This window comes from Xiphophorus maculatus, chromosome 19 (genome assembly GCF_002775205.1).
Source record: "Xiphophorus maculatus strain JP 163 A chromosome 19, X_maculatus-5.0-male, whole genome shotgun sequence".
In the NCBI taxonomy this organism is placed as follows: Eukaryota; Metazoa; Chordata; class Actinopteri; order Cyprinodontiformes; family Poeciliidae; genus Xiphophorus; species Xiphophorus maculatus.
In genome coordinates, this window is record NC_036461.1 from 4,865,809 (window position 1) to 5,109,601 (window position 243,793).

The window sequence follows — 243,793 nt, forward strand, 5'->3', positions numbered from 1 at the left end:
TGAGACTGACATCTCTCAAAAATAATACAACATTGTAGAAAATAAACTGTTTTTAAAAAAATCAACAGCTAAATCTTGGTGATTTGGAAATCAGATTCTTTTTAACTCCAAAACTCGCCCAAAATCTTACCCAGTGTTTTTGGTCTAGTTTGTAATGCAAATATCTTAGTACACTTTAAGTGAGACAAAATTAACATAAAACTAACTTTTAAGCAAGATATAGGAGCTTGTTTTAAGTAAATAATTTCTTAATTTAGATAAAAATAAAAAAGTACTAGTTCCACTGTCAGGTTGTTTCAGAAAATGTCTTGTTAGAAGTGAAATAATATGCCAGTGGAACTACTTCTTTTTATTTTTTATCAATTTTAAGGAATTATTTACTTAAAACAAGCTCCTATATCTTGTAAAAGTTACTTGTAAGTTACTTTTTTCTTATTTACTAGTGTACTAACATATTTGCACTAGAAATACTTGGTAGGATTTTGAGTTTTTGCAGCTGCTATTCAGGTTTTTTGCATGTTTCCACGCTCATTTTATTGATTTATTTTTTGCTATGAGCTTCAGGTATTAAGTTTGAAAAGGCCTTTTTGGCATTGCTGTAGTCTTTAGCTCCCTCTGCAGAAGAAAAATCATGATCAATATTGAAGAGATTACTGTAAGCCTAATCCTGGCAGGACTATGAGGAATGTCAGGCTTAACTGTTCTTTCAGTGTAGAAAAGTTTGCATTTTTGACAAGAAAGAGGTGAATGAATCTTGCTGTTAGCATCACCGTGTATCTAGATTTTGACGTCAAACCTAACAGGATTTATTTTTGGAGAGTTTTAAAGCTGGAGTCAAAAGTTATTGAAGAGTTAGATCACTTGTTCTTATTACTTAATCCAGTTCAAATATAGTTTTTGCAATGTAAAATACTTCTTTGAAAAGCACAGCTATTTAAGTACCACATTTGTTTTAGGCTTTTTGTTGGAGCAATGCTCTGACCTGGTTCTTTCAACCAGCTGGTGCAATGCAGACACACAGATAATCAGAAACATACAATAGGTCTATAATAGTTTCTGAAACTTCAAACTACCATCAAGCTCCTGCAAATCAATACTGAAAATGGCATCTGTGAGATTAGATGGTAAAAGTATTTTCTTTTTTGCAGAGTTTGATGTAAAGACGGCACTTTTCTTTTGTCTGCTGGGCATCTTCAAATAGAGGAACGATCTCACACTTGTGGAGATATTCTGAACTTGCAGCAATCTTCTTTGTGCACCTTCACATCACATACTGACTATTTATTGGTCAGCATCTACAAAACACATTTAATCTGTTTTTACAGATTAGTTGGTAAATATTCCCTGGTAAACCTCTTCTTATTCTTTCAATGTAAAAGTCAAAATTTTTACACCTTTAATTGCTTTTCTTACAATTAAAGGTGCAAGAAAAACATTAAGATACATACAGTATGAAGCGCAGGGAACCTATAACTCTTCTTCAGAGAAGCAGAGAGGAAAAAAAAAGTTTGGTCTGAGAGGAAACAAAAAAATCTGACTCTGCTCTGCTAGCGAAAGCACCCTGCGCTCAGTGGGATTCATTAGCAGCACATCTTCGCCTGTATTTAATACGCGGCCCTGACAGCATTGCTGCCACTGGGGTTATTAATGACCTGATGATAAGAATAGTGCAGCCAACTCTGGGGGAGAAGCCCTTATTCTGAAATAACTTCTTGCTTCTTGCAAAGTCATTGCAGAAAAACGGGAATATGGAGACCACAAGACTCCATGCTGAAATGGTTAAAACATGTTACTGTTAAAACTATAAGTTTAAACACAAAAATAAAAACACACACACTTTGTTTCACGATCTGAAGTTAAATCAGACCAAAATTTTCTTGTTTTAGTTCAGTTAGAAAGACAATAATTATTTTTATTTGCTAATTGCCACAATACTTAGAGAATATGAGTTTTATTTATTCAGAACATGGGAGATAATATCTGTGTTTCCATTGCAAATTGTTTGCAAAACTTTGTCAACACTCCGCTAATGTAAAAAAAAAAAAAAAGTCCTATTTTGCAAATGCAGTGTTTCAATTAAATAAGAAACACATTTAAAATCACATGTGAATAAGTTTGTTCCCGCAGTAAGTTATTAAAAAACCATGACTACTTCCTGTCTTTGGCTTCTCCGTGGTTTCTGCCAGTGGCAACATCCGGTTGCTGATTATGTGACTCATGTAATGCTAAGAAAGTGTTTTCATTGCAGTTTTGCGAAATGAACCAATTTCAGTTCAGTGACCTCATTGTAGTGGCAAAACTTTTCATCCCAAAAAAAAAAGGGATGTTTTTTTTTACTGGTGTGAAAAAACCTCTAAATTCCTCTCTACTTCATTTTTTAAACATTTTTTTTTTTAGAAATTTAGCAAATTGCAGAGCAGAACCAGAACCAGAAGACCTCAGGGGTCTGGAAGGTTGATACAACAGCAGATCTTTAATGTGGTGCTAAGCCGCTCAGTGATTTATAAACTAACAGTATTTTAAAGTTTATTCTCTCAGTGTAGCGGCTGTACAGTAGAACTGGGGTTGTGGAGGTTCCTCCATCTTTTCCCCAGTGTTAGTAACTATTTAAATGTTTTCACATAATATACTTGGAATTTTTTACACAATACATTTATAATTTCATTATTTTTGTGGTGGTTATTGCATTAGGTTGTTAACTATTATGGGTGCACACATTTAGTAAGCACCTTATGTTTATTTGAATCTTTAACTACTGTGTTTTTCTGAGTTTGAAGGACTGGCTGGGGGAGAGGACTGGTTGAAAGGCAAACCAGGAAGTGGAACAAACCATCAGGCTGCTGGAAGCAGGGGACTTGTGTTGAACAATCTGTCTCTCTCTACTAATGGCATAACTGCTAAACGTTTTTGGTGTTAGGTTGTTTTACTTTTTACAGTTGTGTTGTAGTCTAAATGTGTTGGTTTGAATTAGTTGTTTAAGTTTATGCATTGTTTGTCTTTGTCTTTTCTCCCACCCCTCCTTGTTTGTGTAGGCTAGCCTTTGTGTATAAATTTCCCTGTGTGTTCATTGTGTGAGGTCAGTTTTTGTTTGTTATTCTGAATTAGGTGTGCCTTAGTTGATTTCTTTCGGGCCCATTTTGCTATATTTTTGAGATTTGTTGTTGAAAGCCTTTTGTTAACAATTTTTGGGGAAAATAAATAGAAAATATTTTTTATATATGCCTTTGTCCTTGTGCCTTACTGGTCGGACCGTAACAGGGGTGATATGCTCCATCTTCCTGGTTTTAGTCAGAACGCCAGCAGCAGCGTTCTGGATCAGCTGCAGCTGTTTGATTGATTTGTTTTTAGGCAATAATCAATGCAACTAAAGATAAACGCATGGATGAGTTTCTCTAGATCTTGCTGAGACATAAGTCCTCTAATCCTGGAAATGTTCTTCAGGTGATAGAAGGCCGACTTTGTAACCGTCTTTATGTGGCTCTGAAGGTTCAGGTCAGAGTCCATCACTACTCCCAGGTTTCGGGCCTGATTGCTGGTTTCCAGCTGTAATAATTGAAGCTGTGCATTGACTCTATATCATTCCTCTTTACGTCCAAAGATAAAAACTTTAGTTTTGTCTGAAGTTTCATCCATGAAGCCTCCATCATGTTCCTGACAGTGTGATGTCAGTCTTATGCATACAAATCAAGGAAAGTTTTACCAAAATATGCAGAATTTTTCTTAACGACACGCGGCTCTGATAGATCAACAAATATAACTGCTTTCATGGTGCAGGACTACAAAGTGAGAAATGTGAGTTTTTTAACCAATAACTGTTTCACTCTCACACTTAAACACAGAAAGCCACATTTGGCTCTTTACTTGTAAAGAATGAGCGTCCTGCACATATTTTTCCTGTCCACATGGTCAATAATCTGTCTAAACTGTGTCTGTGTGTGTCGCATCACACGGTGCGTGAGCGGTAATGATGAACATAAAGAGGCTGTGTCAAGTGATCACTACAGTATTGATGTTTTTAATGGGTTTATAAGAACATCCATAAGCTCACTGACCCACACACACATCCAAACACTCGCAGGGATTGCTCTAATTAAGTGTGTACCGACTCATTCAGTCTAACCTTCTGCTCAACCTGACGTCCTCGTTATGGGCGGAAAAATCTTCATTTAGATTTATTCCTTTTTTCCGTTTAGGTTAATGTGCTTTAGCGGTCTAATGGGTCACGTGCACAGGTTAGCTGTCGATGTTTGACACGGCGGCGCCACGTGAACCAAATTAAACTGTTTTTGTTGTTTTAGCATAATTGAAATCAGATGTTAAAAGAGAAAAAACATCTTATATCAATAAGGTCAGCATAAAAATCACCTAAAACCATTCTTAATAAATATGGAAGCATGGAATACAATGTAATTCACATTTATACAAGATATTATGTTTGTACAATATGCTATCACGATTTCACAATATAATTATTAAATTTTTACAATAAATTGTTGTAGAATATATTATCACAATCTTTCAATATCATTATTACGTTTTTACAATATAATTATACGTTTTTATAAAACAATCATCACATTCATACAGTATAATTATGTTTTTACAATATATTATATTTGTACATTAAATTATCACGATATTTCCATATAATTATCACATTTATGCAATATATTATGACATTTTTACAAAATAATTATCACATTCTTTCAACAATATACTTATAAATTTTATTCAACATATTAGTACAATATATTATCACGTTTCTACAATATAACTATTATGTTACGTTATAGTGCTCAAAAATGTTTTTTCCTCTGTGACAGCAATATGCCTCCGTATCTAAGCCAGTCAAAGAGAATAAAATTATCCAAAATAAGCAGTAATAAATATGATTTACCACTTTGAGTTGCTATTTTGTTTTATCAATCATAAACCACTCTTTAATAAATTAAATTAATTACAGTACCGCAGCACTGTTCTCTGTTGTCTTTTCTTAAACGGCCATCAAAAGTTTTGGTCTCAGTCCCTTAAAGATTTGTAACCAGAGTTGGAAAAGTTTGCTCCTGCATGGCCGACTCAACTCCAAAGACATGGACAAAATTCCTGCAAACTATTATGTGACGTTTGTGAGAGGAGAACCATAAAAATGTGACCCAACTCACACATTTTAAAAGGAAATCCTGCCTAATATTTTTATTTTTACTCCTTCCTTTAAGCAACTGACATAATTTTTGGTCATTCTTACTGAGCAGAAACAGGAAATCGTCTTAACTCTTAGCCAATCCTCCGTTTTTTAATATGACTGTTTTTAATGTGTTTTTATCTTGCTGCCCCTTGAAGACAAAAAAAGAAGCTTTACTCAATTGAATTAAACCGACTGATCTGATTACATAAAGTTGTTTCCATTTGTGTTCATTGCAGATTAAATTCCTGACACTTCCTTAAACTGACTTGTTCATATAAGCAAAATCATAAGTCTTGTGTGTTTCAGAAAAAAGAAAGTAGATTCTGCACCAGATTACAAGATTATTACAATGTAAATTGCCCTAAAACATTTTATATTAAAGAAAACAGCTGAAGCTACGCAGCTAAATAATAAAATGGGATTCCTTCCAAAACTGAAGGGAGAGTCATTTTTCAAACACCACTGCTCATTGATTAAGAGCAGCCCAAAGTTGTGCCCATCTATGCTTTTACATTAACAAGAAATCTAATTACTAAGACCGATGTAAACGCTGTCACTTCTGATTGGGTGTTTGGTTGCGTTCAGGGACTGGATTTTACTTAAACGAACCAAAAATAAACTCGGTTAGTGTCAGACAACAGCCCTTCACAATTAGAGAGTTTCTCTGAAACACAAGGAAGCTCTTAACAGCAATAGTCGGATATTTCCCCGAAGAGTTACTGAGCGTAATCAGAGGTAAAATGAGACTGCGTGTTGGATATGCATGCGCCAGGCGCCCAGAGCCAAATCTCCAAATGAACGCTGATTTCCCGCCATGACAGCCGGATGACTAATCAGACGCTGCTGAACCTCCATATCAGGCAAAACGGTTTCGTCAGGAACATGAGCGTTAGGAGACGTTTATTATAAGGTCTCCTAACGCTAATAAGGAAGCTGAATGGTTGTAAAACTTTTGGAGCACCTGTTAAATTTTCCACTGTGATGTAAGTAAACACTTCAAGGAGACAGAATCGGAATCCCTTTTATTGTCATTGTGCACAACGAAAATTTAAAAATAACTCAAATAATTGAATAAAAATAAATAAATAAGTATATCTAAATGAATATATAAATACAGTAGAAACACAGAACAACTGGGAAAATGCTGAGGACAAATAAATAAACGAATAAATACAATAAATAAGTAAACGTGTCACCTTAGTTTGTGTATTTTTGCATGTTTTGACACTAAAACATGCAAAAAATGCCACTTGAAATACAACAAATATTTACATAGATATACGTCAAAGTAGAGCAGACGTATTCAAGTAAGAGTAAAAAAGTACTTTGTAAAAAGTCCACTTAAGTACTGAGTAACTGATCAAAATAAATTACATAATTAGATGGACCAAAATATAAATTTTAATTCAAATGTTTGTATTTTAAGGACCAAAATGACAATAACTCATATAAAAGTTAACAAAGTCAGGCAAAAGGAAAATTTTCCAAATCAGTTTATTTCAATAGAAAACTGGTGAAACTTTAACAAAAACTGCAGGTGGGTGTCTGTCTGGTTTGTTTTTCATTCAGTGGGTGGAAAATCAGAAAATTTTACTCAAGAGTAGAAATACTTCAAAATAAAATTACTCAAGTATAAGTAAAAATATATTTCAGGATGAAAATACTACATTTGAAAGATTATTCACAAAATTATGTCACATTCTTTTATATCAAAGTACAAAAGTCTAATTTTGAAGCATCCTTCTAAATTTTCCTGTTCTTGTATCAAAGAAAAAAACAAAACAAAAAGAAATTAAAAATTTACAAACTGTAGAATAAGCTGTGGATTGGAGGAAAGGTGAAAATGGTTTCACTGAAGGAAACTTCTGTACTTACATCTAGTAGTTGCTTTTTTTTTATTTATTAAAGTTTAATTTGATTAAAATGAAGAAACACTGTTGCCATGATTGGTACTAGGAATCCTCATGTTGATGATTTATTGAAAAACATTTGCACAAAAACAGAAAAACTTGATTGACCAGATCTAATAACTGAACGGAAACAGTAAAACCATTTAAGCATAGAAGGATCTGGCAAAGAGGTGAAAAGACTGACTGGCTTTTAAATACAGGGAAGGTGGTTAACAACCAGGAGAAAGCAGTGTAGCTGCATTAGAAAGAAAACAAAGGAATAAACTGAATTAGCTATTTCTTGCTTGAAAGTTAGTTGTAAGTTAGTTTTGTCTTATTTCAAGTTTACTGCAATATTTGTTCTCCAAACTAGACAAAATACTTGGTAAGATTTTGTGCTTTTTACAGACTTTGGAAGTTTTTTTTAGTATTTGAGGCTGAAATAAAAACAAAATAGAGCTTTGTGAGGGACCAGACTCAAACGAGGACAAAAAAGTGTTCAAAGTAGAAAAAGTTCAATTCAATTCTTCCAAAAATAGTGAACAAAGCAAAGATTTAATGCAAGAATAAGTCAAAGGATAAATAACAAATTTTGGCCCAATTCAACTGAGAACTCTAACTGAACACAAAGTGGAGTAACCTAACGCTACCACAAGAGGGAGACACAACATAACAAAAGAACAAATAAATACAAAATTAACTAAACCATCCTATGAAACAAATAAAGCAAAACTAACTTTTACTTAGCAGAAACAATAATAAGTGTGTTGTGGCCATTTATGCTAAAGTTTTGTAGTTTATAATTTCTACCAATTTCGTTTCGTTCTTTGGGTAGTTGGAATATATTTAAGTTAATTTAGAATCAAAATTTGTAATTAATTTTTATATTTGTAATTGTTTAGATTACGTTGTTAATTGTTAGACCCGCCCACCAATTTCAGTAATCAAGAACACGCCAGGTGCTTGGTGGATTGTTGGGTAAATGTCTGGTGTGGACGGGAGGTTTGGTAAAATGATTTTTTGACCACTTGTTTACACCTTCAAACATTAAATTGAGATTATTTTTCATTTCAACTAAGTTACAAGACCTTTTTTGGTAATTATTTTATTTCTACTTTTACAATAAATAAATCAATTCGAAAGTGCGTACAAATCCAAAACCACCCGTTACCACCCACAGCCACAGGCTTTTTTTTTTTGAAACAGAAGGCTGCGACAAAGTGAATATTTAAGTGACAAAATTAACTAATTAAGATCAACTTGAAGCAAGTCTCCCCCCTTCAGTCTTTCAGAAAAACATTTTTTTTGTTCCAGGTTTCCTCCTCCAGCTTGTTTGTAATTGCAGCACCTCAAACAAAAGAACAAATGTAAGTAAGCCATTCAGACTCACATTAACTAAAGTGTGCACCCATTAGAAAATATATGTCTAAATGAATAACTTACTTAAACAGACTATAAGCTATAACTAATATAAAAACAAAATAAATACATCTAGAAGCTTGTGGCATCCACCACAAGCTTATAGTAGGAACATAAACCTTACAAAGCTGCATTAGCAAACAGCCATTAGCTCAACAGTCTCAATAAATATTTAGTTGTCTGAATTTACGATGTCATAATCCAAAACTTGTCTGCAGAAGGTTGCAGTAAAAGGACGTTCACTTGTCTAAATCAAACATCTAATCTGTTTGAGTCTTTGAAGATTCATTGGGGAACAGAAAGTCAAGTGGTTACAGGTGCCTTCTTGGCACATGAAGCAGATTCTGTGAAATATTAGTGTTTCTTCAAATGCCATGTCTGGAAATTTTCATTCTGGTTCACATCTGACAGGGCAAATGAAAAAAACCCCCACCTGGTTTTGGTTTTCCATATGTTAGTATTTTCCCACCGTTTAGCCTTTTTTTCCTGCTTTGCATGATCTGTAGCACATATCTAAAGTTAAAAACATGCACACAAACAACAGGAGACGGAAAAACTCCCAGCGGTTTCCAGCTAAACAAAAAAAGAAAACCTCTTTCATATTGAGCTTCTCATCACCCAACCGGCCCTTTGAAAGAACAAACGAGTGAATCTCTCTTTATCACTGTGGGATCCGAGTCTCAGCCCAGCTAAAAAAACACAGCCCCCTCTAAATCTTAAATATTTAATACCCCTCAAAGTACAGGAGTAAAGAGCAAGGCAGTCCACCGAAGAGAGACGCGGGCAAACAAAGACGAGATGAGTGAGCTTTTATCGTGAACCAGCCACATGATGTAATTTAACGGCGGTGGATTTTTTGGTGTTGAAGGAAATCTGTTGTCCTCCTTCTGTCTGTTTAGTTTTCTAACAAACGGCTGGAGGAAGCACACTGTTGCCCTTCAAAACGTCTGCAGCATGTGGACGCCCTGCTGAACAAAGCTGGACCCGACTTTAATAATTCACTCTGATCTTTTCCTCTTTTAAAACAAAACCATGTTGCATGAATGATGCTCCCTGCTAAAACACACATTTAGCTAAATTTAAAGAGCATTAAAGTTGAATGTTTTAGGAAAAGTTTTTTTTATTTTTTTATCTCCTTTTCTTGTTTTTCTATCTGCCGTCGGAGGAGCTGGGACCTAAAGACGGCTTTGTTAGGGGTATCATGGGAGCATCATGTCTTCTCTCTAATATAATCAGTTTCAGTAAATTACTCCAAACCTTAACAGCATTAGGACCTGGTGACACTCATTTAGCCCACTTAGGACTCTGAATGTCTAAGACTTAAGAAACACTGGATTAAATGTGGCTGCCTGAGCAGTATCTAAGCTTGGTGGGATAAGAGCATTACAAAAAGAGAGTTTTACGCCTGAGGAAAGAAAAAAAAAAACTCTAAATGTGTCACATTCATCAAAGGAGATTTCATACTGTGTTTCACGGTACTGTCTAAATCTGTCTACAGCGGATTTTTTACGCAGTTCAACAGAGTTTGGATTTGACTTTCAGACTCCAGTCTGTTCAAAATCAACTGTTCTGTTCTGCCTCCCCATTACTAGAGATGGAAATGATGGGATTTTTACCACAAAATACTGGTGTTTGCTCCTCTTTAAGAACAAATCCAGCTCTGGAATAAAACTAAGATCCCACTGCACTGAACCCCATTGAAAACCTGCTGGTTATTCCACCAAATACTCATTTCTGAATGAGTTAAAACATTAGTATTGTTGTTTCTAAATCAATATGATCTTTGCATTATCTGAGGTCTGAAAGCATTGCATCTTTTTTGTTATTTTGTCCATTTCTCATTTACCACAAATAAATACTACATTTTTGCTTGGATTTTTGGAGACACATTCATAGAATAAAAGAACAACGAACAATAGGTATATATTTTACTCAAACATATACCTATAAAAAGAGTAAAATCACAGAAACTGATCGTTTTTCAGTGTCTCTTAACTTTTTCCAGAGCCGTACGTCTTCCTATTAGAAATTATGTATTTTTGGGTGTCATAGTTGTTTCTGTTGTCATATCCATTGATTGTTTGGTTACAGAAATAATAAACTTTACTTCAAATAAAAATTATTCCCCCCAAAAAAGTATTTGCCCTTTTACCGATTTTTTTTTGTTGTTGCTCAGAAATGTTTAAAGTTGTCAAACAAATTGCAATAATTTATTGTTATTAACAGTGGTGGATATAAAAATATTTAGCCACAACTGAAAAAAAACAAAAACAAACAAAAGAAATCTATATAAAAAAGACGCATACATTCATGAGTCAAGATACGAGTCAATTAAATTATTAGAAAGCTGGCAGGCAATCAGATAAATGCTAAAATTTCAGCCTATTACTTATTTACTTATTTATTCCATTTGTGTGTTAAACTTCTTAATCTGGGACCTGAGTGTGAATTTCGTACCACAAGTAAAAAACGGTGGTATGACAATAAATAAAATCCTTGAGTCCTATTATACTCAGATTATACAAAAACTAAAAACTGATCATGTAGAAGGTTGTAAAAATGGATTGCATTGAGTGTAACCTGCTAAAAACTAATTTTTTATCTCTTGTTTTTACCTTCCATCTCCAGATCTGTTGAGTAAGACTGGTCAGTAATTGTTTTTTTTGTTTTTGTTTTCCTTTTTGAGTGTTTTTTGTAAAATTTTAATCATTTACAATTCTGTATTGCCTCCAGTCAGTAACACGAGGCTCTTCAGAGCTCCACAAGGCATCTTGTAAAAATTGCAAAACTTCAAATAAGATTAAGACCACAAGGATCCAATAACAGTTCGTCACATAGCTTTCAACAAGCTTTTGAAATTCTTATGCCAACTTTTTCAGTGGAAACAGATTTACCGTTGAGCTCCTGAGAAAAACATCATTCTGGACATTTGCTGTCTGGGAAGAATATATATTCACACAAATATGCGAGTAATCTTTCCTTTTTGATAGTTAAATGCAATTTATTTGAAAACGATCTCTTGTTTTGAGGCAGCAACCTCTGCTTATGGAAACACCAACCAACATGTAATGGTGTGTTTAAAGGTGACTAATGAACTGTACAAAATATGTTCAATGCAAAAGAAAAATTACAAAATCATTCTTGGATAATGACATTTCCGTCTGCCTATTTTGAGCTGTTTCATATCAACTTTAAATCCAAATAAGCTGCTGCTGTTCGTGCCCCTAATTCAAAGTTTACACTCGCTCGTTAAATTGGCTGCAAACAGATGTGAAATTACACAACTGTACATATACAGTTGAAAAGCAGAAGTAGAGCCTTCTGCACAACCAACAAGAATGCAGCAAGTGTTTTCTGGATGGTAAGTCAACAACAAAACACTTATCTTTTTCCAGCAGCCATTGTACAACAAATACAACAGTAAAACGAGTGACGGGGCAGTGCTAGCCAGTTGTAACTTAGCAATTGGGAGGTTTTTGATAAAGACAGACAACAAAAAATATTAAGTTATTGCAAAAACAAAACAAACAACTAGGTGTTTTAAGTACTTTGGCTGCTTTTAGAAGCAGTAGATACCCAAATCAAAGTTTCTGTCAACTGTAAAAAAAAAAAAAAACAGATCAAACTTAAAGAAGCGGAGTTCTTCTGCCACAGATCAAATATGTTCTGCAAGGTTTTTCATTGCAGATTGATTTACTGTGATACCAGCAGCTTTAAAGCCTAATCTGTAGGTCCTGGTATGAAATGTGGCTGTTGCTCTTCTGCTCAGTTTCTCCAGATAACAAGCTCAAAAAAAGTCAATTTTGAATGATATCACCCCTTTAAATTGCATCTTGGGGTTTAATTTTAGTCCAAATGTTGCTTCCATGCAATTTATTAGAGAATGAATCCTGAATTGCAACATTGGAGTGTTAGATTTCTGACACAACTAGAAAACTATGGAAGTAATGGAGGAAGAAATCACATTTTTACAAATAACTTTTGAGCAGGTCTTTAACATGCTTTTCTTTTTGCCAATTTTGATGTTAAAAATGTTTTTAATGTAGTATTCCCATCTTAAATGCTGTGTTTTCATTGGCTGTAAATGTTAGATTATCATAATTCACATAGAGGCTTGAAAATGTGAGTTTGTGTATATTAAATATATATAATATGTTTCACTTATGGAGTTACATTACTGACATCAATAGAATAGAATAGAAATATCTTTTATTGTCCCACAATGGGGAAATTTCTGTGCAACAGCAGCAAAAGTGACTCACACAAAGTGGCAGAAGAATAAAAATACTACACAGTAAGGACAAAAATTCAACATGAATACTGTGTAGTTATAAAAAAAAATAAAACTTTAGTTTATTGAATGACTCTCTATAATTTGTTTTTCTCTGATTACAGGTTTCAAGTTGAACTTTTGTATTTTAAACAACCAGAAACTGGGAACTCTGAAAATGTGAGAGTATAATTTGACAATATAATTAACGTGTAGGATCCCTGATTGCTTCACCTTCTCAACAGTAATTCAACCTTATCTGACTGCAGCACAGCAAATGAGACTATATGAGACAGGGGAGGACCCTACATGTTAAAAATTATCCTAGAAACTGTCTCTAATCTGACTGATGTCTTGGATTTTTATCTGCAGAGTTCAGATTAATTGGTGCCATGCCTCCTTAGATCCCTGCCAGTTCTCCGTTTCTTAGAAGATCGACATTGTGGGACCTTTTGTCTTGTCTGGTTTCTCATTTGTCATGAGTTGCCCTCTGGGGCGCTATTTTCTTTTCCATTACTTCATTGGCTACAGAGGAGAAATGTGGCACACAGCCATTGCATAGCACTTGTTTGCATTAGCGTAGCATTTATGGAGCTGAGTTATTTGCTGTCAAAACTCAGCAGGGATACCCAAAGATTCTGTCACAGATTTATTGCAGAACTGACGCCACTTTCTGTTGGCTGCGGTTTAAACCGTCTCAACATGTCATCTTTCATTCACAGTTGAACACAACTGATCTGAGTGCATTGATTCTCCATTTAGCTCCCTGACTGCAGGACTCATCCTTCTCTGAACATGCTGTCTCTGACCTAAACATAGAAACTCATATAGGTTTCATCTAATTTGCTTTACAAACCTGAGGATAATCCTAATTGCCGGCTTTAATGAGAAAAATCATCACTGAGGATATTGAAACTTTCCTGCTGGTGTAAACACTTTACCTCCGGCAAAAAAAGGGCATGGCACCAATTAACAGAAAATTATTCCATGTCTTTATTAGAAGGTTTAATCACACAGGTATTTATTCAGCGACAGGATTTTTCATGTTTTTTATTGATATTTTTTGTTGTACACCAACATAAAGTAGTGCATGGTTTTGAAGAGGAAGGAGAAATGTTTTTCAAAAAATGTGGTAGATTTATGATCAACAAAGATCAACAATCTTTAGAAGCACCTGTTGATAAAATCATAGTTGTGAGTATTTTGTGAATGTTTCTATAAGCTGCTAAAGTTTACATCTATAAAAGTCTAAGTAAGGCAAATCAGGTTATACTGAGCAACAAAAGTTGTCTTTTTATTAACAAATGTATCGCGTTGTTTGACGTAGAGGTTTTTGTATTTAACCTTTACATACAAAGTGTACGTTAAGCTAAAAAAGAGCTCCTCGGGTAAAACTACTCGCATTTTCGCCTTTCACGAAAAGACCAGATGCTAATGGTAGCTTTTTCATTTCAAGGCAGCATAAACTTTACCTTGAATTTAGTCTAAATTACATTTCTATTTTTTTTTATTGTAAATATGTTCATATGTGCTATTATTCTGCTGCAGCAGTGACACAGCTAAGGCTTTTATTTTGAAAGACTTAGAACAACAAGGCGTCGTAAATCGACTGTCGCAAAATGTACAGCAGCAGCGTGAACGCCGGAGTGCACAGAAGTGTGCTTCACGGTTAAAAACGAGAAAAGGATATTGTCCAGGAGTAATTTTAGCTGTTCTTTGCCACCTGGTTAATGAGAGAACAAGGTTGGTGTTCGCGTTTTGTTGTGCAAATTTACGTTTATATATATTTTCACGGAGCAAACAAGTTGCTATTATTAGTAGCATTTATGGTTTCGCCCACTAGAGGGTGCTCGTGATCTTAGTTGAATTAGTCATGCTTAGTCAGTAAAGCAAAGATTAAATGCTATGTTATATGTTATGTAAAGTCACAGACAGTTTAATAAATATGTAGTAATGGCACTCGAAGTATAGATTGTCCAGGATAAAAAGGTAAATAATCCTTTTCAGGTAAATTAATAAATTAAGTCAACATACTGTTTGAGTTACTAATGGTAATATTTGTTGTTTATATCTTGTAGCTCTTATAGTTTGTTCGCATGAAAGGATTGTGAAACATCGGTTTGACAGACCACATATTCAAACAGTATGCTACATTTAGCTAATTGTGATTTGTGGTGCTTCCCTGGACGCAGAATATTATTCAGTGTACTGCTTCCTTTGGCTGCTACTGTCTGTAAGAACGCTTTGCACGTAGGTCAACGTGACACAGTGACTACTACTCCAAAGTCTGCATACATTTCACGGTCATCACTTGTTCTCCACTGGAATCTCTCACCATTGTTCTTGCGGTTTTAGAAATTGTTTTGCCATATGGCAGTAAACAGGCCTGTCTAAAATTTACTTGCAGAGGTTTAGGCTTCCTGTGCTGGACAAGACTACGGGAACATAACTTTTATCTGTCAAGTTTTCATTGACATGTCAAATGTTCCTTCCCTATGATCTGTCCCCACAGCTATGTTCATGTTCCCGAAGGAGTTTAAATCTGCTACAGTTGTCAAAACAAGTAAAGAATGGGATTTATGTTACTTTACATGTGGTTCCTTAGAAACGCTGCATGGACTTGTTATCTGATCTCCTTGGTAATTACTGTCTTGTCGACCAATGTACAGAGGGGAAAAGGCAGAAAGCCACATTTCTTTGTCCCATATTCTCATTGATTTATTTAATGTTTATGTTTTTCCAAAGAACAGCTGTGTGGAATCCATGCAGATATTTCTCAAGTACATCTTTGTGTTATTTAGAAATGGTTCTTCTGTGCCCAGAAAATGTGTAATTGGAGAACTCTTCTAGATCAGACCTGACAAGATGTAGACACCTGGTTGACGGTGAAACTGCATCTTGAAAGTTTCACTGGACGTATTTCACTTTTATTAGATTCAACTTCGAGAGCAAGTCATTTCCTGCTAACCTTGAGGTTCACCTCTTGTTCGCTGCTGCATCTGTCAACACGTCTGACCAGTGGTAGTATTAAAGTGATGGAATGAGTGATACTTATTGCAGAGTTGAAGAGAAGACGCGCCTCAAAACAATTAGGAACACATGGATCCAAACTAACTGCTCCATTTCACCTTTTAAATTTTTTTCTGTCCATTTGACACAAATTTTAACACTTGTTTTTGTGCGGCCTCTGGTCCGTTCTCATCTACATATGCATTCGAACTGAGACCTAGGTTTTTTGTACATTCGCACCTCCCAAAACAAACCAGACTTTCTATTCAAACGGTTTAGAGTTTGATTAAAATAGACTAAACAGGGCTGGTGTGAACGTGGCACAAGTATCTTGGGGTCTTGTTCATGAATGAGGAAAAAATGGAGTGGGCAATCAATGGGTGGATTGGTGCTGTCTCTAAAGTGATACTGGCTCCGTATCAGTTTCTTATGGTGAAGAGAGAGCTGAGCCAAAAGGCAAACCTCTCAGTTTACCTCTAGTTGATCTACATTCCTACTCTCATCTTTGGTCACAAACTCTGGATCATGACCGAAAGGACAAGATACAGGCAGCCAAAATGATTTTCCTCTGCAGGGTGTTTGGGCTCTCCTTTAGAGACAAGAGTGAGAAGCTCGACCATCCAGGAGGGAGTCAGAGTAGAACTGCTCTCAGATCTGGCTAAGATGCATCTTTGACGCCAGGAGGAGACCCAGGACACACTGGACGGACTATGTTTCTTCACTAACCTGGGCCAAGAAGATCCCAAATTCACAAGATATCTTGTTGTGATATCTTGTGATCCAGAGTTTTCACTAGAGAGAAGTCTGGGCCTCTCTGCTTAGTCTGCTGCCCCCACAAACCAACTCCGGATAAGCAGAGGATAATGGATGGGTTTCTTTATTGGTAATCAAACATGAAAGAAACTGACATTCTGCAAAAGTCTTGATGTCAGGAGTTCAACTCTGGACAGCTCACTCAAAGACTAACAGCTTCCATATTTGGGCCATGTGCTCAACCCACTGCATGCTACTCCAAACAGCTGAAAATTGTTAAAATAAATCATCTGGATCTGATTCAATCCCCTTCCATAGTTTCTAGCTGCTCTTCCACCTAAAAAAATACTGACCGGAGGAAGTCATGTGGGGCTTCTGGGCAGGATTTCTTCCTCTGGAGGAACAGGGCACATCCCACTGGAAGAAGAACCCAAACCAGACTCAGAACCGGTACTTCATGAGTAACAGTAGACTGAAGAAAGATAATTATTATCAGCTGAAAGAAATCTCACTACTGTTTGATTCAAGTTGAACTTTGAAAATTGACCAGATGCTCCACAGCACTGTTCTACTTGGTCTGCCTGTGCTTGAACAGAAGACCACAGAGTTCAGTTAGCATTTCAGAAAAATGTGGATTTTCCTAAAGGAAGGCATTCAACGCTCTGCTCCTATAAAAGAAGAAATTATTTACCCAGATCTCCAAAATCCCAGCAGTGCAGCCAATGCAAAACTAAATTACATGTGTAACACTTGACAGACAATCATGAAATTGCCAAAACTATCTGTTTAAGAAATAATTGATCTTTGTTCTTGGCAGATGGCAGCCTTATGTGAATAGCCAGATGTTTCCCCAAAGAAACATATCAAGTGTCTGGGTAACGTCTCCAATCGTCCTAAATGGAACAACAAGAAAACCGAGCATCATTGTTCTTTGGGATAATCAGACGTGGCTGATTACCCCAAGTCTGAAACCACATTCTAAACTTGAGTAATGCAATGTTTGTCTTGGATGGACACACAAGGACACACTGTCATCGATCTTTCCTAAGAATATTTAGTCCTGACAGAACTTTCACCGGTATAGTTTGCCAAGAGGAATAATTAAAAAGTCTTGTAACTTTTTTTATTTTTATGGGAATGTAGTAGTGTTCTCTGCAGAAGAATAAGGGGTTGCAATTACTTTCGGAAACAGTGTAGTTTTTGTGGATGAGGTTTGGCAATAAAAAGACAATACATAACCTCAAAAAGCCCAACTAGAGAAATGTTTTATGAAAGTTATGGACTTAACAAGTGTTAGACATTTTCTTTATGCTTTCTACCCTAGACAACTGTTGAGATTATTTAAATACTGCTGCAGATGAAAACATGAAGATCAACATACCAGAAGCAACGGCATTACGCCTGTCAAAGGATCATGAGCAGAAAACATCTGCTGATGTTCTGTTCAGTATAAAGGAAACCATAAATCACTGCTTTTGAAAACCGAACAAAGACAAGCATGGAGAGTGTGACGAATGTAATGGAAGGGGTCCTGGTGGTCAGCATGAAGCAGTGTTTAGTTACCAGACTGTAACCAGTCAGTTTTATCTGTAGGTATAGCAAAATGCTTTGGAAAGTATTTTAATTATCAAAACACGCAGCTTATTCTGGCGTCTCTGCATGCTACCTGACCATATTTCCAATTTGGTCACTAAAAATGTTGACATTTAATCTTAATATTATTTTTTTATTATTATTTTTTTAAATATGCATTGATAAATTTTCTGTTTCAAACAGTTGGGGAATGTTGTTAAATTGGGCTTGAGTTGAGGGGTATCAGGATTGTTATAAAAAAGAATAACCTGTAAGAATATGACAAACTTTTATTAATTTCTTTAACAAATGTTTTGTTTGGAAGAGAAAATGTGACCTTAGTGACATAAAACCAAAATATAATACAAATAAGAAATATCCGCATCTGAAAATATTTGCAACAAAAACCTAATTTCCACATTTTATTGTCTAGAACAATACAGATATAGTATTAAAAATTATGTTTAAATGCAAAAGTCATTCAGATTAATTTTCACATTTAAATTTACATGTTGTACAACTGCAGAATACTGAAATAAAAAAACAAATCACACAACTCAGCTACAATTTTTGATAAGCGGAGTTCAATATCTACTGCCTTTAGTACCTGCAAAAAAAAAAAAAAAGTAAACTCTGGAGCCGCCATCATTCCAGCGCAAATAAAGTTTTTTAAACTACATAAGCAAATATATCACTGAACCCTTTGATAATGTCAACGATCCAGCCAACATTTTCACTAATGATCTATCTAATGAAATTAATTTGACATTTCACAAAGATTAATTTCAGTAATTTAGTCATCAGATCATCAGCACTCTTGTTTAAATTCACAAAAATACCTGAAGCCACCAAGGACACCTTTCTGTCTTAAAATACATGGTAAAATACAAATCATGGTAATTGCTCTTTTGCTATTACCTAACCTGACCTGTGAGAGCTAATTAAAACGCACCGCAAAAAAACAAAAAAAAACAAGAAAGAAGCAACTCACTGGATTTCAAATTAACAAAAAGTTATTCTTTCTTTTTTGTGTTTTGTTTGGGTGTAAGGTTAATTACATAGATTATAAGTTTTTAAATTAAGCAATCAGCAAAGAGAAGACAAAACTGTAAAGAAAAGAGGAGGAAATGAAAAAATATTAGAATAGTGAAATAAATTAGGAAACTGAAAGAGGCAGAATGCCATCCTGCTCTCTTTTCCATGACATTATTATTTATTTTTCTTTTGTTCATAAGTCAGAGGTTGCTAAACTTGACGAGGAAAAAACCCCTAAAGGTTTGGACAAATCCAAACTAAAGAACCTGACAACATCTGAGAACAAACTAGGAGCGATCCCAAGTGATCGCTGGGATGGAAAACACATTAGATGACATCAGTTAGCAGAATGGGGAAAGCAGAGAGGAGTGCAATCGAACTAGCAAGAAAAATAAATCACGACGCCAACAGGCTGAGAAATGCCCCAAAACAGCAAATATGTAGCCCAGCAGAGGCATTGGTGCTTTTTAGCTCTTAAAGATGCTGAAAACAGTATTTTTTCCATCCACTCTACTTTTATTGTCTGTTCCACAAAATGACAATAGATTAGACTGAAATAGACTAGACTGGCTTTCTTGTTTGTTCCAAAGGTGACAGAAATTCTCCTTTGACAAGGAACGCGTCGCGGCGTAGTTTGTGTGTCTATCAATCAATCAATCAAATTTTATTTGTATAGCACATTTCAGCAGCAAGACATTTCAAAGTGCTTTACATCATTACAAACACAGAAACACAATGCAACATAGAATCAATAATCAAAACAAAGCATTAAGTCAAGTTCCATCAATAAATTTGTAATTAATTACATTTCAAATGCAATTCTAAACAGGTGGGTTTTTAGTTGAGATTTAAAAGAAGTCAGTGTTTCAGCTGTTTTACAGTTTTCTGGAAGTTTGTTCCAAATTTGTGGTGCATAGATGCTGAAAGCTGCTTCTCCTCGTTTGGTTCTGGATCTGGGGATGCAGAGCAGACCAGAACCGGAAGACCTGAGAGGTCTGGAAGGTTGATACAACAACAGCAGATCTTTAATGTATTGTGGTGCTGAGCCGTTCAGTGATTTATAAACTAACAACAGTATTTTAAAGTCTATTCTTTGAGCTACAGGGAGCCAGTGGAGGGACTTTAAAACTGGTGTTATGTGCTCTATCTTCCTGGTTTTAGTCAGAACGCCAGCAGCAGCATTCTGGATCAGCTGCAGCTGTTTGATTAATTTGTTGGACAGACCTGTGAAGACGCTGTTGCAATAATCAATACGACTGAAGATGAACGCATGGATGAGTTTCTCTAGATCTGGCTGAGACATTAGTCCTTTAATCCTGGAAATGTTCTTCAGGTGATAGAAGGCCGACTTTGTAACTGTCTTGCGCTGGGCGGTTGTCTAACATGGATGGTGGAGTAGAAAACTGAACTTTTGTGGTTGACATGAAGCGTCAGCCAATCAGAGAGACTCTGCTACCTGACGTAGTGGCCCGTAGTTCATTTCCTGCTAGGAGATGCAGGCACCGATGTCGGTCAGCAAGTCATCAAACTGGGCTTGGGTGAGATGAAAACAGCGCTGATAGCGTCGAGCTAGCTTGTGAAACTCACAACGTCTCTAAATTATCTGGCGAATTCAAACATGACGACAACATTCTGTTGCTTTCAGTAAACAAAACCAAGACAATCAATATTTCATCCATCCATCCATTTTCTTCCGTTTTATCCGGGGTCGGGTCGCGGGGGTAACAGCTTCAGAAGGGAGGCCCAGACTTTCCTCTTCCCAGCCACTTGTTCCAGCTCCTCTGGGGGAATCCCGAGGCGTTCCCAGGCCAGCCCAGAGACATCGTCCCTCCAGCGTGTCCTGGGTCTTCCCCGGGGCCTCCTCCCAGTGGGTCGTGCCCGGAGCACCTCACCAGGGAGGCGTCCAGGAGGCATCCTGACCAGATGCCCGAGCCTCAACTGACTCCTCTCGATGTGAAGGAGCAGCAGCTCTACTCTGAGTCTCCCGGATGACTGAGCTTCTCACCCTATCTCTTAGGGAGAGCCCAGACATCCTACAGAGAAAACCCATTTCGGCCGCTTGTATCCGCGATCTCGTTCTTTCAGTCATGACCCAAAGGAAAATAAAAATATTTTCTATTATTTTTTTCCTTCTGGTGAAACTTTAACAAAAACTGCAGGTGTCTGTCTGGTGAATTTGTGGTTAAAACAGCTTTTTCTTCATTCAATAGAGTTACAGTGGATAGAGTACCAAGAAATTTTACTCAAGTAAAAAGTAGTGATTCTTGATAGTAAAAGTAAATATTTTCCAAAAAATTACTAAATGTAACTAGTTACTACCAACTGTGGTTTGAAGGAAGTGGAGGCCATTCATTCTTGCCTGTGGCCCCATTCAGGCCAGAACCGCCCCTGGCCGACCGGCAGCTTTACATCAGATTCCCTTTAACAAGCCCCAGCCTTAAAAGCTGGGAAAGGATTTGCGTGAGCGCCATATTTTGCCTCATAAAAACGCAATTGCGCTTTCAAGCTACTCTAATTATAGTCAAAATGAAGCAGACGCTTTTATTATCGACCTTCCGGTTTGTTGTTAGATTATCACCTCATTAACTGAGATTAGTTTTATGATCTCGGAGCTTTCTTCAGAGACCAAGAACTCACATCCGGGCATTAAACCTTTAAAACGCACCAGAAACATCTGCGGGACTGAAGAGCCCCGCAGGAGCGGTGACTAACGGAGGCAGAAGCCGAGGGGGAGGGTTTGGGGCTCTGTCGTCACCGGGAGCTGCAGCAGCAGCATCATCATCATCAGCATCACTGAAGTGAGTAAAGGCAACAACAGTGCGCAACTTGGAGAAATAACTCCACAGTCCGGCCGGAGCAGCGCGCATGTGTCCGTCTGCCGAGGCGCGTCCAGGCGGTCAGACCCACGCGTGGTTGCGGGAGTAAATGAACCAGAAGCTCCGCTCGCTGTGGCCGTGCAACCAGGAAAGTCATGGATTTTAGGAGGAAGCATCTCCACATCGTGATTTTCTTAAGTAAGTACTCATTTGTTTTGTAACTTTTATAGCTTTAAAGAATCAAAGTTGTTGTTTTTTTATTTATATTTTGAAGTTTTTAAATGTGTAACCTGGATTTGGGGTTTTATTTGTACTCTGTTTTGCGAGCCTGTTGCGGCATGATTTCATCCCTATCCATCTCAGTTTCCACGCACTGTGAAAAAACAAACATATTAATACCAATCCTGGCATCTGTGTAGCTGTCATTTCCCCCCAAGAGGAACACTTGAAAGAATTTGATTTACGTTCATTTACACTGCAGCAGGGGGACAAGACTTGGCAGGAAAACTGCTGCCCTGCCTGTCAGCATAAAGCACACTGCTGTTGGGTTTGTTTGGACTAAATGGAGAAAATCTGACTTCAGCTTAGACAGGAAGATATAAATAACGTCTCAGTGAGAATCTTTTTATTTAAGAGCATCATTTTCATTTGTGTTTGCCTGCTTTACTGCACATATAAGTGCATTTTTCCAATTAAGCTATCGTGTTATCTCAATCACTACTTAAAAATGTATAATTTCTTTAGCTGAGAAATTGTTTAACCAATCGAATGGATTCTAATTAGGGCGGCTGGTATATAGTCAACTTCTTTTTCTTCTTCTTCTTCAACAAGCCCCCAGTTTTCTTTAACAAGCAGGGCTCACATTAGGAAGTCCTCCCCCTTGCAGCTTGGGAAGTTACAGTCGCTGCATGGATCTCTGGAAGTGGCTCTTACTGCAGTCAGTCACTTAAAAGTGCCCAGGGTGAGCGTTTGCCAAATTTCACAGCATTAAGTCAGTTCTCCCACTCCGTCCAAGTCCTGGGGCGAATGCGGCATGCAGCACAGACTGAGATTGGTTTTTCCAGTTCCAACAAGCGCTTAAGGAATTTTTATCCAGGGTGTTTATGTTTTTAAATTCACTAAATGTACTATGACATCACTTGTTTTCTTGCAAGCTGCACTGCTTGATGTCTTGAGCTGCATCTGTGAAGGTTTGTTGGGAAAACAAAAGGAGTTGATGCTGACTGTAAATAAAACATCTTCCTACGACGTCACTGGAAAAACCAGAGGAATTTGTTCACTGTTGCTGTTCAAATTGAATATTTTTGAATTCAAACTCTACAGGTTCATGTTCACAAACATGCCGCAAAAACTCAAAGTCTTAAGTATTTCTGTCTCGTTTCTACTGCATATATCTTAGTTTTGTCTTATTCGAAGTGTACGAACTCACAAGTAACTTTTCAACAAGACATACGAGTTGACTTAACTGGATCCACAAAAAACAAATAAATACATTTCTATTTTTGTCTCAGAGATCATCAATAAGTTTAGGCTTGCAAAACATTCACATCTTGTTTTCTGTTCTCTTCTGACGTCCTGGATGAGTTGATTGATGTGATTTTGGTTTCCCTGGGCTCAACACCGTTCCATATTTTCTCCATTTGTAGATAATAGAGCTCACAGTGGTTTACAAGAAAACCCAAAGTAACAGAGACCCCAAAGAGCCGACAAATGATTGATTCACTGCAAAAACACAAAATCTCACCAAGATTTATTTTTGTCTAGTTTTTACTGCAAATGTCGTAGTACACTTGAAATAAGACAAAACTAACTAACAAGTCATTTTTCTGCAAGATATTGTTTTAAGTCAGTAATTCCTTAACCCTCTCTTGCATGAATTATGATCCTTTGTGTCAGAATTTTTTTTTCATTTTTTAAAATTCTTTTCTTAAGGCATAAAAAAGGTAGGAAATTTTTTTTGTAAAAATATTTTTTAATTTGTTTTTATTTTTATGTGATCAGTTGTATTTTGTCCAAATATAAAGTTGTTATTCGAAAAATACATCAGTAGTATTGTTCCTTAGGGGTTATCTGATGTCACAATATTTTTTTTACTTGCAAGAGTCGTCTACAGTAGAAGGAGGGACCGGGTCGGTTCTCATGCTTTTTTGTCTGTCGGCCATATTGTATTTAACAAAAATAATTTCTTGCATTTGCAGCTGATGGCCAGTAGTTGATGGTATATTTTATGATGTCCACTTCAGTGGTCTGTGTGCATTTATAACATAAACATCCACAGGAAGCACAAGAAAATGGCTTTTAGAAAGCTGTCCACTGTAGTGACCACTATGCATGAAAGGGTTAATCTTGATGAAAAAGTTCTAGTTCCAATACAGATTATTTCACTTATAACATGGAAAAAATATCTTGTTATAGGTGAAATAATTGCCAGTGAAGCTAGTACTTTATCATCAACATTAAGAAATTATTCACGTAAAATAAGATCATATTTCTTACTGAACAATTACTTGTAAGTTAGATCTGTCTTATTTCAGGAGCAGTAAGATATTAGCACTAAACTAGACAAAAATACTTGGTAAGATTTTCTGTTTTTGCAGTGATGGTTTTTTTTTTGTCAGGCAGATTATTTCACTTATGAGAAAAAATATCTTGTTATACGTTAAATAATCTGCCAGTGAAGCTAGTACTATTTCATCAATATTAAGGAATTATTTACTTAAACTAGAGTAAAATAATTGGTCAGATTTTGTGTTTTTGAAATGTTTGGATTGCTTTTTCTTCTCTTTAAACATGAAACAATAATTTTAAACCTTTTTTTGTGTTTAATCAAGTTATCTTTTACTGATATTCACTTTTTTAAAGTTTGACCAATAACACAAAAGCTCCATAAAGGGCAACATTTCTTTTTCATTACCTTTTACAGAGCATTTTTGAAAATAACAGATTTCACAATGCATTTCGCAGCGCTATGCGTACTGTTTTTACACTTTCAAACTACTTTTCATCATAATTTGATCTAAATATTTTACTTGGGCATCTTGGGCACCCACCCACTCCTTATTGACTGGCCACAGAAAGACACAGTGGAAAAACCACCGGGGTTCAGCTGCGTCTGTGTGGGGGTCATTGTCTGCTGTTCCACTTCAGCTTCACAATCTGAACAACCTTCCCACCAATCAGTACATTTACCACAAATCCCACTTTGCGATTCAATGCATCAAAATAAAAAACCCGACAAAAATATAAATAAATAATCACAGTTCATTCTCAAGGTAATTGAAATGTTTCAAGGGAGATTGAAAGAAAGATATAAATGAAGACTGAAAAGGACAGAAAAAATGAGAAAAGTGGAGAGATGTTTTACGATCTTTGAGTGTTTTGGTCCACTCTTGTGTTTTATATCTAGGCTGCCAATTATTCATGTGTTCATTTAGATTTATGTCACTCAGATCTCTATTTGAGTCTTAGTTCAACTTCCTTTGTGTTAATTAATTTCCCTGCATTCCTCTGGAGTTATTCAGTGAATCTTTCTTTTTATTATTGCTGTTTATTTGTGTATTGGTTCAGATTTTTCATGTTTTATGGTTAATAATTCCCTCTGCTTTATGTTGATTGTTCAATCACATCACCATGGTTTCTAACTCGTTTGCTGCTGGATTTTTCTGTTGTACCGTCGTTATCGTAGCTCGTCATTCACATCAAAACAACACAAAGATCCTTCACTGCAAGTATTTTTAGTCTAGTTTCTAGTTCAAATATCATAGTAGACTTGAAATAAGGCAAAACTAACTTACAAATAACTTTTCAGAAAGACAGAGGAGCTTGTTTTAAGTCAATAATTCCTTAATATTGAGTATAAAAAGTAGTGGCTCCACTGACAAATTATTTCTTATATAACAAGACATTTTTCTCATTCTATAGGATAAATAATCTGTCCATTATTTAAAAATCAATATTAAAATTACTGACTTAAAACAAGCTTCTATATGTTGTTGAAAACTTGTTAGTTTTGCCTTATTCCAAATGTAATAATATATTTGTACTAAAAACTAGATGATGAAGTCAGAAATAGTTGCCAAATGTTGTGATTTATTATTAATAATAATAATATTATTATTATGTTAAATTAGTATTTTTCCTTTTACATTTAAATTTTTTTAATATGTAAAATTAAATTTTTTAAATAGTTTTTTTCTAATTCCATTTCATTTTATTCTCCACTTTATAATGAGAAACTCACTAAAGAGTTTTCCCATTGACGAGCAGCTTGTCAAAATAACTAACAGTTAGTATTGACCGGAGTCAATAGTAATAATTTTTGACCTGCCTTGTGAAATTAATACATTTGAAATATAATTTAATCTACTCTCTTCATTTTCATCTCCACCTGCGTTTTAAAATCAGAAACTTGTTTTCTGAAAGCAGAAAAACACTGAAAGTGGAGTTTTTTTTTTTTTTTTACTCTCTTCTGGCAGGAGACATTTAAATCAAACATAAAGTTGTAAAAGTTATGATTTAAAAACACAAACAGAATATAAACAGTGAGTCGGAAGCAGTCAAGAGGGAACGATATAAACACATTTATGAAAACGGCAACATCTATATGATGAAGTGCGATTATTGAACCTTTATATGAAAAAACTCGATGCTGCATTATTACAGACGCACAGAGTGAACTTTCTGCTCCTTAGCTCATATTGTTTCTTTAAAAGTTCTGCTTTACTTTGAGTTATTGTGATTTATCTCTCATTTCCTCAACATCCATTCATATTTCTCAATATTACGAGCAAAGGAGGGAATTTCCTCTGATTTGGCAGAGATTTACCAAGACTCAGGAATGACCTGATGAGGTCAAAGATGGTGGAGATCTTAGTGTTTTATAACTACATTAATACATATAAACATATTAAATGAGAAGAAAGACACGTTTTATTCAGTTTTATACTGTTTGATTATTCTGACAATTAATTGGATAAAACAATTTGACATATTCTACAGATTTCTCATTTAACTACTTAATCATTTTTGTGCAATATTACAAATACATTAAAATATGCAAATAATTCAATTCATTTTTAATAACAAAATAAATATTTTATTACCTAAAATGTAATTAAATATCATTCCTTTAGTGAATTTGAACCAGATGAAGATAAAACATATTTACACACAAAGATGTTTTTATTTTAAATGCAAAATGTATAAATATTTTGTAGAGTTTTGATTTAATTACTGCTCTGAATAAATTGTATTTTCAGCAAATAGACTATTTTCAGTCTGTACACTCTAGTTAGCGATTAATCGTTTGCTAAAATAGTTAACAATTAGAGAAATAATCGTCTCATCACAATTAATTCGATTAATCATTATAGCCATAATTATAATGTCACTGTGTTTATAACTAACTACTTCATTTAAACTAATTTAAAAATCTATTACACCCACCATCATTTAAATGTGCTTCTGATTATTCTTTGCTTTTCCAAACATTGCATTATTTCCCAATAGCAACTCATGGACAAGAGACATTAGCAAAATAATTTCCAAAGTTTTAGAAGACATAAAATTGTGACATAAAGACCTGGAAGTTCCTCCAGAATGAATGAAAAGACAGGAAAACGGGTCAGGAAAGCTGCCAAGGGGTCTACAGCAACATTCAGAATGAGCAGCAGGAATTTCTGGCAGGTAAAGGGTGTGGAGTCCAAGTGGGAACAATCTCTTGTACTGATCAAGTGTCTGGGCTGCAGTGGTAAGACAGAAGATGGAGGAAATTATCTAGACTCTGCTAAATTTAACCAAAAACACATTTGAAGTGTTGAAACGTTGAAATCAATGTTCAGCTTGGTGCAGATGCTACGCATGAAGCATCTTTGGTGGCGGTTGGGAAATGTCCTTGTGTGTGGAAGAGTCAGGAAATGTGGGGTTGAGATGTGATTCGATTCACTGACACAGACTTTTTAAATATTTGTCATAATTCTAGTCTTCAGGAATTGTTTACGTCCTGATTTGCTTCTTCTGGTGCAGAATTATGATGCATATCTCACATCAATGGCTTAAAAGTTTGATAAGATGTGACATAAGAGTACAGACTGCAGACATTATCAAAATAATTAGTTACACATCTGATTTAGTACTACATATTGAAGTGACCCAATTTAGATTTTTGGGGGTAAAAAATAGGAATTGTTCCTTTTAGATGCAGAAAGAGTTGGATATGATCGCATTATCTAATGTGAAAATACCATCGGAAAAAGACAAGATTTGGATTTACTGGATATTTTTTATATTAAAAACTTTTTTTAAAACTTTCCATTGAATAACTTAAGGTTTATCCAGGACTTCCCTCAAATATTTGAGACTTGATCAGTTTTCCACTCAGAAATGTTGGACTTAACGTGGATTTGATCTCTGCACTGCAAAAATACAAAATCTTACTAAGTATTTTTGATGTAGTTTCTCGTGCAAATGTTGCAGCACACTTGAAAAATGATCAAACTTACTTACAAGTAACTTTTCAACGCGATGTATGAACTTGCTTTAAGTAAATAATTCCTTAATATTGATTTAAAACGGACTAGTTTCATTGGCAGATTATTTCACTTCCCATTTTTCTCATGTTAAGTGAAATAATCTGCAAATAGAAATAGTTCTTTCATATCAATATTAAGGAATTGCTGACTTAAAACACCCTCATATGTCTTGTTAAAAAGTTACCTGTAAGTTATTTTTTAACTTATTTCAAGTATATTAACATATTTGCACTAGAAACTGGACTAAAAATCCTTGGTAAGATTTTGTGTTTTTGCAGTGCAAAGACTGGAGACGTTTTTTCTCAAAGATATTGAATAAACACAAAATCTTACAAAGTATTTCTTGTCTATTTTCTGGTGCAAATATCAGTACATTTGCAGACACTGGATCAAAATACTTGCTCGGATTTTACAGTGATGAAACTTTACTTGTAGAAAATATGACCCATATATCTTTCAGTCACATTATATAAAATCACTATTGTCTGGTGGTGGGTATAACATTTAAAGACTCCATTTGTCCCTCTTGTTTCCCTGAAGTCTCCCTTCGCTGGTTATCTGCCACACAAAGAAGAAGTAGATGGAGGGTTAGTACCTCTGCTGCTCACGCGTAGTTAAGTGTAATGATGCTAACACAGTGTTCGTAAAAATACGAGAATGGGGGATCAAAGAGACGGCTGAGGGCAATTTCTGACCTGGTTGGAGAGCAGATAGATAATAACCCAGCTGCGCTGAAGTTCCTTTCAAGTGTGACTTCAAGATGTTTTCCGCCTTTTAGTAAGTGTGAGCAACTGGGGGCAAGAAAAGCATAATTGAGGAAAATAGGACAGACAGAGGAAGTAAACAATGTCACAATCGACTGTTGGAAATGCATTGATTAGTTTTTTTCTATTGGGCCTTGAGAATAAAAAATATTCTAATGTACAGTTGTGTGAAAAAGTATTAGGTTAGAAATGTTCGTCCCGTATTATCGGGATCTAGATAATCAGAGTAAATAAAACAAAAAGGGTTAGAATAATGTTTATGATAGGTAGTTAGTCTTTTAAATCACTTTGGATGAATTTTGTGAAACAGTCAAATTTAAGAAGCAAACTTTCTCATGTGCTTTATATCATTAGCTAACTTTCCAGCACAAATGTGCACAAAACGTTGTTGATATTTCGCTAATGTAACGCCCCCCCCCCACACACACACAAATTAATAATTGCGGTCTTCCCATTAAATAAGAAACACAATTAAAATCAAGCGTGAATAAGTTTGTTTATGCAATAAGTCAATAAAAACATGCCACTACTTCATCCTCCTTTTCTGTTTGTCTTCTTCATTTTTTACGCCTGTAATGACATCCTGTTGTTGATCACATGACAACAGAAGGATAAACGCTAGCTTTCCTGGCAGATTATGTAACTTGTAACGTGGGGAAAATTTCTTTATTATGAGTAATATAATCTGCCAGTGGAACTAGAACTTGTTTAAAGTAAATATCGAGGAATTGTTGACTTAAAACTAGCTCCCATTTTGTGCTGAAAACTTATTTTCACGTTAGTTTTATCTTACCGTGAGTGTGCTAAGATATTTGCACTAGAAACTGCACCAGAAATACTTGGTACAATTTTCTATTTTTGCAGTGCTTTGATAATAAAGTTTGGTGTACTTACTCAACTTATTCCTATCTGGTACTAAATTAGTTTGATGGCCTGAAACATTTTAAACGTGACAAAAAAAAATCAGTAATGAAGAATCATCTTTTATGCAGCACAATGGCTGTATGTAAAATGTTCCCGTCTGAATCACGCAGACATCTCAAATGCTGCAGGTGTTTATTTTAAACCGACTTGTTGCTGTGGAGCTTCTTAATTAAATGTTTGGCGCTGTCTAATGCTGCACATGCATGCCGAGCGGCAGCCCCCAGTGGATTATAATTATCTAGATAAACATTGTGAACTCTAGGAGTGACCATAACTGATGAAACTGTACCTTGAAGGCTCCCGTTGGAAAACCGTAATTAAACCGCCGTGCTCCATTCCAGCATGTCGGCCTTCAGAGCTGGATTCATTTAGGCTGCTTGATGAACTTTTAAAAGTAAAAGTTTTACTTTTACTTTTAAAAGTAAAAGTAAAAACCACACAAACCACACACATTTGTGTGTGGTTTCTTTCAGGATGAGAGCAGAATTGTGTGTCTGTACATTAAAATGGACGTCACAATAACCATAGGATCTGCTTTTTACTCCGCGCAGCATGTGGATTGTTGCTTTTTTATTTCACCGTTTGTCTTTTTGTCAGCAATATTGCAGAAAACGAATAAAACCGAGTCACGAAGAACTTAGAGCGTGGATAAATCTGTTTAGTTTTGAGAAATATGTGTGGATTGAGAAAACGTCTGTTGAAATTGCAAAAAGTTATAGATAGATGTTTTAATCGAGGTAGGAGAGCAAATGCATTTACTGACCTATCCAAGACATTTTATTGGTCCTTATTTATAAGTTGAAGAAACAATATCTGTTTTATCCACCGAATATTTACATATGTAGCCTTTCTGTTCGTCTCGGGTCCGGTAGGCTGACTTCACGACAGAAATACTCAGGTTCATTGTATTTATTCTAACAAGAGAGGAAATCAAGTTGGTTAACATCAGTCCTGCAGCTTCTGCCCCTATACATTAACAAAAAAATAATAAATAACCCTAAACAAACTACAAAGCAATAGCTCACAATGAGCAGAAAGTAGCAGTTGGCAGCAGTTACCATTTGTAAAATTAATAATGATAAACATATACAAGACATAGCAAAACTACTCATGAAAGACTATTTTATTAAATATGTCTAAAATATATATACTAAAATATAATATTTGTAAAGAAAACACAGAGCTAATACATACAATAGTTTCAAACGGCATTAGAAAAAGGGGGAGGAGCTGTCAGTTCATAAAGTAAGAAGTCCTTCCTTCTGTTAGTGGATTAGAAAGGTTTTCATTGGATTTAAAATGTTTCCTCAAATGATGGTGTCTATGTTGGGCTATCGTTGTTTTTTACTTTTATTTTTAACGCTCTTTGCATTTTTTTTGTATAAAAAGTGCTACATAAATAGTCTGATTGATTGTATTTGTATTTCAACCATTCTTTGAGAGCACCAAACTTCAAAAATGTGTGCAGACTGCTCCAAGTTACAATAAATAAAACAAATACGGCCTACACCAGAATAAACACCTAAATCTCACACAATGGACATCAGAATTTAGTTTTTTTGGCTGAAACCTGTTGTACTTAACATCATCTGTCTTTATAACACAACACTTATGGTACAATTTACGACAAAAGCTGAATTTCACTTGTTTTACTCAGAAATGTGAACTTCAACTGCAACTATATCACAACCTTGGACATAAAAAACTATCATAACCCATGAAAAGCGAGTAACTTGTTTCAGACAAATTATATAGAAAACAGCTTACCTGTGGTTCAGTTTTCATATTTTAAAATACATTTTGACAAATTTAATTTAGGAAACAATAGTTTTAAAGGCTGATTCCATATATATATTCCTATCCTCATGTAACATTCACTATATTGCTAAAAGTATTTGCTCACCCATCCAAATTATTGGAATCAGGCGTTCCAATCACTTCCATGTGATTGGATGCCACCTGTGCAAATCCTGTCGTGAAATTTCCTCGCTCCTAAATATTCCACAGTCAACTGTCAGCCGTAGTATGAGAAAATGGAAATGTTTGGGAACGACAGCAACTCGGCCACGAAGTGGTCGCCCACGTAGACTGATGGAGTGGGGGCAGCGGATGCTGACGTGCATAGTGCAAAGAGGTCACTAACGTTCTGCTGTCGATCACCACAGACCTCCAAACGTAATGTGGCTTTCAGATTAGCTCCAGAACAGAGCGCAGAGAGCTTCGTGGAATGGAAGCTCCATGGTGGAGCAGCTGCATCCAACCAGACATCACCAAGGTCAATGCAAAGCGTCAGATGCTGTGGTGTAAAGTACGGCGCCACTAGATTCTAGAGCAGTGGAGGCGCGTTCTCCATCTGGCAATCTAATGGATGAGTCTGGGTTTGAGCCAGGAGAGCGGTGCTTGCCTGACTGCATTGTGCCAAGTGTAAAGTTTGGTGGAGGGGGGGTTATGCTGTGGGCTTGTTTTTCAGGAGCTGGGCTTTGCCCCTTAGTTCAAGTGAAAGGAACTCTGTATGCTTCAGCATACCAGGACAATTTTCACGATTCCAAACTCCCTACTTTGTGGGAAGAGTTTGGAGCTAACCGCTTCCTTTTCCAACATGGCTGTTCACCAGTGCACAAAGCAAGGTTTATAAAGACTCAGATGGTAGAGACTGGTGTGGATGAACTTGACTGGCCTCCACAGAGTCCTGACCTCAACACCTTTAAGTTGAATTAGAGCAGAGACTGAGAGCCAGGCCTTCTCGTCCAACATCTGTGTGTGACTTCACAAATGCACTTCTGGAAGAATGGTCAAAAATCCCTATAAACACTCCTAAACCTTGTGGAGAGCCTTCCCAGAAGAGTAAAAGCTGTTCAAGCTGCAAAGGGTGGACCAATGTCATACTGAATAAACCCCATGGATTAAGAATGGGATGTCACTTAACTTCATATGTGAGTCAAGGCAGGTCAGCGAATACTTTTGGCTGCAGAGTGTATCTCTTAGTAACATCTCTTGCCAACTATTAGTTTGAAATACGAAACATGTCCTTTCTGTCTGCACAGATCGTTTCCAAATAGGAGGGTGGAGATCTCGTCAGAGTGCAAAAACAACAACATGTCAGAACAGTTCTGATGGAGGAAGAGAACAAACAACACTCAAAGCAACCGTTACCGACTCATCCTTGTGTTTTTAATTTTCCCCATATTTCAGGAAGCATTAAATTAGCACACTGTCAGCAGTAATCTCTCTGAAGTCGCTGGACAGCTGATTCCACTTAACTGCAGTAAAGTGGTGAGTCATGGTGAGGATGAACTGCGACTCTGCAGGTCAGAAAATTCACCAAGTTTCTGATCCGGTGCATTTTCCATTTTCCTGTTTGTTCCACAAAATAATGGGTTCACGGTTTAGAAATGCTGTTGAGCTTCATGTTGAGCTTATACACAGGGTTTATACAGAGCGAAATTTCGTTCTGTATAAACCCTGTGCATGCAAAATGACAATAAAGTCAGTCTAAGTCTAAGTTCATGATAATGTGTGCATTAGATGTGAATTTAGTACATGCATTTAGTTTACTTAGTAATTTCCAGTGACAAGAGATTTCTAATTGGGTAAATGCATTTTGAATAAGTCACTCAAGTTGTTAGTTATTGTATAACAGGGGTCTACAACCTGCAACGTGGCTCTTAAAAACTTTGACTAAAAATGATAAACAAATGAAGTTTTAATAATATACAGTATATACTGTATATATATGAATGCAGGTTTTGGTTATTTTCCTTTTTTTTTCCTTAATAATTGCTCAAAATACCAATTATATCAAAATCACATGTTTTTTCCTTTATGTCTGCTGAATTGTGGTAACATTGAATTTATATGTTCTATAAATGTCAAGGACATTGCTTTCAAAGCCTTGTTTTTATATTTTCTTGTCGGAGAAAACTGAATGGTATGTTTAAAAAAACTTTTTTCTGTGAAAGGGTGACATGTTTGTGCGTCTTTTACTGTAAACCAGTTAAATGGAGCCAAGCTGCAACCAATTAAACTATAAATTGAATCATGGGGCTTAATTGTTAAATGCTGGAAGCCTGATTCACAGCGCATGAAGGCGTCTTTAGATGTGCATCTGGCTGCAAACAATAGTAAAACTGTTTTTGTGTGCAAAAAAATAAGTAAAAGATCTTGATGGATTGTTTTGAAATTAACTGAAAACCTTAATAAAGATCCAATTATGTCACCAACACACTTTATGGCAGCCCAGAATCAGTTAGAAAGTACAAAAACATCCTACATTTAATAAATCAGAGGAGTGGAAAGTATCTAATAATTCATTTACACTTTTGTTGTAAAACATTTGTACTTTTAAACCTCTATTCTCCCAAAAAGGTGGCGTTCAAGAACAAAAGTAAGTTTAAATTTGATTTAGTTCACCAGAAAGTGATTGGAAAAAAGAAATATTTCCACATACCATTTTTCTATTTTAATCATAAAACGTTGGGTACAATAATTTTGAAGCTGGTTTTATTTTAGATGAAAACAATCAGAATCAGCTTTCATCATCAACATTTCTGTGCAAAAACAAGACATTTGACTTTTACGCCACTTCTCTCAGTGAAGATATTTAAACATACAAGGGAAATAAGGTTTTTATTTATGTATAAAGAGAATACAGATGGTCAAATATAAAATGTGCACACAAACAATAAATTTAACAGTTTATGCTTAATCTTTATAAGCTTAGTTCATTGCCTGTCACTGCAGGTTAATGTTCTGTTAAATGTTCTACCAAGCTCAGCAACAGCAACTAAGAAAGTATTGAAATAGTCAGTGATTAGTTGTAACTTTGTGTGTTTACTTTAAAAAAAAAAAAGAATTTTATTCATAAGAATGAAACCTTTAATGTGAAAATTATGCAGTTGCCCTCTGAAGAGTAATAGACTGACCTTGTTAGTCTCTCTCTAGTCTAGGAAGCTTGTTATAAAACAATTATTAAAATTAATAGAATAAATCTTTCCACTCTGCATTCAAAATGACACAGTTCTAATATTAACTCACTTCTGCCTCTGATTGGCTGATCACCCCCTCCTGATGTCTCCTTCCCCAATAACTCCGGTTGCAGTTTTTCTTTGTTTGTTTGTTTGCATCATGTACTATACATTTGTCTAAATCATTCCTTTTCAAACTGTTGTAGTTAGGCACTACAAATAAACTTTTTTTTAACTTAATTTAGCTCTTTTTAAGGCAGCCATATTGGATTTTGAGGTGCAAAAACACCACATTTTTAGTACACTGTAAAGCAGGGGTCTCAAACTCCAGTCCTCGAGGGCCGCAGTCCTGCAACTTTTAGATGTGCCTCTGCTGCACCACCGGAACAGAATAATTAGGTCATTAAGGCTCTGGAGAACTGATCTACACAAGGAGGTGGTCATTAAGCCATTTCATTCCAGTGTTTGGTACCTCTGGAACATCTAAAAACTGCAGGACTGCGGCTCTCGAGGACTGGAGTTTGAGACCCCTGATCTAATGGATGCAGAACGTAACCCCAGCCTCTACTGTAGCATCTATTCTATGCGCCTTATAATGCGGTGCACCTTATATATATACTGCATTTTTAGCCAACCATTTATAGGATAATATAAATCTAGCTTCAGAATTGAGCAAATATTTGATGTTGACACAAATCTTAAATACACTCAAAAAATGACTTAATATCTTGATTAGTTAAAACACTACTTTTTAAATAAAGTCTTATAAGCGCAATGGGATTTATAAAACTTTCCTTTTGTGCACAAAACTCTTTCCTTACTTATCCTAAAAGGTTCAATTGATGTCGTTTTTTTGTTTTGCTCAACACCTGAGATTTTTGCTTTAAATATCACCTGGTTTCAATTTTCAATGCACAATAAGGAACAAGTCATGGAGGAAGTAAACAAGTATCTGGTACTTTTTCCAATTCTGTCCCTGGTGGTTCTGGTTTTATTAGCTGTCGATTCATAGGTGGAGACTTTGAATTTATTCTTCATTTTATTGTCAAACCTCAGATTAAAGACAAAACTTAAAAACAAACCTCTTTCCTTAGAGTCCTCAGAGAGCAATAAACTAAGTAAATCTTAAAATTTAGTCCTTTTATTTAATATTTTGAGTACTAAGCGCTGTAGTCAGGGTAGTCCTTCAGATGAGTGATTGTTTATAATAAAACGAATCAGTTAATATCAGAGAATATCTGTTAGTCTGAATAATAATATTGATAATAATAACAGAGAAATCTACAAGAGTTTCCCAATCTTGATAGCGATCACTCAATGCAAAAAAAAAAAAAAAGCTTTAGTTTTGTGTGTTATTTTTTAATTAGTAAAGTCAGTGATTGATTTTTGATATGTTGTGAGAAAATAGGTCACTCTTCCAAAAAGAAGCAAGTTTCTAGTGTTGAAAGTGAGTTTAACAGGCTTTTAATCAGCAGTAGTAACTAAAAATGTAAGATCCAACTTGAGGAAAATGTGAGCCTCCATTTTGAAAGTGTTACGGGAATCAATCAGATCTTGAAATCTTCAGAGAAGCGTTTTTGTAACCTAGGAGATAAATATTTAAATTGAATTACTAGAGGATATTTCTATAATACTTACTGAATTGTAGTAGTTTCTCATGGAATCAACTGTTGGGGAATTTTTGAGGTTTTATTGCATGAATGTGAACTAAATGCATTTTATTTTCTGAGGCTGTAGAAGTTCCTGTAAAGCAAATTTCTAGTTTCAAAAAGTGTCTAAAGCATGTATAAACTTAAAAAATCTTTATGTCTTTTGCTCTAACGTTTTTTGAGGTTGTAAACAATCAGTCTCGGTTTTAAAAGCAATCGGAGGGATAAATAATTTCTCTTTGCACTGGAGGATTAAAAAGAAAGTTTTTTTGAAAACCCATCAGGAAGATGCTTCTTTCAGGCTTTAACATTGATCTTCAGAAAGTTTCCCTTTTCTCTTTGCTCTTAGCTATAAGATGTTTGAGGAGTTTCTTGAATTTACAGCCTGTTTCAAGTCACTCCACAGCATCTTAGTGAGATAAAGATCTGGGCTTTATCTTCGTCCAGGACTTTCTTTTTTCCCACCAAGTTCTTGATTTATCTACTTCTATGTCATCCATCTCTGCCAGGTTGCAGAGTTGAGTCTTAGCTTTAATTTTCTTGCAGATGATTTCACATTTTTCTCAAATACATGGTGGATCTTATGATGGTAACGCCCAAAACTTCCCAAACCATGAAGATTTCACCTCCAGTTTTTCATATGGATAAAGCTAAAAGCTGTACTTGTCGTCTTTTTTCTGGCAAAATTAACATCTTGCACGTTTTTGTACTTCCATTTGTGTTTCTACTGCTTCTAAAAAGAGCAGTAGAAAAAGCCCAGCTGGTTTTTGGCAGAACATTTATGTTTTTTGGTGTCTGGAAAACGAGCCATTTCAAAACCTCCAGAATGTAACGTCACAAATTAGCAGACACTGCACTGTTGCTTAGTAACCCCAGCAAAGCCGTCACCTAGCAACCCAAGTGGAGCTCCATCAAATTTGGTCAGCTGGTTTTACCGCTGTACAATGGCTGCTGGAAAAGACACGTGTTTTGTTGTTGACTTGCCATCCAGAAACCACTTGCTGCATTCTTCTTGCTTGTGCAGGAGGCTCCACTTCTGCTGTTCAAACATGTACAGTTGTATAATTGCTTGCAGCCATTTTCACGTGCAAGTTTAAACATTGATTTGGGGGCGTGGCCAACAGCAGCTTATCTGGATTTAAAGTTACAAGACGCCCTGAAATAGCTCAAAATAGACAAAACTGTACAGTAAATTTTTGTCTAAGAATGATTTTGTGACAAAAAACATGTAATAAGCATGTTTTGTATAGTCAATAGACCTACCCTAATCTGTTCAATGAAGCATCGTAGGACACCTTTAAGTCTGATCTTTATGTTTTGTGGAGCAAAAGTTTCCTTCTTTCGAACATGCTGTGAAAGTTAACCTTACAAATATACTTTTCTGTAAATACACTCCTAAAAATGACACTGTATGAGCCTTAGACTTTCTTCAGCATCTTATGGTCTGCTTTTAGGGTGAACTGCCTTTGTTAGCCAGATGTGGGCATGCTGGCAGTTGTTTTGGATGTCTTTTAAATGGGTTGGCTAATCCCTTATTAGCTTGTTTTCAACCACTAACCATAAATTAATGGGTTCAGGACTTTCAGAAGTCAACTTGAGCATATATTAACCTACATCCATACAAAACGATATGGAAAGCTGTTGCAGAAGTTGTCATAAAAAGATGGGCAGTTTTAATTCCCTATGGTTTAAAAACTGACAGTTCGGTTCATATGTGGGTGAACAAAACTTTGTAGGTTAAAGGTCAAATCTGATGTGTTCATTTTCACTGTGCAGCATGTAGAAAACCAAAGCAAAAGAGCTGAAGATAAGAGAGCTAAACTGAGCCGAAACTAGTAATAAAATGTTTTACAAGTGGGACTTTACTGATAATCCTCTGCAGCTAAACAATATGTAAAAGTTGGAAGTCTGCAGGTCCATAAAATAAGTGTGAGGAGAAGCCAAGAACTTTGTGTCCTCGCGACTTAACAAAAGCTGTCAGTAATCATTCCCACGTTGTGTAGAAACGTGGGACCTCGTTAAGGACGGCTTAAGAGCATTTTGTGGATTTCTCAGTTTGTGTGGTTGTGTTTGAATGCCTCTAATTACTAACAAGTCTGCAGTTGACTGACAGAAAATTGAAGATGCAAAGTATATTTATGGTTCATGTGCGTGCTGGTATGTACGTTCATATTTGTTGAACAGACGAGATGAGTTCAAACAGTTGAAGCTTTCAAAATATATCTGAGTGATGGAAAAAGAATGAACTGGGAGTTAACCATCTGATAAAACCTTGTCTGGTTTTTACTTTTTATTTGGATAAGCATCAAACCAGTTTTAGGTTTCCCCCATAAACTCCCCCTATAAAACCTGACAAATGAAGATTTTATTTCAAGTAATGAACACAAATGATGCTTTACTGTAAGGCGACTATCTGGAAGTCCTCATGCAAAAATCTATTGAGACACTAAGTAAGAAGAGCCTTTCCTGGGCAGAAGACGAATAAATACACCAAGCTTAGAGACACAGCAGGAATGTTAAAAGGACTCAGCCATATAATTGGCTGAATTCTTGTATCAATCATCAGTACATTATGAAAAATGCATTTCTGGACTTCTTCTCTCAGTAACTTAGTGATTTAATGTAATTTAGAGCAAGTTGCATTTTATTGAATATTAAGTTTAGCTTTAGTTTTGGCATCAGATGGAGCTCAGAAAAGGTCAATTTTCCCCAGTCATGTGATGGGGGCTATTAGTTTTCTCGTGTGGGTGAAGCTGACATCACTGAGGAAGACGTTTGGGGAGTGGATGAAGATGGCGGCATTACGCACCGACTCTCCATCTCAGGAACATAATTACTGATAGTGACCTTTCCGTTTAATGTCATCAGTGTTGTCGAGGCCTTTCAAGCTGAAAAGATGCTTTCAGTTCTCCTACACAGAAATTTCAACTTATAAGACCCTTATATAATCCTTTATTAACAACATCCATCCACCTACTGTCTATACTTGCTTTTCCCTGCAGAGTTGCTTGTGGGCTTGGAGCCTAAATCTGTTATGTGATAAGTGAGATGTCCTAGATTTCCTAAAATTCATACCATACTTTTATTTTCCCACTCAAAAAGACACATTGTTATCCATGAATCTACATTAACTTTTTCACTTTTGTCTCATTAGTGTTGGCATATGTGGAATGGAGTTTGTGTGATTTTGGTCTGCAGTGATTTTGACAGGAATTCTAGATGTGGAATCCTGAACTTTGACCTTACCAGAGGCAAGTGTTGTTCCTTTCTGACCAATCACTGCAATGCCTTATCACCCTTTTTAAGCTGAATCTGTGAGATGAAATCATATGTGATGCTAAACAGTATCGTTTTTCTTTTTTCCCTGCAAAAAACATTTTGAGAACTTCAGTAAAATTTGATTATTCATTTTACTTGCCAATGTGTGCAAAACTTTGTGTTGAAAAAACACAGTTTTGTGATTGTAATGTATAAATTAAATAAGAAATGCAATTAAAATCACAGGGGAATAAGTTTGTTCATGCATGAAGTCATTAAAAAATATGCAGTGCCATCATCATACCACTTCCTGTTGTCTTCTTTGTCGTTTCCACCAGTAGTAACATCCTGTTGTTGATTACGACTCGTGTGATGCAAAAAAAGGTTTTCATTTGCAGTTTTGCAAATTAAATTCACTTTAATACATCTTAAAAACATGCTAGCATAAAAACATAAAAAAAACCAACAAGTTTTTATTTTCAAAATTGCCCTCTTTTCACTAATCTAATTTATTTTCGTAATTCCGATTTGTGAAATTATAGGGAAATTATGGAAATGCTTCAACGGTGGTTTTCTGAAGTCACAAAACTGCTAGATATCAGCAACTTTTGATTGAAAAATAAGGAGTTTGTTTTAGAAATATTTATGGCGTCAAACAGGTTTTATTTTGATGTTTTTTAACTATTATTATTATATAGGTCTGGTAGTAATCGGACCAATAAATTGGTAGGAAGACAGATGCTTTTTCAAAGTGGTGCACACCGCCACATATTCTGAACATCTTGCATAATGTCTAGTAAGAAACAAATTTGAAAATGTATTCGGGCTGACGTGCTGTGAGTACTGTAGGTGAATTACTTCACCAAGCATACTCCTTAAAATTCATATTCAAAATTAATTAGTGTGGAGCATCATCTCTGTTTTACCTGTCAAACTATTCACTTTTCTTCGTCTTCTACTCTCAAGGTTTGTTGCATTTTCTTTTCAGATCTGACAGGAACAGATTTTATGATTACACAAAATTACAGCTCTAGTCCACTCATGTATCTTTCTGCAGGGGAATAAACACCATGAACTGACCCACAGAGTGACTCACGCTTGAATGAAGGTGATGAGGGTTACGACACGCTCTCAGCACAGCTGTAAATGTTCTACCTGAGAAGAAAATGCATCTTGTTGTGCATTTAGCGCATCTTGTTGTGCATTCGTTCCTGCTTGCATTGAATTTTAATTTCTTAGTTATACAAAACGGTATGTAAGACCTTTTTGTCACAAGGCAAAACAAAGATTTCTAAAAACTGAATGTTAGTTTCTTCACTATGTGCTGAAATGTCCCGCTCATTCAGGACACACAACTAGAAGTGGTAATGAAATTGTAAAGCTGTGTAACAGGTAGCAGAAAGGACAAATGCACATGTTTTTGCATCTCTTTCAACTACAATTCAAAGAAACAGAAGAAAAATTTTGCTTTTTTTGTCTTAATTAACCCTTCTGGGCTAAGTACCTTTTAAAATTACATAAACTGAATTGAATTTGGCATATATTTCTTGCATTTATTTATTAAATCGACCATTTATGGCATCTGTTGTATCATTCCACAATCGTAAAAATATCTCCCAAAGAAGTTCAGCAGCATTATTTCCATCTGTGTTTACATACGGATGCAGACACTGCCTGTGAGAACATATACACACTCACGGCAGGGCAGCAGATTTAAAAACCTGTGGCCTTCTTTAAAATTTCTGGTAAATTCAATTATGTTCTGGACTCCTCTCCTGCCCCATAGGGAACAGAGAGATTTGTTATATGCATACCAGGTGTGTCTACATGCAGCCACAGTGGAGCACAACCAGTTCCCACACTCCATGTGGGAAACCACAGACTGGGAAGAGCTGGTGAATCTGGTAGACATAGATTATAACAGATTAAGTCCAACCACCGTCTAGACGTGGTTGTGTTCAATATGTTTGCTGTCATGCTAATAATAAACCACAGATGACACAGGAAGTCAGGGCGACCCCCTGTAGCAAAGACACGGTGGAGATTAAATCAGAACATGAGTACAGCTCAACTTAAAGGGACAGTATTGTGTATTTTCCAATCACATAGTGCCATTTTATAGCTTAATAAAGTAACTATGTTATCTTCAGTGCTACATGACTTAAAGGAAATTTGACTTTGTAATTTAATGCCTTGAAATTGGGCGTCTGTTTCTTTAAGAAGCTCCTTCTTATGAAACTCCACGTCACAAATAAGTTATGAGTAACATTCAGTGAAATATCTGAGCTTGTTTTAAGTCAATAATTCCTTAAAATTGATGAAAAAAATATTAGTTCCTCTGGCAGATTATTTCACCTATAACATGAGAAAAATGTATTGTAAAATTAGCTATTCTTCTTATTCATAGCTTTACTGTTTTATCTCCAGTCCAGTTTCCTTTGTTTTGTTCACATCCAAGATACAATGATTGTTTTTCTGACAGTGACAAACTTTATAATACACACAATGACTGCAGAGTCATCGCTGTAAATGTAAAACATAATGACCTCACAACATATATGTAGTAATAGCAAATTCTCTAATTCTTAATTTGAGTTCATAAGTAGAAGAATAAAATTCAACCAGAGATGGCAGCCTGGATACCTAACAAACTGGCACCCAGGGAATGTATTTAATACAGTTTGTGGTTAGCCATGTCTGCCTATAATCCGCCACTCTAAATGGTTGCTTTTGACAAAAATCATACTTCAAAGTGCTAAAATTCTTACGGCATTTACATATCTGTATTTTCTGTTCCAGTCCAGCATTTTTTCTTGGATGCATTCAGGCATGATTACATTCTGTCCAAAAGCTGTCAGCCAAAAACGCACACATTACATCAGATACTTTACTACAGGCAGCTTAATAAACAAATAATATTTTAAACAACCATTAATAATTGCAAAACCTCTTTACTGCTGACCCGCCATTTTCTTTATCTTTACATTGAATCTACAAAGCAGATTGTATGAAATACATCCAGAGAAAAACATGTCCATTATTTCGGTTTGTACCTATTTTTTGTTGGTTTGTCCGTTCTGCAGCCACAAACACAGTAATACAACAAAGTGATTAAAAACTAAATTTTTGAATATTACTTTCATTATCAGAACACTCCATGCCCTGACCATGAAGAATAACATCTGAGTGAAGGAATCATGTCGAAAAGGTGTTATTAGATTAAAAGTGATGGTGCATAAATGACGGATTTTGCTATTTTTTTGTCTGTAGTGCTGGATAAGGAGTCAAGCGTAGTTATTTTCTCTGGCTGGTCCGTCAAACATTTGGAGTCAAAACAAAACCAGTCTCAGGATTCTAGATTTGTTTCTACAGCTGTAAAAACAGACATAACCAGTGCTAAGCGTGCGCTATCGCCAGTCCAAGGTGGTGGGGAGGAAACTCATACGTTTTCTAAAACGTTAATGAAGTTTCATTGCAGATGATTTCTATAATCAGCAATCAATGTAACAAAAGAGTAAATTGTGAATGTTTTAGTTTGTTTCTTACATGTCTGTATATATAAAGAGACAACAGCCAGTTACCCTCAGAAGCTAATAAGCTAATCTACATATTTATTGATTAGCTTCTTTTTTCTAAACTATTGGTTGAAAAGCAACACAAAGTTGTTTTGTTAACTGATTCTTGGGTCAAATGTTTGCTGAATCAGGGTTCATTTAACCCAACATGGGTGATGATGGGGTTTGATTAACTTCAATAAAATGGGTTAAAGTGACCAAAGCCTGCAGTTAAAGTTTCAAAAGAATCGGTTGAAAAGAAAAGAAATGGTAGCCAGCATTACTAAGCGTTATATTTGAATAAATAAAATCTAGGTGGGTGAAATTACACACAAAAGCCACCAAATAATTTAACACTCATGTTTTTAAAACATACTTTGATTCAACAAATATGTTTGTTTAGGATTGTAAATGAGTCAGGCATTGATAAAAAAAAAAAAAAGAAGACATTGTAGAAGTGGGTTTAATTTTTGAAAATACTTTTAAAAAAAAAGTTTTTTCCTATTAGAGCAGTCAACGTTTTGAATGTTTGCACTGGTTTTTCAATGACAGCCTCTGTACCTTCACCCTAATCTTTAGCTCCCTCCACATATTCTCTGCCAGATTTAAGTCAGGGTTACAAGTTACCTTAAATCTAAATCTGCCAGGACTACAAAGAATTTTAAGCCTAACTTTATGTTTAAGAGCGTTTTAAAATATTTTAAATGAGAAACTCCTTGGTGTTGAACATAACTGACACACATTTCTGCTACCTCTTTTATAGTTTTAAGGCTAATGAACAAACTCATTATTCACTATGAAATCCAGTGAATTAAACAGAAAAATCCTCAAATATGCAAATTTTCCACTCAAATGTATAAAAATAGCCCACCAATAGGTGAATCCGTGAATACTGAGCCTGAAGTCAACATTTTTAAATGAGGTAATTTTTTTTATTTTACCATATCCTGACCATATCCTGGGTCAATGGGTCCGAATTTGGTTAAAACTGCCCAATTTCTGTCCCAAAAGCCCGAATCCAGCTTTTTGATTGGATAAATTCTCCAGCATTTTTTTGAGTTGTTCCAATTTTTCCGGACAGATACAAAAGAACAACTAAACTTCACACAAGCTAAAACTTAGAGCAGTCTTTCTCAAACTGTGGTCCGTGGGCGCCCCTTAGTGGTCTGCTAGGTACTGCATGTAAACGACCGTTTATTAGCCGTGACGTCAGCTCAAAAGGCGACGCTAAAGCTAGCATAAAAAAATAATAGATGAGTGGCTTAAAACCGTGTCACTCAAAAGTGAAGCTGAAGATACCGGTGGGAAACAAATAACTTAAAGATTATGTGGTTGGAGGAAGTCAAGAAATTATCGTTGAGAGTATTGGTGAGTCATTCATGAGCGATTCGATTCTTTTGAACGGCTCTATGCCATGACCGAGTCTCAGTTGGTGAGAACTGTTATTTGTTGTACTACTTTGCTTGCTTACAATGCTTTGCTTACGTGCTAACAGCTATTGTTGTTTTTATTTAATCGGAAAATAAATATAATTGATATAAATGGGTGGATAATTTTTATATTTATTAGTGCAAAAGAGGATTTTTGTTTCAGGTAAAGCAACTCAAGTCTATTTTTTTCTCGTTATGCTTCTACATTACAAATATCCCTAACATGTTATTAATTCACACAACACTTGGTAGTAAAGATCAACTTTAAAAATATATATATTATTGGACAATAATGAAAAGCGTAGAATCCACTTTCTGAATCTGTAAATAACTAAACGCCCCAAATAGACTTATTTGTGATTTTGTCTTGGCTTGCCACATTTACAAAACAGATAACAATAAGTAAGTTAAGAGACTAATATTTTAATTTCAAATTGGATATATTTACTTGTGTTATTGAGGGGGGAATTTCGAGTTAGGTGTTTGTTAAATGGGGTAAGCGGTCCACAGCCTGAAAAAGTTTGAGAAACAGTTTATTTTGCATCTTTTGGTTACTTTTCATATTAAAAAAGTTAATGGTCAATTGTGGAACTTGTGTAAGGTTGTGTCTTATAATGGATCGAGGGCAAAAAAATCCTGAAACTCTTCATCTTTAAGGACTAAACTGCTATTTTTCTATCAGGAACTGTAATATTTTAGTCATCTGGACCACAAGCAGAAAGTATAAAAACAATTCTTTGAAACATAGGCCGTCTGAAATCATTTATGGTTTCCATCAGAGTGATGAAACTCTGCTTTCTGAGTTAAAGCGAGTAGCCCTGCTGTGGCCGTGAAATGTCAGCAGAAAGGATGAGCGAAAGGGACAGATTTTAGATGTTATATGGTGAAAAAATTAATCGTGACCTTTTGAGCGTGAAGATGCTGGGTGGAGAGTGAGCTCCTCCAAGTCTAAGGCCGTTGTTTGCTCTCTTTAGGGGGCCAGTTTATGCCTCCAGCAGAGGAATTCAAGCATTTCACATTTAAGACTTGAGTCATGGGTTACCTTAAAAAACAAACCCCACCAACGGCAGTGAAAAATGATAAAATTACAGCACTGCAAAAACACAAAATCTCAAATATCTTTGTACACTTGAAATAAGACAAAACTAACTTTTTTTTAGCAAGAAATAAGAGCTTGTTTAAGTCAATAATTCCTTAGTGTTTATGAAAAAGTACGAGTGGAACTAGTTTAGATTATATTTTCTAAACTTTTTGGTAGAAATGTATTCTCTGTGACCATTCTTTTTTTTATCTACAATGTTTTAAATCCTCCTTCATACATTATAAATGCAGAATAACAGAACAAGATACAACTGAAGCTGAGAAAACCCCATCAAAACAAAGTCTTACTAAATTTTTATGTCTAGTTTATAGTGCAAATATCTTAGTACACTTACAATAAGACAAAAATAACTTTTCAACAATAAATAGTTCCTTAATATTCATAAAAAGTACTTGTTCCATTGGCAGATTATTTAACTTATTACAAGACATTTTTTGCATTTTATAAGTGACATAATCTGCCAACGAAACAAGTACTTTTTCATCAATATTAAGGATTTATAGACTTAAAACAAGCTCCTCTATAGCTGAGATGTTTTGTAGTTTTGTGTTATTTTAAAACTAGAAACAAATCCAAAAATATTTGGTAAGATTTTGTGTTTTTGCAGTGTAGTACATGCCGATTGCTTAAACAAGCTAGTACGAAGCAAGTACTTTTTCTGCAATTTTAAGGATTTATTCACTGAAAACAATCTCCTATATCTAGCTGAATAGTTACTTATAGGTTGGTTTTGTCTAATTTCAAGTGAACTAAGATATTTTCACTAGAAACTGGAACAGGAATACTTAGCAACATTTCGTGTTTTTGCAGTGATGAATGAATGAATGAATGTTTTAGCTGAAAAGAGATACTACATGCTAGCTAGCTGGGAACATGAGCAGTCATGGCATGATCTTCTGATTTTCTGTTCTTTCTGCATCATTCAGCTGAAAACACATTTGTGTTTGTATTTACCACTTACTTGTGTAGAAAAAGTGGATTTGATGAATTGTTGGATGTGTGAGACACACAGAGGTTGTGAATCTGTTCTTTCACGGCTGAATTAAATTGTTGAAGCTATTTAGACTCTTACCTTTTAAAGAACAAATGGCAAACAGAACGAGGAAGTGGAATATTATTAGAAGTTGTTTAGTTTTAGCTCTACCTTTAAACGAATAATTGCAATCTTTACTCTTTCACTGTAAAACATTTGAGCCGCATTTAGTTGTCTACTGTCTTCTTCTCTTTAAAGTCAAATAAATTCAGTGAGTTTTTAGATTTTGAGCCTAAATGTGTGTTTGTAAAAAATAAACTTGCAGGAGTAAGTGGTGTTAACTTATTAATTTTGTCAAACATCCAAGAGTTGAATAAACTACAGATTTTAGGCTAACACTTAAAAAATTAAAAGAAGAAAAAGACAGGAGTGGGAACTATTTCCCAGAATGCTTAGCAGCATGTTTTAGTACCCTGATATGGAAGTGCGCTACATTGATCTGACTCTTGTGTTTATTTTAATGCCCTTTGCACACTACATGTTTCTGAGGTGAATTCACTGTGATGTTTAATAAAATTCATTATCAGATCAAAAATGTTCATGCAATTCGAAACAAGAATTTAAATTATTATAAAGTGAAATAAGTACCGTAGTTATTTTAACTTGATATTGTGAGTAAAAATAACAGAGAAATGTGGCTCTTTAACTAGATGAGGGCTGATTTTTTTTGCATATTGTGAAATAATTAAATGGTTAAGTTAAAACTCACAATTCAAGATTAATGAACTTACAAAACAATGTTTAGACAATTTGTCTCTCATTGTTAAATCTACTTTATGAACTTTAATTTCTGAGTTCAAACCAAAACAATATTCTTGTTGACTTAAATTTTATTTCCAAGGCAGCAGGTAAAGTTTCATTTTCAAGTTAAACCACCTTCAAATGTTTTACAGTGTTTCTGGTCTTAGAAAGCAACAAAGAGCTGGATGTTTGTTCACTTTTTAAAAGTCTTGAGTGCTCATCACATTTGTTGGTGTTGTAAATGATATCTTTGTATAAAAGTGTTTTTTTTTCTACTGAAAGTGTTAGAAAGAAAGACGTTGTAGAGCAGCTTCACAGCTAAAGGGTTTTATGGCAATACAAGTCTGTCAATGTTTATCCCGCTTTTTTTTAGATATTTGAAATTTTCCAGTTTATTTTGAAGATATTCAGCAGTCTGTATGAGAGCTTTCATTCCATATTTGTCAATAAATAGCTCGGCCGCCTTTCATCTCCTTATCATTTACGTCTCTAACCGATTAGGATGAAAAGGAAAACCGCTGTTCTTGAAAACCTCAGTTTGTTCTGCTTGACTTGTTTGACCTTCGCCTTACAGGCTGCAGAGAAACAGTCATGCTACTATTCAGAGATCAGCGGCAGATTGAAGTGGCAGCGGCACGGAGATGTAATCCTCTCTGTCCTCTTTGGTCCATTCGTCATGCTAGTTAGCATGACGAAGTCACGTCATGTGTCCAGCGCCCAGTCCATCACTCTCAGTCAGCAGCTCAAAGCTTTTCTCATTTTTGAGGGTTTATAATATATAATTTGCTAAACAACATGTAAAATATTAATTTTAGGAATCCTAACCAGTCTAGCAGGACAGATTGAATCTGCAAGATTAGTTTGCATGTCTATTTATGCACATTAAATGATTTAAATGTCTATTTTAGTTCAAACTCAACTTTTTATTTGGCCTTCTAGGCTGTAGAGAGACGCATAAATAGAGCCTTTAGAAAAAGTTGTGTGTCTATTTCTTTACATTCTGCCAAACTCCATTAACATGAAAAATTGTTTAATAGTATTTAACTTTAAGAAAGTGGTGTCCAAACTTTTGTATCAAGGGCCAAAATCCCCAAGTTGAAAATCTTCAGGGGACAAAATTAGTCTTTTCTCTCCATTAAAACATGCAAACATCATATTGATGTGAATTCTTTCTCCCTTACCTGCACAACAATAAATTGAAAAAGTAATTTTTAAATTTTTTTTTACTGAAACCAACATTAGTATGAAATTAGCAGTAATGCTTACATTTATTTAACTTTTTGAGTCAATTATTCTCTATTTTCTTGGTCTATAAATTGGTTTTGGTTCATTTCCAGCGGTAAAAAATGAGAATTTTCTTTTAAAACCTTTGTTTCTGAGTGAAAAGTTGTTGGATGTTTGTGGCGTGACATCATGCTATCATCTGCTAATGAAAGAAAAATTATTCATTTTGTAAGATGTGTACGTGCCATGGAAATCTCACCCTAAAACAGTTTTAAAAAGTGTCCATATCATCAGCTTTGGCTCCATATGCCCAAGACCAAATTTGAACTATTTTTCAGGGGCCACACAAACTCATTCCAAGGCCCACAAATGGCCCTCGGACCGCACTTTGGACACCCAAGTACTCATAAAATGCAGAGAAAGCTGTTTATTCATATTTTAACAGCTTTATATGTAATTTTATCAGTATATGTAGCCACTAATGGCCATTTTGAGAACATTTATAATCTTGATGTGACTTCTTGAAGCATTTTTTTATTCTTGTATATGTGAGATTATTATTTTACTCTTCCAAGTAGTTTTTAAGTGTTTGGAAATCTTTTGGGTTTTTTTGTTGTTGCAAAAAGCAGAGCTGAAATTAACTTCAATTAAACTGGAAATCTGAATAAAACTTTACAGAGGAAAATAAAGTGATACACAAATATTGAAGATGAAGGTTATGAAAGGTTTTGTTTACTGGCAGGAAATGGAAGAAGTGAAGAAGGAAGATTGACCCTGCGCTCAGTCTGTTTGTGCATATATTTAGCTAATAAATGATGTTTTTCAATGCGCCGTCTCTTTAGTCCTTATCTGACTTGAGTATTTTCTCCTCCAACCAGGCAGAATGTTGTTTGTCTTTTTAACCAAAGCAAAACAGTGGCATATATCTCTTCCTCTCTGTTTTTCTTTTCACAGTAAGCAACGCCTGGCAGACGTTTTCTTACACCTTTGATGAGAACTTCTCAGATGAGTTTCTGCCTCACCTGGAGGATGACACCCAAAGTAAGATTAATGTGTTCAGACAGTTGAACTGAATATTTTGACGATGATTTGAGATAATTATATGAATGTGAATGTGAGCGTTTTGACCCCGAGCTCCAGCACTGTTTTAGTCTTTTCTCGTTTTATTTTGTGTAACTTTGGTTGTGTTGAAATTAGTAGATTTTACATTTTCTTTTATCAATATTTTTAATTTTAATTTTTTTGTTATATTGACTTTTTGATGTTTCTAATTAATGTGTTTTTATTGTTTTTTTATGCACATTTTTATTTGGTCTTTTATGGGTTTTTTTGCCACAACATGCATAATATTTTGGATAGTGTTGAAACTAGATTATTCCATACAGACACATCCAATGAATTAAAATATTATTAAAAGTTCATTTATTTCAAGAACTTAAATAATAAAGCATATTATATAGATTATTTACACACTGATAGATGTTTGAAAGCCTTTATTTCTGTTCATTTTTTATTTTTTTCCCTTACAGTCAATGAAAACATGACATTAAAAATAAGAATAATACATCAAATGAATTGAAAAAATCACATTTTATTACAGAAATGTGGGCTTGATAAAAAGGGTATTTAATACCTGCTTAAATGTTGTTATTTTAAGGTATTTTTAATCTGAAAAACAGGACTTATAGTGATATATACTCAAATTTATTGATATTACTGTCAGTTTATTCTGATTTAATGTCAAACAGTGAAATTTACAATGATATTTACAACATAAATATTGTATATTTAATAATTTAGCAACTTTTCACAAACTAAATAAAATGTAAAAAACAAATGGATTTGGATCACCTAAGTTTTATCAAGTTTTGAAACTGAAAAACCAAATACTTATGTCTATTTTGCATATTTGAAGAGAAATCTCCAGAATCTTTTTAGGCTTTAACTTAACTTGGAATTAATGGAAAATAAAAATTTCAGAAAAATCAAGAATGCTTTTCATGACAATACATTTGATCAAAAAATAAATAGACAGTGTAATATATTACCTTTAGAAGGGCATTTTTGTGCCTTATGCAATCAAAAGGGACCTGAAATTCAGGGACCCAGAAATATTTTTAAGAATAAATTAATAAAATGAAGAGATAAAACATTGAAATAAATTCCAAATGCATATCTAGGGATTAAGTAACAAGAAACCAAATAAAATATGCATGGTTTGAATGAAAAGTTAATGTTTCAGTTCTTATTTAAGTGAAAACTCAGCGCAGAAGTTGCTCAGCAGAGAGAAAACACTTTCAGTCAGAGCGGATATTTTTAGGACGTTTCAAGTGTTGACAGAGGGCATCTGTGAAGCAACAGTTTAATGATAAGCTTCGTATTTCTGTGTTTTTTTTGGAGCTAGAGGGATTTAGTGTTGTTAGTTTTATGGTGGCTGTTTCCTCTTCATTAATCACATTACATCTTGAATGAGTTCTTCCCTCTGATCCTGTTCATCATCCCCCCACAGACTCACAATCACTCAGGCTTTACAGCAGACCTGTCTGCCTGGCTGCTATAAACTGAGTTTAAGTCGGGTGAAACCGCACATCTTATGTAAAACATTAGTTAATCATGAGGTTTTTGACATGTTTTGATGTTTTAAGGTATTGCACTCACCGTGGAGTTGAACCAAGTTGTTTTTATTTGTTATTTTGCTTTTGCCAACATAGATTTTACCTCTGTTTTGATACTGCTTCTGCTTTTTGTGCTTTTCTCTGTTTTTACTTTAGCTACAGATTTGGTCAAAGGTTTACATTCACTCATCAGAGGCACGAACGTCAAACTAACTTGATCTTCCTTTTTCCAGAACTAAATGATGAAAGAGAGAGAAAATTTTTTAAACAAAACAAAAAAAACCCTCTGTACTTCAGTTTGAATTTATTGTAGATTTTCTCTAAACCAATCAGGGTCAGAATTATACATACAGGCTCAAATAAACACACATTTTTGTCTAGCAGTTGGGGGTTGTAAAGTGTTTTTTAAAATCCTTTTTAACTATTTGTTTTTAGCGTAACATACCAAAATATTCCCCATAACACTACAGACTTGGCCTTAATTATTCTGTTCCTCTCCTGCTTTATCATATTGCCACTTGTTGACCAAACCCAAAGATACTTTGGATCATGGGAGTCAAACTCATTTTTATTTTGGGCCATATCAATAATCTGGACGTTCTTAAAGGGGCAGTTGTACCAAAATGTATTGATAAAACCCATTAAAATGTTAAAAATATTAATAAATAGCTGTTTGTTTTATCATTCAATAAGTGTTTCTTAAAATTAAATAAAATTGAACATCTTTTCACAGATCCAGGAGGGATCAGTCCCTCCTGGATTTTGATTGTTTTTGTGTAGTTCTGCATTTAGAATCACAGATTTTGTGGTGCTGATTTAGAAATTTAATTTAGAAATTAAATTGCAAGGAATTTTTTACGATATTTGTGTTAATGTATGATGTTAAATGTGACTTTTTAATCACCTGCCGTATCGATCACAGACTATAATTTGACATCAAGTAAGGCTGAGGCAGCAGTGATTTAAATCCAATGTTTCTAACCAATTTTGAGAAAAATTTGCAGTAAAATCAGAAAAAATGTGGGGCTCTTTTCATTTTGTGTGAAATTTGCGTGAATTTTGCAAATTGGTGAAAAACTCGAGGGGCTTATTGATGTAATTTGGCCACATAAGAAGCTACGGTGGGCCAGATTTGTCCCCCGGGCCTTGAGTTTGACACATGTGATTTAGATCCTCTGTTTCAGGGAGAAAATAATAAATTTTCTGTTTTTACCACAGTTTTTCATTGCATAATCACTCCTCTTTGAAAATAAAAGGTTTGTTCAAAGCGTTTTATGCTGATAATGACTAACCTCTGATTATGTTACAGTTACCTCTTGTGATTTTGAGTCGTTGTGCTACTGGACTTTCACATACAACAACACTCACAGTGACTGGTCAGTGGTTTCACCTCAGCAGCTCAAAGGCACTAGGGCCAGGACGACGCCTGAAATTGATCACTCTCTGGGTCGATCTGATGGTGAGACTCACTGATGAATTATCGATTTGCATTTCACTCATTTTAGTTTGATCAAATGCGAGATCTAAGATATTTTAAAGTTAGTCCTATGTTTCCTTGAACAGGTTAGGATAGGACTAACATGTTCATTACATTTGTGTACATAATCATTCTTAGATAATTATATTTTAGTCTCAATTTGAGCTCATTTCATAATGAGCTGTTTTAGGGCCTCTTGTCACTTTAAATCTTGGGTTGCTAGGTAACAGGGCAGAGTTCCGCTGTGGTTGCTAGGTAACGGGCTGGGCCTGCTGATTTGTGCCATTATATTTGGAAGGTTTTTGAAGCATTTTCCAGATGCCAAAAAAAGCATGAAATTAATGCCAAAAAACCAGCTGGGTGCGTTTATTTAAGTAGCACACAAGTGTTCAATTTCAAGCCATTCAGGAAAACCAGAAAAGACTGAGAAAACATGCAGCAGAAGGTTCAGCCTCCAGAACACAGCCATTGAAATGTAAAATTTTATTTCTAATGATTAAAACACAAAATATTACCAAATATTTTTGGTCTAGTTTCTAGAGCAAATATCTTAGTACATTTGAAATAAGACAAAACTAACTTATAAATACATTTTCAGCAAGACATAGGGTCTTATTTTAAGTAAACAATTCCTTAGCATTGATGAAAAAGTGTTAGTTCCATTGCCAGATTATTTATGTTATAGGAAAAATGTCTTGTTATAAGTGAAATCATTTGTCAGTGAAGCTAAAACTTTTTCATCAATATTAAAGAATTAGCTCCTATAACTTGCTGAATAGTTAAGTTCTGTCTTATTTCAAGTATCCTAAATATTTGCACTAATCAAAACCAAAATTACTTGGTAAGATTTTGTGTTTTTTCAGTGTAGTTACTCTAAATTAGCTGATACTCAAACATCAAAATTAAAATCTCTTTTTTTACTTTGAGTGTTTCATAAATATTAAGGAATTATTAATCTAAAACAAGCTTCCATATCTTGCTGAGAAGTTTTGTAGTTTTGTCTTATTTCAAGAGCACTAGAAACTAGACCATAATGCTTGGTAAAAGTTTGTATTTTTGCAACGTAGAAACCCAAATGGAAGTACAAATACATGCAAAGTTTTTCATAATAGTGCTTCTTCTTTGTTTTGTCCCTTCAGGGCATTTTCTTCTTCTGAGTCCATCTGATGCAGAGAAATGTGAGCACCAAATAATAAGTCCGGTCTTGCCTGGGAGCAACAGACAGTGCATTCTGCAGGTTGCTCTCTATGAATCCGGTCCGACTTTGGGCAACCTGACAATCTTGATCAAACCTCTTCTGTCAGATTTGATCGTTCACTCTGAGGTTCTCAACCAGAGGAGACCAGACACCCACAGGTAGCCATGAACAAGTCTGTCTTTGTCTCAATAATGTTGTTCTGAGCTCATTAGTTTGTTTTGTGCTTCTCTAGTAAAATAAAAGTAAACAACGCCCAGATTCAGACAATGAAAGGTGACATTCCTCCAGAGAGAGCAAGGTCAACAGATGCTAGCAGAGCTAAGAAAATGAAGATTTAATTTGAGGCAGAACTGCATATTGTGGAACAGCAGACAGACCCTTGTGTATTGTTTGGAAACCATGGGCAGGTATTTCCTATTGATGTGATGCTGTAGTGCAGCCATTTTTAGACCAGCTAAAAGCATTCATGTCTCTGGATGTGGGCCGGAGATTTATTTAGATGTAATTGGTGAGGACAGAAGAGAGGATGGATGGGCTTGTACAGTAAGTCGGTACGCTGGCTTTATTAATATCTCTGCGGTAATGGACCTTGCAATTTCATTATGAAGCACACACACCCCCACACACAGCGTTTCCATTTATTCAGCTCGTCATTCATGTCGTACAGAAGTGAGCAGACGTCGCTTACTGAAACTTTTTAAACGTACGTTATTTCACAGAATTTGAGGTAAATGGAAAAATGTAAGGAAATCAGGCAAAATGTCAATTTCCAGAAACCTGAAGGTGCCTCTTTCATTTGCTCAAATAGGTAAATATTTCCAGACATCATATTGTTCATGAATGAAATGGACAAAATAAAAAGACACTGACATGGGCTGAAATGGCACTCAAAGAGGAAGAAGCTGTCATTCAAAAAGCAACATTAAAAACCAGTTTACAATTTAAAAATGCACTCAGGGTCAAAAATCTTGAAGTTTTTGCTCATAGTAATCAGTGTTGCATTTGGTGGAAAAAGCTTCACACAAGGTACAGTGGTGACAGCATCATGTTGTGGATGTTTTGATCTTGTTGATTTAATCTTTTCCTTGTATTAGACCATTTGTAATTATCATTTTTTGAGTTTTAAAATTATTTCCTTTGAGTAACTTTTCTTTTTTTTCTGTTTGTTAGTGTCAGGGTTTTCCTTTTGTTTATATTTCCTCCGTTCCTCAGCGCAGCTGCTGCTCATCTCCTAATTTCCCTCTGCCAGCTCTCTTCCCCAGGTGCCTCCACTCACCTGTGATTAGCTCTTCCGGTTCCCATGTCATTCTCCACTTCTTCCATTCTCTAACTGTTAAAACACAATTTTACCAAATTTTTCTGGTCTAGTTTTTGTGCAAATACACTTGAAATAAGAAAAAACTAACTTACAAGTAACTTTTCAACAAGACACAAGCTTGTTTTAAGTCAATAATTCTTTAATATTTATGAAAAAGTACTGGTTACATTGGCAGATTATTTCAATTGTAACATGGGAAAATTGTCTTGTTATAAGTGAAAACAATCTGCCAGTTCAAGAAGAACGTTTTTATAAATATTAAAGACTTATTTAAGCTCCTATATCTTGCTGAGAAGTAACTTGTAAGTTGATTTTGTCTTATTGAAAGTTTCTTAAGATATTTGCACTAGAAACTAGACAATACTTGGTAATAATTTGTATTTTTGCAGTGTAGCTTCCTTTTTGCATTGTTCTCTACGGGTTTTTTTTAGCATTATTCTGACAGTTTCCCAGTTCTTGCTCCATGTCTGTTTATTAAAGACTCCAGCAAACTATTGAGAAAACCTCTAAGAAAGGTTACTATTCTGTCATTTGTCTGTCATTATTCTGTCACGTAATAAATGTGACAGAATTATTTATTATAATAATTTAATTTATTATAAATTACAAACATTTATAATAAATGTTCGTAATCCTAACTGATTGAAAACAGGACAATAAAAAATCTTAGATGTATTTTTATGTTTTCAACTTTAACTACAGAAGTTTCCAGAAATGAATGACTAAAAAGCTTTCATTGTTATCCTTTGACCAGGAATGAATGGCAGGTTTATAAAGCTGTGATTGGTCAGATGGATGAACCGATTCAAGTGACCCTGCTCTACACTTCCTGTGTGGGTGAAGGTGAAGTCACTGTGGCTTTGGACTCTCTGGATTTCATCGACTGTGGCTCAGGTGAGTTGTGTTTATTCTGCAGCTCAGTTTTTTTTGTTCAAAATGTATAATAATTTTATTGCAGTTTTCTTTTTCCAGCTTATTTAAACTCACAGTTTAGATCTGGCAAAATACTTGCCACATTCTCTAAAAACAGTTATAGCAGCTTAATTTAATGGTTCAAACAGCAAATATACATTATTATACATCAATTAATTATTTATTTATTGTTATATATCAATTATTTTCACTGTTTAAAGGCTGGGAAGAAAAAACGAAGAGCCCACTGCCCCCATTGAAAACCTGAGAGTTATTCCACCAAATATTGATTTCTGAACTCTTCCTGAGTTAAAACATTCGTATTGTTGTTTCTAAATGAATATAAACTTGTTTTCTTTGCACTGATGTCTGAAAGCACTGCATCTTTTTTGTTATTTTGACCATTTCTCATTTTCTGCAAATAAATACTAAATTTTTGCTTTGAATTTCGGAGACATTTTGTCAGTAGTTCATAGAATAAAAGAACAATGTTCATTTCACTCAAACATAAGCCGATAAAAAGTAAAATCAGAGAAACTGATCATTTTAAGTGGTCTCTTAATTTTTTCCAGACCTGTAACTGGAAATATTGGTTATTGGCTCAAATTTTCAAATAATTGTGTCCCTACAAACAAGATTTCTGAAATTTCTTCTTCAACATAAATGTTTGCTAAATCCTTTTGCTTTTTTTTGTCTCTCTACACTGCAAAAACAGAATCTTACCAACTGCTTACCAACTGCTTTGCAAATATATTTGCAATAGAAGCTACAGCCGTAAAGGCTAATGCATAGCATTTAAGTTGTTTTTCCACTTTTAGCACATTGAGCATGATACAGGAAGGTGATTAACAGCACTAAGTCCCGCCTCCTGGCTCTGATTGGTTGTTTTTGACTGGAAGTTGTGCATTTTTGCAGACCGCAATATTAGCACTGGGATTATTTGCCTCATACCATACTGTCACAACATGGTGACAGTCTTAATAAATATATATAAAAAACATTTTTTACTAAAAGTTACATGATGTAGCTTTAAGTCTATTCATCTAGTGTGAAGAACTAACACCTCATGCAACCCTTTGACCTATGCAAACACTCATCGGCTCTTTTCCAGCTTAAAATTTAATAAAATGTGGTCAAATATAATCTTAGTGGTGAGTTTTAGCGCTTGTATTTTAGATCACATTTACCAACTGAAAGTTTTCCTTGTTTGTCCTGAAAGTTGAATAATCATGGAGTTGTTGTGTGACTGCAGGTGATGAGGCCATGGACCTGAATCTCATGTGTGGAAAATCTTTCCACTGCGTAAACTCGGACGTTTGCATCAATCAGAGCCAAGTGTGTAACTTCCACACCGACTGTCCACTAGGAGAAGACGAGGGGTTGATCTGTGGTGAGCGCCACTTTCTGACTCTCTATGCCTCAACAGCTTTTGCAAGACTTATCCTGAGAGTTTCCAAACAAAACAAAGATTTTCATTTAAATCAGGGGTGTCCAAACTGCGGGCCGGGGGCCATATGTGGCCCCTGAACTGATACTTTTGTTGCCGCCAACTACAATTCAAAGATTACAGAAATTCAGCCTGCCAAGCAAAGGTGTTTGACACCAATTAATTGTTTTTCATTAGTGTAAAATTATTGCAAACAAATTCAAATCTTGTTTTGTTAGAAAAATTTTGTTGAAATACAAAGTATTTATATTTTAATAACTTTTCCCTATAAATTCATTGCAAGTAGTAACTAATTTATTTAGTGACTTTTACTCAAAAGCAAACTTTGGTCCACCCAAATCTGCTTTTAATTAATTAAATCTGACTAATTACACCAAACATAATCCAAAAAGTGATCCAAATCCTGCTCTTATTTCCTGAGGGAGTCTTCCCAAAGGATCAATAAATTACAAGTCTAAGTCTAAGTCTTATGGCTGAAGATTTTGTTGGCATCCAACAAAATCTGCAAATTGGTTGCCTATGTTTTAATAAGACAAACATGTAAAATCCTTTTTTTAAATTTTGGCTATACACAATAATATGACAGATGTACACACTTCATTCTTTAAAAAGCATCTACCGTATTTTCCACACTATAAGGCGCACCTAAAAACCTTCAATTTTCTCAAAAGCCGACAGTGCGCCTTATAATCCGGTGCGCCTTACATATGGACCAATATTGAGCCACAACAGGTCTCGCAACTACGGTAAGCAGCCGCCGACTTCATTTTCCCCGTAGAAAAAGAAACGGGGGAAAGCAGATGCCGACTTCATTTTCCCCGTAGAAGAAGAAACGGGGGAAAGCAGCCGCCGATGCAGCCAGCGGTGCACGCTGGGATTTGTGTAAAGACCCCAAAATGGCTCCTATTAAGACACACGCTTATGACGCAGAGTTTAAGCTCAAGGCGATCAGTCACGCTGTAGAACACGGGAATAGAGCTGCAGCGAGAGAATTTAACATGAACGAATCAAAGGTGCGGAAGTGGATATATATTGTGATTGCACTAACATTTGATTTACCGTAACAGCATCAGACTGTTTTTTACGTGTTTATTGAATCGAGGAAAAGTTCCCCTCCACTATATGTTATACCTTGCTGTTGTTAAAAGATAAACTGTGTCACGAAAATACCACGTCACTGACTTTACCTCGGGGAAAATAATAAAACAGCTGTTAATTCATTTTGGGAATGAACGGAGTTTTCAGAACGCTGGTTTCTAGTCTATTAATAAAGTTTGACTGACCTATCTGACTATTTTGTTGACATTCCCTTTAGCGCAGCTCCATCTAATGCAGGGGTCTCAAACTCCAGTCCTCAAGGGCCGCAGTCCTGCAACTTTTTTTTTTTTTATCGTCCCGCAAGGGGTCTTTTTGTGGGCTCTAGTGTCCCTTTTTCAAAGTAGGCTGACAGGAAAGGAGGAAGAAGAGGGGGGAAGACATGCGGTAAACGTCGTCGGGTCCAGGAGTCGAACCCGCGACAGCCGCGTCGAGGCCACGTTGCCTCTGAATGTGGGTCGCGCTAACCCCTCCGCCACCACGGCACGCCCCAGTCCTGCAACTTTTAGATGTGCCTCTGCTGCACCACACTTGAATAGAATAATTAGGTCATTAAGGCTCTGGAGAACTGATCTACACAAGGAGGAGGTAATTAAGCCATTTCATTCCAGTGTTTTGTACCTGTGGCACATCTAAAAACTGTAGGTCTGCGGCCCTCGAGGACTGGAGTTTGAGACCCCTGATCTAATGGATGCAGAGCGTAACCCCAGCTTCTACTGTAGCGTCTATTCTATGCGCCTTATAATGCGGTGCGCCTTATATATGAAAATTATTTTAAAATAGGTCATTCATTGAAGGTGCGCCTTATAATGTGGTGCGCCTTATAGTGCGAAAAATACGGTAATTGAGGAGAAATTCAAGTGTGTCAGCAGCAAAGTGAAGGAAATGCCAAACCATGTGGATTCACACAAATATAAAAATACTCTGTGAAAAGATGTTCATAAAAATATCATACTGAGATTCAAGAAAATGTCCAGCCGAGAAGAGAATACATTAGAACAATAGACAGCGTGAGCATGAATATTAAGAGTATAAAAACTTGATTTAAAATTTTAAGTGAGTTAATTACAGGGTTTGTAATTCTTAATCGAAATTAATTGCATTAACTGAAAACCATTTCTTGACAAAATAAGCATTTATAATTTAAAACCCCTTTTTGCTTCTGAAATACTGAATAGACACATGAGCTGAGCAACAAATATAATTGTTTTTAACCTGTTTAAGTTAATAAAATTTTAATAGAACACCATATATTTGAATCAAAAAAGCTTTTTACTGCAAAATTATTGAATGAATAGACATGTGAGTGCAACAACAAATATAGTTTCTGTTATTCAACCATCAGATTGGTGCAAAGTTTTCAGTTTTTGAATGTTGACAATCCATTTTAACTTCATTTAAAATTATTTATTTAGAAATGTGGACTAATGTGTGAACATTGTTGTCATTAGCACTGGACGTTTGCGCTGCTACAACATGGTTAGCATTGGGATGCTATTTTAGGCTTAAATAGCTTCGCTGATATGCTAGCTCCTTTTAGCAAAACATGAACACAACAATAGTCTTTTCCAGCGTCCCTTCGGATTGTTTTTGAAGCAATAATTAACCCGAGTGGCCCCAAAAAAAGGCTTTTTCATCCACGGCTTTGCGGACGTAGTGTGTCAGTCAGATTTACTGGCGTACCAGAAACACGCAACAAAGGTTCCAGCTTTGGAAAAGACAACAATTAACTACTTCTAAAATTAAAATCTATGTAATTAATCTGCTGATATTAATCCCACCCATATTTACAAGATTACTGGACTCACTTCTCTGTTTTGATTGTGGACCAAACGCCCCTGATGTTTCTGATGAGCTAAGATCAGCATTACTCCTTTAGGTTGTGCACCGATAATAATATAATGATCCCAGATGGCTGATGCAAATGCTTTGGTCTCCATTTAAAATGGAAACTCCCTCTACTTCCTTATCTCTCCCAGAGTTATACCCACACATGTCTCACATAAAACTTTATTTTAAGTGACCATAATTTGGGAAAAGTACAGATTGTGCCTATGAATTCATTTCAGGTGAAATTTCAAGCAACAGGGTTCCTTTCAAACAAGATTCAGGGCAAATTAAATTTAATTTTTATAAAATGGAAAGTGTTATTTGTTTGTTTAAAATGGACAATGCTGTTTAAGATGAGCGCTTTAGTCTGTTTTACTAAATTCAGCTGCAGCTCTTGACAAGTTGCTGCTGAAAAACAAGATTAAAACATGAATCACATGATTGTTACGTTACAAAACCCTGAAAAATAATGCAATGTCATGTACCCCTTATGTGAATTTAAGTTCTTTCTTTGTATGTGTTTGTTTTTTAGATTGAATGCTTATTTTATTACAGTTGCGTTTTTTTTTAGCCTGCACCATCTGGCAGACAAACAATGGCAGCCAGCCTTGTCTGTAATTGTGTCATTCAAATCGTTCATCAATGCAGTGTCGTTTTTCTGCAAACAACAATAAATGAAATAATGACAAAACATGCAAGACAGAAAATTAAAAACACATGGTGAATATGCAGCAGTTGCTAATCTACATGTAATCACTGGTTTCATTATTTATCAATAATCGTTTTATTAATTTAGCTGCCTGTTAGATTTAATTACTGTATGTGAGGTCTGGCAGTTTCCTATATTTAATTTATTTTTTCATGACTTGTAAGTTGAAAATAAAGCCAAAAACATGTAAATATTTCACCTGCCCAACAGCAAACTAAGTTTACCATATTTCAATTAAACAAAAATAATCAAACTGTTTTGTATGAAATGTTACTTTTTTTTAACTCATCATAGAGACAAAACTTAAAAAATGTTGTTGTTGTTGTTTTTTATTGAAAGAAAGGCATTTGGCTTGATAAAAACTGTTTTGCCTTGTTACAAAAATGAAGTTTGTTTTCAGCACTAATTACAAGATTTAGGTTACTCTTTCTTTAGAAATTCTGGCTGTGGTTAACCAAGTTTCATTAACTCAACAAAAGCAGTGCACAAAATTTGTAGGATTCTTTAATTGGTGTCAGGAGCCTCAAAACTCAATAAAGGAGCTGAAAACGGCCATGTGGCTGTACTTTGGACAGCCCTGTAATGAAATACTAAATGTGTTTTTTGCTTATTAATAAGACGACAAACATTGAACAACTTTTTCTCTAGAGCTGACTTGAGTGCATCCATTCATTAAAAAAAAAGTCTTTCTATTCTGTTCTTGTTGACAAAAAAATTGATATATAACATTTCAGAACATTTTACATTAAAATAAAAGTTTGTCAATATTCTACTAACATCAAAACATTTCACAATTGTGGTGTTTCCATTAAATAAAAAATGCAATTAAATTCAAAAGTGGGTCAGCTTATTCGCCCGATAAGTCATTAAAAACCAGACGACTTCCTGTCATCATCTTCTTCGTGGGTTTTGCCAGTAGCAACATCCGGTTGTTGATCATGTGACTCGTGTGATGTGAATAAAGTATTTCTATTGTAGTTTTGCAAAATAAACCAATTTCGAAACCATTATCCGAGCCCCAAAACGTTTTACCCTGTTTTCATTAAGCAAATGTATTTTCAAAATGTTAAATTGTGCAAATATAAGGAATTATATGGTCAATGGAAATGCAATTATAGCTCTGGAAAAAACTAAGAGACCACTTAAAATTATCAGTTTCTCTGATTTTGCTCTTTATAGGTTTATGTTTTAGTAAAATGAACATTATTGTTTTATTCTATGAACTTCTGACAACACGTCTCTGAAATTCAAAACAGAAATTTAGTATTTATTTGCAGAAAATGAAAAATGGTCAAAATAACAAAAAATATGCAGTGTTTACAGACCTCAAATAATGCAAAGAAAACAAGTTAATGTTCATTTAGAAACAACAATACTAATGTTTTAAACTCAGGCAGAGTTCAGAAATCAATATTTCATGGAATAACCAGGAGGGTTCAGTCCAGTGGGCTCTTAGTTTTTTCCAGAGATGTGTTGTTTATTTTCTTTAATAAGGCAAACATTCAAGATTTTTTTATATCTTGGATTTGCAGTTATTAATTAATGACTCTTCTACAGAAAAATATTCCATGGTTTATTGTCAAGCAGGTAAAAATAAGAATATTATCCATTTAAAATGTTTTTGTGTTTAATTAGTTGCTGCAATACTTCATCTTGATTATTTAGTTTTGCCTTTTTTGGCAAAAAGTCCTACTTAGATTTTGTTGCTTTAGTATAACCGTATCTTGTGCTGTAGATGTTCTTGCAGATGTGTTCAGCGTCTCGGTGAAATATAATAATCTGCTTCCCTGGCAGACGCTCTTCCCTTTGGCTCGTACTGCTCGTTTGAGTCGGATTCATGCGGTTGGTCCGGGTCCAGTCAGCACTCGGGATGGAGGAGAGTCGCTGGAGATGAACTTCTGCAGAAACAAGACATGCAGGGCGTCACTCTCCAGCGCACACCAGGTGTGTGTGTGTGTGTGTTCTGCGTATGTGATATACAGCCTGATTTTAGGAGTACTCCTCTGGTGCCTCTGCCATTAAAATGAATCATTGCACTGAGGAAATCAGTCAAAAATGACCCAATTTTCTCTGCACCGTTCATTCCTCTTTTTGTCAGAAGACAATACATTTCTTTGACAAGTTTTAACTATTTTTAAGGATTTATCTGACGCTTAACTCAAGCTGCAAGGTACAGGTTTACTAAAAGAGGACAAACTTTTTTTTTTTGATTCATGTCTATTTAGAAGCATTAATATACCTGTTAAAAATAATAACAGCAATAATTAAATAAGTAATTCATTCTGGGTAACCCTTGACTCTTACTTTTTTGATGATTGTTTATTGTCAACACTGCAAAAGCACAAAATCTTAACCAAGTATTTTTTTTGGTCTAATTTCTAGTGCAAATATCTTAATACACTTGAAATAAGACAAACTAACTTAAAAGTAACTTTTCAGCAAGATATAGAGGCTTGTCTTAAGTAAATAATTCCTTATTATTGAAGAAAAAGTGCTTGTTCCACTGGCAGGCAAATTAACTTATAACATGGGAAGTTGTAAGTGATATAATCTGCCAATAGAACAAGTACATTTTCATCAAAAATAAGGAATTATTTTCTTAAAACAAGCCTCTATATCTTGTTTAAAACTACTTTTAAGTTAGTTTGTCTTATTTCAAGATATTTGCACTATAAATTAGTCCAAAAATACTTGGCAAGATGTTGTGTTTTTGCAGTGTTTGTATTTTCTGATTGAACTGTGCAGCACTTTCGTTGCCTTTTGCTTTTAAATAATTTAAGCAAATGAATGAATAAATGGTAACAATTCCACATTGTGACATTTTGTTGTATGTCTGCAGGACACTTCTTGTACCTGCAGGTTAGAGAGAGTAGTTCCTTTAAAGAAGCGTCCTTTCAGAGCTCCTTCTTCCCTCCGCCGATCTCTACTTCTGCATGCCAGGTCAGCACATCCAAACACTCGTAAAGTCATCCATTTACAGACATTTATTTTCTGTTTCTTTTGTTATTGTAAGTCATTTCTGAAACACCTTCTGGTTGTGGTTGTGCAGATGCGTTTCTCTCTCTACTTGTACGGATCGTTTAACGGCTCGTTGCAAGTTGCCATTGAGGAAAACGGGACCGGTTATACGCCTCTTATCTGGGAGAGACAAGGCCAGTCGACGGACGACTGGGAAGCAGTTGCACTGGAAGTGACTGACCTCAATCATGGGTATGTAGAAAAATAACAAAGTATTTAGTCACTCACCAAATCATTAAATTCAGGTGTTCAAGTCCTGCCATCCGTCTTGAAACTAAATTTTAATTATTTTTTGCTAAAATCCAATTATGATTTTTTTTGTGTTCTATTTCTGAAATAACCCGCATTTTCAGCAGGTTAACAGTGCACTGTTTATGGAAGTAATGATGGATGGAGACGTTTATGTATCTAGGGTTTCCCCCAGAAAACTTGCTAAGCCCAGTACTTGGGACATTAGGACAGTTATCCAGCCGGCTGCCATGTTTTTGAGTTAAAAATGTTTAAAGTTGACAGAAAATGTTAAAATATTACTTGGTAGTTAAGCATTTTTGGAAGATTAATACCTAAGAACCAACAATAAAGTCTTTAAAAAAGGCAATAATTTAATAAAACCTAAGATAAATGAACAATGCTAAGCCTGGCTTATAATACACTGAAGAAGACCCTGGTATTAATAATTAATATTTATTCAGTCGATTGAGAGCCTACTGTATTGCCACAAGATCATAACAAGAAGAAGAAAGCTAATAGAAAGAAATCACATCTAATAGAAATGTTGGATTTTTTTTGTGGATTATTGACTGAAATTCTGTTTTGTTCTGTTTTCAGAACATCAAAGGGACATATTATACCAAATTCACATTTTATATGTTTTTATACTTTCATTTGGGTCTCAACTGCTTCTAGAAACGGTTCTAAAAAAGTGTTTAAAAACACCCAACCAGATGTTTGTTGTTTTTACTTTTTGATAAGCCGTTTCATAAACCTCCCAATTATCAAGTCATATTCGATGGACACTGCCCGTTACCCAGCAAATCTAGCTGAGCCCAGAACCGTTACCTAGCAACCCAAGCCAAGCTCCAATATGTTTGGTCAGCTGGTTTACAGCTGTATGTGCTGTACAATGGCTGCTGGAAAAAAAGTGTTTTGTTGTTGACCTACCATTCAGAAACTACTTTCTTCATTCTCGTCTGTTGTGCAGGAGGCTCCACTTGTGCTTTTCAAAGATGTGAGGTTGTATGATTGCGCATATGTTTGCAGCCATTTTCTTGTGGCCAGCAGCTTATTTGTATAAGTAAAGTGACATGAGGCCCTAAAACAACTGTGAAGTACTAAAGTCTCATTATCTAAGAATAATTTTGTGTAAAAAATGTAAAGAAAATGTTTTGTATCGCCCATAGACTTATCCTAACCTGTTCAAGGAAGCATTAAAGGTCAACTTTAAGCTTTTTTGCATAAAAAACAGAGAAAAACTTTAATCTTTTGATGCTCAAAGCTTGTAGAGACAACGTCTCTGGTAGGTTTTTTTTTCAATCTGTATAAAAAGAACCACAGACAACGTTACTTAGTTTTCAACCAAACTCTTGCAAGAGGGAAGGCACAGAGAAGCAGCTCCTACGAGCCGATCACCGTACGTTCTGCCATCCTGCTGCAGGAGCTTGTCTTTTATTAGCAGGGAAGGGAGTGAATGGAATGTGGGAGAGGGACCTTAACAGGGGAAGGAATATCCTGATAACAAGGAGGGGGGAACACAGAAACTAAATTCTACACAAAGACAGTTTTACAAGTAAGGAGTATCTCAGGAAGATCTCCTAAAGAAGATTAAGACACCACCTGCAAAAACATGCTCGAAGTTAAAGGAAAGGTTAGTTATGTCTTACACACAGTTTATCAAGTTCCTTTTCTCTAGGATTAGAACACTAAACTTTTCAATTAAAAACAGCCTAGTAATATACAGTAAACTACTAATGTAAGAGTGATAACACAATATAATCATTCTAACAGTCTCATTTTCCCACCACTTGTCAGCCGCAGACACTGTTCTGAACTGTCACACAATCATAATAAAACAAAGCAAAGTACTACGGATCTGACAAAATGTCATCTGTTTCTGTTTTCTGGTCTGTCATTGCTCATGTTACAATTATTCCTTTGTAAGAGCTTCAATTGTTTTCTGATTTCTGCTTTCCTTCAGGTTCCACATCCACATCAAAGCCGCGTGGGGACGAAACTCCAACGCTGACCTCGCGTTTGATAACATCGCCATCGGCGCGGCCTGCTTCAAAACAGGTAGGCGTAAACACGCCGCCGTTGTCATGACAGGGTTGTGCAAAGCATAAACTTTCAGAAATGATAAATGTGCTTCATAAAGTCAATGTGATGTGTTAAGTCTCCAGTTTGATGCCTTGTTTTAATGATTGACTGTGACACCAGCGCTAAAATGATTTGCTACGAATCGTTCACCACAGTATGACAACAGTGTGTGCCAGCATTCCTCGCTCTGAGTTTTTGCACTCTGGGTTTAAATTCCCACACTTACAAAACCTTTTTATGCTCAGCTGTGAAGGGGCTGCTGTTGCTTATGCATAATTTAAGAGAACTGCCAATAAAAACCTTTAAAAAGGGACAACTGTACATATGACAGCGGAAAATAAGAGTCATTATTTTCCTCAGTAAGCATTTGCAGAGTTGGGTAGTAACATTAACTTAGTTACATTTACTTGAGTAATTTTTTAGGGGAAAAATTACTATTTTTACTAAACTGTACTTTTTATTTTACTTGAGTAATTTTATTTTTGAAGTTTTGCTACTCTCACCTGAGTAAAATTTCTGCATTATCTGTTAAAGTTTCATATAGAAAGAAACTCATTTGGAAAGATTTGTTAATTCGTAACTGTTATTTATATGAATTACTTTCTCTAAAATGACTAAATTTACACTTAACTTTATATTTTGGTCTTTCTGATGTAATTTTTAAATATTAAATGATTGTTTTGATCAGTTATTCATTACTTGATTAGACTTTTTACTTTTACTTGAGTAAAAATATGTTGAAGTAGTGCTATTCTTACTCAAATTCAGATTTTGGGAACTCTACCACCTCTGAGTAAATCTGAATATTGCTAAATTGAACATTTTTGCTGCTCTGTGCTTGACAACACTGTGGTTTTGTATCTGAAGCCCTTGTTTTCCTAATCGAATTTAAAAACACACAAACATTCCCACTACTAAGTGGGCAGATTTCTAACCCGGCATGCAAAAGCAGACCGGAGGACAAATAAACACCCATCCATGTTGTTTTCCTGCTCAGAAAGACTCAGAAAATATCTATTTTTCATCTTTTCTTATTATCCGACATTTGTTTCAATAAGGCCATGTTCTTTTGGACTATTGTCCAGTCAGAATTGGATGTTTCTGTCTGTCCTCAGATCTCAACTCGCTGCAGCAAATTGACTTTGATTTCCTGAGTCCGCTTCCTGAGCCGTCGGTCACAGGTATGTACAGGAAAGACCTGGGTCAGGTGTGTCATACTCATTTTCGTTTTGGGCCAAATCAAGAACATGAATGGTCTTAAAGGGCCAGTGATGCCAGAATGTGGTGATAAAATCTGTTCACACACTGTTAATATGTCAGTGAATTCTTAAAATTAAATAATATTATTGAACATCTTTTCAGTCCCTCCAGGATTTTGTGGTACTAATAATAAATGCAACTTTTTATTTACTCGCATATAAATCATGGACTATAATCTGACATCAGTTAAAGCTGAGGCAGCTTTTTAGTACAAGTAAGAAAGTTTTTCACAATTTCTGTGAAAAGTCTGCAATAAACTCCCAATAATGTATTAGCACAAAAAAATGCAGGCATTTGGTGATTTTGCATGGATTTCCACAATAATTCTCAAGAAACTGGAGGGATTGATTGATATAATTTGGCAGTAAACAGATAAAAACTACATTGATTTGAATGATAACATGATATTTAATCACACTTAGTGTTTAGTCTAGACTCTAAAGGGCCACATAAAAAGCTAGGATGAACCGGATTTGGCCCCCGGGCCTTGAGTTTGACACATGTGATCTAGAGAATTCACAAAATCTAACATTTTAGCTTGAATATTGAATAACATATACAGAACTCACATTTCAGATAATACGACTTAAAGCTGCATTATGTAACTTTTATTAAAAATATGTTTTCTGCATGTTTGTTAAAAGAGTACAAGACAAATGAAAAGATCGATTTCTTCCTCCTCCTCCCTTACATGCTGTGAAATGCACCGCTCCCAAACAAAAACAACCAATCATATCCAGGAGGAGGTTGATTAACGCTGTCAATCAACCTCATAAGTGTTGCTAAATGTGCTGTGATGGAGAAACAACATAATATTACAAGAAAACCATTTATCTGCCGTCATTTTTCGCCAAGCTGAATAGCCTGAGCATTCATGTCAGGCTCTGCTATCTGGAAGAAGCTGCAGCGTAGCAGAGAGAAAAGGAGGGAATGAGCAGCGCCACATTCCCACCTGATTGACAACGCGAAGACCGGCCTCCTGGCTCTGATTGGTTGTTTCTAGATAGCACGGAGCAAAGGCAATCAGCTGAATTATTTTCATAGATTATCTGCCTCAATCTATACTGTCATGACATTTTGGACAAATTTGTAAAAAAGAATCTATATTTTTTATAAAAGTTACATGCTGCAACTTTAATTTTTTAAAATTTTTTTTAAAATTTTTGGTCAACATTTAAACTTCTTAGGGTTGGCCAGACTAGACTCAGGGTGGTTCAGAATAAATAATTAGTATTTTTATTTTTGAGTGGTGGCCATGTCCCCCTCTGTTCCCCCTTTTGGGGGCGCCACTGCGTTCTCTCTGAAGACCTTACCGAAGTCTCCCACAGTTTTTTTCACATTATGTCCTTAATATTCCAGCTGATTCCAACTGTTCATTTTCTCCATATTGACAGAAGTCTCTCTGATGACGTGGTGGTTTAACTCATGCGGTGCCAGCGGCCCTCACGGCCCGACCCAAGCCCAGTGCGACAGCACCTACAGGAACAAAAACGTCAGCGTCACTGTGGGGAAGGAGGGCCCCCTGAAAGGAGTCCAAATGTGGAAGGTTCCTGCTACCAACCGATACCAGTGAGTGAAAATGAAGAACATTTATCTTTTTATTAGACACAAAAACACTTTGTTCCTATTATTGGAAACACGTCACATACTTTGTTATTTAAATCTGAGGTCCAACAGCAAACCCATTTACCTTTTTTAGAATAATGTACATAACAAAATTAGCCTAAATTAAGGCTAAGAGTTAATTTGTGGCTAAGTTTGAGTCACTTTGGGTTTATTTCAGGTGATGCCAGGAAAGAAAAAATCCAAAGACGTGACATAATTATGTTTTTTTTTTTACATGTTTTTGTGCTTTTAGAAAGATAAAAGAAAGAAAAAACATCACCGGTTTCATGTTGTGTAGATATATGAGTGTGTTGAGGATTTTCCACTTTTCTCCAACTGGATGCTCTCAAATCCTGAAATTCAATCTCAAAAATATAAATTAAAGAGAATATGAATATTCTTTTTTTTCATTCAATCAGTCTAAAAAAATAGAAAAAAATACTTTAATAAGAATCAGTGCTGCAACTAAATCCCTATTAATTATGTGTACATTTTATAACCCATTTTACCCATGATCTTTTTATTTTTTCATGAGATTTTCAAACAAAATAATTGGTAGTATTAATAAGTGAATATATATATGTCAGGCCTAACTATACTACACATTTTACCCCCAGATTTACTGCTATTAGTTACCAAAAAAGTTCACAAACTTCTGTTCTCCATTTATATGGAAGACTGATATTAGTAAAAGTATGATTTCTACTCTGTTGTTACCATTTATATTTGTTTTTAATGACCTAAAGGTAAAAAAACTGTGATCCTATTAGTCATACTCAAAATAATTAGCTAGTTTTCCACTAAATCTAATTTGTCATTCAAGACTTATCTTCATGAGAGAAAGCATGAGGTAAGAACAAAAATTTAAGGAGAACAGAAAAGGTTTGTAGGTTAAATTACACAATCCCCATGCTCTGTATTTGTAGGTAAAAAGGTTAAGACAATCTTCAGGGTAAAATATTCTTTATTTTGTGTCTGTGACAGAAATCGTCTGCACAGCTGTTTGCTAGGTTTGAGCCAAAGTGTAATTTCTTTCTGAGTTTAATCCCTTTGTGTTGCTGCGATCTCCCTCAGTATCTCAGCGTACGGTGCTGCAGGCGGAAAAGGAGCCAAAAACCACAACAAACGCAACCACGGGGTGTTTATCTCCGCCATATTTCCCCTGGAAAAAGGAGAAATACTTCACATTTTGGTGGGACACCAGGGAGAGGACGCCTGCCCCGGGGTGAGTGGAAAAGCTGACATGCGTCCATTCAGAGGACAGACTGCAGGCTGACCCAGATACAGCGCCTTCTCCTTCTCCTTAAGTCTAATTCTCATCTTCCTACGGCAGAGAAATCCACTTACACAGAAAATATGTCTGGGAGAGTCGTCTGTGATCGAAGACAACCGCAGATCTGAGACCAGCACGGAGCGTGCAGGTGGAGGCGGCGGCGGTGGAGGAGCCACCTACATCTTCAAGGTGGCACAAATCATTTTACTCTCTCTTGTTGTGATTGTTTGTATGTGGTGGACTTCTAAATTACTTTCTGCGTCAAAGTATTATTTTGTAAATAATGACACTTTATTTACAAAATAAGTTGTAAATAAAGTTTGCAAAGTTGGCACTTTTAGTGGACTTTTAATACAACTTTTAGAGCAACTTTGCATTAAAAGTGTCATTATTTACTGAAAGACGCTTGATGTCACCAGTCATAGATATTCATAAAGACTCGTTCATGTTCATGACAGTGTCATGTCAGTCTTATGCACACCCGTCAAATAAAGTGTTACCAATCAACCTAACAGGTTCCACTTTTAAAAACAAATAATATAAGACTTTCACACATTTTATGTTGATCATGCAGGCAAATAAATGGAAGTCCGTTACATTGATCTGACTTTTGTGTTTTATTAAGGCAAATGTCTATTTTAATGTCCTGTTCTCACTAAATGTTTTTGAGCAGAATTCACTGTGATGTTTAATAAAATTCGTGAAATTTTGTTAATGGAATTTGAAACATAAGTTTTAATTATTTTAAAGTAAAATAAGTCATTATTTTTACTTGATTTTATGAGTGAAAACAATGGAGAAATGTGTGCTCTTTAAATAGATGAGATTTTTTCCTGTATATTGTGAAATAATTATTTGGTCTAAGTTAAAACTCACAAATCAAGATTAATAAACTCAAAAAACAATTTTTAGACAAGTTGTTTCTTCTTGTTGTTAAATCAACTTCATGAACTTTCATTTCTGAGTTAAAACCAAAACAATTTTCTTGTTGACTTAAAACTTTATTTTACAGGCAGTAGGTGGAATTTAATTTTCAAGTTAAACCACCTTAAAATGTTTTGCAGTGCAGAATAGGTGTAGACTTACTGGTTTGTTGTTCCAGATGGAGGGTGGTGAGCTGGTTCCTTTGCTGATTGCAGCTGGTGGGGGAGGAAACGCCTACCTGGAGGACCCGGAGTCCAGTCTGGACCAGATGCCTCCGGAGCAGTTTGAGAACAGCACCGCAGCCCGCGGTACCAACGGTCAGACTGGAGCAGCAGGTAGACCGCCAATTAATCTGAATTTTATACCTTTAAAAATATTTAACGTTATGAAAAATGAAAAAAGGGAAAAGCCACAGTCATAACAAACCTGGGTCAGTGCATTTTGTCAAAATCAACCATTTACTGCGTTTATTCTGAGTGTTTTTGATGATCCACACCTGAACTGTAAACAACCAAGATCTTATATTGAGCAAAGAAGAGAGCAACCACTTCCTTCCTACATTTCTTTTCAGCAACATAAAAATGTTTTATTACAATCTCTGAACTTTATCAATTCATCTTCATGTTGTGTGTTTTTCTCAAGTCTGTGCAGCTGTTTGGTCTCATTATCCTGGGCTATCATTGCATCATGCATGACTGAATGCTCCAACATAAATGATTAAATATTGCTCCTGCTGAGGAACACTGACACACAGCGATGAGCCATGCATGGGAAATACTAAAGCAACTGAAGAGCAAACAGAGTTGGGCTGAAAAGGTCTCTTCTGTTTGCATCAGCCTTGCTCTATTGTCCCATGTAGTAAAAGTAAAAACGAGTAAAAGAGCAGACAGGTCCCACATGCTCCCATCTCTGCTCACATTCTCTCAGAACCTGCTGATTTTTGACATATTTCACTGATCTCAAGTTTCCTGCTGTTTTATCTTTTGATTCCAATCTTCCTTTCTAGGGTTTTATCAAACCAAACAAACAGTTTTAATCCACTTCAGTAGTTTAAACAAACTTGTTTTCTTGATGTAAACTGGTAGTTAGCAGAAAACAAAAAGGAGAAACAAATTTTTTTTTGCCTAACCTAGTGGATATTTCTTAAAACAGCTGCCCTCCAGTAAGTTTTTACAATTTATTAAAAAGGCTACAGTTAAATACTTTTTCTTAAGTATATCGGCTAAATAAAGTTTTTGGTTTCTTGTTAGAAAATAGTGACTGATGCTTTTTTGCCATCACACAGACAAACAAACAAAAAAAGAAAAATATTAAAGATCCAGTTCTGTAACTTGTGGTCACATCTTGCTGAAATATATTCAAAAAAAGACGATTGCATTTTATATCAATATAAAATGTAATTTTCTCTTATGACACATTTATTCAACCAAAGCACAAAGAAGCTGATTCCTCAGTGAAAAAACTCTCGCTCTCTGATTGCCTCCACTGCTGATTCACTAACCAGGAGTGGAAACAGACAAAGAGGCGAATTTTGCAAACCTTCAGAGTTGGGTAGGAACTAGTTACATTTACTCAGTTACTTCTACTTGAGTTTTTTTTTTTTTTTTTGAAAAACTGTAATTTTTTTTTTTTTTTACTTTGCTGTACTTTTTACTCTTAAAGTAAAGTTTCTGGATTCTCTACTTCACTGAATGAACAACAATATTTTTTATTTGTTTTTTATTGTTGTTTTGTGGATTTTTTAAAGTATTAGATATTTAAAAATCAAATTTTTGAATATTGGGTTTTTGTTGTTTGATTAACAAAAAAAAAGTATTTTTTTACTTGAGTAATTTTACCATGATTTATCGCTACACTTACTTGAGTTCAATTACTGTGAGTAACTTCACTGAATGAATAAATCTGACATTTTAAACAAAAATTCACCAGACAGACACCTGCAGTTTTTGTTAAAGTTTCATATATTGAAAGAAACTGATTTGGAAAATTTATTTTATAGCTGTTATTTATGTAAATTATTTTCTCTAAAATACCAAAATGTTCACATTTTGCTTTGTTTGATGTAATTCTTTACCATTAATTGACATGTTTTGAATAGTTATTTAGTACCTGATTTGCCTTTTTACTAAATTATTTTTTACTCTTGGCAATTTTTTACTTCTGTTTACTTGAGTAAAAATATATTGAAGTACTGTTACTCTTTCTTGAGTAAATGTTTTGGGTATACTCGTTGAGTCATGAAGGGTTTTTGTTTCCTGAAAGGTGGAGGAGGTGGTTGGAAGGACATCCTCAGTCTTCATCAGAGCGCCGGCAGATCACTGGTGGAAGGAGCAGTGGGCGGGACTTCCTGTCCGCTGGCTCTGTCAAAGCTCAGCTGGTCAACGTATGGCGGGTTTGGAGGAGGAGGAGGAGCCTGCACAGCAGGAGGTGGTGGCGGCGGATACAGAGGTGAGCAGAACCTCTATTTGAGTATTTTTTTTGTTTTGTCCGTTTTTCATCCGGATGAATAAAAACATCTCAAATCCCTAGCTATTGACTGGCAGTCGATGGCTTTTGGTGTCTGATAAATGAGTCATTCCAAAAACCTCCCAGTTGTTGTCGTTGCCTAGCAACCTCAGCAGAGTTCCGCCCATTACCTAGCAACCCAACCTGAGCACCAGGACATTTAGTCAGCTGGTTTCTCTATGCGCTGTACAATGGCTGCTGGAAAAGAGAAGTGTTTTGTTGTTAACTTACCATCCAGAAACCACTTGCTGCGTTTTTGTTGGTTGTGCAGGAGGCTCTACTAATGCTTTTCAAAGATGTACAGTTGTATAATAGCGCATCTGTTTGCAGCTATTTTCATGTAAAAGTGTAAACATTGATTTTGGGGGGGCGTGGTCAGCTGCATCTTATTTGGATTTAAAGCAACAAGATGTGCTAAAACAGCTCAAAATGCAGAACGAAGCAGATAAAAATTTTATCTAAGAATGATTTTGAGCAAAAAAATGCAATGAACATGTTTTGCATTGGCCATAGACCACAGAAGCATAATAGATCACCTTTAGACTGTCCTTCCATGTCACAATTAAACATTAAAGTTACTGATTGCATCGTCATAAAACTTGGAAAAGTTTAAGGAGTGCAAAAAAATTCAGCAAAGGAATAAAACAGATGGAAGCGGAGAACTGAGAATTATTAATCTGAATGATTAATGTACCAAGAGGTCAGAGGTGGAAAATGTTTGAGGTTGTGAGAAAATGAGACGGACAGGGGGACAATTAAAAAAACAAAAGCTGTTTGTGAAATGGAAACTGGACGTTTAATTATTACGACAGCTTCTGTACTGAAGCTTACATTTTAAATCTAATAGTCTCACACTTTCTTCTTCACAGGAGGCGACGCTGCGCTGACTGATGACATCACCGCCGACGGCCAGAACGGCGTTTCCTTCATTCATCCGATGGGAGAGATTTTCTTACAACCTTTGGCAGGTGAGACACAAACTGACATCCTGCAACTTTCTTAGAATAATAATAATAATAATTAGTATTCATTTTTATTTATTTCTTTATTATGTTCTTTTTGTCTGTCCTAAAACGAAACTGAAGAGTCAGAATCATAAAAAGCGATAAAGTCAATGCATATCTAAATATTAACAACGAAACCTTGCAGAGATAAGTTGATATTGAGTGCATTTATTCACCAGAGTTTCCTGGAAACACTTAAATTGCAAATATTAGTAAGTGGAAGCAGAGGCAAAGCTGGCATAAAAGGCAGCAGGTTAAAGAATGTCACAAAGCTGGGAAATAAACTAAAAATTGTGTGGCACTGCGGGCGACCGCAGGTCCCCGTCTTCTCTGATTACAGCTGTAATTATGCCAACGTTCCCTGATAAGTGCAGAGCTACAGATAAGTTCAGTCCAAAATGCTGGGAGATAATAAAAAAGTGTTCATAACTGTCTACAGAGATCGAAGAACGTATTTTAAGTCAATAATTCTTGAATATTAAATAATAATTCCACTAGTTCCACTGGCAGATTTTTTCATTTAAACAAGAAAAATGTCTTGTTAAAATCTGCCAATGGAACTAGTGCAATTTTGATTTAATATTCAAGAATTATTGACTTAAAACAAGTTCTTCTATCTCTTAGAAAAGTTACTTTTGCCTTATATCAAGTGTATTAAGAACGAGTAAAAAAAACTGGATAATATTTAGTGTTTTTGCAGTGTAACGACTACAGAAATTGAGCGGGTAAAACTGGAAGGTTTTACAAAAATATTTATGTATATTTTTTCACATTTTTTCTTTAAAAAAAAAAATCACAGTTGTATATCCTCTCCTGGAAAACCACCAATCTGAGTGCATATTTCAGAGAAACCCAAATAAATTCCATTCATACTGACGGTTTGTAAATAAAAACTCTTTGTAGAATATGGAAAGACTTCCAGCATATATTTTAAAGAACTTTCTTGTTAAATTAGGATTAAAAACCAGTTCTGTGAACCATTGGGAATTCTTTTACACTAAAACATTTGAAGGTGGTTTAAATTGAAAATAAAATTTAAGTCAACAAGAAAATTGTTTTGGTTTTAACTCAGAAATTAAAGTTCATGAAGTTGATTTAACAAGAAGAAACAAGTTGTCTAAACATTGTTTTTTAAGTTCGTTAATCTTGAATTGTGAGTTTAAACTTAAACCAAATAATTATTTCACAATATGCGAGAAAAAAAAACTGCCTTCACCAAGTTAGAGCACAAATTTCTCTATTATTTTTACTCACAATATGAAGTTAAGATAACGACTCATTTTACTTTAGAATAATTTAAATTCTTGTTTCAAATTGCATGAACAAAATTTCTGATCTGACAATGAATTTTCTGAAACGTCACAATGAATTCTGCTCAAAAACATTTAGAGTGAGCAGGACATTAAAATAAACATTTGCCTTAATAAGAAGCAAGAGTCAGATCAATGTAATGGACTTCCCTCTCAGGATACACAAACATGCCGCTAAGCATTCTGGGAAATAGTTCACACTCCTGTCTTTTTCTTCTGTCAGTTTTTTAAGTGCTAACCTAAAAACTAATTTATTCAACTAAAATGAATAAAAAGTTAACACTGCTTACAGCTGTAAGTTTATCTTTCACAAACTCACACATTCAGATTAAAAATCTAAAACTTGCTGAACTTATTTGACTTAAAAGAGTAGAAGATAGTAGACGCAACTAAATGCGGCTCAAATGTTTTACAGTGTAGACAAATGTTTTGGTTAGATTGTGTGTTTTTGCAGTGTGCAGCTTAAACTTGATGTTTGAGGGGTAAAATAAAAACATATTATGTAAACTGAATAAAGTTTAATTTTTATCAACAGCTTATTGGTTAATAAGAAGTCCAAGGCGTTTTAGAGCCTAGAATAAGGAGTTATAGCACTTAAAGTTTAGGGTAAGACTAGAAAAAGGAAGACAAATTTAATTAACTGAGCCAACTTTGATCCCTTCTGTAACATCAGAACCAAATTAGACCAGAAGTACTTGTCAAAGTACTTTTTGCAGTGTATGTGTGCCTGCTCGTCTGTGTTCATTTAGGTTCAAATTCTAAAACTCGCTAAATTTATTTGACTTTGAGTAGAAGATGGCAGACACAACTAAATGTGCCTCAAATGCTTTACACTGTATGTCCCAATATGTGAAAATAAACTTTGTATTTGAAGTTTATCCTTCCAGAAGATTTTCCTGTAGAAGTAAACTCATTTTATCAGTAAAATCTGAAGCACGCAGCAGCGTGAATGTATGTCGGATGTATTTATGTTGAGAACGGTGGCCATCTGATTCTCATTAAGTCCGGCTGAGGAACAGGAAAGCGGTCGGCTAATTCGCGGCCTCGTGCAGCCGGTTGCCCCCGGCGCCGGCAGACAGACGTCCTTCCTCTCCTGAAAGACGTTGTTGTTCTGCTGAGCGCTGCTCCCAAACACGACGACTGGATCAGCAACATAAAACGCCTCATATGAAAAAAAGCGGGTCGTTATCATGATAATTCAATTTGAAAGCCAATATGTTTATCTATCATGTGGTTCAGTTGTCCTCTTGTCTGTAATTTAGGGTGAAGTTTATAATACGACACAAGACACAAGCTTATTTCGCCCTCTGTTGGTGGAGAAACAATGAAGCTCTGTTTTGTTGTAATTTTAGATTTAAATGTCTATGAATGCATGTCACTGGGGATGAATGGCAAATAAAGGCAACACAAACAATTAGTAGTTTAACCTTCAGAGGAAATTTATTTTTAAAGAAATGACTAATTATAAAATGCAGCAAGAGGTGAAATATATTCAGAAACGCTTTAAATCTTTATATAACATATATTCATTTTATGTGTCCATTTATTTCCTAAAATAAATGGACGCATGGGTATTTGATTTCAATTGTAATAGACTTTTAGAAATTATTATAATTATTAATTCACAGATTAGTGCATACAAAAAATATTACTAACAAACAAAAGTATGTAAAATTAGAGAAAAGAACAAAAAAATTTAAATAAAAATAATAACAGTACATAATAAGTTTTACTTGTAGCCACCTTTCTCGACACTCAACGTCACTTTACATAATTTAACATAAAAACAAACATAAAATTAAAATACATAGTAAGGTTAGGTACAAAATAAGATTTAAAAAGACAATGCAATTGCAATCAAAGGGTGTCGGCTATTTGAAACAGATAAAAATAAATGAAATTTAAACATTTTAAGACAGATCTTTTGACATTTTTCGTAAATTAGGACACATCCACATTTATTCACATTAGAATTGTAACAAAAATCTTACAGTTTTCCATCTGGAGAATAAGAGAGCTGATTGGAGCCTTCAGAAAGGAGATTGCAGCAGTTTACAACTGTGCAGAAAGTAGTCTAGAAGTAAAAAATATTTTTTTTACATCGCGAACATGCCCCGGCATGACCCTGAAGACAAATTTACCCCAACAGCAGACCGAAAGATGCTAAATGAACGCTCCAAAAACCCTAAAATAAGTAAGAACATGGTTAAAAAAATTGTTTTTTTTTAAAGTTTCTTATCTACGCTAAAATACCTGCGTCTGTGATTGCCAGAATTTGATCATATCTATACGGATTTTACCGTATATGCCCATATTTTACAGTAAATTAGAGAGGTTTGTTTTACAGTGTATAGCTTACATGAAAAGAAATTCACTGATAAGTTCAGTTAAATATCTAAAAGATAAAAGTTAATTCATTCTAACTTAAGCAAAATAATTTTTGTTGGCAGAGGTAAAAAATATTAACCATTAATATGCAACCATTTGTTTATAAAATATAATAAGATCTGTGCTTTTATATGACAACACAACTATATTATTATATATAAACCGGGCAGTAAAATAAAATAACAAATCATTTCCACTTAAATAACTTTAATCCCACATTAAGCAGTAAGATTTCAATATATTCTTCAAATTAAAGTATAATTTTTATTTTATGTGCACAGAATTATATTTAAAGTAAGTCAAAAATGATTTTCTCAGGAATTTTGTAAATATGTACTAAGAATTTATTAAAAACAAAACAACCCCAAAGGTAACAGCAAAGTTATGAATGCTACAATTTACACATTAAAAGGGTCAAAGTAAATTTTTAATGAATTAGAAAACAAAATAAATTGTTATCTAAGCTGTTTGATATCTTTGTATATAATAACTATTAATCCCCACTTGAAGCAGGCTGTCATGGTGGATTTCAAATATTCTGCAACCTGATCGCTGCAGCTCCCACAAACCATGTTCACCACTCATTTATTTATCTTTTTTATTTTTATTTTTTGGACTGTTTTCATTTTTTGAGCTAACTGTGGAGTGGAAAAACCTCATACAAGAACTCCAAACCACTGGACCTCAGAGCATCTGTCATCATGTTTAGGAAACAATCGGAGAAACGGGCAACATCTCAGATAAGAATGTAAAACCAGAAGAGAAACAATGAAAACAACATGCAGCTGAAACCACCAAGCATACATGGCAAACATGGTTTCTCTCTGTCTGCCATTAAATCAGACTTCAGAAGTAGTTTTTCTGTCCAAGGATAGTTAAGATTAACAAATTAACATCCATCTTTATCCCTAATTTCTACTCACTTTACACCCAGTTTAGCTCATAATAACGTCACAGCTTGTTAATACGCAGCAGACTTTCTCCAAGCTGCTTTTGCTTTGGTACAGGTCTGGTGTTTATGACGGACTATTAGGGACAGGCTAAGAAAAAAATATTTAAAAAATAAAATAATGTTTTAAAATTATGAAAATAAAGTTGTAATAATATGAGAACAAAGTTAATATTTCAAGAATAAAGTCATAATATTTTCAAAATAAAGTTGTAGAAGTAATACAAGAATAAAGTCAAAATAATAGGAGAGTAAGGTCATAATATTACAGGAATAATATTAGAATATTACCAGAATAAAGTTGTAGTAAACACATCAGTAAATACTTAAATCTGTTGTGTTTACAGATTATGTATTTACTTATCTGTAAAACAAATACCATAGTTTAACTTCATAAGAGGCTCAACATTCCTCATTTTACTGCACTTGTACGATATGCCAGCGTTCTCAAAATATTACAACTTTATTCTGGTAATATCATGACTTTATTCTCATATTTTCATTTTATTTTTCTTATCCCGGCCTTAATTGTAGGCTCTGGACTGTTTCAGGTTGTTTTATTCAGCACTCTGGACACAAGCAGGTATTTAATCTGTGCCGTTTTTTCTCAGGTATTTAATCTGGGTTGTTTTTTCTCAGGTATTTAATCTGTGTTGTTTTTGCTCAGGTATTTAATCTGTGCCGTTTTTGCTCCTTCCAGCCATGGAGGGTCACGGTGAGTGTGAGATCAAGGTGGAGCTGAACTGCAGCCACTGTCGGACGCAGAGCTGCAAACGGGAAGAAGACACTCATCTCGTCCTCTGCCTCTGCGACGACAATGAATTCCTGGCCAATGACAACGTAACGTGTGTCAGTGCTGCGGGTAAGTTTTTACAGCACAAGCACACAAAAAAAATTCTACTGCAAACATCTTAGTACACTTAAAATAAAACAAAACTAACAGACAAGTAAGTTTCCAGCAAGATATAAGAGCAAGATTTAGCGCAGCTCCATCTAATGCAGGGGTCTCAAACTCTAGTCCTCAAGGGCCGCAGTCCTGCAACTTTTTTTTTTTTTATCGTACCACAAGGGGTCTTTTTGTGGGCTCTAGTGTCCCTTTTTCAAAGTAGGCTGACAGGAAAGGGGGAAGAAGATGGGGGAAGACATGCGGTAAACGTCGTCGGGTCCAGGAGTCGATCCCGCGACAGCCGCGTCGAGGCCACGTTGCCTCTGAATGTGGGTCACGCTAACCCCTCCGCCACCACGGCACGCCCCAGTCCTGCAACTTTTAGATGCACCACACTTGAATAGAATAATTAGGTCATTAAGGCTCTGGAGAACTGATCTACACAAGGAGGGGGTAATTAAGCCATTTAATTCCAGTGTTTTGTACCTGTGGCACATCTAAAAACTGTAGGTCTGCCTGATCTAATGGATGCATAACGTCCATTAGCCTCTACTGTAGCGTCTATTCTATGTGCCTTATAATGCGGTGCGCCTTATATATGAAAATTATTTTTAAAATAGGTCATTCATTGAAGGTGCACCTTATAATGTGGTGCGCCTTATAGTGCGGAAAATACGGTATTATTTGTTTGTTACTTTTTATTGTATTTGGCTGAAAATAAACCTATAAACTAACAAGCAAAACCTTTTTATTTCAGTTTCTCCAGCCCCGCCAAGCCCTGTTCCTCCAGGCCAGCTGTCCACGTCGCTGATCCTGGCTGTCGTCGCCTCCATCATCGTCAGCGGCGTTGCTCTGGTCTGCGCCGGCGTCATCCTCAGTAAGAGACTCCTGCAGCTCTGCGCTCAGGCGGTTCCCTCCTCCTTCCACCGGCTGTGAGCGCGTGAGCTTTCAGACGTTACTAACAACTGGAAGGGCTGAGAAACTTTGAAAACAACCCTTTCAGTGGCCAGAAGATTAAAGGAGCGGAAAGCTTTTGCTCTGAGTTAAAGGATGCCAACAGTCTGAACCTTTTTATTATCATGTCAATCTGCTGATGCTCTCTTTTATGTTGACTCAATGTAAATACAATCCAAAGAGAACGGAGGAGTAAACAGCAGATTAAAGGGTGATGATTAAAAACCAAAGTCTTATTTAGTGCCTGTAGTTTAGTGATTGTTCTGATGAAAGCATGACATGCTATAAATGTCTTTAAAGCAGAAAGCTTTGACATTTAACTGCGAGGAGTTTCCTGGTTACGTACAACCTGAAAATAAACAGCAGTAAATGTCATATGTGGAAAAAATAATCATGATTATCAGGACGTAAAGATTAAAACCAAAGAGTCAAGGCTGACTTCTCACTTGTTTTGGAACAAGGAAAATGAAACTGAAACCTGAAAATGTGTTACAGAATAGCACTAATTGCACATTGTGATGTAGTGTTTAGGAGAGGGAGTGGCAGAATATTAAAAATATATATTTTTATGTTGGGGGTTATATCCGGTCCGGTTAGACAATATATTATATTAAAAAATTGCATAAAATTGTTTTTACCATAACAGGAATCTGACTTTCAGCAAATATTTTCTTGTATTTTTAACTTTTTCATATTACAACTAGAAATGTGTTAGATTTTGGGGGGATTTTATGTGATTAAGCCAACAAATGGAAGTACATAAAATCCAAAAAATGACATGGATCTATATCCAGCATCATACACTGCAAAAACACAAAATCTTACAAAGTAATTCTGTTTAGCACACTTCAAATAAGACAAAACTAACTCACAAGTTACATTGGATTTCGTTTTACATTTGTTGTTCTTGTACTTTTAAAAACATTTTTACATAATTTTCTGTTCTACAGTAAAATAAGATTCATCCTGTTTTAGCTAAATATTCAGTTTGTCTTTATTTTAAATCCTAAAAACACAAAAAGTGATAGATCTTTAAAAATAACACATTTCCTATAGTAGATATATCTTAAAAACTGTAAGTTGTCTGTTTTATTTATTTATTTTTTAAAGTTTTGACCTTTGCGGCTCAAAACGAGTTTTATTTGGCCGACCTGGGAGTAAAAATGAGTATTTAGAGTGTAGAAATTGCAGACTCCTGTTCTAACAGGACAACAACCTGAAACACGGATCAACATATGTCCTAGTCAAAGCCCGGAAATAAAAAGTTCATAAACATTCTCCATCCAATCTGAGCATTTCCAAAGAAAAATGAGAAAATCATGTGGATGAAAAAGCAAAACCTGTCAAAGCTGAAGCGAAAGGTGGTTCTTAAATACTGAAATGCATGACATGCGTTTCAGATTTTTATTTATAAAAGATTGTTTTTTCTTTCGCCTTATAATTAAACATTACTTTGTGTTGGTCTATCACACAAAATCCATTCAAAATATAATTCTTTTCACAGCTGGAATGTAGCTCAAAGGATATGAATACATTTGCATCGCACTGTAAATATTCGTCATGACACGGACTTATAAAACTCTGATTTCACAAGCTGCTACGCAGTAGAGACTTTTATTAAGTGCAGATTCAGCTGTGCACAGAACTCCATGTGCAGTAAAATAGGACAGTGAGGGATTATTGGGGAAATAAGACCAACTTTCTGACAGCTGCAACATGAAACTGGGAAGGTAGAGCCTGAAGTTTGACTCGTCTGATTCTCAGAGGAGTGATTTTCAGGTTGCATGAAAAGCAGACTCTCTCTCTTGTCCTACTAACAACCTGGGTGAATTTTAAGCAGCTCTGCTGGGGGAACGTCTTTCTGTCTGTTTTACTTAAACTTACAGCCTACACTGCAAAAACACAAAGTATTTCTGATCTAGTTTTTAGTGCAAATACATTAGTGCACTTGAAATAAAAGAAAACTAAATTACAAGTAACTTTTCAGCAAGATATTTGTGGTTTGTTTTATTATAATAATTCCTTATTATTGATTAAAAAGGTACTTGTTATAAGTGAAATAATCTGTCAGTGAAGCAACACATTTTCCCATATAATAATTTAAAATGTCTTGTTCCACTGGCAGATTATTTTCACATATAACTAGTAATTTTTAATCAATATTAAGGAATCATTGACTTAAGTTCCTGCAGCTTGTTGAAAAGTGGCTTGTAGCCCAACATTGTACTCAAGTAAGAGTGTCTCTACTTCAACATATTTTTACTCAAGTAATAGTAAAAAGTAGCCGTAAGAGTCAACAAGTACTTGGTAAAAAGTCTACTCAAGTATTGAGTAACTGATCAAATGAATCACTTAATATTCAAAAATTACACAGAGGGATCAAATTATAAAATTAAGTGGAAATGTTGTATTTTAAAGACAAAAATGACAATAATTCATACAAGTAACAAAAAATAACAAAATCAGGCAACAAAATTTTTTCCCAAATCAGTTTCTTTCAATAATAAAACTTATGAAATTTAACAAAAACTGCAGGTGTGTGTCTGGTGGATTTTTGGTTAAAACATGTTTATTTTTCATTCAGTGGAAAGAAAATCCAGAAATTTTACCCAAGAAAGAGTAGAAATAGTTCATAATAAAATTACTAAAGTAAAAGTAAAAAGTACAGCATAATAATACTCCTATAAGTAACTTTTTCAAAAAACTTTACTCAAATAAATTCTAACTAGTTACCAGATATCTGCAGTAGAAACTAGAGTGAAAATACCTGGTAAGATTTTGTATTTTTGCAGTGTTCACATAGAATATTATAAGAAAAGTTACATTTAAAACAAATAAAGACAACAGATTAAATACTTCATAGACGTCTCAAAACAAAACTGTGAAATTTAATCCAGATTATGTATATTTTTAATGGAGTTTAACCTAACAACTTGCAGCTGTTAATGGATTAAAATTGGCTTGAGGGGGAAAATCACATCACACTTTTCTGTTTTTATTTTGCAAAAAAACCCATCATGCACAACTACATTTTCTGTAAAACACGCAGAAGTTTGTGTTTGTAACACGGCAAACTGAGAAGTACCAGACCAAGGTTTTTTTTTTTAATTAGTCCAATATGTTTATAAAAATCATTTTATGAATAAAAAGAAACTCATCCTTCATTTTGTTCAGCTAAAACTGGAACAATTGGAAATTAAAATAAAAAATGGGTTGAAGAGGGCTTCAGGAAGAGGTGTTTGATTGAAAACTGAGTGTTTGAGTGATGTTTTTAACCAGCTGCATTGTGGGTAAATCTGTGCGCCTGTGAGTAAATAAAGCAGGGAGTAAATGACAGATATTTCTTTAAAGTTTTGAGCCGTTTTATGAATCAGTGGCTGTTAAAAGCAGCAGGAAATCCTCACGTTCCCTTAAGCTTTATGGTGTCTCTCCACCTGAGCTCTCCCCCATGCAGGGAGGTAGTCTGTGCCCTGGGTGCTCCTCCTCCTCCTCCTCTTCCTCTTCCTCCCTTCCTGCCTTTTCCTCCTCATTTCACCTCCTTCCCTTCCTTACCTCCACCCCTCCTCCCGAGTCCCCAGCATCTGCACCGGGCGATGGCTCGACGGCTCCTCCTTCCCCGCACGCCACTCCCCCTCCCTGGCAGACTACCAACCTGCATCGGGGACGTGGGCTGCCCCTCCACGGCGGGTGAGTCCAACCTCACAGGGACGAAGGCGAGTAGGAGCGCTAACTGAGGAGAAACCATCCCACATCAGCAGCTCTAATGCTCTATACACTGCAAAAACACAAAATATTACCAAAATATTTGGTTTATTCTAGAGGAAATATCTAAAGCATGTGGCCCTACAGATTCTAGACTAAACACTAAGTGTACTTAAATCTTAGTTTTTATGTGTTTACTGCCAAATTATATCAATCAGTTCCTCCAGCTTCTTGCGAATTATCATAGAACTGTATCACCAAATCCCTGCACTTTTTAGCGCTAATACATAATTGGGAGTTTATTGCAGATTTTTCTCAAAGGTGCCTCATCCTCAGATTATAGGCGCCTATTCAGCGAGTGATAAAAAGTCACATTTACTGTCATAAATAAGCACAAATATTTCCAAATTAGTACCACAAACACTTTGATTTTTATTACAAAAAATCATGAAATCTTGCAGGGACTGAAAAGATGTTTAATAATAATATTGCATTTTAAGAATTCATTGATATTTTTAACAGTTTGTGAACAGGTTTTATCAACACATTCTGGCACAACCGGCCGTTTAAGAGCCTTCATGATCTGGATTTGACCCAAAACGAAAATGAGTTTGACACCCCTAATCTAAACTAACTTAAAAAGCTCCTATATCTTGCTGAAAAGTTACTTGTAAGTTAGTTTTGCTTTTATTTCAAGTGTAATAAGGTATTTGGACTAAAATCTTAACAAAACAACTTGGTAGCATTTTGTGTTTTTGCAGTGTATTTGATGTTAAATTGGCTTGATACCCTCCTGTGTCTCTACGACGCGGCTTGATTTCTCCTTGCGTTAACGCTCCTACCCGGGCAGATCAGAGGCTGCCTCTGCAGCTCTGGGCTCCCAGAGAAAGTCCGGGTTTGGACTTTTCTAAAAGCTCCGAAGTAAAAGTAACGACGTTTATCGTCTGGTTCTGCTTCTGTCTGCAGTGTGGCACCGCAGGAAGAACGACCTGCATGCTGTAAGGCGGCGTCTGCAGAGCCCAGAGTACAAGCTGAGCAAGATCCGCTCCTCCACCATCATGACCGATTACAACCCCAACTACTGCTTCGCAGGCAAGGCCGCGTCGCTCAGCGACCTGAAGGAGGTTCCACGCAAGAACATCACCCTGCTCAGGTTCTGATCCACACAACAACATTTTGGGGGACAGGTGCTCAAGTTGGAAATTTTTGATTGCTACTTCTGGACAATTGACTTAATCTCACACACTCACAAGAAAATACATTCTTTTTGCTTTGAAGTTAGCTTTAATTATGCAAAATTCACATGTTCATGTGTTTCTGTAGATCTCTGCTGCTTCTAAAAACAACTGATTATTTTTAGTTTCAGTTTCTTCTAAAAGTTTTTGTTTTGTTCTCTCAGGGCTCTCGGTCATGGCGCTTTCGGTGAAGTCTACGAGGGACAAATTCTTGGAATGAGTGCCGATGGCAGCCCCATGCAGGTGGCAATAAAGGTCAGCTAAAACCGAAGGTTTATCTTTGATAAATCCACATGGACATGCTCCAAAAAACAACAAGTTTTTAGGAAGAATTTTGTAAAACAAAATCCCAGTTGTGCACCAACTGAGTGAATATTTGTCAAGATATCCACTCAGGTCCAGAGCAATGAAAGGGGGAAGTTGGTCTCTGCAGGATGTTGCCAGCCTTTCTGCGCTCTGCTGATTAGGTTCTGTTATCCGGACTCCTTTGACAATAGCAGTAATGCTGCTCTGATTCTGTCGGCTGCAGACGCTTCCAGAGATTTGCTCCGAGCAGGACGAAATGGACTTCCTGATGGAGGCTCTGATTATGAGGTGAGCCTGGCAGAACATTTACCCACTGAGGTTAAAGCTTTATCACTCACTTCACTCTACGCCGCTGCATTTTAATGTTGTTTTTTTTTTTTTTTACAGTGCACTGATTCATTATTATTAATATTATGACCAGAAATCATCAACTAGCTATAATTCCAATACAAAGTGTAGTCATCCTTGTAAAATATAATCAAGACAATGATAATTTGTTGGTTTCTGACCAATAACTATCAACATTTTATTAAATTCAGCTAATTGAAATAATATGAAAGCACCTTTCTGTTTTATTAAGGGATTCTGTTTTTTACCGATTTTCTTTTAAATAAGGCAAAGCCTTACAAATTGAAATATTATTGCAGCAAAAATGTTTTTGCGTTCTCTTTCCTCCCTTGAATATGTAAAACAAAAGTTTGACATTATGCTTCATGCTATAATTTTTGTACATAAAAATAAATCAATTTCATAGTAAGTATAACCACATCTACCCAATGACTTTTACTCAAATTAACAAAAGTCTTTTTTTATTTACTTTAATAGACTTTGACTAAACACAAGAAGTGTTTTCTATGGCAGGGCCATTGTAGATAGAAAAAAGGAAGAAATTTCCACCAAAAACCTCAGAAATTTTTTTGATTAATCTCAGAAATTTTCAAGAAAAAAAATGTGGAAATTTCTGAGCTCCAAAAGTCAAAAGAAAGTTTGTGAGAAAAAAACTCAGAAATGTTTGACTTTTGAACCTTCCCACATTTCCAACATTTCCACGTTATTTCTAGAAAAATTCTGAGATTAATCTAAAAATGTTTAGTTTTGTTTTGTTTTTTTTGGCAAACTCCGCTCCCCCGTAAACAGGCCTCATAGTTTTCAAGTGACCAACATTTTGTCTTTGTTGATAAGAATCAACAAAACAATCAACAATCTGGTTTTCTGGGGGTTTTTTTCCAATCAAGCAAGTAAGAACTATCAAACCAGACCTTTTTTAAGTTCAATTAACAACTTTGAACAACTTTGTTCAACGTTTGAACAACTTTGGTCCAAACTCCTGTGAAACGGAGCGGTGCCGCTTGAATGTGGTGATTCATTTTGATCTCACCACAATTAGCCCAATGTGTTCAACAAACTTTAGAATTTTATTTTTTCCCCTTTATAGGTTTAAAAAATGTTGTAAAGGTTACATGTTAAAACATTTTTCATTTTAGTCTAATTTTTTTTACATTAGAAAATGTATATTTTACATCCATTTCATGCTTTGATTTCAGGTATTGAGCAAAATCATTTAAATAGTCCTTAATACAGCTTCTGCTCGCACTTACTGTACCTCTTCTCAACCAAACGCCTTTTTTTTCTCCACCTTTTGTCCTCAGTAAGTTCAGCCACCTGAACATCGTGCGCTGCGTCGGCGTCAGTCTAAACATCCTGCCTCGCTTCATTCTGCTGGAACTGATGACCGGCGGAGACATGAAAAGCTTCCTGAGGCAGAACAGGCCGCGAGCGGTACAGCAGCTCTGCATGGTTTTTATCTGTACGTTTGGCCCATGCTGACCGGAGCTGTGCCGTTTCCAGGGCCAGACCTTTTCTCTCACCATGCGGGATCTGCTGCAGATGGCCAGAGACATCGCCTGCGGGTGTCGATACCTGGAGGAGAACCAGTTCATCCACAGGTCCAGACTCATGATCAGTTAGAATAAAAACTCAAACCAAAAAATTATATTATTTTCCGTCATATTTTGATAAAACAGACGGGTAAGGAAGGTTGCAGACGAGTAATGAGTCTTGTCAGAAGTTTCTATCCACTCCTAAATATTTGGTTAATTTTTATCGATTCATCTGAATCGCTCTTTTTATAAGCAATTTCACAAAAAAAGTAGTTTTGGTCTAGTTTTTAGTGCAAATATCTTACTTCATTTGAAATAAAACAAAACTAACTTGCAAGTAACGTTTCAGCATGTTTTAAGTTGATAATTCCTTAATATTGATAAAAGAAAATACTACTTCCTTTGGCAGATTATTTAATTTTTAACAAGACATTTTATAAGTGAAATAATCTGCCAATGGAAGTTGTATTTTTCTCTCTGTCTGAAGTTAAACCAAACTTTTCTTGTTTGAGGTCAGTTGGAATTACCAAAATTATGTATATTTGAAAAGAAAATTTAGTGAGAAAATTGTTCATTTTTTAGTGAAATTTTTTGTGTGACTTTTCTTGAATTCAACGGTTTACATACAATTTGGTCAGTACCAGGTAGAACTGTTTTAAACTGCATGACTTGGGTCAAATCCATCAAGCATTTATCTTTTTATTGTAATTTATGAACATTTTATTTATGACCCACAAAACGTTAAAACTGATTTGCCACTCAATGAGCTCTTTGCACCTGCCGCGCTGACGTCACAACCGCATGCGCAAATGCGGCTCTCTTTTTTCCGCTTTGAGTTACCATGACAGCTAGAAAAGACAAAGTCGTATTTCAGACGCAAATAAAACAATACTATGAACATTGTTGTCTTCCTAGTATAATGGGCTTTTAAGTTTTCATGGATTTCCAAGCGGTCCTGAATTAAGAAGACGGTGGCTTGTAAATATTTGTCGCTACCAGTTAAAGCTAACGCAGCACAGCAAAGTTTACAGCCTTCACTTCACTCTGGATCAGCTTCTTCAGGCTAAAGAAGAAGGTAAAGGAACCTCCTGTGTTATTTCCATGGAATCACTTCATGGAAATAACACTTCAGGCTGAATCTCTTTCGGTATTCAGCCTGAAAGAGTTTATGGGAACGAGAGAGAGCAGACCAGAGCCAGACAGCAGAGCTACTGATCCGCCTGTACACACTCCTGTAAACACCGTCCTGCTTCACAAGAAACATGCAAAACTAATAAAGCGAAATAACACGGAGACCTTAAGGAACACGGCCATATTTTTCTAAAAGCAACAACTCTGAACCTGAACCATCAGCTGAACTAGAACTCCGACACCAGAGCTGCTCTACTGTTAAGCTATGGGCTTGTTGTGTTTCCTCAGGCTACAGAAGCAAAAAGCCTGAACCGTAAAATCCCCGTTACTTGGTCTCTGAAACTAACGACAATAAACCACGTAATATACTTGAAAACAATGTAAAAACATTGTCCGTTAGAATGGATGAAAAATATTTAGATACTTAAATAGCACATTTTTACAAGAAAAATGTCAGAGAATATTGCCTACTAGCATAAGCTAAAGCTAATGTTAGCCACAAAGTGTAAAGAAAGTAAAACTCACCGAGGCGAACATCTTAAAACCTTTCTCCAGCTACTTGTTGGGGCTTCGGGTCAATGTTCATCTTTAATTGTTACCTTGGACAAGCCCTGCAAACACCCAGTGGAAAGAGCCTTTTTCAATAGATCGGAAACAAATGCGGAAGCTGACGTGCAAAGAGCCCATTGCTTTGCTACATTGTATTTTTATTTTTAAACTTCTGACTGCATTTGTTGTTTTCTCAGAGACATTGCTGCCAGGAATTGCCTGCTTACCTGCGCCGGGCCAGACAGAGTGGCTAAGATCGGAGACTTCGGCATGGCCCGAGACATTTACAGGTTTGAATCTGCGAGATCCACTCTGATTATGCAGCAAAGCACCATCATGTGTTTCCGGGGAGCAAAAATTATCCTGATGGGGGCCTTGTTGGAATAATTGGAAACTAAATCTAATTTTCCCACAATTGGGCCAAATGTGGAGTACATGACCTTGTGCTTCAAACTGATGCTAATCAGAGAAAACTGTTTTTCTCAGGGCGAGTTACTACAGGAAAGGTGGCCGAGCCATGCTGCCAGTCAAATGGATGCCACCAGAGGCCTTCATGGAGGGAATCTTCACCTGCAAGACCGACACCTGGTATGCAGGAATCCACTGAGCAACACACCTTTATGTCAGGTTGATTTAAAAAAAGGTTACGCAAAGCTGAAAACTAATTATGTGAATTATTTTAAACCGAGTTGCATTATTACTGGAGTTTGCAAACATATATTATTGATCTAACAGGATTATTTAAATACATTTAATTCCTTGAAGCTGCAGTATGTAACTTTTATTTAAAAATATGTTTTTTTGATTATTTAAATGACACTAGTCAAGACAAAATGAAACGGATAATCTGTGAAAAGATCAAGCTCTTCCACTTGCTCGCAAAAACAACCAATCAGAGCCAGGAGGAGGGTCTTAGCGCTGTCAATCAACCGTGTGGAGACACCGCTAAATGTACTAACAACGGAGAAACAACTTACCAGTCCAGGAAAACGGTTTATCCGCCATGCTAACTAAGATTAGCATTCATGGTAGGCTCTGCTAACAGGAAGAATCAGTAGCTTAGCTGACAGCAGAGAGGAAGTGGGTAAGGCACGGGGAGCGGCATGTGAACAAGCATGATTGACAGCGACTAGACCCTCCTCCTGACTCTGATTGGCTGTTTTTAGTTAGCAGAGGAGCTTAATTTTTTTTTTTTACCATACTGTCAGACACAGTAAAAGTTTTAACAAATATTAAAAAATATATATATATATATATATATATATATATATATATATATATATATATATATATATATATTTAAAGTTACATACTGCAGCTTTAAGCTTTGAAAAAAATTTTTATTTGCCATCATGAGTGCTGGCTGCACTTCTAAATTTAGGAAGTGGCTTAGATTAATTGGTTTAATCCCTTTAAAGATTCTCATTATATTTCCTGATTGAACCTTTTATTCTGGCATAAGAAGTGACAACTTTTATAAGCTACTCAAACTTACTTCTGATTTCTTTAATGTCTAAATGAGGAGTGAAGCTGGAAAAGTTTCGGACATCAAAACAATCCTCCCACTTGATGATCTGTGTCTTCCCCTGCAGGTCATTCGGAGTACTGCTCTGGGAAATCCTGTCTCTGGGCTACATGCCTTACCCCTGTAAAACCAACCAGGAGGTTCTGGAGTTTGTCACCAGCGGAGGCAGAATGGATCCGCCAAAGGGCTGTCCAGGCCCTGTGTACGTTTAAGATCTTTCCAAATGATTATTAAATCTCTTGGTTCCAATTTTAGTTCATTTTCCTCTGAAAAAACCTCAAGTTCAACAACGTTTGACGGTTTTTGTTTTAATTTAACCTTAGTTCATAAGAAATGTCAAATTTTATTAGGTCTAAATAAATAAAAAAGTGTGAAGTAGAATCTAATTTACTCTAATACAGCGGTGTCCAAAGTGTGGCCCGGGGGCCATTTTCTGGTCCTTGAAACGATTTTGGTCGGCCCCCCAATCACAAGTCTAGAAAGGTACAAATTTGATAACCCCAAAAACTTTGGAAATAGTCTGTTTTTCTTTTAATAATGCAACCGTTTTTTTATGTTTTGGATCATTAAGGATTTATTGTTTTCATAAATATGTTATTATCAATTTATTGAATTTTGTGGCACGCCAGTAGTTTAAATTTCCCAGTTTTGGCCACAGGGGCAAGTAAAATCCTGAGAGTTGAATATTATTAAAAAAGTGTTTGTTTCATGGTCAAGCCTTGTACTTAAATCAGAATTACATGCTGTGCTTGAAACTCCTCCAACATGGCTGAGTAAAAAACATTCCTTTAAAGAAGAGTTGGCCAAAATTCCTCCACTTTAATGTAAAACACTCATAGCCAACTGGAGTATTACTTAGTGGCAGATTATGGTGGAGAAACAGTTATTAGGTTTAGGGGCAATTATATTTTCACACAGGACCAGTTTGGTTGGGATAGATAGAAGCATTTAAATGTGAAAAAAGGTAAAAACAGAAGAAATACTTTACTTTTCAAAAGCACTGTATATTCTGAAGATTTCAGTATGAGGAACAAGAAGTTTAAAATCATAAAATGATAAGAACGAAACATTTTGAGTTTAGTTGATCAGTTGGCGTCTTTTGTTTTTTAGCTACCGGCTTATGACCCAGTGTTGGCAGCATTGTCCTGATCACCGGCCCAATTTCGCCACAATCCTGGAGAGAATTAAATACTGCACTCAGGTACATCTCTTCTTCTAAGCATATCGCTTGTTAGTTCCTTTTCCTCTGAGGTCATAAGGCAAAGCTGCTCAGACTTTTTAATGTAACTTCCAAAGTTGTGCATTTTAAATGTTGAATATATTTTTAGCAATCTATTGATTGATCTGAGTCTCCACCATCCACCCATCTATCCATCCATCCATCCATCCATAGCTTTACATAGCTAGCTAGATAGCGTGATGTAGCTGAAATACAATAGATAGATAGATAGATAGATAGATAGATAGATAGATAGATAGATAGATAGATAGATAGATAGATAGATAGATAGATAGATAGATAGATAGATAGATAGATAGATAGATAGATAGATAGATAGATAGATAGATAGATAGATAGATAGATAGATAGATAGATAGATAGATAGATAGATAGATTAGTCAGTGGTGTAGCTACATAGCTAATTAGATAACTATGTAGCTTTCTATTAATTTAGCTAGAGTGATGTAGCTGAAATATGTCACTCTAGCTAGCTAGATAGCTATGTACTTACATAGCTATCTAGCTATCTACAAAGCTAGCTATTTAGCTATGTAGCTGTCTATCTAGCCAGCTAGCTAGAGTGACGTCGATGAAGAGGGCAGGTACCTATCTCCAACTATCACTGTTGGTTCCAGTAGACCATGCATAAATATGCATTTGAAGATCTGTTTCATCTATCAAGGTAGCCAGCTATCTGGCTAGCTAGACTCATTAATAGATGGATGGATGGATATTTAGATTAAATAATTAGATCTGCATGTATCATTTTTCTCTCAGGACCCTGATGTGATAAATACCCCTCTGCCTGTTGAATATGGCCCCAACACAGACGATGATGGCGGAACAGTGATGCGTCCCACTGCCCCCAACTCCACCAGTCTCACTCCTTTACTGGTGTCCCGCCCTGTTTGCAAGGACTCACCCTCCCAGCTCGGTTTCTCCCCCAAGGGCTTCAGTCCCCCAGTCCCTCCACCGCAGCCCACCAAACCTCGCCTTCTGCTACAGAGAACCCAACCGGTCCACCAGGAAGTGACTTCCTGCTGTGAGATGCTGGAGCCATCCTGGGCTGAAACCGTTCCTGCTCCTGGTTTGTCATCCGTAGCAAACTCTCTGCATCCGGAACCTCCTCATCACCGTCCCTGCTCCAGAAACAGCTCCTCCTCGGGGAGCCAGAGGCTGAAAAACAAGACCAAGAACCTTTGGAACCCAACATACGGCTCCTGGGTCCTCGAAAGCTTTCGGGCGAAGAAAACGCTGGCTCAAACTCAGTCTATGCCACTCTCTTGCAATTCGACTGAGGAGAACAACAAAGCTGTTTGTGACGGAACCAGCAGCACCTACCTCAGCCCAGCTTGTCAGGTCCAAGCTGCCCCAACCATCTTGACAGGAGGCAGCTCTAAAGCCAGGTTGGATCTGGCTAAACTCCACAGCTTCCCCTGTGGGAACGTCAACTTTGCCTATGATGAGCAGAGCTACGAGGCAGAGAGCCTGCCGCTGGCGAAGCCCAAAGCCTCAGAAGCCATCACATGCAGCATCAGTCCACCGAGCGTCTCACCGGGAACCGGCCTGGGTCTGGCGCTGGGATTCAGCACCGCCTCAGCCTGTATGCCCAAACTTCTGCTGAAACGCCACGCCAGCTACGGACACGAGGACGTCAGGAGGCACGCTAAAACAGAGAAGCTCAGCCGCGACCGGGACTCTGGCTTTTCTCTGTCTGAGGACCTGAGTGTCGCTCACATCTAGAAATCAGCATGTGGAAACAGACTTTGAATCTGATGAAATACGTCAGCTGGACGACGAGCTCTGCAAAGATGAAATGATTGCAGCTCTTGATATGCTGGAAAACCCAATGAAATGCTGACATTCACACAAACACATCTCTGTACCTAAAAGGTGACCTATTATACTTCCTTGAACAGGTTATGATTGGTCTATGGCCCATACAAAACTTGTCCATTACATTTTTTGCACCAAATCATTCTTAGATTCTTAGAATGATATGGAAAAGGCTGCAAACAGAGGCACAATTACACAACCATAGATGTTTGAAAAGCAGAAGTGGAGCCTCCTGCACAACCAATAAAAATGTAGCAAGTGGTTTCTGGATGGTAAGTCAACGACAAAACACTTGTCTTTTCCAGCAGCCATTGTACAGCCCATACAGTTGCTAGGTAACCGCACAGTGCCTGTTGATTGCGACTCGACATTCGGGAGGTTTTTGAAACAACTCACTTCCCAGACACCAAAAAATAACCATTTATTTCCAAAAAATGGCTCTGTGGATTTTTTTAAGTGCTTCGAAGCAAACAGAAGTGTAAAAACATGCAAAAAATAAAGTTAGCATAACAGGTCGCCTTTCATACAGAGTCCGTTGTGTGCTTAGCGCCCCCTTTTGGGCTTCTGGTGCAGAGGTAGCCAAACACTGATGCTGAGATATTTTCACTGCTACCTTGTTATCTTTTTATCCTGCTGTAGTTTCATGAATGCTTTGAAAGAAGTGTGTTCATATTAATATCTGTTTAACCTCAAGCGAAGGACTTTTTAAAGATTTGTTTTAGGAAATACCGACATCTAGTGGCCAAAAAGGAGATTGCTGCAATCTAGCCCCAACTTTGATTGATTGATTTTAATCTCAACACAAATAAAAATACCCTAAAAAAAACTAGCAGCATCATGGAAAAAGTTAATTATTATTTTTTTTTTTTAGACAAATAGATTCCAGAAAAAATTCAACTTTTCTTTATTTTTGCTATTGATTCATTTTACCTTAAGTTACTTGAGAAAATTTATTTTTTATGTTTAATTTTAATCAACATAAACACAAACTTAATTTCTTATTTTTACGTTATATAAATTACAAGCTTCCTTCTCGCCTCCTTTCCCTTACATAATGTGAACTTTTGATGACTGCAGTCACATCTTTTTACTCTTTTCCTAAAGATTTTTTTTTTGTCATTTTTTGATCCATTAATGTTTCAGATAATGTTATAATCAGAAAGAATAAAGTTTATGAAAGCAACTCTACTTAGACCTGCACCTGGGTTTATATTTCGGTGCTTTTCCTCCTGTTAAAGCCTTTTTTCACCTCCAGTCAGACGTTTACATCCACTTGTTATCATCAGGGATGTCCAGCTAATTCTGAGCTTTTAATTTCTGACATGAAACTGATTATTTTAAAAAAATTAAAAAGTTAAAGTTGATATTTAAAAGCTTAGTACACCCTAAAAATGATCAAGCATGGTAGTGGTAGTATTATTCTGTGGGACTGTGTCACTGCTGGTTTTACTGGTGCCTTGAAAGAATGTCAAGTCAACTTTATAATTACTCAAACAATTTAAACATTGTTTTTAAAACTTCACATTAGAATGTTGGCTTTGACCGGAAATAACAAATTTATTCAACCATTAATGAAATATATTTAATGAGCTCCTCCTTCTTGGCTCACTGTTCTGTGATTTACAAATTAATGGCTGGACTTTGACTAGGACTTTGCAGCTGTGAACGTTTTAATTCCTGCCGTTAGAAATGTGGAGGGTGTAACACCTGCGATCATCCAGCAGGGGGCGGCAGGTGTTCATATTTTAACATGACGTCAGTATTTTTATTTTCTGTTTATTTTTTTTGTACCACATTTTAACTGTAAACTGCTGTAGTTTTTGTTGACTATTTTTATTATAAGATATCCAAAACTGTTTCAATTGTCTCATTAATTTTTTAATTCTTATTAACAAAAACCCTCAAAACAAAGAATGCTGCAACTGAGCAGAGATTAATTTACTTATAATAAAAATATTTTTAATGGGTTTTTTTTTCCTAGTCTTGGCCAGTAGGCGTCGCTTGTTAGCTTAATGCAGCTGTGAAAATCTTTATTTTTATACTCACCTCTGTACACTGGACTAACCCTTTACATTTCGTACGTCGTTTTATTGTTAATGTTGACACTGTAGTGAATCACTGCCATTTGCATTTTGAATTTTTTGTTTTATGTGGCAAATTAATTAGTTTTATCATTTATAGCCTCAACGGATTCTCTCATGTATGTTATAATTTGTTGAATTTTGAGGTTTGTTGGATCTTTTGTATAAATTGTGCTCAGGCTTGCTAATATTAGTGTCTTAATTCACAGCTGCTGACTCATAAATAAAGTATTTAAGAATCTGTAAATGTGCCGGTAAATCCCTTTCTTCTTTTAAAAAACTGTTAAATAGATATTTAACTATTTAAAACATTATCTTAAATGTAGGTGTGATCCTGATAATATCAAATATAAAGTGGATTCAACCTGCTGGTTTTATTTTCAAGAAAACAAACCAAACGTCAATTTTTATTTTTAATATATATACTGATTTATTTTATTTCCACAACAGTCATAAACTTTTTTTATTATTAATTTGTTAAATGAACCATGTGCTGCAACATGTGGTGATGTATCCAGTGATGGAGTCTTATTACAAAATTGAATTCAATGCAAAAAGAGTTTGAAAAGACAACTCATGAGCTGCTCAGTGCCTCCCTGTGCTGTAATGCTGTAGTAACTGTGAGGTCTGTCAGTAGTTCATGTTACACGTAAGGCTTTTTGCGGTGGCAAACGTTTTCCTCCGGTTCTCGTCTGGATTTTCTCCCTTTCATCCCGTTGAAATGAAAGCAGGAACTCCGCGCTTTCACTTCACAGGATGATGAATTAGTGTCAGTGCATTGGAGCAATAATTAACTTTTTGTAAGAATATTTCTTCTTCCCTCTGTTCTGCGGCCATTGTGCCCGTTTCTGTCAGTGTCGGTACTTAGCGAGTTCTGCTGCGGTCGGAGCCCAACCGTTACATGACGGTTTGCAACTGCGTAACTAAATTATTCGAGCCGCCATGATGGACGTCGGAAGTGAGAGTTTTTTAAGTGAGAGATGGGAGTATTGAACACAGCGACTGGAATTGTTATTCCAGGTTGTTTTTTGCCAGTTTATTGGTGGCTTCTACTTGTTCGAGTAAGGCTAATTTGTCTTCTTTTTTTTATGGCAAGCAACTAAGGCCAATTTGTCTGTTTGGCGTGTCTGCTTACGTAACGAGACGTAACCAACGCCTGCTTACGTAACGCCAAACTAATAGCTAGCTTAGAAACCGATTTATACCTCCTTCCTTTGACGTGTTGATCAAATTCAAGTCGACTTTGCCTGACGTCACACGACATGATTTATGTCACTACGTCATGGACGGCGTTTCCCTTTACGCCGAAGAAACCTGAAAACCGTACAAGACGAGATGCTAACCAGTTTTTTCCCCCATACATGCTAGGCTACATTACGGCGCGGCACTGTTAACATGGTTACCAATGTTTAGACCAGTACCTTCTCCATAATGCGAGATTGTATATCATTTTTCTAATCATACTTACTTATAAAGTAGATGAAGGTAACGCTAGGCGACTACACCGAGTCATTATGATTAACGGCTGCTATCCATCGCCGCCGTGACCTCCCTCATTAAAAGTTATAAATAAAATGACAAGTTAGGTTTTCACGCGTGTCTGTACAGCCGACAGCGACCATTTTAAAGTTTAATCAACTAGATAAAAGCGATATTAGACCACAGATGTCTGTTTACTGGAGCATATTGGTCGTTTGACGTTCATCATGGCGGAGCGGGCGGATTTCTGAAGACCGTGACGTCACGTGCAAAAGAACAATATAAGCAAATCAAGGTACGCAACCCCCACCCGAAGAGTCGTTTTGAGGAGTCCATTTAAAATAACCGAAGTTCCCTCCACCTTTAAAAGTCCCTGTCTGTAGTTAGGCTGTTGTTTTCGGTCTCTTCTCCGCTCCCTTCGTTGCCAGCAGCCTCCAATGTGAGGATGAGGTTTTCCAAACCCCACAGGTATCCGTCCTCTCGGTTGCCTTCCTGCCAGGGAACGTCGTGCCGTAAAGTCTGACCTTCAGGCAGAGCTGAAGTCTTCCCAAAGTCAATCATCCAGACATTGGCACGGCCGCAGACATGGATGAAGAGGAGAGAGCTGCCAATGACCTGGTGGGGAAAACAACAGAGAAGTTGAAATGAGGCTTTATTTTTCTCTTCTTCGCTGCAAAAATACAGTCTTCCCAAGTATTTTAGTGCAAATATCTTAGTACACTTGAAATAAGACAAAACTGACTTACTTACAATGAACTTTTCAGCAAGATATAAGAGCTTATTTTAAGTCAATCATTACTTAATTTTGATGAAGTACTATTTAATAGTAGTAATATTTGTAGTAGAAACTAGACTAAAATACTTGATATTTTGTGTTTTTGCAGTTTAGAAAGGATCATTTGGATCCTGTATTGCAAAAACACAAAGTCTTACCAAGGATTTTGGGCTCGTTTCGACTGTAAATATCTTAGCATACTTGAAATAAGACAAAACTAACTTACAAATAACTTTTCAGTAAGATAAATGGATTTGGTTTAAATAAATTATACCTTGATACTGAGGATAACATACCAGTCATAAGAGAAATAATCTGCTAGTGAAACTATACTTTTTAAAAATCAATACTACTGACTTATTGACTTAAAACAAGCTGCTTTTATCTTGCTGAAAACGTATTTGTAAGTTACTTTAGGTTAAGTAAAGTTGAATTAAATGAAATATAAAGTTAAAGACGACAATATTTGTAATATGAAGCTTTACAAAGTGCATTGCATTGTGTGCAAACGTTTTAGGATCGTTTGTGTGCAAACGAGCACAAATAACACTTTTTTCTTTCTTTTTTTTATTATTTGTATAGCACATTTCAGCAACCTGGTAGTTTAAACAGACTTTGGTTAATTTTTTATGTAGGACTTTTTCTGTTTCCATCAAACTGTGTCTGATTTCCAGAGTGAAAATCAGTCGTCACCTCGTGTTTCTTGAAGAAGACGGATATTTTCAGGGCGTCCCGGATCGCCCTCAGCCTCTCCAGGTAAGACTTCTGCATTTCAACGAGAAAACAGCAGGAAACAATGTTTGAATTTATCACTTAAACAGCTACTGTACACCGAGGCGGGGCAGAAACCGTTTCTGAACCAAAACTCAAACAGATTCGCAGTGTGAATATTTACATTCTCTTCTTGCAATTTAAACACCTTCAATGTGTTTTCTTTTTCAATTTTATCCTTAAGCTCGTCCGAAATGTGAGCACAGAAACAACAAAGTGATTCTTTCCAGCACTGTTCAAACTCTGAACACGGATGTAAACGCTTGCACAGCTTGTGTGCTTTGCGTGGGTGAAGACGGACATTAAGGTGACGCCTACTGCGGCATTTGCAGTGTTTATTTGGATATGCACAGAACTGTAAAGAAGGTTAGCTTGAGTCCTCGCATGACTGAATTCACAGTAGCAGGAAGTTAAATGACTGCCACGTACGATGATGCTGACGTCCTCTTCGACAAATTCCTTGAACAGTTTGATGATGTCCTGCTTCGATCTGGTTTTCTTGAAGTCGGTTCGACACGTGCCGTCGTATTTCTGAAGAGGGCAGAGAAGCAGGAGGACGATATTACCGAGCGGTCGGATTAAATCAGTGTTAGTCTGAACATCCTGCATACATGTGCTGCGTTTAAGGCCTCAACAACATTAGTTACACTGCAAAAACACAAAATCGTACCAAGTATTTTTGGTCCAGTTTCTAGTGCACTTGAAATTAGACAAAACTAACTTATATTTTTCAGCAAATAACTTTTTTTAAGTAAATAGTTCCTTAATATTGATGGTGATCCACTGGCAGAGTATTTGTCTTATAACATGGGAAATCTAACCTGCCAGTGTAACAAGTAATTTTTGATCAATATTAAGAAAACATTGACTTAAAAAAAGCTTTTATATCTTGTTGAAAAGTTAATTGTTTAATCTTATTTCAAGTGTCTGAAGATAATTGCACTAGAAACTAGATAAAAAATTACTTAGTAAGTTTTTGTTTTTGCAAAGTAAACGTAGGGCTGTGTGATAAATAAACTTTTTTGCTTTTTGAAGATTAAATTTTTGGAAAATCTGGATTTGGCCCCCGGCCGTTGACTTTGACTCATCTCTAATGTCCATCCTGTTAATCCTGTTTAATTAATCCAGCCATGCTAGTCGCCTGGTTTTCCTGTCTGTTGCAGTAAAGACGTGAATGACGTGTCACCTTGATGCCTTCTATCCTGAAGCCCAGAGTGTTGGTGGAGCTCATGCTGTCCCTCCACTGCATGTAGCAAGGTTTGGTGATGCCACGCTGGAAATGCTCCTGAGGAGTTGGACCTTCCCTGTCCACCTCCATCATCTTCTTGTACAGGTCCTCCCGAAGCTTGGGCCGGTCTCTCGCCCGGACGAGCTCCTCCTCCAGGTATGTCCTTTGACACAAGGTGAAAAAGTCTCAAAATAAAAGTGTATTTAGCCGTCTTTCCGCATTTAGTTGCTTGAAATCATCACAAAAATGAATTATGGACCAAAATAACCTGCAAATTTTCCAAATGGTAATTTGGAGAGTAAAACTATACAAACCAGTCTGCCCAGTTGTGAAAAGGCAACATTCCTTTAAACCAGTTGTACTTGCCTTACAGGGAACAACACCCAGCCACAGAGTTTCTGCAGGTTTCAGCAAGTAAAGCTTAAGACTTTCTTAATGCCACCTTGAATAAAATTTAAGACCTAAAAACAATAGATATAGGAAATGGGTGGAAGATGAAACTGGATGTCAAGCAGAGCAAAGAAAATGTGAAATGTTTGTTGTTTGTGCTTCTCATCTGAATGTCAATAAATCAATCAACCTGTTGAGCACATTTCAGTATTTTAGATCGTGAAAACATAAAATACTTCATATAGTCAGCACTTGTGAGAACCAATAACAGACAAGTATTTTCAAAAGGTTCAAAATGCTAACTAGCTAGCTAGTGGCTAGCCAGTGGCTAGCTAGTGGCTAGCCAGTGGCTAGCTAGTGGCTAGCTAGTGGCTAGCTAGATGTCTTCAAGATTTTGCCTGTTAGAAAACCACACATACCAGAAAATTGGCTAAAATGTAAGTATTTGAGGCCATCTTACATTTCTTGTAATGAATTTAAAACGTTTTAGTTTTAGTTTAATTTAAGACTTTTTCTGGATTCACAGATAAACTGCATCTAACATTGACATAAACAGAAATCAGTGTCTTACACCTTAGTTGAAGAATTTGGGCTACTCTTCTGTTTAGATGTTTTTGGGGCTTCAGTGACAAATATCCTGTCTAAAGTCATGCCACAGTATCTCAGAATTAAGTCCATTCCAAACCTTTATTTGTTTTGTTGAAAACCTCTGTAACACAAGAACGTTTGAGCTGAAGGTGCCAAACCGATGCTTGAACATCCTCCTTCAGGATATGTTGCTAAAGAGGACATCAGAATGTCCCTTAATTTGGACCTGGTCACCTTTTAGTGAGTCAAGTTATCTTTTTTCTGATTTTAAAATTTGTCTGTTGATGTGAAACGTTTGAGTGTGACATAAATTCAGAAGGTCAACCAAAACTGCGCTTCCTGTATTTCTACAGAGACATTTAATAAACTCATTTCTACATTTGCTGCACAAAAGTCAAAAGGTTTTTGCAGTTGATGCTACTTTACGCAGGACAGAAAACTACAGTGTATAAAATGATCTTCAATGTTTGGAGTCAGACTGTCGATGACTTGCCGTCTTTATATTCACAGCAAATAGTTCTGAGCACACAGATGTGAATTTCAGTTTCAGTTTGCTAGCTCCACTTCCTCTGTGCTAAAGAGGGAAGCTACGAGGAGACTCCTGTGTGCAGTACTTCGCTATGTGAAAGCCTGGGTGTGTGTTCGTGCAAGTTGGTGGTTTTGCAACTTTGTGGTTGAGAGCGTTTTTGACAAAGGGAGTCTCCAGGGACACCCTGAGCGTGCAAACGTGTGTGTATAAACATCTCAGATGTACAAACTCTCACAGAGGTAGATAAGTAAAACAAATAGTTCATGCATGCGGTAATGTACATTTGTAACGCTGTTGCACATACTTGGTCTCTCGCCTGCCTATAGCTTTGCTGCAGTTTTGTGCATAAGCGTTCACCTGTCTGGTCAGACGCTGCACATGCATCTGCATGTCCGTGCATGCAAAAAATGCATGCATGTATAAATTAATGCATGCATTCAAGCGTATATGAATGTGTAGAGTTGTGCAGACTAACAGTGAGGCCCTCCACCCGCTGTGGCAGGAAGCCAAGCATACAGCCTGCAGTTACAACAGGTGTTCCCTTAAAGAGGCAAGCCGAGACAGGCAGCTTGTGCTGTCGCCGATCTCTGCTTTTGTTGTTCATCTACACCTCAAAATGACGAATAATTAATGATTAAAAACTGAAAAGCCAGTGTTTGCAGATTGAAAGGCCTGGTTTCTTACCTCACTCCCATTTTGCAGTCCATCACGTTTGGATGGTCGAGGCCAGCCAGCAGGTCGGTCATCTGCACGAAGGACTCTCCGTCGTTTTCCACAATTCCTTGGTAGCGCGGCACAAAATGGACCAGCGCGTCGTTTTGCAGATCCTCAAAACACTTCTTCTCGTTCTCTGATAGCTTTTTCAGAATGGTGCCCTCTTCTGCAGCTTTGAAGTTTCCTGAGATGAGATAAAGACAGTTTCTCATTCTTCATGTTAGACAAAGAACATACCTGCATAGGGAAGGAGAAAAGTGCAATAGCTGAATAGAGCTGAATGTGAATTCCTGAAACATGTTGCAAGGCTGAGACAAGTAGACCATGAAGCAAAGCAACTGGCTTACTTTCTGTCACCCATAACAGATGACTCCATTTTCACCAAAGCTTTTTTATTGCTTTCAGTAGCTCAGCTTCCTTATAAACACCAAGTTCATTCTGAGGAATGTGAACAAAGTGTTGCTTCCATGCTCAAGGTTTTTCATTACAGAAACATCTTTCAGGTTGTTTTGACTTGTGAAGAATAGAAAAGAGAAATGCTTGGTTAATGTTGCTCTTGTTCTTGGCAGATATTCAAAGTAAATAAAGGTGGAATCCTGGAAATGTTCCTTAGCGTGAACAGAGGAGGATTTCCATTAGAAATGCATGAAATGGATCTTTTCTCTGCTCTTTTTTCACCTTATTATAGCTGCCAAATTTTGTTCAATGGAATGTTAAAAATTATTTTTAATAAATTATAATCACCCTTATGGCCAGCTAGCTGGACCCAGTTTACTTTCTTCTTTTGGGAAGCTTGCAAGGGCCAGCGGATGTACGTCTTCAGCTTCTTCCAAGCTTTACTCTGTTGAAAACATAGAAAACAAAATTTAAAATGTTGTAAAGATAAATTGTTATTTCTTCAACATCAAGCAAAACACTGCAAACACACAAAACCTTGCCAAGTATATTTGCTCTAGTTTCTTGTCCAAATATCTCAGTACACTTGAAATAAGACAAAACTAACATAAAAGTGACTTTTCTGTTTTATGTAAATAATTCCTTAAGATAAATAGATATTAAAAGTGAAATAATCTACCAATGAAGTTAGTACTTATTTCATCAATATTTAGGAATTATTTATATAAAACAAGCTCTTATAACTTGCAGAAAAGTTACTTATAAGTTAGTTCTGTCTTATTTCAAGTGTAATAAAATATTTGCACTAAATACTAGATCAAAAATACTTGGTAAAATTTTGTGGTTTTGCAGTGTAACATACAAGTAAGATATAGGAGTTTGTTTTAAGACAATAATTCCTTTATCCATTATTAAAAAGAACAAACTAGTTCCTCTGTCAGATTATTTCACTCATAGCATCAAAAAAATGTCTTCTTTTAAGAGAAATTATCTGCCAGTGGAATTGGAACTGGGTTGCTAGGCGACGGGCATGGCTTGGCTGGTGTTGCTAGGTAACGGCACACTGGAATATTCTACCAGTGAAACTAAAACTTTTTCATCAATATTTAGGAATTATTTGCATAAAACCAGCTCTTATAACTTGCTGAAAAGTTACTTGTAAGTTAGTTTTGTCTTATTTCACATGTAGTAGGATATCTGCACTAGAAAACTATATATAACAAATAAACTTTGTGTTTTTGCAGGCAGTGTACGATAGTTGGAAACAGCTTCAGGCCCTTTTTGCAGCATCTGAATGGAAATCTGATCACATCGGCAGGTCTGGCCAGCCAATCTGATGCCAGGCTTTCTGTTTTCCCCGATGTGAAGCTTCCAATCTGGGTCAGCTAAATGCCATTTCTGTGGAAACTCCTATCTGTGCTCAACATCTCCAGTGTGGCCTGCTGGGCTCGTCCTGTTTTATTATCACAAACACAGAGTTCTCTGCCTTTAGGAAAGATAGCATGAAGGTTATTTGTATAGTATATTTTAGCAACAAACACAGTTCAAAGTGCTTTACGTCATAAAAACATCGTACAGTCACCAACTGTGAAACAAGCGATTAAAAATTACATTTTATTAGATATTATCAAAATCATCAAGCAATATATAGGCCTGTCATAATAACAAATGTGTCTGGATGATAAATTATCCCAGATAAATGATAATATTGTTCTTTGGAGACAATTTTAAAGTAATAATAATAATAATGCAAGAACATATTCTCAAAGATCAATAAACTCCAATTAATTTCTTATTAACATTTAACACGGGAACTGGAAAACTGTAAATAACTACAATAAATAAACAAAACAACAAATAAAATTAATTATGGAGTCTCTGCAAATAAAACTGTCCTTCAACAAAAGGAGATAGTTGAGACCAAAGCACCAAATGGAAACAATAAATCAGGGAAAAAGAATGAAAATTATTGGCTTTGTTTTATTTAACATGTGATTTACTGATTATTGCGATAGGCCTAGCAATATACATAATATATGTTGGTCATTATTCCAGTTATTATGAATCAAAGCCAACTCTAAGCAGGTTGGTTTTTAGCCTCAACATTTCAGCTGTTTGTTAGTTTTCTGGAAGTTTATTCCAGATTTCTGGATATAAAAATAACAAATCCTTTAAAGTAGAACTGTTTATCTAAGTATGAACATATTTTATTCACCGACATGTTTTCCTCTTATGCAGCCCTGTTAACAGCCAAACTGTTTGGTAATAGTTTTTGTGGCTCATCTGCCTGTGGACGGTAAAAGTGACTGTTGCCGAGTCAGCGATCCTCCGCATGGTGGTGTAAGCGATTACATCACAGCAACACGGCGAAGCACATCATGTCTCTAGTCAAGACTGTTGTAATATTAGTCAGTATGGATTTAATTTATTTACTGGTTTTCTGTTTTACTGAGATGAACCAATAAAGCGCAAACACAGAAGAACAGGCACACATACACTGCAAAAACTCAAAATCTTACCAAGCATTTTTGGTCCAATTTGGTTCTGATGTTACAAAAGGGATCAAAGTCGGCCCAGAGAATTAAATTTGTCTTCCTTTTTACAGGCTTACCCCTTTTAGACAAACTTTAAATGCTATAACTCTTAATTCTAGGATCTAAAACACTTTGGACTTTTTATTAACCAATGAACTGTTGATAAATTTTAACATCATTATTGTACAATTATACTATTGTACAATAATACATTACTATTATTGTACTGTTTTAGTTGTGGACTGCAAAAATACAAAATCTTACCAAAACATTTTGCCTAGTTTCTTCTAGTAGCAAATATTTTAGCACATTTGAAATAAGACAAAACAAACTTACAAGTAACTTTTCAGACAGATATAGGAGCTTGTTTTAAGTCAACAATTCCTTAATATTCATGAAAAAGTTCTTGTTTTGCCAGATTGTCTCATTTATAACAAGACATTTTTCCATGTTATAAATTAAATACTCTGCCAGTGGAATTAGTACTTGTACTTTTGACTTACTTCAAGTGTCCGAAGATATTTGCACTAGAAACTAGACCAAAAATATTTGGTAAAGTTTTGTGTTTACGCTAAAGATAAAAAGCTCATCAGCCATAAAGCCGATGATCTGAAAACTAGATTGTGTGTCATGGGAGAGTGTTTCTTCTGTCCTCCCCCGTGGGCTTTAGAGCGGTCATTTTCTGTGAGTAAAACAGGAAATGAAACGGGGACTGTGATGGCGGTGAGGCAACACTTCATCACTCTTCCTGGCCATCAGTAAGAGCAGAACGGGTTTCTCCTAAATGTCAGATGATTCGCTTCACTTGCTTGTTTACTGACGGCATCGCTCTGCCAAAGGCGGCAGACTTTCACAAATGTTTTCACGCTACAGACTTTCACATTTACTGAGCTGCTGCTGCTGTTTCTGTCTGGTGCAGCTTTAATGTTGATAAATAACTTTAGTTATTAATTAGTCTAGATTTTTATACAATATTATAAATACATTAAAAGATGCATTTGTAGCACAAAAAATACTTTTAACATCAACATGTGAAAAGCTGAACCCTTTCAGTACAGTAATATATAATCTGGTTTCTTTTTTTATTTTTTTTATTTGATTAACCAATTAATAACTGGATAGTGAAAGGTGCTTTATCACAGAATTTGAACCAGGTGAAGCTAAACCTGCAATTTGATAGAAGAAATAACAAAAAATGCCTTTTTTAAATGCAAAATATATATGTTCTTGTTGAATTTTAGCATTATTACTGCTCTGAATATGTTGTGTTTTCACCAAATTCTCTATTTTTGAGTCCAGTTAACGATTAATCGATTACCAAATTAGTTGATGATTATTTCAACTCATCATAATTAATCCGATTAATCGTTTCAGCCCTAAAAAGGATTTTTATTGAAATGATCTTAAGTGCTAATATGAATAAGAGGAACTAGTAAACATGATCAGGACACATCTATTGAGCTAATATTTAAATATTATTCTTGAAATTACTGGTTTTAAAAGTGTTCACACCTCTTAACTTTTCCATATCTCGTCCCATGAAAGCCAAATCTGTGAAACTTAAACTCAGGCACTGTGTTTATCTTTAGTCGCATTGATTACTGCAGCAGCTTCTTCACACATCTGTTTAGAAAGTCAGTCAGACTTCTGATCGACTTTTTAATCAGAAACGCAGACTTCAGTTTTTGTTCTCCTCTAATCTGCTACAAACTTCCAGAAAACTGCAAAACTGCTGAAACACTGAGATCCTTGAAACCAAAAGTGAAAAACTGACCTATTTAGAGCTGCCTTTGATTAATAATAACTGGACCATTGATTAATTCCAGATTCTAACTTTTATTACTTCTTTTCTTTTTTTGTTCATTGTTGGTGAAATATCCTATATTCAAATAAACTTGTATTGCAGTAATATACACTGACATTTGTGATTGTAACACGGGATGAAACAATTAATCACATCAATTGTGATTAATCGATTATTGAACTAATTTAACAAACAATTAATCGTTACCTGGAGTAACAAAAAAAGGGTTTTTTTTAAAAATGACAACACATTCAGAGCAGTAATTAAGCCAAATCTGAACAAAAATATATAAATTTTGATAAAAGATAAAAATGTTTGCAAAAATGTTCTACCTAGAAATTCTCAAGTGTCAATTTTAGCTTCACTTGGTTAAAATTCTGCAGCTATTAGGCAGCTTTTACTGCCCAATTATTAATCAGTAAATAAATAAGAGCTGAGCTGTTCTCATGTTGATGTTTTTATTTAGCTGCAGATGCATCCTTTGCTCCAACTGATCAGGCGTTCTCTAATGGAATGCTATGTTGTTGCATTCTAGGAAATAAAACTTTTATTTTCTTATTTTAGAAAGGAATGAAGTTGTTTATTTGCATCTTTTAATGTATATAATGTAAATTAGCAGAATGTGCCAATTTTCTAACCCGATTAATCGATACTAAAATAAACGTTAGAAGCCTCAAAGAAACGAATCATTGACTTAATAAAATTTTCTTATTTCAACAGATTCCACATGATTGTATTTTGTTAATTGAAAGGAAAAAAGATATAGTAATCTGACGTTATAACCTTATTTTTAACTAAGATAAAGATTAATGACTTAACTAAAAACTACTTCAAATCACTTTGGATTGATAAAAGAGAAGTCAGCTGAACTAACTAAATTTTTTGTGTTAGTCTGACAAAGCAAACACTCAGTGAACTTATTTTGCATTTATTCACCAACGATAAACAAATTATGTTACCGTACTTTAACTTAATATTGTGAGCGAAACAATAGAAAAATGTGGCTCTTTAACTGGGTGAAGGCAGTTTTTTCTTGCATAATGTGAAATAATTATTTGGTTTAAGTTTAAAGTCAAATCAAGATTAATTAATTTACAAAACAATGTTTAGACAACTTGTTTCTTGTTGTTAAATCAACTGTATGAACTTTAATTTCTGAGTTAAAACCAAAACAGTTTTCTTGTTGACTTAAAATGCATTTTCCAGGCAGCAGGTGAACTTTCATTTTCAAGTTAAACCAGCTTCAAATGTTTTACAGTGCAGGACACAATGTCTCCTGACAGGCGCGGCGTTTAGCAGACGCTACCCAGGCCGATCTTTCAGCGGGTTTTACTCTCATTGAACCAATTCCAAGTTGGAAAGGAAACAAGACGATCATGTCAACATGCGCACCTTGATGCTCTGACGGAAAACAAGCAAACAAAAAAACAAAAACCCACACAGAGCTCAGCACATGCTCACATGTTCTTGTGTAATCATGTTTTCTTTTGCGGTCGGTTTCCAGTTTTAGTCTTGGCCTTTGACATTTAACAAAGAACTGCTTCAGGAAGTCAGACACTTGACAGGCTCCGCTTTAGCCTTCTTCTCATTGACGCTTCGGCTGTGTCGAACAGTCAAGTCAAAGACGTTTTCAGAGAAACACAGACAGAGAAGCCTGCAGAAAACAGGTCGGCATCAGGAAAGACTTTCTAGCATATTAATTATCGCCGTCAGCCTGAAAATTTGGCTTCAGCCTGCGTGCGGTTGCTACGGTAACTGCTCAGATCAGCACGTCTCGTGCTTTAAAATAAAGCAGTGTCAAAATCCGCAAATCAGCAGAGGGCACAAAGCCGTCTGATGAAGTCAAAGTTCGCACAAGCAGATTTAACAGATGGTTTACTCTCACACTGATTTGATTTGCTACAGTTTGTTACAGAGGGATTTTATGAGCACAATCCGTAACCAAAGGCTGAATGTGACAAAGAAACAACTTATGTCCTCGTTAAAACAAGGTCTACTATTTTATAGTTTCAAATTATGTTCTCTGAAAATATAATGCTTAAAATTCTCACCCTTTAAACCTTTTATCATGTTACAACTATAAAAAATATTTGAATTTAAAAACATATGAGCAAATTTTAGTTGTTAAAATAACTACTTATTTTACTTTAGAATAATTTAAATTCTTGTTTCAGATTACATTAACAAAATTTCTGATCTGATAATGAATTTTATTAAACGTCGCAATGAATTCAGCTCAGAAACATTTAGTGTGAACAGGACAAAAAAATAAATGTAGCGCACTTCCATCTGAGGATACAAAAACATGCCGCTAAGCATTCTGGGAAATAGTTCCCACTCCTGTCTTTTTCTTCTTTCAGTTTTTTAAGTGCTGACCTAAAAACTCTAGTTTATTCAACTCTTGGAGGTTTGATTAAATCAACAAAAAGTGAGCACAACTCACTGCTGTAAGTTTATCTTACACAAACTCACATTTAGGCTCTAAATCTAAAACTGGCTAAATTTACTTGACTTAAAGAGTAAAAGATGACAGACACAACTAAATGCATCTCAGATGTTTTACAGTGTGCCTGTTGAGACAGTTTAAACGGCGCTGGCTCCAGGCATGGAGAAGTGGTGGCCCTTGTGGCAGAATCGGTCTGATGGTGCAGATGGAGGCAGAAACCTGCAGGTGACTCACTGTGATTACGCTCAACTTCCCTACAGCTTTCGCAGAACGAGGCTCAACACCGTCAGCTCCTTAAATCTTTCTTCTGCTTTTGCTTTCTTGTCACAATTAAATGTTTCAGCTCTTCCAAAAACTGACTGGTTGGGCTTTCAAAGGGTCTGCGGAGGAGTTTTGACCCACTCTTCTTGGCAGAATTGTCTTAATTCACCCACATTGGAGGGTTTTAGAGCATGAATAATTAGTTCGGAGGTCACGCCACCACGGCATTTCAGTTGAGTTTAAGTTCTTGCTTTCACTAAGCCACGCAGAATTTTATTTTGTTTTTTTAAAGTTGAAAAAGTTAGGTTAGGTCTCTGGTCTATACAAAACATGTTAATTACATTTTTTGCACAAAATCATTCTTGGATAATAAGATTCCAGTCTGCTCAGTTCTGCCTATTGAGCTGTTTAAGGGCCTCCTGTCACTTTAAATCCAAACCAGCTTCAGCTGGCCACGCCCCCAACTCAACGTTTACACTCACACTTGAAAATGGCTGCAAACAGATGCGCAATTATACAACTGTACATCTTTGGAAAGCATTAGTAGAGCCTCCTGCACAACCAACAACAAAACACTTGTCTTTCCCAGCAGCCATTGTACAGCGAATACAGTTGCTCGGTAATAGCGCAGTGCCTGTTGTTTGTGACTCAACATTCGGGAGGTTTTTGAAGTGACTCACTTTTCAGACAGCAAAAACATCAACCTATTGCCAAAAAATGGCTCGGTGGTCTTATCCAGCAGCCATTGTACAACGCATACAGCGGTAAAACTAACCAATCAAATGTGCTGGAGCTCTGCTTGAGTTGCTAGGTAACGGGACTGGGCTCAGTTGGGGTTGCTAGGTAGCGCCGCATTGCCCCTTAACATTCAGGAGGTGTTTGAAACGGCTCATTTTCCAGACACCAAAAAACATCAACTTATTGCAAAAACACAGATGGATGTTTTTTGTTGTTGTTTTGGGGGGTTTAAGCGCTTGAGTTGTTTTTAGAAGCAGTTGAGAATAAAAACAAGTGAAATGTTACAATGAAATGTTTTTGCAATTACACTGCAAAAACACAAAAAGTATTTTTTGCATATTTTATAGTGCAAATACCTCAATGCACTTGAAATGACACAAAACTAACTCACAAGTAAATTTTCAGCAACAATTATGAGCTTCTTTTAAGCCAATAATTCCTCAATACTTATGAAAAAGTACAACTTCCACTGGATTATTTCTCTTATAATATGGGAAAAATGTCAACATTACCTACAAAAGAAGTAATAAATACGTCATGTCTGTCTATTGTTATCACAACTGCAGAACAAAATATCATGATAAAACTTGTGCGTACTGTTCACCCTTAGCAGAAACTTCTAGATCAGCAGATGGTTTTGTTATCCGTTATCAAATTTATTCTGATTGCAGCAGGTTTAACCCATCAGCATATTTCATGTTGGTGTGGATTGCTGGTTTGTTAATAAATAAAAAATATTTGAAGGAGTTTCATGTACTTAGAAGGGATAAGGGGGAAAATACTTTTCTGCCACACCTTCATGCCTCTCCTGCAGAGCTGAGCTTCGTCAGACAGAAAGTTATCAGCAGCAATGACAGAAAATAAACGCAAGTTTGTAAGTAATGTAATGAAAAGTAATGTTTTTAATGTGAACTCATCTCACACCGGAGGATAAGTCAAGAAAAGCATCGGAAATATGAGGCAAAATATCCTCAAGTTAAATAACACATGATTTAACTTGTGTTAAATCATGTGTTTAAAATGATTTAACTTGAGTTAAATCATTTGTCATTTAACTTGACAAATGATTGTCACATTTGACACATTTAACTCAATTTAAATGAGGATGATTTAACTTGAGTTAAATGACACATGATTACGTAACCCGTTATTTTCCATTCACGGCGATTTCATTTCATGCAGACGTGTGTCATGGTTCAAACAGGTGGCGATGATGGTGCTACTTTCTGTTAGTCAGACAAAATACGATTAAAATGCAGTAAAGTTTGTGATTATAACGTTTAACACTTTAATTTTACACATAAACTTAGAACCAATAAAGATTTAAAGTGTCATAAAGATGATGTTAAAAAACGTAATATTATTTCAGGGAGGGGAATCAGATGTTCTGGGTATCATCCTTCCTCTGACAAGCTTTATAAAACAGGTTTTCCTTTTTCTTTCTTTTTATTTGAGAAATAGCTTTGAAAGTGAGAGAAAAACCCAACACTTGTGTGACGGGAACATAATCTCATGTGAAATCTTCCAGAGCCCATCTCATTCAAAAGCTCCCAAAATAACTCCTGAGCTGCCAAAATAACTCATCCCCATGAGAAATGCTTGCTGTGAGCTGAACTTATCAGTTAATGCCACTGAAAGATAAACTGAACGGTTTAAAGGAAATCTGTTATTGCTGTGTAGTTGCGTCTTGTCTGCAGTAATTCTCCAGTAATTCCCAGAGGCCTTCAGTCAGGAAACGCGTCGCTGGCTGATGTTTAAGAGCTGCTTCTGCTCTAAAAACCAGCTCCTTCCTGTGACGGAAAGCTCCAAATATCTGCAATTTTAAACGACCTTTATTGTCCATCGTCTAAACAACCTGGTGGTTACCAAAAGACTAGCTTATCAGTAACATTTCATTAATGTAAGGAATGAATTTACGCCATCCCAGGAAGTTTTTAAAGTGACATGTTATGCTTCCTTAAACAGGTTAGGACAGATCTATGTTCATTTCATTTTTCACACAAAATCACTCTTGGATGTATTTTCCAGCAGCTGCTGTACATTCAGTGGTAAAACAACTGACCAAACGTGTTGGAGCTCTTCTTGTGTTGCTAGGTAACGGGCTGGGCTGGCTGGGGTTGCTAGGTAACGGCACATTCCGGAGTTTTCTGAAACGCCTCATATTCCACAAATCAAAAAACATTAATTTATTGCCAAAAAACAGCTGGGTGTGTTTCTTTAAGCGCTTGGGCTGATTTTTAGAAACTGTAAAAACCCAAATGGAAGTACAAAAACTTACAAAATATGAAGTTTGCATAATATGTCTCCTTTAACAGTTTCTTTTCGTTTTTAGCTTTAAGGAAGGAATAGAAAATCACCTTCAATAATAATCCCCTATTGAAAACTGGTTATTAGCAACCTAAATAAATTCAGACTTGCTTCTTTGTCTCAGCTGTACATAATTTATTGGAGATAAAAACTAACAATCTCTTCTTTTGAGAATTAAGTTGATTAAAAACATAAAAATCATTCAGGGTTTCTGCTAGTTCAATCAACTAAAATTTAAGACTTTGAGACACAAATGTACAAAGGAAAATTGCATATTTGATGTAGTAGTGGTGAGCTTTTTGTACAAAATCCACGTAACATGGCATGGTGAGCCAGTGGTGAATATAATGCCAACTGGCTTTGTATTTACTTCAAAGGTCGAAGATTTGCTAGAAAAAAACTCAGAATTGTTGAGATTAATCTCAGAAACTTCTGAGTCATAAAAATTAAAAAACTTCAGATTTTGAAACTCAGAAATGTCCAAGTTTTTTAAAGACTATGTCTGAGTTTTTTGGTGGAAATTGAATCCTCCTTTTTTCCCCCTCAATGGTCATAATACGCCAAAGTGTGAAAGCTTTCACAACAAAAACACTCTTACCAAGTGTTTTGGTCTAGTTTCTGGTGCAAATGTCTTAGTGAAACAAAGACAAAACTAACTTGCCAGTAAGATGTAGGAGCTTAATTTAAGTTAAAAAAAATGTCCTTAGTATTGGTGAAAAGGTACATGTTCCATCATCAACAACACATTTTTCACATTATAAGTGAAATAATTGGTGGAACTAGAAATATTTCAGCAATATTAGTGAAATAGTTACTTAAAACAAGCTCCTATACTATGCTGAAAAGTTACTTTTAAGTTAGTAGTGTAATATTTCATGTGTACTATGATCAAACTTGGTTTGTTTTTTGCAGTGTTCTGAGTTCAATGGCTGTGGTTAACGTATCAATAAAGAGAGAAACTGTGTCTTATTCAGCCAGTATTTTAAAATTATTCTAAGATAATCCAGTTAACAGAGTTCTTCCTCTGATGGTGAAAAGATTCACAAACTTGATTTGTGAAGTTATTTCATCCTAACTAAAACCAGATAAGAAACTGTTCCCCATACACAAAAGATTCAGGAAATGAGATCTCCACCTTGTTTGACCTCATATGAGAAAGTCCAAATCAGTTACATCAAGGTTTCATATCTACAATAATAAAACATTTTCAAAGTCAGGAAATTATGCTTTTTATCTTACAAGATTAGATCATTGTTGGCTAAACTAAGTTTAATACAGTTCAGCTAAAGAAAGGAAAGCCAAGCTCTAGATCAAGGGTGTCAAACTCATTTTCGTTTTGGGCCAAATCAAGTTCATGAAGGCTCTTAAAGGGCCGGTTGTGCCAGAATGTGTTGATAAAACCTGTTCACAAACTTAAAATATCAGTGAATTTTTAAAATTAAATAATATTAGTGAACATCTTTTCAGTTCCTCTGGGATTTTGTGATACTTTTTGGAATAAAAATCAAAGTGTTTGTGGTACTAATTTGGAAATATTTGCAATATTACTTATTTACGACAGTAAATGTGACTTTTTATTACTCGCTGTATAGATCATGGACTATAATCTGACATCAGTTTAGGCTGAGCTTGTTTTAATCAAAAATTCAGACATTTTATTTGTTTTAAATTGAAAGAAACTGATTTGGAAAACTGCTTGTTTTACCTGATTTTCTTTTGCTATTTGCTAATTATGTTATTTTAAACACCAAAGTTTCCACACAACGTTATATTTTGGTCCATCTGATGATGCAGTTCTTAAATGTGAGACTATTTACTTGAGTAGCCTTAATATCAAATACTTTTTCACTCTTGCTTGAGTAATTTGGCTACTTTTTACTTTTACTTTAATAAAAATATGTCGAAGTACTGCTACACCGCAAACATACAAAATCTTATCAACTATTTTTGTTTAGTTTCTAGTGCAAATATCTTAATTTTGTCTTATTTCACATGTACTAAGATATTTGCACTAGAAACTAAACTAAAAATACTTTGCAAGATGTTGTGTTTTTGCAGTGAACAGAAGCAGAAATGTAATAATTTTGAGATTAAAAATGAAGCAGAAACCTTCTGCTCTGTTTTCACGCTCAAATTAACATTTGGTTCATTGGTTTAAAAACCAAACACTCTGATCCTGGGTACAAAGATATTTAACGCTTACTCTGCTTTTTGAAAACTGGCAGATTATTTCACTTTGAACAAAACATTTTTCCAATACTGCAAGTGAAATAATCTGCCAACAGATCCAACACTTTTTCATCAATATTAAGTAATTACTGCCTTAAAACGAGCTCATACTTGCTGAAAAGTTACTTGCTGTAAGTTAGTTTTGTCATGTTTCAAGTCTACCAAGATATTTGAACTAGAAACTGGACCAGAAACTAGGTAAGATTTTGTATTTTTGCGGCGCTACTCTTACTTGAGTACAGTTTTTGGAGTACCCTTACGCCTCTGAAGATAACTGCGGGGTAAAAACCAAAGAAGCTTCTCACCTCGCTCACCTCTGCGCACACCAGGTGCTCCAGAGTGACGAGGCCTTTGCTCTGAGTCTCGGTGTCGCTCAGCAGATCATCCTCAGACTCCACCGCGGAGGATCCGGTGGAGGAGATGGACGAGTTGGACAGCTTCCTGCGCAGGGTTCCGTCCACAGCCCCGTCCAGGTCTTCCTCCTGGATCTCCCTGGAGGTGCCGCCTGCATCCGAAGTGATGGTGACCTGCGGCACCAAGGGCGCATCCATGAGCGCCGGCGCGGCGGGCGGCGCGGCGACGATTGCGGCTTTCTGGATGTGCTCCGTGCAGATCTGTGGAGATCTCCCGGCCGTCCTTCTCTCTACACGGCCTCCATCGCTTATCCCAGTCCCAGAAAACCCGAAGTCCTTGGAGGACTTTCTCCGGCACTCTTTAGGCATTTGAGATCTGGCCGTAGAGGCGCAACGACGAGAAGCGAAACTCCGCTTCGGCTCAGCCTTCAAATCTGGTCATTTCACTGTGAGAGAGTTCCCACGGAGTCTCCCCGGTACTCTGGGAGTCCTGCCGATCCTCCCCGGGTCCCCCGCTGGTTGCTCTGAGCTGGGAAACGCCTCTGGCAGTCTGTGCGCTCTTTGGCTGTCGGTAAGGGGAACCCCTCTTTCGTGGCGTGGCTCGCCCTTCTGCGCGGTTTTACACTCTCTCACACACGCTCACACACCCCGCCGCTGTTTATTATCTTCCGCATTGCCGCTCTCGCTTCCTGACTGAACAGTTTAGAGCTGCTGACATAGTTTCAGGCTCTCTGCCGCCTCACTTCAGCAAAAAACTCCACTCCTTCAGCTGCTTGTCTGCTACATTTTGCACTGGATCTCAGACGTCAAATTGTCAAGTTTTTAATCACTTTAAAACATTTTCCAGCCAAAATAATCCAAGAAACATTTATTCTGCATGCATAATCTGTGAGCATAGTCGACCTACATTGTTTTGGGGAAGTTGGCTCCAGCTTTAACATTTAGTCCTCTTGTTTGCACATCAAACTGATGAAACAGAGAGTTCAGCTTACATACAATTTGCATATATGCATCATTTATCTAAAGCCACAGTTTGCAGAGAAGATATAAAGGGTTTAAAACATCAGTGATATTAAATAAATTGGGTGTTTCTCTAAAAATTGAGAAAATACCAAGAGATGGTGGTGGCAGTTTCAAAAAGTTTTGGTACAGCAGCGAATATTTGTGATGTGTTGATCAGCTGTACTTGAGTTGCCTTTTTGCCAAATACTTTTCTACTTTTACTTGAGTAAAAACACGTTGAAGTAGTGCTACGCTGCCAACACACAAACTCTTACCAAGTAATTTTAGTCTAGTTTCTAGTATAAATATCTTAGTACACTTGTAATAAGACAAAATTAACTTACAAGTAACTTTTCAGACAAGTCCCATCCTCATAATCTAAGATGGATGCCTACCAAGGACGACTGTATGATTAAAAAAATATAAAAAATGTATATTTAAAGAAATGGACATCTTTGTAATCATGGTATAACAGCTTTATATAGAAAACAATTTTTGGTTGCTGTTTTACAGTTAACATATGGTTAAGTTAAGTCAAGGTGGAAAATTTGTAATCTATTTTCTTCCATGTCAATAAAACCTGGAGTTAAACTGGGAAACACATTGCACTCCACTAAAACAATTTTTAAACACCATATTTAATCCTCAACAGCTAAATAATCAAATGACTTCTGAAACAAATAGAAGCTAAAAAGAAATGTAAATTGTATTTAATAAAACAAGCTATTATAAAACACCAAAAGCTCACTGATCTGATTTAAGCAAATAACCAGATATAATTAAATGCTTCAAATGTCTTATTTGCTCCAAGAGGTTCAGCAGTGCAGAAAATATTCCAATAAAAAAAAATGCAGCCACACACAATATAACGCTATAATATTATATAGAAACACATTTTAAGCTTCAGCTGAACTATATGTGAATTTAGCGTTGAAATTTGAATAAATAATGTATTTTAATGTTTTGAAAGGCGTTGCTTTACCAGCTTTCACCAACAGATGGTGCTAACAACCAACTTACCAAAGAAGAATAGACGTTTCACTGACGAAAATTCATAGAAGAAAAAGAGTAGACGTCAAACGCGTGGTCTAAGTCGTACGTCAATATCACCGCCATGTTGTTAGTGGCATATGACATGTCATATTTGTACTATGAACTGTATCATTTTCATAGGTTTTACAGCAAATTAAGCACTTCTTATGGACAATAACTAGATTTTAGTATGTTATAAATTGTATATTGATTATTCTGATTATGCTATGTCTACACATTTTTGAGTGTTTTTTATTTCATAGTTAGCATACTATAATGCTAACTATGAGCATAGTTAGCATATCAATGTTAATATCAATGATTAACATTGATATATTAATCAATGTAATCAAAAATAATACTTTAATTCGACACAATTTCCAATTTTCTTATCTCATGTGTTTTATCATTTTTAAATGCATTATCTAACAAACTTTCAGTCATTTTGAATACTAAAATTAATATATCTTATTCATGCAAAACATTTTTTTGACTAATATTAGTTGATCGTAAACTTTCTTTCATTGAAAAATAAAACTTCCAAGCAAATTTGTTGGTTTTACCAGTTGGTGGCGGTAATGCTCACCCAACGTTTTTTTCCAACCGCCAATAAATTTCAACAAGAAGAAGAAGAAATTTGTTGGTTTCACTGGGAGCTTGCCACACACAAAATGGTGGATGCTTCGACGCTAACGGTACTGTGGAATTCTGTCAGAGTGAGACCTCGTCTTTCCGCCGAGTTAATATCGGAGTGAGACCTCTTCTTTGTCCTGGGATAACAGGACAGTCCCACCAGCACACCTGAAGCCCAGCTTTTTGTTTTCTCCCGCCAGCAGCGTCATGTTTGCGGTCAGAAACGCTCTCCGCCTCGGCTCCAGGTTATCCGTCCCCACTGCGGCGCGGAGGGGATGTTCCGGTGCTGCTATCCAGGTGGATGACGTGGTGAACGGACTCACGGAGGAGCAGATACAGGTTAGCTAGCTGCTGCTTGGATCACAGGTTAACTTGGGGTGCAGACAGGAACAACAACTGTTTAAAAAAGAAAAATCAACAATAATCATGTGGAAACTGACTGCATTGTGCACCAAACTTGAGAGACGTTTTCCACTCAGAAGATGTCGGTGAAAGGTCGTAACTGACATGGCGTCATGACATAACATTAGCTAACTGGCAGGGAATACATAAACAAAACATAAATATTAATGCTTATTGATTCCGGTAAGTTATGTCTAAACACTTCCGTAAACATAAAAACACAAAATTCCTGCAACAATCAGTTTTTTATGGCTAAACGTTTTGATTCAAAGCTGATTTACTGCGACAGTAAAGGTTTGTAAACTATCAGATTCATAAATTAGTATGTTATTGTTCAGCTTTCTGCAGCAGTTTCACTGATATTTTATATAAGAACCGACAAATAGAGGAGGAGGTGGGTCTCATGGAGGCGATTTGATTGGACAAAAGGTTCTTCCTCGTAATTTAGTACCAGCATAACATTATGACCACCTGGTTGTTAGTGGATTAATTTCCTCTTTGCTGTCTCTATTGGATCCTGTTGGGTACTAGAAGTTATAATATGGATCTGACGTGTTTTTCAGAACATGCTTCTTGTATAAAAAACAATGTATTGTGTCCTGTTGCCTCTCCACCACATCATCTGTTGCATTGGGCTGCATCCACCAGATGAAACCTCCCATGAGCCTTTCTCCAGTTCATCCCAGTTCCTTCTTTGGGTCACTTTTAATCGATTATTGTCCTCTGGAATCCAGACGCATTTTGTCTTTAATCAGGAAGCTTAAACCATCAGGTTTGGTGTCCTTGAAGTTATGACGGACTCTGTCAGGTTGTTGTTTGGAGAACATTTTCAAGTAATATGTTGATAATGGAATAATAATGCAAGTTCACGCTCTCAAATACCAATAATCTTGAATTTTGTAAAGAACACTCGGACTTAAAACTGTTACCCAGCAGGTTGTTGGGTTGAATTCAGTGAATTTATTGAATATTCTATCAGATATAACTATTCATATTGATCACGTGTTATGTGATGCATGTTATTGATTTATTGTCCATATCTGTACATATATACATTTAAATACATACACAAAAATAATGTTTTACAACATGAGAACCAATCATTTCAGCTACAGTACCCTTTCGAAAAGGAGTGAGAAGTTTAGACTTTTCAGAACATTTTTCTTATAATGGTCTACCAAAAATTTTGTCCAAGTAGATATTATGTTGACGATATTAATATTATGCATCTCTGATTTTTATTTTGTTGTTGTTGTTTTTTTTCCCGCAGCTTAGGCACACAGTTCGTAAATTCTGTGCAGAGAAACTTGCACCTTATGCTGATGAGATTGACAAGAAAAATGAGTTCCCAGGAATGCGGGTGAGTTGAATGATTTCCTTATATATTACTCATGCATTAGTGTTTAATTAAACATGGTTAATACCAAACCATTTGTATGTTTATTGAGGATACGTCCAGTAAAAATTAACTCTGGGTAATGAGAGGAATGTTGTTGTTTTTAAACCAGGATTACTGGAAAGCAATGGGGGAGATGGGACTGCTGGGCATTACTGCTCCAGGTATAACTATGAAACAAAAGTGTTATTTGTTTGTTTTTTACAGTTACATTTTCTTGCTTGAACCATGCAGTGCTGTGTAAGTATTTTCATTTCAAATGGAGAAAACATGAAACAGTGATGAAACGTTTCAGATTTGGCCAACCTACCAACATTACTCTAATATACAGAATAATCCAGACCAACGTTTAAAGCTCTGAAGGCCTCCCCTGTCTTATTTAAGGTCAAAGTTCATGATTAAATTAAGGAAAAGATGGCCTCCATGCTAGATTTAAAAGATCACAACCACAAAAAAAATCACAAAGACCGTCTCACATCTAGTGGAACTTTTTTATTAGCTCTTGTTCCAGTGTTGAACAGCATAAAATATACACTTCAAAAACACAAAATCTTACCTATCATATTTTTGGTCTAATTTCTTGTGCAAATACCTCAGTAAACTTGAAATAAGTCAAACCTAACTCTGTTTGGACCGTTCTGGCACATCCCCGCCATCTTTGTTTCTGTATCAACTCTGCTTAGGAATGGCAAGTGGCGCCCTCTGCTGGGAGGGCAGCCAAACTAAACACTAAAAGAGTAATTGGACTTTTTTAATCAATTGGTACTAAATTTAATCTAATAAACCATTCATTGCAAATTAATTCCTCAATCTGAAACATTTAAGTGTGACTGAATAAATCTGTCAGGGAGCAAATCAATCAATCAATCAAATTTTATTTGCATAGCACATTTCAGCAGCAATTCATTTCAAAGTGCTTTACATCATATCAAACACAGAAACACAATGCAACATAGAATCAACCATACGTTCCCCATTACCGTGTGTTAGTTTTAGTCTTTATCTCGACCTCGCTGACCTTCACCTGCGTTTTCTCCGGCCAGTGGAAGACGGGGGAACGGGACTGGGCTACCTGGACCACGTCATCGTCATGGAGGAAATGTCTCGGGTGTCGGCAGCCATCGCTCTCAGTTATGGCGCCCACTCCAATCTCTGTGTCAACCAGATGGTGCGTCACGCCAACCCGAAGCAGAAGGAGAAGTACATGCCAAAGGTCAGGACTGCACTGTGTGAAATAGGAAAATTAGCATTTTAAAGCATGAAGTAGATTTTTTTTTTCCATCTTATTTTGTTTTTGGTAGTTGCTGACAGGTGAACACGTTGGAGCGCTGGCCATGAGCGAACCTAACGCTGGATCCGACGTCGTCTCCATGAAACTCAAAGCTGTTAAGAAAGGTAGTATGAAGTAGTTATAAATGCAAAAGTTTGAAATAAAATTTATGTGAAAGCATAACAAAGTTAAACTAATTGACATCTTCTTGGCAAGTATGGAGAACACTGTTATTTTTTAATTGTTTTTTTCATTGTCTTCATTTTCCTTTCCAATTTTCTACAGAAACGGTTCTCAGAAAACTCTTGTATGGCTTCTATTTGTCCTTTTAGTTTTAAAGATGCGCATCTGCACATCTTTAAAAAGTATTAAATTCATTCAGATTTTTTTTCTTGTCTGAATTTTGAATTTTTTTCCCCCTCCAAATTCTCATTTTTATTTCACAATTCTGTTCTTTTCTCAGAGTTCTGACTTTTATCTTCTGAGATCAAAAGTCAGAATTTTTTTGTTTTTATCACTGGCCCTATTTTTTCCAGAATTTTTTTCCGTATGTTTCAGAAGTCTAGTTGTTTTAAACATGATTTTAATCTCTGTGTCGCATCATATTTAAACCCCTGGGAAACTGGAAGTCATGAATTATTAATGACAATGTTCCCACTGGTGTCAAGCTTTTAAAAATAACTTAGAAAAAGTTTCCAGCTACATTTATAGAGTTGTAAATCTGAGCAGGAGGAGTTTTAAAAACCAAACTGTGGCGTCTGTTTTTACGTCGATGCGATTTCATCATGTCACTGATGAGCTGTGATAAGGAAACGAGCTTTCAGGAGAAAGAAGGCCAAGTTGTGAACACAGTTAGTCATTTGTCCTCTGACAAATTTCTTACATTTGAACCTTTTTGTTCAAAATAATCTCTCAGATCTTCTTGTTAAATTTCCTTTTTGAATTATTTGGTCCACACTGTTCTAGAATCTACATGTCTGCTTTCCTCTGGTTATTTGTACAGGTTTTGCTATTTTGTCTTCTAAAAACTAAAAGTTTAGAACAATTCACTTATTTCCATTTTCCAGGTCCCGGTATTAATGACAAAAGTTAATTTTTCTACCATTTTCTTTTAAAAAAGTGTCTATTAATTTTTATTTTTTTTGTTTTGACTTTAAACTAACACTCTATCACAATACCGTGTTAGTTTAACATGTAAATTTTACAAGTTTATCTATCACTATTTTGGTTTTTTACAGACACTCATCAAAATAATGGCACTTTTATTACTGTTTAAACTTGAAATTGATTTTAAACGAAAATTAATTTGAAATGCATTTAAGTGCTCTGAATTATTACTTTGTTTGGTATTTTATGTTTCATAGAAATTAAAAAAGCTGCATTTGTTGTAAGATTCTTATTTTAAAAACTGTTGGAAAAGATCTAGTATTAGATTAAAGTTTGTTTATTTTTTAATTATCTGCTTTTTATCCACCTACTTATTGCTGGGCTTTTTTGTGTGCTTTGATTTATTTTTGGTGTTTGTAATTTATAGTTTTTTTTATTTATTCTCCAAATGTCTATATACGGTGCTAAAATCAGAAATAAAATATAAAAAGGCCAAACTTACCATTTAAGAAAGGAATCTGTTCATGAAAGCCGATGGAAAAGAATAATGAGTTTACAGATCAATATGAAGCTTTGAGCAGAGGACAGTAATATAATCGCTTCTCTTTGTGTTTGTCAGAAATCAAAGCAGAAACTTTAAATGTTTTGGTTTTCACAGAAGTGTAAAAAAAAAACTCTGAGCTGCTTTTATTTCTTCTTTTCTGTGCAGTTTTAAACAAAACATCGGAGGTATCGGTTCTGTTTTTGATCCTCTGCGTTTCCTGCTTTCTGCATTTTTTTTTTTTTTTCTCCAGGTGACTATTACGTTCTAAACGGCAACAAGTTCTGGATCACCAACGGGCCGGATGCCGATGTCGTCATCGTGTACGCCAAGACCGACCCGGAGGCGCATCAGAAGGGAATCACGGCTTTTATTGTGGAAAAGGTGAATCCGACTCTTCTTTTCCTGTCTGTGGGTCAGCTCTGCTGATGGAAGATAGCCTGAAAATATCAGTAAATGTTTTTATTTTCCCCTCCTGAAGGGAATGCCAGGATTTTCCACTGCGCAGAAACTCGACAAACTGGGAATGAGGGGATCCAGCACCTGTGAACTGATCTTTGAAGATTGTAAAATCCCAGGTATGAAAAGTTTTTAAAGATTTTATTTCACCTTTAAATCACTGTAAGGCTGAACCATTGATAACATATTACAAAAAAGTCATTTTGAACTGAATTTATGGTATTTTTCTCCAAAAGGCTGAATTTGTTTCTGTGTTTAGCTTGAATCTAAGTTAAAACAATGAAATTTGTTTGTTTATGCTGCAAAAATACAAAATCTTACCAAGTATTTTTCTCTAGTTTATACTACATGTTGAGCACAAACTGCTAATTTACAAGTAATGGTTAGCAAGGCAATTTTTGAGTATTGATGTAAAAGTTGTAGCTCCACTGGCTGATTATTTAACCTATAATGTGGGGAAAATGTGAATATAAGTGAAATAATCTCAGTACTTTTTCATTAATATTAAGGAATAAACTCTGTTATGTTGCTAAAGAGCTACTTGTAAGATACGTTTGTTTTATTTTAAGTCTTTGCACTATAAACTAGACCTAAACAACTTTAATATTTTATGTTTTGGCAGTGTTGGTACTCAGACTGATTGTTTTTCTGTGAATTTGTCCTGTTTGGCAGAGAAGAACATTCTGGGTTCGCTGAATAAAGGAGTTTATGTGATGATGAGCGGCTTAGACATGGAGAGGCTGGTGTTGGCTGCTGGACCTGTTGGGTAAGGTTCTTAAATAACAGATTTTATTCTTCAAGCTAACAATAGCTACATTAAAAGTCAGGAGATATTTAAAGAACAATGTGAAGGGAAGAAGTTAGCAAAAAGAAAGCTAGCATGATATGCTTGTGTATTAATCTTGGTCTCATTTTAAGGATTTGAGATTAAAATTAAATGTGATTGTTAGAGATTCTGTGAAATCTTGTTGAAACTCTGCTGGGAAGTTGTAAAAACAAACATAAAGGGAGCTACATGTTGGTGCTAAATCTTGTTTTTCAGCATAATGCAGTCCGTTCTGGATGCTGCGATCCCCTACTTACATGTGAGAGAAGCATTTGGGCAGAAGATTGGACACTTTCAGGTCTGACTGCTGATTTTCACTTGAACAAAGCTCTCGCCAGTTAACAGATCTTAATCTGGTAAAATTGAAACTTTTTCCACAGCTGATGCAGGGCAAGATGGCCGACATGTACACCAGACTGAGCTCCTGTCGGCAGTACCTCTACAACGTCGCCAGAGCTTGTGACAAAGGGCATTTCAGTGCAAAGGTCGGAAATTTAGCATTCTTTAATCCGTTTTCTTGTTTAAAAAATCTTTTTGGCTGTCTACATATATTTAAAACATATGCATACAAGGAACCTGTTCAGCATTTAAGTCAGATTTTTGTTTATTTCTCGTGTTAAAGACCTGAATATTTTTATTTTCTCCTTGTTAACCAATTTATAATCCATTCTGTGATGCTGAGTTTGTGTTTTTTACATAATTTAATCTGTAACATGTGGTAAAAATGTGGTTTGTGTCTTTTTTTCCAGGATTGTGCTGGAGTGATTCTGTACTGCGCCGAGAATGCCACTCAGGTTGCCTTGGATGGCATTCAGTGTTTAGGTGAGTGAAAAAGTTCTAGTTTCATTGGCAGGACATTTTTCTAGTGTTATAAGCTACTTTTTCATCAATATTAAGAAATTATTTAATTAAATTAAGCACCTATATTTTGTTAAAAAGTTATTTGTAAGTTAATTTTGTCTTATTTCAAGGGTAATAAGGAATTTGCACTAAAAACTAGACCAAAAATACGTGGTAGGATTTTGTTTTTGGAGTGTTGATGCACATATTTTGCATTGTCACCTGGGCTTTCCTGCAAATTTTAAAGGCAGAGTAATCTTAGTGTCTAACAAGTATTTTTTCATCAATATTAAGGAATTATTTAATTAAATTAAGCACCTATATCTTGCTGAAAAGTTATTTTTAAGTTGGTACACTTTAAATTACATAAAACAAAGACATTTTCACTAAAATCTACTTGGTAAGTTTGTGTTTTTGCAGTGTTTTGTGTTTTTTCTGAATAAGTTGTCTGGTTTGGTTCCGTCAGGCGGGAACGGCTACATCAACGACTATCCGATGGGGAGATTCCTGCGAGACGCGAAGCTGTACGAAATCGGGGCGGGAACCAGCGAAGTCCGCCGGATCATCATCGGCCGAGCCTTCAACTCCATGTTCAGATAGACGCAGCAGTCGCTCGGTTTGTTGTTTGCATCGTTTCTCACGCCCAGGACCTTACTGGATGAGTTGTTGTTGTTTCCATTCAGACGATAAGCTGATAAATGAACAAATTACATATTGATCCTCGCCGAGCGGCCTTGAAGTTTTGCTATGCTAGCTGCCTGTTAGCTGGAGGGAGATGATAATAATGTAATGAACAGATTCCCACATTTCAAGCTTAAACTCTTACTCAAAACAATTTGGATAAAATCATCTTTAATAGATTATTGAAGGTTTTCCCTAAGCTGATTCTGTTATTGAATATTTTTCTGTAAACAAAACACTGTCAAACATATTTTACTTTTTTGTCTGTGAAGATTTTGTCTCTTCTTGATTGTAGGTGTCATCATTATGTAGAAGTGTATGAACTATACCAGGTTTGCAATAAATCAATAAGTTTCTAACATTTGTCTGTGTAACGCTGCAACACAGATTCAAATTAAGATAATGAATGTCTGTGCCTGAAAATATTGATTCATTTACAAACTGTTAAAATATTAACAAATAGCTGTCAATAAGCATCTCTTAAAATTAAATAATATTGATCAGTCCCTTCAGGATATTATGAACAATCAAAATTATTGATTTTGTAAGAAAAGATATTTGCGCTTAAATATGACGCTAAGAGTGAAATTTTGACATTAAGTCTGAGGCAGCAGAGTAGCAGAAGTAAGACATACTGCCACCTGCAGGTGGGAGGTAGCATTACATAAACACAATGTTTGTCACTGTTGTGGGAAATAGTGACAATTATGCATTAGCACCAAAAACTGCAGGAACTGATAGATGTAGCACCATATGGTTAAAATCTTCTATCTGATGGATAAACTACTATTTAACCAAACCACTGTTTTATTAGTGAGTAGAATAATCTCTAACTGAGGAGTTTTGAGTTTTAACTGAGATATTTGCCCCAGAAAATACTTGGTAAGAGTTTGTTTTTGCAGAGTAATAGTGTTTAAAATGAAATTTGAAAGGAAAAAATCATAAGCTATAAAAAAAAAATCTGTTACCATTTCCGTCCCATTTGGATGTTATTTAGATTATTTCACTTAAAATTTAGGGAAAATGTCTTGTTATAAGTGAAATAATCAGCCAGTGGAACTAATAGCATGTAAAACAAGCTTGTATATCTTACTGACAATATACTTTTAATTTAGTTTTTCAGTTTTATCTTGTTTCAAGTGTACTAAGTACTTGGTAAAATTTAGTGTTTTTGCAGTGTAAAATGCAGTTACCAAGTTTTATTTGATTCCAAATACGTTTTGACCTGAGTGTTGATACTGGATTGTTTTATGGGCTAAAGCCTAAATTACAGGCACATAAAAATCAATCATAACTGCTAAGTGAATGTGGTGGAGTGGAACGGGAAAATATTTGTTCTTGAGATTCGCCCGATAATGGTAATAATAATAAAACACATTAAAAGACTCCGTAGTTTTAAACAAGCATTAAAGTAGTTTCTATCCATCAGCTGTTTTTTGGCACCGCTCAGTTTTCTGTGACGGAAACTGAAAGTTTAACTCTGCCTTCATCTTTAATTCTAACCCCAGAAATGAAAGAGTGAAGTTTTGGTTCTGATTAAAGGAAAGGCTGACTCTGAAACGCAGAAGCCTCTCTGCATTGGAAACAAAAACTAATAAAAATGTGCTCATGACGCCTCAGTGAGTGCTGAACACTCAGCCTCTTGTTTGCAGACAAGAGAGGAGACAGCAGTCCAGACAATGGTGGAACCATCCCAGCACATTTGAATAATACATGGAAACTCAGTTTCAGGCTGGAAACCCAACAAATGAGGTTCAGATGGTAAAATCACTGAAAAGTTGCAGCTGGCAGAGCGAGTTAAAATGATTGATGGTTTTTCTGCTGTGTTTTCATGCAGCTTAAAACGATTCCAAGCTGCAAACGGTAACATCAGCAGCTTTAACATGGAGACACGACATAATGGGCTGCGTTTACACTGCAGCCTGAAGTGACCCAATTCCGATTCTTTAATTTTTTTGTCAAATCGGGATTTTTTTTGCCGCGGTAGTTCACATTTACAACTATATGCGACCTCTACGTGAACTGCAAATGACATGAAAACGTCTCTCATGCGCAGTAGAGGGCGCAATAACGTCACACATAGAGAGCCTGGTCACTGTTTTGCCAACTGCCATCAGAAAAGAAGCGCTCTGAGTTTGCGAAAGTAAACATGGATGCTAACGGTGGAGCATAGCTTACGATTTCGAAGTTGATGTCCGACCGCAGCCGTTGTTGTTTTCCTTCCCGCTTGCGCGTATCGGGACGCAGAATAGTGTCGTTTGTTGAGTATCGATGACGTTCAGGACCTGACCGTTAGGATTCAGGTCCCATTAGAAACGATCGGATACATATCGGATATCCAAGTGGCCTGGGTCGCATTCGGAAGAAATGCGGGCTGTCTTGTTCAGACCTTCATGAAAAGAAGGTCAGATAAAGGTCGCATTAAGACAAAAAAATCTGGATTAGGTCACTTTCGGTGCGAATTTCTTGTTCAGGACTTCTGTAGTATAAACTACGGCTGAAACAATCAGATTAATTGATTTTTTTTAAATAATCGTCAATTAATTTAATTAACTGGAGCATAGAGATTCTTGAAAAACCTATTTTCTGAAACGTCACATCCAGAGCAGTAATTAAGCAAAAAATGTAAACATTTACATTTAAGATGAAAAGAAAAATGTCTGTAAATCTGTTAACTCCTCAAGTTGCAGTTTTAGCTTCACCTGATTCAAATTATGTTTAAAAAAACTTTTATTAAGAATCTTTTGCTATCAAATTATTGATCTGTTAATCAAAAATAATCAGAAAGAGCTGAGATTTTCACATATTGATGTTAGAAGTAGTTTTTAGCTGCAGATGCAAACTTTGATACAAATGATCACTAAACGAATACTTTGTTAATGCTGTTAGTTTTTCTTATTTCAAATGAAATAAGATGTTTACATTAAGCTAGACCCAAAAAAAAGTATTGATTTATTGATTTAAGGGTCTTTTCACCAGGGGTTTCAGTAAGTGTGGAGGGGGTTGTGTTGCAGCTGAGCCCTCTAAAAAATCTATAAAATCACCAAACTCTCCTAAAATGTAATGTTTTCTTGTCATGACAAGGATGCAGCTTCTTGTGTTTCAAAATCATCTGTCCATGTATTTAAAATATATTTCTATGTAGAAAAATAAGTTGATTTTGTTCATTTTGGCTTTGGTTTTATTTCTGCATCATTTACTTTGTCATTTTCAACCACTGATCCTCTCATATTGTCAAAATGTTGCTTTAAATGTTGCACTTTGTAGGAACGGTTGTCTCTGACTAAACAGGTGGTTTTACTAAATGGTTTTAAGTTCTGATGTCACTTCCTGTTTCCTCACTGCTTGATAAACATCTACAGATCACAATGCAACCTGTTATCGCAATGAAGAGACTAAAAAAAGAATAAAAAACTATTTACCCACACATAATACAAACATTTTTAAACATATGTTCTAGGTCATAAGAAAACAGCATTATTATTGTTTGGGGCATAAAAATTACTAGAAAATATTGAGAAATCATCCAATATTTGTGTTATTTAATATTCAGACTTTCTGAAAAATAGAGTTTCTGGATTTCCATTTTTCATTGTATCTTGACTATCATTTATCTCAATAATTTCCACATGATAAGATTTTAAATCATTGTTGACACAATAAATGTGTCAACAATTTATTGAAGGATGTTAAAAAAACAACCTAAAACTGTCCACTGTTTGTTGTTGTTGTTGTTGTTTTGGCCATATGAAAATTGGTTTATTTCAAAACTGCAATGGAAACACTTTATATGCTTCGGAGGAGTCACGTGATCAACAACCGGGCCACTGGCGTAAACCACGAAGAAGACGAAACAGGAAGTGGTAGGAGGGCAAAGAAGCATATTTTTTAATAACTTGATTAAAAAATGAAACACCTGTTTTATTTTAATTGTGTTTCTTTGTTAATGGAAATATTGCAATTGCAAAATTATTATTTTTTACATTAGTGGAATATGTATTTATTTGTTTCAGGGATAACCTCTTGAGAAAAAAATAAGTAACACCAATACAAATCGCAATAAGTAAATCTAAAATATAATACAATACATATATCCACAAATAAGTTGTTGAAACATAATTACTACAACCATACAGCTACATAAATAATAATAGTTTGTATTCCTACTTTTACCATAAAATGTTGTGATAAATCTCGCTCTAAGGTTATGAAAAACTGGATTATGGATTTCCATTTTCCAATAAATGTGACATTTTGAGATAAATTACTGAAATAAATAAACTTTTTAATGACCAGATGAGTCAAAGTTTAGTTTTCTGAAGCCCTCCCGGGCGCTGCAGAGGTTCCTGCTGCCTCTGCTGTCACACTTACCTCCAGTGTCAGAATAAAAGGCTCTTAAAGACGTAATAATGTGTGCAGGAGCCATCTGTCAGCCCAGCGGGGCCGCTGCTGCTGCTGCTGCTGCTGGGGGACGGGGGCCGTGTGCCTGTGCGCTGCGGCGTGGCCCTTTAAGGAGCTCCATGTTGTCGCTTCGTGATGCGTCAACATAAAAAGCGGATGATGCTGTTATGTAAAACATGCCAAAGTCAGCCGGAGTTTGCGGGATCTGCGTTCAGGGCCTCGGCTGCTTTCTAAACTCATCTGCTGCAGCTTGAAGCGTCACGGGTGGATTTATTGGTATTTTTTCCCCCATTCCTCGCAGCGTGGAGTTTGGAGCGGGTGAAGGAAATAAAACAGCCTGCTTCAGCTCAGCTCAGCTCAACATGAGTCGCCCTCGACTCGGTTTTCCTCCTTCGTTTGTGGGGAGCTCTTACACCTGACGCATCTCCGTCCCCCCTTCCCCTGGAACCGATCGTGGGTTTATTGTTAAAGGATCAATCCGCTCTTTTCCTGCGTGTTCCGGGGCTGCGAAGCGGTAAGTCAACAACAACAACAACTCTTTATCAGTAAAACTGAAAGTGTCGAGCAGGACAGGAGCGACCATCGAGCGTCCAGACAGCTGGAATAATAAGAATTGTTATAAACAACGACAATCCGTCAGTATTTGTCAGTTCGGGTCCAACTTTCGGACAGGACCGGAGGGTTTCCTCCGCAGGTTTGTCGCCTGATCGGTGGGCAGAGCCTCGGCTGATCCTCCGGCTCATGATCGCTGAAAATGTCACTCCACTCCAGCAAGTTCACTCCGAGAGCTTCTGTCTCTAAACCAAGAATATTAATGATTCAAACGTACATTTGTTTCGTTTTAATTCGGATCGGACGCAAGTTGAATCACCTCACTGCAAAAACACAAAATCTTACAAAGTATTTTTGGTGCAAATACCTCAGTACGCTTGAAATAAAAGAAAACTAACTTACAAGTAAGACATGGGAGCTTATTGTAAGCCAATAATATTTATGGAAAAGTCCTAGTTTTATTGGCAGATTATTTCACTTATGAGTTTTATCTTATTTTAAGTGTACTAAGAAATTTACAGTAGAAACTAAACCAAAATACTGGGTAAGATTTTGTGTTTTTAATATTTATTGGTTTATATCCATGGATCTCGGACAGTTTTGGTTAATTTCTAAACTATTTCCATCCTAAATGGCACTTTTCAGTTTCAGATTGTGACTTTGGTTTCTAAATGAAAGGATACCAGTGTGTGCATGTATTTTTAGTTATAAAGAAAAAACAAAAGATTTTTTACCATTTTAAAGATTTTTTTGTTCTTTTAATTTTGTTTTCCTATTAAGTATCAGAGTATGCAGGAAATGTTCATCGTGTTGATCAGAGAGTCAACCGCGGGGAAGAAACTGTCTCTGTAACTGCTGGTTTTCACTCTGTAGCTCCAACATAAAAGTAAAAATCTGAACAGTTTGTGTCCAGGGTGTGTGTGGTCTGCAGAGATGGCAGCTATTTCTACAAGGAACAAAAGAAAACATGCAATGTGGAAACATTTTGGCTCTTATGTATGGCATTTAACCATTAACACTTAATGGAGAATCTGTTCATAAAATCTATGAGTAGACATATTGTTGTTCTAATTTTTAGTTTGTTCTTTTTCTAATTCAAATAAGACCATACAACATACGTTTTCTACTGTTATTTTTATTATTGTATAGCTATATGGAATATATTACTCATCAAAACACAAAAATAAAACTTAAAATGTCTAAAATCCTCTCATTTTTTATGAAAACAAGCAGCTTTTTTGTGATTCCCTTGTGAAACTACAGCAGAGTCATAGTGGAAAAGCTGAAATACTGTAGATCTCGATTTAGAGTCTGACTCTGAATCTTAACCACAAAACAGCAAAGTTAAAACATGCTGTATGACTTAGAGTTTTTGTCCTGCTGTTCTTTGGCTCCTATCGTTCCAGTTTTTATGGGTCGGTCAGCAGGCTAGCCTCCACCTTTCTCATGCGGTTAGCTTGAAGTGGTAAAGTTAGCAGGGATGCTAAACTGTACATGTGTTGTTTTTGTGGTTTTTATGCTTTGTGGCCATATAATTGCTTAGGATTTGAATTGTGTTTTGTTTGGGTGACAATGCTTGATGGAACCTTTTTGACCAGAAATATTGTTGGAAAGCTAAACAGTATTGGTATTTGTTGTTGTTTTAATAAGTATTGGGATTTTTTTGTCTTTATTTGGAGGAGTCAACACTTTCTGAACATCTCAGGTTTCAGCACTGAAAAGCATAGAAACTAAGTTTTGTTAATGATCAATGTTTGGTTAAAACTCTCAAATGTGAAATATCTATATCATCCGTTATATATTTTTGATAAAACAAGGAGCCAGTGCAGCGATTTAATGGGTGTTTGTGACCTGATCTGACCCACAAGTGTTGGTCAGGACTCTGGCAGCAGCATTAGGGATGAGCCCGAGTTATTCTTTGTGTCCTGTTTCCAAAGGGAACCATTTATTCCTTTAGATCTGAGTTTATAACCACAGCGTTGTTTCTTGCATACTCTTATTTTTAGCTTTATTGAGGCTAATTGAGCGCTCTACAACCTTTATTTTTGGAGCAAAACCAATTACTTTTGTCTTTTCAGCGTAATGGTGGATGAAATTTTTATACAGCCTCCTTTCAGTTTATACAGCAGCCAAATGAGACCAAAATCTGTTTTCTCCTCTTTTTAAATCCATATCTAACTTTTTCATTTCAGTCTGAACGGCCTGATTCCAAGCTTTCCAACTGCTAAAAAAAATCAGATTTTTGGTACTTCCATATCTCCATACTTAATCTGAGATTTCATATCATCTGCAGTCTGAATGGTAATGCTGCATTTTATCATAATTGGATCATAATCCTGCACCAGAAGAAGCCAGATATGATAAATCTGAACGTAAACAATGGCTGAAAATTATTAAATTAAGTAAAAAATCTGCGTCACTAAAGCGCCTCACATCACGATCTCTCCACTTCTGGTTCCGTCTACACATCCAAACAGACAGAAGGTTGTTGCTGTTAGTTGTGCTTTACTTTTATTAGTTTATGATGTTGTGACAATATTGTTGGTTCCTATTGCTGAATAACTTTAAAATCGATCCATAAACGGCTCCTTTCATTATTACTTCTGCAAATAATGCGCTGCTGTTTGACGTCACCGTTCTTCTTCTGCACTTCCGAGTCGCTTTAGTGTTGTAAACCAGAAGTTTTATTGTGATTGAGCCATTTAGTAACATGAATGACCACACACACACACACACACACACGCACGCACACACACACACACACACACACACACACAATAATCATAGTTCAGTGTGTACTGATATATTTGCACTTTAAACTAGTCTAAAAATACTTGGTAAGATTTTGTATTTTTGCAGTTAAGAGAAGCAGAAGAAAGTAAATATAATAATTTCGAGAGCAAAATGAAGCAGAAACCCTTTCTGTCACACTCAAGTCAACATTTGGTTCATTGTGGTGTTATAGCAAACACTCTGATCCTGAGTACAAAGATATTTAATGCTTACTGTGGTTTTTGAAAACTAAAATTTGCGATTCAGTACATGTTCTTCTTGTGACAGAGGGAATGACGTCCAACAACAAACGACTAAAATTAGTTTAAAATGGGGCGTGCTGTGGTGGCGCAGGGGGTTAGCACGCCCCACGTTTGGAGGCCTTTGTCGCCGACGTCACGGACGACCTTTGCCGCATGTCTTCCCCCCTCTCCTCACCCTCCTTCCTGTCTGCCTACTGTAGAAAAAATAAGAGCCACTAGCGCCGCAAAAACTCTTCGGAGAAAAAAAAAAGAAAAAAAAATTAGTTTAAAATAAAAAAGCTGAAGTTCATGAAGTTAAATTTATCAACAAACTTCCTTTACCTTTAATATCCCATCTACATTTTTGACGTCTTTCAGTTTTTCTGTTGCAGTTTTGGCTTTGGCTACCTTCATGTTGAAACTGATTTTTAAAGTGTTTTTATGTTTATTAGATCTGCTAGTAATATAAACAAAAAGTGAGAATATGAACTCTTTAGTTTAACTTTTAGCTGTCTTTTACTAATCAAGATTGTTTATTCCATAACTTACCATTATGTTAAGTTGTTTTGTGTCCAGTTTTATAGCAGTTTTAAATAACAAATATTGCAGTACGATAAATTACCCAAGAAATTATTGTGATAAATGATAATATTGCTGTTTTGATACCATTTTTAAGTAATATATTCATATTGATAATGCAAGTTTGCTCTCTCAATTTCACACAGAATCTCTACAGTGGAAGTGGAAGATATTTTAAATATCCAAAATAAAACCCAGCAACCAAAAACAATAAATAACTGAAACCATAAGTAAAATGGTTTGTGATGTCTCTGTAAACAAAATTGCCCTTCAAAAAAATATTAATCATCAGAATAGAAAATGACCTAAAATGGTAAAAGTTGACTCAGAAAGCCAGCAGCTAGTATATTATTTTTAATATATTTGTAAATATTGTCTTCTTGTTCTTGCAGAATGTGTCAAAAGTGGTCAGTTTTTAAACTGCTTCATGACATTCAGTGGGAACCCTGACCCCAAGCCCTCACTTATGTATAAATAAAAGACTCGAGTTGACCTTTTCGCTCATAATGACAATGAATCCATCAGTTCCTCGCAGCAGCAGATTGAATGCGGCTTGCTAAACAGAGACGCACCGGTTCACACATGAGGAAAAAACAGGTTATCAATCCTGGACATAATCCCATTATTCCTGATGAACTGCTCTCCTCTGTGGCCACACACATTCAGAGAGAAAAGGAGACACACAATGACCTCCCAGCTGTCCCCAGAGGAAGGACGGCACAGCGAGATGTCCAGTTTTCAGGAAAAATCTGGGAGATATTCTTTAACTCACCGTTTGCAACGACGTCACTAAATCATTCAAGGCACCAAGATGGACGTTGGAAGTGAGGATCGGGAGTATTAAAAAGAGCGACTGAAATTTTTTCCCAAAGTTGTTTTTGTCAGTTTATTCGTGGCTTCTACTTTTTCTAGTCAAGCTATTTCGTCTGTGAGTCTAACTCACTTGGTTGGGGCTCACAGACGGCGGTATTTACAGAAGCTTGATATAGCCGGAGGTTTTTTATGCTAGGCTACATGACGGTGTGGCACTGTTTCCATGGTTACTGACAGGTACCTTTGCCATAATACGACATTTTACATGTTTCCAATAATACTTGCTTATGAAGTATATGAACGTTAATCTTCTTACCTTGTAAATAGTGTTCGCTGCAAATCCGCGGCTACACCGAGGACTGACAGTCATTATGACTAACGCTGCTGCTGCCGCCGTATCTTTCCTCATTAAAAGTTATACAATAAAATGACAAGTTTGGTTTGTATCCTTGTCTGTTTGTGCAGCCGACCGCGCAGCACCCTGTGACCATTTTTACTGCGAAATAAACTTACTAAAAGCGACATAAAGCCACCACATGTGCGATCCTTGACAGATTTTACAGGAGCGCAAAGGTTGTTTTGACATCCGTCATGGCGGAGCGGCCGAGTTTCGAAGATAATGACGTCACGTGCAAAGTGTCAATAGAGGAATAATATAAAAAACGTACACTATGTAGCAACCTACACACTGGAAACACTGACAGGTTCAGTTTTTCCAAATCACTTAGTCGTTATAATCAGAGGTGGGTAGAGTAACTATAAATTTACTCAAGTAAGAGTAAAAAGTAGCCGTCCAAGAAATTACTTGAGTAATAAATTATTTGATAAAAAGTCTACTCAAGTATTAATCAAATTATCAATCATTTAATATTTAAAAATTACATCATCAGATGGACAGAAATATTAAGTTATGTGGAAATTTTAGTATTTTAAGGATATAAATGACAATCATTCATAAAGGTAACGAAAAAATAACAAAATCAAGTAAAATAAGTTTTTGTCCAAATCAGTTTCTTTCAATAATAATAATAATAATAATAAAAACATATGAAACTTTAACAAAACTGCAGGTGTGTGTCTGTCTGGTAAATTTTTGTTTGTTCTTAATTCAGTGGGTAGAAAATCTAAAAATTTTACTCAAGTAAGAGTAGAGATACTTCATAATAAAATTACTAAAGCAGAAGTAAAAAGTACAACATAGCAAAAAAAACATTTTTTTTTTTAAATGTTACTCAAGTAAATGTAATTGAGTAAATATAAGTAGGTTATAAAACAATAGCAGCCACCTCCCTGTCAGAAAAGGGAGTTTAAATATTCCCCAACAGAAACTAACAACTCATCATGACTGTTTTTTGTTATTCTTACTGTCTGGTTATTTTTTAATAACAATTTGTTTTATCAGGCCGCATGTTGATGCAGCAGCTCCAGTTTAACTCCCCAGGCTGGATTTGCATGCCTCTTTGTGTCTGTGATGCTCAGAGCCAAATACATTCATTTATAATGAAAGAGCGAGTAACTCTTAGTGGCTACACTTCATAATTTAGCAATTTTGTGGCTTTAACAAAGTGGTTGTTGATGACTGGAGTTCTGAGTTACCTGCTAGTCATTTCAGATTCACTCCCACAGGCTGCAGGTGTTTGATACAGATGGAGACAGTTCATATTTTAACTGATTTTCGTTTTTTAAATCTTTGAAACATTAAGAATGTTTTTTTCCCCTCCTTATTTTGCATTCTTTTATAGTGAAATTTGCTAAAATTATGCCTGGATTCACACCAGCCCTGATTATTCCGAGAAATGACTCGTGATCTTTAATGAAAGATAAAACAAATATTCGACAACCGCTAAAATCTGACGCTACTCATTTTTTTTTACGTTTTGTGAAGCAGGAAGTTGCGTTCATGTCTTCTTCAGAGGTACTTGTGTCGTTAGTGTAGCGCCCCCGCAGGCGAGGAGGGCAACATGTTTTTCAATCGTTTGGTTTGTTTGATTCAGTGCGGTGTGAAAACTATGGAAGCCCGTTTCCGCCACTCTGTTAAAAACAAATTATAATAAATTATCTCATTATAATGAAATAGTAACTCAAAATAATGAATAATGGTATCTCATTATTTTGAGATACTATCTCATTATAATGAGATAATTTATTATTTTTTTTAACAGAGTGGCGGAAACGGGCTTCCATAGAAAACGAACCGTAACAGCTGAAAATGAAACAAATGTAGCAATTGTGGTCGCCTCTATGGACTATCAGGTGTGAAAATGTAAAGACTAAAACATCCAAACAAACATTTTACTCTCAGCTTTTGTGATACCGGAGAAAGTTTTCCCAACATTTAGTGGGATTGGGCGGCAGGCGGTGTGGATCGGGGCAGGAAAAGCTGTGCTGTGTTTCCGACGCAGCTGTGGAAACGTGCAGGTCTGGTTCGTGGAATCACAGGAGAAGAAAGGAGGCAGGGCTTGTTCTGCAGGAGAGACAAGGAGACCCACAGACTGGCGTCAGCTGTCCGCCGCTCCACAGCTGCAGCAGCGCGTTCAGAGCCGGGGTCTTTCTCACTTCACACACACACACCCACCCCCACATGTCTGCGCAGCTATCTTTGCGGGGACTTTCCATTGACTTACATTCATTTCTACAGCCTAAACCTTACCCTAACCATTACATACCTAACCCTAACCATTACATACCTAACCCTAACCATTACATACCTAACCCTAACCATTACATACCTAACCCTAACCATTACATACCTAACCTTAACCAACACTCAATTCACACCTCAGTCCTAAATCTGACCCTTGACCCAAAAACAGCGTTTCCCGTTGTGGGGACAAGGCTTCAGTCCCCACAAGGAGCAGCGGGTCCCCACAACGTAGTATATGTCAGGAAAATGGTCCCCACAAGGTATTGGAAACAAACGCACTCCCACACACACACACACACACACACACACACACACACACACACACACACACACACACAGGGGCTCTTCATATCTGCTGCAAGAGAAAGCGAGTGTGTGTGTGTGTGTGTGTGTGTGTTTTATGTGTTGTTCCTGGCTGTGACTGAACTGAACAGAAGCTTTCAGTGTGACGGAGAAACATCCTTCTCCAGGTGTCCTCCAGTTCAGCAGAAGCTAAATCTTCTAGCTTTTCCTCCGCTGTGTTGCCGTTTCTCACAAATCCTTCTTGTTTTTCTGATTCGCGCTCTGAAGTAATGAAAGAAAAACAGGAGGATGGATGTGGAAAAGGAAATCTCTCTTAGATTTTCCTGAATTCAGAGGCTTTCAGACATCACCTGTAGATGCTTTTCTCCTCTTACCTCTTCTGTTGTTGTTGTTGTTGTTATTCAGGCTGTCTGGCATCAGGAAGAGTAAGCAGATAATTAGACCTCCTGTCTCTAGTGTTGATCATCACCGGAAAATATTAGTTAGGTAAGGGAATTTTATTTATAAAGCACATTTTCAGCAACAAGGCAATACAGAGTGCGTTACAGGAATTAAAAGGAAATACAAACAAAATAACAAACCAAAGGAAAGAGCAAAAGAAGAAAAAGCTAATAATGTTGATCCAAAGTAAATAAACTAGATATTACGGTGTGTTACAGCCATTGTAGAGAAATAAGGAGAAATAAGGAGTGAATTACAACCAAAAACCTCAGAAGTTTTTAGATTAATGTCAGAAATTATCCACAAAATCTTGAATATTTCTGAGATTCAAAAGTCAAAACCTGATTGAAAAAACCCTGAAATTTTTAGATTAATGTCAGAATTTTTTCTTTGAAAAATAAAAAAAAAGAAAATTTGAGAGTAAAAATAAATTCAACTTTTCGGACTCAGAAATTTCCTAGATTTTTTTTTTATTTTTTTTAGAACATTTCTCAGTTCATTTCCCACAAATGCAACTTTTCAAATTCAAAAATTTTTATCTAGAAAATTTCTGAGATTAATCTCAGAATTTGAGTTTTTTTCCAGAAGATGTTGAACTTTTCAGACTTAAACATTTCCATGTTTTTTCTTGTTTTTTGAGCAAATTTGCAACTTTTCAAACTCAAATATTTTCATCTTTATATCTAGAAAATTTTAGAAATTTTCTGATTTGTTTTTCTAGCAAAAGTTAAATTGTTCAAACTAGATTAAATTTTTATGAATTTATTAAGCTATTTATAATTTTTTTAATTAATTTTCTAGAACATTCCTGAGATTTTTACTGTAAATGTACTCCTCCTTTTTCTTTTTCCCCCTAATTTGCCATTGTATTGGCATGTGTTGATTCAATAATGGTGCAGTAAATGTGATTTGTTTCTTTTTTAAATGCTACTTGTCATTTAAACAAACACAATATAATTATCCTGCAAACAGTATACAGGAGCAAACAGTGTGAAGACCAATAGAGACATATTTACACCTGACATTAACATCCATGCAGGTAATTAAACCAGAAATGAACAGATAGAGGTGGATGTTGGATCAAAAGCTGATTGTGACGTTTCTCAGTAAAAACGTGCTGCAACAGAGCATCTGTTAAGAGAACAGACCAGCTGCTAAAATCAATCAACTTCACTTCAGATTTAGTTGACGTTGTAGCAGATACTGATGACGTCACTTTACACAGAAAAATATAAATAAAATTAAGTTATTAATGTTTTTGAATTTAGAAAATATGTAGAAATATTATCTGAATACTTAAGTTGTCAGTTTATTTATTAGTGCAACTCCAAAGGAAAGAGAACCGTTTGTTCAAAATGTAATAGACACCATAAATCCACATTTCCTAATGACTTGATTTTAATACCTGCAGTTTTCATTTGAGTCGTCTCCTTTAAATTTTATTCATTTAGATATTAAATGAATAATAAACTATAAAATGTCTAAACCATAAAATGTATGCATGTTCAGCGTTTTGGTGCTGAAAATTAGCAGCGATGCTAAGCATGGTTAGATAAAATGTAATCAGTAGCATGTGGGCTAGCACTAGCATGTTGCGTAACATTGACTTACTCCATTCAGGATGGTAAACCTAGCTATCATTTCAAATATTAGCTGAAATACTCATTTTAGCTACAAGACTAATACTAGCATGTTGTGTCAGAAACTAGCATGTTGACACTACCAGTAGGATGTGGGTTTCCACTAGCATGTTGACTATCATTGACTTCATTCAGTATGTAAACATTAGTGTATAAGCTAAAATTAGCTAAAATGTGAAGGTTAGCTGAAATGCTGCTAGTAGCATGTTTGGTATCACTAGCTAGTTGATGCACATTGATTTACTCCATTCAGTATGCTAAACGTTGCTTATATATACATATAAAAATTAGCTAAGTCCTTATTTTAATTGTGAGGCTAAAGTTAGCATGAGGGCAGTCACTAGTATGTACAGCAACTAACATATTGACACTACCAGTATGATGTGGGTTATGACAAACATGCTGATGTACATTGACTTACTCCATTCAGCATGCTAAATGTTGCTAATATACAAAAATTAACAAAAATGCTTATTTTAGCTGGAAGACTAAGGTTAGCATGATGGCTATTATAAGCACGTTGAGTGACTAGCATGTTGACACTATCAGTAGGATGTGGGTTATCACAACATTGACTTATTCCATTTAACATGCTACATGAAGCTAATACACAACAAATAAACTAAAATAATTATTTTAGTTGTAAGGCTAACATTAGCATGAGGGCTATCACTAGCATGTAGAGCAACTAGCATGTTGATACTACCAGTAGGATGTGGGATTTCACAAGCATGTTGACTTACTCCATTCAGTATGCTAAACGTTGCTTATATATACATATAAAAATTAGCTAAGTCCTTATTTTAATTGTGAGGCTAAAGTTAGCATGAGGGCAGTCACTAGTATGTACAGCAACTAACATATTGACACTACCAGTATGATGTGGGTTATGACAAACATGCTGATGTACATTGACTTACTCCATTCAGCATGCTAAATGTTGCTAATATACAAAAATTAACAAAAATGCTTATTTTAGCTGGAAGACTAAGGTTAGCATGATGGCTATTATAAGCACGTTGAGTGACTAGCATGTTGACACTATCAGTAGGATGTGGGTTATCACAACATTGACTTATTCCATTTAACATGCTACATGAAGCTAATACACAACAAATAAACTAAAATAATTATTTTAGTTGTAAGGCTAACATTAGCATGAGGGCTATCACTAGCATGTAGAGCAACTAGCATGTTGATACTACCAGTAGGATGTGGGATTTCACAAGCATGTTGACTTACTCCATTCAGTATGCTAAATGTTTCTAATATATAAAATATTACCTAAATTATTTTAACTCTAAGGCTAATGTTAGCATGAGGGCTGTCACTTTGAGCAACTAGCATGTTTTCTATGCTTTGCTACGGCAAGCCCCAATTAAAATGGATTGAATTAATTTTATTAGGTCGGCAGCACAAAGTTAATGCAGTGTCTAAGTAATTCCGTAAACATTTATGTAGCTGATATATCTTCACAAATCTCATTTAGCAGCTTTAAAAATACTCAAACTGGGCTTTGTGTTTTCTACCAGCTCATCGTTAACCCATGGCTGTTTTCTCTTTGGTGCTGTGGTTCATAAAAACCTCACAGCTTTTAAATCTGCGTTGATAACTGGAAATACTTTGGAGCGCCTTTGGGATATGTTAAAAACTTTTATAAACAGTCTAATTTCCTCAATCTGATGCTTGAATGTTTCATTGGGGCGATCCTAATAAAACATATAGTCCCTCTCCAAATATAAAAGGACTCGTAATGTTTTGTTGTTGGTTTTTTTTTTTGGCTTTATGATTCCATGTTTTCCCTCTGCTTAAGTAAAAAGCATAAAGGGTGATGATCCAGTTTTGGCTGGGTAATGATATCTCATCATGAGTGGTCACTTGAGACGTATGTGAAGACGCAGCTTCACTGCAGTTTCATGACATGCAGCTGAAGGCGATAAAGACTCGCACAGCGATTTCCTGGGATTAAGTTGTTTACTGCTGCATGATTCATCAACCTAAAAACACGCTGCTTTTATGACTTAAAATGAGTTCATGGCCTTTTGTTGAAACCCCTCTGGCTTCTGTCTGAAGATTAGTTTTATACTGCAGCAAGCAGAACAGTCACAGAATAAAAACTGTTTGATTTTTAAATCCTCACAAAGTCTTAATGGTGCTGTTTGGTTTGTTTTAATCAAACTCAAGTTCGTCTTCCTAGACAGTACTGTTTGTTTGGGGAGGTGTGAATGTGAAATTAAACTCTGGTTCATCTAAAAACCTTGGTTAAGACCCCTCCAAAACCAGGAAGTGGACTACAGCGCAGGGCATTCTGGGTAAAAACAACCCGAACAAACGTGCCAGTCTATCGCTAGCAAGAGAAATGGCTCATGGTCTTTTACCAAAGACAAAAGAAAAACCTAGAAATTGTCAAATCTGATGTTTACATCTCGTGAAGAAGGAAGTTGCGTTCAATGTTGTCTTCTGGGGTTTTTGTGTCATTTCCTTAAGTGGTTCTTAGTGGAGCGCCACCACAGGTGAGGAGGGGAAATACCATATTAGTGTCATTGTAGATAGAAAAAAAATATGTACATTTCCACCAAAAAACTCAGATAATGTTTAGAGAAAAAAAATAAGGACATTTCTGAGTTTGAAAAGTTTAAATTTTGCTAGAACATGAAATTTTCATGTTTTTCTAGAAAATTTCTGAGATGAATCTAAAGATTTCTGAGTGTTTTGGTGGCAGTTTATTCTTACTTTTATTATTTTTTTTTTTTATCTATAATGGTTATAAAAACCGTGGTAGAAATGTTTGTTGTCTTTTACCAAAGACAAATCAGAAATCCTACTACTGCAAACATTTGACTCCACTCTATTTTTGTTAACATTTTGTGTAGAAGGAAGTTGATCTCATGTCTTCTTCAGATGTTTTAGTGTTATTTCCTTCAGTCATTCTTGATGCAGCGCCACCACAGGCCATGGGGGAAACAGGTTTATAAATGTACGACTAAGTATTGGGACCATTATACATGTAGAAAAAAATGGCAAAATTTCTGCCAAAAAAACTCTCAGAAATACTCTAGAAAAAACAAGAACATTTCTTAGTTTGAGAAGTCAGTATTTTACTTGAAAGTACAAGGAGGAGAGCAAGTTTTACATTTAAAATCTGATCAAATTTACCAAAAAAATCTATATTTTTATTCATATCGCCAATCAACTATTATTTTCTAATAAAGCATTGACACCTCACATTTAAAACTGTCTATACAGCTAAAAAAAAGTCCCAAAATCTGCATTTATTTACTTGTCTTTTTATTCTTTCCCTGGTTTTGATCAGTCGAGACCTGAAGTTGTTTGGACTGAACGAACCGAAGCGCTGACTTTTCAGGCAGCGACGAGCCGAGAGAAAGATCAATAAAATAACCTGGCGTTATTTCTCTCTGCCTGATGTTATCTCTCCTCCTCCGAAATGAAAAATTCATCATCGTCAGTAAACATCTCCTCACATCAGAGTTTCTGGGGGAAAGGACATGTCAGATACAAACAGAAGATAAATGTAGGACATTCTGGAGATATCTGATGTCAGTTTTTACAAAACGCAGTGAGCAAATTCCTCTGTGTTTTCTTTTAGGTGAAGAGTCTGTGTGGAGTTTAGCTCATAATCAGAGGAAATTCATCTGAACATGAGTCAGAGCCTTGAAAACAAATAGACAGCGCTCAAAAGGAAAATGTTATTTCCAGAAATAAAGGTCAGATCTGGGATCAGTTTTTCTTTATTTGCTCTTTTTATTTCTGAGTCCTTCCTCTGAAATAAGAGCTGCTAGAAAACTATCTGGTCACTTTAATGGGAACATTGGAAACCAGTAAAGTTTTGTAGGCGTTTCCACATTTCCAGCCCTTTGCAGCATTTCATGATCTATTTATACATCTGTTCTTCTATCACTCCTCTTTTTATCCATCTTCATTGAAGATGTAAAACTCTCTCCGGTAAAGTCAGTTTTCTATTGATCTTTCTGATCCTACGCAGATTATTTGCATCATTATTGTGAGCTTCAGCCAGCAGGTAGACCTGTAGCTTCTTGTTGTTTTCTAAAGCTTTCTGCAGATTTCTACATCTTTTACAGCTTTCTGCAGCTTCATGCAGTTTTCAACAGCTTCCTGTAGTTTTTTTTAGAAGCTTTCAGCAGATTCCTGCAGCTTCCTACAACTTTCTGCAGCTTTCTACAGTTTCCCGTTGCTTTCCGCAGCTTTCTATATCTTTTTACAGCTTCCTGTTGCTTTTTGCAGCTTTCTACAGCTACCTGTTGCTTTCTATAAGCTTCCTGCAGATTTGTGTATAGTTCTGCAGCTTTCAGTAGGTTTCAGTAGCGTGTGGCCTTGTGTTTGTTGCAGCACAGGTCAGCCCTCTGCTGCCTGTCCTTTCCTCTCGCTCCCCCAGCACTCACGCCTCATTAACTCAACACACTCGGCTCCTTTACTGCTGTTAATTACACATCGTAAAGCTCATATTGATAAGGGCAATCAGCGTTTACACCAATTAAGCTAAATTCTGACGGCACGCCAACATGGCGCCACTGATACATCAATGTGTTTTAATAAATGGAAAAAAATGACCTTTAAGTGGTGAAACTATTTAACAGCTTGAGTGAGTCAATGAGCTGAGAGTTTTATCAATGCAATGTTGCACATTAGCACTGGGTTTATGTTTTGTGGAAAAATATCAGAAAATAAAAGACTAATTGCTCATAATTGGACTAAATGCGTCATTAGGAGCAGAGGATGCAGTAAATGAGCCTAATCCAAAGGGACACATCTCTCCATGTTCTGCTGTCAGTGACATGAGATTATTACTGATAGTCTATATATATTTATCTCACTAGTAGTGAAATAGACAGAGATGAGGTTGTTGGCAGGAATGAAGGAAACACAAAGCTGCTAATTAGTAATGCTCGTTAGGAGCAAATAAACAGCTGCTAATTAACCGGGGAAGCTTCAGGAGCAGCACCTATAATCAGCCGAGGAGCAGCTGCACAAGCGGTTTGAACTTTACAAGCTCCTTACTTCCTAAGTTTAGGCAGGAAAACGTTCATTGAAGAGCTCCGTTTGTTGCCTCGTGTGTGCAGAGTTGGCACTTTCTGCGTTGCTAAGTCGGTTTTTGCAACATCTGTTGTTTCTCCAGCTAAAGTGAGGGAAATGGCAGGATGCTGCTAGTGCCAGGCCTGGGTGTGGATGTCTTACGGCTGTTAGCAAAATATCGTTTTCGACAAGCTGAATGCAAAATCCCCACTCAAATAAAAGTGTCAACTGTTTTTCATCCCTGAAATTGACAAGCTGCTAAAGAAGACAGAAACTAGTTCAACACATCTCAGTTTTCAGCTTTTTTATTTTTATATTTCATAAATACAAGCTATAGTATATCTAAGATGTTAGGCTCGTTAACTTGTGTATTGTAAATTCAGTGTTTGTCTTCCTTTCAAATAGTTAAAATAATATGGCACTTAAACGCCACTCTGCATTTTAAAATCCAAATAATTTTAGTTTAAAATCTATATCCACAATAACAAAGATCAAATGTATGCTAATTACACATGATGCTAATGAAAGTAGCAATGATGAAGCAAATGGTGTTGACTTGTTGGCATGGAGGAGCCCAAACAAAAATCTGCTTTGGGTCCAGAAAAGCCTTGGGCCGGGACATGAACTATATAATATTTAATGGAATCTGAGAACTACGTTTCTGCTGTTTTACGTGTTTTTTTTTTCATAAATTTTATTGTTGCTTTAGGGACAAATGCAAACATTTTCCATTACAAATGTGTGCAAATCTTTGTTTATATTCTGCAAATGTAGGAAAAAAAAAACATTTTGCAACTGCAGCGTTTCAGCTAAATAAGAAATGAAATGAAATTACATGTGAATAAAGTTGTTCATAGATAAATCATTAGCAATGGTGCTAGCGCTCATCATCTAGCAGCCATCAGTTGGCATTTTATTCAGGCGTGCCAACAAAACACTTTTACTTGGGAAATTGTAGTCAGAAATTCCCCAAATTTATAAAAAGTTTGTTTTTCGAACTATTTATAAACTGTTCGAAAAACAAAAACATAAAAAAAGTTTTCCTCTTACTACTTCCTGTTGTCTTCTTTTGCGTTTTCGCCAGTAGTAACATCTGGCTTTTGATCACGTGACTCCTATGACGCTGAAAGTGTTTCGAAATAAAACTGCAACGGAAGCTCAAAACACTTTAGAGTTTTTGTGCCTCAATTTAACAAACTTATTTTCGTAATTTCCATTTGGGCAATTTTATGTTTACTGGAAGCGCAGCTATTGACTTCTTGTTTCTCATGCGATCACTTTCTAGCGGAAAGTTTGCTGACTGCTGGCTTAAAATAGACCATTCCAGTAGATCAGCAAAATCACACACTGAAAATGTGCTGCTGAGAGTGAAATCCGTGGGTGACGGCTCGGTCCAGAGGGACCAGTACGCGGGGTTCGGAGGGATGTCCCGGCGCACGCATGCGAACGCAGACAGCGCATGAATACTATCTCCAGCATGCCGCTTCGGAAGTAGGTCACCGCTCCGCCGATCCGTGCACCATGTCTGCAGCTGCTGCCGGCTGCTCGCTCCGTGGATCGCCGTCCGCCTCGCTCCGGGTCCGAGCCGAGGTTCGGAACTAAAGACGGGCTGGGTCACCCGGCGGGACGCAGGAGGTAATCGGCTTGAATTCGGTTCCAGCTGGAGATGACCGCGGTCTGCTGCAACAACTCTGCTGTAATCCGAGCTGCTGCTGTTCCGCTAGTACCGAGCGGTTTACTCCCTCAAGTCCGTCGGAACCGAGATGTTTCGGGTGTTTTACCCCCCTTTCTGCTTTTCTGATACTTCTCATGTAACACCCTGCTTGCTGTCGGATTGACAACTACGCGCTCTTCCGAGGCGAGTCTCTTTATTTCTTTATGGTCTCAGGCTTGTGATTTAAACGTTTTGCTCGGTGTGACTCGGATTCTTGCGTGGATGTGGGTGTGTTTGTGACTGGCTGGAGCGTGGAGGATGGCGGATGGCGGTTGGTGTTGCTGAACTGCTGATCCGCTCCAGAAAAGTGGAGATATCGGCTCGGATTCCTGCAGGAGAGCTGCAGCCTCGGGGCTTCCTGCTCTCATGGTGACAGCTCTACACCATGTCCTTCCTTCCTTCCTCTTCCTCCTGGAGATGAAACTACAGCCAGTTTAATACGCCATCAGAGAGAGAGAGAGAGAGAGAGAGCTAATTCATCTGTCATTGGGGCTTTATTTACTTACAGTTGCTCTCAGCTTGAGGGTTAATCACCCAAAGAAGAGCTCAATCATGAGCATTTAGGGGTTTTACTTTACTTTCCATCCCTAATAAGAGAATGCTTTTGTTACAAATGACTGAAATGTGAAGCTAAATTTTTTTTTAAAATCCATGTAAATATAATTTTTTAAATCACAGAAGCTTTGTGCTGACAAAGATGTATTAGGACCATTAGATGAGAAAAGAAAGGAGGACAAAATTTTGATTAACATAAATTTTCTGAGAGTTTTCACAGCTTGAAAGGAGGAACATTTGCAAGAAAACATTCAGAATTTTTTAGATTAATCTCAGACATTTTCTAGAAAAGCAAAGAAATTTCTGAGTTTGAAAAGTTGAAAAATTTCTAGAAAAAAACTTGAAACATTGAATAGAAGAACGTAGGAATTTGAGAATCCGAAAAACCTGAAAAACTTCAGAATTTCTGAAGTGAAATTTCTTCGACTATTCAAACTGAAAAAACTCCAAAATTTTTCTTTCTGGAAAATTTCAGATTTTTTTTTTTCTAGTAAATTTTTTAGTTTTCAAACTCAGAAATATACTTTTTTTTTAGAACATTTCTGAGATTAATATCAACATTTTTGAGCTTTTCTAGCTAATTTTCCCAATTTTCAAACTTCTAAATTTCAAGGGTTTTTTTAAAAGAAAATTTCAGAGATGAATTTTACTCGTTCTTTTTATTTATTTTTTTTTCTATTTACAATTGCCCTAATATGCCGGTGTGTGATCGTTCCTCTTTAGGTCTAGTTTCTGTTCAGCTGGATTCTTTTGTTGTCAGTTGCTGGCAATATTAATAAGTAGATCTAAATTATATTCCTTAAACAAATATGCACCAATAAAACAGAACTTCACTAGAAAGTACAGCTAGAAATTATTTATAAGTTCTGAAATCTGGATGTAATGATGGACCTTAACATTAAGAGCTACATAAAGACAGTTACAAAGTCAGCCTTCTCCCACCTGAAGAACATTTCCAGGATTAATAAAGTTCGAACTTTAATGAACATTTAACACTGGTACTGAAAGACATTTTAAATATACTAAATAAGTAAAGAAAACAACAATAAAGGCAAATAAAATTACCGCACCTACAATAAAAAAACAAACAAAACTGGACCATCTATAAGCCGTTGGTATTTCCGCCGCTCTCGGTTTTCCACAGCAGAGGGCTGAGTCCTTAATAAGTCCAGCAGATTTAAATTGGCTGGATTTATTAAAGGCGCAGCCCTCCGTCTCCAACGCCGAACCATGGATTCGTTCACGCCGAGCTTACCTGCAGCGGCTCCATTTCCCTCCTGTGCAACTTAAAAGCTGCATCATATGAGTTTGAAAACTTTTCTCCGTCGTGCCTGCTGCTAGCATGCGCTTGTTCTAAATGAAATTCAGGCCTTTCTTATTTGATTTACCAATTTTGACTTCCAATGATTCACTTCCTGCTAAAGAGCCCCCTGGTGTTTGAAGAAACATCCACAGAAAAGTCGCACCGGGCAACAAGCCGCACGGCTCAATGTGTGGGGAAAAAGTAGCGGCTTATAGTCCGAAAAATACGGTAATTACTAAGTCTCCAGTTTGTGGTAGAAAGATAAGGGAAAGAGAAAAACAATCAATCATGAAAATGGACATTCTTGAGCTCTTTTTAATTTATCATGCAAATCATTGACTTATTGCTAATTTTGACAGGCTAATTAATTAACCACACCACTAATGGTTAATGTTATGAAGTGTGGTTGAGTGCAAAAGGCTGCAGGTTTTACTGTTGTGCAATATATTTTCTTTTATACGAATAAAACAAAAGCAAATATCCCAACATGTGAATGTGGAATTTGTAAAAATTAAAAATCTGTAGTTGCTGTTTCTGCTCAGTCTCTCCCTGAGCTCCTGTCCTTCAGCTGCACGCTTGTCCTATTCAAATGGAGCAACTTGATTTGATATCCTCAGACAGAAACTCAATGCGAGGCTCCTTCTGTGTGCTTATTATGTGGAAATTAAATTTCGCCCTCATAGATTGTGTTTCATGGTTCACCGAGTTATTCGGCAGTCAGGGCTGAAGACGGGCCAGTGAGATTGTTTGGAAATGTCCACCACAGGCAGTTAAAGCGGGTTTGCGTTCGTTTACATGCGTGCCTCTGTGTGATCGGGAATAATGTTTATTGAAACAGGCCGTTGCTTTCAAGCGTCTTGAGAAAGTCTGAGCGGTTTCCACTGTGATGGAGAGAAAATATCTGTTGTCTCTCCTGTAATCTTAAAAACACTCAGGGCAAAGCCAACGCTCATTTTTGGTTTTGAAACCCTTCATTTAGTGTCGCCCGACTGCGAGCTGTCATCATAAAAATACAGCAATTTGCTGCTCAGTTGGTCAGTAAATGAAGTGGTATGACACTTCAATCCGCTCGTCGGTTGTCAGATGTGTTTTTATGCGTCACAGCAACAGGTTTTCAGCAATAACCTGACATTATCCATTTTTATGGGGCGTGCTCGGCTGCAAATACGGAAAGGCTTAAGTGCTGAAGGTAAATGTTGAAGTGATGAAGCAGAAAAAGTCAACGACGACAACAGAAACTTATACAAAGTGAACTTTTTGCACGTTTTTGTACTTCTGTTTGGGTCCAACTGCTTAAAAGAAACACCTAGACGTTTTTCAGCAATAAGTTAATGTTTTTTGGTGTCTGGAAAATGAGCTGTATCAAAAATCTCCAAATTGCTAAGTCACATTCCATGGGCATTAAACTGTTACCTAGCAACCTCAGCTGAGCTCAACCCCGTTACCTAGCAACCCAAGTAGAGCTCCAGCATGTTTGGTCAGCTGGTTTTACTGCTGTATGCACTGCTGGAAAAGATAGGTGTTTTGTTGTTGACTTGCAACCCGGAAACAAACCGCTGCATTCTTGTTGGTTGTACAGAAGGCTCCACTTCTGCTTTTCTAAGATTTACGTTTTTATGTGCAAAGCAGCCTATTTGGATTTAAAGTGACAAGAGACCCTAAAGCAGGGGTCTCAAACTCCAGTCCTCGAGGGCCGCAGTCCTGCAACTTTTAGATGTGCCTCTGCTGCACCACCTGAACAGAATAATTAGGTCATTAAGGCTCTGGAGAACTGATCTACACAAGCAGGAGGTAATTAAGCCATTTCATTCCAGCGTTTTCTACCTGTGGCACATCTAAAAACAGCAGGACTGCGGCCCTCGAGGACTGGAGTTTGAGACCCCTGCCCTAAAACAACTCATGCTGAATGAGATCAGATTAATGAAAGAGGATTAGGAAAAACAGCTTTTTTTCCTTAGAATTCTTTCTAAGAGTTTAGACTTTTTCTAAAATTCTGACGTTATTCTAAGAATTATTTTTGTCTCAGAATTTTTACTTATTTTCTCAGAATTTTCATTTTCTTTCTCAGAATTTTGACTTTTTCTTCTAAGAATTATGTTTCTGTCAGAATTCTTACTTTAAGGATTCTGACTTTTTTCTCAGAACTCTTTTTTTTTTCCAAATTTTGACTTTTTTTTTTTTTTTACAAATTCCTTTTTCACAGAATGTAGACTTTTTTTAAAATCAGAAACTGTTTTTATCAGAAATTGTTTCTATAAGAATTCTGACTTTTAATAATGATCTTTTTTCTGATTTATTTTTTTTCTCTAAGAAAAAAATCCAAATTCCTTTTTACCAGTGGCAGTAATCATCTTCCGTACAACTACGGGCATAATGAAGTGCCTATAGCTTTGAGAACTGAAGTTCTGTTTCTCCCATAGACCGATCAGAACCCGTTCAAGGAACCACAACAGATCACCTTTAAGGTTTCTCCATCTTGAATCAAAGCATTATTGTGAAATCTCTGTGCTTTCCCAGCTAAAGAGCCTCTTCATATTAAAAGAAAAGCTTGTTGACTGACTTCTTGGAGGTCAAGCAGGATAATTGTGTTGCTCCACGGCAGGAAGAGCAATCCGTCTCCTCCTGCTGCTGCCACACATAAAGGTCAGCATCAGCTGAAACATCAGGAGCTGCGAAGGCCTTCGGGTCGGTGCGTTGGGTTCCTTTGTGATCTCAGATAGATGAGTGAATTGCATCAAGAGCTTGGTGGAGCTCTGGAGTTGCCAGAGACGGTTTGATGTGCCGCAGCAGCTTGTTGACATGGAAACCGAGGAGGTCGCTGCGCTGACGAGTGTTTCTGCCACCAGTTTTTGTAGAAATGAGCTTCTGGCTTGTTTTTGCTTCCAATGGTGCAGATTTCCTGCTCAAGTTTCAACATGGCAGAAAATCATCTAGAAATCTGCTGAATTCAAGATAAAAGATCCACAAATCTGTGATGAACAGAATCTGATTGAATATGTTCATGTGTGAATATTAAACCCTGCGCTTTTGATTAAACACTGAGAGGCTGAATATTTTTAATTTGAACTGCAGGAACATCAGGATGATTCAGATTAACAATCATTTCATTTTCTGGAAAAATCTGGAATTTGATTTAAGATTTTTTCTGCAGATGAATAAGGATAGAAAAACAACATGGAAACTATTTGTCTTTCCAGATTTTATCTCTAATCCCACTTTCTGAAACATCCATCCATCCATTCATTCATTTGTCCTCTTTTTTTAAATCATTAATCCTTTATTTATCATCATCTGATTTGTCCCATTTTTTCATCTAACCATCCATCCATTCTTTTTTATTAATCAACCCATCCATCCATTAGTCCTCTTTTTTAATCCATCCATTCAATATATAAAACTAAAATCTGTCCTCAGATTTTCCCACCTGAGCGGTGCCTCTCTGTAGCTCCTCCACAGTTAACATCTCTGCTTTTTCCTCTCTATTAATCTCTAAAAAAAATCCTCTGGGGTTTTCACATGACCGCTGCATTTATCCTGAGACTAAATCACACACAACTGACTCCTGGAAGAAGCCAGTTGTGCTAACTTTTCTATTTTACATGTTTTTATAATTCTGGTGATAGTTTGGTAATTTAATGTTCCACTCTAACTGGAAAAGCTCACTGCATGTGACTGATTGCTCTCAGTTACACGTGTGCTGTGTCTCTCCACAGATTAATGCCGACCTGACGCCATCTGCTGCACAACCTTTGGATGACGAGATTTCGGCACATCTGCTCACTGATGCTGAGACCATGGTGAAAGCGCAACAGAGCCAGCCGTTGCAGCGCGGGAAACTGCAGAAGAAGAATGCTTGCAAGAAGAAAGGGGAACTCAAACAGAAGGGAAATGTGGGAAAGAATGAGATTATTAAAAAACGAAAGAAGGACCCAAGAGGTTTTTATCACGGGAAGACGACTGGAGGATTCGGTAAAGGAAAGTCCTTCTCCTGTTGCGTTCTGCTTACCCGTCTGGATGAGAAACGAGTCAACAAAGAAAAGAATGCAAAATATAATCTGCAAAAGGGCGTCAAAGACAAAAAGAAAGAGCTCTCTGTTTCAAGATCGACCAAATCTGGACTTATGTCAGTTTCCACTGCCAATCAGCAAACTCCAGAACCAAAAACCAACCAAGAGGACGCCTTACTCATGCTAGCTTCCCCGGTTGTCGAGCCTCGCAGGCGGAGAATGGCCTCCCTGAACGCTGAGGCCGTCAACAGTTTGCTGCTCTACAGAGACGGCTCGATGATGGCCGACCTCACAAAGAAATCACAGCCTTCAGGCGAAGACGCAGACGGGGATCCAAAAGCCAAAAATATTTCTGCAGGAGGGAAAAGAGCCAAAAAACAGAAGGATCAGGCGGAGAGCATCGACTGGCTGACATTGCTAGCACCGACGCCGCGACGTCAGGCAGGCCTCACCGCCGCCACGCTGCTCAAACTCACCGGTTCCCAGTACAAAAACAAACGGCAGAAGAAGACAGAGTCCAATCAGGGCAGCTCAAACGTTGACCCTGTCTGTGGAGGACCAACGCAGACCAAAACGAGAAAACCGCACGCCAAATCAAACGAGCCGGTGAAGCACAGAAAACCGGATGCAGAGTTCCCGGCTCAGTCCAAAATGAGCTACTGCTGTGGTCAGTGTCAGCCGGGCACCACAGCGGGGCACGGCTTCCAGCGCGGCTCGTCGCTAGGATTCCCCTTAAAAACAATCAAAGAGGAGCAGATGGAGGCAGAAGTCACTTCCTGCTTTTGCTGCTCCCAAGAGAGATGCGTGGAGTACTGTCACAGACTGGCCCTCTTCCTGGAGGACAAGACCTTTAAGGAGCCGGAGGACGGCTCAATGTCCGACGTGTTCCACCACCACCACCACCACCATCACCATCATCACCACCACCACCACCTCCAGTCGCCCCATTCTGTCGCCCACCCCGCCGCCATTACCATCAGCCCGCACACGTACACTTGCTTCCCGGGCTACTACGTCCACTTCACCCATCCGGACAGCCCGCCATCGCCAATGCCGCCCCTGGCTTTGTGCCCAAGGAGCAGCAAGAGGCCGAAACTGCACCCCAGCGCCGGTCCACAACCCTCAGGGATCAGACACCCGGTTTACTGCTGCACTTCAGTGGAGGCGTGCTACGGAGAGCCCTGCAGAATCAACGGCTACTCCTATCCCAGTGTGATTCCTGCCATCACCAGAGGGGGGTGCCCTTACACCCCCAAAGACTGCGCCAAATGCAACCAAGGCATCAAAAGAGGTAGGCAGACGTCAGAATGTCAATAATGCGCTATCAAAATCGATAACATTTTATTTGCACAGCACATTTCAGCAGCAAGGCAGTTCAAGGTGCTTTACATCATAAAAAACCCAAAATACAAAGTCATAGAAACAATTAAAAATTTAAACATTACATTTTGCCGTTTCATTGATTATGTTTCAAAAGCAACTCTGAACAGGAGGGTTTTTGGTCTGGATTTAAAGGAACTCAATGTTTTGCAGTTTTCTGGAAGTTTGTTCCAGATAGAAGCTGAATGCTGCTTCTCCATGTTTGGTTCTGGTTCTGGGGATGCAGAGCAGAACCAGAAGACCTGAGAGGTGTGGAAGGTTGCTATGACAAAAGCAGATCTTTAAGCCATTCAGTGATTTATAAACTAACAAAAGTATTTTAAAGTCTATTTTCTGAGCTCCAGGGAGCCAGAGTAGGGACTGGGGTGATGTTTTCTGTCTTCCTGGTTTTAGTCAGAACACCAGCAGCAGCGTTCTGGATCGGCTGCAGCTGCCTGACATTTTAGGCAGACCTGTGAAGACACTGTTGCATTAATCAAAGCGACTGAAGATAAACCCATGGATGAGTTTCTCTAGATCTTTCAGAGTCATTAGTCCTCTAATCCTGGAAATGTTCTTCAGGTGATACAAGGCCGACTTTGTAACTGTCTTTATGTGGCTCTGAAGGTTCAGGTCAGAGTCCATCACTACTCCTAGGTTTCGGGCCTGATAGTTAGGTTTTAGTTGTAATAACTGAAGCTGTGCATTCAGTTATTTAACAACCTAAAGATTGTTCTTTAGGTCCAAAGATAATAACTTCAGCTTTGTTTCTGTTCAGCTGGAGAAAGTTTTGGTAGAAATGGTAGAAAAACTATTTACAATTACAAGAAAACCGTTTATCCATCTACACCTACTAAAAAGATACACTTTTACTTTACAGTATTATTTACAGTATTTCTTATGATTCATTTTCATGTATTTTATGTTTATAACTAAATTGAGAAGTCTTCCACATTTTAAAAAAATTAATTAGTTATAATTTGATTCCTTTTCTGCACATTCCTCATGTTTTACTGTTTTACACTTGCAGAAAAAGATTTTTCTAATAATTTGCATTTAAGACAAATTATGTTTACCACAGATTGTTAGGAGTGGATAAACTAATTACATTTTTACAAATACAAATGAAACTCCTTACTCTCTTATGTGCCTCTGAAATATTCTTTTAACAATGTTTTTTAAGCACCTTGGTTGTGGTTGGACATTATGACTCATGGTGGCAAATGTAAATTTGTGAAACTGAACTCATCTCTGAGGTAGAAAGGTGCTGCCGCTCATATCATGATGTTTTTGTGGGTATTTATCTCTTTAATTCGGTGCAGTTATTAATTTGACAACTTAAATCTCACTGGTTATTTATAATTGATAAAAAATCAGCCGATACAGTCAGTGTAAGTGCTTTAAAAGCTCTTAAAAGCAAGCAGTAGTCATTTAGAAAACATTCCCATCGCAGTTGGATTGTGTTTTTATGTTGCATGTTTTAATTGCAAGGTTACTTTGAATGCATTTCCTGTTTGGGTAGCCAAAGCGGTGCAGTGCGCTAAGAATAGCAGCTTTATCTGACCCATTATAGGATGTCAGTCAACTGGGAAGTTGGTGAGAGAGAGAGAAAAAACAAAAACATAAAAAATCAGAAACAGGGCAGGACCTCTTTTGTCTCGGATTGAATACATGCGGCTGCAGACTGAACCGAAACCGACTGAATGAGCTCAAGTCGAGAAATTAGTCAGAACAGAAACGGTGGATGTATAGGTGAACGTTTGTGTGTTTTTAAAGCACCTGAACGTGAAATCCATTTAAAAAAAGCAAACCAAAAAAAAACAGGCTTATTTCCTCTGAACTCTGAAGTCGTTTGTCACTTTGTGCGGCTCGGTGTGTGAACGCTCGCGCTGTCGTCTACCGCAGGGCCCGGCTTTAATCTCAGTGGAAATCTCTGGCCCTGTTCTCATGAGACGCTTAGACACTGGAAAGAACAGGTGTGAGCAATAATAAAGGTAATGATGCCTGAGTTTTACGCAGCAGATTTTCACGCTGTCGAGTCTGTTGGCTTACTGTCACACTGGGGCACAGAAATAGAAAATGAGATATTATTTAAATGTCATTAGTAATTCCTTTTCTTTTCATATTCTGACATGTCTGCTGTGGAAATAGCTGGAGGTCCGCCCACGCTGCGGTGTCACTTTACCGCCTCTTATTCTAACTTTTCTGGAAGATGTTTCTTTAACTTTCCTGTCAGTTTAGTGGCACCTCTGGACTCTTTACATGAATAAAAAGCTTTTTGTTTTAATTCTTTGTATGAATGCAAAGGTTGAAAATTTTATTCTGAAAAACCAACTCTTCTTCTAGGTAGAACATAATTGTTTGTCTATAAATAAATGCAAAATGTAAGGATTTGTACAGTTTTGGCTTAATTACCGTTGTTTTACAGCAAATGGCCCTTTTTTGAGTCTATATATTCCAGTTAACGATTAATCGATTACTAAATTAGTTGAAGATTATTTAAAAAATTCATTCATCATGATTAATTAGGGCTGGGCAATAAAACAATAATGATATATAAAGCGATACAGACGTGATCAATATCAATCAATAATATGTCTGCTAGAATGTCCAATAATTTAACTGAACCTCGATCCAGAACCGCACGGCATTCTAGGGGATGTAGGAAAAGAATTAGCCTCTCACCACTAGCTAAGCAAAGTTGGTGGAATCGGCCAACTCGCTCTTTCTTTGGTTACCTAGCAACTCACTCATTCTATGGTTACCTAGCAACGACATGTTGAGTATCTTGCACAGCTGGAGTTTCAGAGTTCCACCACTGTGTCTCATAGCTGGTTAAAAATAATATTAATAATAATGATTAAAAAAAACAACCAGTGTGGAGTGAAAACTGTGGCTCAAACAGGAAAGGTCACAACACCAGTCTGGCAGTATTTCAGATATTTAAACACCTAATCAATAATTATCAATATATCGACTGATCTGAAACGGAGTAGCAGTAACTACATTTACTTGAATAACGTTTTGGAAAAAATACACTTTTATGAGTATGTTCACTATGCTGTGCTTTTGTCTTTTACTACAGTCATTTTATTATGAAGTATTTCTATTCATACTTGAGTAGAATTTCTGGATTCTCGACCCACTGAATGAAAAACAAACAAAAAATCACCAGACACAATTCAATTCACTGATTCTTTTGCCTGATTTTGTTGTTTTATAATTATTGATATGAATTATTTTCAATTTGATCTTTAAAATACCAAAATTTCCACATAACTTTACAATGATAATGTAATTTTTAAATATTAAATGATTGTTTTGATCAGTTACACAGTACTTGAGTAGACTTTTTACCAAATACTTTGTCACTTTTACTTGAGAAATTTCTTGAACAGCTCATTTTTTGGAAAAAATTACTTTTATGAGTATTTTTACTATGCTGTACTTTTTACTTTTACTTGAGTAATTTTATAATAAAGTATTTCTACTCTTACTTGAGTAAAATTTCTGAATTTTTCTATCCACTGAATGAAAAATAAACATATCTTAACCAAAAATTCACCAGACACAGACCTGCAGTTTTTGTTAAATTTCATAAGTTTAATATTGAAAGAAACTAATTTGGAAACATTTTCTTTTGCCTGATTTTGTTCTTTTCATTTGAATTATTGTCATTTTCGCCCTTAAAAAAAATTCAACTTAACTTTATATTTTGGTTAATCTGATTATGAAATGTTTAAATATGAGTACTTGAATAGACTTTTACCAAATACCTTTTTACTCAAGTAATTTCTTGGATGGCTACATTTTACTTTCGAGTAAAATATGTTGAAGTAGTGCTACTGTTAGTTGAGTACCATTTTTGGGTATTCTGCCAACGATTAATCGTTTCACCTTTCCTGCTCCTCCCTGCAGAAGAATACTCGCCGAGTCTCGGTGATCACCACGGCCCGTCCTTCATCCCCATGTGTCCCAGCCCCAGAGTTCTGACTGGCTGCCCCGTTCCCACTGTGCCTCCAGCCGGCCAATCCGTGGCCCACGTCCAGACGCCACCCTCCAACCCCAGCCGACCACAGCCGCCGCTGCAGGTGGCGAAGGAGTGTCCGCAGAGTGCCAGGCCGCCCAGCAGCGGTTCGAGGTCCGGAGCCCGCGGCGGCCTGGCCGTCCCGCCTCTGAACCGGGACAAGAACCAGAGGCTCAGCGCCGCCTCGGTTGGAGGGCAAACGGTTCCCAAGCAGCCGAAGAACAGCCGGCAAAAATCCACCAACGGCTGGAGGTCGCTGGGCCAGCCCTTTGAGAAGGAGGTTTTTGTTGTTGTAAGTAGAGACAGTCATGCCAAAAGTCTTTTAGTATCTTTCAAACATTCTCTATTAGATTTAAATTCGCTTTCTTTCTTCGAATTGGAGGAAAAATGTTGGTAAAATAAATCGGATCAGTTTTGTGTCCACTCACAAATTAGCCTGAACACTGCAAAAACACAAAATCTTACCACGTATTTTTGGTTTAGTTTCTCTTGCAAATATCTTAGGATGCTTGAAATAAGACAAAATTGACTTATAAGTAAGTTTTCAGCCAGATTTACAAGCTTGTGTTAAGTAAATACTTTTTTAATATTATGAAAAAGTTCTAGTTCTTTCTGATTAGAGGGCTGTCTTATATTTTAAAGAAGGAATGAGGAGATTATTTTATTTTTGTCTGGGTATTTTCAATCAAAATATTTGTCATGATTGTTTTAAAGGTTACCTTTTATACTTCCTTGAACAATATAGGATAAGTTTACATGCTATACAAACATGTTCATTAATTTTTTTTTTGGATTAATTATTCTTAGATAGTGAGAGTTTAGTAAATTCTGCCTGTTTTGAGCTGATTTAGAGTCTCTGTCACTTTAAATCAAAACAAGCTCAGCTGACCCCGCCCCGAAACTCAACGTTTACACTCGCATGTGAAAACGACTGCAAACAGATGCGCAATTATACAACTGCACGTCTTTGAAAAGCAGAAGTGGAACCTGCTGCTTAACCAGCAAGAATGAATCAAGTGGTTTAACGATAGTAAGTCAGCAACAAAATACTTTGTCTTTTCCATCAGCCATTGTACAGCATATGCATCAGTAAAACCAGCTGAACAAACATGCTGGGATCCCAGTTGGGTTGCTAGGTAATAGGCCTGGGTTTCTTGGGTTGCTTGGTAACGATGCAGCGCCTGTGGAATGTGACTTAAAAATCAGAAGGTTTTTGAAATGGCACCAAAAAACATTATTTTATTGCCATAAAATGGCTGGATGGGTTTTTCTAAGTGCTTGGGCTATTTTGAGAAGCAGTTGAGATCCAAATAAAAGTACAAAAATGTGCAAAATGTAAATAGTTCCTCTTTAAATAAACCGAGTGTTTATCCGAATGTTCCTTTAAAAGATAAATTTCCAAAACACTTGATGGATCACCAGCAGCTTGTCTCTAAGTTCTCACTGTGTTTTTGTTCATGGGTATTTTCTGCATGTTTTCAGGGAGAGGAGGCTCCGGTGTTGAGGAAATGCTTTGAGGGAATCCGCAGGGACAGCGACGAGATTCGCGTCAGAGACACTGTTCTGCTGAAGTCTGGGCCCAGAAAGAAGTCTCTGCCTTACGTGGCCAAGGTGTCTGCGCTGTGGGAGGAGCCAGAGTCAGGTACGTCACGATCACACAGGTGAAGGAAGCTGAACTGATGAGGGAGAACTGACCAGTATGGACGCCTGTGTTTCCTCAGGAGAGCTGATGATGAGTTTGTTTTGGTATTATCGTCCAGAACACACGCAGGGAGGGCACAACCCCACCTTGCATTGTGAGGTAAACGGCTGCCATGTTTACAGTTACGGTAAATAAAACCTAGTAGCTAAGATGAGCATGACTGCATGACAGAAGAAGACACTCTGGCAGTCAAGAAACATGCAGAATGTGGCAACTAAAAGGAAAAGCTGGACTTTCCTTCTTTGTGCTAACTGGGTGTCTCTCTGCAGAATGAGATCTTTGCATCCCGTCACCAAGATGTCAACAGTGTGGCCTGTATTGAAGACAAATGCTATGTCCTAACATTGGCACAGTATTGTCGGTAAGAAGGGCATCTTTGTGTGTTTTAGTATATTTTTTCTATTTCAGACATTCTGCTGATTAAAAAACTAAATTTTCTGAAGCGCTGGACAATAAATCAAAAACAATATACTGTAGGAGATTTAGCAAGAGGAAAGGCTTCAGCCTCAACCTTTCACAGCCAGTTAAGAAAAGTTTGTGGATCAACTAACTCACTCATTCTTTGGTTATCTAGCAACAACTTGTAGTGTAACTGGTGGTTACCTAGCAACAGCCTGCCGAGTAATTTGCGCAGCAGCAGTTTAAAGTTTTGCCACAAAATAAAAAACAAAAACTGTGGATAAAATAGTTTCCAAACTAGTTTCTAGAAATTAGTTTCCAGACTAGTTTCTAGTTTAGAAACTAGTTTTGCTTTTAAACTAGAAACTTGTTTCAGTTTTAAACTAGAAACAAAACTAACTTTCTAGTTAACTTCTACACTAACTAGAAACAATTTCCTACCAAGTTTCATTCTAGAAACGAATTTAGAAACTAGAAATTACTTTTTAAAGTAGGAACTAAACTTACTTTCTAGTTAATTTCTAAACTAAGTAGAAACTGGACAAAAATATGTAACATTTTGTGTTTTTGCAGTGCACTGAAACCTTCCCGTGTTTGTTGTGTGCAGATTTTGTGCCTTGGTAAAGCGCCGCAAGGAGGGCGTCCGCGACAGCGCCGCCTCCCTCGTTGTGCCGCCCGTTCTTAGCAACGCCATGCCCACCCACCACTGTGTGCCCAATGACGTCGACCCAGAGCTGGTTCTGTTCTGTCGACACGTCTACGACTTCCGCTACGGACGCCTCCTGAAGAACCTGCAGTAGTACGCGGCTCTGCACAGGACCGGATTGTGTGACCTTACTGTCATCCTCCATGAGTTTTAATCAGCTACTTACGGGGAATTTAAATAGCTTTGAACTGTTTATGTTTGAACACCATGCATTTTGCTCGGCAGTCATCTGACGTGATGCTTCAGAGTTATATGGCGGTGTGAACGGCCTGTGGTGATATAGCAGCTGTCTGAAGAACATGGACGTTTCTCTGCTGTAAAAAAAAAAAAAAAAACGCTGCTGTAGCTCTTAGAAATGTGACCTTTGACAGATCTGCAGCTGATGTTTCATGTGAGTTTTGTAGCCGTCTGCCTGACGGTTATCAGATAGCTCTGATCATTTTTACCACATCTCATCTGATTTCTTTCTGATTTGAACATGCTAAATATCACAGAATCCAAGAGTGAATTTAACTGGTTTGTCTTAAAAATCTGCTTTGAGTTATTGCTAATTATTTAGCTTTAAACGGCTAGCAGTCAACTTGCAGAGTTAAAACTTGCTGCGGTAGTTGGACGTCAGTAAAGTTGTTGTTTTCAGATCGGGACGCATCCACAAGAACAGTTTCATTAAAATAAATCTGTCTTCTGCTGTTTTAGCACATATGGAGCATATTAGAACCTCCTGATGTAAATTTAGTGAGAAAAAACAAATGAAAAAGATTTCCAGTCACAACAGAGAATAACGGCACAAAATAAATTGATCAAGCATCAACAAAACTTTATACACAACTCCACATCTCTAGTCTCCCCTCTAATAGTTCCCACCAATATAAAAAATATCAATAAGCTTAATTTTCTTTTCTAATTAATCAAACAGATTTTTCAATTAATTGATTGATTGATGAGTGACACTCGATCGCACATAGATGGACTTATTATCCTCCAATTTATTTAATTTTATTAGCCTTTTATATACATAAACTTTTGCATATGTAAAATGTGTAAACATTTAAGAAAAATTAAATATTAAATTTTTTCTATAAAGTTCCAGTTTGAGTATATAAAATATATAAAACCAAGCTCTTATTATTTACATATTTACATAAAAAAGTTGAGGTCAGCTGGAAATAAACAGAGAAGGCTATATAGCTGTTTTTATAGAAGACTGTTTAAAATGCAATCAGGTAGACTAAACATTTTTAATTTTACTTAAATATATCAATATTTACAGCATACGTTTGATTTATTTATCTATTAACATTAACTACACAACAAATCAAGCAAAAACAACTGCTTGGATGCAACATAATTTAAGAATAATGTTGCAATCTCATGTTTTTATGGTACTTTGCGCCTCCAATCTACACAAATAAGTTGAAAATTTTGTATTTATTTAGTTTGGACAGCAGCACAAAGTCTGAACATGAATGGATGCAAAGTGACCCGGTCAAGCATTTATTTCCAGAAGAACATTAACTTCAACTAACATCATCACTCAACAGATTTAAGAGTTTACTTTTAAAAAGTTTCAACAAAAGTCTTCTAATTGGTTTTTGGATATTTTTTTTCTTTTTTTTGTACTAAGTAACAATTAATTAATTTCGCCTGAAAATGAGAGAAATTCAGTTTTATTAGGAAGCTGTTGGTGTGGATGTAACCTGAACCCACCTGAGTTTTCAACAGCAAATATAAAGTAGAAATGCAACAAAAGATGAACTGGGAAAGTTTTTCTGTCTTATCCACAATGAGGTATTTTACTTAAAGCCGATTATCATTCGGCCATTTCTGCCTCTTCAAAGCGTTCAGTTAGCTGATATATTCTCTGTTGCATTTAGATTTGTGATGAAGACAAATTTAAGACATGTATTTATTTCTGTGCTGCAAAAATCTAACTTCTTGTAGACTTTTAGATAATACGGCTTTCATTGTTTGAGTTGCAAAATGAGCCTCTAAGGATTTTTTTGTCGAAATGTTAAAGTCAGAAGATGAACCTGCAGGACCAAAATGTACTTTGGTTTTATTCTCCTTTAGGCGTCTCAGAAGAAACGTTTTTCCTCTTCACCTGAATGCTACGATGATTTTAAACCCTCCTTATTGTTTTCCTGTGCCCTTCAGCCCACTGCCTTATTCCCAGCCTTTCGCTGAGGAAGATGAGCTCATCTTCATCTGGGTTGTGAAGCCTGCAAGTGTTGCTTCCCAAATGCTTCCAGTGCTTTAGTCTCTGTTTAACAGTGGAGGAATAGTTCATTTCTGGCATTGATGATTTTTACCTCTGCCGCACTGCAAAAACACAAAATCTTACCAAGTATTTTGGTCTAGTTTGTAGTGTAAATATCTTAGTTTTGTCTAATTTCAAGTAAACTAATTTACAAGTAACTTTTCAGCAAGATGTAGCAGCAGGTTTTAAGTAAATAATTCCTAAATATAGATGAAAAAGCACTAGTTCCACTGGCAGATTATTTCACGTATAACACAACATTTACTCTTGTTATTAGTAAAATAATCTACCAGCGGAACTGGAACTGGAACTGGGTCGCTAGGTAACAGGTAGGGCTTGGCTGGGGTTGCTAGGTAACGCCACAGTGGAATATTCTACCATTTGAACTAGTATTTTTCCCCTATATTAATAAATGATTGACTGAAGACAAGCTCCTATATCTTGCTAAAAAGTTACTTGTAAGTTAGTTTTGTCTTATTTCTACTGTCCGAAAATATTTGCACTGGAATCTAGACCAAAGCAAGCACATTTTTACTAACTTGACTATATCTGATGGAAAAACATGATTTAGAGTGAAAACGAGTCTCAACAGAAAGTTTTTGAAGATGCGTGTATTTCAGGTGTTGCTAATAAATAGGCAGTCAGCGAAAACATAAACGAGTTAATAGCAAATTCTCCACAAAAATGTTTAAAATCATTTAGTGTGATTGATGCTAACTCTCACCTCTAGATGGCAGTATTTCTTATTTTTATGGCACTCAGCTTTACTTGATGTCAAGTTATAGTGAAAGATTATTGCTCTGAGTAACAAAAAGTCACTTTTAACATCATTCATAAGCGCAAATATTGCGAAATGTGTGATTCTTAGTTACAAATAATAACAAAAACAATCCAAAAATCCTGAATGGACTGATCAAAGTGAAAAGATGTAAAAGAATATTTAATTTCAAGAAGTACTTAAAGCTATTTATTAATATTTTAGCCGTTTGTTAATGGGTTTTGTATCAATATAATCTGTCACAACCGGCCCTTTAAGAACATTTATGATTTAGATATAAAATAAGGACTTTGTTAAAGTTTGATGACACTGCAAAACGGCACGCTGCACTATTAATCTAAAATATTAACAAAGATGCATCTCAGAAAATTATTAAACAAAAAGTTAATTTAACAATTTATTCAGCTTCTTGTGTAAATCTGATGGTATTATATGGTTTCACTGCATTTAATCAACATTTTTCTAAGACCCTTCCTCCTATCAACACACATGTTTATTCATTCATTTAATCAGACGCCAATTTAAAAGGATTCTTCAGATTTTTGGAAGTGGGGTTCTGTTGAGAGAGCATGACAGGTCAGTATCTTACCTGCAGCAGGTAGCTCTCGGCTTCTTCTCTTTACATAAACACACATTAGTTTTCTTCTGAATCTGAAGTTATTTGTACTGAAAACTGAGGTGGTCTCTATAAGTTTGATCTTCTCATGTGAAATTGTAAGCGTGTGTTGCCATAGTAACGACCTGAACGGGAAATTAGGTGGTATTTAGAATCCATATTTCACCTTTAAGTTGCTGCTAAACTTCTGTTTTTACCTTTTTTTCGTCCATTATTCATATTTTTAAAAAGATTAACTCCACAAAACGACACAAAGCGGACTCACAGATAATCTGTAATAAGGAATTATGAGAGATTTTCTGTCTTACTTGGCTCTCTGTGCCTGTTTCCATTAACTGTTCCTATTCCAGGAGTTTACTGAGGAGAAGGACGTGTCGTCTGAGTAGTTTCCTAAATGCCTTCTTTGTTTGTTGAAAGACGCTGGTCTGATCTTGAATCAAAGAAATGTTTGCACCAAATAAATAGACGAGAGTTTGACTCATTCCCAGGTGTAGAAATACCTGAATGTTAGACCTTGTGTGGATCTTCCTTTGTATTCTTTGCATGGAAATATCTTGGAAATATTAATCATACCACAGACTATTTGTATGGATTCAAATGAACTTCTGTAACATTAGATAGAAGATATTGTAATAAATAATATATGAGGTCAAACATTGTATCTCATCTTTTTTTTCTTAGTGTGGTTGTCTTCAGCTGCAGTAATCAATGTTGTCCACATGAGGGCGCTATCGGACAGAGGTTTAAAGAAACTCAACACTACACTTGAAATAAGATACAATAAGGAACAGCGGAGCAAGTACCTGCCGGCGGCAGAGCAGGAACCAAGTGGCCAATGGGACCCGCAACAAAGCAATGGAGGTCGGCCCAGAGACCGACGGGACTCACTACAAAGCCCTGGAGGTCAGCCCGGAGACCAACGGGACTCGCTACAAAGCCCAGTAGTTCAGCCCGGAGACCAACGGGATTCGCTACAAAGCCCTGAAGGTCAGCCAGGAGACCAACGGGACTTGCTATGAAGCCCTGGAGGCAGGCCGGGAGACCGACAGGACTCAATACTAAGCACTGCAAGTCAGCACAGACACCAACAAGACTCGCTATGAAGCCCTGGAGGCAGGCCAGGGGACCGACACGACTCATTACAAATCCCTGGAAGTCAGCCCGGAGACCAACGGGACTCACTACAAAGGCCTGGAGGTCAGCCCGGAGACCAACAGCACTCGCTATGAAGCCCTGGAGGCAGCCCAGGAGACAGACAGGACTCAATACAAAGCCCTGGAGGTCAGCCTGGAGACCAATGGGACTTGCTACAAAGCCCTGGAAGTCAGCCCGGAGACCAACGAGACTCGCTATGAAGCCCTGGAGGCAGGCTGGGAGATGGACAAGACTCACTACGAATCCCCGGAAGTCAGCCCAGAGACTAACAGGACTCTATACGAAGCCCTGGAGGCAGCCCAAGAGACCAACCGGACTCAATACGAAGCCCTGGAAGTCAGCCGAGAGACCGACTGGACTCGCTACAAAGCCCTGGAGGTCAGGCCGGAGACCAACAGGCAATCGCTACGAGGCCCTGGAAGTCAGCCCGGAGACCAACGGGACTCGCTATGAAGCCCTGAAGGCAGGACGGGAGACCGACAGGACTCGCTACGAAGCCCTGGAGGTCAGCACAGAGAACAACAAGACTCGCAACACAGCCCTGGAAGTCAGCCCAGAGACCAACAGCACTCGCTATAAAGCCCTGGAGGCAGCCCGGCAGACCGACATGACTCAATACAAAACCCTGGAAGTCATTCTGGAGACCAACGACACTCGCTCTGAAGCCCTGGAGTCAGGCCAGGAGACTGTCAGGACTCGCTACGAAGCCCTGGAGGTCAGCATGGAGACCAACTAGACTCGCAACAATCCCTGGAGGTCAGGCCGGAGACCAACAGGCACTCGCTACGAAGCCCTGGAGGCAGGCCGGGAGACAGGACACAATACTAAGCCTTGGAGGTCAGCCCGGAGACCAACGGGACTTGCTACGAAGCCCTATAGGCAGCCCGGGAGACAGACAATACTCAATAGCGGGACTCGCTACGACTTCATAGCGAGTCTCGTTGGGTTCCGGGCTGACTTCCAGGACAGGGTATTGAGTCCTGTCGGTCTCTGGGCCTACCTCCAGGGCTTTGTAGCGAGTACTGTTGGTCTCCGGGACGACCTCCAGACCTTCGTAGCGAGTCCTGTCAGTCTAAAAGGAACCTAATTAGAACAAAGGAAAATAACTAGAAACAAGAAACAAACGCAATTAGAAACACCAATGAAGAATGTGGAAAACAAGGCAAAATTACATTGATTTAAACGGAATATCATGGGAGGACAACCAAACCTTCTGGCCGGGAGTGTAGGGGGAAGCTGGGGTCCGTTTCCGGTCAGCGAGGCGCTTGTTCCGGAAGGAGGTGTTATTGAGGGCATCGATGGTGGTTTTCCAGATGTTCTTGCAGCGGAGATGTGATGTTGTACAGATGTGACAGCAATGTTGTTCTCAGTAGAGGAGAGCAATTGTGGCTGGTAACCTAGAGAGACTTCGAAAGGAGAGAAAAAAGCGGCTGCAGAGATATGAGTATTGTGAGCGTATTCAACCCATGGGAAGAAATGGCTCCAATCAGAATGATTTAAGGGGGTAAAACAGTGGAGAACAAAAAAAAGCAAAACAAAGACAAACTGGACACACAGGAAATGCACAAGGATGCCCGCAGCAGAGTAGAAACCTTGGTGGACTCTGGCGGCAGAACAGAAACCTTGGGAATGCTGTGGATGTGTCCCATCCTGGCTGACCTCCTAAGCCTTGTCCCAGGTCATGTTGAACTTCCAGCCAACCTAATGAGACTGGCTAGGAGGTCAATGGAAACTGCAACAAAGCCCTGGAGGTCGGCCTGGAGACCGACGGCACACGCTATGAATCCCTGGAGGCCAGCATGGAGACCAACGGTACTCGCTATGAAGCCCTGGAGGCCAGCACGGGAGACTGACACGACTCACTACAAAGCCCTGGGGGTCAGCCCGGAGACTAACGGGACTCGCTATGAAGCCCTGTAGGTCAGGCCGGGAGACTGACACGACTCGCTACGAAGAGCAGTACTAACTCAAAGCAGCAACCGACCAACCAACCCACCTACCTACTTAAGAACCACCCAGCCTACCAAACACCAAACAAACAACCAACTCACATACCAACTAACCAACCAACAAACCATCCAAACAACCCATCTCCCAACCCACCTACCAAATAATCAACTAACCCACCTACTAACCAACAAACCAACCCACCAATCAACGTACCAATCCATCAACCAACCCACCTACTAACCAACAAACCAACAAACCAACCCACCAATCAACCTACCAACCAACCAACCCACCCTCCCACTCACCAACTAACCAACCCACCCACCAAACCAACAAACAAACCATCCAATCAACCAATCAACAGACCAACTAACCGACCAACAAACCAACCAACCAACCAACCAACTAGTCAACCATCCCCCACCTACTTACCTGGCTACCCGCCACACACAGTGGCTGTGAGCCGTTAGCAGTACTAACTCAAAGCAGCAAAGACTAGAGGTGGAGCATCTTGAAAAGTGAAACAAGGAGGCATCAGTCGATACTCAAGGTTTTGTGATTATGTACGAAGCTTCGGGTGCTGTTCAATCAGACTCTGCAGTTTACAAGTGGTGACAAAATGATGTAAGTGTTCGGGATGAGAGGCAGAGAGAGTCTCTTCAGAGCATCGGCTGTTTTGATTATCAGTGTACATCGGTTTCCAGAGTAGTTTATCTAAGACATGCCTTTAATGAATTCATGAGTTTGCTTCTCTAACTGCTAAGATCTTTCTACTGCAGCAACGTTTCACTCCAGAAGACCATTTTGTAGTGATGGGTCCGGCAACACCGATGCGTCGGCGCATGTGTCAAGCCCAGAGACAAAACCCCGTGTCGGTGCATATTGCTTTCAGCAAGTCACATGGCCGATACAGGAACTGTTTCTAAATGACACTGAAGCCAAACTGTCTTTATATGGAAGCTAATCTGTCAGCGGGATGCATTTGCCAAAATAATTCTTGATCTTTTACGGTACAGCATTAACCATGGAGCATCAAGGCAAACGAAAGGTTTCGTAGCTTGGGACCATTTTGATCTACATCAGAAAATAAGGTATCGGTTATCACTTCGTTGTTGTTTCATCCGGTTCTTTTCAGCTTCTACTTGAACTATCTGAATCCAAATTCAGCTGAAATTAACTCTTAGTTTACTTTCATTTTATGTTCTGCAGGTTAACTGTTGCTTATGTTTCTCCTTTTAAGTCATACATTTCATAATTTTATTCTCAAATTACCCTCCATAAATAAAAATCTTTAGACAGAAAAAGGGAAAATAAAGACAACCCTGGTATAAATAAATAAAAAAAAGACATTTCCAGCAAAGCACATCCATAAAGATCTTCGTACAAAATAAATATAAAAGAAAAAATTTAATTTATATGAACAATATGCAGTGTCACCAAAAACGGTTTTATTTAAATAAATTCACCTCCTCAATGCTGAAGCATAATAGGGCATCAGAATGAAGTCGCAGATACACCCAGGATAAACTCAGATATTCAGCCATTCTACAAATTACTCAGTTGCTTTTTATAAACTATTTCATATAAATGTATTGTTTACTTCATTTTTTTCTACAGCAGACGTTGTGTCAAAAAAGACGGAACAGACTAAATTTCAAAATGTTGGAAAAACTTATTTCTTTGAATGAAAATTTGTGGAAAAAACAAACAAAACAAAAACAGTCCACAAGCATCTTCATTCCAAACACGTTCGCTTTCATTTTCGCCACTTGGTACATGTTTACATTATTTATTGACTGTATCGAAGAATATAAAATATATTTTGAATTTAACTGAAGATATAACATAATACAATATATAATAAAATACATTATTGTATAGACTAAGTCATCAAATCAGTCTGTCAACTACGTTGCCTGTAATGATTTTTAATGTCCAGCAGGTGTCAGTATTCAGTGACGCAGTATCGACACAGCATCAATACAGTTTTGCTATGGGTCGAAACGATGCATGACGCCTCATTTACCCATCACTACCATTTTGCATTATTTTATTTTATTTCTTCTTATTAGAATATTAATATTTCATGTTAGATTTAGTGAAGGCTTTTCTTTTACTAGACCTAGTCTTTTCTTCATCACCTGATAGATTCCTGTTGTTGTTTTTCCTTTGTTTATTTGGCAGAGTGGTAAAGTTATTCATTTTTTTCAGTGTGCAGGAATGTTAAAATGCCCTTACACTGCAAAATCACAAAATCTTACTAAGTATTTCTAATACTAACATCTTAGTACTTGAAATAAGTCAAAACTAACTTATAAGTATGATGTTAGTAATATTTAGCAACTTATTTTAAGTAAATCATTTCTTAATATTCACTAAAAGGTTTTTCCAAGAACAATATTTGTGTTTGTAGAGCTATGGATGCTGTGCAATGCACATCTTTTTTTTTATCTTATAGATTTTGTAACTGCTTTATGTGTTATAGCTGTTTCTCTCCCAAATTAAGTCACTAACGGACTAAAAAAATAGAAACTAGTCCTGGATTTAGTGTTTTCCTCCAGGTTTCCTTCTCTAAAAGGAGTGTTTTTCTTTCCACTGTTGACACGTGCATGCCCAGTGTGACGCGTTGCTGAAAACTCAATGACTCGCTGCAATCAACCAACCACTCTTGCCACCTGCCGGTTTAGGTAGACCGGTTGCTGCAAAATCAGTGAATCTGTGTAATCAGCTGGTTTTTCATATGTAGAACTTTTTTTTTTTACTAGTGAGAAAAACGGACTGAGCTTAAATGCATAGTTTTATAACAATGTGTATGATCTAATTGTAAACTGTTGCTTTATTTTTTAAATAAACTGTCAAAAAATATGAGAAGAATCAGTACTTGTACTTGTTACATTACAGATTATTTAATTTAGAACAAGACATTTTTCACATTTTATAAGAGAAATAATCTGCCAGTGGAAATAATATGTTTTCATTCATATTAAGGAATTATTGATTTAAAACAAGCTGCCATTTCTTGCTGAAAAGTTACTTGTAAGTTTGCTTTGTCTTATTTCAAGTGTACCAAGATATTTGTATTAAAAACTAGACAGAAATATTTGGTAAGATTTTATTTTTGCAGTGTAACGCTGTGTGAAAATGGAGAAAAAATAAATGTTTTTTAAAGAACAAAACAGTTTATGTTTAAAGGGAGAGAACCATGCATCATTTTTCCACAATTGTTCCCCACTTTATGTTGGTTTGTAAAATAAAATCTCAATAAAATACTTTGATTTATGTGTGAAAACGTGAAGAAGTTGTAAAGTGCAGTGTTTTTTGTCTACCTTTTAGTAAAAATATGATATTAAACTTGAAATAAGACAAAACTAACTTACAAGTAACTTTTCAGCAAGAAGTTGGAGCTTGTTTTAAGTAAATAATCCCTTAATATTGGTGAAAAAGTACTAGTTCAACTGGTAGAATATTCCACTGCGTCGTTACCTAGCAACCCCAGCCAAGCCCTACAGGTTACCTAGCAACCCTGTTCTAGTTCTGCAGGCAGATTATTTTACCAATAAAGGAAAATATTGGGCTATAAGTGAAATAATCTGATAGTGGAACTACTGCTTTTTCATCTAGATTAAGCAATTATTTACTTAAAACAAGCTCCTCTATTTTGTTGAAAAGTTACTTGTAAGTTAGTTTTATCTTATTTCAAGTCTAATAAGATATTTACACTAGAAACTAGACCAAAATACTTGGTAAGATTTTGTGGTTTTACAGCACACATTACATTTATGGTTAAAATCTGTGAATATACATGATTTTTTCTTTCCGGCTGGAGAGTTTCCACGTGTCAGAACTGCCTGGGAGGTGAAGAAATGGCTACAAATGGGATTTCCTTTTTTTCTTGCTCTTCATCTCTAAACACGAAGGGTGGCGGCCGCAGGTGTGTCCCAGCGGAGGTCCTGAGGCGTCTAAATTGCACACTTATAAGGCCTTTCACCTTTCATCAACCTGACTGATTCTGAGCTAGCAGTTCTTCTCCTTCTTCTCGTTTCCTGCCCTCAGCATGCTATCACACATTGATGAATCACAGACAGCAGAGCATATTTATTTGCTATTATTTTGAGATTTATATATTAGAAGAGCTAATTTTTTCAATGAATTTTTCAGGAGAAGCATCCCTGATGTTTGTGATTACTTTGTGAAGATGTTTGGTAATTATTTCTCATCCTCGTCCCTCAGGCCATCAGTCTGTGCATCTGTGACTCCACCACAGGAGGTTCCAGTTTGCTGGAACGAAGTAAAAACAACAGCGGTACAGAGTACAAACCAAATGCCTGTCAAATGTCTTCTTCCCTTCTAAATGCCCTAAAATAATTTGTCATAAAAGTTTGATTTTTGCTTCTTTTTTGTGTGTCTTTGTATATTAAAGGGGAGCTATATTAAATTCACATTTTGCACATTTTTATATTTCCATTTAGGTTTTATGTCTTCTAAAAAAAAAAGGCCAACGCACTTAAAAAAACACCCAGTAGGTTTTTAGCTAAACGTTAGTGTTTTTGGAGTCTAGAAAATGGGTCACAATGCACCGTTACCTAGCAACACTAGCCAAGTTCCAGCACATTTGGTCAGCTGGTTTTACCATTGTATGCACTGTACAATGGCTGCTGGAAAAGACAAGTGTTTCATTGTTGATTTACCATCCAGAAACCACTTTCTGCAGGAGGCCTTTTTTATTTAAAGGGGGCCTATTAGGCGAAATTCTCACTTCGCCTGGTTTTATATTTCCATTTTGGTCTTTACTGCTTCTAAAAACATTGTAAGCATAAAAAAAACACAAAGCCGGGTTTTTTAAAATTAAATTAAATAGTAAATAGTTTTTTGTTGTTTGGAAAATGAGCTGTTTGAAAAACCTCCTGATTTTTGAGTCACATTTTATGGGCACTGTGCTGTCACCTAGCAACCGCAAAAGCACATCCTGTCACCTAGCAATCCAAGCTGAACTGCATCACATTTGGTCAGCTGGTTTTTATTGTTGTATGCATTGTACAATGGCTGCTGGAAAAGTCAAGTGTTTTGTTGTTGCCTTACAACTTGTTGCATTCTTGTTGGTTGTGCAGGAGGCTCCACTTCTGCTTTTCAAAGATGTATGGTTGTATAATTTTGCATCTGTTTGCAGCCATTTTCAGGTGCAAGTGTAAACATTGAGTTGGGGGTATGGCCACCAGCAGCTTATTTGAATTTAAAGTGACAAGATGCCCTAAAACAGCTCAAAATAGACAGAACTGCAACTAAAACCTCATTTTCTAAGAATGATTTTGTGGAAAAAAACTGTAATGGACATGTTTTGTATCTCCCATAAACCTAACCTAACCTGTTCAAGGAAGCATAATAGGTCACAGACCTCAGAGCCTTAGTCACTCCTTCAGCTCCTTTCACTGCTTTTCTTTGTGTCATCCTTCCCATCCATCATCTGTCTACAGTTAAGGATCACTTATTCTCAGAGTTGAGAGCAGCAGCAGTAAGAGCTTCCCTGCTAAGAGCGTCATCATCTCTGCGGAAATTGTACAGAAATGCCACTGCGATGACATCTACGCACGGAGGCCGCTGAACCAGAACACCGCTGCATTTTTATTTTCATCACGGACGCTCACGCCGCCGTCAGATGTCTGGATATCAAGATGGAGGGAGATTTGCGAACAATGCTTTACGCCTGGCCGATTTCAGTTTCATCTTCCACTGCAGCGACAGTAGCTCCACTTTATGATACAGCAGTCGTCTTTTTTAATCTTCTTCTGTTGTAAACTCTCATCCAAACTGCAGTATCAGATTCACACAGATGCAACTTTCCCATATGGGTAAAATTCATATTTGAATGAAACTCTGCTGTAATAAAACTGGCAATGAAAGCTTTGCAAAGGCTTATTCATCTGGTTATTTTTACTCAAAATCTCCTGTATTAATTTGGTAAACTGAGCTCTCTGTGTTATTCTGATGCTGAATCACATTGTTAACTTTATTCAGCAATCTGTTTCTGTTCTGATCTATTCTGTAGCAGTAAATCTGAATGACAGAACAAAACTGCTAACATTAATCCTAATTCGATACACGCTGCTACTTCACTTCAAAAACACAAAATCTTACCAAGTATTTTTGGTCTAGTTTTTAGAGCAACTATCTTAATAAACTTGAAATAAGACAAAATTAACTTACAAGTAACTTTTCAGCAAGATATGGAGGCTTAATTTAAGCAATCAATCCTTACTATTGATGAAAATTTGTTCATTCTACTGGCAAATTATTTCACTTGTAATATGGAAAAAATGTCTTGTAAGTGAAATAATCTTACATGTTTTGTCATCAAGCCTAAAAAAACCCTTGAAGCTGAAAAATAGTTTTAATTTGTTCATTTTTTTCAGTTTCAAACCATTTTTTCCCAGTTTCACTTTTTTCTTCTGAACAAATTTTGTGGCCCAAATGTAGCTCCATACTAAATAAATTATGCTAGAGTTTGGCTTGGGGAATTTAAATTCCAAGTAAAGATTTAAGAAGTTAGTTTTTTTTCTGTTTTGTTTTGTTTTTAAGAAATTTCCTGCAGGTGTCAAAACTCATGAGATCAGTTCTGGTGTAAATATCTTTTTTAAAATTATGTTTTTAAGCAGTGACTGGTTTTTTAATGATTTTTGCCTTGATTTATTTGTATTGTGAATGTCTTTTCTGAAATCAAAATAGATACTCTACCATTTCACAATGTTTAAATGTTGGAATTTTTAAAAAGACACAAAACTTGACTTTGACTTGATGAAAAGTCATGAGAAATGATGTAATTCAGACTTCCCTTAAAGATTACATATAAAAACATAAATTAAACTTGTCTCAAGTATATGAACCTAAAACGTGAATGTTAAGCTCACTTTAAATCATGATAAATTCATGCTTACTGTTTTTTGGATGGAGTTATCTTCTCTTGGTGGGTTTCATCCTCACCAAGTTGAGTTCTTCCTTTCCTTTCTCAGTGAGGTTTGAGCTGAAATTCTCCAACATTCTGGTAAAATCCATACAATTTCCATCACAATTGGGGGGAGAAAAAAGATCAGTTGAGGATTTAATCCTCCGTTCTGGAGGGAAGAAGCAGCAGAACGCTGCAGCTCCACAACTGCTCCAAATTATGACAGGATGTTTGATTAACCACCTGCTGGGTTATAGATTTTACAAATAATTGACAGACGTGATGTTGCTTAGCTCTTTGGGTTTAGTGTGCACCTGTTGTGTGAAGCTTGAAGGGCCAACAGCGTGCAGACACCGTGTTTTCTCTTAAGGATAATAAGTCCCCATTATTGAAAGTTGCTGGGTGAATGGAAGAAAGCACAAAGTCACACCCATTCAGCATCATAGGCAGGGACTTTACTGCAGCTACACCTCGAATGAATCAAATGTTTGTAATGAGACACAGATGCTCATTCAAAAAGAGGTGTAAGGAAAAGGATGAGATTAAAATTAACTGAACACAAAAACATCCAATTGGCTTTTACATCGCATCTAAACATTTACAACATTTACATCACATCTAAATTTCTTCAAAATAATCTTTTAAGTCTAATCAGGACAAACTATTATCCCATGTAATTTGATGTTTTCCAATATCATTTTTAAAGGAGTTTCTTCCAAATTCTTCATATTTTTCTCATTTAGAAATTCCTGACAAAACTGTAAAAACACAAAATCTTACCAAGTATTTTTGGCCCTGAGTATAGTGCAAATACCTCAGTACACTTGAAAAAGACACATTTATAAGTAACTCTTTTGGAAAATATAGGAGATTCTTTTAACTTAATAACTCCTTAATGTTGATTAAAAACTAATTTGTTCTTTGGCAGATTATTTCACTTATAATCTGGAAAAATTGTATTGTTATAAGTTAAATAATCTGCCAATGTAACAAGCATTTTTTCATCATTATTAAGGAATTATTGACTTAAAAAGTTCCTATATCTTCCAAAAAAGTTATTTGTAAGTCAGTTTTGTCTTATTTCAAGAAACTAGACCAAAATTACTGCCGTGAATAAAATTAGATGAATGTATTAATCTCTTGAAGCTGCAATATGTAACTTTTATACATATATTTTTTAAGTTCATATTTTTACATATTTGCTGAAGCTATCTGTGTGTCATGATATTATAATACGAGAAAGCTAATCTATAACAAAATAAAACTCTAATTCCTTTGCCTTCTCCTTATGGTCCTGCTGTTATTTGAACAAATACACTGTCACGCATTCCTTTAGATATAAATCTAAACCATAAAACTCCTAAAGTGTACATTTTCAAGAATTGGTCATATAATACTTATATTTTATCCATTTGTTTGTTTAATTAACGTCAAAAGTACCATCTGAGAAGAAGCTGTCTAAAAACACACACAAACTAACATTGAAATACTTCAATCTGTTTGCATTGTAATTATTTAATTTAAAATATTCAATCTGCATTTTAAGTGGACCAAACTAAGTAGTAAAGACCTTCATTACAATGCTAAAGCTAGTTAGCATGCCAACGGGTGACGGTGGATAAGCAGTTTTCCTGCAGCGGTAAGTTGTTTCTTCGTGTGCATGTGGCTTCTTCTCACAGAACCAAAACATAACTGTTAGAGTAATTGGTCTCTCTAAATGGGTCTTAGGTGTGTATGTGTGTGTGCATAGTTGTTTGTCCAGTGTGTCTGTGCTATCATGGCGACCTGTACAGTTTGTACCCAGCCTCTCGCCTGATGGCTGCTGAAAACAACCACCACAAAACCCTCTAAGATGATGGATAGATGATCCATCATCTTACATGATGGATGGATGATCACCTTTTTGGATTTAGTTTTAGTTTACACTTTTCCATGGGTGGTTCTACAGTACACAGGAGTCAACGGGGGCATCACCCGGTATAACTGCCCGTCATTATGGCCCCTATACTGAAGAGATAACGTTAAGTATGATAATACACAGCTAAATAAATACATTATTTGACTTTGACATTGTTTTATTGGTCTTTAAAGGGGACGTATTATGCAAAATTCACACTTAGCTTGGTTTTGTACTTCCATTTGGGCCTCAACTGCTTCTCAAAACAATCCAAATGCTTAAAAAAAACCAGCCAGACGTTTTTAGGCAATAAGTTTATGTGTTTTAGTGTCAGAAAATTGCCAGTTTCAAAAACCTTCTGAATGTAAGGTCACAAATCAGCAAGCACTGCCCCTCACCTAGTGACCCCAGGGAAGCCCAGCCCGTCGCCTAGCAACCACAGAGAAGCCCAGCCCGTCACCTAGCAACCAAAGTAGAATTCTAGGGAATTTGGTCAGTTGGTTTTGCGTTCTTAAAGGAGTTCAAAATAGACAGAATCGACCAGGATGAAACTTCTTCATCTAAGACTGATTTTGTTTGTAAAATGTAATGAACATGTTCTTTATAGAACATTTAGTCGTAATTTGTCACCTTTAAGAGATCCCTGCCTCGTTTTCTATCAGAAGCAAAGTGTTTAACAGTAAAAGCAGAATAAGACGTATTAAAAAGTACTTAAATCATAAAATAGAAAACAACATAGAGTCAAAAGCCACTGAAAACAAGTTTGATTTTAAGAGACACAAACAGCAACTCTAATGGAGTCAGATGACTTGTTGTTAAAGGCAGCAGCCGATAGAAGAAAAAGTTTTTCTCTCTTTGAGAGAAACTCGCTCCAGCTTGTTACAGCTCAACAACTCTGAAATGTCTTGGGTCATGGCAGCTTCACATCTAAGGTCGGACAAACAGAGAAACTTTGCAGTCAAACAGCTTGTTTGGCTGCTAGTTTAATGTAAGAAAATAAGTTGAGAAACTCGTGTTTTTTTGTTTCAGGCTGTGACTCAGCAGTGAAGTTTGAACAAAACTCAAACATTAAAGCAGAACTACAGAGTTTGATGGCACCAGAACACAAATTGTAGTAACTTTGTAGTATATTTTGCTTTGTAGAACTAGTATTTACTTCAAAAAAACCCAAGTGACACTACAAACTATACTTATCTGGCTTATTCAGTGCTTTATAATTATAGAAGACATAATGTCCTCATCTCAGCTGACATTTTAAACACACTAAAAATTTTACACACGCAACAAATGTCACATCTGCAGCTGAATTGATTGTACTGAAGTCTGACATGAATTCATTCATTCAGTCTGTGCTGCAAATAAAACTACTATGATTTTCTTTAATTTCCACAACCCAAATTTTATTTGATCAAATTATCTTCATTTTCAAAATTCACAAATCTGCACATAACTTTGTATTTTTGTCCATCTGGTGACATTATTTTAAAATACAACGATCAGTTACTCTGTACTCAAGTAACTTTTTAACCAAATATTTTTTTACTCTTGAATATTTTTTTGACTGTCACTTTTTTACTTGACTAAAAATATGTTAAAGTTGTGCTAATCAAGTAAAATGTTTGGGTCATCAGCGGTTTTGACCTTTGACCCCTTCTATATGACTATATAGGGATCATATAGTCTGACAAATGTTTTTTTAAAAATATTAGGTAGTAATCAAGTGTGACTTCTGAAATTAAAAACAAAAAAGTAATCACAGTCAAGTGTAGATTTAACAAGGTTTTTATTATTTCCGTAAGTAAAAAGTTTGCTCAGGTTATTTCTGTCTGATATTAAAGTTTGTTTAATGATCTGAAAATACTTTTCCACGTCACATAAACATTAAAATGTGCACAAACAGCAATGAAAAACAAGAATACAAGATAAGGAAACTTACAGCAAAGAGCAGCATAAATAAACTGGTCAGCATGTACATAATTTCTAAAATAGCTACGTTATCACAGTGATAAGATTATTTTACTACTGATTTATTTGTACAAAGAGTAATGTGAGAATCTTAATATTCTGTATTTAAAGTGTGCTTTAGATTTATTTGTTTCACCTTTTGTTAGTGAGAATAAAAGTTTACACCCTCCATCTCACCTGCTTTTAAAGATGTTTGTAGAGTTGATGTGAAAATCTTTATTACACATTTTGCGACAAAAACATCGCGGCTCAGATGTAGTTTTCTTTTGGAACGAGGTCGTTCAGGACAACGGCAGGTAAATCCGCCACGGTGGTGAAGGTGTTGAGGCGCGGCATTCTGTGAGACGTCGTCAGCACGCTCGACCCCTGACCTCCGTGCTTCTCTGTTCCTCTCCTGCGAGTCAGGGGGTTGAGACAGAGGTAGGACAGGAATTTATTGTGCAACGAAGCGTAAATGAAGGGGTTGTAGCACGCCGAGCTCATGGCGAGCAGGTGAGCAGACACCTGGATGACGTTAATGTAATTCTTCCCCAGTATGGAGAAGTCTGTGTCCAGGTCACGGATAAGGTTCACCACCTGGAAAATAAGGCGTGTTATTGAGAGGCAAGGAACTGTAATATTTCAGAAATATGCAGTGCAACATAGAACACAAATCAACCCCTTGTAGCATGACCCAATCTGTTTTTGACCAAGGTCTGCATGCAAAGTTTCTTTCATTGTGTGAATTAAATACACTGAAACATCTCAAATGCGCAGAACAGCAGCCAGGGACATGGTAGTGTTTGTTTTTAGGAAGATTTCACACCAATCTTGTTTAGTCTGCTTCAGTCTCACTTACCTAAAGTCTGGTTTGTTTGGGGAAGTGTGAATACGCCATCAAACTCTGATGCCGAGCAAAAAGGTGAAACCTCAGTTTTGCTTTGGTTGAAGTGAAACCTGCTGCGGTTTGAATGAGTGTCTTAGCGCCAAGCGAACCAAAGACCGCTCCAAAATCAGAAGGTGGGCTAGTGTGCAAGGCATTCTGGGTAAATGAAATTAAAACAAGTTTATAACCTGTGGGAGAAATGGGTTGACGTCTTTTACCAAAGACAAAAGAGAAATCCTACAACTGATAAAATCTGTTATTTTGCTACTTAACTACTTCTGCACACTTCATGCTACATCAACCGTTCAACTTTCACCATATTCTGCTCATTCAGGACCTTATGTCTATGTCTTTTGGTATTGACATCATATACAATTTATAAAATAATCAGGTTTTTGTTATCATCTTGAGCCCCATTGAAATGAATGGGGCTCATTCATTATAAGTTGAGAAACTCATCCTATATTTCTGAAAAATGATGCTAAAAACTTTACGATTGTCCCAGCTAACTAATTCAGTGTACTTTTAGATTTTAACACCATTAAAACTATAAAATGTGGTCATATCCTCCAATACTTCTGTTTATTTCAGGTTTTCCAGATCTTTTACAGATTTCGTGAAATCCCTATTTAAGGTTTTGCTTGCAGTATGAACAGTCTTCAGAAAAACAAAAGAAACCACTGGCCCATGAGAGCTAAATCTAAAGCCAGCTCCAACCCCTCCTTCAAACCCTAATGTCACCATTTCCAACTGTAGCCCAGGGTAAAATCTGCCCTTTCGCCCGCCTTTGCTGCTCCAGATGCAGCATCATTGGTCAGAATGACAGCTAGTCATGGAGTGGAAATAGAGGCCTGCTCCAGCTTTCCCAGTCAGGTGTGAGGGGGAGAGCTAGCTGCTACAGATTTGTGCTTCCAAACAACTAATTCAATGCTTTGTTAGTTATGCACTTTAAAAATATTATTTAGATCTGAACAACCAGTGAGCTTGGAGCCATGAAGTTTGTCTTGCACTGAACTGCAAATGGAATTGGTGAGTGGTGAACAAAATGTTTGTTGTTTAGCATGATGGCTTTTGTAGCCAATGCTAATTGCTGGCTGGCATCTGCAGCTAATTATTACCCTTTTAGCTTATTAAACTCAATATGAGTTTAATATAATGGGTTAAATTAGGTATCTCTATTTTTGTCTTAAAGACACACAGATTTGTTGACATAATTGCATTTGATTTATGTACATGACCGTTGAAAAGAGTCTAGTTAACCAGCAGTCTGGTAATTTACTGGTCCTGTTTATTTTAATGCAGGCCAGGTGACCCTTTAGGGCTCAAGGTTGGCGAGTTTTTGACATCTGACTGGGAGCCAGCGGACCTGTAGGTTCCTCTACTGGTCTGGTAGGAGGTTGTGATGGTCTGCACTTGTTTTCCCTCCATCTCACCATACAGACACACAAACCACTATTCATCTCTTCTCCGTTGACAACAGACTGCACTTGGACATTTTTCCCTCAAATTTCTGGGCTTACAAACCCATGGACCTTTCAAATGTGTGCCAGTTGGACACTGTGCTGACCAGTGATGATTAATGGGGAAGTTTAGGACTGTTGTTGCACAGTTTGTGCACATTCATTCGGAAGATTTACTGCAGTACTGTGTATATGATTGTATTTATTTTTTTGTGTTTTTGTGGTGTTCACTTTAATTCTTTCTTTAATATACACGGTATTGAAAGCAATTATTCTTTTGCATTGTTTTTTTATTCAATTACTGACTTCAGCTCCAGGAATCATTCCAAAGTTTTCTGGTTTTATGTGTCATCTAGTCCCTTAGTAAACTAAACAGTGCTACACAAACCTCCTTCACAGGCTGTGATGCAATCCTGCATGTACAGTATATACAGTTTAGTCCATTTAGCTTATATTGTATTTATTGCTCAAAGCATTTTTTTTTTTTTTTAGCATTTTCAAACATCCGGTATTAATTTTTGCGTTTCTGCAGAAGACAGTCTATCTTTAGTATTTCAGCTAGTTTTCGTTTTTATCTCATTTAACTTATAAACTGTGACCTTACAGTTTAGCTTTGTAAACAGTGTTATGCATGAATTTCTAATTCTTTTTGGCTGGAATTTTGTTTGTATTTTGCAGGTTTGTACTGTATTCTCCTGTTTCGGTCTATTTCTTTTCTGAAAGTCTTCTGCAATCGACTTCAAATGGTTCTGCAATTTTCACTAAAAGTATTCAGTTACAGCATTCACAATGCAGAATTTTTAGTTTTTGTTTACATTTTGTGAAGAAGGAAGTTGCTCTCAGTGTCTTTAGAGATTTTTGTGTCGTTTCCTATTGTGGTTCTTGGTGCAGCGCCTCCACAGGCGAGGAGGGGAACAGGTTTTGGTTCATTTGACTGCAGTGTGAAAGTGAAGGGCAGCAGCTGAAAATGTAACAAATGTTGTGACTATCAGGTGAAATCACAGCAGTCTCTGATTGGCTGCTTCCCAAAGGTGATAAAGTTTGAATTAATGGTATTCATAATCTATGAAATGTTTGGATTATTGATTTTAAACCCACTTAAAGGATTTAAGTGGGATTTTAAACCCTCTTAAGGTGGGTTCAAAGTGGATTTTAAAGGGGGTTTAAAATCCACTTTGTACCCACTTTAAGTGGGTTTAAAATCCCCACTTTAAGTGGGTTTACCTTTACCTAATTTGTTGATCACTTTTGATTTCCGTCTCTGGCTTTTGCCTTACAGACCATCCATTACATTATTGACTTTTCGTCAGACCGTTGTGTTGGTTTTCCACTTTGCAGCAAGATTTGTTGTGGCCTCTTGCACCAAACTGTCTTTAGTAAATTCATTAAACCTGTAAAGTGGAAGGTGGGCTCATGTCTTTGTTAGCCAACACAACCCACAGATCTTTGACTTGATTAATATGCAATAAATTTGGATGACAAGACCAAACTTCACACAGGAAGTCGATAAACTTCCCCATCGCCACATGCCTAATAGGATTGAATTTGAGGCAATATATTTGGATTGCTTTGGATAATATGATTCCATATTACCAGTTAAAAATTTGCAAAGAAGTTTCTTACCATTGCATATTGACTCTGCATCAATAAAAGTGCCTGAATGTGGTGAAGTTTAACAGTTTCCACGGTTTTGTAGCTGCAATTTGTCATTGTTTAAGCTGTGTCAAAGAAACAGCAGAGTGCAGCTCAAAGTGTTATATAACTGCTGACTTGCTATTTTTTCCCCATGTTTTCCCATTACAAGATCTGTATGTGCAGACAATGCACTGAAAGCCATGACTAGTAAAACTAGGCCGCCTTCGTTTTTAAGCTGGGGTCCATTTTTAGAGCTTTCAGGCCCGTTGGCGGTGCTTCTGATGTGCGCTGCTACGTGGTTTTTGGATGTGTATGACCGATGTTTCATTATTCATGGCATCCACAAATAACCTAAACATTTTGAGCAGCAGCTGTTCTTCTTATAGATCAGAAAATAATCATTTATAATAAATAATAAGAACTTGTTGGCAACCACATGCAAAAACTCAAGTGTTTTTAGTCTAGTTTGTAAAGCACTTGAAATAAGACAAAACTAACTTATAAGTAAATTTTCAGCAAGATATGAGAGCTTATTTTAAGTAAATAATTCCTTAATATTGAGGTAAAATGACTAGTTCTATTGATGGAAAAATGTTTTGTTATAAGTGAAATGATCTCCCAGTGGAACTAGTTATTTTTTCATCAATATTAAAGAATTATTTACTTAAAATAGACTGCTATATCTTGCTGAAAAGTTACTTGTAAACTAGTTTTGTCTAATTTTAAGTTTACAAAGATATTTCACTAGAGATTAGACCAAAAATACTTGGTAAAAGTTTGTGTTTTTGCAGTGCATGATGATTCACTTACCTTCCTCCAACTCCTTTATTTACTTTTGATAAATAATTGAGCTAATAATGGAGCTAAAGAAATAATGCTCTTAACTTAAATATATGTAGGGAGAGCTGTCGTCCTCAAATTCTCCTTTAACTGCTTTTCTTTAGGTCACTTCAAAATATCCTTGTAGAATGGCAGGTCTAGTCAAAGCAACAACTTATTCCTGAAGAAGGTAGTCAAAGAAATCCAGGTTTTTTATAATCAAGTTGTCAATCATAAATGGCACTGAAACCAGAACTTTTAAATGATAATCAAAAAATGTCCATACATTTTAATATTGATAATCAATGCTTTAAAACATTGAATTTGAACCTGTCTTTTACTCTGTGAAATGATCACATGATTAAAACGGTTGACATATGAAACAGCCTGCGCCTAAAGGCAATTTTATATTTTAGATAAAGTTGCTCTGACATAGATCTGGACAATAAATCGACAATAATATGTATTGCGATTTACATGTGATCAATTTTAATAGATAATACAAATGATAGAATGTTCAATGTATAGAATATACACTGAACTAGAATCCAGAACTGCACTGCATTCTGGGAGATGTAGGCAGAGCACCAACTAACTCTCTCACTCTTTGGTTACCTAGCAACTCTCTCACTCTTTGGTTGCCTAGCAACAACTTGTTGAGTAACTTGTGGAGAAACAGTTTAAGGTTTTGCCACACTGCTTAAAAATAAAACAAAAAAATGTTGATTGAAAACTGTGGATAAAGCAGTCAGACCACAAGTTTGGCAGTATCTCACATATTTAAAATAAAAACTAATCAATTATTATCAAAATCAACAATTATTGATTGACACTCTAATATATTGAACGTTTATCAGCCGTATTGTCCAGCCTTACTCTGACATCGAACAGAGGTGTTTTAGGAGGAATAATATAATTCGCGTATCATTTATGTATTGGGTGGTGACGTAGATCTTGTTACTCCTGATCTGCTTGTTTTTTTTTTTTGTTTGTTTTCCTAAATGTATTTTTGAATCATCCATGGTATGATGTTAACTTATTTTTGTATAAAGTTGCCCAAGATTCCAGTTTATTTGTTCCTCAAATCTTAATCATAAGCTGAAAGTCAGCCATTTTCTTTAGACATGTTTCTTCTTCATGTTCCAATTGCTTCCACCAGTGAACCAAGCCACATTGGTCTCCCTGAATTACCCTTTGTGTGTGTGTGTGTGTGTGTGTGTGTGTGTGTGTGTGTGTGTGTGTGTGTGTGTGTGTGTGTGTGTGTGTGTGTGTGTGTGTGTGTGTGTGTGTGTGTGTGTGTGTGTGTGTGTGTGTGTGTGTGTGTGTGTGCATGGTTATTTTTGGTGTAGAATACCAACCGGTCCAGCGTTTACTCTTCCTCTTGTTCATTTATTGCTGGAAATAGGCACCAGCTCCCCTGGTGACCCTTCAACAATAAGCAGCAAAAAAAATAAATGGATGGAATCTGGTTTTATTGGCTCTAGAACTGCAGGTTCAGACATAAAATGGGCTTTAATCTGATTCCCTAACTCTCAAGAGATTCCCCTTTTCTACTCAGAATGTCAATCAGCGTGATGCTTTATTCCAGGGTATCTGCAGGTTTCAGCAACTCAAATTTAAGACTTTTAAAGACCACTACGAATTAAACGTAAGACCAGTATCACAACAGAAACCTATAGAAGAAAATTGCATATTAATAGTATTAACCACTATAATATCGAGCTTATTTGAACAGAATGCATCTCGCTTTTCATTGGTTGGCAACAGAAGTGAGCCAGAAGCAAAAACAAACAAACATCCAGTAAACTGATGATAAATTTGCTTACATACCCATGACAGATGCAAAAACGTAGCTAGCTAACAAGGGAATATTAGCAGCTAGCTAGCTGTAGCCTCAGCTGCCTAAAGTCGCAGAACGCAACCAAGGTTTTTGCGCACAACTCAAGCTTTTGCCTGACGGAGAAGTCATTCAAAGAAAATATGTAAGGCCTCTGATTAAGGTATTTAAGGCCAATTTACATTTTTTAAATGAATTTAAGAGATTTTTAGGCCATAATTTAAGATACATTAATTTGAAGGGACATTCATTTTGCACAGTTTTGTACTTCCATTTGGTTCTAAGCAGCTTTTAAAAACAGCCCAGTCGCTTAAAAACACACACACTCACAGCTGTTTTATGGCAAAAAGTTAAAGTTTTTTGGTGCCTGGAAAATGTGCAATTTCAAAAGCCTCCCGAGTGTTGAGTTACGCCATCACCTAGCAATCCCGGCTGAGCCTAGCCCGTCACCTAGCAACCCAAGCAGAGCTCCAGGACATTTGGTCAGCTGGTTTTACCACTGTATACGCTGTACAATGGCTGCTGGAAAAGACAAGGGTTTTGTTGTTGACTTACCTTACCATCCAGAAACAACTTGCTGCATTCTTGTTGGTTGCGCAGGAGGCTCCACTTCTGCTTTTCAAAGATGTACTGGTGTATAATTGTGCATTTTTTGCAGCCATTTTCAGGAGCGAGTGTAAATGTTAAGTTAGGGGCCAGCAGAAGTTAATTTGGAGGATGAAAAGTGACAGAGACCCTAAAATATCTCATTCTGAACTGACCAGACTAAATGTCATTACCTCAGAATGATTTTGTGCAACAAATGTGAACATGAACATGTTTTCTATACACCTATCGCATCCGATCCAAGGAATCATAATAGGTCACCTTTAAGGCTTTTTAAAACTTATTAAGGATATGCAGACAGCCTGTACTCATGTTTACCTGCAAGGGGAGCCAGGAGAAGGCAAAGCAGAGAACAGAAACCAGCAGCAGACAGAAGGTCTTCCACCGCCGTCTACTCCAGGCGGCCCGTGCGCACCTCAGCTCGGGACATGCTGTCAAACTGGACGTGGTCCTCCGCTTCAGGTGGCAGGATATAGCACAGTAGGAAATGGACACAGCAGCCAGCGGGACAAAGTAGGAAAAGAAGAGGATGAAACACGAGTAAATGAGTCTGCCTTGTTCCTGTCCATCCCAAAACTCTTCGCAGATTGCCATGTCCAGGCCCGCAGTGTGCAGGTCCAGGTAAACCGTGTGAAGCGCAGTCGGGGTGGATAGCGCCAAAGAGGACAACCAGATCAGCATCACCAGGAAGCAACAGAACTGGCATCCCGCTCTCTTGCGAATGGGATACGCTACAACGATATAACGATCCACCGCGATGGCCATGAGGGACAGAACCGCTGCGTAAACGGTGGTGGACTGCATCACGGTCACAAAGTGACACATGTGGTACCCAAACACCCAGCCGCGCCTGTCAAAGGCGTAGGAGGCCGTCAAAGGGACGCAGAAGACGCACATCACCAGGTCGACGAGCGCCAAGTTACTGATGAGGAAGTTAGTGGTGTTGTGTCTCTTTTTGTTGTACCAGATGAGGAAGAGGAGGAGGAGGTTCCCGGAGCAGGCGATCAGAACCACGACAGAGTAGAGCGGGATGAAGAGGAGCTTCAGGCTGAACAGCAGGTCGAAGCCGGAAAACGTGGGGACCGGAAACAGAGAGGGGTGGAAGAGGAGGTGGGAGGAGTTACAGCAGGAGGATGAAGAGTCAGAGGCCGGGGTTGAGGAGTACACTCTGGAGAAATTCATCGCTTTCTCCCAGTCCATGTCTGCAGAAACGAAGATGGAGATGATCAGGTTGACATTCAAAAAGACACTGAGACTCACTCCTCCGATCCGATACTCATATCTGTATCGTCCCAATACTGAAAAATATTCTAGATTGGGTATCGGTGACAATGTTTCCAGTTCATATGCTTTGTATTCTGAGCACCATCTTGCTTTATTATTTATTTTACATTATATTTACAATTCATGATTAAACTATCTGAACTATTTGAAAGGTTTGTTGCAGTCTATTTTTGTCAGTTTTATTATTTTATACTCCAAAATTAACTGATTGAGCAAATTAAAATTATTTTTTGCATATCTTACCAGGATTGTGAAGCTATTGGTGCATTTAAGTGTGCTGTACTGTTTTTAATTCAGTACATTTGTCTCTTTTATTTGAATGTGACTTAACAATTGGGAGGTTTTTAACGAAAAGTTTTCAGTCAGTTCAGAACTGTTTTCCTGTATTGGAAAGATACCAGCCGAAACTAAACCTTAGATATTGGTATCAGTATTTGTATCGGAAGTGAAAAAAAACAGAAAACGTGCAACTTCTAGATTCAAACACACAAAATGATAAAGAGTATTTGTGGTGTAGTTTTAAGTAAAAATTTCTTAATACACTTGAAATAAGACAAAAACGTACAAGTAACTTTTTAGCAAGATATAGGAGTTGTCAATAATTTCTTAATATTGATGAAAATGTTCTAGTTTAACAATTAGGTTATATCACATTTTTCCAATGTTATAAGTGAAATAATTTGAAAGTGATACTAGTATTTTTTAAAAATCAATATTAAGAAATTATTTACTTCAAAAAAGCTCCATTATCTTGCTAAAAAGTTACTTGTAAGTGTGTTCTGTTGTATTTCAAGTGTTTTAAAGATACTTACACAAGAAAATAGACCAAAAATACGGAAACTTTTGTGTTTTTCCAGAGTAATTTAAATATTTCATGCTATGGTTGAACATTTCTATACAACTTTATGATTTCAGTTTATTAAAAAATTATTTATTTTTTGGCCTACAAAGTTTGGACACTTAGTGAGATGACTCACATTAGAGCAGAACAATCAGCGGCCACTTCAGAGCTCTCCATCAGGCTCATTAAAGAAGCTTCAGCGAGGCTTTTTGTCCCCGTCAACAAACCCAACACTTCTTAATTTTCAGCTTTTATTCTCCGAGCCTCTCTAAATCTGATGCATCGGGTATTCATGAGAAGACTAGATGATGTGTTCAGCACACATGAACCACGGTGAGCATATGCTCAAACATCTTTACCTGATATGAAATGAAATACTCATCAGCCTATGCAGACGAAACCGAATTTATGTTAAAACGGCTTGCCATAATCAGCCGGCTGTATTGACACTTTGCACGTGACGTCACTCTCTTCGAAACTCGGCCCGCTCCGCCATGACGGACGTCAAAACAACCTATGGGCTCCTGTAAAGTTTGTCGAAAAACGCACATGTGGTGGCCTGGTATCGCTTTTATTAAGTTGATTTCGCAGTAAAACGTGGTCACAGGGTGCTACGCGGTCGGCCGCACAAACAGGCAAGGATACAAACCAAACTTGTCATTTTATTGTATAACTTTGAGGAGCGATGGATAGCAGCCGTCAACCATAATGACTGGCTACTCGGTGTAACCGCAGATTTGCAGCGAACACTTTACAAGGTAAGATTAACGTTCATATACTTTAGAAGTAAATATGATTAGAAAGATATGAAATATTGAATTATGGCGAAGGTACGTGTCTAACCATCAGTAACCATGGTTACTGTGCCGCACCGTCATAAAGCCTAGCATGTACGGAAATAAACTGGTTAGCATCTCGTCTTCTGTACGTTTTTAAGGCAGCTCCGGTGTCAGGAGAACCGCCGTTTATGACGTAGTGACATAAATAATGTGCTGTGAATTCAGGCAAAGTCGGTAATTTGATCAATACGTCAGGAGGGAGGAGATATGGGCCGGTTTTTAAGCTAGCTGTTTCCAACTTTTGTAAATACCGCCGTCTGTGAGCCCCAACCGGGTTTGTTACGTTCACAGATCAATTTCTTTGACTCAAACAAGTAAAACTCATTAATAAACTGGCAAAAACAACTTGGGAAAACAACTTAAGTCGTTTAGTTCAATACTCCCGATCTTCATTTCCGACGTCCATCATGGCGGCTAGAATGACGTAGTTGCAAAAGGTCAATATCATCAGATATTAAACAAAAAAAGTCAAGAAGGAGGACTTGATTTGCGGCTTATAAAAAAAGATTAAAAACACTAAATTATTGAACATAATTCAGCCTTTCAGATCAGAAAAAGATTAAATAAACAGTAGCAGGATTCACACTGTTACACTGGAAGTGGATGCAGAACAATCTGTCTCTCTTTGTGTCAGTTTTGTGATTGAAAAGGGAACAAGTAGCAGGCGTCAAGCACACAATCAGAAGAAATCCTGTCTGAGATGCTGAGTCCCAGGTAGCAGCGCTGCAAAAAGAGGCAACGCCTCATTACGTGTTCAACGCACTGTAGCGCAGGAATAAGTCCATCATAATGAGCCTGGATACTGCATGTCTTTATTCTGTCTCAAACTACCAAATTATTCCCAAAATAATCCTAATCAAGACTTATAATTTATATTTATATTGTCTTCGTTTAAAGCTGCAACATAAATTAATGCAATTCTGACTTTAAATTAGTTTTAAGTCAACTATTCTGATGAAGGCAACATACTGCAGGTATTTTACTATGTTTTGTCGGTGAAGTTCATATTAGAGGAAAAAGTACCTGCTAGTCCGTAGGCTCAGCACCTGTTGGCGTCTTCTTTCTTGCAGAGTCCTGCTGTTGTGCAGAATTTCCTCCTCTGTGCTTTGAAATAAAGATGTGAGCTTGCTCTCTCTCTTTGTCAGTGGGCTTCACACACACACACACACACACACACACACACACACACACACACACACACACACACACACACACACACACACACACACACACACACACACACAGAGACCACTCAGTATGTGATTGTGCGTGAGTCATCTCCACTATGATGGGGGGGAAAACAGTCTGTTGTAAATGTTCTTCAGGAAGTCTGATATCCTGGATAGAAATCTCTTAATTTAAAAAGGACGAGCGTAATTACCTCCAGACGATCCAGTCGGTGTATCAGAGATTAGCTGTGGTCACTTTGAATTTGCTTTAATTCCTCCATATTACCCAGTCCTGTTAGACATGCCTTATTCAACGTTGTTAAAATTACATCACAAATTTTCTTCCAGCGGTTGCTTTTTATAATACTTGTATCGGATAATTAAACATTCAAATCTAAATAAAGTTCAAACACTAAGAATACATACATGTACTTTTTATTTAGGTACAATGAAATTATTTTTAAAGATGTATGAGGTACTAGCTGCATGGTAATGACCTATTTATTTAATTTAAAGGGGACAAATTATGCAAAATTCTCATTTTGCTCTTTTTTGTTTCCCTTTATGGTCTCTGCTGCTTCTAAAGATAGTCTAAGTGCTTGGCAATAAGTAATAAAACCTCCCATTGTTAAGTCACGTTCAACTGGCACTGCTCTGTTACCTAGCAACCCCAGAAGCCTAGCCTGTCAGCTAGCAACTCAAGCTGAGCTCCAGTACGTTTGGTCAGCTGGTTTTATTGCTGCATGTGCTGTACAATGGCTGCTGGAAAAGACACGTGTTTTTGTTGTTGACTTGCCAACCAGAAAACACTTGCTGCATTCTTGTTGGTTGTGCAGGAGGCTCTACTAGTGCTTTTCAAAGATGTACAGTTGTATAATTACGCATCTGTTTGCAGCCATTTTCATTTGTGAGTGTAAAGATTGAGTTTTGTGGGCATGGCCAGCAGCAGCTTATTTGGATTTAAAGTGACAAGACACCCTAAAACAGCTCAGAATTGTCAGAACTGACCAGACTAAAATCTCATTATTTAAGAGTGACGTTCTGCAAAAAATTAAATGAACACGTTTTATTCATATTTTAGCAGTTTAATGGGTTTTATCTATGCATTCTGGCACATTCCGGTCCTTTGAGAACATTAATGATTTTGATGTGGCCCAAAATGAAAAAGAGTTTGACATCCCTGATCTAAAACATTTAAATGTGAGAAAAATAAGCAAAATTTTTCCAGAGAAAAATTACTTTTTCACAGCTCTATTGGCGGGAACACCAGATCTTGACTTCCTGGAATCATGATCGAATGGCGTCACATCTCCTGCAGTGAGGTGCATCAGAAACAACAACAGCAAAAAAAAAACCCCACTTGTTTGCTGAAGAGACGAGCTGATTAAACCATGAGGAGACAAACTGGACGTCTCAGTAGCCAGTAACACATTAAACTTTCATAATAATGACTTGGCAATCATGACCTTATTTGTTTGGGTCTTTAAAGTCAGCCTGACACTGACTGTCAAAAACAACCCAGAATTCATTACTGGTCAGCTCTGTTCATGTAGAGCGAAGGATTATTCGAGCCAGAATAATCTTATTTTTTACGCAATTTTCTCCCACAATCTTCTAAATAAGAAAATCTTTATGATCTCATCTAGATTGTGTTAAAATACATGCATGGACAAAGTTATTAATGATGGAAAAACTCATACTGGTCACTAAAATAAATTAATTTGTTTGTTTTAAATTATTCTGTTGAACCACATTTCAAAATCAATTTCACTGATTAATTTTCAGTACATTTCAGTTTTAATGTGTTTCAGTGACCAAAAAACTTCGAGTTCCACTTGCAGATTATTTCACTTATAACACAACATTTTTCCTAAGTTATAAATTAAATAACCCACCAGTGAAACTAGTACTTTTTCATCAATATTAATGAATTATTTACTTTAGAAAAGCTCATATAACTCACTGTTAATTTAGTCTCTTTTTTTTCATTTGAAGTGTAATAAGATATTTGCTCTAGAAACTAGATGTAAAATATTTGTATTTTAGGTCTAATTTTAAAATTTTATCTCAGTACACTTGAAATAAGACAAAACTAACATAAATGTGTCTTTTAATCAAGACACAGCAGCTGGTTTTAAATAAATAATTCCCTATTACTTATTTTAAAAGGTATTAGTTCCACTGGCGGATTATTTTACTTATAACACAATATTTTCCCCTTTTTATAAGTGAAACAATCCACCAGAACATTTTCATCAATATTGAAGACCTATTTACTTAGAAAAAGCTCCTATTACTCACTGAAAGGTTACTTGTAAGTTAGTTTATTTGAAGTGTACTAATATATTAGAACTAGAAACTAGACAAAAAAAAACTTACAACCAGGTTGTGATAAGCAGCATAAAATTTAAATATTTGTCAGTTTCTGACTATAAATGTTTGATTTCATTACGTTTTTAAATGTTGGGTTCTTTCCCAATGCTGCAGTTGGATTTACTGAGGATTTTTCTGTCTGCAGGAGTTTTTTCACCTGATTCATCTGAGAGTCATTTCTGTGGAGTTATTAGACTGCTGAGCAGACAAATTCTCCAAGAAAGCCAAGTGGCCGATTCATCTCCTGTGTGATGAGTTCCTTGTGCAGAATATAACGTTTTCTTGCTCCAGCATCCTCAGAGTGTGACTGTCAGCAGCTAGCCTCAGGTCCAACATGTGACGGCCACAGCTGTGGGTTCTGGGTTTTTACCTTCTTATTGTCCAACCGGAGCGTTGCCACATGCAGGGAAGGCAACCTCACATGTGTTCACCCATTGTGTCCAGATATAAGTGGACACAATGGATATGGAGCTCTTTTTGAGAAAATGTTGGTTCTCTCAATCAGGAAATCAGGTGGGACTCATGGCAGACCTCCTGGATAGACTCTTTCATAAATTTTGAATATACAGCTATTAAATATTCATTTATTTATCAAGATCTGTTTGCATTTTGATTTCAAATCTGATTTAATATTTATGTCTGACTTAGGTTAATTTCCTTGTTTATGCCAAACATGAAAAATAATTTCATTTCAGACTCATATTTCCAAAGAACATTATCCTGGTCTTTGTTGATACTTTCTGTAGCAAATAAAAGTAAAAGGTAGCCATCCAAAAAGTTATTAAAGTGAGAGTAAAAGAGTATTTTTGAAAAAGTCTACTCAGTATTTGTATTGTATTTTAAGGACCAAAATGACAATAATTCATGAGTAGCAAAAAAGAAAATGTTTCCAAATCAGTTTCTTTCAATAGAAAAGTTATGAAACTTTAAAACTGCAGGTGTGTGTCTGGTGAATTTTAGGTTAAAACATGTTTGTATTTCGTTCTGTGGGTAGAAAACAGAAATTTTACTCAAGTAAGAGTAAGAATATTTCATAATTAAATTACTCTAGTAAAAGTAAAAAGTCCAGTGGAGTAAAAATCCTCCATTGTTTCAAAAACGTTACTCAGGTAAATGTAATTGAGTAACTGTAACGAGTTCCTTCCCAACTCTGGTCACGTCATTATGTCACTATGGAGACAGTTAAAGACACAAATCATAACATTTAGATTCCCTAATTGTCAGGATTTTCCTGTTCTCTTTAGCTGTGTTTCCATTACAATGTGTGCAAAACTTTGTCAATATTCCTCTAATATCTAAAAAAAAAAAACACACAATTTTGCAATTGTGGTGTTTTCGTTAAATAAGAAATGTAATAAAAATCACATGTGAATAAGCTTCTTAATGCGATAAGTCATTAAAAAAAACTGGCTAACCTACTATAAGATTCTGGAGCTCCTCTTGGGTTGCTAGGTGACCGTTTGGGGTTGCTAGGTAACGGTACAGTGCGACTCAACAACCAGGAGGTTTTTGAAATGGCTCATTTTCCAGACACCAAAAACCATCTGGCTGGCTAGTTGTTTTTAAGTGCTTTGGCAGTTGTTGTTTGTTTATTTGTTTTGTTTTTCTATTTTTAATAGAAATTTATTTAGCATCAAAGTACAAAATACATGGTGCGGTACGTTACATTAATGAAAAAACAAACAAAGAGAAACAGAATATATTGTGTTTTAATGAATTAATATTATTAACTGTGTGTGTGCGTGTGTGTTTTTAAAAATCTGTTGAGATCCAAGTGGAAGTATAAAAATGGAAAAAAGTAAATTAGTTTCCAGAACTTGGTTTTCTTCTCTACTGTTCTGCCGGTGTAACAATCCCTTTAAACAGACTGTCTCCTCTGTCTCACTGTTTTTATTTTAAGTATTCCAGTCTACCAAGGTCCGAGTATCAGAACGGGAAAGAAAAGGAAACCTGTGCCAGATAACACATTAATTCAGATCTGATCATCACTTCCTGGTTGCTTTCGCAGTCACTCCTCACTTTGTTTCCTTTGGAGTCTGACCTGAAAGTCACCCCCATGAAGCTCATACACATGTTCAGATTTATTATCAATGAAAACTATTTTGCCTTTACTGGGTTGTGCTTTTCATTTTGGCTCCAGAACGTTCTGACACTAATGTTGCTCACTTTATTTTTTAGCGCTGCTTTAAACAAGTAGTGCTTGTGAATGCCTCAAAATCCCAATCAGCTGATCGACACCAGCAGGATTTATTACCTCTTATCTTCATCACCTGCTGATGATAAACTAACAGCAGCTGAAGCAGAAATGGCATTTATGGATTCAGCTGAAATATATCGGCTGAGGTCCTGTTGAGGTCAATGACCCACTTAAACTCTGAGACAGGTGACACCAAATAAATCACCAGTAAAACTAGAGAAAGTGAGCTCATGTTATTTTACGTTTAACTACGGTTTTTAGTCATTTGCTGGTGTTTTCTTTTTGTTTCGATTTTCATGAATCAAAGCTTGCTGCAGAGTTTCAAACATGGCAGCTACAAAATTTTTATTTCAGTCATACAGCAAAAATACAAAATCTTACCAAGAACTTTTAGTTTCTAGTGCAAATATCTTAGATCATTTAAAATAAGACAAAATTAACTTTAACTTTTCAGCAAGATATCAGAGCTTGTTCAAACTGATTATTAGTTAATATAATTGAAAAAGTACTTGTTTCTCAGGGAGATTATTTCACTTGTAACACAACATTTTTACCTTGTTATTAGTAAAGTAATCTGCATTGGAACTGGAACTCTGTTGCTAGGTGACCGCTGAGGTTGCTAGGTAACGGCACAGTGGAATGCTCTACCAATTGAACTAAAGCTTTTTCACCAATATTAATAAGCTAAATAAATTATTGACATAAAACAAGCTAATATATCTTGTTAAAAGTTGCTTGCAAGTTAATTTTGTTTTATTTTAAGTGAACTAAGAAATTTGCAAAAACTAAAAAATACTTGGTAAGATTTCGTATTTTTGTAGTGTGACAAAAATAAAATCTGGAAAAAGAAAAAATACTGAAATGACAGTTTGCCTTAAGAAAAATTCTCAGTAATTAAAGAACTTAGACTTTTTATGCTATATAATAACATACTGTATATAATATTGAAAAACAGAAAAAGACCAAAAATAGAAATGTTAGTTTTCTAGAAAGAACATGAAAAATATTACTGATGTCTTTGATATCAGTTTGTAATCTTAGTTTCTTAAGGTAAAGTACTTTGAGTTCTTACAAATGTAATCTGAGTAAATGCGTTGGGCCTCGTCTGTAGTAATGTAGAAACAAAACAGTGAATAAGATTATGAAGAATACATAAAGAAGTACTTTATGAGCGCCTCACGGGTACGGATGGTACGTTTGATTAAAAAATGGATGCCGACTAAATTCCAATTTCCAGGTCGTTATCGCCCATCCATCATGTTACCGCTGCGAAAACTATTTTTGATTAATTATTCTCACTGAAATAATAATTATAAAGAAAGGCTTTCCATAATAGATGAAAAATGAAGTGGGTTTTATTGGCATGAATCGCCTCCTCTGAAGGATTAAATCAGGACAAACAGATCAGGAGATTTCAGACGTTTTGGAAGAAGGACAGCAGAACGACCAGGGCTGTTCACACCAGGACCCCGGCTTAATGAAGTCACTGAAATCTCAGCTGCTTTTTTGTTTGAATGACATGTTGCCAACATTTTCCCAGGATTAATTAATTTTTCTGAAAGTGACAGTTTGGGACAAACTTCGGAAAAAATACTCATCTGTGAACTTTGAGCATTGATTTTTTGTTTTCTTTTCATTTTTCTATCACTGATCTTTATTTATATGATATCTATTTCAACATGTAGGAGGTTTAAACTCAGCAATACACATTTCAATCTGATCTGGCTAGAATAAAATTCATTATATAATACAAATTTTAAACGTTGGTTGATTCAGTTCAGTTCAGCTCTGTCTGAACAGGAATGGATGTCATCCCACAGGATATTATCAGATTTCTCCCAAAATGGTTCTCACCAACACATATTAGTGACATTGTGGATAAAAAAGAGAGAAAATATTTACCAAAAAACTCTGAAAGTTTTAGATTAATCTCGTAAATTTCCAAGAAAAAAAAAAGTTTGCTTGAAAAGTGGAAAATCTGCTGGATAAAATACTCTGTAATTTAAAGATTAATCTCAGAAATATTTTAGAAAATTTCGACATCAATCTCAGAAATTTTCAAGAATAAAAAGAAAATTTCTGAGCTTGGAAAGTGGAAAATTTGCTAGAAAAAATCCTGAAATTTTTAGATTAATCTCAGAAACTTTCTAAGGTAAGTTAAGGTAACATTATTTATATAGCACATTTTCAGCAACAAAGCAGCTCAATGTGCTTTACATGAATTCTAGGGGAAACAAGGACATTTTTGAGCTTGGAAAGTGGAAACATTTCCAGAAAAAGAACTGAAATTTTGAGATTAATCTCAAGAAATGTTCTATTACAAAACTTTGAAATTTCTGAGTTTCAAAAGTCAAAAATATTCAAGACTTTTCCAAGCTAACAAGCTCCATCCTCACAGAGCAGTCATCCTCTGCAACTCTTCCACTCCTTCAGACTAGCCAGCAGCAATTAGCAAACAATAACCCCTTAAAGGTATCATGATTGCTTGGACGGGCTAGGATATGTCTATGGGTTACACATATATCGGGCTGGGGTTGCTAGGTAACGGCGCTTTGCCTGCTGATTGGTTATGTTAAATTCCGAGGGTTTTTGAAACGGCTCATTTTCCGTGCACTTTTTAAACACCTGAGCTGTTTTTAGAATCCAAACTGAAGTAAAAAGAAAAAAACAACATTCAAAACATTGCATTAAATTGAAAAAACAAATCCTGGTTCCACTGTAGATTATTTAACTTATAACATAGGAAAAATGTTTTGTTACAAGTGAAACAATCTGCCAGTGGAGCCAGTAAAGTTGGTCATGTTCTAGTATAAATCTCAGTATTGATGATTTTTTGCTGCTTTTTGTTTAGATTTATAGCTAATACACAGGACCAAAGAGTCTCTGCAGATTGTTGTTCAAATATAAGTCGAGTCTTACTTTTAATTAAAAAATCATTTATGAACCACTCATGTCTATGATACAAATTACACATAGAAATTGGATTTCTTGTGTCTTAATATTCAAGTGTACTTCTGTGCCACTTTCCAATAAATTAACCAGACTTATAATTTGATTTTAAATAAGCTAAAAGAGAGTGTAATCTAAGAATCAAACAGATAATTAATGAAGCACATTGAATTCTAGTAGTTTATTCTCCACTAAATGTTTTAACTAAAACATAAATAATAGTCGAACCAGAAAGATATGAGAAAACCTAACATGTTTGGGTACATAGATATTATTAACCTCGAAGGTTCAAGCAACATAATATTACAATTAAAACTGGGGAAAATTAATGGAGAGTGAACAGTTCTGAATTATGAATTATTTAAATGTGTCATTATTTTTAAAAAACTGGAAGAAAATACAGAAATAACTTATTAAATATAGACTACAGAATAAATTTTACCAATCGAAAAAATAAGAAAATTTCTGAAAGAAATGTCCTTGATTTTTTTTTTCTGATATTAATCTCAAAATTTCAGATTTTATTCTAACAAATTGTCAACTTTTCAAATTCAGAATTTTTTTTTTAATTTCTAATATTAATCTCAAAATGCTAAAATTGTTTTGAGAAAAACTCATATATATATATATATATATATATATATATATATATATATATATTTTAGCATATTTTCAAACTCAGAAATGTTTTGTTTTGTTTTTGTTCTTTTTATAAAATTTGACCATCTCAAAATGTACGAGATTTTTGGCAGAAATGTACTCTTTTTTTCATCTACAATGACTCTAGTACACTGTTGTGTTAAACAATATTTAACATTTTAAATAAAGTTCCGTATCTGTGAATCATTTCCAAATGTTTTTTGGTTAAAGTTAACAGCTACAGGTCAGGAGAAGATAATCTGGGGGCAGCTGATCTGCTGTGGCGCCCCCTGCAGGGGACAGGCTAGATCTTTTTTTCCCTTTTGAATAATATAAACATTAAATCAGATTTCTCTCATTTTTAACTGCATGTAAGAAGCAAAGTAACAGTCACAACATTTTTTATTTAAATATGAGTAAAATTATGCTCAAAATGAAAGGAAACATAAAATGATGTGTTAGTTTCTAAAAGTTATATTGACTTGTGGAAGTGAGATTGAAAAAAAACAGAATGTAGTTTGTATTTTATATTATATTTGTATATGTATTATATTTACAGCTTTTTGTATCTCCAACTATTGTGGTTTTCCTATTTAAGCAAATTTGAGAAGCACATGAGAACAAGTATATTTTTACACATCATTTTGTGGAAAAAGATGGACATTTAAGACAAAAACAGGAGAACCGACAGATGAGCCCGACATCTCCACTGGAAGGTGAACAGGAAATTATTTTTACAGAATACTTGGCAGATTAATACTTCAGTACAGAATATTTACACATTTATTTCTCTGGGGAGCTGCTATCGTCCTCCTCTTCGTTCTGTTCTCGCCTCGCCGTCTCCTCTTCGTGTGTCGTGCAAACTGATCTGGTCGGTTCTGTACTCTGGGTCGGCCTCAGGAGATACTCCAGCTCCTCCGCGCTTATGGCCACCTTCTCTGGGATCAGCCACCTCTTGAAATGCTCCAGAGCACTGAGAGGAGCAGCGGTTACTGATTGAGTCACACACACATGAATAAGTGAGGAAGTAAATAAAAACTAACAGATTTGGATGATCCTACCTCTCGTCCATGTTGTCGCTTTGGAAGAGCTCTGAGGTCTGGGCATCATGCAGAAATCGATCCCAGCATTCCTTCTTAGCTTGAGACAACGAGCGCAGGATGTCTCTGGAGGTCACGTCACTGGACTGACCCTTTATCTTTCTCAAACGGTTTTCTGTGATAAAATAGAAACAAACAACCAGTCTTAAATTATTATAATCGTTGAAGTTTGATCAGCATTGATGCAGCAGAAGATTTAGTCATTTAAAACCAAATGAAAACGTTTCATTGACAAAATAGCACACATTAACCTTTTTAATAAAACCTTAACAAGATGGAAATATTCAATTTTATTTTCCATCTAGACATTTACAGCTTTTAATTTTTTATTTACTGCAGCATTTACCAGTAATACAGCTGGCAGCATAAAGAAGATTAAAAGCTCTCAAAGAGAAAACAATCAGCACAAATCTAAAGAAATGAGAAACACATGTCAGTCTGGAGTTACAAAGACAGCTATAAGACTTTGGGAGTCCATTCAACCACAGCATATGGAGAACCGGTCCTGCCAAAATTCACGATAAACAATCAAACAAACAAAAAAATACATAGGGAAATAAAACTAAATAAATCAGTTAAAATAATTAGTCTTGTTTCCTCATTTATTATTTATTCATTTATGGTCAGTTTTGGCAGGATCAGTTCTCCATACTCCATGACAGATTACTGATTTGCATTTAGTTTCTACTTTTTTAGTTACTTTAACCTACTTCATGCTGCCAGATAAGTTGTATTTAAGTAATTTCTTAATTTTACAGATCTGACAGTAATGAGGACTCAACTTTCCAAAATAAAAAAAAGCTTATTCACAGTTAATTTATAGCTTAATGAGGGGGACAATTATATTTTCACAAAGAATCATATTGGTTTGGATGTCTGGCTTCCTCTTAAGACTCAAACTCATCGACTGTAAACAGCTTTTTGAATTTATTTAGGCTTTTTTGTCAGATATTAAACATATCTTGATCTTCTGAAACACTTTGATGTGGCAAAAAGCTAAAAACAAAAGAAATCTTAAAAGTAAACACTTTATTTACTCTAAATACCAATATAATGGTTCAGATAACCATTATACTTTGGATATAATTTATTTAGATTGTAATTTTATGTATTCTCTGTTATGAATTATTATTGTATACAGTAATTAAGACTAAAACAACAAGCAGTTTATTCTAGCCATGAAAAAAAGATTCAACAATAATATTTTGTTGAACATTTCATGGGAACATCAACTAAATGTTTGTAGTTAGCAATATTTTGTGATTTTGTAACAGAAACTCAGCATTTAACTCATAATCTACACAGTGTTTGTATTTGAGAGTGCATTTCTTTCAGATAAAGAGCAGAAGAGAAATACCTAAACTGGCTAAGTAATTCTCGGAGTCCTCCATGGGTTTCCACTGAGCACTGGGAGAACTGGTCCCATTCACTTGCGCACCAGCCTGGACTTCATGGTGGGCTGCTGGGTGGAAGGAGTCCGTGAACTCCGGGCTGGTCTCCGGAGCCTGGACCTCCGGAAGGCTGGAGCAGATCTGCGACCACAACTCCCCGCTGGTTTGAACATCCTGACCGTCGAAGTTATCAACCATTCTTGTCCAGTCAGCGCTGAACAGAGATCGGTTTTAGATCGTTATTTTCCCTTTAATAACGACATTCACCGTTTCCTGAGACAGTAATAACCTCCATGGATGCTTCTGTGCATCTAAAATGTTCTTCTGACACATTAGCACTAAAAAACGACAACACAAATCAAATCACATTTACAAACGAGTCTTACCTAGTAGATAATATCACCTGGTCAATATGTATTTACGATGATTTATAAAGTTAAACTGAAGTTTAGCTTCAGCAGCTAACTGTGTCGTCCAAACACTGCTTTAAATCGCAGGGAGAATTTGATTGGACGTCACGGCTGTTAATCGAACGTTCTTGAGATTTCATTGGATGATCACTCAAACACGTAAAAGAGGCGTACACGCGGCGTAAGAGCGCAGATCGTACGTAGACCTCTTCGCCATATTGTGAAGGTAATTTCAAGAGATTTTTATCCAGTTATATGATTGTGAGACATCAAAAGCTAAAAATGTTATCTATTTTGCTACTTATCATAACATAGAAATGAATAACCGAAAACCATGATTACTGATACGAAGTAATAAATTATGATAAATAAAAAGTAAAGATAATATAGTAATAATGATATTATACTATATTAATTAATAATAATCATCATAAATGTTAACTGAAGATAAAATGATTACTTTCATAAAAAGTAATCTTTCTTTATTTAACCTTGGACTACCTGACTTTTTTTCCTATTTACAGCTGGAACCAAACAAGGCAGGGCATACTGAGGGAAATTGGACTAAATTGCTACAAAGCAAAACATTAATTAAACAAATTAAACCATTTAGGAATCTGAAACATAAAGCTAACTAAAAATACAAATCTTTTAACCTTTAAAGCTACAAACACACAAACACAACAATCTCATTAAAATTGCCAATAGGATAAGACTAGCAAAGGGTAGACACACATGAAATTATGAAAAACTATAATATCAGCAGGAAATATCATATATAAAAGAGAAGTGCTAACCAGTGTAATCTTTCATTCTACTATGTTCACTGACTTGTGCCTTTCTAGACTATGTAAGCTGCTCTAAAATTATTTATCCATTTAAACAAACTATTTTAAATAGTTTATGACAAAACAAGATTTTAGCTTGCAAACTGAGCCAAATTAAAATTAGCTTTGGTGAATTTTCTAGATGAAAGTAAAGTATATACAGGTTCATTTTTTAGTACAGAACTGGTATGAGTTGTGCTGTTTATTGTATATTTTAATATATGTAAAAATATATTACAGAATGTAAAATGATATATCAAAATCAGTTAGATGTTTTTTAACCTCAGAAAACCACATTTTCAAGTGGAAGTCAGACGAAAAGTTGCCACTCACAATATGGCAGACACTATGACGTTTCTCTTCTCTATTGGGCACCAATGCCAATGAGGGGTGTGTTCTACGTAATGCCTGCGGCGTGTAAAGTCAGGATTCTATTGGCTAACGGCTTCTATAGCTCCGATGACAGTCAGGAAGTTTTCATCGCTTAAAGGGACGGTGACAAACTTCAAAGGTAAACAACTATTAATATTTCCTCTACTCACGACAGTAAACCTTCAATGTGACGAGAAAATCCATGTTATTTACGCTCTACTTTTATATTACGGTTACTTATTAGCGTGAACTTTAGCTATCCGCTCGCTAGCTAGCTGACTGTCGAGTGCATTTATTAAAATTGCGCCGTTGTTCTGCATTCCAGCACACAGAGCGTTTCTGCGCCTTCTTTGTAAATGCTGTTGGTGAGTAAAGCTGCGTGAATTTGTCCCGGCAGGATACCCGGGAAATGAACGCTGCCCTGCGCTTTGCAGCAGTGGCAGTCCCGATGGGTGTCCTGCTGTCCCGCACCATGGCGTGGATGTCCAGCGGAAAAACACACCCAGAGCTCATCAGTAGACTGAGAGGTACTGTTTTGAAGGGCAAAGCCGTGGGAATCGTTTCTCTGTCGTTTTTCTTTAAATATTGCATTCACATTTAGACAAACTGTTAGACATGATTGCTTAAAGGGGAGATATGATCTAAAATTTACTTTTTAAAGCTTTATATCGTGTTGTAATGTAAATTTCTCATCAAAAATATACAAGGAGAGTTGCTTTGATTTGTTCATGCATGTTTGAGGAGTCTTTGAATTTCCTTGGGCAGACATTTGGAAGGTGCCTAAACGCCTGCTATCACAAAGCTCCGCCCATATACACAAAGCCCCTCCCATTCGGGCAAACGTTCCCTCTCAGGTCCATCAGACTAGCGGCAGCAGCAATTAGCAAACACCTGGTGCAACCCTCCTAAGAATGGTTGTTACCGGTGTAATGGAGAGTCGAGAGAGTTGGAAAGAGCAGGAGCTTCTTAAAGAGACAGAGGCCAATTTTCTGTTAAGTTATGTTTGATATATGCAGTATTTTTGAAGGTAACATATCACTTGATTGTGCTTTTAAATAGCACCATGTACCTGGAAAATACATACATAATACCTCCCAACCCCTTTAAAAATGTGATAAATACAAATATAATGGTGCAAAATTGCGTTTCATTTGATTAGATTTTGACTAGTCATATTTAAGTTAAAGATATATTTTGTAATTATGGATATGTGACTTTTCAAATCAAGTGACACCATTTGAGACAACTTGAAAATAATTTTAATCTGTCAAAATGTAAAAGAAGATATCTTGAATTTGTTGTTCTTAATATATGTTCTTCATATTCAGAATAGTCCAAATGTAGTTGTTTCTAGTCAAAACTCGGCTGAGTTTATGTTAAAAATGTCCTGCCATAACGTTATTGTTCAATCTCAGTTCAGACTAAACTTTATCACTTTCTAGTTCACTTAAGAAAACCAGAATTATTTTTACTTGCTAAATGCCAGAATTAAAAGACAGAATGTTTTTATTGCTTTATTCAAAGTCAGAAATCTAAATATGTCTGTGCTTGCCTGTTTATTTCTTTTTGCTGGCACATTGAGTACCAGTGTTGGATAAATGATTATTTCTTTTCCCCTTCAGATCATGGAGTAATCCGGAACGACAGAGTATTTGACGCCATGCTGGCCACTGACAGAGGACTTTACTCCAGAGACTATCCTTATGCAGACTCTCCACAAACAATAGGTACTCTATCTAGTCACACTTTATAAACACATACCGGTGCATCTCAGTAAATATGAAATAAATAGAAAAGTCATTTTATTCCAGTGATTCAGTTTTTAATACTGAGTTACACACAAACAGTGATGTATTTCCAAGCGTTTATTCCACCTGATTGTGGCTCAATATCTAGAGTAGTTAATATTAGAAATTGGTAGACTTTATTCCAGCTCTGCCACATCTCAAAGTTAATCATTTACGGTTATGGTATTTTGCAAACGAATTCAGCCTTAAGAGTAGAATGCATTTGATTTAGTTTTATATTTCAAGAAAACATGCACAGAAAGAAAGGATGTGAGTTAAGCTGTAAAAAAAAAAATAAAAACTGAAAATACACAATAAAATTATGTTCAAAACAACTAAATTAGTGTAACTCCTCTGTTTTGTCTTCAAATGGTGAAACAAGTCGGTTGTTGTCTGTTTTTTAAAGATAACACATTTACTGCACATTTTTTGGGGCTATTTTGCTGGATGATAAATTGTACAAAAAAATATCGTGATAAACAATAATATTGTTGTTTTGAGACAATTTTGAAGTAATATAACTCTAGTGGTATAATAATAATTCAAGAACACATTCTTAAAGATCATTAAACTTTACATTTTAATGAACATTTAGCACTGGAACTGAAAGACATTTTAAATATACAAATTAAATAAGCAAAACAACAACAAAAATTAACTATGAAGTCTCTGAAAACAAAAAACGAAGCTTGTTGAGACTAAAGCGCCAGAGTGAAGACCTCTTTCTTTGATAGATGAATCATGAAAATTAGTATTTTATTGATTAATAAATTTATTGCAACAGGCATAATTGTACTTTGTTGGCTCTCTGTCCGACTGCATTAAAACTACACCAGATTCTGTGAATATTAATTTTTCAGCGACATTCTGAATCACTGAGATATATCTGTGTTTGAGAAGTAAATCATTGTTGTAAACCCCAGGATTTAGTGTTTTGACTTACACTAACAGTGAACATCTTTTGCTGCAGATGTGCAGCAGATGTGCAGTAGCTCCAGCTAATAATGTTTACGTCTTACAGGCTTCAGGGCAACCATCAGCGCTCCACACATGGTAAGGCCGACTGGAAACACTTGAGATACAATATACAGACAGAGAGAGAGAGTTGATCATTTAATCTCATAAAAAAGCAAAATGAAGCAGAAGTGTTTGTTGTTGGTTTCATTTCGCAGCATGCTCATGCTTTGGAGCTGCTGAGCGACAAGCTAGTCGAAGGAGCGTCGGCGCTGGATGTAGGCTCTGGAAGTGGATATTTAACCGCCTGTTTTGCAAGAATGGTACATCTAATCAGAAGATTATGCGTCTAATACGTATGCACGTAAGTCTGATCCGGAACTGATCCGCGCCATCTTAGCAGGCAACCGAAGCGCAAAGCATACCGGACCCGTGGCTTCGAGAGCAACAAAAAGAAAATATGTGGATACTCTTGACCCGTTAAATTTAAATTCCTTTATTTAATCAGGTAAACCCCGTTGAGATCTAGATCTCATTTTCAAGAGGGACCTGAAACAAACTTCACTCCCCGTTGGGGAATCGAACCCCAGTCTCCCGCGTGACAGGCAGGGACACTCACCACTATACTAACGAGGAGATTCCTTTGCGAGAGAATGATACATGGATGCATACAATCAGTATTTAAACGGATTCATAAAGGACATACAAACTCTTCATGTGAATAACAAGGTTCTGGTGACCAGTAGAGTAAGTACATATACTACAAACACGTAGGCTACATGTCCGTCTTAGCTAGCAGAAAAAAGCTACATTAGCTAAGCTAATTTAGCTAATTTGACAGTAAGTACTACAGTAAATATCACTGATATTTATCTTAGTATTACAGAGAGGTTGATAGAGCACTCAAAAATTGTACTCTAGTAATAGTTGTAATGAACTTATAATGTTTATAAGTTAGATAAGAACAAGGTGAGCGATAGTTCTAAGCCTGTGGTTTGTTTTTTGTTGTCATAGCAACTCCAAAGCAACTGTCTGCCAAAATTGCTGTCAGTTACAAAGTACCCAGTAGAATTATGTGAATATATATCCCAATTTATTACTTTTTTTGCACAAACTTAATCTAGTTGATCGACACCAAATTTGTTTGATTTTTGTAGACGTGAGTGAGGCAGGTATGCTTGACCTCTGATGACCTCTAGAATTTATTCTATTAATATCTTTAAAATGATGGCAGCACAATTGAAACTTTTTTTCTTCACAAACGTAGCACAAACATTTGGTTGACCTTTTGACTTTCATTAATATCAAAGCAAAAGCAGCACAAACAAAAACTATTTACTGCACAAATGTAATCAAGTTGATTGACACCAATCTTTTCAGACTTGACGAAATGTGGACAGGCTGATTGATTTAACATTTATTACAAAAATCTATGCTGTACAAATATCTGACACCAATTTTGTTAGATTTCCAGAAGGTGGAGAGGGTAACTTCACTCAGATTTCTGCTGCACATTGGTAAACAAATGTCAATATAATTTATTTTTGTTGGACTGGTATACCCGGTTCCAGTCCAGAACATCTTTGCCTACCAAGATGGCGCGGACCACTTCCCGTTCAGACTTGTGGAAACTCTGCATAGCGGTTTTTATTTATTCCTAATGATTAGCAGGAGACGTACAGATTAACTACTGATTTTTGCTTTTGTTTACCGAGTAGACGGGACCCTCTGGTAGAGTTGTTGGCATCGAACACATTGAAGAACTCGTTCAGAAGTCAATAAAAAATGTGCAAAATGACGACCCAGAACTGCTGTCGTCTGGACGCATTAGACTCGTTGGTGGGTCGGGGAACTTTTAATACTTTAATATGATTATTTTTAAACATTCCTAATTAAAATGTGCTGCAGGAAGTGATTAGAGTAGCTCCATCTGATTATAGTTGGGGATGGAAGACTTGGATATCCAGATGGAGCGCCGTACGATGCCATCCATGTTGGTGCAGCTGCAGCAACGGTTCCCAAAGCTGTAAGTTCATTTTAGCTTAGCTCTCTGGGAAATTTGGAAACAGGATCTCTTGATTCAGCAGAACTAAATCAGGAATTCATTTATTCCACCCGAAGTTAGATTTTGTCTGTATTTTAAAATCTAAAAATAGAAATAGTTTCTTGTTTGTCTGAATAGGTCTAAAGAAAAGAAAAGCAGAAAATGGGAAAACATTTTTGCATTTCAAGTCAGATTCTCACATTATCATGTTGTTTTACAGAAATATGTCCACCTATGATCTGTCTGTCTGTTTCAGGATAATTAAAGAGTGAAATATTTGAGCCGTTTTGTTTTTCTTATAACTAAAGCTGTTGGAGCAACTGAAGCCAGGCGGGCGTCTGGTTCTTCCAGTTGGACCTGAAGGTGGCAGCCAGGTGATGGAGCAGTACGACCGACAAAGCGACGGGACCTTCCTGAAGAGGGCGCTGATGGGCGTGGTTTACGTCCCGCTAACCGACAAAAGGCGTCAGTGGCCGGGGTGAGAAAACGGCACAAATAAACGTTTCCTCAACTTTCTGATTTTAGATGGCCATCAGTTCTGTGAAAATTTTTTTAATTGAAAGATAGTTCAGCTTTTCATCACAATTATTTTGTCTATAATATTTTATATTAATGACATCAAATTTTATTTTATTCCCATAGTTCTTATGGTTTCTGTTCCCTTTTTTTGTATTTTTTATATCTATCTGAATTTAATACATCTAATTTATTTTATTTATCTTATGTAATTTAATTTATTATATCTAATTTAATTTATCTAACTTAATCTACCTATCTATTTTAGATAGATTAATAGATTATCTATTTTAATTTAATTTATCTAATCTATTTTATCTGAACTAATTGATCTATTTATCTGTACTGACTGGCAGCAAATTAGAAAATGAGCATCACAAATAACATTTAAATCAATTATCTTTACTTATTTGTTTTTATTATTATTATTATTATTGAATAACAAACAAAAATTATGATGTATTTTTTTTTTAATTATGGCATTCCTTTGTTTTTTCTGGTCTTCCCTCCAACTTTCTGAGGCCCTGACAGGCGCCCCCTGGTGGCCCACTGCCTTCACTAACTTCAATCTGCTGCGTTTTCTTCTGCCTGCAGAGACGAACTCTGACTGCAGTGCTGCTGATTCTCCAGCAGGTGGCGGTGATGCTGCTGCATCTCTTGGGAACCATAACAGTTCCTGTTATTTACCTCCCGCTCCACTGGCACCGCAGCGGCACCGCTGTTCTCGCTTCGCCTGAACAGTTTGACTAACTTAATAGATGACTGAATAACAGACCTGAGGTTTACCGATTAACCTTTTTCCAGAGTTCTTGGACGAAGCAAAGCAGCGGCGAGGATGAGAAAGAAGAGATATTTTTTATAGGGAAGAAAACTGTAATTTCTACACTGCAAAAACAAAAAGCATATATAGTCTAGTTTCTAGTGTAAATATCTTAGTACACTTGAAATGAGATTAAACAACCTTTTAAGTAACATTTAGGAGGTTTCTTTACATAAATAACTCCTTAATATTGATTAAAACGTACTACTTATAAGTGAAATAATCTACCAATTGAACTAGTACTTTTTTCATCAATATTAAGGAATTATTTACTTAAAACAAGCTGCTAAAGGTTGCTGAGAAGTTACTTGTAAGTTAGTTTTGTCATATGTATTTGCACTAAAAATTAGACCAAAATACTTGGTAAGAGTTTGTGTTTTTGCAGTGTAGGGAAGCAACAATTATCGAGCATAACCCATTATCCTGTAATTAAAACACTTTGTTTATAGAATTAATCTATATTTGGCAGACAGAAGGCTTCGTCTTCTTGGAAGAGAACGGTGTGCCAAAATGTGAGAAATATTTTTAACAACAAAAATATTGTATGAAGTGTGTAAATCTTGTTTCTTAATAAATCACATTAGAAAATAAGTTGCTGCACTTTGATTTATTTTAAGCTGAAACATTACCATCCATGTGTTTTTTATGTATACAACATTGTCAAAATCAAAGGAGCAGCATTTTTCCTGCTTGTGTTTCTAAAACAAAAGGAATTCCAGCTGTGTCTGACGACAAACACTTAAAAGATCATTAACAACGATAACCAAAAACCTTGATATATTTTTTCAGGAAATTGTTTTCTAAACTTTTTTCATTTATTTACGTAGTGAAAAATATTTTGAACTCCTTACAACAATTATTCCACACAGGTATCAAACTGAAGCACATTGTTTTAGTATTTATTTTTTTTAATTCTCTTTTAATTCATATTTTTTCTTTAATTTCTAAACACATTTTTGCATACAACTTAGGAGTTCGTTTTAAAAATTGCATGTTGTCAGTGCAGTTCTGATATCTATTAAATCATAAAATTTTAAGATATGCAGTGTAATGAATATTTAATTGATTAGATGACGTTCTGATGCATTTATAATTTAAATAACTTTCTTCTGAAGCGTGTAGACGGGCTGTGTGTTGGTTTTTATAAGAGTTTCCCCAGACCTTCACGCCATAATTTATGTATGGAAGAAAAGGGATTGTTTTTCTTTCGACAATACTTAATTTGATTTAATATTGCTAACATTTCCAATGTATCACTCACAAAAATCCGAATTCATACACTTTCTATTTTAATATTGTTTATCATGTGTTTTACCTATTTTTTATTTGCATGCTACTAAATATTACAATTTTGTCTTGCCATTATTAGGGTAACTTATTAATGATAACTTCAAACTATCACAATAATAATTCTTATTTTATAATCTTATTTATTAATAGTGTTTTATGTCCATTTGAATCCATTTAGCCGAATTAGATTACATAATTAATACATAATTAATTAAAATGTAAAAATTAATATTTATCATTATTGTTATTCATAATGTCTTTTAAACATTAAAATGATCTAACATAACGTCTTTCAGTTGACAGAACTACAAATGGGTCACGTTGGCTCGCGTAATGACGTCATCGCCACGCGCCCAGACTCAAGCGATGCATGTGCGTGTTTCAGCTAGAAGTTTTCTGTTGTTCCTGGAACCCCAGAGTCGCTTTAGGAGGCATGTTGTTCGCTTATTTTCATCTGCTAACATTAGGAAATCTTTGACTCGCCGTTTTATTCATCTGTGGTCTCAACAGGGGAATTTAACGATGGAGGAGCAGGTCACGACCCCCGAAGCTCCGTCAGGTGGGGACACAAACACCGGGAAACGCAAACACGACGACGAGCCGGACCCCCCGGAGACAGGCGGCCGGGGTAAGAAGCGAAGAGGAGCCGGAGGGAAGAAGCTCCGTCCTGGGGAGAGGTACGTCCCACCGCCCCAGAAACGGAACCCGGGGGTCAGCTTCAGCCAGGAACACTTCGACGAAACGTCCTACTTCTTCGAAGGCGGCCTGCGCAAAGTGGTCCCGTATTACTTTGACTTTAAAACCTACTGCAAAGGCCGGTGGATCGGGAAAAGCCTACTGGAGGTCTTCAAGAGCGAGTTCAGAGCGGAGTCCATAGAGTACTATGAAAAGGCTGCGAAAGAGGGCCGCATCCGGCTCAACGAGAGTCCTGTGGATGACCTGTCCGTGGTGCTCAGGGTCAGTGCTGTCAGAAAACATCTACATCTAACTCAAAGCAAATTAAACACATTCAGTTATTCTAGTTCACTGTCATACAATGTTACTCCATTAGTGTCTGCGTATTTAACCGCTCAAAAGTAGCTCCTAACAAAATAATCCAGAAATGATTTAAAGCAGTGGCGATCCCAAAGGGTGGGTAGGAGGTGACCACAGCCCCCCCATGGATTAAGTCATATTCAGCCCATACAAAACATACATTATTTTCTCCTATCAAGACATACATGTAAAATCCAATAAACAAATAATTAAACAAATTGTATATATTTGCAACATGTATGTCACTATTTCTATTGATTATGCTTGTTAAGCAGTCAGCATATTCAGCAGTTAGCTTTTTTGGTTTACCCTCTGTGTGAGTAGTGTGATGTAATCTCATTTACATAATTTGTAAATTATTTACAAATGTTATTTACATAATTCATAAATGATGTAAATAACATTTTATAAGTAAAATTTTTACAATGTTGTAAAAATGTTACAAGTACTTGTAATTAGCAGTACATAAGTAGTTACTCTTGAACAGCTCTTTTAATGGCGTTTGGCTACATTTTCTAAAATGACCTCTACCATTACCTTAGGAGATTAGTTGTTTCCCCTCATAAAAGTTAGTTTGTTTCTTTCTTTCAAAACCTAGAAAAAGAAATAAACACAATGGCTCTAATTCTTAAAATAAGTGATGCAGTGTTTGTTCTGTAGAATAACGACCACATGAGGAACACCGTGCATCGCCATGAGCCTCCCGTAATCGGCGCGCCGCTGAAGATCCTGGTGGACGACGGGGAAGTCCTCGTGGTCGACAAGCCGGCTTCCATCCCCGTCCATCCGTGCGGCCGTTTCCGCCACAACACGGTGATCTTCATCCTGGGTAAAGAGCATGGCGTCTCCAAGCTGCACACCGTCCACAGGCTGGACAGACTCACCTCGGGGGTGCTACTGTTCGCCCGGACGCTGGAGACGTCCAAGAAGCTGGACCAGCTGGTGAGGGACAGACAGGTATGTCTGGGACGGGATTAGGGCTGCAAGTACCGATTACTTTAGTTATTGGTTAATCTATTGATTATTCAAGGTTTTGACCGGTATTATAAGTCTGGCAGGTCACCAGACTTTACTTGCCTCCCCGCCAGGCTAACATTGTTTATCTTAAATAGGGTTTTAAACACCAGAAATAGTAAAGATGGATTAACCTAGGTCTATACTTGAAGCATTGAGCTGGGCGTGAAGCGTTACTACTTGCGCCCATTTGCCTCACACGCTGTTGCTAGGTAACCGTTTACTCAAGATTGTTTCTAGGCAACCAAAGAGTGAGCAAGTTAGTTGATTCCACCAACTTTGCTTAACTGGCTGTATTTATTATATCGTCATACGATTTTATTTTTTTATTAAGAAAAGCTTTTTTCTAATCATTAACTTAGATTTTTTTTCTCTCACTATTTTAGCTTGAGAAGGAGTATGTGTGTCGAGTAGAGGGGGAATTTCCCGAGGGCGAGCTGATCTGTGAGGAGCCCATCCTGGTGGTCTCCTTTAAAATCGGGCTCTGCCGGGTCGACCCGAAGGGAAAAGAGAGCAGAACCGTCTTCCGGAGGCTCAGCTTCAATGGAAAAACCAGCCTAGTCCGCTGTTTTCCGCTCACCGGCCGCACACACCAGATCCGAGTCCACCTGCAGTACCTGGGCTTTCCCATCCTCAACGACCCCATATATGGGTCCCACGCCTGGGGCCCCCACAGGGCCAAAGGGGGCCTGGTGCGGAAGAGCGACGAAGAGCTGCTGCAGGCTTTAGTGGAAGAACATCGCTCTCAGGAAAGTTTACACCTGCTGGACTTTATAGACGACTGCGGCGCTGCGAAGGAAGCAGAGAAAACAAGCGCTTTTCCGACACACACAGAGGAAGAAAACTCCAGCCAGGTTCCACCAGAGGAGCGTCAGAGTACTGGATCAACTGAAGCTGAATCGGGTCAGAAAAGTCCCCCAGGAAGCTGGGACCACCTGTGCAGCGAATGCAAGCTGGTGCGACCGGACCCCACTGAGAAGGAGCTCGTCATGTATCTCCATGCTTTACGCTACAAAGGACCGGACTTTGAATATTCCACACAGTTACCCGACTGGGCCGAAGCGGACTGGGAGGAGACCGATCTCAGCTGACCTCATTTAGTCAAATTTTTTATTTATTTTGTCTCTAATTTCTGTGGTTTTATTTTGATACTTCTCAGGAGATTTTCTGAAGACGTTGCTGTAAAACGCCTCAGTAGGAGGATTGTTTGTATTTAATTTTAAACATCTCAAATAAACCAACCTCTGCTGCTGCTCAAAAATGAGCTTTATTTCAGGTTTGTTAAGAAAAAAAACAAATCATGGTTCCTATCTGAAATTTTGCTTCAGTATTTTTCAGATCTAGAAAGATATGGGGGAAATGGTGCACTGATTGCACTCTTCTCACAATGTCGATTTTGGCCGATACAAATTTTTTTTGTCTGAAATATTGCAATATAAATATATTTATATCAAGAAAATTGCTGAGTTTGAAACAGTGGGCTGACTATTGTTAACTGCAAACATGATCTGGTGGAAGAGGACAGTGGCTGATTTTTAGACTTTTATGCTGTGTTCACACCAAACGCATTTCAGGCGTCAAAAATGAGTCCGACGCTTCAAGTTGGGCGCATTAGCACTTTGAAGTCAGACGCTTGACATTTTGCTCTAGACGCGCGTTGGGATAAGCCGTTGTTTTCCGTTGCCGGTCTCTGTACTATGGCGAATGATATTGATAGAGTGTCACCAAAATGATGTAGTGAAAGCTTCTGAAATTATAACGGAGGCCCAGATGTCGTTGCTGAACATTTTGTGTTCAGTTTCTGTTGAACAAAAACGTTCGACAGCTGATAACGACACGACTTGTGTTGGAGCCTCTTTCCTTTTTTCCTCTCCCAGTTACTTTGAACAATGATGGATGAAATATTGAGAGTATCTTGGTTTTATTTACTGAAATCAACAGAATGTCGTCGTGTTTGAATTCACCAGATAATTTAGAGGTGTTGCAAGTTTCACAAGCTAGCTGGGCGCTGTTTTCGTCTCACCCAGGCCTAGTTTGGTGACTTGCTAACCTGCATTGGTGCCTGCATCTCCTGGCAGGTCACCAACTACAGGCCACTACGTCACATAGCGGACTCTCCGTCATTGGTTGACACTCTTCGTCCATTGGCAAAAGTTCAGATTTTAAAACTCCAGCGTTGGACACGCTTGATGCGTGTCGACGCTCAAAACGCTTGAGTCGTGCAGCTCTTGACCTATGAAATGTTTTCCCTGACATGTGTCCACATAAGACTTTGAATGTAAACCAGACGCTCAAATCTTGATCGACGTGAACCCAAAATTTGTCCAAGATAAGATTGGGGAAAAAGATTGGCTTCATATGCAAGAGTCTTCCAATCACTGATATCTCATAATTAAGGAAATACGTATTGATAAATAACCTGATCAAAAAATCGGTTTACCCCTAAACATGAAATATGGAAAACATTTCCATTCATCCACTTGCATGTGTGTTTATCATCATTAGGAATAAACCGATCTAAAAATTTGGGCTGGTATCGATATACGATATCAATATTAATGATGTTTCAGCACCTTTTGGAAAAAATCGACCAGAAACAGACGGCAACAACAAAGAATTAAACATGTCTGGAGGAAACATCAAAAGTCTGAATCAAAAGTTTTATTTCAGGTTTGTGAAAAGGTGGTAACCCAGACAGCTGGATGTGATGATGGTGCAGCTGAGGCGTCTTTTCCACCACAGAATAAAAAGTCGGACTGTTCTTTCTTGAGTTTAAGTCAGGTTATTCTGCTGACTGCTAGAACAAAGACTTTCTAAGAACTTAATCACACTTATGGCGTCAAAAGCTTTAACAACTCAGAGGCACATTTTATGAAAGTCTTGCCAAGGTCTCATGCTGAACCACGATCAAAACCACCTTAAAGCCTCTGTTTTTACACTTCATGTCGTTTAGAGGAACACAAAACACATTTTTTTACTCAAACAAACAACAATCAAAGACAAATACTTTTCTGACACCAATAAAGTTTTGCATTGGTTACAAATAGATATTTTATATTGACAAAAAATGAAAAATTTGACAATTCCCTGGTATAAATTTAAATTACAGCCTCATTTTCCTCACCAAAAGTCCAAATATACTTAGATTTTTTTTATTTTATTTAAATAACTTTATTTAAAATCTGTTTGTGATTTAAAGTGACAAGCAAATAATCACAAATTATTATATTTAAGTCCTCCAGGATATCCAAATTTTCCGATCTTTTCTAATTATTGATTGAACAAAAACCTCAGATGTTTGATCTGCTGAGCGTTTCTTTAACAGAAATCCCACATCTGGTTTTCTGATTCGACACCAACCACCTGTCTTCATCAGCTTTATTTAAATTGAACAATATGAGGGGAAAAAAATCACTTCCAAATGTTAAAGCACCAACTCAATAACAAACATCAACTTTAGGACAAAGAGCACTTTTTATAGTAAATTGTTCCAAGAGTGATTGCATTGGATTGTTTTAGACTTCTAATAACAATAATAAATGGCTTTAGGGATATCACCAGAAAACCTTACATGCTACACATATAATTAAGGCATAATTACACCACAATGTACAAAAAATATGCTTTTAAATGTTGTTGGCTTATGGCCATAAGGGATACTCAATGTCGGTTTATCTTGAGTAAGAATTGCAATTTCAAATAAAAATATAAACAATAAATTAATTATATAATTTTAAAACATAAAATAATCTAAATGCTTTTATTTGGAACAAAAAATTGCACAGGGTTTGTAGAGTAATACCAGGAGTAACGCTATCTGCTGTTGTAGAGGCTGCAGTCAGCTGGTTAGCAGACATTACAACTGTAATTTTGAGCTTGCATTTTAAGAGTGACAAACTTCCAAAATAGCCCAATTTTTCTTAATTGTAAGTAAACGGAAACATATAGGAAATTTATTGGAGTCAGCGTGAGCAGCAATGTGTGGGGGAGGAGCAAGGCTGCGCTCCATATAGCGGAAAACCTTTATTAACCGTTTGTTAACTGCGTCACTAATCATTCGAGGCGCCATGATGGACGTTGGGAGTATTGAACTGAGCAACTGAAACTGTTTACAGTGATCCCTCGCCACTTCGCGGTTCACTTATCGCGGATTCGCTATTTCGCGGATTTTCATAATGCATTTTTTTTTTTTTTTTTTTTTGCATTGTGCTCTGCATTCTGATTCGCTAAAAACTCACTCCCGCTTCTTGTATCAAAACATGCTACGAATTGTGCTATCATTTTGTCGTCTCGTGCAGTTGTGTACGTACGTAAAACAGCTTGGCAAATTTAAAATTATCTTGTAATTTCGAACATCTCCTAAACCCATAATGTCGACGAAACGGCCTGGACCGACAAAAGCACCTGCGGATGGGACCAAACGGCGGAAGATGCTACCTATCTCAGATAAAGTTAAACTTCTGGACATGCTAAGGGAAGGTAAAAGCTATGCAGCCGTTGCTCGCCATTACGGAATCAATGAATCTTCCGTTCGTTACATAAAGAAGGATGAAAAAAACATAAGGACGACAGCAGCAGTCAATTTTAATACGAATGCAAAAAGGGTTGTAACTGTCCGCAACAAGACCATGGTACGGATGGAGACGGCATTAGCTCTGTGGATTAATGACTGCAGGAAAAAAAACATAACCCTGGATACAAACGTTATCTGCACAAAAGCGAGAATGCTGTATGAAAACTTTGCTGTCAGTGACGGGGAAGAGGGAGAGGATGCCGGGCCCTCAGCAAGTGCTGCTGACAAAGTGCCAAGCGCATTTAATGCAAGCAAGGGCTGGTTTGAAAAGTTTAAGAAACGCTTTGGACTTAAAAATGTTTGTCTGCACGGTGAGATGGCGTCTGCGGATACCGCTGAGGCAGAAGCCTTCGTGAACAATAAATTCAAGGCGATCATTGAGGAGGGGGGATATAAGCCCGAACAAGTTTTTAACATGGATGAGACTGCCTTATTTTGGAAACGAATGCCCTCCCGCACCTTCATCATGCAGGAAGAAGCCAAAGCCCCAGGATTTAAAGTTCACAAAGACCGTTTGACCCTGGCTATGTGCGGAAATGCCGCAGGTTTCATGATTAAACCGGGGCTGATTTACAGGTCTAAAAATCCCAGGGCGCTGAAAAACAAAAATAAGGATGATTTGCCTGTTTACTGGATGTACAATGCAAAGGCTTGGATGACAAAAGCGCTCAATCTGGATTGGTTCAAAAACTGTTTCATCCCGGAGGTCAAGTGTTATTTGAGAGGAAAGGGACTGGACTTTAAAGTGCTTCTGCTCCTTGACAACGCCGGAGGTCACGGTAATGATTTGGCATATGATGGTGTGCAAATCGAATTTCTGCCGCCAAACACTACATCCCTGATTCAGCCCATGGACCAAGGAGTCATCCGTGCTTTCAAGGCTCTCTATACGCGCAACACCCTGCAACATCTTGTTGACGCTATGGACTCGGATCAAGATTTCTCACTGAAGGACTACTGGCGTGGATACACCATCGCATTGTGTCTCCAAAACATTCAGAGGGCCATTCAGGAAATGAAAACGGAAACTCTGAAGGCCTGCTGGAAAAAACTATGGCTAGAGGCAGTGCAAAACGCAACCGGAGGCTCGCTTGACGAGGTCCACCAATCTGCCGTAGAAACAGCTGTGAATCTGGCTAAACAGATTGGAGGAGACGGCTTTAATGACATGAGTCCGGATGACATAAACGCCCTGATTGATGGAGACGCACAGCCGCTGACCGATGCAGAGCTGGCAGAAATGACAAAGCCACAAAGCGACGATGAAAGAGAAGAGGGAGAAGAGGACACGAGAGATGAGGAGGAAGGACTAACGCTTGGTCGCTTAGCAACCATGGTGCGAATGGCCACTGAACTTAAGCGAGTAGCTGAGGAATGGGACCCTTTGATGAGCCGTTCATTACAGTTCTCCAACATAATCGATGGTGGCATGTCGGTCTACAAGGATCTTTTTGCAAAGAAGAAAAAAGAGCGACAACAGCTGCCTATCACTATGTTCTTCTCCCGAACAAACACACCTGCACCGCGGGCTTCAGAAGAAGAGAACACTGCAGAGCGCAGTCAGGATGCAGCGCCCCAGTCTGAAGAGCAGTGAAACGGCCTACACGTGAGTCACTGTATTTGTATACATGTAATAGTTGCTAATTGTAAAAAAAAAAAAAAAAAAAAAAAAGTTTTCTATTTCGCGGATTTCACTTATCGCGGGTCATTTTCGGAACGTAACCCCCGCGATAAACGAGGGATCACTGTACCTAAGTTGTTTTTGCCAGTTAATTCGTGGCTTCTTCTTGATCGAGTCGAGCTAAATTGTCTGTGAACGTAACACACCTGGTTGGGCCTCAGAGACAGCGGCAGTTACAAGTTGGAAATAGCTAGCTTAGAAACCGATTCATGCCTGCTTCCTTTTACGTGTTCATCATGTGTGGTGCCTGAAATCACCACACGATTCATATCACTATGTCACAAACAGCGTTTCCCTTTGCACCGGAGCAGCATTAAAATGTACAAAACACGAGATGCTAACCAGTTTTTCCCCCCTACATGCTAGGCTACATGACGGTGGGCATTGTCTCCTTGGTTACTAACGGTTAGACACGTACCTTCGCCATAATGCAATATTGGATACTATCTTAATAACCGTATTTACTTATAAAGTATATGAACGTTAATCTTCTTACCTTGTAAAAAGTATTCCCTGCAAATCCGCGATTACGCCGAGAGCTGACAGCCATTACTATTGGCAGCTGCTATCCATCGCTGCCATAAGTTTCCTCATTAAAAGTTATGCAATAAAATGACAAGTTTGGTTTTCACCCTTATCTGTACAGCCGACCGCGCAACATCCTATGACCATTTTTAAAGTGAAATAAACTAAGTAAAAGTGATAATAGGCTACCAAGATGTCCCGTTTTTTGACAGGCTTAACTGGAGCGAATTGGTTGTTTGACGTCCATCATGGCGGAGCGGGCCGAGTTCTGAGGACCGTGACGTCATGTGCAAAAGGTCAATAACAAACTATTGGGTCGGTTATGAAAAGTTTTTAAAACCTAAATGTAGTTTCATACCGGAGTCAGTAATGATGTACAGTAAAATGTAACTTTTTCAGCAGTGAATATACAGTAAGTAAACAGTATTTTTAGCACTTTTCTGCTGTTTTATACCAACCCACTTGTACAAAGAAGCTGAAATTTGTATTTCAGAAGCCCAAACTTTGAAATTTTAAAGAAAAAAAAATGGTTAGTATAAAAAGCGTATTTGTGGAACAAGATTTTGGATGAATATAATAAGGAACAACAAAATTATACAAAGTGAATCAGTGAATGTCAGATATTCAGAGTGTTCAGGTTCAGTAGCACAAAACACTTTTTTCAAGGTTTCAGTGATAAACAGTCTGCAGTTGCAGTTGGCCCATATTTCCTTATGTTTGGTCACTTTTTGCATGATTTCGTGATTCTATAAATACAATAGGTTTCATAAATCCAGAGCAATAAATGCACAGTGTTCGGAAAAGTTTGCTTAACGTGATCATAAGTGCTTCAGCAGAAGGCAGACTGACTTTTTCCTCCTGTTTACTGAAGGAATGTTCAGATTATGAAGCCATCTTCTCTGTTTATTGTTGATTTCTTTCTTCTTTTCTTTCTCCAAGCACAAATTTTTTCTTTTGAGATGTAGATGAACCGTTAAGTTAGAACTCGACTCAAACAACTCATACACTGTAAAACATATTACCTGCATTTAGTTGCATCTACTGTCTTCTACTCTTTAAGTCAAATAAATTTAGCCAGTTTTAGATTTTGAGCCTAAGTGTGTGAGTTTGTGAAAGATAAACTTACAGCAGTAAGTTGTTAACTTTTTTAAATTAATTTAATCCAACCACCAAGAGTTGAATAAACTAGAGGTTTTAGGTCAGCACTTAACAAACCGGAAGAGGAAAAGGACAGGAGTGGGAACTATTTCCCAGAATGCTTAGTGGCATTTTTATTGTATCCTGAGATGGAAGTGTATTACATTGATCTGACTCTTGTGTGTTATTAAGGCAAATGTTTATTTTAATGTCCTGTTCACTCAAAATGTTTTTGAGCAGAATTCATTGTAACGTTTAATAAAATTCATTGTCAGATCAGAAATGTTGTTCATGCAATTTGAAACATACATTTAAATTATTCTAAAGTAAAATAAGTAGTTATTTTAACTTGATATTGTGAGTAAAGTAATAGGGAAATGTGGCTCTTTATCTAGGAGAGGACAGTATTTTCTTGCATATTGTGAAATAATTATCTGGTTTAAATTTCATCATTAAGTTAAAACTCACAATTCAAGATTAATGAACTTAATAAACAATGCTTACACAATTTCTCTCTTGTTAAATTAACTTCATGAATATTAATTTATGAGTTACGATTTTCTTGTTGACATAAATTGCATTTTCAAGGCAGCAAACGGACTTTAGTTTTGAAGTTAAACCACCTTCAAATGTTTTACAGTGTAGGACATACAGGTGAGTCAGGGATTCGAGACCTTCATGGTCCTGTTGTGTTTTCATTACAAATGTGAGCAAAACTTTCTCGATAATCTGCTAATGTCAAAACAGCAGAATTTCGCCATTTATTAAGATATTGAATTAATACGTTTGTTCACGTGATAAGTCATTAAAAATCACAATCCTTCAACTACTTCCTGTCATCGTCTTTGTGGTTTACGCCAGTGGCAACATCCAGTTGTTGGTCATGTGACTCGTGTGATGCGAAAAATGTTTTTTTGATATTGTAACTAATTTAGATACAGCCGAAAAAACTTCTTATTCTAGCGCTAAAACTTTTCAAAATATTCCAAGTATGCGCAATTATATAGTCAATGGAAACGCAGCTGGCGTCTTCTAAGTTTTGAAGTCCTAACCCTCGATCTGAACAGAAGATGAGCAGCAAAATGTCTTCAGGAAACAAGGAAATAAGTCCTGATGCCTTCAATTCAAACACTTAATGTTGAAATGTCCTGGATGACTGCGAATCCACAGCATCGTGTTGCTCAACATGCATCCTCCCGCTGTCCGTCTCGCTTTATCCAGACGTCTGGTAGGTCTGGCCTGCTGTTAGGTAAAATGACCACTTCTTCACTCCGGCTGCTGCGGTCCTTCGTCTCGTAAACCGTTTCCTTCAGCGAGAGCCTCAGCATGTCTCTCTTGCCATTGAGGTGTCCTGGTTGCAGCTGAGCCGCTGTCTCTCCATCCGCCTGTTGTGGGTTTGAAGACCCCGCCTCAATGTCAGTCAGACATGTTTCGCAGGAGTCCTCCAGTCCTTCGCAGGAGCTCTGAGACTGGAAGTGCTGATTGTGACCCTCCTTTGTGGTATTTTCATCCTTCCAGAACGACTGCTGGTCTGTGGTCTCCATTGTGTGGCTGATGATGGTTTCCTCTATGCTCGATGATGAGGAGTAAGACGTATTGCTCCATTGCTTCCCCACAACTGATTGACCCCTGCAGGTTTTGCACAGCAGATTTCCAGTAGCTACATCTTCTTGCACCTGGCCTGCTTGGCGGAGAGTATTTTCTCTATAAGGGGATGAGGTTTGAAGGGCTGGTTGGGCTGGATCCAAATCCTTCTTGCTCACCTCTACCCCACAAAACTCAATTTCATCTGAGAGCACAGAGGGCTGGTTGGACAGCTTGCTGGTACAGGTGCTGTTTTCAAAGCTGTCGCTGAGACGATAGGCCAGGGGCTGCAGCTCGTATTGCTCTGCGCCCTTGTGCAAACCACCTCCTCCTCCGGTCTGCTTGTGTCTGTGCTGACGCTGGTGGTCGGGGTAGAGGTAACCACTTGCCTCTTTGTCATAACTCCGCCTCCCTCTAGATCTGCCAAAAGCCCCGTTGGCAGCAGGCGAAGGGCCAGGCTCGGAGCAGGAGGTCAGCACGCCGTCTGTGTCCTCCAAGCAACACGGCAGCGTGATTCTTCCGCAGTTTCTCTGTGGCCCGCAAAAGCAGCACAGGGACTGAAAAAAGAAGGTTGCAAATCCACACGCCACACATTTCACCAGAAACAGGAAAATCCCTATTTTTCTAAAATGTAAGGCAGTGGCTGGTAGCATGACAATGCCCATGAAGAAAAATGCACCAGAAACTATTGCTACAGGGCATCCCATTCTTTTAGTAGAGTGTGCCACTTTTCCTATCTTGTCCGAATGAGGAGCTAAGCTGTAGGAAATGGAAAAGTTGGCTACAAAGTCAACAGAAAGCCCTGCGGCGGAGGATATAAGCAGGGCCTCTAAGCCACTCAGCTGCCACTCAAGCAGGACGAGGAGTCCAACAGTGACGAACACACTTCCTCCTACAGCAACAGTTGCATATAAACTAAGTGGGATATTCCAGGTGGTTAGCAGCAGCAGAATAAACGTGAGAGCTACAGAGAACCCAGCGACCACCAGAGTCTCAGAACTTAGAGACTGTTGTAGATCGAACAGAGACAACTGGCTGATGAACCAGCCGTTCTCCAACCCTTGTGGGGCTCCTGACATTTCTTTGTTAAACCATGTCAGGATTTCCCTGTAAAAACCACGAGTTCTGCTAAAGTTGAAGCTGTAGAGGTAGGTAGTCTGGAACTCCAGGACGAGGGCAGCTGCCGTGCCGTTTGGCAGGAAGTACAGGCCTCCACTATGAGGCGCATGGCTCTCAGCATGTTTCTCTGCCAGCATCATATTCAGGCAGCTTTCAAAGACGCTGGGAGGGAAAGGGAAGGGGATGTTGCTACAGCAGAGATGAAGGGCATCAGTGGTTCCTGAGCACTGCCTGACAGATACCCAGTGCACCAGCTGCTCCACAAGGCAGACGTTATCCGTCACGACATCTTTATTTTCTGGTGTTGGAGCAGAGTAAAAGCTTTGGTTCTGAACCCTTCCACACAGATCTCTCAGCCAGACCTGAGCGTCCGGTCTGCTCATGTTAAAGTAAGGGTCAAAAACCAGGGAGCCGTTACTCTGTGGGTCAAAGTGATCTCCATTATCAGTCGGTTTGATGCCCCAAACGAGCAGAACAGTGATGGGTTTGTCCTCTCCATTCCTCTGCCTCTCAAACATAAACATGTGGCGGTACTCTGCGTCGTACCTCTCAAAAGGGTGGCTGGAGCGGAACAGCTGGGCAACCCAGCTGTCCAGAGTGGGTAACCTCATGCCCGGGTCAACGCAGGACATGTACGTGCCCCCGGCAGCAAGAACTGCAAACCAGCACACCCAGATGTAGCGAAACTTCACGACCCCACAGGGTAGGATTTTCAGAAACAGCAGGTTTGAGGTGTCTGACAGGCCTCTTTTCAGTTCTCTCAGCTTCTGCACCATGCTGAAGATGCACCTCTTACGGGAACTCGTTTCCCAGAAGCCACCCAGGTTTTTGGAGCAGTGGGGCTTCCACGTTTGTACCACCACAGATGCAGAGGGTGCCTTCCTGGATCGCTCAAGCAAGATGAAAGAGCACGGTACCCACACTAACGCCAGCAGACAGCTGATTAAGGAAGCAGTCCCCAGATAAATAGAGAAACATCTAATTGCTGTGATGCTGCTTAGATAACCGGAGAAAAAAGCTGCACTGGAGGTCAAGCCTGAAGCTAAGATAATGTAGCCTATTTCCTGTAAGGCTCTGTTTACTCTCTTCTCCAGGGAGGCTGAAGGGTTTTGCGTTAGCTGCAGATTCCAGAAATCTGTAAAGATAAAAACCTGATTGGAGCAACTTCCTAAGAGAATCAGAGCTGCTGCCAGGTTGACCAAGGGGAAGAAAGTCAGGTGAAAAGCTACTTTGTAGAAGAAATACGAGGTCAGGAGTGAGGCTATGATTGCTAGAACAGATAATGCTACAATGAAGAAGGACTGGAGATATAAAACCATGGTGAACAAGAGGGATAAAACAGCGAGGACCGGGAACACCGAATCTCTCACCAAGTAATATCTGAACAGCGTCTTCTTGATACCAAAGTCTATCCCGGTTATGGTCGTGTTATTGTACGTCAGATCTCTTCCTTCAAGGCTGTTCATGTAGATCTCCATCATGTGCTCTCCTTTCTGGACGGGTAAGAACAGAAGGCTGTACTTCAGCGTCGGTATTTGGTATTCAACGGTCTGAGGGCCGAGAAAGTCTTTGTCAACGAGGAAGTGCAGGATCTGGAACACAATGCGGGATTGTTTACAGCGGGAGGGAACGGAGGAGCAGCCGCCATGCATGGGTCTCTCTGCACAGGCCGCGGTCAGATCTCCCCGGTGGTAGGATGGAGCACATTTCCGGAGAAGATTCAAAGACTCTGAGACCTGGTGTGGCAGAAGGATAACAGAAAATGAGACCAAGGAACAGGAACTCTAGGTGTTTATCCAGATAGATGCAGACTGTAGATATCTGGATGAGTGAGCTGCACTGCAAAAACACTAAATTTGACCAAGTATTTCCGTCTAGTTTCTAGTGCAAATATCTCAAATAAGACAAAGCTAACTTATAAGTAACTTTTCAGCAAGAAATATGAGACTGTTTTAAGTCAGTAATTTCTTAACATTGATCTAAACGTACTTGTTCAATTGGCAGATTATTTCACTCGAAAGATGGGAAATTTATCTTGTAATAACTGAACTGAACGGCCAATGGAACTGGTACTTTTAGATCAATATCAAGAAATTATTTACTTAAAACAAGCTCCTTTATTGTGCTGAAAAGTTACTTGCAAGTTAGTTCTGTCTTACTTGAAGTGTAATAAGAAATTTGCACTAAAAACTAGGCAAAAATACTAGCTTCTTTCACTTATTTAAAAAGAAAAATCCTAATTTCCAAACTACATTTTGTATTAAATCAAGTTATTTTTTATCACAGATTACAATTTGTCTGACAATCTGAGACATTTAGGTGTCAGTTTACATCTGGAACAAGTCAAATTTCAGTTTCAGTTCCTTTTGGGCAACAATATAAAACAGCTCAGCTCCAACTCCTTGATTAGAGTTATAAAAATAAAAATCTAGCACTGAAAAAAAACTCCCTTGGCAATGATAAAGGTTGTTAACTACAGCCTGACATAAACGATTCCTGATAAAACAGTGGAATCTGGCACAATTTAGCAGGAGCTAGACTCCAAACTCTATTATGAATTCAGACTTTTTGGAAAATCCATAACTGACCTTCTCAATTTGCCAATCCAAACAACTGCAGCGTGTAAGATTATGGTGAGATCGAATTAGCTGGGAGCTGATAACATAAAGCTACAGTGCCTGTTGTGAGGTAAGGCTGAGGCAGCAGGAGGCATTGGAGAGAACCGCCAAGTAATTCCCCAAAGACCAGCTTGGACAGCAGCCGCTTCTCAGCGTTCCCTCCGCTTCCATGGTCTCAGGCTGCTGGCACAGGTCCTGGAACTGAGCCTGGGACCGAATCTGATTCACAAGGAGAGCAAAAAAAAAAAAAAAAGGTTTCTGAACTCATGCCCGCTTCTGAAACTAATTCACAGACAAGAAATTAATCTCCCATGAGATTCGGTAGAGTCAATCTACTGTAGAGCAGGCTTAAAATACTACGTCACTTAATCATTCGAGGCGCCATGATGGACGAAATATTGAGCAGAGCAACTGAAATTGTTTTCCAAAGTTGTTTTATTTATTTGCGACTTTTATTTGTTTGAGTCGAGCTAATTTGTCTGTGAACATAACACACCTGATCTGGGCTGATAGACGGCGGTAGCTAGCTTAGAAACCAACTCATACCTCCTTCCTTTGACGTGTTAATCAACTTACCGACTTTCCGACTTGAATTCACACCACATGATTTATATCACTGTCATAAACGGCGTTTCCCTTTACTCCGAAGAAGCCTTAAAAACGTACAAAAGACAAAATGCTAACCAGTTTTTTCCCATACATGCTCGGCGACATGACGGTGCGGCACTGTTTCCATGGTTACCAGTGGTTAGACACCTTCTCCATAATGGATATTGGATATCATCTTTCTAATCATACTTACTTACAAAGTATGTGAACGTTAATCTTCTTACTCTGTAAAAAGTGTTGGCTGCAAATCCGCGATTACACGGAGCAGTCAGTCATTATAATAGCAGTTATTATGATTGACAGCTGCTGTCCATCGCCATGTCGTTCCTCATTAAAGGTTACAATAAAATGATGAGTTAGGTATTCACCCTCGACCGCGCAGCATCCTATGACCATTTTAAAAGTGAAAACAACTAAATAAAAGCGACAATAGGTCACAAATGTCCGTTTATTGGAGCCCATTGGCTGTTTTAGCGTCCATCATGGCGGAGCGGGCGGGGTTCTGAAGAGCGTTACGTCACGTTAAGGGTCAACAGATTACAGTGAAGACTGTCAAACAGATAAAAAGTGACATTGATAGAGGTTGGGATCTAGAAGCCAGGAGTGAGCTAACCCTGGATTGCTCCATCTCACACATGGCGTGGATGGCCTTCTGGCTCCAGAGACTGGCTGAGTTTTCGGATCGAAACACCAGCTGGGCGTATTGCTGGCCTGCACAGAGAGAAGCAGATGGCGTCAGGCTGCGAGAGTAAGATGACCGGCGGTGAATCATGTGATTCAAGGGATGGTTAGCAAACGTCAAAGTGGGTTAAAAAGAAAAAGAAAAGCTTGTGAATTGTGCTGAGGTATGATAGATGGGGATGAAAGACGGCAATCACCACATTTTGTGCCAAACAAAAATCAGGCTAATAAATCTACTGAGGGAGATTTCTGTGTTTCATTAAAAACATAAAAGTTAAACCTTTAACAGAGATTGGCTTTCCACATAAAGCCACATATAAAACTGCTTCTTCTGAACTACCAAACCACATCACAAAACTTGGTATTTTCATGATGCATGATGTAGTCAGGGATCTTTTACGTATTCCTAGTCCAAGATATAGCAGGTTTTGTCTGGTTTAAAGATGTTTCCTTGAACAGATTAGGATAGGTTTATGGTCTACACCAGCGGTGTCCAAAGTGCGGCCCAGGTGGCCATTTCTGGGCCTTTTACTGATTTTGTGCGGCTCCCAACTGCAATTCAAAAAGATGGAGGGTTTTAATTTGTAATCGGGGTCAAAATTCTTACTAACATAATTTTCTTACAGAGGAAAATGTAAAGTACGAGACAAAGTATTCATGTTTTTAAAAGCAAGTTTCAAAGGTAAACATTTCTGAGTTTTAATTGGACATTTACTCATTTTTTTATTTACCTACAATGGCCCTGAAGATATGGCTGTCGAAAAAATCCCTTCCAAGATTTGGATCTTCAATAAGAATCTGGCTACTTTATTTGCTTAGTTTTAGTTAGCTTTTCTTTTTATTGGCCCTCTACTACTTTTGAGTCAACAATTTTGGCCCACATGGCAAAAAGTTTGGACACCCCTGATCTATACAAAATATGTTTGTCACATTTTTTGCACAAAATCATTCTTAATGAGATTTTAGTCTGGTAATTTCTAACTTTTATGAGTTCCTCTCAAAATGAGCAGCTTCAGGGTGTCTTGTCACTTTAAATCCAAATAAGTTCTTCTGGCCATGTCACCAACTTAATGTTTACACTCACATGTGAAAATGGCTGCAAACAGATGCACAATTATAAAACCATATATCTTTGAAAAGCAGAAATGGGGCCTCCTGCACAACCAACAGCAAGTGGTTTCTGGATAGTAAGTCAACAACAAAATCTTTGTCTTTTCTAGCAGCCATTGTACAACGGTAAAACCAGCTGAGCAAATATGCTGGAGTTCTTATAGGGTTGCTAGGTGACAGGTGGAACTCCACTGCAGTTGCTAGGTAATGGCGCAGCGTGGTTGTGCAATCAGGAGGTTTTTAAAGCGGCCCACTTTCTAGACACCGTAAAACATTAACTTATTGTCAAAGAACATCTGAGTGTTTTCTTTAAGGCGCTTCGGCTGTTTTTAGAAGTAGCAGAAACACAAATGAAAGTATAAAAACATGCAAAATGTGAATTTTGAATAATGTGTTCTTTAATTAAATAATCAGGACTTCTTCACCTGGAGCATCACAGAGGAAAGTGTCCAGAGAAAAGTCAGCAGCCAGCATCCTCTTAATGCGACGACCTCTGGAGGCGAGCTGACTGCCATTACTGTCTCTGCTGACAGCGCCGGCCTTGGCAAAGCTGGAATGTCAGAAAACACGTCTGCTCTTACAAATGTAAATACATTATACTTTAATTTTATGAATAATCAATTCTGAATTAATGTACAGCCATAATAGGGAAAAGCAACTCATTAGTTTTGACCTGGAGGGTTTCATTGTTTCATGGTGGAATGATCACATAATAAGCAACTGCAATTAACGTTAAGAACAAGAATTGGTCACACAAGTAGTAATTTATTGTGGATTTTTATGAAATCCTCACAGGGCCAAAATTATATACACATCCTCAATGTTTAAAGCTTCTGGTTTCACTCTGACTGGATATTTGACCAAGTTCATTGGCAGAACTGCCAGAGATCATTTAAATTGGTTGAGTCCAAAAGAAAGTTTGGATGTGTGTTTCTTATATTTTTAAAGCCTTGGCACCAACATTAGTCCATAAATTTCCATCACACCTGATTTAGTGATTCTAAACTTAGCTTATTTGGGGGATCAACGTCCTGTTGGTACACCAGGATCAACAGTTAAATCTCTATTTTCATTGTTCTGTCCACTTTTTGCAATTCATCAGTTTATCTGCCAGTAAAACAGCCCAGAGCATTAAGCTGCCACCACTGAGCTTGGCAGTTGGTATTAAGGACTGAGAGCCTCACCGTGACTTCTTCAAACATATTTCTTGTAATTTCTTGCCAGCCATAGTAATCTTTTTCTCCTCTGACCATGTGGTTTAACCAAAGTGGTGATTAACCTGCTTCACTGGACAGTAGCACTGGTACTCCAGATGTTTTCAGTTAAGCTTTGACCATTCCTGGTTGTTCTTGAACTAAAGATACAAACAATTAATCCACTTTACGCCTAATGGTTTAATAGATTAAAAGTAGTTCCAATTGAATAACTAATAACGTCAACTTACACCATCTTTTATTTAGTGTTGTAGTTTAGCCGCCATCCAGCAGAGGGCCCCGCTGGTCATCTTCAAGCGGAACCAGCGAAATAGAAACAAAGATGGCGGCGGGACATGCCAAAAGAAACGGTCCAAACGGAGTCCGTAGTGGGATTGAAATGTACTTTATGCGGTTATGTGTTGAAATATAAACACTCGTCAAGTTCCTAAAGTTTGACATGACGGAAAAATCATGGCGTCAATAAACACGGTTGATTTTGATGGCTGTGGTGAGTTAATACACTTCATGGAGAAAAGTTTTAGCTTTCTTTCAAGAGCAACCAGACTATTTCTGTTTAAACATCTCTCTCTTCACGGGGAATTATGTGTTTCACATGTTGTTGTTTTCATCTTTTACTTTTCTGTTCAGAAACTCACGAGGTTCCTGTTTTTTGTTATATATAGATATATAAATACGTTCAGAAATGAGAGAAAACCAGAATTTTCTGTTTATTCAGCAATTAATATAGCTGGCGCAAAATATGTTACAGTTATTATTATTTTTATTTTTTTGTCAGCATAATATGAACAAATACAGGCAAATATGTTATGCAAAGATGGTTGACCTTCTTAAAATAAGAGAAAACTCAGGTTTTTAAGAAGATGGCCTCTTATCAATTAATTGTTAATCAATCAATTCAATTCAAAAATACTTTATTGATCCTAAAGGGAAATTAAATGTTGTGGTTACTCATATTAATTCAAATTCTTCATAGTTATTGTGTGTAGTGATAGCTGGTAGCAGAAAAGATTTCCTGTAGCAGTCTGTATTACAGCAAATTTGAAGATCCCTCTGACTGAAGACAATGTGTGTGTTGTCCATAGTTGATCAACTTTAGATTAACTTATTAAACAATAGCTTGCATGTAGGCCTGTTACAACAAACAATAAGTAAATTAATTGTATGATTAATTAAAGGGAGCTCAATAATTCCAATTTACATAATTTTTCTTTTTTGTCTTTCTACCAAAAACTGGATGATGAAAGTCTTCAGTCTGGTACTTTGGTCTGAACTAACCCTTTTTTTGAAGGACAATTTTGTTTACAGAGACAAAATAATTTACTTTATTTGATGTTTCTGTTGTTTTGTTTATTTTTTTATATTTAAAATGTCTCCCAGTTCCAGTGTTAAATGTTCATTAGAATTTGAAGTTTATTTATCTTTAAGAATGCGTTCTTACATTATTATGCCGTCGCCATTAGATTATTTGAAAATGGTCTCAACACAACAGTAGTATTGTTTGTCGCAACAAATTCTGGGAAAATTTATCATCCTAAAAAATTTGTTATCGTGACAGGCCAAGACGCTTACCTAATCCAAACCAATTTTCTTCCACATGAGAGAAGTTTGCTTGTTTTGGACTAGATAAATCAGGCTAACATTTAGCATCTGCAATGGCCTGGACCTCAACCATACAGTATAAAGAAACTCTGCCGGTGTGACCTGGAAAAGCGTTAAAATATCCAACCGAATGGTTTACAGAAACGTCTCATTATACTCTCGGCTGACCTTTTGCTGAGCTGCTGTGGCTCGGCAGAAAGAGTTTTTCCCGGGCCGGTTTCCTGCTGCAGCTTGGACAAGCTGGACAGCCGAACTCCGATGTACGTTCCCCGCGGCTGGAAACCCTGAGACGTTCAGAGCACAATGATTCACTCAGAAACAAAGATAGTTATGAGGAAAGGATGCTGCAGAGGGCAGAGTACACAACTCAACTTTTACTCAAGTTAGAGTGGCACTTCTTCAACATATTTTTACAAAAGTAAAAAGTAGCCATCCATGAAATTACTCAGGAGTAAAACGTATTTGGTAAAAGGTCTACACAAGAACTGAGTAACTGATCAAATTATCAGTCATTTAATATTTTAAAAATTACATCAGATGGACCAAAATATAAAGTTAAGTGGAAATTTTAGTATTTTAAGGACCAAAATGACAATAATTCAGATAAGTAACAAAAAATAGCAAAATCAGGCAAAAGAAAATGTCTCCAAATCAGTTTCTTTCAATAAAAAACTTAGAAAACTTTTAACAAAAACTGCAGGTGTGTGTCTGTGTCTGGTGAATTTTTTTGGTTAAAACGTTTATTTTTCATATCAGTGGACAGAAAATCCAGAAATTTTATCCAAGAGTAGAAATACATCATAATAAAGTTACTCAAGTAAAAATATTCCTAAAAGTAAATTTTTGCTCTCAGAGTGTTGCATATTAAATATTTTTCTTGGTTTGCTCACATTTTACTTTCAATATCAATTAGTGTTTACTACTAGGATAATTTAAATTAAATGTGAGACTGAACTGACTGGAAACAGTCATTAAAAATAACCAGAAGTTTCTGTTGTAGGTTTGACGTAAAGTGTGAAATCAGATGAGTTGAGGTGAGATTTTAATAACAAATCCTGCTGACTCAGTGCATCTCATTTACTCACCAGGAGCGGATCAGAGAAGTCTGGCAGAGACCCAATGAAGAGTCCAGCCAGTGACAATCCCAGCAGCAGGATGGCACAAACCAGCAGCACCAGTAACGGTCGGTCCACTAACAGCTGGGAATACCTGCAAAAACAGAAATAAAATAAGAAACTAAACAGCAATCAAATAAATATTTACAAATAAGAGAAGAAAAATAAGAAATGATGAATCCTACAATGGGATTTAATACTCACTTTCTAATGATGAAGTAAAGTCCTCTAGTCCTGTAAACAATTATAATGTAATATTAATAACAGAACATAATTATGACAGAAATGATCTACTTGTTGTCTAACATTTGAATTATAATATTGATATAAAAAAAACTAATTCTACTGGAATATTTCTTCACTAATGACACATTTTCCCATTATAAGTGGTATAATCTGCCATTTTTTGTCAATATTAAGGAACTGACTTCTATATCTTGCTGAAAAGTTCTGTGTAAGTTAGTTTTATCTTATTTTAAGTGTACTTAGATATTTTCACTAGAAACTAGACCAAAATACTTGTTAATGTTTTGTGTTTTTGCAGTGTTGATCATATGATTCCTTGTATAATAATTTAAAACAAATGAAGGGAGAATGTCACAATAACTGCACCTAAAAATGTTTAAAAGTTAATTTAAACACTTATGCCGTTTTATACAATGTTAGAAATACATTAGTAGATGCAAATAATCAATTATTCCTTTCTTAAGAAAAAATCTTTTTATATTTTTTATTCCGTTAGTGAACGTTTGATCATTTGTTGCAAAGGAAGCATCTGCAGCTAAAAAAAATACTTGTATAACATCAACATTTTAAAAATTCAATCGTTTTCAATCAACTTAACATCAATATGGTATAGGAATAACAAAGCATTTAATAATGGTATGTCAAAAAGTGCTTAATATTTCTTTTCTTTTTTTCTTTTTTTTTACAGAATTTGAATTGTGTGAAGCTAAAACTCGGGACACTTGAGGTGTTTTGGGTAAAATTAATTTTTTTTTTTTTTTACAAATCTTATATTTTTTTGTACAAATTGCCATACTGCTCTGAATTTTGTTGTTCTAAACAGTCAGTACTTTTATGACTGTTTATACTCCAGTTAATGATTAAATTACTAAATTAGTTAAGGATTGTTACAATAACCGATTCTTAATCCAATTACCGAATTTTCCAGACTATAGAGCGCACCTCACTATAAGCCGCACCCACAAAGTTTTTTTAAAAACCTGGAAACGTACATATATGAGCCGCACCGGGCTATAAGCCGCTGATATCTCTGCTGCTCTCCGTTTTCCACCTTAATAAATCTGCTGGATATATTAAGGATGCAGCTCTGTCTCCAACTTCAAACCATGGATTCGTTCACGCCGAGCTTACGCGCAGTGGCTATCGATCAGTACTACCAGATCAATAACCTTCAACTTAAAAGCTGCATCATATGAACTTCTTTGTGTTGTTTCCTTGATGAGCGGGTTTGAGTTTGAAAACATTTCTCCGTCGTGCCTGCTGCTAGCATGCGCTTGTTCTAAATGAAAATCAGCGCTTTCGTCTTTGATTTTCAATTTTGACTTCCAATGATTCACTTCCTGCTATAGAGCCCCCTGGTGGTTGCAGAAAAATCCACAGAAAAGCCGCACCGGGCTATAAGCCGCATGGTTCAAAGCGTGGGAAGAAAGTAGGGGCTTATAGTCCAAAAAATACGGTAAAAATAAATCTGTCCACCAGCATTAAAACGTCAGGCATACATTCTCATATTTCATTACTGGAAAACATGCCTTGGTGTTTTATTTAATTTTGTCTCACCTTACTGACACCACATGGCGCTGCTTAGGTTTGGTTCTGGTCTCATTCGACCCGTGCAGCCAGTGGCACCTGGCCGACCCGTGGCAGGACGCCTGCTGGGCAGAACCACAGCTGTGTCCGGGTTTCACCGCCAGCCCTCCGTCCGCATGAGGACACGCTGCGTTCGAGTGGCAGCAGCGGGCTTTGACTGGTCCGTGACGGCTGCAGTGGGGGCATTTATGGTGGCACGGCAAATGGCAGGCTCCAGTCTGAAGAGGCTGCGGGACCTTAAGGAAGAGTAACATGTTTTATGATCGGTCTAGTCAAAGTAAAAAAATAAAATAAAATAGGGATGGTTAGACAAAGTGCACTATGTATTTAGTAGGGACTAAAAATTTACATCCATTTTTCTTTAATGCATTAGAATTAGATAAAAAACTGTTTTTAATCTGTTTTTGAACAATGAACATAATAAAAGTTAAACAAAGCAAAGTACTACACAATTATTATAAAAAGTCTAAGAAAAATGAACAAACACATAATCTTACCGAGTATTTTTAGTTTAGTATCTTAGTTCACTTGAAATTAGACAAACTAACTTATAAGTAACATGTAGGGGAAAAAAAGAACTTATTTAAGTAAATAATTCCTGAAAAAGTACTAGTACTACAACAAGACAATTTTCAATGTCATAAGTGAAATAATTTGCTGGAACAATTTGTACTTTTTCATCAATATTAAGGAATTTTTGACTTAAATAAACTCATATTTCTTGCAGAAAATTTACTTGTAAGTTAATTTTGTCTTATTTCAAGTGTAATAAGATACTTTTACTAGAAACTAGACCAAAAATACTTGGTAAAGTTTTGTGTTTTTGCAGTGCAGTAGCTGTGATTGCCCGAGGGACTCAAACTAAAATTAGTTTAGTTTACATTAAATTTTAAGCAGGACTAGTTTAGCTAATCTGATTAATTAGCCATAGAACACAAAAACAAAAAGTGCTACCAAGTATTTGAGGTTTACTTTCTAAACCTCAAACCTTAGATATTTAGAACAAATATCTAAATAAATTTGAAATAAGACAAAACTAACTTACAAGTAACAGCAAGAAACAGGAGGTTGGTTCAAGTCAATAATTCCTGCAAGTGGAACAAGACATTTTAATTTATAAAATCCACTGGCAAATTATTTATTTTTCTTCAATATCGAGACATCATTTACGTAAAACAGTCTCTTGCTAAACTTGTACTTGTCTTATTTCAAGTGAGATAAGATATTTGAACTAGAAAATAGACCAAACATACTTGGTAATACGTTGTGTTTTTGCAGTGTAGACTGTAATTTCATTTGCTACTTGAATTGTGTTTGCACCATGCGTATAAATAACAGCATCATCTGCGTATATTTGAATAAAGACATTTAAGAAGACGTTGTTGCATAAATTTGAATAAAACAATGGCCGTTTGGGAGTATTTTCTAAATATAGCAGGTGTTGCTGGACACGGTGCCGCAGGTAGACACACACAGACGTACCTGATGGTAGAGCTGGAACGAGGAGGAGGGTTTGCCCAGGCTGCTGCAGCTGTCACACAGCTCCTCTGCAAAGGGGATGACAGTCAGCTGGGCCTCAACGGAGCCGTCGGGGGGGCACAGAGAAACCACCGGGATGTAACTGAGCAAAGAGACAAATAAAGGCATGTAACCCCAACACGATGGAAGAAATACCTGGAAATGAAGGAATGATAGCAGAAGCAATAACCTTTTCCTCGTAGATTCAGAGTAAAAACGCAATAATGAGGTAAGAAATGGATTCAGAAACACATTGTAGCTTCAGGCTGTATGTAGGTCAAAGAAAAAGGAGAAGAAGATGGTTGATGTAGGTAGGAATTGCACATCATGATGTCTTATCTTCAGGGCGAGAGGTTTGACATCTTGGCTAATTGCTGTCAGGAGAACCCAGGAGTTTCTCCACCCTCGTTTATTAAAGATGTTCACGGATATCTTTTCAAATACTGAAAAAAGCCTGATGTTTATTTTGTGATTATTAATAAGTTATCGTCTGAACACTAGTGGTGGTGGATTAGCTCATTTAAATACCTGCTACTGATGATCCTTCAGAGAGTTGGTGTTTGGGTCGCCTTATATTGGAAACACGCCGAATTCTGCAGCACACCTACATGTTAAGGTTGTCATAGTCAAGCTAGCATAACTGACCTCTACCTACCTATTTTTTCTTTTAATTACAACTTTTTTCTGACCTTTTTATCTAGTTGCCATACTGTTGACAATTAGTAGCAAAGCATTGCGTCCCTTCTTTTATGTGTGGCGCATGCGTTTAATATTTAGCGTGTTATGTTGACAGCTAAAAGCGAACTCTGGTCCACTTAAAGCCTTTGGTCTCGGTTCATTTGAAGTGAACTCTCAAATGCTTATGTGAACGTCAACTGGAGAAAACTCCAAAAGCAAGAAGAGGATTATAGCGCATGGCATTCTGGGTAAGTGCAACCAAAACAAACGCACAAGTTTAGCGTTAGCGGGACAAATGTCATGTGGTCCTTTCCCAAAGAGAAATCCTACAACAGCTAAAATCTGAGGCCGCTCCATTTTTGTTTACGTTTTATGAGGAAGTAAGTTGGCTCATGTCTTCTTCAGAGGTTTTCTTGTTGTTTCCTTCAGTAGTTCTTGGTGCAGCGCCCCCAGAGGAGAGGATGGGAACAGGTTTGTCAAAGGATTTGGTTTGTTTGACACGTTGCAGTGTGAAAGAAAACCGCAGAAGTTGAAAATGGAACAAATGTTGCAAAAATCTACTGGACAATCAGCTGTGAAAACACCCTGAAAGTGTTTGTAGCCCTGCACTTTTCCAACACTTACCAAGCTTAACTCCATGGAAAACGCTCTTTCTACTCGATCCACAACTGTTCAAACCTACATGTGCAACAGAACAACGTATCCGACCTGCTTCTGCATCAGTCCCTGCACAGCTCGGCTCTAAACTGAAACGTTGCATAATTTACTCATAAACAGCCCGCGCTGCTGCCTAATGGCTGTTCTCCGTGAAGGGTCTGCGTTGTTTGTTTTTCCAGCAGTCTGGACGCAGCCAGTCTTGTCGTCTCGTAACCATGGCATTAGAGGGAGCCAGCGAAACCCGGCTGACCTGGCAGATACAGTTGCATCGAGCAGTAAGGGGCTCAGATTAGGTAAAAAAATACCATAAACCTGAAGATTTCTGTGTGCTAAAGAGTGTTACAGGAATCTAAATGATTTATAGAGCAAAATATACACAGTAGCTCTTTGCCATAAAGCATTTTATTTCTATTTAGGCACAGAATATACACAAATAGTGAATAAGGAACCCAGACGTCTAACTAACAGAGCTGTAATTTACATAATTCATTAATATTTCTGAGAAATTACAAAATCTGATCCACACTGGACTGTGTCTGAAACAGGACTTTGACGTCAGTGTATGAAGCTGCTGTGGGAATCTGCATCTGAAATTACTTCCCACTGCTGCTCCACTCCTTGTGCACCGAATATAAACAGACACAGTGGAAAAACTTTGTGGAGCTGAGAATCTGAGCTTAGCAGAATAACCACAAACTAAACGCGCGTTTCCTGCAGATCGCATTGCTGGCTTTGATTCTGGTTGTTTTTCCAACCTGTGAAAAGTCCCAAGAGGAAACCAAACCCAGCAGCAATGGTTTAGTTTATAGGTAGAGATAAAGCTCATTTTAATTAGAATAAAGCTCTTATGAGAAAAATTATCCAAACAGTTTCAAATAGCATGTCTGCGTAGCAACTTTCAGTCTCATCCGTTCATCATCTTCAGGTATGAGGAGAGTGGGAGAAAGCGCGGGCATCATTCACCAATAAAGTTACAAATTTGTCAGAATTCTGAGAAAAAACATCAAAGTTAAAAGAATTCTGAATTCTAAGAAAAAGTCAGAATTCTGACAGAAAATTCAGGATTTAAGTTAATTCTGACTTTTTTGTCACAACTTTGGGAAAAGAGTCAGAATTCCACGAAATTGTGACAAGAAAATTGATTTTCAACAAAGTGGAATCCTGAGGGGGAAAAACAAAATCATAATTCTGACAACATTTTCTTTAAAAAGGGCTGAATTCTGACAAGTTAGAATCCTGATGAAAAAAATCTGAATTTTGAGAAAATAGTGAGAATTATAACAAAAAATTCTGAATTTAGAAAAGTCGGAATTGTGAGAAAAAAGTCAAAATTCAAGAAAGTTGGAATTCCAAGAAAAATCAGAAGAAATTTTTAGGAAAAATTCCAAACATTCAAGTTCCACTGGCAGATTATTTCCCTTATAAGTAGAGATTTTCCCATGTTGTAAGTACACTTTCCTCAATATTAATGAATTATTGACTTAAAACAAGCTCAAATATCTTGCCGTAAAATTACTTATAAGTTAGTTTTGTCTTATTTTATATTTACTAAGATATTTTCTCTAGAAACTAGACCACAATACTTTGTAAGATTTTGTATTTTTGCAGTATTCATCCAGTTTAAGTGCCTGGGTATTTCAAAATAAGAGTCCCGTTCATACAGTTGGAACAAAAAACTTGAGTTATCTCAAGAAATCCATGACACCGGTAGAATGAAGCTAATTACAAACAATGCTAACAATAGTAAGTATGTTGCACACATAGAGTAGCTTTGGATCAATGAAGCATCTGGTGTTGAAATGTCGGTATGATGGGCCCCAAATGAAATCTGCCCTGGGTGCTAAAAAGCTTTGACCGGCCCTGCCTAATGTTCACATTCTCCTGAAACGGCACATTTCCTCATGCCAGTAAACTGTCAATCCAAATACTGACTGCTGATTCCGATAGAAATCAGATCTGTTGGGACTCGACCCAAAGTAACTTGAAGACTCTGCGTTTTGCATGTCAAAGAAGAACAGGCGGCGTTCTCCTTGTAGTGACAGATGCTGCTGAGTTTAGCTCCATGTTTTCTCCAGCCTCACTGTCTAATGTTTTCCAGCTAGGTAGAAAAGATGCTGGGGATCAGAATGAGTGACTGGCTGACATCTGTAAGCCAAACAACAGGAGAAAGAAACAGAACTGATTTCTGACAAGTCAACATTTTCATGTTGCACTCAGTCCGTTAAATGCAAAAACAGGCCAGAGCAAAGTGATCAGGGTCTGTCTGGGTGGCCATTTGTAAAGCTACACAGTAAAACATTTACAGAAATAATTTCACTTATTTGACTATCAAAGACAAAAAAAACATGTTCATCTTTCAAAGTCATATTTTCAAAATGTTATTCATATATTTATAAATGTCAAAGTTCCAGACTAAATACTCAATTAGAAAGCTAAACATTTAGCTTTCCAATTAAATATTTAAAAGCTAAATATTTGTTAAATATTTAGCCTTCAAATTAAATATTTAGCTAGAGAACTGAATAATTAGTTTTCAAACTAAGCATTTCAAAATATTTAGTTTAAAAACTAAATAGTTAGGTTGTTAATTAGATATTTAGGAAGGAAGCTAAATAATTAGGGAAATGGAAATTTAGGTCAGATTTAAATATTTAGTCTGACCTATTTACTTGGGAAGTAAATGGTTAGTGTACAAAGTAAATATTCAGTTTCCAACTAAATGTTTAGCTAAAAGGCTTAAATATTGATTTTTCAAACTAAATATTCAGTTTGAATAATATTTACATTGAATATATTCAAACTAAATAGTTAGGAAAATAAATGTTTAGCTTGGACTAAAAAATACTTGGTTCTAAATAGATAGTTTGCCAACTAAATATTTCCAATTAAATGTTTAAATCTAAATATTTAGTTTGTAAACTAAACATTTAGCTCATGAGTTAAATATGTATATTGGAAGCTAAATATTTGGTCTTTCTGCTAAATATTTAACTTGTGAATCAAATGTTTAGTTAGGAAGGTAAATATTTAGCTCTTAAATTAAATATTTACTTGGGAACTAAATATTTACCAACTAGATGTTTGAATTAAAAGCTAAATATTTAGTTTGCTAGCAAAATATTTAGCTTGTGAATTAAATATTTAGTTGGGGAGCTTTAGTTTGAAAACTAATATTTCAAAATATTTGGTTTGAAAATTAAATATTTAGCTCAGACTTAATCATTCAGTTGGGAACTAAATATTTAGTTCACAAACTAAACATTTAGTTCCTAACTTAACATTTAAATCAAAAGCTAAATATTTAGTTTGTAAGCTAAATGCAGTTTGTGAATTAAATACACTGCTCAAAAAAATAAAGGGAACACTTAAACAGGTGTTTAATACTTAAAGTGTTCCCTTTATTTTTTTGAGCAGTATATTTAGTTTGTGACGTTGACATTTATAAATTTAGGAACAACATAGTTACATCCATCCATCCATTTTCTAACTGTCCCTCAGGGGTCAGGAGGTTCCGGTGCCGATCTCCAGCTAAGGTTCCGGGCGAGAGGTGGGGTCACCTGGACAGGTCGTCAGTCTGCCCAGTAGTTAAATATTAGTTAAAAAAATTAACACCGACATTTTTTTCTCTGACAGACTAAATACACTAACATATTGCTATTAACGTTACAAATGGCAGCCCGTAGATTTGTCCTGCTAAATTAATGCAGATCATTTTGACCTGCCACAATAAAGAACACGAAGATGTTTTTAAAAATGCAGTAATTACAGTGTTCATGGCAACAGAGCTGATTTATGCCATCTTCCAGCAGGTGAAATCATCCCTCATTGAGACTTTTTCATTAATTAAACCCAAATGCGGATTTATATAAATTTCCCATGCAGAGAAAAAACCCCACCTCTGGGCAGTCTGCTGAATCTCCTTCTCTTCAGTCGGAGAATCATCCACCACTGTCGCATCAGCACTTTCTCCAATCATCGAGCGAGCCTCCATCTTCCTCCCGATTCAACCAGCGCCTATTAAAAGGTCACAATCACATTTTAAATCAGCTTAATTAATCTGCTTTAATCTTCGTGGGGTGAATCCACGCGGATCAGACCAGCAGCGCTTGTTTCTGGGGTTGCTACTACACAGCGGCAGCATCAGGGATGTTTGCGTTAACCTGCTGCGCTCTGATTGGCTGAGCTGCGCTGGTGCTGCTGACGCGGCACGGTCGCTGTCCAATCGGGTGCGGGGCTGGAAAGCCCGGAGACGGACGGCATCCTGCAGGTGCCGCTTAGTTATTAACAGGAGCATCTGCTCTGATGCTCAGTCTGAACAACTGGACCGGCTAAAAAAATGTATTAATAATAATAATAAACTCCCATCAGACCTCAGGGAAACTAATAAGGCGAAACCCTCAGTTTGTTTTCAGTTAAATACATTTAAGGATGTCGGAACAAAACGGCTTTAATAACAACAAACAGGTCCAGACGTTTCATATTTAAGGATCCAGCTGGGTCCAATTCAAACCCCCTTTACAAAAATGAAGTCACAGATAGATAGATTTTTTATTTTTTAACTTTTTTCCAATGAATATACAGAATTTTCACTCTAAGAAACATTAAGTTTCTGTACGAAAGAATGATAGAAAGACAATAAAGAAAACACAAAAGAGAGAAAAAGTAGAACAAAAGCAAACAAGGAAGAAAGGGAGAAAAAACAGATCAAAAGATGGAAAACAAGGAGAAAGAGCAGAAGACACAACGAGTAACAGTTGGATCTGACAAAGACTGAATGACTCAGGGAGCTTTACGATCTGAGGACGGTGATCGCTGGAACAAAAAAGGCAAATAGTGTTTTTATTTCAATGTGTTGTTAATTTTTCCGAAACATTTTTATTAAAATGACAAAGCTAGAAGGTAAAACTATCCTGTGTTAATAAAACCATAAAAGTTAACGTTTTGTTTATGTTAAATTTCTGTTGTAAATAGTTTCAACATCAGATTTTTCAGCCATTTGAGGTTTATGTACTGTATCATAATGAATCCTTCATGTTTTCTTTTTCCTAATTTGAAAATATACAAATACTTAATATAATATATACAATAACTACACAGAAACTGATGTTTTCAAGCCTTAATTCCGATTAATTAAGATAATTCTTTGATTACAGCTAATGTAAACATGACGTTAAGATTAGAACATTACATCAGATCAACAAAAATAAACATTTTTAACACAGAACTGTGAGGTTAACGAAAATGATGTTTAGTAAGTGTCTACAGGTTGTTATGATTTACATGTGATGCTTTATTCCATGTAAAGCATCACAACTGGATGCTTCCCAACAGGAAGTCGGCCATTTTGGATCAAAGCTGCCATTTCCTCTTTTTTATAGACGCCACATCTGATCGAACTCGTTCTACCAGTGGATTAAACACAAACACAGTTTGAATTTAATACTGTTGACCACAGGATTCTGCTCTCATGTTTAAAATATTTTAATCTGCAAGATTCATCAGCGTATTGGAGCCATTGTAGATACAAAAACAGAAGTAAATTTTTGCTAAAAAAAAATATCGCAGAAATTTTCTACAAAAAATTGGAAGTATCGGAGTTTGAAAAATAGATTTTTTTTACTTGAGATTAATCTAAAACATTTCTGTGTTTTCTTTAAAGCAAATTTTAAGCTTTTTATATTCAGGAATTTCTGAGGTTTTCTAGAAAATTTTTTTAATCTCAAGATTTCTGATTTTTTTTTATATCAAATTCTCAATTTTTCAAATTTAGAAATTTCCTTGTTTTTTCTAAAACATTTCAGAGATCAGTGTAAAAGTTTCAGGTGTTTTTTCTAGCCAATTTTCAACTGTTCAAGTTTGGAAATTTCTAGAAAAAAATTTTGATTAATCTGAAAATTTCAATTTTTCTTGTTAGCAAACTCTCAACTTTTGAAAATTTGAATATTTCTGAGATCAATTCCAAAATTTAAATTTTTTTAAATCAAATTTTCAACTTTTCAGACTGAAATTTCCTTTATTTTTCTAGACATTGTTTTAATTAGTTTTTTTGATGGAAATTTACTCTTTTTGTTTTTCTGTCTACAAAGACCCTAATCCTTCAACAACAAATAAAAAAAATATGTTTAACTTTTCCTCAAACCATTTCTTTGTGACTCACAGAAGACCGTCAGCTTTGACTCAACAGACATGTGAGACTTTCTGCTAATGAGGCGACTGCTGGTCTGGCTCCTGTCATAAATATGAATCATGGCCCCCGCCTCTTTTTCCTTCTGCCTCCATGGGGGGAATTGGATCAGCGCAGCAGGAGGCTGAGAAACTTTTGACGATGCGATCAAAGTTGTGTTTTGTCGTCTTAAATCATGAGCAGAGCGACTTTATTTCCACCTCTTTC

At 36.8% G+C, this 243,793-nt stretch overlaps 10 protein-coding genes across 17 annotated transcripts; 6 read left to right on the forward strand and 4 right to left on the reverse strand.

Moving 5' to 3' along the window:
- Positions 1-21,842: 21,842 nt before the first annotated feature.
- On the forward strand, positions 21,843-97,809 carry LOC102223978 (leukocyte tyrosine kinase receptor). Its single transcript, XM_023353088.1, has 29 exons — positions 21,843-22,146; positions 50,076-50,162; positions 53,046-53,195; positions 54,353-54,569; positions 56,484-56,623; positions 57,894-58,031; positions 63,517-63,666; positions 64,562-64,662; positions 64,772-64,932; positions 66,935-67,029; positions 68,169-68,234; positions 69,708-69,882; positions 70,993-71,143; positions 71,252-71,380; positions 72,294-72,450; positions 74,378-74,563; positions 75,490-75,588; positions 80,972-81,133; positions 81,915-82,034; positions 86,780-86,966; positions 87,213-87,303; positions 87,578-87,642; positions 89,004-89,133; positions 89,203-89,300; positions 91,112-91,204; positions 91,401-91,502; positions 92,507-92,641; positions 93,550-93,640; positions 94,439-97,809. Exons 1-29 carry the CDS (start codon positions 22,104-22,106, stop codon positions 95,402-95,404), a joined length of 4,485 nt encoding a protein of 1,494 aa, XP_023208856.1. The 5' UTR covers positions 21,843-22,103; the 3' UTR covers positions 95,405-97,809.
- A 179-nt stretch (positions 97,810-97,988) lies between these two features.
- Positions 97,989-117,796, reverse strand: itpka (inositol-trisphosphate 3-kinase A). Of its 2 annotated transcripts, none has more exons than XM_023353370.1 (7): positions 117,082-117,796; positions 104,797-104,893; positions 104,023-104,236; positions 101,790-101,994; positions 101,033-101,134; positions 100,526-100,597; positions 97,989-99,672 (listed from the first exon to the last, which is right to left on the reverse strand). In XM_023353370.1, exons 1-7 carry the CDS (start codon positions 117,487-117,489, stop codon positions 99,421-99,423), a joined length of 1,350 nt encoding a protein of 449 aa, XP_023209138.1. In that variant the 5' UTR covers positions 117,490-117,796; the 3' UTR covers positions 97,989-99,420. The 2 variants fall into 2 exon arrangements, with proteins under 2 accessions (XP_023209138.1, XP_005801178.1); XM_005801121.2 differs by having other exon boundaries at positions 117,073-117,796.
- A 2,016-nt stretch (positions 117,797-119,812) lies between these two features.
- On the forward strand, positions 119,813-130,627 carry ivd (isovaleryl-CoA dehydrogenase). Its single transcript, XM_005801091.3, has 12 exons — positions 119,813-120,126; positions 121,460-121,549; positions 121,698-121,749; positions 122,629-122,798; positions 122,887-122,980; positions 124,757-124,887; positions 124,985-125,081; positions 125,635-125,728; positions 126,005-126,086; positions 126,169-126,273; positions 126,538-126,610; positions 127,095-130,627. Exons 1-12 carry the CDS (start codon positions 119,995-119,997, stop codon positions 127,226-127,228), a joined length of 1,254 nt encoding a protein of 417 aa, XP_005801148.1. The 5' UTR covers positions 119,813-119,994; the 3' UTR covers positions 127,229-130,627.
- A 1,099-nt stretch (positions 130,628-131,726) lies between these two features.
- On the forward strand, positions 131,727-163,060 carry bahd1 (bromo adjacent homology domain containing 1). Of its 2 annotated transcripts, none has more exons than XM_023353262.1 (7): positions 131,727-132,224; positions 154,034-155,618; positions 159,605-160,005; positions 161,196-161,355; positions 161,435-161,514; positions 161,685-161,776; positions 162,422-163,060. In XM_023353262.1, the coding sequence occupies exons 2-7, from the start codon at positions 154,115-154,117 to the stop codon at positions 162,612-162,614; spliced, it is 2,430 nt and encodes an 809-aa protein (XP_023209030.1). In that variant the 5' UTR covers positions 131,727-132,224; positions 154,034-154,114; the 3' UTR covers positions 162,615-163,060. The 2 variants fall into 2 exon arrangements, with proteins under 2 accessions (XP_023209030.1, XP_023209031.1); XM_023353263.1 differs by lacking the exon at positions 131,727-132,224 and adding an exon at positions 148,159-148,383.
- A 17,264-nt stretch (positions 163,061-180,324) lies between these two features.
- LOC102224483 (prolactin-releasing peptide receptor-like) lies at positions 180,325-191,323 on the reverse strand. Its single transcript, XM_005801122.2, has 3 exons — positions 191,285-191,323; positions 187,616-188,499; positions 180,325-180,651 (listed from the first exon to the last, which is right to left on the reverse strand). The coding sequence occupies exons 2-3, from the start codon at positions 188,495-188,497 to the stop codon at positions 180,325-180,327; spliced, it is 1,209 nt and encodes a 402-aa protein (XP_005801179.1). The 5' UTR covers positions 188,498-188,499; positions 191,285-191,323.
- An 8,649-nt stretch (positions 191,324-199,972) lies between these two features.
- On the reverse strand, positions 199,973-202,570 carry ccdc32 (coiled-coil domain containing 32). The gene is made up of 4 exons (XM_005801092.3): positions 202,466-202,570; positions 202,046-202,293; positions 200,650-200,803; positions 199,973-200,561 (listed from the first exon to the last, which is right to left on the reverse strand). The coding sequence occupies exons 2-4, from the start codon at positions 202,275-202,277 to the stop codon at positions 200,372-200,374; spliced, it is 576 nt and encodes a 191-aa protein (XP_005801149.1). The 5' UTR covers positions 202,278-202,293; positions 202,466-202,570; the 3' UTR covers positions 199,973-200,371.
- Positions 202,571-203,741: 1,171 nt separating this feature from the next.
- On the forward strand, positions 203,742-210,400 carry LOC102216918 (protein-L-isoaspartate(D-aspartate) O-methyltransferase-like). Of its 4 annotated transcripts, none has more exons than XM_023353352.1 (9): positions 203,742-203,827; positions 204,086-204,215; positions 205,311-205,415; positions 206,497-206,528; positions 206,648-206,752; positions 208,148-208,268; positions 208,370-208,455; positions 208,782-208,951; positions 209,489-210,400. In XM_023353352.1, exons 2-9 carry the CDS (start codon positions 204,098-204,100, stop codon positions 209,724-209,726), a joined length of 975 nt encoding a protein of 324 aa, XP_023209120.1. In that variant the 5' UTR covers positions 203,742-203,827; positions 204,086-204,097; the 3' UTR covers positions 209,727-210,400. The 4 variants fall into 4 exon arrangements, with proteins under 4 accessions (XP_023209120.1, XP_005801150.1, XP_023209121.1 ...); XM_005801093.3 differs by having other exon boundaries at positions 209,584-209,687; XM_023353353.1 differs by having other exon boundaries at positions 209,521-209,645.
- Positions 210,401-211,368: 968 nt separating this feature from the next.
- Positions 211,369-218,363, forward strand: rpusd2 (RNA pseudouridylate synthase domain containing 2). 3 transcript variants are annotated; one of them, XM_023352771.1, is made up of 4 exons: positions 211,369-211,471; positions 211,610-212,056; positions 212,795-213,091; positions 213,535-218,363. In XM_023352771.1, exons 1-4 carry the CDS (start codon positions 211,433-211,435, stop codon positions 214,237-214,239), a joined length of 1,488 nt encoding a protein of 495 aa, XP_023208539.1. In that variant the 5' UTR covers positions 211,369-211,432; the 3' UTR covers positions 214,240-218,363. The 3 variants fall into 3 exon arrangements, with proteins under 3 accessions (XP_023208539.1, XP_005801180.3, XP_023208540.1); XM_023352772.1 differs by having other exon boundaries at positions 211,412-211,530; XM_005801123.3 differs by having other exon boundaries at positions 211,378-212,056.
- Positions 217,873-219,315, forward strand: LOC111612219 (tigger transposable element-derived protein 1-like). The gene has a single exon (XM_023352703.1). The coding sequence runs from the start codon at positions 217,873-217,875 to the stop codon at positions 219,313-219,315; it is 1,443 nt and encodes a 480-aa protein (XP_023208471.1).
- A 2,166-nt stretch (positions 219,316-221,481) lies between these two features.
- disp2 (dispatched RND transporter family member 2) lies at positions 221,482-241,759 on the reverse strand. Its single transcript, XM_023352770.1, has 10 exons — positions 241,299-241,759; positions 236,032-236,170; positions 234,520-234,785; positions 232,921-232,950; positions 232,687-232,810; positions 231,770-231,885; positions 229,211-229,335; positions 227,608-227,705; positions 226,446-226,604; positions 221,482-225,503 (listed from the first exon to the last, which is right to left on the reverse strand). The coding sequence occupies exons 1-10, from the start codon at positions 241,391-241,393 to the stop codon at positions 222,246-222,248; spliced, it is 4,410 nt and encodes a 1,469-aa protein (XP_023208538.1). The 5' UTR covers positions 241,394-241,759; the 3' UTR covers positions 221,482-222,245.
- Between the last annotated feature and the right edge of the window lie 2,034 nt (positions 241,760-243,793).

Excerpts from the sequence above, each read along its gene's own strand:
- rpusd2 (XM_005801123.3), top strand. The coding sequence starts at position 211,433 with ATGACGTCATCGCCACGCGCCCAGACTCAAGCGATGCATGTGCGTGTT. Across the intron at positions 212,057-212,794 it reads ACCTGTCCGTGGTGCTCAGG|AATAACGACCACATGAGGAA; the intron begins GTCAGTGCTGTC and ends TTTGTTCTGTAG. Across the intron at positions 213,092-213,534 it reads AGCTGGTGAGGGACAGACAG|CTTGAGAAGGAGTATGTGTG; the intron begins GTATGTCTGGGA and ends TCACTATTTTAG.
- LOC111612219 (XM_023352703.1), top strand. The coding sequence starts at position 217,873 with ATGCTGTATGAAAACTTTGCTGTCAGTGACGGGGAAGAGGGAGAGGAT.
- disp2 (XM_023352770.1), bottom strand. The coding sequence starts at position 241,393 with ATGGAGGCTCGCTCGATGATTGGAGAAAGTGCTGATGCGACAGTGGTG. Across the intron at positions 236,171-241,298 it reads ATTCAGCAGACTGCCCAGAG|TTACATCCCGGTGGTTTCTC; the intron begins GTGGGGTTTTTT and ends CTCTTTGCTCAG. Across the intron at positions 234,786-236,031 it reads CGTTCCAGCTCTACCATCAG|GTCCCGCAGCCTCTTCAGAC; the intron begins GTACGTCTGTGT and ends CTCTTCCTTAAG.
- bahd1 (XM_023353262.1), top strand. The coding sequence starts at position 154,115 with ATGGTGAAAGCGCAACAGAGCCAGCCGTTGCAGCGCGGGAAACTGCAG. Across the intron at positions 161,356-161,434 it reads GTGGGAGGAGCCAGAGTCAG|GAGAGCTGATGATGAGTTTG; the intron begins GTACGTCACGAT and ends GTGTTTCCTCAG. Across the intron at positions 161,777-162,421 it reads ACATTGGCACAGTATTGTCG|ATTTTGTGCCTTGGTAAAGC; the intron begins GTAAGAAGGGCA and ends TGTTGTGTGCAG.
- ivd (XM_005801091.3), top strand. The coding sequence starts at position 119,995 with ATGTTTGCGGTCAGAAACGCTCTCCGCCTCGGCTCCAGGTTATCCGTC. Across the intron at positions 125,729-126,004 it reads TTGGCTGCTGGACCTGTTGG|CATAATGCAGTCCGTTCTGG; the intron begins GTAAGGTTCTTA and ends CTTGTTTTTCAG. Across the intron at positions 126,087-126,168 it reads AGAAGATTGGACACTTTCAG|CTGATGCAGGGCAAGATGGC; the intron begins GTCTGACTGCTG and ends CTTTTTCCACAG.
- itpka (XM_005801121.2), bottom strand. The coding sequence starts at position 117,489 with ATGCCTAAAGAGTGCCGGAGAAAGTCCTCCAAGGACTTCGGGTTTTCT. Across the intron at positions 101,135-101,789 it reads TCAGGATAGAAGGCATCAAG|AAATACGACGGCACGTGTCG; the intron begins GTGACACGTCAT and ends TGCCCTCTTCAG. Across the intron at positions 100,598-101,032 it reads AAGAGGACGTCAGCATCATC|AAGTCTTACCTGGAGAGGCT; the intron begins GTACGTGGCAGT and ends GTTGAAATGCAG.
- LOC102223978 (XM_023353088.1), top strand. The coding sequence starts at position 22,104 with ATGGATTTTAGGAGGAAGCATCTCCACATCGTGATTTTCTTAA. Across the intron at positions 54,570-56,483 it reads AGGAGACCAGACACCCACAG|GAATGAATGGCAGGTTTATA; the intron begins GTAGCCATGAAC and ends TCCTTTGACCAG. Across the intron at positions 87,643-89,003 it reads ATGGAGGCTCTGATTATGAG|TAAGTTCAGCCACCTGAACA; the intron begins GTGAGCCTGGCA and ends TTTTGTCCTCAG.
- LOC102216918 (XM_023353352.1), top strand. The coding sequence starts at position 204,098 with ATGAACGCTGCCCTGCGCTTTGCAGCAGTGGCAGTCCCGATGGGTGTC. Across the intron at positions 208,456-208,781 it reads CAGCAACGGTTCCCAAAGCT|CTGTTGGAGCAACTGAAGCC; the intron begins GTAAGTTCATTT and ends TTATAACTAAAG. Across the intron at positions 208,952-209,488 it reads AAAAGGCGTCAGTGGCCGGG|GTCTTCCCTCCAACTTTCTG; the intron begins GTGAGAAAACGG and ends TTGTTTTTTCTG.
- ccdc32 (XM_005801092.3), bottom strand. The coding sequence starts at position 202,277 with ATGGTTGATAACTTCGACGGTCAGGATGTTCAAACCAGCGGGGAGTTG. Across the intron at positions 200,804-202,045 it reads GAATTACTTAGCCAGTTTAG|AAAACCGTTTGAGAAAGATA; the intron begins GTATTTCTCTTC and ends ATTTTATCACAG. Across the intron at positions 200,562-200,649 it reads AGCGACAACATGGACGAGAG|TGCTCTGGAGCATTTCAAGA; the intron begins GTAGGATCATCC and ends TGCTCCTCTCAG.
- LOC102224483 (XM_005801122.2), bottom strand. The coding sequence starts at position 188,497 with ATGGACTGGGAGAAAGCGATGAATTTCTCCAGAGTGTACTCCTCAACC. Across the intron at positions 180,652-187,615 it reads TCTCCTGGCTCCCCTTGCAG|GTGGTGAACCTTATCCGTGA; the intron begins GTAAACATGAGT and ends CTTATTTTCCAG.